The 251,798-nt window shown below is 44.7% G+C and overlaps 5 protein-coding genes and 7 non-coding genes across 15 annotated transcripts; 8 read left to right on the top strand and 4 right to left on the bottom strand.

The window, feature by feature from the left end:
* Nucleotides 1–1,311: 1,311 nt before the first annotated feature.
* Nucleotides 1,312–1,383, bottom strand: trnae-cuc (transfer RNA glutamic acid (anticodon CUC)). Its single transcript has one exon. It is a non-coding gene; the product is annotated as a tRNA-Glu (tRNA).
* Nucleotides 1,384–2,100: 717 nt separating this feature from the next.
* trnaw-cca (transfer RNA tryptophan (anticodon CCA)) lies at nucleotides 2,101–2,172 on the top strand. Its single transcript has one exon. It is a non-coding gene; the product is annotated as a tRNA-Trp (tRNA).
* Nucleotides 2,173–3,450: 1,278 nt separating this feature from the next.
* Nucleotides 3,451–11,200, bottom strand: ncf1 (neutrophil cytosolic factor 1). Its single transcript, XM_072375616.1, has 11 exons — nucleotides 11,115–11,200; nucleotides 10,951–11,031; nucleotides 10,786–10,861; nucleotides 7,620–7,785; nucleotides 7,485–7,543; nucleotides 7,249–7,371; nucleotides 5,937–6,044; nucleotides 5,752–5,869; nucleotides 5,541–5,648; nucleotides 4,629–4,780; nucleotides 3,451–4,546 (listed from the first exon to the last, which is right to left on the bottom strand). Exons 1-11 carry the CDS (start codon nucleotides 11,184–11,186, stop codon nucleotides 4,383–4,385), a joined length of 1,227 nt encoding a protein of 408 aa, XP_072231717.1. The 5' UTR covers nucleotides 11,187–11,200; the 3' UTR covers nucleotides 3,451–4,382.
* Nucleotides 11,201–13,114: 1,914 nt separating this feature from the next.
* Nucleotides 13,115–13,187, top strand: trnav-cac (transfer RNA valine (anticodon CAC)). The gene has a single exon. It is a non-coding gene; the product is annotated as a tRNA-Val (tRNA).
* A 688-nt stretch (nucleotides 13,188–13,875) lies between these two features.
* trnav-cac (transfer RNA valine (anticodon CAC)) lies at nucleotides 13,876–13,948 on the top strand. Its single transcript has one exon. It is a non-coding gene; the product is annotated as a tRNA-Val (tRNA).
* A 104-nt stretch (nucleotides 13,949–14,052) lies between these two features.
* trnav-cac (transfer RNA valine (anticodon CAC)) lies at nucleotides 14,053–14,125 on the top strand. The gene has a single exon. It is a non-coding gene; the product is annotated as a tRNA-Val (tRNA).
* A 102,210-nt stretch (nucleotides 14,126–116,335) lies between these two features.
* gria1b (glutamate receptor, ionotropic, AMPA 1b) lies at nucleotides 116,336–214,942 on the top strand. 3 transcript variants are annotated; one of them, XM_072375074.1, is made up of 18 exons: nucleotides 116,336–116,643; nucleotides 125,830–125,964; nucleotides 147,720–147,959; nucleotides 161,905–162,089; nucleotides 168,076–168,129; nucleotides 169,152–169,310; nucleotides 171,540–171,707; nucleotides 173,055–173,159; nucleotides 175,842–175,952; nucleotides 177,666–177,872; nucleotides 178,709–178,924; nucleotides 181,289–181,412; nucleotides 181,515–181,656; nucleotides 186,958–187,156; nucleotides 187,516–187,763; nucleotides 197,992–198,106; nucleotides 204,238–204,372; nucleotides 211,521–214,942. In XM_072375074.1, exons 1-18 carry the CDS (start codon nucleotides 116,550–116,552, stop codon nucleotides 211,722–211,724), a joined length of 2,841 nt encoding a protein of 946 aa, XP_072231175.1. In that variant the 5' UTR covers nucleotides 116,336–116,549; the 3' UTR covers nucleotides 211,725–214,942. The 3 variants fall into 3 exon arrangements, with proteins under 3 accessions (XP_072231175.1, XP_072231174.1, XP_072231176.1); XM_072375073.1 differs by lacking the exon at nucleotides 197,992–198,106 and adding an exon at nucleotides 194,745–194,859; XM_072375075.1 differs by lacking the exons at nucleotides 197,992–198,106; nucleotides 204,238–204,372; nucleotides 211,521–214,942 and adding an exon at nucleotides 194,745–195,019.
* Nucleotides 214,943–228,728: 13,786 nt separating this feature from the next.
* rpl23a (ribosomal protein L23a) lies at nucleotides 228,729–230,636 on the top strand. The gene is made up of 5 exons (XM_072375038.1): nucleotides 228,729–228,813; nucleotides 229,480–229,660; nucleotides 229,859–230,035; nucleotides 230,288–230,357; nucleotides 230,576–230,636. Exons 1-5 carry the CDS (start codon nucleotides 228,744–228,746, stop codon nucleotides 230,588–230,590), a joined length of 513 nt encoding a protein of 170 aa, XP_072231139.1. The 5' UTR covers nucleotides 228,729–228,743; the 3' UTR covers nucleotides 230,591–230,636.
* Nucleotides 229,705–229,777, top strand: LOC140280791 (small nucleolar RNA Z17). The gene has a single exon (XR_011909711.1). It is a non-coding gene; the product is annotated as a small nucleolar RNA Z17 (small nucleolar RNA).
* Nucleotides 230,435–230,502, top strand: LOC140280790 (small nucleolar RNA SNORD42). Its single transcript, XR_011909710.1, has one exon. It is a non-coding gene; the product is annotated as a small nucleolar RNA SNORD42 (small nucleolar RNA).
* A 516-nt stretch (nucleotides 230,637–231,152) lies between the features above and the next one.
* Nucleotides 231,153–236,437, bottom strand: birc2 (baculoviral IAP repeat containing 2). The gene is made up of 13 exons (XM_072374722.1): nucleotides 236,377–236,437; nucleotides 234,721–235,729; nucleotides 234,332–234,612; nucleotides 233,940–234,233; nucleotides 233,533–233,812; nucleotides 232,971–233,070; nucleotides 232,805–232,883; nucleotides 232,666–232,714; nucleotides 232,335–232,577; nucleotides 232,151–232,249; nucleotides 231,710–231,865; nucleotides 231,529–231,570; nucleotides 231,153–231,458 (listed from the first exon to the last, which is right to left on the bottom strand). The coding sequence occupies exons 2-13, from the start codon at nucleotides 234,812–234,814 to the stop codon at nucleotides 231,265–231,267; spliced, it is 1,911 nt and encodes a 636-aa protein (XP_072230823.1). The 5' UTR covers nucleotides 234,815–235,729; nucleotides 236,377–236,437; the 3' UTR covers nucleotides 231,153–231,264.
* A 1,791-nt stretch (nucleotides 236,438–238,228) lies between these two features.
* On the bottom strand, nucleotides 238,229–248,681 carry LOC140279572 (transcriptional coactivator YAP1-like). Of its 2 annotated transcripts, XM_072374727.1 has the most exons (9): nucleotides 248,449–248,681; nucleotides 247,887–248,118; nucleotides 246,654–246,853; nucleotides 244,630–244,784; nucleotides 242,836–242,937; nucleotides 242,541–242,644; nucleotides 242,298–242,416; nucleotides 241,026–241,126; nucleotides 238,229–240,816 (listed from the first exon to the last, which is right to left on the bottom strand). In XM_072374727.1, the coding sequence occupies exons 2-9, from the start codon at nucleotides 248,088–248,090 to the stop codon at nucleotides 240,635–240,637; spliced, it is 1,167 nt and encodes a 388-aa protein (XP_072230828.1). In that variant the 5' UTR covers nucleotides 248,091–248,118; nucleotides 248,449–248,681; the 3' UTR covers nucleotides 238,229–240,634. The 2 variants fall into 2 exon arrangements, with proteins under 2 accessions (XP_072230828.1, XP_072230829.1); XM_072374728.1 differs by lacking the exon at nucleotides 242,836–242,937 and having other exon boundaries at nucleotides 238,230–240,816; nucleotides 248,449–248,678.
* Between the last annotated feature and the right edge of the window lie 3,117 nt (nucleotides 248,682–251,798).

Raw genomic sequence — 251,798 nt, 5'->3', positions numbered from 1 at the left:
ATCCATCATCCATCCATCCATCCATCCATCCATCCATCCATCCATCATCCATCCATCCATCCATCCATCATCCATCCATCCATCCATGGACCTCTCTTCACCACAGCGGACCTCATTACTGCTGACGAAGCCCCGATCCTTCTGTAGAGATTTATTGTTACACAGCATGGCATAAAGTCCATTGCTATGCTGATGATACTCAGCTGTTCTTATCTATGAAACCAGATGAAACCATCCATCCATCCATCCATTTTCTATACTGTCAATCCGTCGGTCGGGTAGAGGGTGGGCTGGAGCCTTTCCCAGCAGTCAGCGAAAGGCGGGGTCCAGATGAAACCAATATAACCATATTTAACCATGTGTTAAAGACATAAAGCCCTGGATGACTCAGTTCTCTTTGGACCTGAGCGCTTCAGGAAGAATCTGTTGAGTTATATAGTTACTCTAGATGGTATTTCCTCGGCTTCTGGTACTACAGTGATGAATCTTGGAGTTATTTTTGACCAGAATCTGTCCTGATTCACATATAAAACAGGTTTCTGCCTTCTTTCACCTTCGTAATATCATTAAAATCAGGAACATCCTGTCTCAGAGCAGAGAAACTGCTCCATGCATCTGTTCCTTCAGGACTGAACTACTGTAATTCTTTATTATTGGGCTGTCCCACAGACTCTCTGAAAAGCCTCCAGCTGCTTTATTTTGAAGGGAGAGAATAATCATTGAAGATCCGGTTCTGTCGAGCTAAAACTTTGCTGCTTGTGTCTCTCTGCAGCAGCAAGAAACGCAATATCTCTGCATAAGAGGAGAAAGGATGGAGCAGCAGCAACCGTCAGTCTGCGCGCATGTTTAGCGGCACCCTCACATGTTATTAATGTGCTGATGTTTAAGTAATTATGCGCTGTCTTTGTTCTTCTTGAAAACAAAGCCCTTATTTGTTTGGTTAGATTTGTACAGTTGTTCATCATTCTTCATGTCTTCTGGAGCACGTTACAGAAGAAATAAACGAGTAGTCCCAGATTTATTTTTCTGGACCATTCATGAGGAAAAGCACACAACAAAAAGAGAAATGAACGCTTTTATTAAAATGATCAAAGCAAACAAATGGAGACCAGATGTTGATCGTAATAAATTAAAAAAATGGATGAAAGAGAGGCCAAAGATTAAAATGATAACTGATGCGCTGCAACGGTGCTTTGACAGCCTTTATTTATACAACACATGTTTATTTATCTATTCATGTATTTTTACTCTAAATAACTCTTTCTATTTAAGATTTTAAATATATTGTAAGCAACGGAACAAAAAAGCAAGTTCCCTGACCGGGAATCGAACCCGGGCCGCGGCGGTGAGAGCGCCGAATCCTAACCACTAGACCACCAGGGATCTGTGTGCCTGGTGTCTATGGTAACTGAATTAAAGGTACAATACAACACATTTTAGCACTGTGCCCTCATGTTTTGTAAATTTACTGGACTTCTCCTGGGTATCCTGAGTTTAATGAACCAAGAAAAATACTATTCATTGTTTCAAGCCATTTTTTTCGTGTGTGGATTATTTTACAGCTCAGTGACATAAATAAAGACATTCTAATAGTGCGATTCCATCGTATTGTTGAGTAATATAAGTATTTCTGCACGGAGTAGAGACTAACTAGTAATTTCCATCCACCATAATAACCTTAAAATAGGTCTTATGGGTCATTACAGCTGTTTTCTGCCTGCCTAAAAGTGATTGCAGCGCCGATCTTGTTACCAGGAGATGATTCTGTCTTAAAAAATGACTTTTTTAGGGGTTTTTTGTACAGATTTAGAGGTTAACTAGTTATTTTCACCGACTACTTCGAAATGTAAACAATTAATTGAAAGGTTGACAATTTTTGGTTCACGTGGGAAAAACGAAGCGTATTACTGTGGATCCACGTCCACCGAGCGGCTGCGCGCGCCTGTTTCTAACTACCCTGGCACGAGCCATGACTACGGATTATCCTCCATAACTTTAAGATTATTGTTATAGAATATTAACAAACAAAACCAACAAACAGTACCGTTCCTGAAGCCTTATTTTTATTTATCTAGGAAAGATTCTACCACATTTTGCATGGACCTCGTGGCGCAACGGTAGCGCGTCTGACTCCAGATCAGAAGGTTGCGTGTTCAAATCACGTCGGGGTCAAAGTTTTAATTTTGGACTTTGCTTTGAAATTACCGCTGAGAGTAATTGAACTAATCGATATATATCTAAATAAACCATAAGCCCTACAACAAAGGACACTTCTGGGAGGATAAACTATGAATATAAGAGTTAATATGACGGAACTGAAGTCATCGTGAGTAAAATGGCAGCTAAAATTTGTACCAATATAAATATAAATGTTTGAAATAGTTTAATTAGTGAATGAATACAAAATGTTTCCATAATTAATTTGGAAATATAACATTAAACATGACACAATTCACTACAATAAGAGGCTGTTAATGATAATTTATTTATCTATTTAAGCATCTAATTTAACCTTCATAATCTACATATTAATCCACCATTTTCTACTTTAAATGAAAAGCCACAGTTATGGATGCACATTTATTTACTCAGGACCTCAGTTTACGACTATTATCACAGGATATTATTATTCTCATCAATTCATCTTTTGTTTCTTTTGTTTTGTTTTTTGTAAAATGAAAATAATGAGATCCCAAAAGCTAAAACCTGATAACCTCGCAGAGTTATTTGGTTTAATTTACTGCAGTTTTCGGGTTAAAAGTTGTGATTAAACACATGTGGCTCTGTGTATGTACGTTAATGTGATTTAACAGTCAATTAAAGCCCAAAATAATCTGTATTCAACAAGATCTTTTTAGTTTTATGACACAGAAAAGCTTTCGATAAGTTTATTAAGCAAACAAATAAATAAAAATAAAGCTTACAGACAGACATTCTGAACAAACATCTTCACAAATGTTATTTTCTAGCTTCTTTTTCTTCTTGCAGCTTGCATAAAAGCACATAATGGTGCTTTTAAGTAAGATCAGAGCAGAGCAGGTCGGGCGTAAATGATGCCTATGTCGTCCCAAAGGGGCTGCGAGGACTAAAAATATATTCAGGCCAGTTAAATCCAGGCCTCCGATGAACAGATGATGCCAGTAATGAGGTTTTGAGCTCACGTTTTAAAGCTAAAGACTTCTTATTAAGGTGTTAAACTAGAAAATGTACTCGTTAACTGAGGTCGATGATGACATGTCTGAAAGAGTGAAGTTGCAGACACTGGAAACAGGGATTTGGGCTCAGCTGAAGCAACACAATCTGCATACGAGCAACTCTAAAGCTCAGCTCTGAAAGCATCTACTGTGAAAACTACAATTATACTAATTTATTTTCCATTTCTTTAGCTGCATCTATGAAAAACAGCAAAGAAAACACAGTTTGACAGACAGAAAATAGGATTTCTGCAGCAACAAGGTGATTCCCAAAGAGCTATTAGCTGAAAACTTGGCATATCTCAGCATGGTGTGCAGTGTGTCCTTAAAACATTTGAGGAAACTGGACAAGTGGAGGACAAAAGAAGAAGTGTCAGGCCTAAAAAACAGTATCTGAAAGGGAAAGAGGACAAATAAAGCCTCCACAAACTCCAGTTTTTGTCTCATATATTGAATTTCCACTGATGTCGACACACGCTTTAATGCACTGCTGCACCTATTTCTTTATTCCCTGCTAATACATATGAAGAAATGAGTGAAAATCCGACCTGTGGCTCAGTACTGTAGGTGTAATTCAGAGCTGAAGGTGCATTTTGGGTCAGAACCAGGCTGTTTTCCACTCCAGTTTAAGCTAAGTTGACTTTAAACACAGAGAAGCTGTTTCCAGCAGCTGAACAAAAGTAAAGCGAGTTTAATGAAAACTAATTAAAATTATCCCCCTTTTTTGGGTCGTCATAGGCACAGGAGAGTACTGAAGGCAAAAAGTACAGAAGAATGTGTTTAAGGGTTTTAAAATCATCTGTTCATCAACCCACAACAGGTTGTATTTAAAATGACCACCAGAGGGCGCCAAAGTCAACTTTTTCACAATTTAAAGCTTCTCGATGTCCGGAAAGACCAGAACAGCATCCAGCTTGATGCTGGCACCACCTGACGTGTTAAACACACCTGTATAAGCCATCCAGGTGCCTGTAATACTCACTTATCCACCAAATGTGGACTCACCTGAGGCTGAAAACAACAAATGCTCCTGTTCGTTTGAAACTAAATGACTTCTTAAGTGACTCTAAAGGATCAGCGGGCTGAAAAACTAGTTTTTATCTGTTGTTTTTAACTCCTCTGTACAGCCTAAACACATCCCCTTCCTCCCAGCCTCTGAGCCGCTTCCACACACGAGGAGTCCTGCTGCTAGCTGGCAGAGCCGGCGCGTGACTCGTGGATGCTGACCCTCTTGCGCGTGTTGTCGGTGCAGCGCTCCAGGATGAGCTCCGGACTGGGCCGGGGGGGGACGACCGGAGCCTCCTTCTTCAGCTCGCTCTCAGAGCTGGAGCCAGACACCTCGGGGATGTTGTCTGTGGGTCAGACGCAGGCAGCAAACATTCAAATCAAACTGTGTCCTTTCAGGTTTGCATTAAAAAGCGCGTGCTTCCTTACTCTGGTTCTTCCTCTCTCGCAGCGGGGACTTTGCGGAGCTCTTTTGGCCGCCCTTCTGCTGCAGGTATCGGCGGCTGTTCCTGCGGTACGCCTCCTGGCTCAGCCGCTGCCGGGACTTGTTGTGGATGCTTTTGGCATTTCTGATGGTGGACCTGAGCCAGAGAGAGGAAAAATGTGCAAATCTCGACTCTATCTACCTCAGAAATTCAATGATTTCCAACTTCAAAGAGCTGAATGTTGAGCTGGGACTGAAAACACAGTTTAGGCATCTAAATCCGACCAAACTTCAGCTTTATTGACCCACATTTACATCTAATCCGACCTAACTTCAGTTTTATTGACCCACATTTACATCTAATCCGACCTAATTTCAGCTTTATTGACCCACATTTACCTCTAATCCGACCTAACTTCAGCTTTATTGACCCACATTTACATCTAATCCGACCTAATTTCAGCTTTATTGACCCACATTTACATCTAATCCGACCGAACTTCAGCTTTATTGACCCACATTTACATCTAATCCGACCTAACTTCAGCTTTATTGACCCACATTTACATCTCTAATCTGAATCATTTCAGCGGATCTGCTGAACGGGTTCGAAGAGCAGAGTCTTGCCGGCCAAATATGGAGAAAGATCGTGAAACCCCAGCGAGGGGAAATGAAATCTGGCTTCGTGGTGAGATGGTGTCGACAGACCGAAGACTTCTCAGTAATCTGAAGTGATGCAAGTCAACACCAGAGTGTCAACAGAGGAGCTACCTGCACCCCCCATTTTAAGCCACTGCAGTGAAACAGTGTTTAAGAAGCTTTTAAAGCTTGGTGCTGGAAGCTCTTTCCCCTTTAAAAGCCTCTCGGGTCCCTAAACATGAGGCTAGATGGTCATGGAAGCAGATGCAGGAGCTCACCTGCGCGGTGGAGGTTTCTGTCCCCGCAGGTTCACCCGCCCCGCTGCATCTTTCTTGCCGGCCTTCTGCAGGAACATGGAGGGAAAGTGACCCGTTTCGTCTCCTTTCCTGCACAAAACACCGATTCCAGCTCAGTTCGGTTAGAGATACGCCTGAACTGAAGGCAGCTGGTGTTACAGAGGAGATGTTTCCATTAGTTCTGAGCTCGTACCTGACGACCCACCAGCCGTCCAGCAGCTTGTGAATGACCTCCACGGTTTCGCCCATGTCCAGGGAAATCTCGTCGTCCTGCTCTGCCTTGTAGGCGTGGCAGGTGACGTGCAGCTCTCCTGCAGAGACGTCACATGAACACACGTGCGGGGAAACGCCGTTCAGCGCATGACGCACGAGACTCACCTTCGTAGTCGGGGTCGGCCTCCTCGGCCTCCTCTGGTCCGTCCAGAGGCTCCAGGTAGGAGGCAGGAACCCATCCCCGTTTGGACTCACACTGGCAGAACCACCAGCCTGAACACGTTCAAACACGGATTCAGTTTAAATATTCAGTCTCAGACCGTCTCTGAGACATGGATGAAAGCCCATCACCTCCAGCTTAACCTCCCAGAAACTGAGCTGCTTTGTCTTCCCAGGCAAACCAACCAAACACCACAGCATCTGCATCCAAACTGAATCTCTTGCTCCATCAAAGGTTGCTAGAAACTTGGGTGTCATGATTGATGACCAACTAACCTTCAAAGATCCCGTTACCTCGGTTGCTCGTTCAGCCGCTTTGCATTACTAAACATAAGAAAGATCAGACCATACCTGACCCAACATGCCCCCCAGCTCCTGCTGCAGGCCATGGTCATCTCCCACCTTTACTACAGCAACGCTCTCCTAACTGGTCTCCTAACTGGTCTCCTAACTGGTCTCCTAACTGGTCTCCTAACTGGTTTCCTAACTGGTCTCCTAACTGGTTTCCTAACTGGTTTCCTAACTGGTTTCCTAACTGCTCTCCTAACTGGTTTCCTAACTGGTCTCCTAACTGCTCTCCTAACTGGTCTCCTAACTGGTCTCCTAACTGGTTTCCTAACTGGTTTCCTAACTGGTTTCCTAACTGCTCTCCTAACTGGTTTCCTAACTGGTTTCCTAACTGGTCTCCTAACTGGTTTCCTAACTGGTCTCCTAACTGGTCTCCTAACTGGTCTCCTAACTGGTTTCCTAACTGGTCTCCTAACTGCTCTCCTAACTGGTTTCCTAACTGGTCTCCTAACTGGTTTCCTAACTGGTTTCCTAACTGGTTTCCTAACTGCTCTCCTAACTGGTTTCCTAACTGGTTTCCTAACTGGTTTCCTAACTGGTCTCCTAACTGGTCTCCTAACTGGTCTCCTAAATGGTTTCCTAACTGGTCTCCTAAATGGTCTCCTAACTGGTCTCCTAACTGGTTTCCTAACTGCTCTCCTAACTGGTTTCTTAACTGAAGTTTTCCTGTCAGACTTTACTGAGGGAAAACTAAAGCAGCAGCATCCGATCAGCTGGAAATTAAAACAAAACCTCTGAAATGTAGAATAAATGTATGAAGCATCAGATATTATAGTTTTATTCACTTACTTTCCGATCCTACATGTGGCCCAGAAATAAAAAGCAAATGTTTCAGCTCCATTTCAGACACACAACTTTTAAATCTTCGGGCATCTACCGGAACATAAATCGCTGGATATGCGAGGCTCACCGTTCTGGTTTTTCTCCACAATCTCCACCAGGTCGCCGGTGCGCAGATGGATCTCGTGCTTGGTCGTCTTTTCGAAGTCTGCGATCACTCTGTAGGTGTCCAGGATGATGGGGCCTGAGATCTCTGGGAGGGAAAGCACAGCCGAGGTGATTTTCTGCTTCTTTAACCTGCTGCTGGTAAACTGGAGATGATCCGATGATCCCAGCAGAACAATCTGATGGATCAGAGGTCCGTACCTGAAGCGGTGCCTCTGGCCAGGTCTCTGGACACCACAAACGTCTCATTTCTTTTCAGTCTGGAGAATAAATCGTCAGTTTTCACGTGTTCTACGCGGCTGTCGCTAAGCTTTTCTGAACTTGTGATATACTGACGTGTTTGGCGCAGGAGGGTTTTCGTCCTCCGGGCGGACCTTGAAGAAGCCGGAGAGGTGTTTGCAGCGGGAGATGTGAGGCGACAGGTTCACCAGCGAGTGGCAGTACTCAGCCAGGGTGGTCTTCCTGGACTCCCTGGACTTCTGGGTGTCCACCCACCGCGGGGCTGAGGACGCAGACACAACCAGGGGAGATACAGCTTGGTGACATTTACAGGTTCAGATTGATCAGAAGATGGATTTAAAACACAGTTTCCTTTACTTTCCTTTAACCTGCCGCAGACACCTGCAGATAAAGCTGTTACAGAGCCAAGCTCGGAGGTGCTGGAGCGTGTTAGTCCAGCTGAGTTCAGCTACTTTAAAGGTGATTCTGCCACACGAGGCTGTGGTTATAAAACCAGGATTTTATTAGAGCAGAGCGGCTGATTTTCAGCCCCAGTTTCTGGGCAGATTCACTGGGAACTCAGATGTATTATTGTACACTTTACTGCTTTCACTGGAGCCTGTACGGAGCACCTAGGACCGTTTGAGTCTAGGAGAGCGTGCACGTGCAGGACTGATGGGATCCGTGGCATGTTCTGCTCGTTCAGAACTAGTTAATATACAAGTTGAACTAAGCAAAAAGAAGTCATGAGAGGATCAATCACACTTTAAAACTGTTTGACAATGTGTAAATGACAAAGTTATGGTCAGAAAATGTGTAAAAGTGAATGTAATCAACAGCATTCACTGAATTTAGGCTGAAATCAGCGTTTTATTGGTCTCCTCCGCCTGTTCACGGAGCTTTGTGAAGCCAGCTGCCCCCACAGTTGCATCAGGGCCGAGGCTTTGTCTTCTTCTTCTTCTTCTTCTGCACATTGCAGCAAGTGTTTGGTAACTGAGGTTTCTCAAAGGCGGTGTGCAACGCGGCAGTTCTGTTTTCATCAGAAAAGAGTTTAAACGGGAACAGAACCGTTGAATCTGCACGAGTCTTTCATCCCACCTGCTGTCAGGGAAAACTAACCAAACCCGAACCAGGGGAAAAAAAACCACAAAAACTCTGTAAAATGACAACTTTTGGACATTTTAGCGTCACTTCTGTTGGGTTAACTGGTGTTAACTATGTGAACCCTTTACACAGCATCACGGCTGGATGTTTGTCTCTGGGTGATGCTGCTGATGTCACTTTATTTTACTACTTATTTAACTGGGACCTTCTTTTTCCTGGACCAAACTCTGGCTGTAACCAAAGCAGAGCCCGTCTCATCTGGGCCCAGTTTAACTTCAGCACGACTTTGGTTTTAACTGCCTGGACTCGTGCGTCCTCTTTGACTTCTGGAGCAAAGAGAGAGCTGCAAATGTGGATTAAAGCATGCTGAAGAGACACAGATCATAAGGTGTTTGACTCCAGACTCAACGGGTTTTAATCAGACGGATTTTTAATGTTTGATTCTCAAACTGATTTATTACCACATTGATCACTGTTGAAAACAACCACGGGGCTCTAAGGCACGAGACATTTCCCTCGTCCACCTGTAATAACAGGTTTTCCTGCCTTTACTCTGAACTTAAGTTACTTTCCCACAAAGATTCTGCCTCCTCTCTCTGTTTTACACCGTGTCTTTGGGCTGCTTTCTTGTTAAATCCACTTTTTATTCCCAGATAATATAAAAAAAGCTCATTGCTGCTAATGATGACTTATCTCCAGTCACAGATTTTAATGACCGGGACAGGCTCACATCTGTCTGCTTCTCTCCTCCTTTCTCTGCTCATATAAACTGTTTTAATACTTCCTGCACATGCGCAGATGCGCAGGGACGACACTGCGCATGTGCAGCAGCTCTGAGCAGCGTGGAGGTCGTTCGTCCCGTGAATCGTGCGTTTATCGTGAGTCGCTGTTTTGATAAAAAGTCTGTGGTTATAGAAACTGTTCACAACATGACTGGAGTCCATTTTCTGAGGGTCAGTGCCTGAGCAGAACCTAAAGGACCCGGTTCTGCTGCTCTAACAGCTGAATGGATTCAGTCTTCGACAGAAACTCGTGTTTTCTGCCCTGACAGTTCACGCGCTTTGCATCACTTTTGCTGTTCGTTGGAAACACGCAGCTGTACAACCTATAACTAATTAATTCTGACATTGCACCTCCACCTCCAGCCTAAGATGGAGCCTCATCCGATGAACACCAGCATCCAGAATCTTTCCTTTCATACGAACCGCCAGCCAAAAACCTTATTTATCGACTTTCATTCCAGTCATTTGTTCTTCAATCCTTTCATCATTGCACTCATAATAAATGTGTTAAACTTTTAATTAAAGATTGACAACAGTTAATGTGTAACAAGAAGAAATATACGAGGGATTTTATTAAACGCAGGAGGTTTTGAACACAAGGGGATGGCTGTGTTTGCGTCACAAAACCCAAGAAGAAGAAGAGTACCGTTGGAAAGTGGAAGAATGGTGAAAATAAGCATAAATCTCATCATGTACAGTTAGAACTGGAGTATAAATGTGACAAGCCACCTAATTATCTCCATCTCGAGCTCTGAGAGAAGTTTAAACTGTCTCATGCTGTTTCCCAGCTTCTTCAGCTGCTTTTCCAACACAGTTTTGCATCCTGTGAATCCAGAGGACTTTGCAAACCTCCTGCAAAGTGTTCGCTGCTCTACAAGCTTTTGGTTTGTCCAGAATTATGAGTTCGCGCAGCTTTCGCGCAGCTTTCGCGCAGCTTTCGCGCAGCTTTCGCGCAGCTTTCGCGCAGCTTTCGCGCAGCTTTCGCGCAGCTTTCGCGCAGCTTTCGCGCAGCTTTCGCGCAGCTTTCGCGCAGCTTTCGCGCAGCTTTCGCGCAGCTGTCGCGCAGCTTCTTTAAGACTTTAATAGTCTTTGATGATATAAATGTTCTTTGTTTATCTTTGTCTATTATTTCGTCAGTTATGAGCATGAATGTATCTGCAGCTGTTCTCAGAAGCTAAATTTGGCCTCTAACTGATTTCTGCCTTGTTTCACTTCGCAGAAAAGGAGAAGTTGAGCCAAACCCGTGTTTTTGGTCAGCGCAGGTGCTTCCTGAAAGGTAACAGCACCCAGAGGAGTTTCACACGGCTAAAATGTCTCTTCTGCATTCATTAATGAGGGAAGCACGCGCAGATTTGACCGTTTCATCTGTGATAAAGCAAATTCTGGCAGTTTTTTACCTGGCAGCGAGGGGATGATCCTGTCCCTCTTCTCTATTTGACCGGACTCGATGGGAAACATTTCCTTCAGAGCTTTCTGCGACCAGAATATGAAACATCTCAGTTTACAGATCGTAACTTTCAGCTGAGCCAGACTTTCCTTTGTTAAAGAGCAGAGGAACTCACGTGGAATGTGTGGATTTCAGGATAAGTCCTGTAGATCAGCTTCTCCGTGAGGTCGCTCCATTTCACCATCAGCATGTACACCTGCACACAAAACGGACCCATAGATGATTAGATGCCTGCGTGAGACCTGTCTCTGAATTAAGTGCAGAAGTTTGCAGCCTTACGCAGTGCTGACTCGGAAAGAAGCGCTTCTCGAAGCCCAGCAGCTCCACATGCCTGACGTAGATCTCCTCCATGCTCAGACCGACGGATCCACTCAGCAGATGATCGACTCTGTGAGTTCAGCAGAGCTCAGTTCCTCTTTACTGCGCTTTAATATCCATCCTACTTCATCAGAGGAAACCCAGGAAGGAAATGGATGCTGTTGCTTTCACCTCCCAAATGTAGAAACATGATCATGATGATAAAAATCCATCATCAGAGGCTCTCGGTCTGCGTCTAAACTGCGAAAGAATCAGTTTTAATGGAATGAAAGAGACTGAACCAACCACAGGGCAACTTTTTAAAGGACTTTTAAATTAGGTCAGTTTATAAAAACAGCGTTTAGATAAAAAACAGAGCTGATCATGAAGGAAAAACATCGATACTGAGGACATTAAGTCTTCAAATGCACATGTTATGGTGCGACAGTCCCTGATGATGAAGCTGTTCTTTCTCAGATTTATTTCCCCTTTATTTGATGCTGAAGAAAGAATAAAAACATGTTTTCTCTCAGGAAATAACGACACATGTGATGTTTGGACTGAACTTATTTCAGAGCCTGGTGAGAAAACCGCTGATTTAACACTGAGTTCTGTCCTCTGAAACTTTTACAGATTTATAATCTGCAGAGATGCGGATAAATGTTTAACTAATCAGATCCAGATCCTCAGTTTCTCTTTTACCTAAAAACGCAGCAAACACTCAAATGTGAACAAATACTGCAAGCGAGGAATTTCCCCCTTAAATGTTTCTCAATTGTCCAGAAGGGAAACACTGTTAAATTTATTCTTGTGTGCTTTCAGTTGACCTTGTGATTTCCATTTTTTCTGCAACACAAAGAAAGGGGAAGAAAACGATGGAGAAAGAATCAAACACGGGTGAACTTCCCCTGCTGTGGCAACCAGCTGCATGCAAGCCTCTGAAAAACAGGCAGAAAGACACATTTTGTTTAGTCAAATCTGAAATGAGGAGAAGCTCCTGTTGGATTTCCAGCTCACCTGTGAGAAAAGATTTTAAAGAAAATACAGACCGTTTTACATCGATTTCACGTGATTTCCACATGATCCAGGAATAGATTTAATCATTTGCATTTTGGGAGTAAATTCTGAGAATGTGGTTTCCCTCCATGACACATCTTCAGTCACATTACTGTCAGAAGGGAGACCCGATGACCACATGAGCAAATGTCACCAGGAGCGAGACCGGCGGAGACGCAACTCCACACATAATGTTTCTGTTTCTGTATTTATCAGACGCTTTTATCCAAAGCGACTTACAAATGAAGATATAACAGCTTTATAAAAAGCTAACAATAAGCTACATAGAAGGAACCCAGGAGTCCGACTCTGTCAGAGGGGACAGAGTAGAGATAGGGTGCAGGCATAGAAGGAAGTGCAGAAAGATAAAGTGCAGAGATAGAGGGGGGAGGGAAGTACAAGGTAAGTGCAGGATAGGAGATGCTCTCTGAAGAGCTGGGTTTTCAGGAGCTTCTTGAAGATAGACAGGGACGCCCCTGTTCTGGTAGCGCTCGGTAGGTCATTCCACCATCGTGGGACGACACATGAACAGAGTTTGGATTGTCTTAGGCGTGGTGTAGGAGCTGCTAGACGACAATCCTGGGACCAACGGAGGGACCCAGTTGGGACAGAATCCTTTGCAAGAGCATTCAAGTAGATGGAGCCGCTCCATTAAGCTCTTTGTAGCTAACATCAGGGACTTGGATCTGATGCGGGCGGCTAAGGGCAGCCAGAGGAGCTCAAACACATAATATTTAACTCTTTTTTTAAACAAACTTTCCCGGAGACAGCTTCGAATTGAACGGCTGCTACCAATGGCGGACCGGCTGCTTTGTTTAGTCGACACGGAACATTTCTTATCGATAAAGTGTGTTTTGTAAAATCAGTATATCAGGATAGGGACTTTCTTTTATAGTCTACGTCATACAAATGAATATGGAACAGCTGTTTCCGTAGTGTAGTGGTTATCACGTTCGCCTCACACGCGAAAGGTCCCCGGTTCGAAACCGGGCGGAAACATTATTTTGGACGTTATAACATAAAATCAAATAACAACTTGTGCATGTGTAACAAAGTTTTGAAGTTGTAAAAATAGTTTGTGTATGTGTAAAACATATTTGTATCTGTGGGAATATTTTGTGCATGTCTAAAACTAACACACAAATTTCCCACCTTCAAGTGTGACCCTGAAGTTACACGTTTACAAAAGTCAATTCACAAGTTTGACGCCTGAGTGAATAGCCAGTCAGCACGTTGCTTACTGACCTGCCAATTAACCCGGTGCCCACCCACGCGCCAAAAAGAGGATGGAGTCAAACGCCATAGTCAGGTAAGCTAATTGAATATAGCGAAATCAAAAGTTTCTCGATGTCATCATGAAAGTGGTCATTTAGGCCTAACAACGGCTCTTCTGACACAAACTGTAGTTTAATGTAAAGGGCTACGCTTTCCCACTTAACGGAAATCAACTTCTGGCAGCAATAACTTTCGGCATGACACCTGTCATTTCATGTGCAACACATCTGCAGCACAGCACCTCGCCACAGGGGTCCCCCAAGGTTCAGTACTGGGACCTCTTCACTGGGCCAGATCATCCGTTCACGATGGTAGAATGTTTTTCCATCTATGTAGCTTATTGTTAGCTTTTGATGTTAGCTGTAATGTTATATCCTAACATAAACTCTCTATAGTCTAATTCTGGGCATGCGTTTCCGTAGTGTAGTGGTTATCACGTTCGCCTCACACGCGAAAGGTCCCCGGTTCGAAACCGGGCGGAAACATTATTTATGGATGTGTTTTGACCACATAACTTATCGTTAACACTAAAGAGATCTATGATGACGTAATGAGACACACTTTGTAGATACTCGACCGCCCGGTCAAGGTTTCCGTAGTGTAGTGGTTATCACGTTCGCCTCACACGCGAAAGGTCCCCGGTTCGAAACCGGGCGGAAACATCCTTTTATCTTCTTTGTGGGATTAAGTGGTTTAAATTTATTCACCATTCACAATATTACTGTTTAATGCTAGTCTACTTTATCTAAAATATATATTTTTAAAAGAACTAAAGAAGAAGAATTGGTGTAAACATTAATAATTTCCCTTATTGTCCTGTTATAACCTACATGGGACGTAATGTTGTTTTTTTCCAGTGACACATAAAACTTTGTCTTTGTAAATTTTACTGAAGCATAAATGCATTAACAAACTTAATTTTAAGCTTTTTTTAAAATGAAAATTGAGAGTTTATTAACAAGTTTATCTGCTCAGGACCTCCACCTGGTGGTAGATTCTATGTACTGCGACACGCTGTATCTCATGCAGTTTATGTGATTAAGTGACTCCTTTCATCCATCCATCCATTTTCTATACCGACAGTCCGTTAATCGGGTAGCGGCTGGGCTGGAGCCTATCCCAGCAGTCATCGGGCGAAAGGCGGGGTACACCCTGGACAGGTCGCCAGTTCCTTTCATCCAAATATCTATTTATTTAGGTATTTTCTCCATTGATAAATTATTTGACAAATAATTACATGAAATCAGAGAATATCTCAGGTTTATTACCTTTGCTAGTAGTTATTTTTCCTGGTTGATTAATTGCACATCTGTAGTTTTTCAGCTCATTGCAGCAGTTTAATGACGTTATTTCTGTGGCTTCTCCACAGGCTGTGTTTTTAAGAATGATTGCAAAGTAACAGAAGTTTGGCTGTGAAATGATTGAAATTGAAATGCAGGGATGAGCTTTCATCATTCTAACCCCCTCAGGGTTTAGCAGGACTGTGGTATTACCAGTCACGCCGGTTTGCAATGCTTTACTTTTCAGTCAGATGCACTCTGGTTGGATTTCTGGTAAAAAGTTCTGAAGGAAAATGAGTTTTATGTATCTTCCAATGAGATCAAAAGGCAGTAAAAATGTGTACAACAACCCAAAGTGAAAAGTTTGTAACAGGAACATGTTTTTTTAACAGGATTAGTTTAAAATCTGGGTTCGCTGTTCACGTTTCATCTGCTGAGACTTTCACCAGCATCCCGTCTCCCACAGGTTTGGTGGTTGTGGTGTCAGCAGGGACGCCTGGGATTGGCTCTTAAAGGCCCAACCCTCTTCCCATTCCAACAAACACTGGATAGAAATGAAACTTTATTGCTCTCATGGTGCACAACAACATTCCACATCAATACTACAATGATAATAGTCCAAAGTGCAAATCAATTCTGCAACCAGCAGGAGTGCAACAGGGGAATAAAAAGATAATCTGCAAGAATTCAAGGAGTTCTTCAAAGTTTAGAGCTGGGATGGCCTGAGGGAACAAACCGTTTCTAAATGTTGGAAACAGTTCATGTCCAGGGTGTGTGGGCCCTTAAAGAAGGAAGGTCTTAAGCAGCTTCTCCTCCAGGTTGTTCCTCCTCAGCAGCCCGAGGAACTGGAGACGCTGTTGGGCCTTTTTCCTGATTTCTTTGGTGTTGATGGACCAGGAGATGTTGTCTGATGCATGCAGCCCGGGTCCTGGAATGGGTGAATCTCATTAATCCAAAGTGGCGTTTTCTCCTGAAATCCAGTAAGTTTGTAGAGGAAGGACCAGTTGGACCCGAGCAACGGTATGAACCAAGTCAACAGGTCTTAAAGAAGCAGACTCTGATCATCTAACCCGACCAGGTGGGTAAACTTAAAGATGCAGCCCATGTACAGAACTGAGTGTTGAATGAGGCAGTCTTCTTTTTAAAATGAGGGATGGTTGAAGCGAATTATTACAGACTTTAGTGGCTTATTATAATTGAATATTCAACCAAACCTGCACATTGAAACCGATTCAGGCAGTTAGCATTCAAATTGTTTGCTTTAAACTGTAGAAATAATTAAAGGAGACTGACAAAGCTCATGAAATTTCATCAGTCTTTCCTCAGATGATCAATTCTTCCACTGTTTTTAATTTCCTTCCCATCATTCTCTCCGTTGGAGGCTGTTTGTGTCCCGCAGGCTGCAGCTGGAACAATCTGCGTCTCGGCTTTTTAGATTAAACGCGACTCGCTCATCATCTGAGAGACATTTTCAGCTGATGGAAACCGGAGGGTTCGAGCAGCAGCAGCAAAGATCAGCTGTTTGTGCTCGGTCTGCAGCAGATGGAGCCAAAGTCCAGCTTTTCGAAGGTTTTCACAGCCTTTAAACCAACAGTTTCTGAAGTAGTGTAAGATAAGAAGTGCACTAAAGTGTTTCACTGTGTGAAACATTTTCCTTTACTGCCTCTTAAACCACATAAAACTGATGAATCCTGAGTAGTTTTAGCTCATTAGAAGGATTGTGTTGATGCTGAACCACTGCAGGTCTTTGCTGTGGTATTTTTAATTGGTTTTCTTGTACTTTTTCCCTGAATCAGAGGTTATTCATCTGTGAGGGATCTGCTGTTTCCACAGCTTATGAGGAGACTTTATTCCTTCTGTATCTGACTTTCATTCACTCCGTTTTAGAGGCTGATGGATCAGATTCACTGAGACTGATCTGGAGCTCTTTTGTTAAATGTGTTGAAGAAAACTATTTGTGAGCTGAACGCTGAATATTTTGTCCTCATTGAGTGATTAAACTCAAAACTAAACTTCCTTCCTTTTTACAGAAAACTTTGGATCTAAATTCCATTTCTACATTCGGATGGAAACATCAACTCTGAGAGGTTTCATTCCAGCTGTTTTCACACATTTTAGGTTTGAGATTTCCCCTAAAAACATTCCAACCAGCTCAATCAGTTCTATACCAGCAGGTATACGGTGACCTTATCTGAGTCTTTTCGGCACCGGCTCGGGCTCCGGCTCGGGCTCCGGCTCCGGCACCGGCTCGGGCTCCGGCTCGGGCTCCGGCTCGGGCTCCGGCTCCGGCTAGGGCTCCGGCCAGGGCTCCGGCCAGGGCTCCGGCCAGGGCAGCGGCCAGGGCTCCGGCCAGGGATCCGGCCAGGGCACCGGCCAGGGCAGTGGCCAGGGCAGTGGCTAGGGCTCCGGCTAGGGCTCCGGCTAGGGCTCCGCCTAGGGCACCGGCTAGGGCTCCGGCTAGGGCACCGGCTAGGGCACCGGCTAGGGCTCCGGCTAGGGCTCCGGCTAGGGCTGCGGCTAGGGCACCGGCTAGGGCTCCGGCCAGGGCACCGGCTCGGGCTCCGGCTAGGGCTCCGGCTAGGGCACCGGCTAGGGCTCCGGCTAGGGCTCCGGCTAGGGCACCGGCTAGGGCTCCGGCTAGGGCTCCGGCTAGGGCACCGGCTAGGGCTCCGGCCAGGGCACCGGCTCGGGCTTCCATTTCTGTTGGTATTCCTGATGGAAATCTGGGAATTAACTGTTTGTGAAAGTCACACAATTCAAAGAAACGGTGTAACAATTACTGGCATCTTATGGCCAAGCTGCCTTTGAATTGGTTCTGCATGAACTGGACTAGTTTGGAATTGAATGAACTGAATGAAAGACGGCCGAAAATCATCTCCCAGAAACAAACTGCACCCAGAAAATACAGAAAAGTGAAAACATGGATCCAGTGTTTTCCATCTGATGGTCCAGCTCATTAAATGTGTATGTGGTGTCCCCGGGCTGCTAGTTACTGTGGTTATGGCCGGTCGGCTGATGTTTTTTTGTTGTGATTTTAGTTCAGTGGCTTTGTTGTCGTCACTGATGCTGAGCTGCAGGCGAATCAGAATAAAAGAAACGAGAGCTTTCATCTGGAGTTCACAGTTAAAGATGGATGGTATCGTCTTCAAAGACAGAGCCAGGGTGTGTTTTAACACCCCAAAGCATCTCTCTGACATTCCTTTTTCTTCCATTCATGCACATAAATGTGTTTAACTCGAATCTTTCTCACTACAGCAAGTTTGAAGACTGAAAGCAGCATCACTGCATCTGAAATCACTTGCATCTCAATGTCAAGAAGCCAAACAAAATGAGTAAAAATTGCTCAGCGTGCCGTGAGTATCTGTTTCTGACCTGACTGTGAACCTCAGACATGTGAAGGTAGACACAGGACAGGTAACAGCCACTGATGCTCCAGCTTTAGCTTCTCTTCATTGGCTCCCTGTTAGATTCAGAATAGAATTTAAGGTTCTTCTCCTCACATATAAAGCTCTTAATGACCGAGCTCCATCACATCTTAAAGATCTCACAGTTGGATATTTCCCCAACAGAGCACTTTGCTCTCAGGCTGCAGGTTTCCTTGTGGTTCCCAGAGTTCCTAAAAGCAGAATGGGAGGCAGAGCCTTCAGTTATCAGGCCCCTAAAAGCAGAATGGGAGGCAGAGCCTTCAGTTATCAGGCCCCTAAAAGCAGAATGGGAGGCAGAGCCTTCAGTTATCAGGCCCCTAAAAGCAGAATGGGAGGCAGAGCCTTCAGTTATCAGGCCCCTAAAAGCAGAATGGGAGGCAGAGCCTTCAGTTATCAGGCCCCTAAAAGCAGAATGGGAGGCAGAGCCTTCAGTTATCAGGCCCCTAAAAGCAGAATGGGAGGCAGAGCCTTCAGTTATCAGGCCCCTAAAAGCAGAATGGGAGGCAGAGCCTTCAGTTATCAGGCCCCTAAAAGCAGAATGGGAGGCAGAGCCTTCAGTTATCAGGCCCCTAAAAGCAGAATGGGAGGCAGAGCCTTCAGTTATCAGGCCCCTAAAAGTAGAATGGGAGGCAGAGCCTTCAGTTATCAGGCCCCTAAAAGCAGAATGGGAGGCAGAGCCTTCAGTTATCAGGCCCCTAAAAGCAGAATGGGAGGCAGAGCCTTCAGTTATCAGGCCCCTCTCTGTGGAACCAGCTGCCAGTTTGGCTTCAGGAAGCAGACACCCTCTCTACCTTTAAGATCAGGCTGAAACTTTCCTTTCTGATAAAGCTTATAGTTAGGGATGGCTCAGGTGGGCCTGAAGCATCCCATAGTTAAGCTGCTATAGGCAGATGGAGGCTTTTTCTCTCCCTCGTGCTCAGGACGGAGGATTGGATCAAAGAGAAGTTTCGGTGCTCGGCTTGGATTGAATTTGCTGCACAGACGCCGTCTTTAAGTCACTTTATCTGTGATTCTGTCATTTGAGGCTGTGGTTATAAAATCAGGATTTTATTAGAGCAGAGCGACAGTCTGGAAATGCTTTCAGTGTCTTAAAACTGCTTTCTGTCAGTCGAACACATTGTTTTTTATGTGCCCAGTGTGGATCATTTCAGCTTGAATGTAGACCAGTTTAACCAGTTTAACTGGACCAGTTTAACTGGACCAGTTTGTCCATTTAGTTTCTTCTCACTTCCTCTCCTCCAGTGGAGCCACCCCACATAACCATTGGGTTGGGGTTAAATCTTTGGCTGATTGTTAAAGTTAGCTTGAGCACACCTGACCCAGTTTGGACCTTTCAGTCTCAGGTGTCCTTGTTAGCGCCTGAGCAGGATCTGGGGAGTTTCAGCCCATCCAGATGACTGACAGCTGCTGGGGGCAGAAAGCTGCCCACCTGCCAGGGAGGAGGACAGTCCTGCTCAACAAAGAGGAGGAAGACTGCAGGGTTTGGTGAGTTTAACTCGCAGGGAGGTGTGACAGAGTACCTCCATGCTGCCTGGGAGAGGGATGCCATCGTTTTAGAACAAAGTTAAACTTCATGAACATTATGTTGGGTCTGAAAGTCAGAAAACACACGTTTTATCATTTAGAAGCATTTAAAACACGATAAAGAGAAGATTTCTCAGGTTTCAGTTCAATTGAACTGCATTAAAACCTGTTAGAGGTCATCAGATTTCCTGCAACCCTGATGTTTTCCAGAGATGATCTGAAGAGGATCTCATAATGCAGACGTCCACCACATTCGCTCTGGACTAAATATCTGTCCACAAAGTCCTTTCAGAGCATTTTCGGTCATTTCCTTCCTCTGATAAGTCAACAGAATTACTGATGAGGATTTATCTTTCACATTAAAGCAACAAAGCAGACGGCAGCGACGCTATTTTCCCACTTTATATCTAAAAAATGAAATAATACTATCAATTAAATGTTGAGGGAGTCGACTTCCTCTGATGTTGGGTTGGATAGCTGTGAACAGAAGGTTTTATTTAAAAGAAACCATAAATTAAACAAAGAATATATTCAATAATTGATGAACAAGGAACGAAACTACAGAGAAGATCAATGAAGCAATGAACAATGGAGCTCATATAATGTGAGGAGCTAAAGAGCTGCAGCTTTGACGGAAAATGAACAGGTGGGAGTGGAAAATAACAGAATAAACTTCACACTGAAGTAAGATCACGGCTGAGAAAAGGAATTAAAACTAAACAGGAAACTAAAGGAATGAATAAATACACCAAGGAGAAAACAGCTCACAGAAACTAAACCAAAGCAAAGGTCACAGACGAGGATAGAAAACATATAGATCAAGAAAGTGAACAGAGCAAAGAATAACCTGGAATATTAAGACCAACACCTCCAAATCCTTAGATCAAAAATCAGATCAAACCCAGACACTTTACCTCAGACAGGAGCATATCCCAGACTCCTGAAACTGAACAGAGCAAAGAATAACCTGGAAAATTAAGACCAACACCTCCAAATCCTTAGATCAAGAATCAGATCAAACCCAGACACTTTACCTCAGACAGGAGCACATCCCAGACTCCTGAAACTGAACAGAGCAAAGAATAACCTGGAATATTAAGACCAACACCTCCAAATCCATAGATAAAGAATCAGATCAAACCCTGACACTTTACCTCAGACAGGAGCACATCCCAGACTCCTGTCCCGGTGAGTTTTGCATTTGTTTCTGCACACCCCCGAGTATAGGCTGAAAATGACAAAGTATAGTTTCTACGTACATAAATACTTCCTTTGTTAACATGTGGCGGCGATGTTTAACACAACAACTGTTTCAGGAAGCAAACTGTACAAAGAGGCCGTGCACCTTGGGTCCTGAAATCTCCTGAATAAACCAGGAATAAGCTCAGCTGATCAGAAGATTTGGATGCTCCTCGTTTAAATGTTCAGGTCTGAATTTTGAGTAACAGTCAGTTTATTTAATTAAAAAATTTGAATGTAAAGAGGCTTTGGCACTGGAGTTTGTCCCCATGTTTGTGTGTCTGGTAGATGGTTGGAGGGGTGTTGAATGATGTGGAAAGAAAAATGTGCTCTGGGAACAAAAACACACCACAACACACCGGGGAATAGGCTGAGAGAGGAAAGCAGGGGAATACAGTGTGTTGGAAAGTTGAAAGCTGTCCCTGCGGATGGCCACAAACTCACTCAGTCGCACAAATACTCAGTCACAAAAAACACAGCAAAACCCAGGAAATACGAAGCGTCTCAGTGAGCTGGAGGTCGGTGCTGAGCTTGAATATTAAAACTGCTTTCAACAGGCGGGTTTGGAGCTCATGGCCATCGTATTGGCTGGTTGAGTTTCTAAAAACATTTTTAAATTGGTTAGTTATGTCAAAAGTCCTCCTCTAATCCAACAGCATGTGGAACTTCTTATTATTACGAAGTTATGAAAAAGTACTACACTGAGTGAATTATGGAAATATATACAAACACACAAGAAGTAAAGATTAAAAGACGCAGAATATTTTGTCTCAAACAGTGGTGAAAAACAAGTTTGAGAACAGTTTAGAACCGCCTGGTACAGGTTGGAACCGGTTTGATCCAGCCTGAGAACATGTGACATGTTGGCCGAATGCCAACCAATGGGGGAGCAGTATTGGGTGTGATCTAATTGTTGCCAGGCAGAAGAGAAGGTTGGGGGCTTAATCAGAAATTGAGTGTATAAAAGCTCCTTTTTCCGGATAGGACTCAAGTTTATTCCTTATTCCTGAATTAACTCCACTGCACTGGATTTTTTACTCACTCCAGAGTCTGTTTTTGGGCTGTTTTTGTGACTCCAACAAAGCGAAAACACTTTGAGTGATTTCAAAGTCGTAGACAGTTTTCCAGAGTCAGAACGAATGGGGAAGATTCTCCCATGAGCTCGGTGCTCATAAAACTCAATCCAGGCTGTTTTAAGGCTTTAAGTTTTTCTCACATCTGAAAATCATGTTAAAACTGCCGTGACTCCTTCAAATTGTGTCGTTCAGTGACACGTTCTTCGTTTTCAACACTGTTGTCTCCTCCAAATCCAAACCTATCACGTGCCTAAAAGCGTCGTGAGCGGCCAGCTGCCGTTCATTTTCAATGTAAGCTGGCGTCGATGAGCGGCGTGTTGTGGGCTTCGTGAGCTTTAAGAGTTGAGAAAGGCTCAACTTTATGCAAATGAGCAGTGACGCTACGCGACGACAGCCAATTAGGGCCGATCTGGATTCCGAAGGCGGGAAAAGGTGGAAAAAAAGCGGAAAACGGCAGAGCGCAAACACAAAGAAACACAAAGAACGCTGCCAAGAGTACGATCCATGGTGAAAGAGGGAACCGATGTATGGATGGATTATTATCTATATCTGCTAGTTGCTATACATATAAGCCCCGCCCCTTTAGCCACTTCCGGCTTCTCTGGCCGCTTCCGGTGGCAGAAGAAGTAGAAGCGGCGGGTTGTGAGCCCCCGGTTACATACAAAAAGGTTTCTGTACAAATATAGTCATGTAATAGTGAGACGGGTGTGATAACGTAACCAAGCAGAGCTCCAGGAACAGGGTCAGGTGTGGTGCTTTGGCATGTGACCTCCAAACATTTTCTGTGCTGGTTTGGATGCGGTGCTGCTGGAAGGACTTCAGATGGAAACTCTGGCATTTATATTTCACATCTGAGGCCTGCATTAGCCGTCACCCCAGCTGACCCGGGCACATTTAGGGAGTTTGGGGCAGGTGGTGTTTATGTGTCTGGTTGGTTACCTTCAGATAAAACTGACAGATGGAGGGATAAATGATGTAAGAAGTAGGTTGACACTGGTTCATCTCAGGAAACCAGCGCTGCCCCACACCTGTATTCACACCTGAGGTGTGAGGCACCCAAAGCCCTGATTTTCCTGCCTCTGTGGGGTCTTAATATGCAGCATTGTGACCCAGCTTCACATGAAACTAACCACAATGTTTGGGACAACTGGCCTCCCAGGTGTTTGTGACCTGGTGACTTCAAACAGTCTTTGAGTGAAAGAAAGCACTAAACACGACTGCTTTCATTACTTTGTCCCAAACGTTACATGGTGGAACTGAAATGTATGAAAATGACTTTAAACTAAAGTCTGTAATGTGCACTTTAATCAGGTTTTAATGCTGGACTGAACAACTTGGACTCAGCAACAAGCAGCGGTAACAACAGGTTCCTCACAGGCTTCCACAGCTGATGGTAAGCAATCACCAACACGGCTTAGATGTTTTTATACAGGCAAAAGTCAAACTTGTATCTGCGAAGAGAAGGTGGGGAAAGAAAAGATGAGAGTGGGTGCTGCTGAATGGATGAAGGATGTGTGTGTTTGCTGGTAAAGAGCTTAGTGAGCATGAAGCAGCTGGACAGACCTGATAACTGTCCTACCTGCCAACACAGAGCATGTATAAAAATACAGCCGCGAACATGCTCAAACAGCCATTTCTGGGCTTCAGACTGTTCATCGACTGGATCGGATCATAGACCCGATAGTGGCAGGTTGTGACATTTCATGGTCTAAATCCATCTAATAGTTGTGAACAATAAATCATCTCTAAGAAGCTGTTGCTTGCAGTAACTGCCACTGCCTCCAGCTTTAAAGCATGAAGAGATGGTTTTACAGTCCACACTTTCTGACACTTTCTGAGATAACTGGACGAGCATTTTATTTCAACAGGCCCCTGATACTGAGATCGGCTGCTAGCCGCCCCACAGATGCTAAAACTGACCCGTCCGAGCTCTTGCTGTCAGTTTTAGAGCCTCCATATGAGGCGTAACCAGTGTAGCCAGGTGGGAAATGTAGTTTCATCGGACCAGAGACATAAAGTTATCGTATTTTGAGTCATAACTAAAATAAAAAGTCTATTGATGCGCTTTAGTCACTCTGGTGTTGAATAGAGTCTAACAGGCTCACGGCTTTGCATCAGCAGTCTGGATAAGTTAAAAGATATCGTGCAGATTTCATTCATAGACACATGAGAAAAGAAATGTTTTTAACCTGGATTTAAAAACGTCTGTAACAACAACATCTTTCTGTGTAAATATCTCAGATTACACTGAGGACCCCCGCGGTTTATGACCCGGTGCGGCCTATACAAGCACTAAATGGATTTTCTTTTTAAAATGAGAGGGTGCGGCTTGTATTCTGTAGCTCTGAATTTACGGTATTTTGTGTTTTGGAGCTGAGGGAAGGACTCTGAGCCGTCAGCAGTAACCAGTGATCAGAGCGCTCTCAGTTTGGAGAATCAGGGACGAATTTGGCTAAATGTAAATGTAATTTATTTAGCCCTTTACAACAATCCATTTCGGTACCAAAGTGCTTTACAGCAGATAATAAATAAAGAAAAGAATAAGTACAAAACAATAAAATAACAGTAAACGCAATAAAATACAGCAAAACTGAATAAGATAATATAAAAGTGTCACCATACTACTGGGTATTAAAAGCCATCTGAAATAAGTAGGTTTTTAGCCCTGATTTAAAGAGGCCCAGGTCAGAAATAAGACACATCTGGGGGGGGGGGGGGCTTATTCCAGAGCCTGGGGGCAGCAGCAGAAAAGGCTCGGTCACCTCAGGGCTTGTATTTTGACCTGAAGACTTCCAGCAGAAGTTGATTTGTTGACCTCAGAGCTCTGCCAGGGTTACGGTTAAAAGCTCAGATAAAAGCTAAAGCTAAAAGCTACTCAGAACAGGACAAAACAACAGCCAAACAGCGGCCGTTCAACCCATCCTACTCCGTTTTGTTGTCTTCCAGTTAATATTTTGAGTAAGTTTTGTATCCAAAAAGCTAAATGTGACAGCCTGACGCCTCCAGCCTCCTGTCACTGTGCACAAACAACTGTTTCTGCCGTTCTTTTTGGACACCGAAGGCGTTTTCCTTCTGGTTCCTTCTTGGTTCTGCGACACTTGGACTCCAACTGCTGCAGAGTTACCTGCAGATCCTTTGAGGAAACTTTGGGATTCTTGGAAATCTGAGTTTAATCTGCTGGGGTCTTTAGGTCTGCCACATATGTAGGTTTAAAATGATTTTATCAGACTTTAGATGACGACGGCGTGCACTTCAACAGCAAAAATGACCCTCAGTGACCCTCAAGCTAATCTGAACACCTTGGTTCAGATTTCACTGACCTGGATGATAAATCCAGGGATGTAACAGGAGCCTGATTGGAAAGGACTTCCACTGTGGACTGCAGTGGGACTAAGATAACCCAGAGATAGACTTTTATGTGAATGAGCAGAGACAGACTGAAGACGCAGCATGTCAGACATTAACCTCCAAGCCTGTCTGGAACCCACCTGACGAGACGAAGGAGACAACAGAACAAAGAGAAAGTTGTACTATTAATAAACACGAGCGATCCTGGAAGTCGTTGTTCGCGGAGCCTTTTCAGGCTCGCTTTCTTTCCTCCTCGGTTGGTATTTTGCCAGAAGCAACAGGCTGAATTAACAGGCGACCTTAATGCAGGCAGACGTGAGCCGGTGCATTCTGCTGTCCACAGGTTAGCTGAAGGCTAATCAGTAAATTCAATCTGACTGCCGGGAAGAGAAAGTGACGCTGCTTATCTGACTCCTGGGGGGGGGGAGCAGAGGTTAACTTACTTTATATAGACACATGTTGAAAATGGCATTCTGTGAAATTCTGTTTAACATCTGCTTTAAAGCAAACCTCTCTCTGCCTTTCATACATTTTACACATCGTCTCTCTGGGGCTGGAGACACTTTTATCGAAGCTGCGGCGTCTATTTTCTATTCACTTTTGTTGTGGAAAGTTGTGGATATTACAGATAAGGGATTTATTTAAACTAAAAGCAAAAAAGAAAGAGAAACTTTAACCTTATGTGATGAAACTGAAAATAGCAACCAGATCAAGAAGTCAGAATATGTTGTAATTTATGTATTTGATGACAGTAAGTAAAAAATATCTCACTATTCTGGCAAAACTGTTCAAATTCTGTTGTATTTTTCCTTCTAATTCATAATATCAGGCTTCAAATGCTATAAAAATGTTTGCATGAGTGTTTTTAATCTGGCCCTAAACTCATTTACTCAAATAAAAGTGAAAAAGTTCTGAAATGTACTTTAACCCTGAGACGAGTGTTTTCAGGCGGTCACTTTAAAGTTTTTCATTGCGCTAAAGGTGCTAAAAAAAGAACATTTTCCCATAATACTGCAGTCATTTCAGGCATTGTGCACCAGCTGTTTTTACATTATTCAATCTGATCATTTGTGGTTTTACGGTGAAGGTTAATCACAATCCATGCAGATAGTGAGCGGCTCTTCTTTCACATTTCATTGGAGTCTCCATCCTGTCGGTGTAGTCATGTTACGTTGTTCAGCCTGTCGAGTGCAGTTCGATGCAACAAGGGATTCTCAATATTTAATGTCCCATCCCTGTAAGCTGAAACTGATGTTGATGTTGTGCAAAAAGGCGTTAAATGATGCCGAATAAAAAGTGATCTGTCATTCCCATCAGACACATTAAAACTAATGTAACAAGCCTATTTAGACTATGATAGAAGGGGAAAATGCACAGATGTGCAGATACCTGAAAACTCTACTTAACTGGAACCTTTTGAACCACAGAAATCTTTTAGTTGTTCTTATGACTATTTAATGAAGTCCTTTATTATGAGCACGTGGCAGCGACTGCAGCCAATCATCCAATTCATCAAACTCTGTTTATCGGGACTTTTTTAGCCCTACTTTAGAGCAGGGATGTCAGACTCCGGTCCTGGAGGGCCGCTGTCCTGCGGGTTTTAGATGTTTCCTTGCTCCAACACACCTGATTGAGATCAATGCCTCATTAGCTGGTTTGTGCAGAATGAAACAATCATTTGAAGAGATTAATTTAATCTGAATCAGGTGTGTTGAAGCAGGGAAACATCTAAAACCTGCAGGACAGCGGCCCTCCAGGACCAGTTTGACATCCCTGCTTTAGAGTAAGAGCTTCCTAACACGGACGCAACATCACGTACGGTTGTTGGTTGAATGGGGTGGCAACACCCATTCCGACATGCAAACGTCCCACCATTCCGACAAGGCTTTCCGTATAAGGAAATGTGCGTTACTCAACAGGTGAGCCCCTTCTTTCTGTTCATGCAATTTATATGTTTAACACATGTTTACAGATAAGCGTTATTAAAAACACAAAGTCTCGGCAGCTGGAGGAGGAGAAGCAGTCCGCGGTGGTTTTCAATCACACACTCAAATGCCACTTGTTTCAACTTCCGAAAATTTAATCCAGGAAAAAAAGGCTTACAAACATGGACCGAAACGGCTCCATAATACGCACAAGAATCCAAAAGAAACGAAAGTTAACTAAAAGAAAGCAAATAAACAGCATGAAGTGGTCAAAATTGGTTTTACGCATGCCTATGTGCGTCTGGCACATGCGTCTTCGGGCTCTCCCACGTTGGTTTGTGGATGAAAGCTATATGTTCAGCTGTAATGTCATGTAAAAACAATCTCTACATGACATTTACTCCCAGGTGTGACCAGTTAGGTCCTTCAGATATCAACAGGCTGTATAAAGCTGTGTGTTTGTGCCAAATGCGCAAAGCCCATCCGCGCTTCCCATAATTGGAGCGAGTACTCATAAATCACGTGAATAACATGAATAAACGTTTTTACTGCATTTTGTTGTGTTTTATGCGTTCTATGCTGTCATTTCTCTCCTCTCCTATTGGAAAGGCAAGGCAGAGTGCTCGCAACTGTGTCCTGTGCTGTAGCCGTGATATCTGTAATTGCAATTATTACTTTTGCATATGATGACAGCGGGCAAAAGACGCATGGGCTCTGTGGAGAGCTCCGCTCCAGCTGGCTGCTGTGACAGGTCACTGACACTGTGTTTCTGCTTAATCAGTTTCAGTCTCGCCAGAGTTATATTAATATCTGTATTTTTATATTTGAAATTCAGGGGATTTTGATAATAGATTATTAAAGTTTGTTTGCGAGGCTGTGGCCTCTTCATGTGCAAACTTTAGGGCGTATTTGCGCCGGCATATCATTAGTGCAAAATGTTTTGGGTAAAAAATAGGCTATTAAAAGGAACTGTCGGAATGGCGGTATGTTTAAAAAAAAATTAAGTGTCGCCATTCCGACAATTGGAGGCCAATGTCGGAATGGCAGCATGTAACCGGTTGAATGTCAGTCTTCCATAGAAGCAAAGTTCTTCACATTAGACTTCATGCAACCAGAGAAAAAGCAGATGAAGATACGTTGAAAGGTTCTCCAGAAGTGGAATGTGATGTGATTTTCGAATAACTTAATGACAAATTAAATTATGTAAATTTAATCAACGTCACAGGACTCTTAAACACGAGTCCAGATTTTTCCACCACTTTGGCACGACTTCATTTCCTCTCGGCTTCATTCCCTTCTGTTACTTTTAGGCAATACAATTTCCCGGTTAAGATTAGGAGCTAAAACTGTTTGGTTAGGTTTAGGAAAAGATGAGCTTTTGCTATAATAAATAGCACCAAAAGGCTCATTTGTGGGGATTCCACAGCTTTTATGGAAAGGTGTGGAAGCAAGATTTCTCCTCAGTTTGATTTCTCTGATTTCACCTTTTTCAGTGTTTTACTTTGGTTCTTAGAAGATTGTTTGGTTATGTTGAGGAAAATGTAAAGTCTGGGCAGCCTGAAAAGCCTTCTGATTTTATTCAGACAGATGCATTTCAAACATATCACTGGTCTATGTGATGCTTCTCCAACTTAACAGTGTCCAGCTGACTCCATTGGACATAATCTTGAAGGCATACAGTTAATGAAGCAAGTTAATGAAGTGATTTTATTGTCAGAATTGTATCGCGGAACAGATCCGGAGGAGAAAAAACAGAATATTTAGTCCAAAAGTAGATTATCCTCAATCATTCCACAGTGGCTGAAGTTCAGGGTGTCTGTGAAATGAGGTGGAATACTGTAAATGTTACAGGAAAGATCAGCAGCTGAGCTCAAAGGGAACGGCTGGACTGCTCATCAGTGGCTTTAACATAAAGAGGGAAGCTGTTCCACAAATTAGGGGCACGGAAATGCTCGATCGCCTTTAGTTTTTGTTTCTCGGCACATTAATGAGTTGCTGTTCGGCTGAACGATTTCAGATTCAGTCTAATAGCTGAGAACATTTTTTATAGGCTGCCTCCCTTTAATTCTTCATCTTGACCCTGATTCTGATGGCTAATCATGGACGGTCCTATGCTTCTGCACTTAATCAGCATATTGTTTGGCCTTCAGTACGCTGAAATTCATCCTGAAAGAGTCAAATTGTCGGCTGTGTGTTTGTTTAGAAGGCATCTGTGGTTGCTGTGATGATCCTTGAGTGGAAATCAGAGGCTATCCTGTGTCTTTATTCACAGCTGCGTGGCTTCAGGCGATGGCGAGAGGAGAATGAAGATGTGGAGGTTCATAAAACAGAAGCTGATGGCTGGAAGAACCACAGAACACAAGTGACCTCAGGGAAGCAAAGGCAGGAGGGGAGAGGAGTAAACAAAGGAAGACCGGAGGCGCTGTGGAGGGAGAAATGAAAGAACGGAGGGCGAAGATGGAAGGAAGAGTTCCCCAGACGGTCCAGATGAACTCGGTTCATTAATTCAAATTCCAAACTCACAACCTGAGGCCAGAGAGACGGACAGAGCGGTGTCTGTGATCCGCTTTGTTCTGGGAATCATTTCGTATCATTTCTATTCCGTGGAACATTAACACCGTTTCGTCTGTGACGGTTTTGTTCATCTTTTCCCGAGCAAACGTATGATGAAATGAAGCGATAAAGACAAGGAGAGATTTATTCACTTTTAATCGAGTTAAAAGAGCCCGGACCTCAACATTATTGAAGCAGTGTGGGATCATCTGACAGAGAACGGAACAAAAGGCAGCCCACATCCAAAGAAGAGCTTTGGGATGTCCTTCAAGAAGCCTGGAGAACTATTCCTGAAGACTCCTTAAAGAAATGACAGAAAGCTTGTCTCAGAGGGTTCAGGCTGTGTTGGAGAATAAAGGAGCTCAGACCAGAGATTCACTTTATTTGACTATCGAGGCAACAAAAGTAAATACTGTTATTTTAACTATGGACAGGCCCCTGACGCCCAGTAGGCAGAACAGCATGTAAAGGGGAGTGTACGGCGTTTTAGAAGTTAGTTTCCTCCTGATCTGTCGGTGTTTGTCTGTTCCTGTGCCTGGTGGTTAGTGGTCGGTGAGGTGGTTGGTTGGTGGTTAGTGGTGGTTGGTTGGTGGTTAGTGGTGGTTGGTTGGTGGTTGGGTGGTGGTTAGTGGTGGGTGGGGTGGTTGGTTGGTGGTTAGTGGTGGTTAGTGGTGGGTGGGGTGGTTGGTTGATGGTTAGTGGTGGTTGGTTGGTGGTTAGTGGTTGGTTGGTGGTTAGTGGTGGGTGGGGTGGTTGGTTGGTGGTTAGTGGTGGTTAGTGGTTAGTGGTGGATGGTGGTTAGTGATGGTGGTGGTTGGTTGATGGTTAGTGGTGGTTGGTTGGTGGTTAGTGGTGGTTGGTTGGTGGTTAGTGGTGGGTGGGGTGGTTGGTTGGTGGTTAGTGGTGACTGGTTGGTGGTTAGTGGTGGATGGTGGTTAGTGGTGGTTGGTTGGTGGTTAGTGGTGGGTGGGGTGGTTGGTTGGTGGTTAGTGGTGGGTGGGGTGATTAGTGGTGGTTGGTTGGTGGTGGTTAGTGGTGGTTAGTTGTTGGTTGGTGGTGACTGGTTGGTGGTTAGTGGTGACTGATTCCATCATTCCCTCCACCCTGCTCTGAGGCTCCAGTCTTCCTTCTACTCGTCACCAGTTTGTTGGCACGATATCAGCCAAGATGCTCATGATACTCTTTGTGGAGTTTTACTAAGACATCCTGCTTTTCAGGAAGACTATGAACTGATTTTTTCCATCGATCATCAGAACCAGAAAACAGCCGGAAAGGAGAAGCCACCACCTGTAACTTCACCAGACAGGAAAGTTATTCCATGCTTCAGTTTAATGTCCGCCGGTCAGTACCTCTGCTCTCTCAGAGCCACAAACCAGCTCCTGTTCAGTCCACCTGCTAATTTAATTCATCACCTGATATAAAGTCTCATTCTGCCTCCAGACTACATGAAAACCTACCAGATGCAATATTTTAACAGGACAGTTTATCTTCTGTTTTGTCATTTTTAGTGCTGCATGACGGCAGATTGTTTATGTTCTGGACACCTCGTGGGTCTGTTTAAAGGTGGGATGTGAGGCCAAACTCGGCCATAAAAGTTGGATTTTTATCCACAAACTAAACAGAAACAAACATGGGATTTGATTTATGCAAATAACAGTTTGAAAAGTGCCACAGATCCAACTGGGGATTTAACGGTTTGTCATGTGTCAGCTGCTCCCTCCTTTTTTGGGCTCGGTTACCCAGGGGGGGGCGGGCAGCTGGGGATTCCTCACTGCCTTCCCCAGAGGAGCCTTAGAGACCGGACACACCTGGACACAAATGAGCCGAACCTTGTGGGTAATCTGGCCTGTTTGCCTTTCCTTTAGCTTATAAAATCACGAGGATGGCTTTAAGAAAAAGATATTTCATGTTGGGCTGAATGAAGTGAGGTCAGGTGGATAAATGATTGGTTGGATTAGTGGATGTTAAGATGAAAGGATGGATGAATTCATTCAAACTGGGCTATAAATGAGTAAAATACCAGGTGGAAAGTTTGTTGGCTGGACTCATAGTAAATAAGAGAATTGATGGATCAATTTTCCGTAAGTGCCAAATGAATATTTCATTCCCGAAATTTACATTTAGAGTTATAAATGTCTGCCTACTGTAGCTGATTGGGTGGAAGAAGCTGGACTGATAGCAGAAACAGTGGCTTTCAGGATGGATTGATGGCAGAGTGGATAGCTGGATGTCGGACATTAGGCTGATAGATGGAGGAAGGTGCTGCTGGCTTTCCAGAATGATGAGTAAAAGAATGGATGGACTGATGAAGGGTAAACACAGTCCCTGAGGGGTTTCCAAAAATATTTAACATTGAGGAGAAAGATTCATCTCTGACAGACAGATTCTGCAACTGAATGAGAGTAAAGCATCAAAATAAGACCCAAAGTCAAGCAAATACGCTTCAGATTAGTCATAAAGATGAAGAAACAATCAAATTAGTCTCTAAAGGAGTGAAAATGGTTTGTCCAGAAAGAAAATGTGGATCATAAATGTGTAATAACTAATCATCAACCCGTTAAAAGAAGCCATATATCAGCTCTGAGCAGAACCACGGCCCAGTTCTCTGGACTCCAGCTCATCTCAGAGGGACAGAAAGACAGTGGACACGTGTTCTGTGGGCAGATGAGTCCACGTTTCAGCTGCTTCTGGGAAAAACTGCTGAGAAAGAGCATCCAGCTGTTCTCAGAGGAAGGTTTAAAGCAGCGTCTGTGATGGTCTGGGGCTGCAGCAGAGTCCATGGCATGGAGGGCTTCATCTGGGTGAAGGTACCACTGATGCATGCTGGATGTTGGAGTTCTGGAGAGACAGATGCTGCCATCAAGGTGCCGTCTTTTCCCGGGAGGTCCGTGGTTATTTCAGCAGGACGATGCCAGACCTCATTCTGCAGGACTTCCAGCAGCTTCAGACACACAGAGTGTGTGAGCTCGGCTGCCTGCCTGCAGTCCACATCTGTCTGCTGCTGCAGATGTTGGAGCATCATGAAGAGGAGAACCAGACAACCAGGGACTGCTGAGCAGCTGGAATCTGGGATTCAGCAGGAATGGACTCAGATTCCTGTGAGAAACTCATTAAAAAGAGTCATTAAAGGAAGCTAAAGGATGGAAACATGAGTCTGGAGCAGCTTTTACTGAGTGTTGCTGCCTCAGATTCTTCATCCTGATCAGATGCATTAATAACCTCAGCAGGAGGAAAGAGTCCTCCAGGTTTCAGCCTGGAGGATGAAGCCCAGACACCTCAGTCAGATGAGTCCACGTTTCAGCTGCTTCTGGGAAAAACTGCTGAGAAAGAGCATCCAGCTGTTCTCAGAGGAAGGTTTAAAGCCAGCGTCTGTGATGGTCTGGGGCTGCAGCAGAGTCCAGGGCATGGAGGGCTTCATCTGGGTGAAGGTACCACTGATGCACAGCTGGATGTTGGACAGCCTGCAGCTGTGGGATGTGATGCCGCTTTAGTCTTCTTTTAAAGTACAGCCGGTGCCAAATCAACACGCTTTCCCCTGGAAACTGTTTAGAAACTTCAGGCGTGTGACATTATTGTGGTTATTAACCTATGTTTCCCTGTTCCAACAGATATCCTTTGAATGGCGTTATGGTGTTTTTCCCCCCTCTTTTCCCTCTTTTCTGTCTTCTCAAACCCCAGCTGGTCGAGGCGGATGGCCACCCTTCCTGGTTCTGGTTCTGCCAGAGGTTTCTTCCTGGTTCTGGTTCTGCCAGAGGTTTCTTCCTGGTTCTGGTTCTGCCAGAGGTTTCTTCCTGTTAAAGGGAGTCGTTCCTTTCCACAGTCCCTCAGGCTCAGGACGGGAGATTGGACTGAAGACACATTTCGATGCAATCTGTTGGTTTCCTTAGCTAGGATATTAATTTTTTTAATTAGCTCTATATGAATTAATTGGATTATGATTACAATGAATTGAATTCCAATTGGCTTGAATTGGACTATATTACTTAAGTGCCTTGAGATGACAATTGTTGTAATCTGGCGCTTTATAAATAAAATTGAATTGAATTGAATTGAATAGAACAAGTTGTTTTCATGCTGGGAAGCTTTATCTAAATCAACAACAGGTTCCAGTAAATGTGAAACGTTTGAACTGTTCTGGCTTCGTGTCGGCATGACGACGCTCAGAGGTCCAGCAGCTACTTCCTGTCGCCATGTGGGGCCGCCGGCGAGCAAACATGTCTCCCAGTTCATGTAAAACAACTTCCCTTTCATTTTGATTCACTTGCTTCAAAGAGAAAAGTCTTTTTTACAGTAGAAGCAGAAACTACCTGCAGGGAAGTCTCACCCACAGAAGTCTGCCTGAGTGAGTCTGAGGGAGAATAAGAGTGTGTGTCGTACACACTGCTCATCTCTGACATTTCCAGGTCACTCAGTTATAAAGTGCCTCCCCTCTCACCCTTTATCCCCCCCCCCCCCCCCCTCTGCTCATCTGCTTTTACAGACTGAAAAAGAAGAGGAAACGAGAGACAAAAGAAGGAAAAGAGACATCGAGGGTTTCTGGCTTCAGTTTAGAACAAACAAACATCAAACTTCTCCTGGTTTATTCTTAATTAACTGCGTTTTTGCACAGATTCATGGACACATTCACCACTTTAACACAAAGCCTGATCATTCTGATAATATCTTTCACTCCAGCTTTGCATCTGTCAGCTTTCATGTTGAAACGTTGTCTTTCAGGAACCGTCTGAGCAGAACATGCAGTGAAATAACCTGAATAACCACAACATGATCAGTTTATAGAGCCATGAATCTTACAGATGGCACAGATTCCACTAAGATTAACACGTCTCTTTGTCTCGTTCCTCCAGCCCTCGCAGTGAGTCCAACTGAGAGTCTAAAATAAACTCTGTTTATCACAGTTTAATGAAATGTCTCTGAATTAAGAGCCGACTGCACCTTTAACAGCTCTGTTCAGAGCAGCCAGTTGATCACAACTGAACCCAATTTATGCTCAAAAACCGGCCAAATTAGGTCAAGGTTTGTCTCTCAGTTTCATATCGATCCATCATAGGTCATAGATAGATCCAAACAGACCCAGGCTTATAATCAGTCCAGTGGGACCATCGTGGGACGGGTTAGTTTGACCCCGCCGATGTTGAGTTGTTGCAGTAGTAACAGAATTTGGTTGGTCTGGAGAGCAGAGCCAGGCTTATAATCAGTCCAGTCACAGCTGAGTCCAACGAGTCCACCGAGGGAATCCACAGGTGAAGAAGAAGAAATGAGTCATCATTGGACTCACCTGAGTAAACTACCAGTAAACTACCAGTAAACTACCAGTAAAATACCAGTAAAATACCAGTAAACTACCAGTAAAATACCAGTAAACTACCAGTAAACTACCAGTAAAATACCAGTAAACTACCAGTAAACTACCAGTAAAATACCAGTAAACTACCAGTAAACTAGCAGGCAGGAGCAGAGGTGAAGAAGAAGAAGAAATCAAAAGAAAACCTAACGGTAAACACAAGAAACGATGATTGCTGGTGCAAAGCAGTGCTTCACTGCTCCCCCTGAGGAGGACTTTGTTTCTTCTTAAACTCTTGCTGTGATGAGTCGTACTTCCCTGCTGCCGCTTCCTCTTTCAGGAGGCTTCCTGTTGGTTTTCCACACATGGATATGTGATATTTTATTACAATCCTATGTTTAGGTAGGGTAAGGGGGGCCTTGCCTAAGGACCCCTACTGGAGGTAGTACCTTTCATGCAGGGGATTTGAACCCACATGGAAGGTGGCAATCATACTACTACACTATCCTCATATATATGAACATATTTGCTTAGTTTTTTCCTTGCATTTTCACTCCTATTTCTGCATTTAGGTCATTTTTGTGGAAATGGCAGAATCCCCACATGAACCTCCACAGTGATTCTAAAATAAAGCGTTTCTTTTCCTTTCCAAAACACAACTCAGCAGCTCGGCTGCACGAGCAAACAGTCGATAGTGAAACCCTGAGAAAGTGTGTGTGTCAGGGAAACCACTCGGAGGAGAGGGAATGCACAATTTGTTGTGCTTAGAGCTTGGATGCTGAAATCAGCAAAAACATTCAGCTTCAGAAGAGTTTTGCTCCCATTTAGGGCTGCTTTCACTGCACATTCCCCCCCGTAACAGCTGAAAGGGAGCGCCGGCTGCTCTAATTGCTCTGCTTCACCTGCTGACACTCACACATGGCAGGTAAACAAAGCGTCAGGGCGGTGGGAGGGGCCTGTTTGATCCGTCAGCTGACTCCAGAGCAGCAGAGCCAAACACTCGGAGCGGGATTAGTTCACCAGAGGGATGAGGTCATGAAATATTTAGCTGTGCTGCTTGTTAAGTACATTTGCAGCATTTTTTGACCCGTGCCACATTAAAAGAGCTGGTTTTGTAATATCACTCTGTGCCCGATGTGCATCTTGAATTTTAAGCGGTGTGCTGAAGAATTCATCTGTTTGGTGGGAAGAAGCTGAACCTGCCTGAAAATCTAAATATTTAAAGCAAAAAAACATCACTCCTCTTGTTTAGGATGATTAAAAAGCCATTAATTCACCTTCTGAGTCCCCAGAAAATGATGAATTGAGGCAGTTTTAGGGATTTGGAGGTTATCATTTCTGAATTTATGTCTGAATTGAAGATTTAAAGGGATTTAACAGCCCAGTCTTTACCTCTGCTGACACCACTCCATCCCCCTCTTTTGGTACCTGCGGTACAGTTAGTACTCGTTCTCCTCTGATGTGTTAGACTGGGCTGATCGGCCAGTATCTGCTGAGCACAGCAACATTTTTGGGGTAAATAAAACTCAACTTTATCCTGAATTATCCCTGTTTCCTCATGTCTAATCAGCCCGGTCCCTCACCTTTGTATTTGTCTTTATATTTCCACATTTATTCATTTGTTTCAGCATAAATCGTCTCATTATTTTACAGATTTGCTTTATTTTTGTGACTAAATCCTACCTGCCATCCGTCCCTATCTGTTCTGGGTCAACTGGATTGTGCAAACTGGTGACCACCTTCAGATCTTAATGTGTCCTTACAGTATTTATAGAAGGACTGCAGACTGGCCCACTGACATCCTGAGATACACCTGGAGGGATCCGGATCTTCCATAAGTCTTACATCAGCTCAGAAACTCTTTGTTCTGGACGGCCTCTAAAAACCAAATGTTTTCTTTTCCTTCTCTGAAGAAGTTAAAGGCCTTTAAAATGATGTTTCAGCCATTCTCTAACAGAAAATGGAGATATTGCCAGACCTTTGCCATGTTCTCATACATGTAAAACCACACTGAGAGCACATGAAGGCTATTATCCAGCAGTCGTTACCAGGCTGCAGCTTTGCCATCATTCATTCTTTATGTCTCCACAGTTTGATGAAACAAACATAAAAACAGGTTAATGACAGCTTCTGCTGTGCCGACATTTCCACTGAGAGATGGCGGAGAAAGTTATTGAGCCCATATCCTCTCGTACACCCAGAGGCGTCAGATCAGCAATATCTAGTTAGGATATGAAGAAACAAACACCCAAATGGAGTTAGCTGAAGATTAACTCTGCACAGCTGGAGCTGTTTTTGTTCTCTTCCTCCCAGATAGGAATTACTGAAGTCTGACCGATGAACATGTTTCAGTTGTTTTTTTCCTGGAGGCTGCAGCTGTAACTTTTCATAAAGCGATAATGATGCAAACCTGTCAGCATAGTTATTCACAGTCAGCTGCTTGTGTTTATTGCAGCCTGGATGTAGCAGAAAAGTCAAAGGGAGCCTCCATCATGACTCCTCTTTCCTGCAGCTGGAGTTGAACCAAAGCTAACGTCTTCTCAGAGACACATCGTCTGTCTTTGACTCTCTGGGATGCTGTTAGAAAAATTATAGAGTTATACTATGAGAAAAGCTGCAAGAATAAGAGTTTCTGTGATGGGGGGGGGGGGGCTCCTCCTGTCTTTTGGTTCTCAGAATACTATGTAGCAAGCAAAAGTGTTTTGACTGCCTGAACTCGTCTTCCCATAACATTAAATGGCCAGTAATGCCTTTTCCCATAACATTGAACGTCTCTTCCCATAACATTGTGTGGCCAGCAAGCATAAACTATATAAATAGCAATAGCACCATTTAGTTAGTGGGACAACTCTGAGCAGCTTCCTGACAGGTTGTGCCGACTCGTCTCTTTCTTGCAAGAAATAAATGTTTTGTGTTTATCCAGCGACTCTGAGCCTAATTTCAAGAGAATTTTTCTAACATAATGGTCCTTCGAGCCGGATTCTAAGTCCTTTCCACCTTCCAGGATCGGAGCTGAAACCGTGCACGGGGGGGGGGTCCAGGACTCCTAACTGAAGTCCTCTCAGCAGAGTTTCTGATAGAGGCCGGCTGCCACTGGCTGGAGGAAAGGTGACAGGATCTACTTTTGAATCAGTGGACAGACTCGCTGGATTCTTCCTTGTTTAACTCACCAGTGGATTTATGGTAAGGAACCCTTTGTGTTACTATTGTTGGCGAGAAATAGTGTGATTATTGGAATAAATTCACCAGATGTGTTTAAACTGTCCAGTTCACGCTCCAAACCAGTCTCTGAATTATGTTCTGTGAGTGGCTGAAACTCAGAGGAAGAGCAGTGGTTCAATCACAGATGGTGTGAAAAGCTGTGTGTGACAGAGAAAGAGAGGGGGATATGTAGCCTGCAACATTCTTTAGATGCAGTTAGATGCAGTTATGATGTACAATGTGCGTAATAACATGGCATGATTGCCATATTAGAGGTGGAGACCATCTGGCAGAGACTGGGTGCACAAACTGGTCCTAAAGAGCTGCTCATTGAGGCTGATGAGCAGCAGGTGTGGCAGCTGGAACCCAGACTCCACCCAGGGAGGAGGATCCACAGCCCGATCCAACCCGATCTATGCCTCAGAGGAGGAAGAAACACCCAGGACACAACATGTGGTGTTACAGAAGTGTCTGCTCTGTTTGTCCTGTAGTGTGACAATAAATAAGATACTTCTGTGTATACAGTAAGAAAAGGAAATGGCTTCCTGCAGGTGCACGTCCTCAAAGATGAATGCAACACCGCAGGTGACCACGAGGGGCAGCGTTGGGCCAAAGTTGCCCTGATGTCACACCGAGGGTTGGTGGCTTGCAGAGAGAGTCTGCAAATATCTGCCTCTTTGCCTCTGGACAGTGACAAATATGCTTGTCAGAAAGCTGGAGATCAGAAACGTTGGGGAACCGGAGTGGGGGGGTCATCTGGAGTGGAATCCTCTGATTAAAGGCATACGTTGTGCCCTTAAAGAGGGAAACCAGCACACTATTCTACTGAGGTAAAAGAGCCTGACTCCCCCGACTGGATCCCTCAGGTAACACCAAACTGGTGCTTCAGAGCTGCTCATTGGTCAGGCTGATGAGCAGCAGGTGAGAAAGTGGCTGACAAGGTTCGCTAAGGAAGAAACTGAAGTAAAGTCGGCCCTTTTTTTTATGACATGAAGTCATTCAAAACACGTTGTTAGATTTTAATTTGGCCTAATGTCAAAGAAACAGTGAGAAGATGCAGAGAATAAGACCGATTTGAACGTGGACCATGGCCTGAAATCTGTCGGGTTCACATAATAAGTCCAAGGGAAGAGGCCGTCTGGTCTTTATCAAACATGAGATCCGCATTTACCAAATGAACCAATTCCATCCCATTCCTGAAGTTTGAAACATTAACATTTGATCTCTTCTATGTGACACCAGTAAGCCCAAATATCCACTGGCAATGCACAGCAAAAAGCCATCTGACACATGGAGAAACCCAACGAACAGAGGAAGGAAACCAACGAGGGCCTCAAACTGATAGCAGCTGTCATTTAACTTGTTTTCCAACCAGAACGGTCCTCTTTATTACAGCTGTGGTGATGTAATTCACTCACCATCATCAGGTTTGGATGCTTTCAGACTTAATAAAACCTGTAAATCAGTGAGAAAACTATGTGCAGTGAGCAGATCGATAAGACAGCATTAAACATGAGAAGGTTTTTATTATTAAAGCTTAATATTGGACCCATGGGAGCAATAATAATCAGGCAGATCGGTGTCTTTGCAGACTATTAAAACACTTTAAGATTAGCTTCAGTCTGCACTTCCTATGTTTATGTGTCATCTGATCTGTTCCACCTCAGGGGAGCTGGAGTGATGAAGAGAGATTACAGACACAGAGATAGAATGTAAGATAAGTTTTTGCGGGGGAGTTCATGTTATACTTCTGTAATGTATACGTTTAGCCTGTTTGATGGGGGGGCGGCCATCTGCCCCGACCAGCTGGGGCTGAGAGGACAGGAAAGAGGGGACAACAAGCAGCGTGACACCAGGCCAGAGATACCTGCTGAGAGAGAGAAACACAAGTTAATGACAGCAATTATGTCAGAGGGAGGAGAGGTGCATCATGGGAGCTCCCCCAGCAGGCTGGGCCTATAGCAGCAGAACTATGGGATGTTTCAGGCTCACCTGAGCCATCCCTAACTATAAGCTTTATCAGAAAGGAAAGTTTCAGCCTGATCTTAAAGGTAGAGAGGGTGTCTGCTTCCTGAAGCCAAACTGGCAGCTGGTTCCACAGAGAGGGGCCTGATAACTGAAGGCTCTGCCTCCCATTCTGCTTTTAGGGGCCTGATAACTGAAGGCTCTGCCTCCCATTCTGCTTTTAGGGGCCTGATAACTGAAGGCTCTGCCTCCCATTCTGCTTTTAGGGGCCTGATAACTGAAGGCTCTGCCTCCCATTCTGCTTTTAGGGGCCTGATAACTGAAGGCTCTGCCTCCCATTCTGCTTTTAGGGGCCTGATAACTGAAGGCTCTGCCTCCCATTCTGCTTTTAAGGGCCTGATAACTGAAGGCTCTGCCTCCCATTCTGCTTTTAGGGGCCTGATAACTGAAGGCTCTGCCTCCCATTCTGCTTTTAGGGGCCTGATAACTGAAGGCTCTGCCTCCCATTCTGCTTTTAGGGGCCTGATAACTGAAGGCTCTGCCTCCCATTCTGCTTTTAGGGGCCTGATAACTGAAGGCTCTGCCTCCCATTCTGCTTTTAGGGGCCTGATAACTGAAGGCTCTGCCTCCCATTCTGCTTTTAGGGGCCTGATAACTGAAGGCTCTGCCTCCCATTCTGCTTTTAGGGGCCTGATAACTGAAGGCTCTGCCTCCCATTCTGCTTTTAGGGGCCTGATAACTGAAGGCTCTGCCTCCCATTCTGCTTTTAGGGGCCTGATAACTGAAGGCTCTGCCTCCCATTCTGCTTTTAGGGGCCTGATAACTGAAGGCTCTGCCTCCCATTCTGCTTTTAGGGGCCTGATAACTGAAGGCTCTGCCTCCCATTCTGCTTTTAGGGGCCTGATAACTGAAGGCTCTGCCTCCCATTCTGCTTTTAGGGGCCTGATAACTGAAGGCTCTGCCTCCCATTCTGCTTTTAAGGGCCTGATAACTGAAGGCTCTGCCTCCCATTCTGCTTTTAGGGGCCTGATAACTGAAGGCTCTGCCTCCCATTCTGCTTTTAGGGGCCTGATAACTGAAGGCTCTGCCTCCCATTCTGCTTTTAGGGGCCTGATAACTGAAGGCTCTGCCTCCCATTCTGCTTTTAGGGGCCTGATAACTGAAGGCTCTGCCTCCCATTCTGCTTTTAGGGGCCTGATAACTGAAGGCTCTGCCTCCCATTCTGCTTTTAGGGGCCTGATAACTGAAGGCTCTGCCTCCCATTCTGCTTTTAGGGGCCTGATAACTGAAGGCTCTGCCTCCCATTCTGCTTTTAGGGGCCTGATAACTGAAGGCTCTGCCTCCCATTCTGCTTTTAAGGGCCTGATAACTGAAGGCTCTGCCTCCCATTCTGCTTTTAGGGGCCTGATAACTGAAGGCTCTGCCTCCCATTCTGCTTTTAGGGGCCTGATAACTGAAGGCTCTGCCTCCCATTCTGCTTTTAGGGGCCTGATAACTGAAGGCTCTGCCTCCCATTCTGCTTTTAGGGGCCTGATAACTGAAGGCTCTGCCTCCCATTCTGCTTTTAGGGGCCTGATAACTGAAGGCTCTGCCTCCCATTCTGCTTTTAGGGGCCTGATAACTGAAGGCTCTGCCTCCCATTCTGCTTTTAGGGGCCTGATAACTGAAGGCTCTGCCTCCCATTCTGCTTTTAGGGGCCTGATAACTGAAGGCTCTGCCTCCCATTCTGCTTTTAGAAACTCTGGGAACCACAAGGAAACCTGCAGCCTGAGCGATTTGGGAGAGAAAATCTGAGAGTCAGAGATTCAAAAGACCTAAAATAATCTTTCAGGCCTGATTAGTAACCCTGATCTGAGGATATCTGCCACTCCTCCTCCTCTGCCTGTGGTTCGAGGAACGTTGTGTGTGAAATAAATGATCACTTTAAGTGTTTAAGTGTCCATGAAGTGGATGCAGAAACAGTGAGATATCTATTCATTCTGTGTTAGTAACAGGAGGGAACATAAATAAACAGTTTCAGATGACATCACTACGTCGGCAACAAATGATATAAACAGGCTTAAAAACAATAAAAAGAATAATTTAGTTTGTTATTGCGACAATAACTTTACAGTCTGCATCTATCTCAATGTCACAACTCCAAGCTGAAGTTACCATTCCTGCTTTTCTATTGTGTATTGTGAGTTAATATTTCATCATCGGAGGGTGCACCAGCAGCTCTGTAAATCTTTAAACGTGTCGCTCATAATTCATAACCTGATCAATTAACCATAACAGTTTTATATAGATCAAACCGGCCGTGTATTCACAGCGGAGCCCCCAAATCATGACTGATAGGTGGGCTAATACGAGCCCGGAATCAAACAACGGCACGAAGGAGCGTGTGTGCCTCAATTATTCATATCTGGAGTAAAAACTGGCACAAGGTTATTAACAGGAAAGCTGCAAACACACACGCTAAGACACATGTTAATGCATTTACATTTGTACGCTTTAATGATTTATAACCACATTAATCAGAAAAACACACACAGAAGCAGGTGAATTTAAGTCAACACACGCATACGCAGCACCGTGCACGCTAACATGTGCGTGAAACCGCGCACACGCTCATCTTTTGTGTGTTTCAGCTGCAGCACAGTTTGACTTTTTCCTGCATTATAGATGCAGACACAGGGCTCGAATCATAGCTGAACCTCCGCAATCCTGCTGATCTCCACGTTTTCTCCTCCATCACACTGCAGGCGGACATGCCGCCGTACGCTGGCAGAGGTGGTTGTTTTCCTGCCCCCCCCCCCACACCCCCCGAGTCCAAGAAGAAACATGTGCACAAGGCCAGCACCAGAGCTGTGTGGCTTTACTGAGCAGAACTGGGGAGATATTACAAAGAAAAGGGACTTTTAGGCTGTAAATCTCACATTTTTATCCTGTTTTATTCCCATCAAAACCCAAACACTTCAGTTAATGCTGCAAACAGATGAAGTTAGCAGCTGTAGCTCCCAATCCCTTTGGATAAAAGCTAAATTGATGTGAGATAAATGAGGTCCGAAATTTATAGAAGTTTCCCATATGAAAGTCTCGGGTTTGGATTTATATGGTAATATAGTATTTTTACAAAGTTCAATTGACTCCCTCTAATTTGCTGTAAAAACATTTGGGTTATGGGGAGATAGGAGAGTTGAAATTAACACAAACACAACATGTCAAGAGTTAGAAATGAAAAAAAACACCTTAAATGTTCAGAAAAACTCACGATTTGAGGAGGAAATGAAAATGTCACAGAAGAGAAGATGTTATGTACAGATTATATTCAAAGGGCTGTACAGTTAAAGTAAAGAAATCCAATAAAATCCACTGAAATGAGCTAAAACTTCGACTCAGACTAAAACTAAGAACAACAACAGCATCAATAAACCACAAAAGACAATAAACAGAGTAAAGGCAGGGCCCAGAAAGCAATGATTTAAAAGGATGTCACACTGGAACCAGGTGATAAGGAGAAGTGATGTCATGACCTCAGAGCTCCTGCAGCTCAGGTGTGAATGTGGAGCAGCTCAGACAGGTGGGATGGACCCTTTAAAACCTTCAAAGTGAGCAATAAAACCCTAAAATCGATCCAAAAACCGACTGGGAGCCAGTGAAGTTATGTGATCAGGCTTTTTTTTTAATCCCGGATAAAGAGGAGCTGCTGCATTTTGGACCAACAGAAGACTGAGTTACTTTTTCCAGGTCCTTTGGGCGGAGAAAAGGTTTCACTTTGGAAAAAAAAACATTTTAAAAGACACCACAGGTTAGGATTGAGTGTGAGAGGCACTGAAAGGGTTCACTTTCTTTACTTTCACTAACACTAAGAAAGCTGAGCCTCAGCCAGGTCTTTGTGTCACTTCGACCGGTGTCACGTTTTAGGTTCCGATTCCTGTCTTTTCTCCTCATTTCCTGTTTTATTTTGAAGGTATTCTCCAGGTAACTTCCTCCTGATCGTCTTCCCTGATTCCCAAAGTGTTTCCACCTGTTCCCCTTTGGCTCCTCATGTGTTCAAATAGTCTGCATCTCCCTTATCTTGTACCAATGAAACTTGTCCTTGAATCCACAATTTCCCAGAATCCACGAGCCTGTAGTCGAGCGATCCTCCTCCAGTCTTTTGTTTGTAATTTATTCCGTAACCATAGATTAGCCTCGGTAAGTTTTACTGTAAAGTCTGTTTTTGTTCCTCCGTTTTTGGAGTGATTTTGATTCATAACCCTTTCAAAGACACATTCATTGTGTTGTGATTGTTTAAATAGTTCCTCTGCCGGTGGAGGGATTTTGTGTTTTAATTGTCAGTGATCCTGTTGAGCCTCCGTTAAAGGAGTGCTTGGTGTTACTCTGTAAGTGTTACAGAACCTCCCTTCGTTTTGTTTCAGTCCTCAGTGGCAGAGCGTTCACAGCCTCTGTTTTCCTTTTTGTTTTTCATAGCTGCACCATCCTCAAACTTAGGGAATCCTCTGGACTTTCACAGCCCCTTGCTTTGCTCTGTTTGGAGCTCCTCAACTTACTTTGTGAATCAACTTGCCTTGAAGCGACCCAGCATCTGTGTCCTCTGTCCTCACGGTCTGTGACGGCCAGAGGTTTGACTGCCAGAGGTTTGACGGCCAGAGGTTTGACAGCCAGAGGTTTGACGGCCGGAGGTTTGACGGCCAGAGGTTTGATAGCCAGAGGTTTGACTGCCAGAGGTTTGACTGCCAGAGGTTTGACGGCCAGAGGTTTGATAGCCAGAGGTTTGACTGCCAGAGGTTTGACTGCCAGAGGTTTGACTGCCAGAGGTTTGATAGCCAGAGGTTTGACGGCCAAAGGTTTGACTGCCAGAGGTTTGACGGCCAGAGGTTTGACTGCCAGAGGTTTGATAGCCAGAGGTTTGATAGCCAGAGGTTTGATAGCCAGAGGTTTGACTGCCAGAGGTTTGACTGCCAGAGGTTTGACTGCCAAAGGTTTGACTGCCAGAGGTTTGACGGCCAGAGGTTTGACGGCCAGAGGTTTGACGGCCAGAGGTTTGACTGCCAGAGGTTTGATAGCCAGAGGTTTGACTGCCAGAGGTTTGATAGCCAGAGGTTTGACTGCCAGAGGTTTGACGGCCAGAGGTTTGACGGCCAGAGGTTTGACAGCCAGAGGTTTGACTGCCAGAGGTTTGACAGCCAGAGGTTTGACGGCCAGAGGTTTGACTGCCAGAGGTTTGACAGCCAGAGGTTTGACTGCCAGAGGTTTGACTGCCAGAGGTTTGACGGCCAGAGGTTTGACAGCCAGAGGTTTGACAGCCAGAGGTTTGACGGCCAGAGGTTTGACGGCCAGAGGTTTGACGGCCAGAGGTTTGACTGCCAGAGGTTTGACGGCCAGAGGTTTGACTGCCAGAGGTTTGACAGCCAGAGGTTTGACAGCCAGAGGTTTGACGGCCAGAGGTTTGACGGCCGGAGGTTTGACGGCCAGAGGTTTGACGGCCAGAGGTTTGACGGCCAGAGGTTTGACGGCCAGAGGTTTGACAGCCAGAGGTTTGACGGCCAGAGGTTTGACGGCCAGAGGTTTGATAGCCAGAGGTTTGACTGCCAGAGGTTTGACTGCCAGAGGTTTGACTGCCAGAGGTTTGACGGCCAGAGGTTTGACAGCCAGAGGTTTGACTGCCAGAGGTTTGACGGCCAGAGGTTTGACAGCCAGAGGTTTGACTGCCAGAGGTTTGACGGCCAGAGGTTTGACAGCCAGAGGTTTGACGGCCAGAGGTTTGACAGCCAGAGGTTTGACTGCCAGAGGTTTGACAGCCAGAGGTTTGACGGCCAGAGGTTTGACTGCCAGAGGTTTGACTGCCAGAGGTTTGACAGCCAGAGGTTTGACAGCCAGAGGTTTGACGGCCAGAGGTTTGACTGCCAGAGGTTTGACTGCCAGAGGTTTGACTGCCAGAGGTTTGACAGACCCAGAAGTCACCAGCAAAGCAGTGAAATGGGATGTTCTGTCTCCTAAAGATAGACCCCAAAGGACTGGATCCCTGAGGCACTCACAGTGTGGAAGAGCATTATCCAGCGTGCTCAGAAACCAAGTCAGAACCGTGCCTTTAATTACAGCCGCATGGTCTTATGGTCTACAGCAGTGTTTCTCAGTCCTGGCCCTGAGGCACCCCGCCCTGCATGTTTTCCTTCTTTCCCGGCTGATTCAAAGGAATGGGTCGTCCTCAGCCTTCTGCAGAGCTTAATACCCACAGCTTCCACCTATAACTGTCAGCCTTCTGTCCTGTAAAGTCCAGACACCCCACATTTTAAGCCGGTTTTCTACTTATAATCTGCAGTCTGACACCAACATAAACCATAACCGGCATAACTCCAAGATTTTATATATCATGACCTGAAAATGACAATAATTTTAAGAAAATCATCTGGTCCTCATCAGGTTTTAGAAATTCAGTCAATCCAACCTCAGATTAACAACGACACACAACATAATACATTATTTACTGAACTGTTGTTGCTGCCCATCAGTCTGGGAAGGGTTATAAGGCCATTTCCAAACTATCTGGAGTCCATCATTCTACAGAGAGAAAGATTATTCACAAGTGGAAAACATTCAGGACAGCTGTCAATCTTCCCAGGAGTGGACGTCCCAGCAAGTTCACCCCAAGGTGAAGAAGCCCAGAGCTACATCTCAGACTCTACAGGCCTCAGTTAGCATGTTAAAGGTTAAAGGTCACCCCAAGGTGAAGAAGCCCAGAGCTACATCTCAGACTCTACAGGCCTCAGTTAGCATGTTAAAGGTTAAAGGTCACCCCAAGGTGAAGAAGCCCAGAGCTACATCTCAGACTCTACAGGCCTCAGTTAGCATGTTAAAGGTTAAAGGTCACCCCAAGGTGAAGAAGCCCAGAGCTACATCTCAGACTCTACAGGCCTCAGTTAGCATGCTAAAGGTTAAAGGTCACCCCAAGGTGAAAAAGCCCAGAGCTACATCTCAGACTCTACAGGCCTCAGTTAGCATGCTAAAGGTTAAAGGTCACCCCAAGGTGAAAAAGCCCAGAGCTACATCTCAGACTCTACAGGCCTCAGTTAGCACGTTAAAGGTTAAAGGTCACCCCAAGGTGAAAAAGCCCAGAGCTACATCTCAGACTCTACAGGCCTCAGTTAGCATGTTAAAGGTTAAAGGTCACCCCAAGGTGAAAAAGCCCAGAGCTACATCTCAGACTCTACAGGCCTCAGTTAGCATGTTAAAGGTTAAAGGTCACCCCAAGGTAAAAAAAGCCCAGAGCTACATCTCAGACTCCACAGGCCTCAGTTAGCATGTTAAAGGTTAAAGGTCATGACAGCACAGGTAGAAAAAGACTGAACAAGGATGGCTTGTTTGGAAGGGCTGCAGGAGAAAGCCTCTTCTCTCTAAAAAGAACATGGCAGCACAGCTTAGGTTTGCAAAGCTGCATCTGAACAAAGCTCAAGACTTCTGGAACAATGTCCTTTGGACAGACCAGAACAAAGTGGAGATGTTTGGTCCTAATGCACAGCAGCACGTTTGGAGGAAACCAAACACAGCATATCAGCACAAACACCTCATACCAGCTGTCAAGCACGGTGGTGGAGGGCTGATGATCTGGGCTGGTTCTGCAGCCACAGGACCTGGGCACCTTGCAGTCATTGAGTCCACCATGAACTCCTCTGGATACCAAAGTATTCTAGAGTCAGATGTGAGGCCATCTGTCCCACAGCTAAAGCTGGGCTGAAACTGGCTCATCAACAGGACAAAGATCCCAAACACAGCAGCAGATCTACTGCAGAATGTGGGGAAAAGAGAAGAATCAAGGTGTTGCAATGGTCCAGTCAGAGTCCAGACCTCAGCCTGACTGAAATGCTGTGGTGGGACCTTAAGAGAGCTGTGCAGAAACCAAAGCTGCAAACCTCAATGAGCTGAGCTGGAGAGAAGAGGGCCGAGATTCCTCCAGAACCATGAGAGAGACTGATAACGTCCCACCAGACGCTCTTTAAGGCCGTTTACCTGCTCACACTGAGTCTGAACTCTGAGGAGCGTCTGATCCAGATTAGAATAAAAACATCTGGCTGTTCCTCATCCAGATGTTTTCTCCAACTCCTAAACCAGGGATGTCAAACTCCGGTCCTCGAGGGCCGCTGTCCTGCAGGTTTTAGATGCTTCAACGCACCTGATTCAGATTAAATGGATCTCTTCAAAAGATTGTTAAGTTCTGCACAAACCAGCTAATGAGGCATTGATCTCAATCAGGTGTGTTGGAGCAGGGAAACATCTAAAACCTGCAGGACAGCGGCCCTCGAGGACCAGAGTTTGACATCCCTGTCCTAAACCATCCGAGCTGCTCCTGGAAGAGATTCCCGTCTGAAGTTCACGGCAGAAATTTGCATAATCCCCCCCGAAGGTATTCCGCTGAAACATTCACGGACACCTCCAAATTCTCAGCTGTCTTGTTTTTAGTGAAGTTTTATTACCATTTCATTAATGTAAGACATAAAGCTGCAGCAAGTAGACCGCGATCACTGTCCTCATCCATATTTTAACCACAAATTATTGCTTATCCAGGCGCAAAAGAGCCTGAAACTTCAGCAGTTATGGAAGTATAGAGGGTGGTGGAAGCGATGCGGCGCTGAAAAGGAGCAGAAAACCCGCCGAATATCTTCCAAAACAAAGGAAGATGATGGCGTTTGGCACTAATAAGAACATTTCTAGGTATTTCAAGGTATTCGGCAGGTTTTCAGGAGCAGAAAACCTGCCGAATACCTTTCAAAGTGAAAGTTGCAAACGACAATGAGCCGAAACAAAGGAAGATGATGGTGCTCAGACGGGCGTTTGGAACTAATATGAACATTTCTCTCGTGCATTTGCACATAAACTGTTTTCTGTGTTGAACAGAGCTGCAATTTGTGCTTCAAAGGTGCGAAAATGTTGACGATGGAGTCGACGTGTGATTCTCTGCTGTTGCAGCGAAGTTTAAAGTAGGGCAGCTTAAAGGCAGAACAAAGCACAGAGAACGCCTGGGTAACTTTTCCGTTAAAGATAGATGAGGCGGCGGCCGCCACTCCCCACCTATCAAACATTAAGGAGCAGCGGAAAAAAAGTCGTTTAACGCGCACACTCACGCTCTTAAGTAGCTATAAATGCACACAGACCTGCAACCAACACACACCCAGACGCAGGAACAGATGCCGACTCCACAGTAGTTTTAACATTCAGTCTGTCAGCTGTCTAATCAGCCCGAAGGAGCCGTGACAGGTTCTGCTACACTTGGAAATCGATGTCATATCAAACTGCACAAACTGGGGTTAATCTCTCAGCTCCTGGTGTTTGTTCATAAATAGATTTAAAACCTCAAAATATCCACTCAAAAGTCACGTGAGAGGGCTGCATGGATGATGAAGTTATGGCACAGCAGAGGTGTGTTTCTGTGGTAGATCGGTGCCGAATTCAGGCGTTATCTCCACCAGATAAATCTCAATCTGCATCATTTTTTAATGCAGTTTGGTGACTTTCTTTATGAACAAGTAGGTAAAGTAAAGCAGGGTTCTGCGCCCTAAATCTGAAATGTTTTGAGACGTGAACGTTGAAAAATGAGGCGAATATGTGCCAGTTTTAACTCGGAGCAGACGGAAAATTACCGTTAATAATTCATAGGAAATTGCAGAAAGCCGTACTTTTAAGTTCTCCCATCCAGGGTACTGAGGAGTTTACGGTCAGAATCGATCAATCTGACTCTAAATCTATTTTAGAAGACATTTTAAAACGTTGGAGCCCATCAGTGATCACAGGAAGGGGAAAACTGAGTGGTTAAAAGCTAAATTTGAGTTGATTTGTGCACAAATTGAGCAGCAGAGCAGCGTGAGTCCCAGGCTTTGCTGCCCCTAATAAGAGCTGAAATGCCCTGAAAACACCACTTGTTGGTTATCGAGGGGTCTCTGAAATATTCATGGATCTTTTTCAGGGATCAAGTGCTGAATCAGCCATAAAGTGGGATAAAGAGCTTTTTGTTTCCATGGGGACCGGCCCTCATTATTTTCCAAAGCACTTGTTTTGACAGTCCAAACGTGTTCGGTGTCTTGTTTGATCTCCTCTGGCCTGTAAAACAGTTCAGGGTCCCAGCCTCTGGCAGCTCTGGCAGGTGATCCTCTTAAGGTCGCCTTCCCCTGAATGTGAAAACCCTCTAATCTTTCTCTAAGAACCACTAGAACCAGAGCCGAGCCCGGCTCTGTGGGCAGCTGCTTCCTCATTGGGTTGTTTAGCAGTGACTCTGTTGCTTCTGTTCCTCATTATGTCCTGTTTTGACTTCTTTGGGAACAGCTGTTACCAGGTATTCTGTGGTTTTGTGTCTCCTCCCCCCTCCCTGTGTGTTGTCTTTAGGTAACTGCAGCAGGGATGCTGCTCACCTGTGTGAGCAGCTGGTTGGATAATTACTGCTGACCAATCACAGCTGAGGAGCCACTTTAAAATGGAGGAAGTCTCGGGCCTTTTGGGCTTCTTGACTCTTGATTTTGCTGCACATGATTGCTACCAACCTCTGTTTGGTGCTCTTCCAGAGACACATCTGTTCAGGTAGGTGTGGGAGGTTTTGGGACGAGGTAAGTTGGGGAACCCTTTACATTTCTTTTGCTCTCACATAGCAGGTAACTGTTATTCCACTGGGTTTATTGGCTGTGCCACCACTGTTTTGGAGGGTCTTCTACCTGTTAGACAGGTAATTTATTTCCTTTCTTTCTTCAGAGATAGCTCAGACAGGCCTTCTTTTGTTATATTAATTTAATTTTATTTGGCACAATCACTTTGTCCCACCCCCCCACCTTGGAGTGTTTTTTTGTTAAAATAAAGCTAATTTGTTCACGTCAACTGAGACTCATTTGATTTACTGGTTGTCGTGTTATTGTCAGCTAACTGGTTTCACCAAGTGGACGTAACACTTGTAAACCGAAGATAATTTCGCTGGAGTTTACGAAGCGAAATTATCGCCAGGTGTACGATAATTATCGTATTTGTCTGATAATTATCGTATTTGTACGATAATTTTGCCCTGTGTACGATGTACAATGAATAATCCCAAAAAAGGCCAAATATGCCATAATTTGAACATTCTGTGGGTGTAATCGGTCTGTCGGATTCTTTTTGTGAACCCTGAAGGCGTCTCCATTTCCATGTGACAAGTTTCAATCCAATCGTGCTTTTCTATGTGAGCTACGTGCTGCGTTTGCCTCAGAAGTTCCTAACAGCCTCCAGGCCTCATGATTCAGCTCATTAGTTCCCACTCGTCATTGTTTACGGGGACATTTAGCCGAACGCACCTGCTGATGCAAAGCAGTGAGTCTATTAGATGCTGTTCAACACCAGAGTGACTAAAGCGACTCAATAGTTATTTTGGTTATGACGGGTTTACGATAATTTCCCTCAAAATACGATAATTTTAAGTCTCTGGTCCGATAAAACTACATTTCCCACCTGGCAACACTGTCCAGACCTCTCAGACCTGGAGATGGATCACTCTTCTCACCACTTCACACAACTGCTTAACTCAGGTTTGTTTTGTAAGTCATCGACTTGTCCTCTGGATGGAAGAAGATAACGGACCCCTAACCAGACCCTGGACCTCCTGGAATTGACTGAAGGCTGTCGCAGGGATGCTAATAGGAAGGTAATCTTAACTCAAAGTTCTTTACTTTGATTATAAATATGAACATTAAATGAGTTTGTCTTCTATCTAAGTCTTTTATAAATATAAACGGTCCCAAAGCGAGGCCCTGTGGAACGCCCTTACGATCCTTGGTATCACTTCTCCTCTTCAGTTTTCTCTCATCTCTCCACAGATATCAGACAGAGTGGAAACCACCTCCTAAATACAACATTATTCATCCATTTTTAACTTCTATCACCATCATCAGCCCAACACAACTACAGTTATTCATCCTCTTTAACAAAGTTGCTGCTCTCACTTCCTCTTAATTGTGTGTTTTGCATTCCTGCTGCACACTAATTGCCCTTTTGGGACAAAGAATAAAGCGAATCAACCACCCACGGATGTTTTAAAGTGACTGCTTCCTTGCTTGTGCATTACAGCAGAGCAGGTTTGTGGTTCAGGTTATGATAAAGGATGGGTTGCATTAAAGCAAAGACACTTTAATCATAATTCCCTTTCCTGGATTAATGGACACAGACTCTCGGCTTGTTAGCAAAGCAAACAAACCAGATCTAATGCTGAGTTCAGCTCAAAAACAAAGTTTTCTGTTTCCTGACTAAGACGAAGCTGGTAGAAAGTGCTTTGAATGAGGCTGCATGTCTCAGCACCCACAGACGGGGAGTTCAGACACTTCTGCAGCCTCAGAAACTTGCTGAAAAGTTTAACTTTGCTCCTTATTGAACCGCCGGGAGCCTCGAGAAAATGGTCAACTCCAGTATTCCCTGATGGAGACAGAGCTGTGTTCACCGCAGACATCTGACTCACAGGTGATGTCATCCTCTGACATCACACTTCCTGGTGTCGGCTCATCTTCATCCCGCCTCACGAGCAGCTCTTCCTCTCCACATGGCAGCGAACTCCTCCTCCTGAAGCTGCCTGAAGGCGTGTTGAAGTGAGGCAACATTAACATTAAGCATCTGCCTGCCTGTCTGCTCACGGTTTATTAGCTCCGGTAGCGTTTTAAACCCGACTCCACAAAGTGTTTAAAACGAGCCGCTGTCTGACAACTCGAATCCATTTAAGAGACAAACTCTTTACGGTGAGATCGGATCTCAGCAGAGACGATGTGAGCAGGCGGGATTCACACGTTTCGTGCTCCTTCTTCACTTTAAATGGAGTTTGAAGTGGAGCTGGAGTTAATTCCAGGGTCACTGCTTCGGTTTTTTCGGTGAAAAGTTGACGACAGACACCAGCCAGTAAATCTGACTGACTGCTTGTCTGAAGCCTGCTTCGTGGAGTTCTTTCAGGCCAAATAATGTTGATGATGCAATGGAACACGTTTTCTCATCTGATCAGAGTAGAAAACCTGTCGGTTTGATGGTTTTTAATCTGATTAGAGCAGAAATATTGAAGGATTTTTCACTTAAAGACCGGTCCTTTAGCCTTGCTGTTACTGATCCATCCAGTCTACATGTGTTATGTGGATTTGGCTTATGACTGTGACTCCAGCAGCAGCAGCAGCAGCCCTTTGTCGGTGTATTTTCTGTGGTTGCCGTGGTAACCGTGGAGGAGAGAAGCTTCTTTGTTGTGTATCAGCGGGTGTGTGTGATGCTGCACGAGGAGAATTAACTAAAGTAAGGGATCAGCTCAAGGACACTGCTGTCACTGTGTGTGTGTGTGTGCACGTGCACGTGCACGTGCACGTGCACGTGCGCACGCGCTGTTACAGTTTGGGTTGTAATCATTAGATTTTCTCGGTTAAAAAAATCATATTCTCTCTGAGGGTCAGTTTTATTTCTTTATGTGACCCTAAAATGCTTCCAGGTGCAAATAAACGAGGTTCTGCTCAGTAACTTCCTGTCGTTAGTGTCAGGGTCTGCGGTCGGTTGTTGGTACAATGCTGGCCCAAAACTCCCTGTTCTTCGTTCATGTTCCTGTGGAAACCGCTAAATCTCCTACTTCCCTTTCAGGGAGACTGTGACTGGAAGGAGAAGCCGCTCTGCTGCCTCTGCCTCCTTCAGCCAATGTTCACCTTCAGAAAGCTTCCTCCCAGAGAGGCTCACACACCAGTTTCTCTTTAGCTGTTTTGATAAGATTTTTGAGCTCAAAAGAACTATTTCTTGGATTGTCAAACAGTTACAATAAGAAAAAAACACTAAAGACTATCTATTCATCTGCAAAAAGACGAGATAATGTGACTTAAAATGAAATGAATGAACACGAGACAGGAGATATACAGATTCATAATGCATGCTGATTGATGTTCAAACAGACGGAAACATGACCAGTTTCATAGTTTCATCTTCAGAGAGACACAGGAAATCATAAAGTGATTGGAAACATCGTAAAGTCATGCAAAATAACCGCAAATGATGTAAAACAACCACACAGAGATTGGAAATGAGCACAAATTGATTTAAAATGGCCAAGAAGACTCAAAATGATGCTAAATGTTGGTTTATATCACATTTTACATCAATAATAATGTCATCTGACCCAAAATGAGACGTAAAACATCAGAAATGGCTGCTGTGAAAGAACCACAAGCAGCTGTTTGTTAGACATGAAGGATGAAGTCCTTCTTCAGCTCCGTTGGTTACTGCTGCAAAATCAAATCAAATGAGGTTTACGCACATAAATCTAAATTATTCCCGAGGGAATGAAGGGAAACCTGGTTCCTGTGATCATGAACGGCTGCAGGTGAGTCTCGGTCTGTGGATCTTCAGAGTTCTGCAGGAACTCTTCCTCTGCCTCCTGTAATTATTAGTGAGTGTTTCTGCTGCTCGGTGGCAGCTGGCTGACAGGAACGTTTGGACACCTGGCTGCTCAGGCACCACTGCTGCAGGCTGATGCGTGCTAATTGAGGGTGTAAAAACTGCATAATATGTGGTTTCTCCTCCTTTGCTGTCTTCATGTCAGAGTCAGGAAATGTGGACTCCAGCAGGCTTTATAACAGGGTTCAGCCTCATTATGTTTGATTTAAGGATTAAACCACTTTCTTATTGTGTTTCTAGTGTTTCTCATATACATAAAATGTCTTTCGGTCCTCCTGCACTCGGGGGGGGGGGGGGGGGGGGGGGGGGGGGGTGCTGTGATCCACGGCCAAAGAGACGGATCCAAACGCTGAACTCAAGCAGGAGCTTTCTGTGCATCAAACCTGTGAGCCGTCATCTGTGGAGACGAACACAACAGCGGGATGAAGCGATAATTCATTCTGAAGAAGTCCCTGAAACTGAAAGTACCGGATACTTTCCACTGAAACAGTCTCTGGTGTCTTTTACAGCATTTAAAGGGTGGTTTGGGGTATTTGAAGGGGTTCAGGAGGCAGCTGTGGAGAAGACTTTGACTTTCTGGACACGGATCCCGTTCAGCGGTGGAGAGAAGAAGAAGAACCATGAACTGAACTGGGAGAATAAAACAGCTAAGTGAGCTGAGAACAGAGAAGAACGAAGAGGCTGTAACAGAAAACACTAAGAACATGGAACCAGGAAGTGAATAAAGCGGAAACAGCTGCAGAAACTGACTCTGGTGTCTCTCAGCTGTCTGATCCTTAACCAGCTCATGTGACATTCGAAGCCCTTTCCTGGATGTTTATTCCCAAACTGCACTGTGGGAGTTTAGAATAGTACGGATCTGAGCTGCTGTAACGGCGCCGTCACTGATGACCGAAGAGCCTTTTAACGCTGGTCTGAACTCCTACAAATGAAGCAGGTGGACATAAAAGGACTTAAAGAACACTTTGGCATCTCTGTGGGGGGTAAATCTCAGTCAAATCTCCTGTAAGACGCTCCATTCTTTGTACATATGGATCCTGACCGCAGCCTGCTGTTGTTACAGCACTTCATCTTTGACGCTTGTTGCCATGGTTACAGCTCTCGCTGGTTGTAGCGAAATCCCCCAAAATTTTCTCCCACGTCGACACTTCCTGTGAATTTGCCCGGGGAGAGACAGATTACTCCATCCTCTCAGTGCTTAATCACTCGTCCACTCGGGGACGACTGAGCTGAGCCCTGCAGGTGAAGGAGTCCCGCTGCCCAGCTGGGTGGTGAAAATAAACCCCTCATGAGGACATTTACACCAAAATAAACTGTTTCTGAGCTTTAAAAGCAACGTGCTGCTGTTGCACTGTGATGGAAAGCTCAAACTACAGCAGGGACCAGAGACAGACTGATGTTCTCATTCACTTCCTGCGAGTGGTTTAAAGCCTGCTGATGGTTTTCTGTGAGCAAGATAAATGGATGAAAATGATTTTCCATGCAAATTAAGAACAAAGTGTGGGCATATTTACAGATAATCAGCAGAAGAAGAGTAGCTGTGGATGCCTCCAGCCTCTGTGTTGGCCTCATATTCGCCGGATTTAACCGTGGTCGATGATGGAAACTGAAGAAAGAAACCATTAGAGCAGGAGACAGAGAACTCAGTTCATTTATCTACATGAAAATGTAGGTCGCAGGACATTCTGCTTCCAACGCTCCTTTTACCAGAGTTAAAGTTCAAAAACTACACAAAACAACCAGCCGCAGAGTGAAAAACTGACGTCAAAGATTAACGAGGATCCGACCAACGCTGAGCTGAACTCAGGAGTTCATACAGCCGGCTGAGAGTAACCGAGGGTAACCGAGGGTAACCGAGGGTAACCGAGGGTAACCGAGAGTAACCGAGAGTAACTGAGAGTAACTGAGGGTAACGACCAGAACAAGAATCTAAAACACAACACAAACTAAACAAATAATTAAATCACAGAAAATATCAGAAAGTCAAAAACCATCCATTTTCTATACCGTTAATCTGTTAGCGGGGGGCTGGAGCCGATCCCAGCAGTCATTGGGCGAAAGGCGGGGTCCACCACAGGGTCACATAGACTGCTAAGGACAGTTTAGAGTCAACAGTTAACCTGACAGCATGTTTTTGGATGGTGGGAAGAACCCAGAGAGAACCCAGAGAACCCAGAGAGAACCCAGGCATACACGGGGAGAACAAGGCCCCAGGCGGGGATCGAACCTGGATCCCTCTGCTGTGGGGTGACGGTGCTGACCACCACGCCACCGTGCAGCTCTACATAAAAACATGAGTAACTTTAATCAAAAAAGACAAATTCAAACAACTGACTGAAAACAGGAAGAAAACAAACAGAAACAAACGGATTCAAAGTTGTTTTTAACACCAAGTTAAAGTTATTAGTTAAGTTATTAAACCTCATAAAGACGTGTTTGTGCTCCTGATTCCAGGTTTGCATGATGTATCCGTTCAGTTTCTCCACATCTGCTCTGAGTTGAGTTGATTTTCACTCTGATCTGTTCCCAGCGAACACTCCTGCTTACAATCAGTGATTAATGTGAACAAACAGCTCCTGTTTCCTGGTTCATATTGATAAAAACAGCAGCCTGTCGCCTGTTTTTCAGCTCTGCATCCTTCATTCTGACCTCAGATAGTAAGTAAGCCTTAGTTTTTTTAATGAAGCACATTCAAAGGCTTTAATTTCACGTCTGATGCTTCCTCTGACCAGCTGGTGGGAAACGATCTCCTGCTGTGTTGAGATGAGAATCGTTTTAACCTGCTTGTTACTCTTAATTCAATCTCAGAGTTATGAAGGAAATAAACTAGAATACGAAAGCTCAAAGCATCATTTGCAGTCCTTCAGAGGCCCAAACGAGAGATTGGCTGCCGTTCATCTCAGTTTTACAGGAAGCATCCAGATAAACTGGGAGGAAGCAGCAGGTTTTGTCTTCTTTTTCCCATCAGAGCTGCTCTGAGGTCAGCTTTACCCCTGAGAAGCTGGAGCTGTCTGCACCACTTTAAAAAATGTCCCGACAGCAGCTTGGACACCTGCAAGGCTTCATTTGCACAACCAATAAACACATGATTTCATTTAAAAAGAGAAGAAACGGGTTTTGGGCTCCGTAGGATGAAGGAAAATGTATGTTTCAGTACATCTTATAGATATAAAATCATAAACATTCCCTTTTATTCCTTAAAACTCTGATTTTTAAACATTTTCTTGGCTGTTTTGGATGCTGCAGATAATTACAGCAACATCTTTACATGCTGTATGTTTCCATTGAACATCTTTAATGATGAGTAACCATGCCGGTGGGTGAGCTGATTAAAGCCCGTCTAATCCCCAGAACAATAAGACTCCAAATCCAGGCGAGTTGAACGGGACAAAGAGGAGGAAATCATCTCCTCCTTTGCTGGAATGTGAGTCTGAATGCAAGAGTCAAAGCAGCTTGGTGGTCAAGAAGAGCTACATCATTAAAGCCAGGGATAAGAGAGATGCTACTGTTGATGGAAATACCATCGAGGCTGGAAGAGGACGAAGAGGAGGAAGATGAAGGCTCTGCAATAATGAGGCCAAGTGACCTCAAAAATACGTCCGCATCAGCATGTCTTATCAAACCTCACTGCAGGGAAACAGAAGAAACTAGAAGTCTGCAAACTACAAAGGAAGGGCGGTGAAAGAGGAGAAGAAGAAAGCCAGGATAAAGAAATTGAATTCCACAGAAAGATGAAGGCCGGTGGGAGGGAAGAGCGGGAAAGTGAGCCGCCAGAGGAGCACCAGATGTCCTCTGGTGGCTGAGTTTCATCCTCGCCTTTTCGCATCTGAAACAGGGCAGTTTGGGAAGGCGAGTGTTGCATTCAAGTGCACGTGTTCCCGGAGATGTGACTGAGCTCAAGTTAAATTTATCCAAATGTTTGAACAGATGAATCCTGAGGAGCAGGATGCAAAAAATCAATTAACTGTAAAACAATCATCTGAGCGAAGGAAACCAACAGGGAGGAGAGGTGCATCATGGGAGCTCCCCCAGCAGCCTGGGCCTATAGCAGCAGAACTATGGGATGCTTCAGGCTCACCTGAGCCATCCCTAACTATAAGCTTTATCAGGAAGGAAAGTTTCAGCCTGATCTTAAAGGTAGAGAGGGTGTCTGCTTCCTGAAGCCAAACTGGCAGCTGGTTCCACAGAGAGGGGCCTGATAACTGAAGGCTCTGCCTCCCATTCTGCTTTTAGGGGCCTGATAACTGAAGGCTCTGCCTCCCATTCTGCTTTTAGGGGCCTGATAACTGAAGGCTCTGCCTCCCATTCTGCTTTTAGGGGCCTGATAACTGAAGGCTCTGCCTCCCATTCTGCTTTTAGGGGCCTGATAACTGAAGGCTCTGCCTCCCATTCTGCTTTTAGGGGCCTGATAACTGAAGGCTCTGCCTCCCATTCTGCTTTTAGGGGCCTGATAACTGAAGGCTCTGCCTCCCATTCTGCTTTTAGGGGCCTGATAACTGAAGGCTCTGCCTCCCATTCTGCTTTTAGGGGCCTGATAACTGAAGGCTCTGCCTCCCATTCTGCTTTTAGGGGCCTGATAACTGAAGGCTCTGCCTCCCATTCTGCTTTTAGGGGCCTGATAACTGAAGGCTCTGCCTCCCATTCTGATTTTAGGGGCCTGATAACTGAAGGCTCTGCCTCCCATTCTGCTTTTAGGGGCCTGATAACTGAAGGCTCTGCCTCCCATTCTGCTTTTAGGGGCCTGATAACTGAAGGCTCTGCCTCCCATTCTGCTTTTAGAAACTCTGGGAACCACAAGTAAACCTGCAGCCTGAGAGCAAAGTGCTCTGTTGGGGAAATATCCAACTGTGAGATCTTTAAGATGTGATGGAGCTCGGTCATTAAGAGCTTTATATGTGAGGAGAAGAAGCTTAAATTCTATTCTGAATTTAACAGGGAGCCAATGAAGAGAAGCTAAAACTGGAGAAACATGATCTGTAAGGTTTTTAGCATCATCCTGAGACAGTTTTTGCAGCGTTGTGCAGGTAAAGGAGTGCATTCTGGGATATTTGTTTTATTTGCACAAGTCTTGGTCACAAAATAACTCCAATAATTACAGACAAGACTTCATAGAGAAGCGTTTCGGTTTCATCAATCGAAGAATTGAGCAGAATAGAGACACTTTGCATCTGAATACTGTTACTTTGCATCACGGGACATGCTTCTTTCTTCTTGTATGCAGGTCCATCCTGTCATAAAAGATATCTTTGCTCCCCTGAAAATGTTCCTCCAAGTCTTTGGATGAAGCTCTGGATTAAATCGCCACATCGGACTAAAAAAGAATCCGTTTTTGGTTTTGTTCTGCTTAATGAAACCATAAAACCGTGTCTTAAATGGGTGAATTATCAGTAATTTGGTGGCAGGAACAGCTCTTTTACTGTTTAATGCTGTGGGTTCACTTACTAATTTCATTAAACATCTTCCCGCTGTATGAACTCTGCGACCCATCGAGCTAAAACTGTTAGCCAAACAAAGAGAGTTCAGAACAGAGAAGGAGTTGATTCAAAGAGATGAATCACGACAGATTAGACATGAAGTTAAAGAGCGACAAAGCAAAGGAAATGGGTGAATTATCAGTCATTTGGTGGCAGGAACAGCTCTTTTACTGTTTAATGCTGTGGGTTCACTTATTAATTTAATAAAGCAAAGGAAAGTATGTGAACCGAGGACAGAAACTGGCGTGATGGAGGTGCCAGGAACAGAGCCTTAAAAAGTAAATGAACACATAAAAGCTAAACAGTCTGGGCCTTTCTTACAACCATCTCTGGACCCTTTTGACTACCCCCCCGACCTCTTTATGGCGCCATGTGTGACCCGATCCAGCGGCAGTCGGACCCGCCAACATCACACTCGTTCGCACCCGTCATGCAAATGAAAAGCTGCCACAAACCCATTTAGGATTCTGGGTAATTAGCTTCTCCTTCTGTAATCCAGCTGCGCCAACAAGATTATTTTTAGTCGCTTAATCTGAAGCATGAATGGTGAATTCCTGCTTACACGAACATGTTTGTAATCGGGTTACAGCCAGATCTGTGGCGTAATTATATGATCAAAGTGTGGCTTTATCCCTGCACCTTCACTGTCAGGCTGTGTGACGACAGGCTAAACAAACTGACTTTATTATCTGTCTGTAAATATCTATTTAATGCTGTAAATCCCCTCGTTTTTAGCTCTGCTTGCCGCTCAGTTTCCTTTCACATTGTCAGCTAACAGAGGAGATGACAGGAAGGATTTCCTCTGCTGTGTCCCCACAGATGACAGCTGTTATTAAACAGTATCCCAGCAGTCAGCGCATGCTGAATATAGCTGCTGTCACTTCTGCAGGAGGAGGAAGGGAAGGAGGACATGTTGTGACGGCTGGAGGTGAAGGAGAAAGAAGAGATCAGTGAGGAGGTGAGTTTAACATTAAAAACACTGCTGAGGTCAAACTTTGGCTGCAGAAAACAAAAGAAAACCACCCGAGATGGTAAACAAACAGCTCGGTCCATTATTACTCCATTTATTGAAGTCATATATTCAGTTTAATTCAATAATACTCTATTAATCCCTGAAGGTAAATTATATCCCTGCAGGATTAATTATGATTAAAGATCAGCTGCTGTTACAGATAAATAACAAAATAAAATGTAGAAAGCTGAAGTGTAGCAGAGAGGAAGGTGTGGTAGGAACCTTCAGGGGTCTCCATCAGTGGGTTGGGCTGCTGTTTCTGTAGCTTAGCAACAACTCAGCTGATTATGTCACCCTGTGATCCTCCTCCTTTACTGTTAGCGCTCCGTCTGCTGTCTCTGTCTGCCCGGATAGTCTTAAAGCTGAGCAGAGAGCTGTTAGAGTTGTTCCTGCAGCCAGGTCCAGGATTCCACCATCTGTTGTTAACCAGCTCTGTGATCCTCCTCCTTTACTGTTAGCGCTCTGTCTGCAGTCTCTGTCTGCCCGGATAGTCTTAAAGCTGAGCAGAGAGCTGTTAGAGTTGTTCCTGCAGCCAGGTCCAGGATTCCACCATCTGTTGTTAACCAGCTCTGTGATCCTCCTCCTTTACTGTTAGCGCTCTGTCTGCAGTCTCTGTCCGCCCAGATAGTCTTAAAGCTGAGCAGAGATCTGTTAGAGTTGTTCCTGCAGCCAGGTCCAGGATTCCACCATCTGTTGTTAACCAGCTCTGTGATCCTCCTCCTTTACTGTTAGCGCTCTGTCTGCAGTCTCTGTCTGCCCGGATAGTCTTAAAGCTGAGCAGAGATCTGTTAGAGTTGTTCCTGCAGCCAGGTCCAGGATTCCACCATCTGTTGTTAACCAGCTCTGTGATCCTCCTCCTTTACTGTTAGCGCTCTGTCTGCAGTCTCTGTCTGCCCGGATAGTCTTAAAGCTGAGCAGAGAGCTGTTAGAGTTGTTCCTGCAGCCAGGTCCAGGATTCCACCATCTGTTGTTAACCAGCTCTGTGATCCTCCTCCTTTACTGTTAGCGCTCTGTCTGCAGTCTCTGTCTGCCCGGATAGTCTTAAAGCTGAGCAGAGAGCTGTTAGAGTTGTTCCTGCAGCCAGGTCCAGGATTCCACCATCTGTTGTTAACCAGCTCTGTGATCCTCCTCCTTTACTGTTAGCGCTCTGTCTGCAGTCTCTGTCTCCGCTGCCTCTAACCTCCTCAGTGTCACGCTGCAGGTGAGTCCGTTAAGATTCACTGCACAGAATTTGTCTTTCAGTCACTTCGAGTCTAATAATCCAGTCTAGTTGAGTGTCGCAACACATTTTCATGAATTTTAAACACTGGTTTTGGACCTTAAATGGATATTTCTTTAATTCTCGTATCATCATAGAAGCAGTTTGCTTTATTCCATGGAATAACTGCTCCGCACGCCTCGTTTCGTGAGCTGAAATCAGCCGAGCGGTTTGCTAGCTTTAAATGATCTTTAAGACCTGACGCTCTCCGGTGATAACGCGGTTCACATGGACCGAAACGGCAGATAACTTTGGTCTCGTGAAGACAACATCTGGCAACATCTGGCAGAGTTTCGTAGATGAAGTTCAGCTTGTTATCCACAGGATCAGGCGACATCTCTTCTTGATTTCTGGCACATTGGCACAGACCAAACAGCCATATTCAGTGTATGTTTCGTTAGTCTTTTGTCAAAAATAGCTTGTGGCGTTCAGAGGGATGTTCTCTGAAGCTGGGTGGAGCTCTGGTTACGCTTTCTTTCTTTTAACCAATCAGGAGGAGGCCTTCACCTGATGAAACGCTTGGAAAATGGTGACAAAACCAGTAAATAAAACAAAACAAGACCAGCTAAATGAGTGGCTCCCAGCAGGGCTTTTTCCACCAGAAACTGGGAAGCCATCATTGTTTTAGTGGGTTCATTTACTCCTTTAAGTCTAATGTAAATGTAAAAAAATGTAAAAACTTTCCATGAACAAACAGTCAAACATGATGGACACTGATGGCTAAACGAAGCTTGGTCATGTGAGCATCTGTCAGCTGACATCACAGGTGTGAAATGGCCCAGTCGACAGGTGTGACCGTGCACAGATGCATGATGGGAGCCTGAGGGTCAGGAAGCAGCTCGGAGAGCAGGATGGGACTGTAAAGGAGGAGAGAAAAGAGACAAATGAGAGGGTGGAGGAAGCTCAAAGGGATGAAGGTAAACAGCAGAGCAGCTCAGTGAAGAGAGTCAAATAAAGAAATGATAGAGGGAGTGAAAGATGGAGGAGGGAGAAGATCAATGGTGAGATCGAGTGGGCAAACAGAGCAGAAAAGGGCCGTAAACGAGCAGAGAGAAGAAGAAAAGCTCGAGTAAGAAGCTGTTATTAGTGTCAGAATGCAAGAAGTCAGCATATTTCCTGCTTTGCTATTCATCCATCGAGCTGCTGTTGGTTTTAAGACTAAATGCTGATAAATCAGCGGTTTGGAGCTGAACTAAACGATTTAGAGGATAAAACAGATGATTGTTAGCTGGAGCCTTAACTTCCCTTTCAGCGGTGTTTGGATCCGGGACGAATGTGATCAAATGTGTCGTTAACTTTTAGCTCTTGTTCAGTCTCAGGTTCTGAGGTAAAGTCTTGTTAATGAAAGACAAAGATGAGAAGCTCACATGAGCTTCAGCCCTCAGTTGATTGTTTTATCCCTCAGACAGCTCTTTGCATGCAGCCTGATGAGTATAAAGAGAGTTTGACGCCCTGCCTCAGCGCTAATCTTACTCATATTAGTCTTTATCTGCTTGCATACATGAAAAAATGCAGCTAATCTGTCGTATATGAACTGTGTCTGTGGGACGGTGAATTAATGCGGGTTTATTACCGCCTGGGGAGCCGTCTGCTGCTGCTGGAAACTCAACCAAACATTAAAGCTGAAGCTGTAAAACAGAGCAGCTTCTGCACAGATGTGGAGGCAAACAAATTTCCTCATTTTCTGCACAGGTTTCGGTGAGATCTGCATCACTGTGGCTCAACATTTAACAGATCCAGGTCAGTGCATCAACACTCGTTTAATCTATAATTTGGGGTCTAATATTGGGGAAAATACAGCTTAAATGATGCGACTCTGAACCAGATTTTAAAGTTAAAGATGCATTTCCTTCGGTACACAGAGCTGGATTAAAAGGACGGCACCAGGAACGCATCGGTGACCAGACTTTCTAATTAAAATCAGGCTGATTAAAGTTTTGTAGCAGTGAAACTTTGAGGCTTTTACACCGAGTGCGAGGCTCATAAACTGGATGCACAGGGAAAGATTCGCCTGATGTTGAGTCCCTGGATGATGATGCGGCTAAAAACTGGACCAAATGTTATACATCAAAGTAAAGAATGACGTCAAACTAAAATGAATTTCCTTCCTGCCACGAGGTCACCATGGTAACCAACTCAAAAATGACTAAACGCTCGAGTTTCCATTGAGATGTTTTCATGTCTCAGCTTATATGAAGTTGTTTATCTGTCTGTTTACCATGTTTTAGTCAAAGGATCAAACTAATCCAACCAACCTTCCTTCTCCAGCCAACTAGTTTCGAACTAACGAAGCCTTTCGGGTGAAACATGGAGACCCAAGAGGAAGAGGTCCAGATTTACCGAGAATCTGCCCTGACATCATCAGCCGGCTGTGAATCCTCCATGTTTAATAGGTTTATTTCTTATTTGAGTGCTGAAAAGGCCAGACACCGCGATGTGTTTGTTAATTCACTTCCTCGGCAGCAGCAGAGCACATTAAACTGGACAAAAACACAGCCTGACGGCAGTAATGTCGCCACTGACGACCCAGGATGCAGCAGAGCCTGCACACGAGCACTAAAATGCTCTTCATGAATCGGGCAATTAGTGCTCAAAGAAACTCTTCGAACGTGAATTCACACAGTGATCAGTTCCGATCTGCAGCTTTCAGAGCTGATGTGGTCACTGGAGTTCGTGTTTGGTCTTATTTAATCTCCCTCGGTTCATTTCTCTCTGGTGGGGGACATTATTACACTGAACACCCATCCTGCTGGGTGCCTCATCAGCCCTCATTAGCCATTTCTGTCATGTATCAATGAGATGATCTCAGTCCCTGCTCAGTGAGCATCATGGTTCTGTGAGAGCAGCGGGGGAAGGCCGAGGAGGGGAAAGACTTGGACCGGAAGCAGCTAAATGTCCTTAAAGTTGATTTTTCAAAGGGTTTAAAGTCCAAAGTGCTTCAGTAGTGGATGAATTTCGATGATGTCACAGACTTTGTTGGTGTTAAACGTCTTAAAACGTCTTAGAAATGTTTGTTTTGCGGTTTTTAAAACGGTTCAGCTCAACTTGTCCTCGTTTTCACCGAGTAATGCCTTTAAAAAGACGATATGAGGGTTGGATTATGTGGAGAAACTCCTGCCAGAAGAGGCCAATAAAAGCAAAGAGGGACGGATAGTGAGTTTAATACGAGACAACAGGGACCAGCAACTTTCAGTTTGCTTTATTTCTGTTGGATCGGGGAGTTTCAAAACCTGCTCACTTACAAGAGCTGAGTCCCTTGGAAATAAGACGCAGCAGTGGAGACATGCAGATAGTTTAATGTGAATGCCAGAAGTCTGTCTCAGTAACGCAGGTAACCTAGCAACCGCCTCCTCCCGATGGTTCCAAGGGTCGCAGGACGCGTTCGTCTGGTGTCAAAAGAAAATGGGGAATTTTCTCAACTCTTCTGGTTTTGTCCGTCCTGGTTCAGGCAGGGAATTACGTACTTTCATTTTTCACGTTGCCATGGCGACTTGCAAGCTGTGAAAGGTCACACGAGGAGCAGCTGACCGAGCGTCAGCATGTGATGCGTGAAAGAAAATGTGTTAAAGGCCAAAAAGGGTCATAATTAAAGCACAGAGAGATCCAGGTGGGTTACATCCCTCAAACGTCATTAAAGAAAAATACAGGATTTAAACTCTAAGCCGGGTTACTGATGACTTTAAAGCTTGGGAAAGTGTTTATTCCACAGCTGAGCTGTTCAGAGGCCTTACGAGTTTGTTCTTTCTGAGCAGAAACGCAGAATTCAGTCCAGATGATCATTCTGAGCCGGATAAATAGACAGATTTTGGAGGAGTCGGGCTGTTATTAATGGCAGCTGATGAATAGCTCCAGGACAGGCCCAGGGCTGCGCAGAAGTGGGCCCCAGCTGCGAGGCCCTGAGGCCGGGCAGCTGAGGAGGGCAGCGACGGCTGGCTCTGTTTTATGATGACATGGGGAATATAAGGAGGTAAGGGATGCTGAAGACGTTTTCCATCACTTTAAAAGGTCTGCAGTCAGACTCACATTTATGGAAGATAAATTATTCACAGCGTCGCACAGATTAGATGCTTGGAAACCAAATCCTCCACTTTGCTGCCCAGCGTGGCCTCGGAGCTCCCGCCTGACGGACATAAAGCTGTTTCACACTTTCAGGTCTGCTGCAGGTTTCCTTTCAGCAGCATTTAGTTTCTTTAAAGTGTTGAAGAGCTGTTATGATGTCTTCTGGCTCTCACTGATTGCTCCACATGGTTTTCCCTGGTTTTGCTTGTTTGCTCTTTTCTTTCCAAAGAGGGACGTTTTTGATGGGTTTGGCCACGAAGCGACAGTCTGAAACTGTCCTAAAGCTGCCCCCCCCCCCCCCAGTAATGTGTCCAGGGAACAGAATGATAAATCTCACTGGGAAAGAAGCCTTGGACTGTCCCTGTTTTTTCACACATTCTCTTTTAGTGTTTTAGTAAAACGGCTGTTTCAGCTTTCATCGTCTCAGCAGGTCGGACGATAATTTATTTCATCACATTATCTCTCTGCTGTAGAATCGCTGCCACCTTCACGGTCGTCTCTGGATTGTGTTTGGAGAGATTTTCTAAAATAAAACATGTAATATCAGGAAATCTATGTCAGTCTGTGACTCTGACTGAATGGATCTTAACTAAACATCTTTGTCAGTTATTTTCTGTCCTCCGACACATTTAGTGCATCATATAAATCTCCAGCTGTAAAAATGTTTTCTTTTACTATTTAATGGTTTTTCTAACGACTGATCATTAAAATCTGCGAGTCCATGAAAACGATGCGTTCCTCCAGCTGTGAAGAAGAATATTTCTGTGACGGCAGCTTCTGCTTAACTTTTAATGGGAATTCTCAGTCAGAGTCAGGCTTCTGCTCTCTGTGGGCATCGATTCGATGGCGTCTGTGACGGCTGGCGAAGGGATACCAGCTGATGTGATGAGGACCAAAGACGAGCTCCTGTTTAAAAGTCTTAAATATTAAATTCAACCTAAATCTGTAATTCATTCACTTGTTGAACCTTTATTCAACCGACACAGTGACACAGGAACGATTTTCAACGTCTTTTCTTAAAGAGTCAGTTCCATGGTGATTTATTCACACTTAATGTGTTAAAAACAGCTTGCAATGATCAGGAAATCCCCCAAAAAAACAACATTTTATCCACAACAGAGCATAAAAGAAAAGTATGTGAGCTCATCTAGAATCTGATGGCAGCAACGTGTCTCAGAGGAGCGACAAAAGGCCGGAAAAGTCAGTGGAAATGAAGGGAAACAGCCGGAGGAAGATGGTGGAACTCGCTGGGTTAATTAGCAGCAGGTCGGTGACATGATGGGGATGAAAAAAGCACCTTAGAGAGGCAGAGTCTCTGTGAGGGACCGAGCTGATAAATTAAGAAAGAAACGGGTTTTATTTACCCAAAGAACATAACATCAGGGCCCTTAAAAGAGGTCAAATGAACAAAACAAAGTAAACCAACTGTTCAAATGATAAGTAACACAGAACCAAACTGAGCTCCCAAACAGGAAACAAAGAACTTAAATACTGGCTGATCGGACCAATTTTGAACACAAGAGGGGGGGAAACACATGCTAACAAATAAAGAAACAGAACCTAACAGTTAGTTTAATAATCACTCAAACAAAGAATTAACAAAATAACTAAATAAGCAAATTACTTGTAAATCTACAGGAATACATCTTAACATCTAAAGGATGTAAACTACACCGTGTCGGTAACATGGTGGGGATGAAAAAAGCACCTTAGAGAGGCAGAGTCTCTCATAAGGAAAGATGAGCAGAGGCTCAATAATCTTTAAAAAAAACCCGGCAACATATTGTGGAGAAATTTCTGAAAGAAATTCCTCAAAACTGAGCAAAATTTCATCAGAAGGGGGGGGGTTAGTGCCTCTGGAACTGTAAACCTGCACATCTGGAAAGGCTCCACCACAGCCGAAAGGAATAAACGGGTTTTAGAGCAACGTCTTCTTCAGGGAAGGCCTGAAATATCTCAGCGGGACAGAGTTAAACCACATCCTGCTGCAGAGGACTGCTGGGCAGCCGGAGTCTTTCCCAAAGGCCCAGCAGCTGGTCGCCTCAGTTCCAGATGTTTCCAGATGTTGTTAAGAGAAGAGGGGAGGCTGCACGGTGGGAAACAACATTTATGAGACTTGTTGCTGCGTTTAAACTCAAAGATGAGCTGAAATCTTCCATAAAACAACAAAATGTCTCAGTTTCAGCATCTGATACGTTTTTTATGCTCAATCATGAATGAAATGTTGGTTTATGAGACTGTTTTTATTCACATTTTATGTGTCGTCACAGCGTTTCGGATCATAAAACATATTATAGAGTCCAGAATAACCCCAAGATATTTAGATTTATCTCCAAAGTCCTGCAGGAAGACAGAAGAATGTTTCAGGACTTCACTTTTATTTCTCATTTGCTGAAAGTTGAACTGTTGCTGCTGAGAATATGGATCTGGAACCAGTGCTCTGCTGTGGGATTCAGGCGCTCTGCTGTAGGATTCAGGCGCTCTGCTGTGGCATTCAGGCGCTCTGCTGTGGGATTAAGGCGCTCTGCTGTGGGATTCAGGCGCTCTGCTGTGGGATTAAGGCGCTCTGCTGTGGGATTAAGGCGCTCTGCTGTGGGATTCAGGCGCTCTGCTGTGGGATTAAGGCGCTCTGCTGTGGGATTCGGGCGCTCTGCTGTGGGATTCAGGCGCTCTGCTGTGGGATTCAGGCGCTCTGCTGTGGGATTCAGGCGCTCTGCTGTAGGATTCGGGCGCTCTGCTGTGGGATTAAGGCGCTCTGCTGTAGGATTAAGGCGCTCTGCTGTGGGATTCAGGCGCTCTGCTGTGGGATTCAGGCGCTCTGCTGTGGGATTCAGGCGCTCTGCTGTGGGATTAAGGCGCTCTGCTGTAGGATTCAGGCGCTCTGCTGTGGGATTCAGGCGCTCTGCTGTGGGATTCAGGCGCTCTGCTGTGGGATTCAGGCGCTCTGCTGTGGGATTAAGGCGCTCTGCTGTGGGATTCAGGCGCTCTGCTGTGGGATTAAGGCGCTCTGCTGTGGGATTCAGGCGCTCTGCTGTGGGATTCAGGCGCTCTGCTGTGGGATTAAGGCGCTCTGCTGTAGGATTAAGGCGCTCTGCTGTGGGATTCAGGCGCTCTGCTGTAGGATTCAGGCGCTCTGCTGTGAGATTCAGGCGCTCTGCTGTGGGATTCAGGCGCTCTGCTGTGGGATTCAGGCGCTCTGCTGTGGGATTCAGGCGCTCTGCTGTGGGATTCAGGCGCTCTGCTGTGGGATTCGGGCGCTCTGCTGTGGGATTAAGACGCTCTGCTGTGGGATTCGGGCGCTCTGCTGTAGGATTAAGGCGCTCTTCTGTAGGATTCAGGCGCTCTGCTGTGGGATTAAGGCGCTCTGCTGTGGGATTAAGGCGCTCTGCTGTAGGATTAAGGCGCTCTGCTGTGAGATTCAGGCGCTCTGCTGTAGGATTCAGGCGCTCTGCTGTAGGATTCAGGCGCTCTGCTGTGAGATTCAGGCGCTCTGCTGTGGGATTCAGGCGCTCTGCTGTGGGATTCAGGCGCTCTGCTGTGGGATTCAGGCGCTCTTCTGTGGGATTCAGGCGCTCTGCTGTAGGATTCAGGCGCTCTGCTGTGGGATTCAGGCGCTCTTCTGTGGGATTAAGGCGCTCTGCTGTAGGATTCAGGCGCTCTGCTGTAGGATTAAGGCGCTCTGCTGTGGGATTCAGGCGCTCTTCTGTGGGATTAAGGCGCTCTGCTATGGGATTCAGGCGCTCTGCTGTAGGATTCAGGCGCTCTGCTGTGGGATTCAGGCGCTCTGCTGTGAGATTCGGGCGCTCTGCTGTGGGATTCGGGCGCTCTGCTGTGGGATTCAGGCGCTCTGCTGTGGGATTAAGGCGCTCTGCTGTGGGATTCAGGCGCTCTGCTGTGGGATTCAGGCGCTCTGCTGTGGCATTCAGGCGCTCTGCTGTGGGATTAAGGCGCTCTGCTGTAGGATTCAGGCGCTCTGCTGTAGGATTAAGGCGCTCTGCTGTGGGATTCAGGCGCTCTGCTGTGGGATTCAGGCGCTCTGCTGTGGGATTCAGGCGCTCTGCTGTGGGATTCAGGCGCTCTGCTGTGGCATTCAGGCGCTCTGCTGTGGGATTAGGGCGCTCTGCTGTGGGATTAAGGCGCTCTGCTGTAGGATTAGGGCGCTCTGCTGTGGGATTAAGGCGCTCTGCTGTGGGATTAGGGCGCTCTGCTGTGGGATTCAGGCGCTCTGCTGTAGGATTCAGGCGCTCTGCTGTGGGATTCAGGCGCTCTGCTGTGGGATTCAGGCGCTCTGCTGTGGGATTAAGGCGCTCTGCTGTAGGATTCAGGCGCTCTGCTGTGGGATTCAGGCGCTCTGCTGTGGGATTCAGGCGCTCTGCTGTGGGATTAAGGCGCTCTGCTGTAGGATTCAGGCGCTCTGCTGTAGGATTCAGGCGCTCTGCTGTGGGATTCAGGCGCTCTGCTGTGGGATTCAGGCGCTCTGCTGTGGGATTCGGGCGCTCTGCTGTGGGATTAAGGCGCTCTGCTGTAGGATTCAGGCGCTCTGCTGTGGGATTCAGGCGCTCTGCTGTGGGATTCGGGCGCTCTGCTGTGGGATTCAGGCGCTCTGCTGTGGGATTCAGGCGCTCTGCTGTGGGATTCAGGCGCTCTGCTGTGGGATTAAGGCGCTCTGCTGTAGGATTCAGGCGCTCTGCTGTGGGATTCAGGCGCTCTGCTGTAGGATTCAGGCGCTCTGCTGTGGGATTCAGGCGCTCTGCTGTGGGATTCAGGCGCTCTGCTGTGGGATTCAGGCGCTCTGCTGTGGGATTCAGGCGCTCTGCTGTGGGATTCGGGCGCTCTCTATGCTCTTCATCCACCTTGACCTTGTCCCGCAGATCTGAAAGCGTTTCCTATTTTTCAGCCTTGCTTTCACCCATCACTGAGCAGCATTCTGTCGAAGCTCAGCGTTCGAGAGGAGAAAAACACGCATCACATGTACAGCTAACTGTTAATGTGAACCAGCTTCTGCAAGCATGTGTGCTCCCTGACCTTTGACCTTTGACCCCGCTGGACGGATGACATCGAGGTGCAGCGGATGTTTGGTGGAGATACAGGAAGCAGTGAACTGTTCAGAGTCAGAGACTAAAACAAGTCTGAAAACATGTTCTCCGCCTCATCAGAACAACATCCGTGCGTGCGTGCACGTGCGTGTGTGCACGTGCGTGTGAGGATCACCCAAAAGCATCCATGTATTTCTAAACATGTCTGAGACCAGTAGAGCATTACTGTAGAAACATGCTTACACGGCACATCTCACACAGCCATAATTACCTCTCACACACACAGTGCTGCACGTGCACTGCAGGCTGTGCACGTGCACTGCAGGCTGTGCACGTGCACTGCAGGCTGTGCACGTGCACTGCAACACTTCCACGAAGGGTCAACAGGCTCAGTCAAGTAGACATTCACAGAGGAGGAGAATCTGTGAGGCAGGAAAAGCTTTTTTCTCCAGGAGTGACCCGGCGATGGTTTTAACCCCAGAAAAGAGCCTCTTTCTGGGCACTGTGCGTCACGTTTGTGTGACGCTGTAACAGATAAATCAGATTCCCAGCGTGAGCTTTCACACTTCTGCAGTTATTTTACCTGATGAATGTCAGGATCCAACCCAAAAGGGAAACATGGTGTCATTTGGTGTGTTTTTATTGTCATTTTTAGTCTCTTTGTGGTCATTTCATGTCTCAGTTTGTTCTTTTCTTCACTCTTTGCTATCCTTTGTGGTCATTTCATGTCTCAGTTTGTTCTTTTCTTCACTCTTTGCTATCCTTTGTGGTCAGTTTTTTGTGTATTCGTCATTCTGAATCTTTTTGTGCTCATTTTTTGGTTCATTTATGGCACATTTTCGTTGCTTAAAGGTTACTTTGGGTAAAAGCTGTGTGTGTGTATCATATGATTCTCGTTCTTTTGCATTTCAGCGGTTCTTTTGTGTATTTTAGTCCCTACAGAGTTATTTTTTGCACCTCTTTGTGCTGATTGCATGACCAGAAGAGGTTTATGGTGTGATTACGGACAGGAGCAGGTAAAAAGGATTTATTCAGAACAAATGGCAAAGGGTCGAGGAGCAAATCTCTGCAGAGCAGGAGCAGGAGGAAGTCTTTAACCGCTTGTTAAATGATCAGGGCAACAAAGAGGAAGTAAATCAATACCAGGGCTGTGTTTTAGGGGAGTTTCACACTTGCTGCTGACTTCAGATACTCTGACTAATGACCCCAGGAACACAGAAACAGTTTTGAGCGCAGGAAAAGGATCCATCAGTGGGTGCAGGTGGATTAAACTGAGTGTTCCTGCTGCTCTCAGGTCAGCTGCTGAGGAGCAGATTAACATTCAGAGCATTTTGTTTGGTGATAAGATTGGCTCCCATTAACCTTGGTGTTAACACGGCTCAGTGCTGCAGCAGCAGGGCCACACCTCTGCTTCCAGGTGGATGGAGGATGTGACTGTAGATCTGTCTCAGAGCAAATCAGAATGATCCAAATTCAGTCTGTTTGTGATAAAGCGACAGAAGTAACAGAATCTGCGGCTCCTATTGGCTTTGAGGAGCTTTAACAGAGAGTTTCTGAGGCCTGGCTGTTCTCTCTCTGCTCTAATAATGAGGTTTCAGCTGCAGCAGGCAGCTGTTTCCCAACGAAAAGCCCTAAAATGCCACTGAACACCCGAGATGCATGTTAGAAATGAGCTGATGAGCAGCATTTAGCAGCTAAAGGCGCCGGATATTTCCCTTGGGAGCTCCAAATGATGGATGGTGTTGATTTGTATCCGCCACATGTGGAGATCTGAGACTTTCTGACAAACTTCAGAGATGTTAATGTGTTGATTTTTATTATTTCTGTTGCTCTCCTGGCTGTCGCCTGCTCAGATGAAGTCATTGTGAGGCTGTAGCTGTTCTCCTTTACTTTTATCCTCCTGTTCTGGAAAATTACGCCATGTAAACGTAAACCTTCCATGATTAAAAGCCTTTACTTTAAAAACAGCTGCTGCCTGTTTGAATGAACTGAGCTCCTCCTGTCAGTGACGTTTGGCCCAGAAACAAAGCAGATGCTTCACTGGTTTACTCTTCATTTCATCCAGCTTTGAAAGCACAGAGCCGGTGTTTCCACCTGGCTCCTGGGACATGGATTGTCTCCAAGCTCACTGTAAAAGGGCTAAAGTATGAGGTGGAGCCTCTTAGATAACTTCCACACAGAGCCTGGACTCTGGAACCAACCTCCTGGAGAGGAGCTGGACTCTTTAGATTATCTGAGCTGCTTTGAGCCTCTTTGGGCGGCGCCACCAGGGGATTTCATCGCTCTCTTAGGGGGCTTCAGTGGTGCGTTTGGAGGATCTGCTGCTGACAGATCTTCAGCCCGTGCCTCTGGGAGAGTTTTGCAGTCTGAACGGGTTCATTATGGATGCAGCTTCCTGTCCTGGTGGCATCCAGAGGCCCGGCTGGTGGACGAGGAGGGGAAGGGAAGCCAGGGAGCAGCAGAGGGAGGCCTGACCTTTGTCCAGGGGTCACCTGCAGCAGCTGATAGGCATGAAGTGGAGGAAAGGGCTGCAGCATCAGGGGCTGCAGAGGCTAAAACTCGAGGCCTTGGAAAGGCAGTTAAAAGGCTTCCTGGTGGTTCAGTGGAATGGATCTTTAATCTTTTCCTTCATTTCATCTCACCAAATGTTTGAGTGATCACAACCGATCAGGATTTTCACCCCAAAAAACCTCAGTCCTCTCAGAGGTGAGTTCAACACATTATTCACTCCTGGAACACTCTACTTTGAACACATTATTCACTCCTGGAACACACTACTTTGAACACTTTATTCACTCCTGGAACACTCTACTTTGAACACTTTATTCACTCCTGGAACACACTACTTTGAACACATTATTCACTCCTGGAACACACTACTTTGAACACTTTATTCACTCCTGGAACACTCTACTTTGAACACTTTATTCACTCCTGGAACACTCTACTTTGAACACTTTATTCACTCCTGGAACACTCTACTTTGAACACTTTATTCACTCCTGGAACACTCTACTTTGAACACTTTATTCACTCCTGGAACACTCTACTTTGAACACATTATTCACTCCTGGAACACTCTACTTTGAACGCTTTATTCACTCCTGGAACACTCTACTTTGAACACATTATTCACTCCTGGAACACTCTACTTTGAACACCTTATTCACTCCTGGAACACTCTACTTTGAACACCTTATTCACTCCTGGAACACTCTACTTTGAACACATTATTCACTCCTGGAACACTCTACTTTGAACGCTTTATTCACTCCTGGAACACTCTACTTTGAACACATTATTCACTCCTGGAACACTCTACTTTGAACACATTATTCACTCCTGGAACACACTACTTTGAACACATTATTCACTCCTGGAACACTCTTCTTTGAACACATTATTCACTCCTGGAATACTCTATTTTGAACACATTATTCACTCCTGGAATACTCTATTTTGAACACATTATTCACTCCTGGAACACTCTACTTTGAACGCTTTATTCACTCCTGGAACACTCTACTTTGAACACATTATTCACTCCTGGAACACTCTACTTTGAACACATTATTCACTCCTGGAACACTCTACTTTGAACACATTATTCACTCCTGGAACACTCTACTTTGAACTCATTATCCACTCCTGGAACACTCTACTTTGAACACATTATTCACTCCTGGAACACTCTACTTTGAACACATTATTCACTCCTGGAACACTCTACTTTGAACACATTATTCACTCCTGGAACACTCTACTTTGAACACATTATTCACTCCTGGAACACTCTACTTTGAACTCATTATCCACTCCTGGAACACTCTACTTTGAACACATTATTCACTCCTGGAATACTCTATTTTGAACACATTATTCACTCCTGGAACACTCTACTTTGAACACATTATTCACTCCTGGAACACTCTACTTTGAACACCTTACCCAGATTTATTAATCAGATTTTTGTGTGCTTGATGCAAACCAACAATGCGACACCTCTAAAGATCACATGATGTGTCCAGATGTGGTTCTTCAAGGCTCGACAAGCTTCTTCTTTTCATAAGCGCTGCTTGTGAAACTCAAATTAAATCGATTAAAAGACATTCTGATCTGAACGGGAATCCCCAGAGGTCCACCGTATATTCTTCATCCCTCGACTCTGTTCACAGGAAAGACAAATTTACAGCGTAAAACACGAGCTGGCAGCTCCGAACACATCAACACCCAGTAAGAGTCAACACTCGGGGTGTGTGTGTGTTTCGCTGCTGTCAGCTGGCCTCTCTGCTCCTGCAGTAATAGGTTTGACCCTGTGTGTGCATGAGGTTTTCTGTCTCTATGAGGACCAGTTTGGGTTTAAAACCCTTGGACTGGGGACACTACAGCTGGACCTCACTTTGACACACCATCATCGGACTTTTTCAGGGTTCAGAACTGACCTTAGGATTGACAGAAGTGGCCTCTGAACCCATTATGTCAGCGAATGTCCTCACACCAATAGAAAAAGTCTTTGAGTGTCCCTAAAAGCAAATTCACACCTCTGCAATATGAGCTGAGGTGTGAAAGTGGTACAACGAGACGACCAAGTGACACAAACGCAACGAAACCATCACCGCAGCTGCAGGAAAAACTAGAAAAAGGAGTGAAAACGATAAAAAAAGGGCTTTTTTTTCACTATACTTTACGTTTTGTATTTTATTTGCATTAAGCTGCTAATATGCTGTTAGCTGAATGCACATAAAGCAGTTAGTGTGCAGCTCCACACACACAGGAGGCAATTACTTTAATGATCCTCCATCACATTACTGTAAAGCTCTGCTCTCTGCTGGATTATTGTGCAGGAAACACATCCAGAGAGAAAGGTCTCATTAAACATTTACAGGGTTTAAAACGTGGAAATGTCATTTAGATTTAGTGTTTTTACAGAAAGAGGCAATAACATTTGAGCTTCAGGATTAAAGTTGATTTAAATATGTCTAAAATATGTCAAAATGTTTCACTTCAGAGGATAAAAACACAGAGACTGAGAATCATTCAGGGTTTAACTCTGATTGGATTGGATCAGGCCTCATTGATGTGAACTGTTATCAGATTCAACTGATAAAAAGGTTTGACTCCCGTCCAACACAATATGCACCACATTTTACTTTAAAATGTAATAATTAAGTGGTCTAAGCGTTCATTTGTTGGGTTTAGGAACAAGTTTTGCAGATTAGGAGCTAAAGTTTAATTAATTAACCACTTAATTATTGCATTTTACTTTAAAATGTTGTCATTTGTTGGGTTTAGGAACAAGTTTTGCAGATTAGGAGCTAAAGTTTAATTAATTAACCACTTAATTATTGCATTTTACTTTAAAATGTTGTCATTTGTTGGGTTTAGGAACAAGTTTTGCAGATTAGGAGCTAAAGTTTAATTAATTAACCACTTAATTATTGCATTTTACTTTAAAATGTTGTCATTTGTTGGGTTTAGGAACAAGTTTTGCAGATTAGGAGCTAAAGTTTAATTAATTAACCACTTAATTATTACATTTTACTTTAAAATGTTGTCATTTGTTGGGTTTAGGAACAAGTTTTGCAGATTAGGAGCTAAAGTTTAATTAATTAACCACTTAATTATTGCATTTTACTTTAAAATGTTGTCATTTGTTGGGTTTAGGAACAAGTTTTGCAGATTAGGAGCTAAAGTTTAATTAATTAACCACTTAATTATTACATTTTACTTTAAAATGTTGTCATTTGTTGGGTTTAGGAACAAGTTTTGCATTAAAACAGACACTAATGCAAAAACAGGCCGTAATATTTGACTTATACTGCATGTTTTACTGCCAAACAGAGGCCTGATTTATGAAAAATGCAATAAGTTTTCATGTTTTAATGCAATAAGTTGCAAAACAAAGCAGAGCTGAGGCAGTTTGACGTGAGGTCATCCACATCTGTGTCAAATAAACGACAGTTTTGTGTTTTTCCTCAATGCTAAAGAGCTAATTGCTGCAGCAGAGAGTTTTTCTTCATGAAAAATGAATATAAAGTTGAAACTGATAACGACTGCCTGCTCATGCATCTTTTAGGAGTTTTGCAGTTGTAAACATTATTGTTGGGGCTGAATCTCTGCTTGTTCTGAGCTTTACTGACAGCCAGGCTCAGAGACAGCTTTCATGACTCCAGTTTTCGGCGAATTCTCCCAGATTCACACTAAACGGTGGCGTGAAATCGACGATCTCTTTGAAGAACACAGACGTCTATTTTCCCTTCATCGTGCTGTCAGGGCGGGTTTCAGGTTTTCTTTTCATTAATCAGCAGGTTGTTGCTGCTCTGCGCTGTTTGACTGACGGCCAAAAACTCCTCAGAGTGAGAAGAAAGGCTGGCAGAGAGGAGGCTGCAGGGCTTATTCCAACATCTCTGCTGCTTTGTTTACTTCAGCTGGTTCAGCTGCAGCAGCACAAAGAGTTTATTTCCCAGGAAAAGAACCTCCACGGTGTTGTCTTATGGACACCAACGAGCCAGAGAGAGAAGAAACGAACATTTATTTCAGATCCTGATGCTGATCGATACGTCCTGGTAGCACGAAAGAGCTTTTCAGACTTTATGAACTGTGAATATATGGTGTATTTTACATGAAAAATTAAGATTTTATCCAGAAAGATTCACTGCAGCAACGAAAAATCCCAAGAGGACCAAAAGATACATAAAACTGAGAATATATGGTGTATTTTACATGAAAAATGAGGATTTTATCCAGAAAGATTCACTGCAGCAACGAAAAATCCCAAGAGGACCAAAAAGATGCATAGAACTGAGAATATATGGTGTATTTTACATGAAAAATTAAGATTTTATCCAGAAAGATTCACTGCAGCAACGAAAAATCCCAAGAGGACCAAAAAGATGCATAAAACTGTGAATATATGGTGTATTTTACATGAAAAATGAGGATTTTATCCAGAAAGATTCACTGCAGCAACGAAAAATCCCAAGAGGACCAAAAGATGCATAGAACTGAGAATATATGGTGTATTTTACATGAAAAATGAGGATTTTATCCAGAAAGATTCACTGCAGCAACGAAAAATCCCAAGAGGAACAAAAGATGCATAAAACTGAGAATATATGGTGTATTTTACATGAAAAATGAGGATTTTATCCAGAAAGATTCACTGCAGCAACGAAAAATCCCAAGAGGACCAAAAAGATGCATAAAACTGAGAATATATGGTGTATTTTACATGAAAAATGAGGATTTTATCCAGAAAGATTCACTGCAGCAACGAAAAATCCCAAGAGGACCAAAAGATGCATAAAACTGAGAATATATGGTGTATTTTACATGAAAAATTAAGATTTTATCCAGAAAGATTCACTGCAGCAACCAAAAATCCCAAGAGGACCAAAAGATGCATAAAACTGAGAATATATGGTGTATTTTACATGAAAAATTAAGATTTTATCCAGAAAGATTCACTGCAGCAACGAAAAATCCCAAGAGGACCAAAAGATGCATAAAACTGTGAATATATGGTGTATTTTACATGAAAAAAGAGGATTTTATCCAGAAAGATTCACTGCAGCAACGAAAAATCCCAAGAGGACCAAAAGATGCATAAAACTGAGAATATATGGTGTATTTTACATGAAAAATGATGTAACTGAGAGGCAAACAGAACAGTTAATTCTCTTAAACTGCTTAATCCAGTCCAAACACTTTTTCCACCATTTTAATAAATAAAATCAGTGTGAAAAACTAAGTGAACCGAACTTTCAGACTGGACCTTTGGGTTTACTTAAAAATGATTGGACGGCAGAAGAATAAACCAACGACACGCATTAAGAAACGGAAAGTTTTTAAGTCTCTCTCTCTGGTGGTCCACAGGGATCAATCCTCGGCCCACTTCTGTTTCTGTCTGTTTCTGTGTGTGAAAAACTAAGTGAACCCTTCCTGCTTCCACAGTTAGTAGCAGCCAGCAGCTGCTGATCAATGCTCTGATTAACTGATCATCAGCAGCTCGATAAAAGCAGAAGTTCTGTCAGTTTTCAGGTGTGTGTTAACACGATGCTGTTTGATCAGGGGTTCACTTAGTTTTAGACTCACTGCTGCTGAAGCTGCTGGATCAGAGGTTCACTTAGTTTTACACTCACTGCTGCTGAAGCTGCTGGATCAGGGGTTCACTTAGTTTTACACTCACTGCTGCTGAAGCTGCTGGATCAGGGGTTCACTTAGTTTTACACTCACTGCTGCTGAAGCTGCTGGATCAGGGGTTCACTTAGTTTTACTCACTGCTGCTGAAGCTGCTGGATCAGGGGTTCACTTAGTTTTACACTCACTGCTGCTGAAGCTGCTGGATCAGGGGTTCACTTAGTTTTACACTCACTGCTGCTGAAGCTGCTGGATCAGGGGTTCACTTAGTTTTACTCACTGCTGCTGAAGCTGCTGGATCAGGGGTTCACTTAGTTTTACACTCACTGCTGCTGAAGCTGCTGGATCAGGGGTTCACTTAGTTTTACACTCACTGCTGCTGAAGCTGCTGGATCAGGGGTTCACTTAGTTTTACACTGACCGGACCTGCAGTCACTCGTTTATTCTTCTACCTTTGTGAGGACCCTCGTTGCCTAATTACTCTAAAACCAACAGTCTGTGAACACTTTCGGGCCCAAACTGAGGTTCTGTTGCTCACTCAGGCCCAAAAGCTGTCCACAGTTTACGCTCCTGCCACAGAAACCTGTGTCTCCCTTTAAGAGTTCCGACTGTCGGCTCCCAAAATAAAACGTCTGGATCTATTTTAACCGAAGCACGGCTCTTTAATCACGATGAGAACAAAACAGTGGAACAAGACAACGATCTGCTGTCCTCGTTTCCTCTTACAGCAGCCTCGCGCATTTTTTACATGAAAAATGAGAATTTTATCCAGAAAGATTCACTGCAGCAACGGAAAATCCCAAGAGGACCAAAAGATGCATAAAACTGTGAATATATGGTGTATTTTACATGAAAAATGAGGATTTTATCCAGAAAGATTCACTGCAGCAACGAGGGGGAGGTTTCGGGTTTCTAAATCCAGTGGACTTTAAAGGCACTTCCGGCTAAAACAGGAGAAGAAGAGCAGCGTATAAATCTGACATCCCGCTGTCTGATTAATGCAGTCCCGGCTCAACTCTGAGCGGCGTTTCTTCCATTTGGAAACTGAAGTAACTGCTGTAAACAGCACTCCTGGTTATTTAAACCACCACAGAAGGAGCTTTTTAATGTTCAGAGACCTGCTGTGGTTCTGCAAACAGCTGCAGAAACAAGTTGGTTTTAGACCAAAAGTCTTCGTTTCCCCCGACAACCGAACTCAGACCAGAGGGATGCACGAGAAAAATGATGCTGCCGTAAACTTTAAACCTGCGACCACGAGTGTTTCTGATTCAGGAAACACTTTATGAAGCCTGGAAGGTTTTTATTTATCTATATTTTCTATATATAAGGAAACGCAGACTCATCGTCTCAGGCTTGTCCAGATTTACTGTAAAAAGTTAACTTATTAAATTCACAAAAACATTCATTAAACTCTTTTAATTAAGTGCAAAATTACAAAAAAATGTCATCTCAAGGCACTTCAATAATACAGTCCAATAGAAGCCGGTTTGAGTTCAATTCATTGTAATCATGATCAATCAAATCCAATTAATCAATTAAATTCAAAATTAGTCCAACAGATTAACTGAAACTTCTCTCTGATCCTGAGCTGCAGGAGGCGACTGTGGAGAGAAAAAACTCCCTTTAACAGGAAGAAACCTCCATCAGAACCAGAACCAGGAAGAAACCTCCATCAGAACCAGGAAGAAACCTCCATCAGAACCAGAACCAGGAAGAAACCTCCATCAGAACCAGGAAGAAACCTCCATCAGAACCAGAACCAGGAAGAAACCTCCATCAGAACCAGGAAGAAACCTCCATCCGAACCAGAACCAGGAAGAAACCATCAGAACCAGAACCAGGAAGAAACCTCCATCAGAACCAGAACCAGGAAGAAGAAACCTCCATCAGAACCAGGAAGAAACCTCCATCAGAACCAGAACCAGGAAGAAACCTCCATCAGAACCAGAACCAGGAAGAAACCTCCATCAGAACCAGAACCAGGAAGAAGAAACCTCCATCAGAACCAGGAAGAAACCTCCATCAGAACCAGAACCAGGAAGAAACCTCCATCAGAACCAGAACCAGGAAGGGTCCATCTGCCTGGACCAGCTGGGGCTGAGAGGACAGGAAAGAGGGGACAACAAGCAGCGTAACACCAGGCCAGAGATACCTGCTGAGAGAGAGAAACACAAGTTAATGATGTCAGAGGGAGGAGAGGTGCATCATGGGAGCTCCCCCAGCAGGCTGGGCCCACAGCAGCAGAACATGGAGGGAGGAGAGGTGCATCATGGGAGCTCCCCCAGCAGGCTGGGCCTACAGCAGCAGAACATGGAGGGAGGAGAGGTGCATCATGGGAGCTCCCCCAGCAGGCTGGGCCTACAGCAGCAGAACATGGAGGGAGGAGAGGTGCATCATGGGAGCTCCCCCAGCAGGCTGGGCCCACAGCAGCAGAACATGGAGGGAGGAGAGGTGCATCATGGGAGCTCCCCCAGCAGGCTGGGCCTACAGCAGCAGAACATGGAGGGAGGAGAGGTGCATCATGGGAGCTCCCCCAGCAGGCTGGGCCCACAGCAGCAGAACATGGAGGGAGGAGAGGTGCATCATGGGAGCTCCCCCAGCAGGCTGGGCCTACAGCAGCAGAACATGGAGGGAGGAGAGGTGCATCATGGGAGCTCCCCCAGCAGGCTGGGCCCACAGCAGCAGAACATGGAGGGAGGAGAGGTGCATCATGGGAGCTCCCCCAGCAGGCTGGGCCCACAGCAGCAGAACATGGAGGGAGGAGAGGTGCATCATGGGAGCTCCCCCAGCAGGCTGGGCCCACAGCAGCAGAACATGGAGGGAGGAGAGGTGCATCATGGGAGCTCCCCCAGCAGGCTGGGCCCACAGCAGCAGAACATGGAGGGAGGAGAGGTGCATCATGGGAGCTCCCCCAGCAGGCTGGGCCCACAGCAGCAGAACATGGAGGGAGGAGAGGTGCATCATGGGAGCTCCCCCAGCAGGCTGGGCCTACAGCAGCAGAACATGGAGGGAGGAGAGGTGCATCATGGGAGCTCCCCCAGCAGGCTGGGCCCCCAGCAGCAGAACTATGGGACTATAACACAGAAAGAAAGTCTCCCACCATGTGAGTAGCATCCGAAGTTCTGCGTCGAGGGACCGCGTTTCTCTGCAATATCTTGGGGGCGTGGCTGTGTGGTTTCAGGGCAGTAACCAATGGCAACCGAGGGGCAGTACGAGGTGAACGGGTGAATTTACAGCCTGGATGAACAAATGCACTTTAGATGGTTTTAAATGTCAACGAGCTTCTTCGCCGTAAACAGCCATGAAGACCAGAACTGCCGGAAATTACGTTCTGATTCGACCAATCACAGCCCTTACGGCACGTGCACTCAGGCTACGGCGTCGAAATGCCGGAGAAGCAAAAACGGCCATAAAATGAGTCTGTTTTGGACCAGTCTTTGCTCTTTGGCGCCCCCTGCAGGTGAGCGGATGTAATGCCTCTGTCGTAAAATCAAACAGAGTCTGACTAAAAAACGCCTCCAGAAGCCACCAAATATGTCGAGAAATGAGGGATTTGAATGTGTAAAATCAGCGTGAAAATAACTAAAACAAACCAAACATTTTTAGTTGAGAAGAACTCAATGTCCTGTTAATCTTAGACAGAACTGAGGAGCTAACCGAGGCTTCATCTGCGACTCAGAGGTGATGTGCTGATAAGTTTCTATTTAAAACATCTTCCGACATGTTCTGCGTTCATGACTGAACCCAACGCTGTTCTTTAGTGTTCTTAAACCCGACAGAAGCATCAGTTAAACCAGTTAAACACTTCTTATTCACTAGCTTAGTTCATTCATATAAAGTGACAACAGGTCCAGACTAAATTAACTAAATTAACTGTACGGCAGGAGAATATTTCAACACCATAACTCATTAAAAAGTGTTGAATTAGCCTGTTTTTGGTTGTGAACCCGCCCAGGTTTTTGAGTTTATTTAATTGGGGAAATCCAACCGATGAAGCTGATATTTGGTGGCGGGGAAACTGCGGCTAATGGCTAATAGCTACACGGTCCAGTGAGGTGGCGTCAAAAGATGAAGAAGGAGGAGAAAACACAGCAGAGAGGAGCAGAAAGTGAAGTTTCAGAGCCTGAAATGTACAGAAAGAAAGCAGTTTGTGTTTAAAGAGACTCAAAGAGCACCGAGAGCTGTACCTTTAGCCCAGATAACAGGTTTAAAGTAAGCAGCCAGCAGAAAGGAAAGGAGAACAGAGGAGGTGGACAGATGGGTGGAACAAAGCCGAGAGGTTCAGAGAAAAAGCAAACAGGGAGGCAGCAGAAGGCGTCGGTCTGAAGCCGGTTAATGAGCCGACATGAAAGAGAATTACTGAGCGAGGACGGTAATTAACGCCGGTGCAGGCCGGCCTGAGCGCTGCAGGTGGAGCGAGGCCTCGGTTACATCAGGTACAGGTGGAGATCCAACGGGAGTTTAAAGGGGGAATCAGCTTTTCCACGAGGAAACAAAGGCTGGTTTGAGCTTTTTCTGGAAAGTGCCACAGAAAGGAGGAGAATCTGGACTCAAACCTTTTCTCCACACTGAGCCTCACCTTTCTGTGTCACTTCAGCAGCTTTTCCACGTGGAAACAAAGGCTGGTTTGAGCTTTATCTGGAAAGTGCCACAGAAAGGAGGAGAATCTGGATTCAAACCTTTTCTCCACACTGAGCCTCACCTTTCTGTGTCACTTCAGCAGCTTTTCCACGTGGAAACAAAGGCTGGTTTGAGCTTCATCTGGAAAGTGCCACAGAAAGGAGGGGAATCTGGATTCAAACCTTTTCTCCACACTGAGCCTCACCTTTCTGCGTCACTTCAGCAGCTTTTCCACGTGGAAACAAAGGCTGGTTTGAGCTTCATCTGGAAAGTGCCACAGAAAGGAGGGGAATCTGGATTCAAACCTTTTCTCCACACTGAGCCTCACCTTTCTGTGTCACTTCAGCAGCTTTTCCACATGGAAACAAAGGCTGGTTTGAGCTTTATCTGGAAAGTGCCACAGAAAGGAGGAGAATCTGGATTCAAACCTTTTCTCCACACTGAGCCTCACCTTTCTGTGTCACTTCAGCAGCTTTTCCACATGGAAACAAAGGCTGGTTTGAGCTTTATCTGGAAAGTGCCACAGAAAGGAGGAGAATCTGGATTCAAACCTTTTCTCCACACTGAGCCTCACCTTTCTGTGTCACTTCAGCAGCTTTTCCACGTGGAAACAAAGGCTGGTTTGAGCTTTATTTGGAAAGTGCCACAGAAAGGAGGAGAATCTGGATTCAAACCTTTTCTCCACACTGAGCCTCACCTTTCTGTGTCACTTCAGCAGCTTTTCATTTGGGAACTGACTTCTTCATTTCCTGCTGAACTGGGGCCGCAGCGGAAGGTTTTAACACCATCTTTACTAACTGAAAAGACCGTGTCGCCACTTTAGAGGCTCTATCAGATCAATTCCTAAAGGAGCATCGCTTTCTCCTCTTCATTTGATGGAAATCCACCCGATAAAGTGACCAAGTCAATACTTGATGGAGAGGAAATTGCAGCTAATGGCCGTGGATCCCTTCCAGTTAACTTAGGAGGAACTTCGTAGAAAGCAGAAGTTAGACGGTTTAAAGTTTAAAGCAAGACAAGAGAAAGATGGAGCTGTGCTGCCTTCAGATTACTGGCTTTAAGTCCAGTCCATGCAACACATTCAGGTTTCTGTGTCTGCAGATGCTGATAAAAGCCGGCTCTGACTCCCTTCTGCAGGCCGTAAAGTTCCATTTTAACCCCTTTTCTATCTGTGCAACTACCAAGATGTGCTTTACAGCCCAGTGCCATAGTTCTGGGTCCATAAGAAGGACCTGCAGAGGCGAGGAATCCTTCAGATTCAGAATAAACGAGTGGAAGCTGAGGAAAAACGCTAATTAACCACCAACAGCTCATCTCTGTTGGACTCAGTTGTCTCTTTTCTTCTGTGAATTAGCAGTAAAACAACCCTAATTCAGACCAGTCTTCAGCTGTTGTGTCTGACTCCTTTGAGCTGTCAAGCGTTTCCGACGGCCGGAACTCCCACGCGACCTGAATGCAGCGTGGAGCTGTCTGAATCCCTGCTTCTGATTTCTGTTCCGGTTGATTTGTTTCCTCTTTTTGGGTCAGATCAGTCCACCTTTCGGTCACCGGGACACTTGCAGCTGACATCTGGCCTGAAATGCAGTCGATTTAATCTCTGCATCCGCCACAGAAAGCAAAGTAAACTCCTCTAAAGTCGCTCGAGTCCTTCCTCCGAGTCAAAGCTCCGCCTGAAGGTGGAAGCCAGGCTCTAAAAGGAGTCACAGCCATGAAATAAAGATGTGGAAGTTCAGGCCGAGAGAACTTTGCGATATTAGTTGACTTATTCATAATTATTCAACACATTATGGGATGATTTATTGATGTTTCCAGCCAGGTGAGGCAGAGGAAAAGGGGGTTTTATCCTGTTTTATCAGCCATGCAAAAGGCCAAAGGAGACGGAAACTGACAGTTTTCTGTTGGTTTGTGGTCAATAAAACACTTTGAACTCTGAAACATTTAGCAGCTGCAGGAATGGTGTTAAAGTCCCGAGTTTCAGGATTTATCCTGTTATCAGGTCAGTTTTCAGTCACTTTTCTCCTGATTTTTGTCTTTTTCTGGTAATTTTATGACTTTTCTGTCAGTTTTTAGTCACTTTTCTCCTGATTTTTGTCTCTTTGTGGTAATTTTATGACTTTTCTGTCCGTTTTTAGTCACTTTTCTCCTGATTTTTGTCTCTTTCTGGTAATTTTATGACTTTTCTGTCAGTTTTTAGTCACTTTTCTCCTGATTTTTGTCTTTTTATGGTAATTTTATGACTTTTCTGTCAGTTTTTAGTCACTTTTCTCCTGATTTTTGTCTCTTTCTGGTAATTTTATGACTTTTCTGTCAGTTTTTAGTCACTTTTCTCCTGATTTTTGTCTCTTTCTGGTAATTTTATGACTTTTCTGTCAGTTTTTAGTGGTTTTCTGTCTTTTATTGTCATAATTGTGCCTCTTCTGTGGCTGTTAGGTTTGTTTTTGGGTCTCTTTTGTGTTCATTTGTAGTTGTTTTTTATTTCTTTGTCGTAGTTTATAAGTTTTCATCTTTTTGTATTTGTTTAGTTAATTCTTGTGGTTTTTTTATGATTTTACCAGTTATTTTGTCTCTCTTTTTAGTTTTATTTGTAGCTCTTTTTAACATCGAGAGTATTTTATTGTTCTTTTAGCTCTTTTTCTGTATTTCTCTGCAGATGTTTTGTATTGGTTTAGTTAATTCTTGTTTTTTTATGATTTTCTTGTCTTTTACCAGTTATTTTGTCTCTTTTTAGTTTTCTTTGTAGCTCTTTTTAACATTGAGAGTATTTTATTGTTCTTTTAGCTGTTTTTCTGTATTTCTCTGCAGATGTTTTGTATTTCTCATTCCTTTACTTTTTCTATCTTCTCATTTTCGTGTCTCCATAGCTGCTTTATGCCTCCTTATAGTTGTTTTCTTGCAGTCATTTTGTATCCTGGTGTGGATGTTTTCTGTCTCTGATGTTTGTTTTTCCATCTCTGTGTCATTTTGTGTCTCTTTTCTTCGCTGTTTTAGCCCATTCTGGTCACTTTGTGTCATTCTTTATGTCTTTGCTGATGCTTTATTGTTCTTTTCTTGCGTTTGTTCGTCTCTGTGTCATTTTGGGTCAGCTCATAGTTGTTTTGTGTCTGTTTGTGTTATTTTCGTGCCTCCCTCTGGTCTCCTGGGCCCCTGAAACAGGCCTGACGGACTCCTTCAGCCCTGCAGCTGTGCTGCCATCACACTGACCCGTGTGGGAAGCTCCTGGATGACATCTGGGGATGAGGTGAGCTGTGGAAATCTTCCATTATGTTTGGAGGACAAAGCGTGGGCTGAAGCCTCGGCCTCACGGCTGATTAAGCTTTCCGAACATGCAGAGATGCTCCTTTGGGCCTCTTCCATCCATTAGGCTCTGAGGAGGTAAATGAGGCGTGAGCCCCCGCTGCTCTGCTCACCTCGCATCAGAACAACAGCGGACACCAAGGAACCTGATGAATATGCACAGCTGCACTTGTTATTGTTCAGCAGAGAAGCTGCACTCGGGCTCTGAGGAGCAGAGGAAGTCCCACTGTGGACCAGTAATGACTCGTGAGTCACAGCTTCTGGCATATGTCTAGTTTTTGGATTCCAGAGGTGAATCTCTCCTCATCTCAGCTCAACATTTGGCTTCTTTTGATAGCAAAGCAGTTTGATGCGGCAGGCGGCCTTCGAGCCTTTTTCACGCCTCGGACCATGAAATCTGTTTGAAGAAATAAAGAGTGGGATTTATTCCTTAATTTCCTGGTGCGATACATGCTGGTTTAACGCAGAGTGAAGCTTTATGTCCAAGAGGCTGTGCAGAATCTCAGGGAATCAACACGTCTGCAGGAATAAGGCGTCGACACCGACAGGAATCAGACTAAAGAGCTGGACTTTATGGCCTGTTCTTTCAGCACAATCATCTTTTCAGCATCCCACAGCGGCCTGAATGAAGCTTGCAGGTCATTTATAACCTTAGCTGGGAGTTCTGAGCCCAGAAATGCAACCAAAGCACTGTTTTGCATTGTGATGTCACAGATTTAGTGACATTTATGGTCACTGGACACCTTCATGGCCTCTTCAACATGATAACACATGTATTTGCATGGCTGTGCATGTGCAGGGTTCAGAGAGAGATTTAATCTCACAGCTGCAGGAGGATCCAGGGAGAAACACATTTATTAAAACACTGACTCCCCTCATCCTCCATTTTCCACCATTTTCACATGTTTATCTTTTTAAAATGGATTAAACTTGAGTTGAATTATTTATTCTGCCTTTTTCACCACAAAGTACACATAACTTTATGAATGTTAATCATTTTATCATCATCTGCATGAGTTTAAACACATTTTACTCTTCATGGGTCATGAATCCTGCTACGCCGCCTTAAAACACTTATTTAAGGTGGACTCGGACACTGTTAAGTTAACGAATGTATTCCATAAAAGAGGAAAGCAAAGGGGTCAAATGTCTGTTTATCCCTGAAACAGCAACAAGACAAAGGCATGTTCTTCTCACATTAAGGTCTCTGAATATCCCGTTTGCATCATAGACGGGTGTCAGAGGGGAAAACCCAGCCTCACACTCTGAAATCTCCTCATTTAGATGCATTTTTAATCAGTCTGACAGGCCTTCAGACATAAAACAGACATGCTATCAGATCTCAGCGCTGATGGCTCAGTTATATGTTGTCAAATCAATGAGATGAAAGCCCAAAATAAGATGAAGTTTCTTTTACTCTTCAGACTTCAGATGAAATCTGATCTTTAGCTCTGATTGGAAGTGATGCCCCTGAGCTGTTCTCCATCCATCATGTTCAGTCCTCACCTGAGTTGGTTCCTCCTCTGGGAGCTTTGAGTCGTTTCTGTTCCTCTCAGCGTTGCCTCGTGATTTAATCCCCTCACATTCTGCTGTAATTTCATCTGTCAAGCTGCAGCTTTCTGCACAAAGCGCAGCCGAAGCCACAGTTGCAGATTCCTCGCAGTTTTTCTTCTTCTGCAATCCAATTTGATGTACTAATGATCCTGGTTTCCATGCTGAATGCCGGAGGGGAGCAGCCTGCCATGAGCCCACTTTGCAGGTGCTGCTGTGATGAATTTCCATGTTGTGAGTCAGATGTTTCTCCCTAACAGGCTCTGGTTGGGTTTCTAAACTCATTTTATACTCTGAGACTGTGTGGCGGTGCAGAATTACCTCCTTTTGTTGCTCGGTTTGATTGCACTCGGTCCCAAATCACACTTTCAGAACCGCAGGAGGGTTGGAAAGTGGTTAGTTTCAAAGAGCTTTTCTGATGAAAAGTTCACACACCGATGAAAAGAAAATGGGTTTGATATCCCTGCTCAGAGATCTATCCATCTATCTATCTATCTATCTATCCATCTATCCATCTATCTATCCATCTATCCATCCATCCATCCATCTATCTATCTATCTATCTATCTATCTATCTATCCATCTATCTATCCATCTATCTATCCATCTATCTATCTAGCTATCTATCTATCTATCCATCTATCTATCTATCTATCTATCTATCTATCCATCCATCTATCCATCCATCCATCTATCTATCATCCATCTATCTATCTATCTATCTATCTATCTATCTATCTATCTATCCATCTATCCATCTATCCATCTATCCATCTATCCATCTATCCATCTATCCATCTATCCATCTATCCATCTATCCATCTATCCATCTATCCATCTATCCATCCATCCATCTATCCATCCATCCATCCATCTCTGGAGTAACTTTGTGGCTCAGAGGCTGAGACGGCCTTAAAGAAACCTTTATTTCAGGTAGAACCGGCTGTCTTGCTTTTATGGGATGTAACACTTTCAGAACCGGCTCCATCTGCCATCTTTGAGAAGAAGTGAAGAACAAAAGCAGAATGGAAGTGTGAGTTTCAGACTTGATGCTCATTTGGTTAAAACTCTGTGAGTCGTGGACCTGAAAGCTTAGAATAATGCTGACTGTGGGATGATTAATGGCAGTAAAGCTGTCCTTTAACTCCGAGGAGCATCATTTTTTGGTGTTTGATAAGTTTAAACCTAAGGAGAAGAAGAGCTGCTGGAGCAGATTTACCGGTTCCACTTTCCTACAGACGGGATCGAACCTGTGACCTTTCTCTCTGCTTCCTCCAGCTCAGGGAGAGTTTTTGCTGATGATGCGAGGATTAAAGCGCTCCTCCCTGCAGCTGGCGGCCCCCCCGCCAGCCCTGAACAACCGGCTCAGTGTGAACGCCGAGTCGGTGTCCTGATAAATCTGCGAATCATCAGCTCCAAAACACACAGTCAGTCACAGAGTCCCAAAGAAGCCTCAAAACCATCAAATGGCTTTGAAGAGTGCTGTGGTTGCCATGACAGCCGATATAAGAAGTAATTAGAGGGTGATTTAAAAGCTGATTGGCTGCTAATGGTTTGTAAAAAAGGAGCAGATAACTGGATCAGAGAGATGAGACGATAAGGTGTCGGCTTCTCACCGGAAATCAGAACGTTTTGGATCAAATCTGAACCAAACTGGGATGGATTTACTGAATTTACAGTGAAAAGGACCCAAAACATGTGAATATCTCTGAAGGAGTGGGAGCCCTGAGGAGGGGAGGCAGCAACTTTCCTTCTGGAGGAGCTCAGCAGCCGGAGTTTGTTCAGGGGAAGAAAAAAATGTGTTTGAACAAACATTGATTCAGTTTGTGATAAACTCAGCAATAAACATCTTTAAGCATGATTAGGTCAGTAAAATGGTTCAAGATAAATATCACAAAGTGCTACTTAGCTTTTAAAAGATTTAAAATTCCTGTTGTAGTTGCCAGTGTTGCAACAGCTCTGTTTCCTTTAGTCCTCAGACTTTATGATGCACAGCAAGCAGCCCTGATCACATGACCTCAGGCCTGATCACATGACCTCAGCCCCTGATCACATGACCTCAGGCCTGATCACATGACCTCAGGCCCTGATCACATGACCTCAGCCCTGATCACATGACCTCAGGCCCTGATCACATGACCTCAGGCCTGATCACATGACCTCAGGCCCTGATCACATGACCTCAGCCCTGATCACATGACCTCAGGCCTGATCACATGACCTCAGGCCTGATCACATGACCTCAGGCCCTGATCACATGACCTCAGCCCTGATCACATGACCTCAGGCCCTGATCACATGACCTCAGCCCTGATCACATGACCTCAGGCCCTGATCACATGACCTCAGGCCTGATCACATGACCTCAGGCCCTGATCACATGACCTCAGCCCTGATCACATGACCTCAGGCCTGATCACATGACCTCAGGCCTGATCACATGACCTCAGGCCCTGATCACATGACCTCAGCCCTGATCACATGACCTCAGCCCTGATCACATGACCTCAGCCCTGATCACATTAACCTCAGGCCTGATCACATGACCTCAGGCCCTGATTACAGGACCTCAGGCCCTGATCACATGACCTCAGGCCTGATCACATGACCTCAGGCCCTGATCACATGACCTCAGGCCTGATCACATGACCTCAGGCCCTGATCACATGACCTCAGGCCCTGATCACAGGACCTCAGGCCTGATCACAGGACCTCAGGCCCTGATCACATGACCTCAGGCCCTGATCACAGGACCTCAGGCCCTGATCACATGACCTCAGGCCCTGATCACATGACCTCAGGCCCTGATCACAGGACCTCAGGCCTGATCACATGACCTCAGGCCTGATCACAGGACCTCAGGCCTGATCACAGGACCTCAGGCCCTGATCACATGACCTCAGCCCTGATCACATGACCTCAGCCCTGATCACATTAACCTCAGGCCTGATCACATGACCTCAGGCCCTGATTACAGGACCTCAGGCCCTGATCACATGACCTCAGGCCTGATCACATGACCTCAGGCCCTGATCACAGGACCTCAGGCCTGATCACAGGACCTCAGGCCTGATCACATGACCTCAGCCCTGATCACATGACCTCAGGCCAGATCACATGACCTCAGGCCCTGATCACAGGACCTCAGCCCTGATCACATTAACCTCAGGCCTGATCACATGACCTCAGGCCCTGATTACAGGACCTCAGGCCCTGATCACAGGACCTCAGGCCCTGATCACATGACCTCAGGCCCTGATCACATGACCTCAGGCCCTGATCACAGGACCTCAGGCCTGATCACATGACCTCAGGCCTGATCACATGACCTCAGGCCTGATCACATGACCTCAGGCCCTGATCACAGGACCTCAGGCCCTGATCACATGACCTCAGGCCTGATCACATGACCTCAGCCCTGATCACATGACCTCAGGCCCTGATTACAGGACCTCAGGCCCTGATCACATGACCTCAGGCCCTGATCACATGACCTCAGGCCTGATCACATGACCTCAGGCCCTGATCACATGACCTCAGGCCCTGATCACATGACCTCAGGCCCTGATCACAGGACCTCAGCCCTGATCACATGACCTCAGGCCTGATCACAGGACCTCAGCCCTGATCACATGACCTCAGACCCTGATCACGTGACCTCAGGCCTGATCACATGACCTCAGGCCCTGATCACATGACCTCAGGCCCTGATCACATGACCTCAGGCCCTGATCACATGACCTTATAACACACAGCTGTGACTTCATATGCAGCTCTGCTTGTTCCAAGAGTCCAAATGATTTTCTAAACAGTCAAATAATCTATATAATCTATATTTAACTACAGGCTGGACCACATCTGTAAGTTTACTCCAAACACTAATAAGCTGCCCCCCCCCCTCCTGAAACTGTGTCTGCACACATGATTAAATGCTGCAGCATGACTACATCTCAGAAAGTGATATAATGACAAATAAAGGCCCATGTGACTTGCTACTGTGTGTGTGGTGACCTAGATGAGTGCATCATCTAATAAAGCTGAAATACTATCAAAGAAGCAGCTTTTTTCCCCCCGAACGCCACAAAGAAGCCATGTTATACTCCCATCTCTCCTTCCAGAGGAGTGGCACAGACTGTGAGCACCGCGGCACGCTCTGACGGGCGCCGTTTGAAGCCACCAACGGGCCTTTGAGCCAGGCAGCGCTGCCTGGTGGATGTCATCAGCGGGAATCATCGTGCCGCTCTCATCTCAGGCCAATTAACCGGCTGCTGTGTGCGCTGGGGAGGAAACACGAGGCTGTTTGCTGTCTGATCCTGACTGACAGCTCAACTGCTGCTGCTCTTTAACTCGCTTTCATCCACAGAGCAGCTGTTTTACAGTCTGACTCACTGTCCATGAGGCTTTGATGCAAGTCAGCGCTGAAGTGGCGACGGCAGCCGGCTGCAGGTGCAGGTGCAGGTGCAGGTGCAGCAGAGGCTTCAGCTTCCCCCCCCGACCGGTCGCTGCGTGCAGATTTGCTGTAAACTGACCTACAAACAGCCTCGGCACACGCCTTGCAGAGTCAGTCATGTTGCAGTCTCTCATGTCCTCTGCCCACCTCAGCATGAAGTCCTGCCCCTTGCATCCCGTTTCCATGGAAACGCATCAAATTACGGGAGAGGAAAGAAATCAAAGTCGCCTGACATTTACAGAGATAAGAGGAGTGAAACGATTGAGCATGCAGGGCGCGTGCTTTTATTTCCCTCCTGTGCTTTTCCACGCTTTCCTCAAATCTTTTTATTTCTACCGGTCACACAGCTGTGCATCCATCCTCCCTCAAACAAATACCCAGAAGGATGAGTAGATTCCTCCTCTGCTCTCCTCTCTCCTCCTCCCAGAGCTCTAGCTCCCGCTGACAGCTGAATGGCTGAAAGTTTTTCCTCTCTTTGCTTCCTGCAGGAGACAAAGGCAGGAAGGAAGATGGAGGACAGTTTGCATTTTAACTCCTGGTTTTGATTTGGAAGACAACTGGTTCCACTCAGAGCCACTCGATAGCTCATATTAAAAGGTATCTGGAGTTGATGGTCAACATTCCCCCCCTCAGGGACGTCGGGGGGCTAATCATCGACATCTTGGCATCCTCACGCTCTCTTCTGCGACTGCCACACATCTCAAACTGAACTTTCTCTCCATCACTTGAGATTCTGGTCCGTATCAGCCTTGTGTTTCTCTCCTGAGAAGTGGTTTGAATACGCTCCAGATCCTCTGAGACAGCCTTCTTCTGACAGGACTTTTGTTTTCTTTATTTAGTGCATTTTGTATCTGTGATGAAGCTGCTTTTCCTTGTCTTCGTGAGCATGAATCGTGTTTTTCTGTGAGGATAAAACTGATTCAGCGTCCTCCTTCGGTTCAGCCATGAGGCGACGCTGCAGCCGCTTCTCTTTGCTCAGATTAAACTGACTTCTGGCACTTTCCCCTGAACATAACAGCTGAACAATGACTGTCGGAAAGAAGGAAATAACTTGAGCCGAAGTGATCGACTCCATCGGTGGCAGAGAAACAGAGAAGATTCTGAAATATTTGGTTTCGAATGTCAGACCTTTTAAAATGTTTCTCAGGCTCCTGTTCAAAATTTCAGAGGCATGACATCATTTTTTTATGCACTTTGGATTTTTAATGCCAAAGAAAATGAAGATTTGAGAAACAGATGAACAAGAAGCCGGGAGAGCATGTTGTAAAGGATGCAGAGAAAGTGCATCAGGGCTGAAACGAGGAAGCAGAAAGAAGACAAAAGCAAAGGCAGGATGGTGATGGCTGGTAAAAAGGGATTCGGGGCATTAAATAAAAGAGGGAAGACATCAGTTGGCTTCCTCCTTTCCTGCTTCAGCTCGACTCTGATTCTGCTCTGCGCTGACATCACAGGAACACATTTGCCTGTAATGTGCTCAGAGTAAATGCGACTTGTTATTTCCGGCCTTTGGTGCTCCACAAAGTGCTTTGAGCCTTAAGTGCTTTTGTTAAAACTGCTTCGGTAAACAACTCGAACAGAAGCAGGTCGGCCCTGCCGGACTGGCTTTGAACGCCACGCCTCTGATGCTCACTGACAGCCTCACGCTCACTTCAGGTGTTTGGCTGTTGGTTAAAGGAGCAGGTCGCATTTTCTTCTTCGTGTGTCGGGGGTTTGAAGAAGAAATCCCGAGTTTCTTCTTGAGGAAACGCGTTATGATGGGATGTCATCACACAGGAACAGAGACGAAGGACGAATGAAAAGTTAATCCATGTCGTGACGTTGATGCAAACTGTTTAAATGCTTTAAGTTGTTCATCTCTCACTGTTCTGCACTTTAACAGCTTCAGATATTTAGACCTTTTCTTGCTTGTTTCCTTTTTGCCATCACTTAAAGGGGAACTCCGGGTGTTTTTAAACCTTATTTCTGGCATGAAATACGTTCATCTGCTCACTGAGAACAGTTTGGTGAAAGTCGGCGTCCTTCAGAAGATATTTAGATAACTGGAGATCCATATAACGGAGAGAACAGGGCTTAGAGGATGCAGCCTCTAAATAAGGCATTATCTGTCTTTATTTCACCAATACTTTAAGAAGAATGAATGAATGAACGTGTGCTATAGCTCTGTTAGCTCATAGCTGCTGTTATGTGGCTACTTGCAGCTATAGGAGAGCTAACGGAGGGATTTCTACACAGGCACTCTACTGGGCCCACTTCATCCACACGCCCCCCTGCAGCACAGTTTATTCACTCCGTGCTCTGTGACAGTCGGCTAACTTCACACAGAGTTTGCTGCTGATAGTTTTGTGCAACATGGCAGGATATTTATCCGATTTAGACAATGTGAACGACGACTTTGAGTAAGATGGACGTTCTTACAGGAGTAAATAAACTGTGCTGCAGGGGGGCGTGTGGATGAAGTGGTCCCAGTAGAGTGCCTGTGTAGAAATCCCTCCGTTAGCTCTCCTATAGCTGCAAGTAGCCACATAGCAGCAGCTATGAGCTAACAGAGCTATAGCACACGTTCCTTCATTCATTCTTCTTAAAGTATTGGTAAAGCATTGAGTAGACGAACGTATTTCATGCCAGAAATAAGGTTTAAAAATACTGGAGTTCCCCTTATCTGGCATCTTGTTTTATTTGGAGGATTTTTGCAGCTGGTTTTCAGTAGCTTCTCCTGCTCCTTGTTTGTAACGACCTCCTTCAGCATGTATTTCCTTTGTTTGACACCAGATCACCGCTGCTGACCTCAGTCTGTCTTTGTTGTAGCTTCCTCTGTTGGTCAGTCCTGTTTCCTCTGAGGTTTTGGTTCTTGTTGGTTTCCACTTTGCCTCCTTGCTGTTTCTGCCTCAGAAACATCTTCTCATGAAGCTTGAGTTTCGACACCGTCCTGCTTCCAGCATCGGACCCTTTCCCTTCTCGCTGTGAGAGTTTGACATATAAATAACAGATGAATCATGAACAGAGAGATGGATGTGACTGAGACAAACTGAAGGAGATCTTCTGCTTTAGACTCATAACTGACGAGGTGAAGCTGACCTTTGTGGTAATTACACCTCGCTGTTTATAACAATTAGAGGCTGATTTTACTCAAGTGAAGCAGTTGGAAGGTGAGGCCTGATTACTCTGAGTAAAGGAAAACTAAACCACAAACTAACCTAAGAAAGGTGCTTCAGAGTCAGCTGATTTATCTGAATTTATTCCAGACTTTTCCTGTAACAGCTTATTAATATCTTCACCAAATTAGTTTCTTTTTATTCTAATAAGTGGTCTCAAACACTCGAAACGCTCTGAAAAGGTTATAATTTCCTAACATTTAGCTTTTCTTTACTTTCTAACTTTCTCCACAAACTTTAAATTACAAAAATTGTGATATTTTCCAAAAATCCACACAAGAAGAGTCTAAAACTTCAATACTTTCCATGTTCAAATGAAAAATATGAAAATTTTCTGGATATCGTTGTTGGTTTTGATGACTTTTTGAGTGTTTTTCACCTTCCTAAGCTGAAATCCAGCCAGATGTGGGGTTTTGTTGGAGGTTTCCTGCTGTTAAAGGAGAGTTTTTCCTTCCCACAGTCACCAAGTGCAGCCTATTTTATCACTTTATTCTAACAGACACCTAAGAGTGTGTTCCTCACTCATAAGTTGGGGAAGTTTGGGATGAAACCAGCAATATTCTGACTGAAAGCTCACTTGAATACTTGAAACTTGAATACTTTCCATGTTCAAATGAAAAATATGAACATTTTCTGAATATTGTTGTTGGTTTTGGTGACTTTTTGAGTGTTTTTCACCTTCCTAAGCTGAAATCCAGCCAGATGTGGGGTTTTGTTGGAGGTTTCAAGCTGAACTCGACTGCTGCCATCAGCCCTTAGTATTCATCAAGCTTCTCGTGTTCTTTCTCCTTCGTTTTCCTCTCATTTGCTCCACATCACGACTGTGTTTTTCTGCAGTTTGTCGGTCAGTCGTCACGTTCTTTATCAGTCCTGATCTGGAAGCAGTTGGAAGGTGAGGCCTGATTACGCCGAGTAAAGGAAAACAAAACCACAAACTAACGTAAGAAAGGTGCTTCAGAGTCAGCTGATTTATCTGAATTTATTCCAGACTTTTCCTGTGACAACTTATTAATATCTTCACCAAATTAGTTTCTTTTTATTCTAATAAGTGGTCTCAAACACTCGAAACGTTCCGAAAAGGTTATAATTTCCTAACATTTAGCTTTTCTTTACTTTCTAATTTTCTCCACAAACTTTAAATTACAAAAATTGTGATATTTTCCAAAAATCCACACAAAAAGAGTCTAAAACTTGAATACTTTCCATGTTCAAATGAAAAATATGAACATTTTCTGGATATCGTTGTTGGTTTTGATGACTTTTTGAGTGTTTTTCACCTTCCTAAGCTGAGATCCAACCAGATGTGGGGTTTTGTTGGAGGTTTCCTGCTGTTAAAGGAGAGTTTTTCCTTCCCACAGTCACCAAGTGCAGCCTATTTTATCACTTTATTTTAACAGACACCTATGAGTGTGTTCCTCACTCATAAGTTGGGGAAGTTTGGGATGAAACCAGCAATATTCTGACTGAAAGCTCACTTGAATACTTGAAACTTGAATACTTTCCATGTTCAAATGAAAAATATGAACATTTTCTGGATATTGTTGTTGGTTTTGATGACTTTTTGAGTGTTTTTCACCTTCCTAAGCTGAAATCCAGCCAGATGTGGGGTTTTGTTGGAGGTTTCCTGCTGTTAAAGGAGAGTTTTTCCTTCCCACAGTCACCAAGTGCAGCCTATTTTATCACTTTATTCTAACAGACACCTATGAGTGTGTTCCTCACTCATAAGTTGGGGAAGTTTGGGATGAAACCAGCAATATTCTGACTGAAAGCTCACTTGAATACTTGAAACTTGAATACTTTCCATGTTCAAATGAAAAATATGAACATTTTCTGAATATTGTTGTTGGTTTTGGTGACTTTTTGAGTGTTTTTCACCTTCCTAAGCTGAAATCCAGCCAGATGTGGGGTTTTGTTGGAGGTTTCCTGCTGTTAAAGGAGAGTTTTTCCTTCCCACAGTCACCAAGTGCAGCCTATTTTATCACTTTATTCTAACAGACACCTAAGAGTGTGTTCCTCACTCATAAGTTGGGGAAGTTTGGGATGAAACCAGCAATATTCTGACTGAAAGCTCACTTGAATACTTGAAACTTGAATACTTTCCATGTTCAAATGAAAAATATGAACATTTTCTGGATATTGTTGTTGGTTTTGATGACTTTTTGAGTGTTTTTCACCTTCCTAAGCTGAAATCCAGCCAGATGTGGGGTTTTGTTGGAGGTTTCAAGCTGAACCCGACTGCTGCCATCAGCCCTTAGTATTCATCAAGCTTCTCGTGTTCTTTCTCCTTCGTTTTCCTCTCATTTGCTCCACATCACGACTGTGTTTTTCTGCAGTTTGTCGGTCAGTTGTCACGTTCTTTATCAGTCCTGATCTGGAAGTCTCAGAGGAACCTTTAGAGATATCTCCCACTCTGACTTTGGGGCTTCCAACCCTTACAATACAGAAGATATGGATGATCCTCACTGACAGCATCAGAGTCACACCAACAGCTGTACAGAGGACTCAGTGTTTTATTAATAGGTGACCTATTAGAGTTCCCCATGCTGAGAGTGTCTGAACTGTCATCAGGAGCTGAGACAAACGCTTTGAAGCAGAACACCTGCTGCGTTACAGGGAAATTCTGCCTCATCAGATATGTCAGGACTGGCTGGAGTCGATGAATCTATCGAGCGACACAGAGAGCCAAATGCTGTTGTTTAAAGATTAATCATCTGACTGCAAAGCAAAGCTGTGATGGAGACACACAATGGATCAATACGACCACGAAAGGCCCGCGAAGAGTCTGCAGCCAGCAGAAGCTGTGCAGAGCTTTCCAAACATCTGTGAAAGCCACTGAAGATGTGAGCAGGAGGAAACCAGAGGGACTGTTTTCTCTCTGCTCACAGCTTCATGTCAGATGGGGATAAAATCTGTTTGTGACAGAGTAGATATTTACTTTTAAATCGGTTCAAAGTGTAGGATTAACAAGCCGCCTCCTCTCCCCTTAATCCTCTCACCTCCACGTTTAAGATTAAGACAACCTGAAAGTATGTGGCTCTGAACAGCTTCTGGTAGGAGGACGGAGGAGTCCAGGAGGCTGAAACAGCATGAATTAGATGCACTTTAATCAGCTCCTTTCCATCTTCTCTTTACTCTCACCTGGTTGCCTCCTACCTGATCACCTCAGAACTACTTTTTGTTGAATCTCCACCATAAAATCCTGTTTTTAACCTAAACCTGACGTCCATAATATGACAAAAAGTGCAGCGGCTGAGGATTTCTCCACTAAATCTGCTGATGTCAGACAGTTTCATGTCTGGAGGCTAGCAGCCTATTTTATCACTTTATTCTAACAGACACCTAAGAGTGTGTTCTTCACTCATAAGTTGGGGAAGTTTGGGATGAAACCAGCAATATTCTGACTGAAAGCTCACTTGAATACTTGAAACTTGAATACTTTCCATGTTCAAATGAAAAATATGAACATTTTCTGGATATTGTTGTTGGTTTTGGTGACTTTTTGAGTGTTTTTCACCTTCCTAAGCTGAAATCCAACCAGATGTGGGGTTTTGTTGGAGGTTTCCTGCTGTTAAAGGAGAGTTTTTCCTTCCCACAGTCACCAAGTGCAGCCTATTTTATCACTTTATTCTAACAGACACCTATGAGTGTGTTCCTCACTCATAAGTTGGGGAAGTTTGGGATGAAACCAGCAATATTCTGACTGAAAGCTCACTTGAAACTTGAATACTTTCCATGTTCAAATGAAAAATATGAACATTTTCTGGATGTTGTTGTTGGTTTTGATGACTTTTTGAGTGTTTTTCACCTTCCTAAGCTGAAATCCAGCCAGATGTGGGGTTTTGTTGGAGGTTTCCTGCTGTTAAAGGAGAGTTTTTCCTTCCCACAGTCACCAAGTGCAGCCTATTTTATCACTTTATTCTAACAGACACCTAAGAGTGTGTTCTTCACTCATAAGTTGGGGAAGTTTGGGATGAAACCAGCAATATTCTGACTGAAAGCTCACTTGAATACTTGAAACTTGAATACTTTCCATGTTCAAATGAAAAATATGAACATTTTCTGGATATTGTTGTTGGTTTTGGTGACTTTTTGAGTGTTTTTCACCTTCCTAAGCTGAAATCCAACCAGATGTGGGGTTTTGTTGGAGGTTTCCTGCTGTTAAAGGAGAGTTTTTCCTTCCCACAGTCACCAAGTGCAGCCTATTTTATCACTTTATTCTAACAGACACCTATGAGTGTGTTCCTCACTCATAAGTTGGGGAAGTTTGGGATGAAACCAGCAATATTCTGACTGAAAGCTCACTTGAAACTTGAATACTTTCCATGTTCAAATGAAAAATATGAACATTTTCTGGATGTTGTTGTTGGTTTTGATGACTTTTTGAGTGTTTTTCACCTTCCTAAGCTGAAATCCAGCCAGATGTGGGGTTTTGTTGGAGGTTTCCTGCTGTTAAAGGAGAGTTTTTCCTTCCCACAGTCACCAAGTGCAGCCTATTTTATCACTTTATTCTAACAGACACCTAAGAGTGTGTTCCTCACTCATAAGTTGGGGAAGTTTGGGATGAAACCAGCAATATTCTGACTGAAAGCGCACTTGAATACTTGAAACTTGAATACTTTCCATGTTCAAATGAAAAATATGAACATTTTCTGGATGTTGTTGTTGGTTTTGATGACTTTTTGAGTGTTTTTCACCTTCCTAAGCTGAAATCCAGCCAGATGTGGGGTTTTGTTGGAGGTTTCCTGCTGTTAAAGGAGAGTTTTTCCTTCCCACAGTCACCAAGTGCAGCCTATTTTATCACTTTATTCTAACAGACACCTAAGAGTGTGTTCCTCACTCATAAGTTGGGGAAGTTTGGGATGAAACCAGCAATATTCTGACTGAAAGCGCACTTGAATACTTGAAACTTGAATACTTTCCATGTTCAAATGAAAAATATGAACATTTTCTGGATGTTGTTGTTGGTTTTGATGACTTTTTGAGTGTTTTTCACCTTCCTAAGCTGAAATCCAGCCAGATGTGGGGTTTTGTTGGAGGTTTCCTGCTGTTAAAGGAGAGTTTTTCCTTCCCACAGTCACCAAGTGCAGCCTATTTTATCACTTTATTCTAACAGACACCTAAGAGTGTGTTCCTCACTCATAAGTTGGGGAAGTTTGGGATGAAACCAGCAATATTCTGACTGAAAGCTCACTTTTCCTCCTGAGCTTCATCCACCCTGATAACACTTCATCTGGTGGGTAACACACATGCTTCAGTGGTGCCAGAAGGACCCAGAAGGAAATCCTTCCCGTGAAAATGAAGAATAAAAGAATTGTCAGAGAAACAGTGGCCCTGCTGCAAAGTGCTGCTGGAAGAAACCTTCCTGCCCCATCAGTGCAATCATCCGCTCAGGAAGAACACTGAAATGCATGAATTTACCAAATAACTACACGTAAAATAAGGTAAAACCCATTTCCCCTCGTAGAAAAGTGCCATGCAGAGGCAGAGGTTCACTCAAAGCTGTAATTTGCAGGTAATCGGAGATTTGATGGATTCAAACAAGACAACAACAGAATAAAGCAGAGTTTTGAGTTATCTTTTCAGAATATATCTTAAACTCCCTGCAGGTGGGGAACGTTGTGCTCTGTGACCCTCTGCAGGCCTGGCATTCGGACCAATTATCCCACAGTTATTGCTCCTGGCGTCTGATTCTGGGTCAGATTGAGCAGTTTTCAGAGGGAGAGAAGCTGCCTCTCTGCAGCTTCACTGTCTCGGTGTCTGGAGTATTTCAGCCTACCTCACAGGTTCTGGAAAGTCCTCTTCATCACTGTCTGTTCTCCTGCCTCTGAGCAATAAAGAGAGAAAGAGAGCTGAGGAGAAGATCATGAGGTCTGCAGTTTAGTTCACTTTAGTTTCCATGAGGGAGCGCAGCAGGAGAAGCTACAATCAATAACAGGCTTGGCCTCAAAGGGCATTGATATTCAATTAAAGGATGTATGTTGGCGGCTGCAGTGGACACAAACCTTTCTGCTAAACTGCAAATCCAACAAGTAATATTTTATGTTGAAGGATAATTAAAGTTAAATGCTGCAGGGACAGAAAGTTGGTGCAAAAATCATTTGTGGCTCCTGCATGGAGCTAAAGTTTATAAGGTGGATCATGTTCATTTCCTGTTGGCCCTTATCTGCATTTTATCTCGTTTTATTGGAGCCATGTGAGTCATATTTTCCCCAAACTTTCTGAAAAACCCAACGAAGACTTAGAATAGCGCCTGTGTGAGTGAGAGGGTCGCTTCAGGGCAGCTTCACGGCTGTATTTATGCACCCAACAGCAGCTCATGTTGGATCTGTTGGTGGTTCAGACTGAAAGGCTAAACCCACCTCTGGGGGGATTTTCTTATCTACTGCGGAGGTTTAGGACCTGGAATCTGAAGCCATCAAGCTGAAGAAGGAGGCCTTTCGGGCTTGGTTGTCCCAGTAGTCCCCTGAAGCAGCTGACCGGTACCAGGTGGTGAAAAGGGCTGCAGGTTGGTCCCATAAAGCAGCTGACCGGTACCAGGGGGTGAAAAGGGCTGCAGGTTGGTCCCCTGAAGCAGCTGACCGGTACCAGGTGGTAAAAAGGGCTGCAGGTCGGTCCCATAAAGCAGCTGACTGGTACCAGGTGGTGAAAAGGGCTGCAGGTCGGCCCCATAAAGCAGCTGACCGGTACCAGGTGGTGAAAAGGGCTGCAGGTTGGTCCCATAAAGCAGCTGACTGGTACCAGGTGGTAAAAAGGGCTGCAGGTTGGTCCCATAAAGCAGCTGACCGGTACCAGGTGGTAAAAAGGGCTGCAGGTTGGTCCCATAAAGCAGCTGACCGGTACCAGGTGGTAAAAAGGGCTGCAGGTTGGTCCCCTGAAGCAGCTGACCGGTACCAGGTGGTAAAAAGGGCTGCAGGTTGGTCCCATAAAGCAGCTGACTGGTACCAGGTGGTAAAAAGGGCTGCAGGTTGGTCCCATAAAGCAGCTGACCGGTACCAGGTGGTAAAAAGGGCTGCAGGTTGGTCCCCTGAAGCAGCTGACCGGTACCAGGTGATGAAAAGGGCTGCAGGTTGGTCCCCTGAAGCAGCTGACCGGTACCAGGTGGTAAAAAGGGCTGCAGGTTGGTCCCATAAAGCAGCTGACTGGTACCAGGTGGTAAAAAGGGCTGCAGGTTGGTCCCATAAAGCAGCTGACCGGTACCAGGTGGTAAAAAGGGCTGCAGGTTGGTCCCATAAAGCAGCTGACTGGTACCAGGTGGTAAAAAGGGCTGCAGGTTGGTCCCATAAAGCAGCTGACCGGTACCAGGTGGTAAAAAGGGCTGCAGGTTGGTCCCCTGAAGCAGCTGACCGGTACCAGGTGGTAAAAAGGGCTGCAGGTTGGTCCCATAAAGCAGCTGACTGGTACCAGGTGGTAAAAAGGGCTGCAGGTTGGTCCCATAAAGCAGCTGACCGGTACCAGGTGGTAAAAAGGGCTGCAGGTTGGTCCCATAAAGCAGCTGACTGGTACCAGGTGGTAAAAAGGGCTGCAGGTTGGTCCCATAAAGCAGCTGACCGGTACCAGGTGGTGAAAAGGGCTGCAGGTTGGTCCCATAAAGCAGCTGACTGGTACCAGGTGGTGAAAAGGGCTGCAGGTTGGTCCCCTGAAGCAGCTGACCGGTACCAGGTGGTAAAAAGGGCTGCAGGTTGGTCCCCTGAAGCAGCTGACCGGTACCAGGTGGTGAAAAGGGCTGCAGGTTGGTCCCCTGAAGCAGCTGACCGGTACCAGGTGGTAAAAAGGGCTGCAGGTCGGTCCCCTGAAGCAGCTGACCCGTAGGACCACTTCATCCACACGCCCCCCTGCAGCACAGCTCATTCACTCCGGTAAGAACGTCCATCTTACTCAAAGTCGTCGTTGACATTGTCTAAATCTGATAAATAGTGGTCCCAGTGTAGAAATCCCTCCGTTAGCTCTCCTTTAGCTGCAAGTAGCCACATAACAGCAGCTATGAGCTAACAGAGCTATAGCACACGTTCAGACATTCATTCTTCTTAAAGTATTGGTGAAATAAAGACAGATAATGCCTTATTTAGAGGCTCTAAGCCCCGTTCACTCCGTTATATGGATCTCCAGTTATCTAAATATCTTCTGAAGGACGCCGACTTTCACCAAACTGTTCTCAGTGAGCAGATGAACGTATTTCATGCCAGAAATAAGGTTTAAAAACACCGGAGTTCCCCTTTAACCCAGATCAGGGAACAGAGGACCAGATCTGTACCTGAGGGGGTCATTGGAGCTTCACCATTCAGTCTCCCTGTGTTTTGTGGACTTGGGAAAAGCTTACGACCGTGGGAGGTGGTGCTGGGGGAGTATCGGGTACTTTGGGAAGCTTTTGCAAGCTTTTTGGTTCCCTGTAAAACCAAAGCTGTGTCAGCATCCTTCAGCATTCAAACTTGTTTCCAGTCCATGTTGAGCTCCATCAGGCTGGTCCTTGTCATTGATCCTCTTCATGACTTAAATGGACAGGATCTAAAGCTGTCTGATGTGGATGATGTGGCTCTGTTGGTTTCTCCAAGCAAAGACTTCCAGTCTGGTGTGTTCTGACGGGATGAAAGTCATTTCTTCCCAATCCGAGGATCTCAACTGAGAAAAGCTGGTTTGCTCTCTGCAGGTCGGGGATGAATCACCAAGTTGGAGCGAGAAAGAAAGACAGAACAACACTTTGTCTTTGTTTTATTAACCCAGTCTGTCCCTCCTGTCTGAATTCCCACTGCGACCTTAAATCGTCACACAAACCACCCTCTGAACAGAGTAAATGTTCTCAGGCAGCATTTTTAAAACCTACCTGCAGGCTGACAGTCGCAGCAGCTGCTGGTTTGACTTTCGACAGCAGCCAGAATCTCCAGATATTCTCTGTACTTGAGCAGCTCTGCAGGTTTGTTCCATCATCCTTTGTACATGCGTCTGTCTGTATATGTAAGCTGCAGCTTTATCAGAGCACACACTTTCCTTCCACATCTATGATTTTACTCTCACTGCTGGGAAATAAGAGCATTTAAACCAGCTTTCACACACATTACATTACATACACTCTGCATGGCTGAAACAGTGCTGTGTGGGCACAATGCACTCATCATTTATTCATTCTTCCATCGTCCTTTATAGAAACCTGCAGAGGCCTCATTCTTTTGTGAGCCTCCTGGCTGCTTTAGATAATTCAATGTATAGAAATACAGTATGTCGGTCCTGAAGGCACCAGCAGGGCTTTTAAACCACAGCTGACAAAACAGCTTGCTGCACAACTGCACAAAATGTCCTGAAACAACATGAAATTTTGATTTGAACAGAGATTAAACTGGATGAGCACGAGTGAGTTTTATCTTTTACAACAACAGTGTCGTCATAAGTATGTGAAAAGCAGGTTTTCAGAGCTGCAAAACAATCCAAATCCAGACCAGAAGTAGAAATTTTAAGTCTTTTTCATGCATTTCAATCGTTCTTTACAGTTTCTGATGAAATTAAGCTGCGGGATTCTCAAATCGAATGTATTCTCATTACAGAAAGTGTGCTGGTGAAATTGTTCTGTGCAGCACGTCTAAATGCTGTAAAACGTTAGAACTCACAGCAGGTGTTCTTCCTTTGTACCAAGACTGTGTTTCCGGTTTTATTTCAGGGTCTGAGCGCAGGACTCAGTGGGAACTTGGACTTATTTGCTGTTTTCATGGCTATAAACTGAACACAAACCAGCGTTAAAGTCCAGCTGCATTCAGGTTCTTCCACAGAAATGTTCATAGATTAGAACAACTGATCATGTGACTTTATTTAATGAAAACTGTTTCAAACAGAGGTTAAAGATGCATTCAGCCCCTGACGAGCAGCTTCCTCCTCCTCAGCATCCTTTCACAGCTGGTCTCTGATCTTATCACCAAACCACCATCAGCCAATCACGTCGGCCCGTCAGCCGGCATCAGCGTGGACTCAGATTAGATTGTTTGATGTAGCTTGTGTGCAGCTGCAGATAAACCAGATTGCATGTGCTGCTTTCTGCTGTTTCAGCTAATTGCACAGAGCGCTTATTATTGTGTAAGTGAGGGAAGAAATGTAGGACTCCTCAGCTTTTACTGCTCTGATGGAGTGACATCAGGCTGTTTACTGGCTTTAAGATGATTCCTTCAGCTGCACCCGACTAATTGTTTTTCTGTGCCGAGGTGACAAGCATCAAGAATGAATTTGTTACCCGAGGAAAGACTGATTTAGTGAAAAAGTGTGCATCAAACCAGCCGCTGACGCTGAGGTTCTGTCACACGGTTGTGGTGAAGAAGGGGCTGAACCCAGAGAGACTGAGGTGTCTGGGTTTCAGATGTGGAGCAGCTCATCCTCCAGGCTGAAACCTGGAGGACTCTTTCCTCCTGCTGAGGTTATTAATGCATCTGATCAGGATGAAGAATCTGAGGCAGCAACACTCAGTGAAAGCTGCTCCAGACTCATGTTTCCCTCCTTCAGCTTCCTTTAATGACTCTTTTTAATGAGTTTTTCACAGGAATCTGAGTCCATTCCTGCTGAATCCCAGATTCCAGCTGCTCAGCAGTCCCTGGTTGTCTGGTTCTCCTCTTCATGATGCTCCAACATCTGCAGCAGGAGACAGATGTGGACTGCAGGCAGGCAGCCGAGCTCACACACTCTGTGTGTCTGAAGCTGCTGGAAGTCCTGCAGAATGAGGTCTGGCATCGTCCTGCTGAAATAACCACGGACCTCCCGGGAAAAGACGGCACCTTGATGGCAGCATCTGTCTCTCCAGAACTCCAACATCCAGCTGTGCATCAGTGGTACCTTCACCCAGATGAAGCCCTCCATGCCCTGGACTCTGCTGCAGCCCCAGACCATCACAGACGCTGGCTTTAAACCTTCCTCTGAGAACAGCTGGATGCTCTTTCTCAGCAGTTTTTCCCAGAAGCAGCTGAAACGTGGACTCATCTGCCCACAGAACACGTGTCCACTGTCTTTCTGTCCCTCTGAGATGAGCTGGAGTCCAGAGAACTGGGCCGTGGTTCTGCTCAGAGCTGATATATGGCTTCCTCCTGGTGTGATGCAGCTTCAGCTCACATTTCTGGATGCAGCCGTGGACTGTGTTGAGTGGAAATGCTTTTCCCAGCTCCTCCTGAGCCCATGTGGCTGTATGGATCATGGTGGCCTGACGGTTTCTCCTGCAGTGCTGCCTGAGGGCTCCGAGCTCATCCAACAGGGCTTTCTGTCCTTGGCCTTTCCACACTGAGACTTCCCCAGACTCCCTGAATCTGTTCCCAATATCCTGCTCTGTAGATGCTGAAAGACCAAAGTTCTTTACAGTCTGACTCTGAGGAATATTTCCTGAACTTATTGATGATTCTCTGATGGAGTTTGGCCCAAAGCGGTGAGCCACGACCCATCCTTGTTGGAGAGGCTGAACCTTTGGTGGAAGCTGCTTTTACACCCAATCCTGACACCCTCACCTAATTACTACCTAATTATTCAGTTAACCATCCTTTCTTTGTCTCTATCCCAACACTTTTTAAGTGTGATGCTACATCAAATTGCAGATTTATTTATGTGTGATCATTAATAATTCATTAAATCCTGGGTGGATGCATCCTTTAACACACTCACACTGACTTTGAATTTAAATTCTGTTGCGGAGGGTGAGACAGATGTTTATAAGTAACTTATTGCATCAGTCATATGATCTGATTAGCTGCTGTTGCAACACACCAACAGTTCGTTGTGGTCACGATATATAATGCCGTCTGAATCTTTTTTAAAGAGTATTTATAACTTCTCACAACCTTTTCCGCTCTGACCCTTGCTGACATTTTTATTGTCTGTTTCCCCAGAGATGGACCCCAAATGGTGTCATATGAGGCCCTAAAAACATTATCCTGTGTGCAGGAAAGACTTTCAGAAGACGACTTCTTCTTGGAACTGGATATAAAATGTCAGGAATGGGGAGAACATGCAAACCCAGCTGGGATTCAAACCACAAACCTTCTTAGTTTACAGCCTGGATTGGTCTCAGTTTTTCTGCTTTGTCTTTGGTTGCTTGTTGTACTTTTATTTCCCTGCTTCCTGTTTTATTTTGAAGCATTTACTCCAAAGGGTATTTTATTTTTGTGCCTACTTCCTGTGTCACACCTGGTTGTGGATCACCTCAGCTGCTGTTTATTTGTAGATTACTCAGATTATATCCTCCAGGATTTCTTTTGTTCGGTGCCATTTCATTGGTTTTGTTCTTTCAAGATTTCCTTCCTTCAGTTTGTCTTTACTTTGTTCCGTTTAAGTTTAGTTTGTAGATTATTTTATTCCTGCCTTAGCATCACCTTGAGTTAGTTAAATAAAGCCTTTTTTCTTTCTTCATCGCCTCCTCAGTCCTGCATTTGTGTCCTCGACAGCCTGAAGCACATACAGAGTAAACAGGTAGGAAACAACAAGGAAAAGGAGTAAAACACTCAAAAGGAATGGGAGAATACGGCCAAACCCTAATGCTGATCTTTCAATTAGTTTGGTTGGCTTTACCTTCACCTCCAGTCCTACTGTGAGTAACCTTGGAGTTATTTTTGACCAGGATCTGTCCTTTAACTCCCATATAAAGCAGGCTTTTAGACACCAAATCCTCCAGCAGAGTTTTAGCTTCACTTCTGTTAAATCTGGGCAGACAGACTGTCATATAAAGCTCTTAATGACCGAGCTCCATCACATCTTAAAGATCTCACAGTTGGATATTTCCCCAACAGAGCACTTTGCTCTCAGGCTGCAGGTTTCCTTGTGGTTCCCAGAGTTTCTAAAAGCAGAATGGGAGGCAGAGCCTTCAGTTATCAGGCCCCTAAAAGCAGAATGGGAAGCAGAGCCTTCAGTTATCAGGCCCCTAAAAGCAGAATGGGAGGCAGAGCCTTCAGTTATCAGGCCCCTAAAAGCAGAATGGGAGGCAGAGCCTTCAGTTATCAGGCCCCTAAAAGCAGAATGGGAGGCAGAGCCTTCAGTTATCAGGCCCCTAAAAGCAGAATGGGAGGTAGAGCCTTCAGTTATCAGGCCCCTAAAAGCAGAATGGGAGGCAGAGCCTTCAGTTATCAGGCCCCTAAAAGCAGAATGGGAGGCAGAGCCTTCAGTTATCAGGCCCCTAAAAGCAGAATGGGAGGCAGAGCCTTCAGTTATCAGGCCCCTAAAAGCAGAATGGGAGGCAGAGCCTTCAGTTATCAGGCCCCTAAAAGCAGAATGGGAGGCAGAGCCTTCAGTTATCAGGCCCCTAAAAGCAGAATGGGAGGCAGAGCCTTCAGTTATCAGGCCCCTAAAAGCAGAATGGGAGGCAGAGCCTTCAGTTATCAGGCCCCTAAAAGCAGAATGGGAGGCAGAGCCTTCAGTTATCAGGCCCCTAAAAGCAGAATGGGAGGCAGAGCCTTCAGTTATCAGGCCCCTAAAAGCAGAATGGGAGGCAGAGCCTTCAGTTATCAGGCCCCTAAAAGCAGAATGGGAGGCAGAGCCTTCAGTTATCAGGCCCCTCTCTGTGGAACCAGCTGCCAGTTTGGCTTCAGGAAGCAGACACCCTCTCTACCTTTAAGATCAGGCTGAAACTTTCCTTTCTGATAAAGCTTATAGTTAGGGATGGCTCAGGGGAGCCTGAAACATCCCATAGTTCTGCTGCTATAGGCTCTGGCTGCTGAAGACCGTTTTACTTTATATAATTCACCTTTTTCATCAGAAAACGCAGAGGAAATGTGCATTTCAGCTGAATATCTCAACATTCACAGCTTGACCTTGGATGAGTTATTCATCGCAATGTTCACTGTTAAACTGCAACAGTTTTCTATCAAAGTAGAAAATGTGTCAGGGAACAGGCTGCAGCTGCAGGACAGACGCAGATAAATGAAGCTGTGATTCTGAGGCATGTGCCAACCATATGAAACTGATTATTTGTCCCTTCTCCAGCGGATCCACCTACGCTGCTGTTAGCCTGTTAGTCAAGTGCAAATTAATTAATCACAGAGAAGATGGATGAAAGTGGCTGATTTTCCTCTGTATCTTTGTTTTGTTTCTGTAAATTGGCTGGTTGGAAAATGAATGGAAGATTATTAGTATCCCCTTTATTCTTCATGTGGGTGGGAAGCCATTTTGTGATAAGACTCTAAAAAAAACCCCAACAACTAAACGTTGAGTCAAAATTAACTTTTTCTGAAGCATGTCTTTGTTCACCCTGAGGGATGATGTGAGTAGTTCATCAGGAGGGGCTCCGAGTGAGTTTAGGTGGTTCAGGCATCTGGTTAGGGTGCCTTCTGTTTCGGGCATTTCCAAACATGGAGGAGGCCTCAGGGCAGGACTTCTAGAAAAGATTATAACTCTTGGCTGGTTAAGTAACCGTTCTGTTTCTGCTCTAGAAGAAGCTGGTAGCAGCCAGGTCTGATGAAAAGGTGAAGTCATCATGTTTTTGCTGTAACCCTCACCATTACATGGTATATACAATAACTTTAGCGTGTAGCGTGACGGGAGGAGACCCTAACCCTCACCATTTCATGGTATATACAATAACTTTAGCGTGTAGCGTGACGGGAGGAGACCCTAACCCTCACCATTTCATTGTATATACAGTAACTTTAGCGTGTAGCGTGACGGGAGGAGACCCTAACCCTCACCATTTCATGGTATATACAGTAACTTTAGTTTGTAGCGTGACGGGAGGAGACCCTAACCCTCACCATTTCATGATATATACAGTAACTTTAGCGTGTAGCGTGACGGGAGGAGACCCTAACCCTCACCATTTCATGGTATATACAGTAACTTTAGCGTGTAGCGTGACGGGAGGAGACCCTAACCCTCACCATTTCATGGTATATACAGTAACTTTAGTGTGTAGCGTGACGGGAGGAGACCCTAACCCTCACCATTTCATGGTATATACATTAACTTTAGTGTGTAGCGTCACGGGAGGAGACCCTAACCCTCACCATTTCATGGTATATACAGTAACTTTAGCGTGACGGGAGGAGACCCTAACCCTCACCATTTCATGGTATATACAGTAACTTTAGCGTGACGGGAGGAGACCCTAACCCTCACCATTTCATGGTATATACAGTAACTTTAGCGTGTAGCGTGACGGGAGGAGACCCTAACCCTCACCATTTCATGGTATATACAGTAACTTTAGCGTGACGGGAGGAGACCCTAACCCTCACCATTTCATGGTATATACAGTAACTTTAGCGTGTAGCGTGACGGGAGGAGACCCTAACCCTCACCATTTCATGGTATATACAGTAACTTTAGTGTGTAGCGTGACGGGAGGAGACCCTAACCCTCACCATTTCATGGTATATACCTTAACTTTAGTGTGTAGCGTCACGGGAGGAGACCCTAACCCTCACCATTTCATGGTACATACAGTAACTTTAGCGTGACGGGAGGAGACCCTAACCCTCACCATTTCATGGTATATACAGTAACTTTAGCGTGACGGGAGGAGACCCTAACCCTCACCATTTCATGGTATATACAGTAACTTTAGCGTGACGGGAGGAGACCCTAACCCTCACTATTTCATGGTATATACAGTAACTTTAGCGTGACGGGAGGAGACCCGAACCCTCACCATTTCATGGTATATACAGTAACTTTAGCGTGTAGCGTGACGGGAGGAGACCCGAACCCTCACCATTTCATGGTATATACAATAACTTTAGTGTGTAGCGTGATGGGAGGAGACCCTAACCCTCACCATTTCATGGTATATACAGTAACTTTAGCGTGACGGGAGGAGACCCTAACCCTCACCATTTCATGGTATATACAGTAACTTTAGCGTGACGGGAGGAGACCCTAACCCTCACCATTTCATGGTATATACAGTAACTTTAGCGTGATGGAAGGAGACCCTAACCCTCACCATTACATGGTATATACAGTAACTTTAGCGTGTAGCTTGACGGGAGGAGACCCTAACCCTCACCATTTCATGGTATATACAGTAACTTTAGCGTGACGGGAGGAGACCCTAACCCTCACCATTTCATGGTATATACAGTAACTTTAGCGTGATGGAAGGAGACCCTAACCCTCACCATTACATGGTATATACAGTAACTTTAGCGTGTAGCTTGACGGGAGGAGACCCTAACCCTCACCATTTCATGGTATATACAGTAACTTTAGCGTGTAGCTTGACGGGAGGAGACCCTAACCCTCACCATTTCATGGTATATACAGTAACTTTAGCGTGTAGCGTGATGGGAGAAGACCCTAACCCTCACCATTTCATGGTATATACAGTAACTTTAGTTTGTAGCATGATGGGAGGAGACCCTAACCCTCACCATTTCATGGTATATACATTAACTTTAGCGTGTAGCGTGACGGGAGGAGACCCTAACCCTCACCATTTCATGGTATATACATTAACTTTAGCGTGTAGCGTGACGGGAGGAGACCCTAACCCTCACCATTTCATGGTATATACATTAACTTTAGCGTGTAGCGTGACGGGAGGAGACCCTAACCCTCACCATTTCATGGTATATACAGTAACTTTAGCGTGTAGCGTGATGGGAGGAGACCCTAACCCTCACCATTTCATGGTATATACAGTAACTTTAGCGTGACGGGAGGAGACCCTAACCCTCACCATTTCATGGTATATACAGTAACTTTAGCGTGTAGCTTGACGGGAGGAGACCCTAACCCTCACCATTTCATGGTATATACAGTAACTTTAGCGTGTAGCTTGACGGGAGGAGACCCTAACCCTCACCATTTCATGGTATATACAGTAACTTTAGCGTGTAGCGTGATGGGAGGAGACCCTAACCCTCACCATTTCATGGTATATACAGTAACTTTAGCGTGTAGCGTGACGGGAGGAGACCCTAAACCTCACCATTTCATGGTATATACAGTAACTTTAGCGTGTAGCGTGACGGGAGGAGACCCTAACCCTCACCCTTTCATGGTATATACAGTAACTTTAGCGTGTAGCGTGACGGGAGGAGACCCTAACCCTCACCATTTCATGGTATATACAGTAACTTTAGCGTGATGGGAGGAGACCCTAACCCTCACCATTACATGGTATATACAGTAACTTTAGCGTGTAGCGTGACGGGAGGAGACCCTAACCCTCACCATTTCATGGTATATACAGTAACTTTCGTGTGACGGGAGGAGACCCTAACCCTCACCATTTCATGGTATATACAGTAACTTTAGCGTGACGGGAGGAGACCCTAACCCTCACTATTTCATGGTATATACAGTAACTTTAGCGTGACGGGAGGAGACCCGAACCCTCACCATTTCATGGTATATACAGTAACTTTAGCGTGTAGCGTGACGGGAGGAGACCCGAACCCTCACCATTTCATGGTATATACAATAACTTTAGTGTGTAGCGTGATGGGAGGAGACCCTAACCCTCACCATTTCATGGTATATACAGTAACTTTAGCGTGACGGGAGGAGACCCTAACCCTCACCATTTCATGGTATATACAGTAACTTTAGCGTGACGGGAGGAGACCCTAACCCTCACCATTTCATGGTATATACAGTAACTTTAGTTTGTAGCGTGACGGGAGGAGACCCTAACCCTCACCATTTCATGGTATATACACTAACTTTAGCGTGATGGAAGGAGACCCTAACCCTCACCATTACATGGTATATACAGTAACTTTAGCGTGTAGCGTGACGGGAGGAGACCCTAACCCTCACCATTTCATGGTATATACAGTAACTTTCGTGTGACGGGAGGAGACCCTAACCCTCACCATTTCATGGTATATACAGTAACTTTAGCGTGACGGGAGGAGACCCTAACCCTCACTATTTCATGGTATATACAGTAACTTTAGCGTGACGGGAGGAGACCCTAACCCTCACCATTTCATGGTATATACAGTAACTTTAGCGTGTAGCGTGACGGGAGGAGACCCTAACCCTCACCATTTCATGGTATATACAGTAACTTTAGTTTGTAGCGTGACGGGAGGAGACCCTAACCCTCACCATTTCATGGTATATACAGTAACTTTAGCGTGACGGGAGGAGACCCTAACCCTCACCATTTCATGGTATATACAGTAACTTTCGTGTGACGGGAGGAGACCCTAACCCTCACCATTTCATGGTATATACAGTAACTTTAGCGTGACGGGAGGAGACCCTAACCCTCACTATTTCATGGTATATACAGTAACTTTAGCGTGACGGGAGGAGACCCTAACCCTCACCATTTCATGGTATATACAGTAACTTTAGCGTGTAGCGTGACGGGAGGAGACCCTAACCCTCACCATTTCATGGTATATACAGTAACTTTAGTTTGTAGCATGATGGGAGGAGACCCTAACCCTCACCATTTCATGGTATATACAGTAACTTTAGCGTGTAGCTTGACGGGAGGAGACCCTAACCCTCACCATTTCATGGTATATACAGTAACTTTAGCGTGTAACGTGATGGGAGGAGACCCTAACCCTCACCATTTCATGGTATATACAGTAACTTTAGCGTGTAACGTGATGGGAGGAGACCCTAACCCTCACCATTTCATGGTATATACAGTAACTTTAGTTTGTAGCATGATGGGAGGAGACCCTAACCCTCACCATTTCATGGTATATACAGTAACTTTAGCGTGTAGCTTGACGGGAGGAGACCCTAACCCTCACCATTTCATGGTATATACAGTAACTTTAGCGTGACGGGAGGAGACCCTAACCCTCACCATTTCATGGTATATACAGTAACTTTAGCGTGTAGCGTGACGGGAGGAGACCCTAACCCTCACCATTTCATGGTATATACAGTAACTTTAGCGTGTAGCGTGACGGGAGGAGACCCTAACCGTCACCATTTCATGGTATATACATTAACTTTAGTTTGTAGCATGATGAGAGGAGACTCTAACCCTTGTTGTTTTTCTTTCTTTATTTTCACATTACTTTCTTATTATCTTGTTGTTGCTTACCCGTCACTATGGAAACTGTAAAAGCAACAACCAAAGCAATGAAGAAGTACAAAATGTAAAACAATGTGAAAAATAATCTCTAAGATCAAGATTATATAAATAAACAAGGCAACTAATCTATAAATGTATCTAGACTTTCATTTTGGTCTCTTTTGTATTTTTAATTTTTTTACTACATTTATTATTTTACAGATTAGTTATTTCTTGTGACACGCTTGGCATTCTGTAGCTTTTACCTGAGGACTGGAAGGTGATTAAGTCTTAATAAAAGGTGTTAATCAGTCATGTCACAGGGTCTCTGCTGATACAAACACGTGTGATTAAATCTAATAAGCATTCATGAAGGCATATCATAGCAGCTGCACTTGAATGGTCTTCAATAATGAATCTGAACCACAGCATCTGATTAATGTGGTGGAGCAGAAGTGTAAAGGAACGCATCATGGTCCAAACACAGTGATTATTTGTGTATATTGTGGCTGTCACGGTGCGCATTTGGCTTGGGGAAATATAACGGGATCCAAACAGTCTCGGGGAAATGCATCCTTTTTGTTTTCCGTGCACGTGAAGCTCATTTGAGACACGCAGAGGGGAGGAGAGACTCGGAGGTAGAGGGGGAACACAAACAGTGAACAAACACTCTGAGACTCAGAGCCGACGCGGCAGCACAGCCCCGCGCTCCAATTATGGATGTTTAACAAGAAGAAAAGACTCGGAGATCAGAGTTAAAGCGAAGGGACCGGAGCGGACCGCCGGTGGATGTGTGACTCTGTGGCCGGGCTGCGGTGGATCTCTGCCGGCCACGGCGTGGATGGGATTACACCGGTTGTTCCGCGTCTCCTGTTGGTGCTGCTGCTGCTGGAGGAAACATGCGGCTGCAGAGCTTCTCGGTGCCCTCCGTGCTCCCGCTGCTGCTGATCGGGCTCTGCAGTGGCACAAGTTTCTCAAGTAACATCAACATAGGTGAGTGAGCGGCGGGGTTGCTGCGCCCCGGGGGCCACGGACCGGCTGCGGGATCCGGCTGCATTTCATTATCTGCGCACTTCCAAGAACTTAAACAATAATCCAGTGTGCGCGTGAGACCGGTAATCTGGCACGCCTTAGTTGAAGGATGCACGATGCTGAGGTTCTACCTAATTCAATTAAAAACCTTCCCCTCACACCCCCACTGCTGTAAAAGCAACAAATCGTCTTACAGCCTTTTTTTTTTTACTGGACCAGTGTGACATCCTCAAAGCTGCTTCCAGAAATAATCCAACAATATGGTCAGAATTTTCCTTTTATAACTAAAATCTTATGAACTAACCTCACTCAGCACTCTTCAGATATTGCCAGCGGCTTGCATTCCCTCCGTGGCTTACAGTATGTCATCATTCATGTATCCACATTTTGATTTACAGTATTTTGCGTCTCGCGCACTTTCATATTCTTACAGCATATGCAGAGCAATATTTCCACGCAGCTGGGCTGCTTCAAACTACATAAATGCTGTTTTATTGTTGAACAATTTGATTCCCTGCAAAGCAATGTGACAAAGATCAGGACCACAATGATGACTGGAATATAGGAGTCAGCTCCACCGACGCTTATAGGAATGAGAACAATTGGCAGCGTCACAAAAACAGGAATGATTATCACGAGTTATATGAATAATAATAATAATATAGAGGATTCAGCACCAGAGACAGTCGCACTGATCCAGATGTTAGAATTAGAACCGCAGGCAGAGCAGTGAAGGAATATTATTGGTCATGACTGATACAATTCCCATTATTTTATGAAGGAATGAAGCAAGATGGATGCAGATACTTTGGAATATTTCATTCAGAAATGTGTACATGTGAGTGATATATGAACCTATAATTAATATAATCTCACTGGTCTAGTATTTCTGCTTAATAAAAATAAGGATTATTTATGATGCAAAAGTCTTGAGTCACCCTAATTTCTCTATAGATGTGGGGAAATAAGTAAAGTGGTTTATTAAAACGTGTTTAAACATGGACATAAATCCAGAATCTGAGGCAGAAACAGAGTTTTTTTTATCAGTTCTCAGCAGCTTTAAAGTGAATCTCTGGTCTGAGCTCCTTTATTCTCCAACACAGCCTGAACCCTCTGAGACAAGCTTTCTGTCATTTCTTTAAGGAGTCTTCAGGAATAGTTCTCCAGGCTTCTTGAAGGACATCCCAAAGCTCTTTTTTGGATGTGGGCTGCCTTTTGTTCCGTTCTCTGTCAGATGATCCCACACTGCTTCAATAATGTTGAGGTCCGGGCTCTGGGGAGGATTCATCCCTCCATAAGACCTGTTGCCACTGATTTTCAGTCCACTTCTTGTGTCATTTGGCACAGCTCAGCCTTTTCTCCCTGTTTCCCTTCCTTAAGAACGGCTTCTTGACAGCCACCCTTCCATGGAGACCATTTCTGATGAGGCTTGGGCCAACAGTAGATGGATCAGCTGAAGGTCCAGATGCATCTCTCAGGTCCTGTCAGGTCACAGCTGGATTTTTTCCTCTTTCTTAAGGACATCACTTTCAGATCCTGTTCATCTGCTGTAGATAGTTTTTTAGGCCTGACACTTCTTCTTTTGTCCTCCACTTGTCCAGTTTCCTCAAATGTTTTAAGGACACACTGCACACCATGCTGAGATATGCCAAGTTTTCAGCTAATAGCTCTTTGGGAATCACCTTGTTGCTGCAGAAATCCTATTTTCTGTCTGTCAAACTGTGTTTTCTTTGCTGTTTTTCATAGATGCAGCTAAAGAAATGGGAACAAATGATGTGTCTTTGTGACAAAGTGCCTAAAGATCCAGTTTAAAATGGCTTCTTTGCTAAGTTGTCTGTTCTGTGTCGACACAACACTGGTTCATCCCTTGAGTTAGGAGCCTTTTTTCTGCCTGAATGGTTCAAAGGTCAGAGTTAAGTGGCTGAACAAAGAAAAAACACATTCCTCTGAAAATGCTCAGGAACAAGGACCGAAGATGAGTGAAAAAGCAGAAAATGTCCAAAGAAAAACTCTGAAAGAGCTCCAGAAAGCTGCAGAACTGTTGATCAGGACACTTTAAAAGATGACTGGACAAGAAAAAGGTGGGAATCAGCACCATGGACAGTTGCACAGGTATGACTGCAGGAATCTGAGCCACAGGCAGGTATTAATGATCATTACTGGTTATGTAACTAATTAGATTTCTATTGTCATGTTAAAGAATCAGCACCGTGTCATTTTAACATAGAGTCAGAATGGAGGATTCGTTCATAATTAGATAAAACTGAGCAGCCCGAACGGCTTCTTGTAGTTTTATTGTATTTTTATTTTCTAAATGAACACATTAATAATAAATTACTACTCAAATATTTATAGAGAAAGACAGGAATCGCTGCTATAGACCAGTATCGTTGCTATCATCCTTCATCTTTCATGAATGTAAAGCCTTAAATGTCCTGATCAGCACCACGGACAGTTACACCAGATATAATGATGGATACAGAATATTTTATTGCTAAATGCCATTTTTATTGTGGTACTTTTGATTTTGTGTATATATATGTATATATATATACATATATATACTTTAGTGGGATTTTAAACAAAAATATCAATTATTCTTCCCATTGTCTCTTATTAATCAGTGATTAAATCTGTAGAATATTATAAAAAAATGGTAAAAACTTGGAAAATCTTTACTTTTACATGAAAACCGTATGATCAATGAATCGGTTATCAAAGTTGGGACAATTTTATTCACGGTTTTATCTGTTGATCCATTCTCCAGTTCTACACACTTAAACTTAACTGTTTATTTTTAAATAAGTGGAATTAATAGCTTCAGATTTTCTCATCTTCTTGTTGTCATTAAAGTGAAAAGAGCAATAATTGACTAATTCTTTGTGTTTTATGGTTTCTACAAGTTTCCTTTTTCTGATGACATTAGTTTTACCTCCAAAACATGAAAAATCTATTAATTATGAATATTTAATCTAAACGCATGTCACAGCCTGGATATTACTGATGAAAGGTCTTTATTTTAATGTGGAAATGATTAATTCTTTGTATTTATCACAAAATAATACTTGAATAAAAGCTTCTTGATGTTGCTGAACGCTTAAATAAATCGATCTGAGTTCTTTTCATCCGTTTTGTCAAAGTCGATAATCGCCACAGACGATAAAAGAAATCGGCAGAAAGTTTGTGCACCTGGTGAATCCTGCTTCGGTCCCATGTGAGCCTCGTCTGGCTCGGCCTCAGAGATCGGGCAGCTGGGGGCCGCGGAGCGTGTTATTCCCCCAAAATGAAGCTCTAATGTGATTCATCAGCCCACTGGTCCAGACTCCCGCTGCCGTTTGCTCTCAGGTTTGATGCTGATGAGGCGTCACGTCGAACTAACCTGAGCTTTAGTGGAATCACTCCTGCTGTCTGCATACCAACGAGAGAGTTTCTCCACTGAAAATCGGTGATTTAGCCCTCCCTGCATGTTTATGGGAAGCCCTTCTGTCAGAGCAGATGGATCGCTTCCAGCCTCCAACTCAATCCGATACTGTTCCAATAATCTGCCCATAACGTCTCTATGTTGCAGTGCTGACTTTCTGTGCTCCCGATGCAATTTACTGACAAGTTTGTTCATCATCTGGGGCCCAAGGCTTGTTTTTCTTAATTTCTGCCTCAAAAAGCAGACGAATCTAATCCTGGATCCAGCTCCACGGCTGTAGAACGTAACCGGACAACCTTGGGCGATACGAACAGGAGACGCAAGACTTTCTATCGCCTCAACGTGGCCGGAGTTTGATTAAAAGGAATTACAGTAAATTACAACAAAAAGGAATCACTTCTATCAGTTTAAAACCAAGTTAAACCACAGCAGGAGGTCTTCAGAGTGAAAACATTCAGGGATTAATACTCTGAAAATATCTGATCAACAAGACTGTCGTATGACTTTTTTTTAGAAAAATGTAAATTAGCTCCGGCTGTAGGAACTATAAATAAAATGGGACATCCAAGTGCCCCAGATATTAGCATGAAAGAGAAATGCCCAGAGTTACACAACAGTGATACAACCCAAAGTGGGCTGGTGTGTCTCCGACAGTCTCTGATGGTCAGGAAAAGAAGTCAACATGTTTCCCTCATCAGCTTCATTTAATCTGTGAACAAACATCATTTCTACACCTCAGACCTGCAGCATCCCATAAAGTCAGTGAACCTTTTCCCACTTTGTTTCCTTCTCCAACACTTAAAGCCGTTCTGACTCTGAGGAAACCAGGTGATGCAGAGTTCCAGCTGTTATTTTGTCCCATTCCTCCTTAAACAGGTCTTAAGGTGAGCAGCAGTGCGGGGGAGTGGTTGTTTCTCTGCTGGGGACAGGTCAGAATGTGGTTTTCCATGGTCTGCTTGAACAATGCTGGGACGTCCCAGGAAAAGATGTGGCCTTGAAGGCAGCATATGTTGCTGTAAAATCTCAGTGAGCTTTTCTGCATTAATGCTGCCGTCACAGAAGTGGAAATGAGCTTTGCCCCCTGATCCAACCCCATACCATCACAGAGCCTGGCTGCAGGGACTGGCTGCTGACAGCAGGCTGGATGCTGCTTTTGCTCTTTGCTCCATTTCTTCCAACAAAGATGTGGAATACTGATGGGTCTGACCACAGCACACGTTTCCACGGTGACGGTCCATCCCAGACGCCTCCGAGCCCAGAGAAGTGGACGAGGTTAACATCAGGCTTCTTTCCTGCACAGTAAAGCTTGTGAATGGAACTCTGTATTGTGGTGCTGGACAAAGGTTTCCACAGTAATCCCTTGTCCAGGTGCTTCTATCAGCTGCTGATGAATGACGGTTCTTGATGCAGCGTCTGAGGGGTCAGAGGTCACGGGGTCCAGCTTAGGCTTGCTCCCTCGTCCTTTACGCTGAAACTCCTCCAGGTTCCTTGAATGCTTTAATGATATTCTGCTCTGTAGAGGCAGAAATATGCAGATCCCTTCCAGTCTTTCTCTGAGGAACATTGTTTTAAACACAAACTGGAGCTCCTCTGAACATCTTTGCTGCTCAGACTGTCATGGAGGCTGCTTTAGGGCCAGATCAGGGATAAAATCAGCTGGTCGTAACATCATTATTATTATTTCCTGTCTTTATTAGACCTAAATTGGCCCCATTCCAACTTTTATTGGGATATGTTTCAGGTCTAAAATATAAAAACTGACGTTCATTAACTAATTAAATGAAACTAATGAGACATGAAGCAGAGAATTTCTGATTCTCTTTAACCAGAATAAAGCTGCTTACTTCCAGAGGGTGGAGCTTCTGTTCTGGGTGCAGACGTGTTGGAATGAAATGATGGATTAAGCCGTCTGAGGGGTCAGAGGTCACCCTGAGGCTACCCTAAATTTGATGAAACGGGTACAGAAAATGGACGGATGGGGTTTCTGGTGCTTTCATGTCTCTTTTACAGAATCATAAATCAGGAAGATTTACTCGTTCTTTAGTGACTGATTTGATGCACAATTAGCTTCTTTTTTTAATCTGTGCTGATACAGATGTTCCACCATCACATCTGTTCTGTGGTAGAAACGGCACATTATGATTATTATTTCTGCTTTTTGAGCTGCGACGGCTCAAATTTAGCACCTTTGATTCATGTTTAAAATGTGGCACTTTTACCTTTTTAATATGTCATCTTTAAGCAAAACTGTCAGCGTTGCCTGACTTTAACAAACTTTATCTTCTCCAAGAGATGATCCTTTATCTGCTGACACTGACAGGCCGATAAACATCAGCCACACTTACTTATCTGCACAGCCACAAGGTTTGATTTTTCTCCTTTTGACAGCTTTCTTTTCTGCTTTGGCTGCCGGAGCCGTGTTGCTTTTAGCTGCTAATGTGTGCAGGATTGTACGCTGTGATTGGTCGTTTGACGCCAAAATGATCTTTTCTTATGCGAACGTAAACATTTTCAGGGTCAGAAAACACAGATTTACTTATTAAGGTGCTAACAGGCAACTAGATGCTTATTAGCAACTTTATTAAGGTGCTAACAGGCAACTGGATGCTTATTAGCAACTTTATTAAGGTGCTAACAGGCAACTAGATGCTTATTAGCAAATTTATTAAGGTGCTAACAGGCAACTAGATGCTTATTAGCAACTTTATTAAGGTGCTAACAGGCAACTAGATGCTTATTAGCAACTTTATTAAGGTGCTAACAGGCAACTAGATGCTTATTAGCAAATTTATTAAGGTGCTAACAGGCAACTAGATGCTTATTAGCAACTTAATTAAGGTGCTAACAGGCAACTAGATGCTTATTAGCAACTTTATTAAGGTGCTAACAGGCAACTAGATGCTTATTAGCAACTTTATTAAGGTGCTAACAGGCAACTAGATGCTAATTAGCAACTTAATTAAGGTGCTAACAGGCAACTAGATGCTTATTAGCAACTTTATTAAGGTGCTAACAGGCAACTAGATGCTTATTAGCAACTTTATTAAGGTGCTAACAGGCAACTAGATGCTTATTAGCAACTTTATTAAGGTGCTAACAGGCAACTAGATGCTTATTAGCAACTTTATTAAGGTGCTAACAGGCAACTAGATGCTTATTAGAAACTTTATTAAGGTGCTAACAGGCAACTAGATGCTTATTAGCAACTTTATTAAGGTGCTAACAAGCAACTAGATGCTTATTAGCAGCTGGTTCAGCCAGTTGAAAAGAAGATATCCTGGTGTGTTGAAGTTGCTTCACAGTTCGGTAGGTTTTTCAACTGCTTCAGCAGCAGTGAGTGTAAAACTAAGTGAACCCCTGATCCAGCAGCTTGTAGCTGATTTGTACGCTACAAGCTGTACAACAAGATGCTTATTAGCAACTTTATTAAGGTGCTAACAAGCAACTAGATGCTTATTAGCAACTTTATTAAGGTGCTAACAGGCAACTAGATGCTTATTAGCAACTTTATTAAGGTGCTAACAGGCAACTAGATGCTTATTAGCAACTTTATTAAGGTGTTAACAGGCAACTAGATGCTTATTAGCAACTTTATTAAGGTGCTAACAGGCAACTAGATGCTTATTAGGTGCTAACAGGCAACTAGATGCTTATTAGCAACTTTATTAAGGTGCTAACAGGCAACTAGATGCTTATTAGCAACTTTATTAAGGTGTTAACAGGCAACTAGATGCTTATTAGCAACTTTATTAAGGTGCTAACAGGCAACTAGATGCTTATTAGGTGCTAACAGGCAACTAGATGCTTATTAGCAACTTTATTAAGGTGCTAACAGGCAACTAGATGCTTGTTAGCACCTTATCGCACTTATCGCACCTTCGGGAAGTTCAAGTGTTGTGTTTTGTGTTGGAAGAAGTTCAGTATTTGCTCAATTACTGAAGATGGAAGAAAAGGACAGGTGATTATCTGTAAAGCACCTCCATTTTCAGTCAGAGGGAGCAGGTCAGTCAGCTGGAGTTTAAGTGTTCGGATTATTTCCACGTGAACCTGAAACCATTATGTTGAGAGGGAAATAAGAGCTGCAAGAAGAGGCTTTTAACAGCAATTACTGGCAGCCGCTCGTGATTGTTGGGCACAACAGTGAATGTTTGCTGTCAGAAGAAGATTAAAACTGCACTGAAATTTTCCTTTCTGTGCAGTTTCACAACCCGAAGGCTTCTGGAGCCGTGGGTCAGCTTGTTGTTGTTACTTTCAAGCCCCATTTAGAGGGACTTAACGTTATCTTCCCGGTGCTTTGGTGATTTAATTTGTCACTCGGGAGGAAAAAAACAGAAGATAAGAACCCAACACGGAGCAATTATTCATTTATTTAGCAAATTGGTCAAAATAAAGAAAGAAAAAAGCCTGAAACTGGGTCTCAAAGGTAACCGTAGCACCTGCCTGCAGTTCTCAGATAGTGCTATAGAACATTTGAAAAAGAAAGTACACCCTCATTCAATTCTAAAGCTTGATCTATGAGGACATAGCGATGAAATTTGTTCTCATCAGGTACTAAAACTCAGTAAATAAACCTCAGAAAACACGACCGTCACACTGAGTCATTATTTATGGAACAAAACCTGAGACAAAACACAGAAGCAGTGAGAGAGAAACTAAGTGAACCCCTGATCCAGCAGCTTCAGCAGCAGTGAGTGTAAAACTAAGTGAACCCCTGATCCAGCAGCTTCAGCAGTGAGTGTAAAACTAAGTGAACCCCTGATCCAGCAGCTTCAGCAGCAGTGAGTGTAAAACTAAGTGAACCCCTGATCCAGCAGCTTCAGCAGCAGTGAGTGTAAAACTAAGTGAACCCCTGATCCAGCAGCAGTGAGTGTAAAACTAAGTGAACCCCTGATCCAGCAGCTTCAGCAGTGAGTGTAAAACTAAGTGAACCCCTGATCCAGCAGCTTCAGCAGCAGTGAGTGAGAAAGTAAGTGAACCCCTGATCCAGCAGCTTCAGCAGCAGTGAGTGTAAAACTAAGTGAACCCCTGATCCAGCAGCTTCAGCAGCAGTGAGTGAGAAACTAAGTGAACCCCTGATCCAGCAGCTTCAGCAGCAGTGAGTGTAAAACTAAGTGAACCCCTGATCCAGCAGCTTCAGCAGTGAGTGTAAAACTAAGTGAACCCCTGATCCAGCAGCTTCAGCAGCAGTGAGTGAGAAAGTAAGTGAACCCCTGATCCAGCAGCTTCAGCAGCAGTGAGTGTAAAACTAAGTGAACCCCTGATCCAGCAGCTTCAGCAGCAGTGAGTGTAAAACTAAGTGAACCCCTGATCCAGCAGCTTCAGCAGCAGTGTGTAAAACTAAGTGAACCCCTGATCCAGCAGCTTCAGCAGCAGTGTGTGTAAAACTAAGTGAACCCCTGGTCCAGCAGCTTGCAGCAGCAGTGAGTGTGAAACTAAGTGAACCCCTGGTCCAGCAGCTTTGACTCGTTGAGTCCTGACGACGCCATGAAAGAATCCTTCAGCCAAAGTGTTTCTGCGGACTTTATTACAACAAGAATGAATAAAAAGTCCCATAAATGGTGGGATTTATACACGATTCTGCCTGTTAAAAACGAACAAACATCACAGCTCGCTGCGCCCTCTGAGGGCGGCAAACGGGTCGCGTGCCGCGTTCGTGCGAAGCTAAACTGTACAGATGCGTCTTATTCTGCCGGCCTCTCACTGTGACTCTGCTGTGTTTTGAACAGGAGGCCTTTTCCCCACCGGCTCACACGAGTACGAGGTGTTTCGTTTCGCTCTGGCGCAGCATCAGGACGTCCCCAAACTGGTGCCACAGGTGGACATGGTGGACATCGGGAGCAGCTTCGCTATGACCTACGCCTGTAAGTCCAGAAACTGGGTTCAGCCGCCCTGGGTTTCCCCTCAGGGACCCGAAACACCTCCCTGGTGGTGCTGCTTTCCAGGAGGCAGCTCCTGGAAGCTTCTGTTGATGAACTTCTTAGAATAACCTTCATCTCATTGTTTGGTCTGTTTGAGCTTCGGCGCGTTTAAAACCCAGACTGGTTCCGGCAGAGCGGAGAGTATCGAGTGTGTGACCGAAGCTCGTAGAAAAGCTGCGAAAACATGCGGCTCAAGGGAGGAAATTCACTTTAATTTCTGGAGGAGAATAAACGCTTTTCTAGAGCAAATGTTAGGGGCAACAGTTTTACCATCATTCAAGGTGTTCCGGTTCCTGCTGTCGTTTGAAGTCTCAGACTTTAGACGACTCGGGCTAACCTGGGGGGGGGGGGGGGGTCTGACCTGAGTGAGGAAGAGGAGGTAGACCTGAGTGAGGAAGAGGAGGTAGACCTGAGTGAGGAAGAGGAGGTAGACTCATATCCTCTGAGTGAGGAAGAGGAGGTAGACCTGAGTGAGGAAGAGGAGGTAGACCTGAGTGAGGAAGAGGAGGTAGACCTGAGTGAGGAAGAGGAGGTAGACCTGAGTGAGGAAGAGGAGGTAGGCCTGAGTGAGGAAGAGGAGGTAGACCTGAGTGAGGAAGAGGAGGTAGACCTGAGTGAGGAAGAGGAGGTAGGCCTGAGTGAGGAAGAGGAGGTAGACCTGAGTGAGGAAGAGGAGGTAGACCTGAGTGAGGAAGAGGAGGTAGACTCATATCCTCTGAGTGAGGAAGAGGAGGTAGGCCTGAGTGAGGAAGAGGAGGTAGGCCTGAGTGAGGAAGAGGAGGTAGACCTGAGTGAGGAAGAGGAGGTAGACCTGAGTGAGGAAGAGGAGGTAGACCTGAGTGAGGAAGAGGAGGTAGACCTGAGTGAGGAAGAGGAGGTAGACCCGAGTGAGGAAGAGGAGGTAGACCTGAGTGAGGAAGAGGAGGTAGACCTGAGTGAGGAAGAGGAGGTAGGCCTGAGTGAGGAAGAGGAGGTAGACTCATATCCTCTGAGTGAGGAAGAGGAGGTAGACCTGAGTGAGGAAGAGGAGGTAGACCTGAGTGAGGAAGAGGAGGTAGACCTGAGTGAGGAAGAGGAGGTAGGCCTGAGTGAGGAAGAGGAGGTAGACCTGAGTGAGGAAGAGGAGGTAGACCTGAGTGAGGAAGAGGAGGTAGACCTGAGTGAGGAAGAGGAGGTAGGCCTGAGTGAGGAAGAGGAGGTAGACCTGAGTGAGGAAGAGGAGGTAGACCTGAGTGAGGAAGAGGAGGTAGGCCTGAGTGAGGAAGAGGAGGTAGACCTGAGTGAGGAAGAGGAGGTAGACCTGAGTGAGGAAGAGGAGGTAGACCTGAGTGAGGAAGAGGAGGTAGACCTGAGTGAGGAAGAGGAGGTAGACTCATATCCTGCCTTTTAGCTCTAAGCAGAGCCCAAAGCATTTTTAATAAAAGTTTAACCTCCATTACGAGTCAAAATGTTTTAATTATGTCATTGGTTTGCATCCGGGGCCTCAGTAGCATCGCCCCGCTGCCCCCCTGCTGCCCCCCCGCTGCCCCCCCGCTGCCCCCCCGCTGCCCCCTGCTGCCCCCCGCTGCCCCCTGCTGCCCCCCCGCTGCCCCCTGCTGCCCCCCGCTGCCCCCCCGCTGCCCCCTGCTGCCCCCCGCTGCCCCCCTGCTGCCCCCCCGCTGCCCCCTGCTGCCCCCCCGCTGCCCCCTGCTGCCCCCCTGCTGCCCCCCTGCTGCCCCCTGCAGCCCCCCCGCTGCCCCCTGCAGCCCCCCTGCTGCCCCCCCACCGCCCCCTGCAGCTCCTGGTTAAAGCAGACAGATGCAGGTAGCTGATTTGGTGAAAGCAGAGAGCCACACATTTCCCTCTGGAGCTGCAGGAGAGTGAAGGAAGGACTTTGACAGATGCTTCATGGTCGTGTCCTCGCTAACTGCTGGGGGGGGGGGGGGGGCTCATTAATAGTGTTCGTCCCGGCGGGTGCAGGCCTCCGTTTGGTTGGACTTGCTGTCAGGACACCTTCTCCATGAATAACCTCTAAGCAGGATCTTTGTGCTGCAGGACTCTGAGCCAGAATCAGACCCTCGGCGAAATCTATCACCTCCGAAAGCTTCAGAAGAAGCAAAGGTCCCACATTCAGAAAGAATACTGCGCGATTATCCACCCCAGCCCTCCGCTCTGTGCGCTTCAGGGCGGCTGTCAGGCTGATCTGAAGCGATGAGGAAGTGTCGACGCGACCGGAGGAGCGCGAGATCACGGCTGAAGGAAGTTATTTGGCTTTTATTCCCTCTTTATTTAACGCTGTTCGATGTGAGATTTTTGATGAATTATTTGCTCCATAAAACCTTCAGAGATGATGGAAAATAGTCTCATAGTTAAGAAAGATCATTACTAATCTGATCGTTTGCCCTGGCTGGAATAAAGATGCTCCTCCTGCATCTTTGACCCTGTTCGGCTCCTCCTCAGCAGTCACTTCTTTGCAGCAACAGCTGCTCTGCTGAAAAGCTCCGCAGGATTCAGCAGATTCTCCCGGACACCACGTGCAGCGCTTCCCCCGCGTCCTGCAGAGTTTTGGTGTGTAAATTCAGCGAGGATCGCTCTTTCCCTCCAGCTTTCATGCAGATTTCTCACAAACTCCATAAAGGCTGCAGCTGTTCAGACTTGTCTTTGGAAAATATTCCAGAAAAGCACCAGGATGCTCGTTCAGACACGACTGAGACTGATTAATGGGAAGAAAAGCAGGTCCGAAAGGGTCATTCCTCAAATCCATCCATCCATTCATTTTCATCCGCTTCAGGGTCGCTGGGGGCCGCAGCCGGTCCCAGCTGCCTTTGGAGGTCCATCAGAGGTGCTAACCGTGATAAGAAATAAAACTGTGACAGGATTAAAATCCGTCCTGTTTCATGTGAAGTTCGGAGTCCTTCGGACCCTTAAACATCCTGGAAGCTGCCGTCTGAAAGCGGCTGCATGTGGAAGAATTCCTCTGATTAAACGGATGCAAATCTTCTCATGATGAGGAGACCAGAGCAGACTCAATCAATGCCTACAGCAGTCAAAAGGAGACGAAGAAGCAACAGGAGCTTCCACACCTGGGGGGGGGCGTCCCACACCGAAGCTCCCAAACTGAAGCTCCCTACACCGGGGGGCGTCCCACACCGAAGCTCCCAAACTGAAGCTCCCTACACCGGGGGGTGTCCCAAACTGAAGCTCCCTACACCGGGGGGCGTCCCAAACTGAAGCTCCTACACCGGGGGGCGTCACACACCGAAGCTCCCTACACCGGGGGGCGTCCCAAACTGAAGCTCCTACACCGGGGGGCGTCCCAAACTGAAGCTCCTACAAGGGGGGGGCGTCCCACACCGAAGCTCCCTACACCGGGGGGCGTCCCACTCTAAAGCTCCCATACCCGGGGGGCGTCCCACTCTGAAGCTCCTACACCGGGGGGCGTCCCACTCTAAAGCTCCCTACACCGGGGGGCGTCCCACACCGAAGCTCCCACACCGGGGGGCGTCCCAAACTGAAGCTCCCACACCGGGGAGCGTCCCACACCGGGGGGCCTCCCACACCGGGGGGCGTCCCACACCGAAGCTCCCACACCGGGGGGCGTCCCAAACTGAAGCTCCCACACCGGGGGGCGTCCCAAACTGAAGCTCCTACACCGGGGGGCGTCCCACTCTGAAGCTCCCACACCGGGGGGCGTCCCAAACTGAAGCTCCCACACCGGGGGGCGTCCCAAACTGAAGCTCCCACACCGGGGGGCGTCCCACTCTGAAGCTCCCACACCGGGGGGCGTCCCAAACTGAAGCTCCTACACCGGGGGGCGTCCCACTCTGAATGCACCAGCAGCTGAGGCATGTTTCTCACCTGCAGCTCAGCTCAAACATGAGATTTCTCCCGCGGGAGGAAACCATCGAGGACGTGATTCTCAACACGTTAAAAACAGACGCTGACCTGTAGCGGGTCGCTGTGAAAACTCCACATGTGGCCACGCCGCCGCAGTTCAGCGGCTGTTTGGGCAAAAGTCTCAGACGTTTAAAGAGACAAAGATCCAGCTGACTTTGGTCACGTGATGATGTCACGTGATGATGTCATGTGATGACGCCATGTGATGATGTCATGTGATGATGTCATGTGATGATGTCATGTGATGACGTCATGTGATGATGTCATGTGATGACGCCATGTGATGATGTCATGTGAATCTTATGGAAACCGAACAGTTAAACACACAAAGCTGGCTTCAGTCTTAAATGTGTCCCTCAGAAAAGGTTTATTATAAATCTGTGATGTGGATCCTCTGGTTGCAGAACTCACAGGTCGGCTTCGCTGCTTTTTAAAGGTCACGGTATATATCGGGTCTGTTGGTCCCGACTGAGGGTCTGCTGCACCCGTCCCTCTTCCACCATCCAGACCTCCTCCAGCACACTCGTGATTTACCGAGGATGGAGGGAAATGGAGCAGACGGCAGTAAATGTAGACCAGAGGGAGCTCAGCGCTAAATGGACTCAGGCTCCAGGGAGCGTTCAGTGCAGTTGGTTTGGGAAACTTCACCAGCCAGCCTTCTTAGCCTTAAACCTCCGAGTTCATGCAGACTTCATGTAGACCACAAGCTCTTTAAAGGCCAACAAGAGCTGGACGCTTGCTGTAATTCTGAGCTGCAGGGTTTCCATCAGAGCTGTGGGGAGTCTGATCTTCCTTCAGTTTCTGGTTGATTCTGTCCTCAGCTCTCCATCTAAAGCTGCCTGCTTCGTCTCAGTCAGATCCTGGCGGTTCTGTTCCTAATCCTTTGCTTAAGTTGGTCTTCAGCTCCTCTCATTGCTTCAGTTTCCAGTTTTGAGGATGTAACTTTCAGACTTTATCATAATGCTCATCATTAACTCTGGTTTGCTGCTTCCCTGAACTCTTTCTGGGCCTGTTTTGCACTAAAATAACACGTTTAAATGGATTCTGCTGCGATAGAAGATGTGCTGCTGGGCTGATTTTGTCATGGATGGACTGTAACCTGTCCTGATGTCAGAGGAAATTATTCAGAGCCTCCACAGCCTGACAGGAGAGAGTCTGGTGTGGGTCTTTATCTTTTTAAAGCAACAGAAAGAGTCGCTGATGAGCTCAGACTCTCCCTAGCTGAATGTACCGCTCTGGTGAAGGAGGTCTGCATCAATCTGCTCAGAAAAAGACTCAAACGCACTGGAAAAGTCCTGTTTCCTGTTGAAACTGCAGGAGGAGGAGGATCAGACGACAACCAGGGACTGCTGAGCAGCTGGAATCTGGGATTCAGCAGGAATGGACTCAGATTCCTGTGAAAAACTCATTAAAAAGAGTCATTAAAAGAAGGAACACGATGGGAAACATGACTGTTGATGCTTCAGATTCTGCATTTGGTTCAGTTTTCTACACAAAATGAAGTCAAGTCGAAGACTTCTGCTGCATTTTGACATGAAAACATAGATTTAGGTCGTTGAAATGGGCTTTATTCATGCTGTAGGTATTTCAGACGATGCTTAATGTTGCCCTGATAGCTGTGATTAGTCTCCTCTTAAAGGTAAAGAACATATATCAGGAGGGCAATCTGATCCCAATATGCAATAATATCAGTGGATTGGTGGTTTTAGAAGCCAACAGATGTGCACATTAGTGCTATAATCTGCAGTCAGCACGGTGTAGCCTGGCCAGGTGAAGCCAGGTGAACTGTTTTTATGTTTCTGCTGTCTGCTGGAAGCAGCTTGATACAGTTTATTTCTCTCAGATCGGGTTCAGTGGAGCTGGGGGCAGCTTCGCCTCGCCGTGGCTCTGAATAATTCCCGTTAAAAGACGCTGTCTGAAGTGTCAGCTGCAGGCCTGAAGATGCAGCCTCGTTTGTTTTCCATTTCACCGGCGAGAAGACAGTCCGAGGGGGGGGCGCCACAGCGGGAGGAAGGCACAGAAACAGGGGTGGAGATGACATTTTTCATATTGAAATACTTATCTGAGATCGTTTGTCAGCTGTCAAAGGGCCAAGAGTTGGTGAAAAATCACATAAAACACTTTAAATTCTGCCCTGCCTCACAGTGAAGGGAGAAATAAGCAAAAAGCTGTGTTTCAAAGGCAGGTTTTTGCACCAAGGTGTCGGATGGAGATTTTTAATGTGCCATAAACGGAGACTGCTGGATAAATCCTCGTGTTGTAACCAAACAGCGAGTGAAAACAGGTGTTTGGCTCCATCAGGTCCTGCTTCTCGAGCCACAGCTGCCCTCTGCTGCCTCCTCACGCTGACTTTCCTTTGTCTGAGCCTTCAGATCAATCCTCTTCATCAAGTTTGATTCATCGTTAAGGAGAAAGAAAAGAAAAGAGTCGACGAGCTCAGCGGGAAATGAATGATTAGCTAATCTAAGCTGCTGCTGAGCCGTTTAACGCCATGTTTCACCCAGAAATCTGAACCGTTTTAAGCGTAGAAGCAGCAGTGACAGGATCCCCTCTGTGTGGGGGGGGTGGGGTCATGAATTCTGTCATTTCTAACGCGTTTAATCGTATCTGAATGTGTGAAAGCTCGTAAAAGAGCTGGCGTGTACGGATAAAATCTGCATGTAGAGATGAAATTTAAAGGATCAAATGTCTGAGAACTCAAGGGTTTGTTCCCACTTTGAACTGAACTGAACTGAACTCACAACCTACACACGGTTACCAGTTAAAGGGATTACTTTTTCTGACTGCTTCATTTGTGAGTGATCCAACGTAACTTTTACACGGTTACCAGTTAAAAGGCTTCTTTACTGGGTTGCATTCGAAATAGTAATATTCTTAGGAAAATAGCAACGATTCAATCTATTTAAAGGCCTCCAGTTTCCATCAATTGCTAGTTAATTAATCAAAATTTTCCCTAATAATCACACTATTTCCAACCAACAATAGTAACACAAAGGGTTCCTTACCATAAATCCACTGCTGAGTTCAACAAGGAAGAATCCAGCGAGTCTGTCCACTGATTCAAAAACAGATCCTGTCACCTTTCCTCCAGCCAGTGGCAGCCGGCCTCTATCAGAAACTCTGCTGAGAGGACTTCAGTTAGGAGTCCTGGACCCCCCCCGTGCACGGTTTCAGCTCCGATCCTGGGAGGTGGAAAGGATTTTAGGATCCGGCTCGAAGGACCATTATGTCAGAAAAATTCTCTCAAAATTAGGCTCAGAGTCGCTGGATTAACACAAAACTTTTATTTCTTGCAAGAAAGAGACGAGTCTGCACAACCTGTCAGGAAGCTGCTCAGAGTTGTCTCCTGACAAAATGGTGCTCCAGCTATTTATGTTGTTTATGCTTGCTGATCACACAATGTTATGGGAAAAGGTGCTTTTCTCCCCATTCATTATTATGGGAAGGAACATAAAAGGTGCTTCTCACCAGTTAATATTATGGGAAAGACGAGTAAAAGAGTCAAAACACTTTTGCTTGAATCATAGAAGAGGAAAGATGGAGGGACTCTTCTGTCATAGTATGACTGTATAATGTTTCCAACAGGCTCAGATTTGTGAACTTCAGATGGTTTCACTGCCTTCAAAACACATTTTCAGGCTCATGCAATAGAGTTAAACTCGACCTGCTCTTGCAGGTTTGATGCAGAAACACACGAGACTGTGATGTCATCAGTTTGGCTTCATATCTGACCATCATGTGAAGACGGGCCTCTTTATTTCCCTCTGGATAAACGGAGGAAAACACCTCCTCAGCGCTGAAACCCTGCTAAACGGCACCTTGTTCCTGAGCCTCCAGGCAGATGCTCTGCAGACTGTCTCTGCAGGTCAGGGTCGACAGTATTTACAGCCAACCAGAGAGGATTCCTGTGTCGTAACTAAACTCTTTGTGTTATTCACGGGACGTCTGGGACTCTCCTGCTTTTCCAAACCCCGGCAGACGGAGGAGTTTTCCAATAAATATTCATTCTGACTGCACTTCTCCACCAACTATTGCAGCTTGGTAGATGTCAGGCCGATGATCAGCGGCAGGCAGATGGTTTTAAAGCTTTAAAGCATCTTTGCTTGAGAATCAAAAGGGAATTTATCCTGTCGGTTCAAAAAGCTGCACAGGAGAGGAAATCTGATGGAACTGGAAGTTGATGTTTATTAGATTACATATAGACATGAAAACATGCAAAAGCTGACCATGAAAATGGAGTTAAATCCTGCTGGAAAACGTCTCAGCTGCAGCTGATGTGAAACAGCTGTGGTTGAATAATTCAGGATGTAGTTGGAGCCAGTAAAAAGTTTTAAGTGTTCAGTTTAATCCTGATCCTGGGGATCCTCATGGAAAGGTGAAGAACAGCGCGTCTAATCCTCTTTTTTTAACGTTTTCACGCAGTTTCTGGTTCAGTTTGGCTGTCTGTCTCACCTGAAGCATCCTCAGGAACAGAAGGAGGGACTTAAAATGGACTGATTGTTTCCTTTTGTAATGGATCGGACCTCCAGCTGCTGGAGACACCTTATTACTGATGGAAAGCAGAGTTTTCCCTGTTACTTTTACAGCCTGCAGTGCTGACAGGAGAGTGTGTCTGGGGGGGGGGGGGCAGCTGAGCTCTACAAGGGATTTCTGCTCACACAGACTTCATGAATGACATCAGCTCAGAGTCTCTGCTGCTGCAGCATCAACATCTGCAGTCGCTGTAAAGAGCAGCTTCAGTCGTTTGTGATGCACCAGGAAGGTTTACAGCCTGGTGTGACCTCAGCATCGTTTTGTCTGACGTTGACCTGCACGAATGGAGCTGCGACAGCTTTCAACCGGGCCGTCAGCCCTCATGCTTCTGGGCTGAACCACTGTTTGTTATTACAGGAAAATAAGGGATATATCTGTAGCTACTGGAAGGAACTGGGAGGTGAGAAGGGAAACGACCCCCTTTTTTTGTGCCTGTGGCGTGAGGCGATGAAACTGGGAGGAAGTGTCGATTCATGAGTTTGATCTCTTTGTAAAGGTGAAATTCATCCATTTTATGCGGCTTATCTGGGTTCGGATCACAGTGTAGATCCGACACCCTTCTCCTTCTCCTCAGCCCTCCCCTGCAACTCTTCCAGGGCGACTCCGAGGCGTTTCTGAGTCGTGGGTCCGCCTCTGGGCCTCTCCTGAGGGGGCATTGTCCCGAACACCTCCCCTGACACGATGCCCGAACCACCTCAGCTGGGTTCTGCTCCTCGTCCTATCCCCAAGCCCAGAGGAGGGAGTCCATTTTGGCCACTGATCAGCTGGTAAAGTGACAGCTTTGCCTTTCAGCTCAGCTCTCTTGCCACACTAACTGTGCAGGTCTGTGCATCAAGGACAGGTCGATGTCTTTCCACGGCTTCCTGTTGGAAAGGTAATACGAACACAGCATCAGAGCCATGCTTCTGCATCAGAGCTCCAACTTCCCATTTCTGAGCGACAGTGACAGCAGCCTGATGGGAAGTTTGGGACGGAGAACGATGGTTGAGTTATTTTAGTTACAGAACCGTTTCTGTTGCTGCTTTTGCACAGAGAATAATCCTCACCATGACGCTGGAAGAGCTCTGAGGGCGTCCGGACTCGTCTGGTAGCAGAACGGCAGCAGCTCCTTTGGGCCTTGTGGGTTGTGGGCTGGGTCTTTGTGGGTTGTGCTCGCTTCCCTCAGATGTCATCAGATCCCCTCAGATCTGTATCTGGGGAGTTTGGAGGCTCTTTGTTGAGCTCTTCCCGAAGCTTTTTAAAGGAGACTGGTGGCGAGTGTCAAAGTAAGATCCACTTAAGCGTCAGGATGCAGGTTTCCCCAGCAGGAGTTTGCAAAGTAAGAGGAAGAGCAGTGGAAACAAAGCTGTTTAAGGGCCCCTCCTCAGCCTTTTGTATCAGCCTCCTCCATCATGAGCTGACAGGAATAAAGCAGAGCCAGCTGCCTGCCACACAGTCAGGTCTGTCTGATTCTGCCTCACTTTTTCACATGCAACGACTACTCCTTTCTCCACTGACCTCAGATTCATTAACGAGAATATTTCTGCATGTTCTTCACGCTTTTCCTTCGACTTTCCCTCAGTGACACACCTTCTGCACGTGTCTCAGACTCAGTCTCAGGCTCCAATTAGGCGTAACATGAAGTTACAGATGGGTCCAGAGGCAACTGAACACATTTCTGTTTTCAATGGTCTGTGACCGTCTCCTCTGGCAGGTAAAGACATTATTTATGGACTTATTCACCAGGCTTTAGAGTAAAATATTAACAACCGGTATGAACTAAGTCTGACCTCTGCAGGATGGATGTGAAAAGAGACAAAAAAACAGCAAAAATGACTGATAAACCAGAAAAGGGCCGATGATAACCTGTGTATTGATCAGAAAATGGAAACATGCATCTGTTTAAGAGCTGGAACAACACTCTCAGGTTGACTTTGTGCTGGCAGCTCGCTCTGCTGTGAGATAAAGACTTAAAAGTGTCATTATTTGACTCCATATTTTAATGGAGCAGCTTCTGTCCAAGTTTAACTTGGACCTCGTACGTTTCCTGCATCTGTAACAACACGGTTTGATGTCTCACTATCTGACAAAGTACAAGTTCCACCCTGTTGCTTTGGCAGCAAACAGACAGGAGGCGGTGGTTGGAGGCATTAATCCTTTGAATCCCCTGCCAAAGACGCTGAGTTCAAGACCGACCCAACGCAACATTTCCAATGTTTTTGCTTTGCTCCAGAATGCTTCAGATTAGGAGTTAGAAATATATAAAGTTAGAATTATCAAACCAAAAACCCAAAGCATCTTCATTTATTATAGATCCAGGAAGCAGCTGCAGAGATTCACTGAAACATGTTCAAACATGGACATAAACCCAGAATCTGAGGCAGAAACAGAGTTTTTTATCAGTTCTCAGCAGCTTTAAAGTGAATATCTGGTCTGAGCTCCTTTATTCTCCAACACAGCCTGAACCCTCTGAGACCAGCTTTCTGTCATTTCTTTAAGGAGTCTTCAGGAATAGTTCTCCAGGCTTCTTGAAGGACATCCCAAAGCTCTTCTTTGGATGTGGGCTGCCTTTTGTTCCGTTCTCTGTCAGATGATCCCACACTGCTTCAATAATGTTGAGGTCCGGGCTCTGGGGAGGATTCATCCCTCCATAAGACCTGTTGCCACTGATTTTCAGTCCACTTCTTGTGTCATTTGGCACAGCTCAGCCTTTTCTCCCTGTTTCCCTTCCTTAAGAACGGCTTCTTGACAGCCACCCTTCCATGGAGCCCATTTCTGATGAGGCTTGGGCCAACAGTAGATGGATCAGCTGAAGGTCCAGATGCATCTCTCAGGTCCTGTCAGGTCACAGCTGGATTTTTTCCTCTTTCTTAAGGACATCACTTTCAGATCCTGTTCATCTGCTGTAGATAGTTTTTTAGGCCTGACACTTCTTCTTTTGTCCTCCACTTGTCCAGTTTCCTCAAATGTTTTAAGGACACACTGCACACCATGCTGAGATATGCCAAGTTTTCAGCTAATAGCTCTTTGGGAATCACCTTGTTGCTGCAGAAATCCTATTTTCTGTCTGTCAAACTGTGTTTTCTTTGCTGTTTTTCATAGATGCAGCTAAAGAAATGGGAACAAATGATGTGTCTTTGTGACAAAGTGCCTAAAGATCCAGTTTAAAATGGCTTCTTTGCTAAGTTGTCTGTTCTGTGTCGACACAACACTGGTTCATCCCTTGAGTTAGGAGCCTTTTTTCTGCCTGAATGGGTCAAAGGTCAGAGTTAAGTGGCTGAACAAAGAAAAAACACATAGATAGATAGTTTTTTAGGCCTGACACTTCTTCTTTTGTCCAGTTTCCTCAAATGTTTTAAGGACACACTGCACACCATGCTGAGAAATGCCAAGTTTACAAATGATGATACTGATTATACAAAGTATTTCCACTCATGTTTTGCACAGGTTTTAATAAAAAGTATCTATTTCCAGTTGAAATACTGAGAGATGACTAAGGGCAGCTGCTCCTCCTTTATAAAGATGAACTAAATTAGCTTCACAGCAAACGTGATGTTTCCCCAAATGTTGATTTATCACTTTAATGCGACAGCAGTCATGAGCTTTAGTGACTGTAAAGCAGCTACCAGGAGGCACCAGGCAGAGAAAACCCTGCATATTAATGAAGATGTCGCTGCAGTAATAAACACATGCTCTTATGGAGGAACCAGAGTGAAGGCAGCCACTTTGGCAATGCAACATGACGTCGCCTTCATGCCAGCAAAGCTGGCAGACCTGAAAGGAGGTGCACTGAATAGGAGTGAAATGAATGCAATAGAGTGAGCATCTCCGGCTAATAGAGAATGTGGCTGTGAATGAAGCCTCAGCCCGACTGTGACCCTGCGTTAACACAGGCTCCACTATGCTGCCGGTACCATGAACTCGGTTCCTGCTGCCCATTAAAATCCCAGGAGGGAACATTTCGTGATGAAATATGGAGCTTATTTTATTTTTCAGACTGAAATGATGGTTTTGGCTCTTGGAAATTCATCCGTCAGCAGAGCTGGAATGAAATGATATGGCAGGGTTTCTTTTCTGGTCATTAAGGTAATTCTTTAGGCTGTGAATCTGCTCCACGACCTGCAGGAGTGTCGAGCTGCATTTCCCATGCACAGAAAACTCTGAGGTGACACCAGACTGTACACAGTAATAAATGCGCTCCTCAGCTGTTTCCTTTTACCTGCTGATCTGACTCTGTGTGACCTGACAGTTTGTCTCTGGAGAGCAAACATCCCGTTCACATGGCGTCGGAGCAGCTTTAGCTCAGCCTTTCTGTCTCTCTGGGGCAACATTAGACAGAAAAGCAGCCTGTGATTTTTTAAATATTAACTTCTAATAAGCAACAGCAGACATGTGCAGGACTTGGGAACATGAGACCATCCCAGGAGCACAATGTTTTCCTGCCGTTGGTCTCCTTTTGCTCTCGGTTTCTCTTACTGCTAAGCTAGTTTTATCCAGGTTTTTTATCGAGGTTTGAGGTCGGAGACAAATGATCCAGATCTGAGGCAGAGTTCAGTCGGTCGCTCCTGGATCTTTATGCGTGAGCACCTGCAGTATCTTGCATGCTTCATAGTTCAGAGCAGTTGAAACTGAGCAGAATTTGGCTAAAAGGTGACAGCAGCCATACTTAAAGTCATACTTCTGATGGGTGCAGAGGGAGAAAAGCCTTAAACCGACACTTTCTGTTCAAAAACAAAGTAAATGCAACTAATCTGATTACAGGAGATACTTGCATGACTGTAATTTCAGTGAGAAGAGAGGAACTAGTCTGTGTGACAGCTGGAATAAATGGATCCAGGCCCAATGGCAGCTGCAAACCTGAGCTGGATGAATCGTGTCTGAAACTCCTGCTTCTGCAGGCCACCTTTCAGGGATATTTGTCTCTTTTGGATGACCAAATGCTCTCTCTTCAGTGAGGATAAAGCAGGCATCGGAGCTCAGCGGTGACCCCAACACTCTTCTGATTCGGAGCAAAGATTAAGAAACCGCTGCTCCTCGTGATCATTGCTGAACGAGCTGGAACAGATTCTGCTTGAGGACTTGATTTCATTCTGTCCAAAACCTTTATCAACACAGTTATTACTGCGAAAAGGTCATCAACTCTGATTCTAAAGCGTACAACAGTTTCCCAGACATGCATTCAGCAGCAGTGTCAGTCATTCCAGCTGCTACTTACTGAAGTTTAACTTCGGCGAGGTCCTCAGATAGCTGCTTAACATGAATTATAGGAAGTTTTCCACCATCTAAAGTTGCAGATTCTTGCAGTTAGAGCAAGTCGGGTGCCGGGAACCTGTAACCTCACCGTATAACTGTGGGAGTTTCTACCTTTTGGCACATTTTAACGACCTGAAGTCCAGAGCGAGATGGGAGGAAGATGAAGTAGAGGGAAGATGATTTGATGCCTTCTGGACTCTGCTTATCAGGCGCCTACAGACTGAGACAACAGAAGGAAAGAACACGAGAAGCAGAGAGGGAGAAGAGAGATTTGGTTTGCTGGTGATGTGTTTAAACTCTCAGCTGCAGCATTAGCATGTCTGGCCTGGAAAGATGTTTATCTTCTCCAACACAGTTCAGCAAACAATGAAAGATGGGGAAGATATGAAGCCTGGCTGCAGAAACGGAGGGATTATCTTTTAATTAATAATCCTAATCTATTAGTTTCATGTCAAACAAACAGAAACAATATCAGAAGCCAGAGTCGCAGGAAAAGGAGGAAGATTCAGAGTTTATTCTGAGCCCAAACAGAGGAAGTGAGCTGCAGTTTTTTAGTCTATTTTGAGACGGGTTGTGAGGTTTGAAACATGAAACAAATGCTGATTACTGCATTTCAGCAGCTAACTGTGAAAACAAACTGAAGTTTCAGCTCGCGCCTCCTTCACAGGTTCAAAGGGCAGAGCTGATTTATTTGGTGCCAACAACTGCTTTATTTTCCATCTTTTCCATTTCGTATATTTAAACTCGAACAGAATGACGAGTTAAAAAGGCTGAACTTGAATTCAATTAAATGATACGGCACTTTCATTAGGCCTAAAGGAAAAATATACTGTTAGAAATGATTGTAGGAGATTTGAATTAAATAAAATTGTTGGAAGTGTAGCTGAGGACTGAGTTATGATGTCACAGACCCACCTGTGGCAGGTAACGGGTGAATTATCCAGGTAGACGGGCTGGATGATAACTCTGGGTCAAACATTCCTGATGTTCATCAGCTCTGAGTTTGCTCTCCGTTCTGTTCGTGCCTCTTCAACCGTAGACTGTTAGCTTTAGCATAGCTTTAGCATAGCTTTAGCATAGCTTTAGCATCGTAACAGATGCTGAAGGAACCGGCAGAAGTCCTTCAAGCACGGGAAATGTTGCACAATTTGTCACAAGCAGGTGAACAAAAAGACAAACGGAGCATCCCAGATGTGAGAAATCTTTATGGAAAGTTACCAGACTTTATGGTTCCGCTCCGCTTACCTTAAACTGAAATAAAGCAGCCTTTCATTCCCATTCTCCTGCTCTTCCACTGAATTAAAGCTTCCTGCTTCACGCAGCTCTGAACCAAACCTTCTGCTTTGCCATCAGTGCAGTTAGCTGTGGAGAAATCTCTGTGGACAGCTGAAGAGTAAATGAGTTCAGCCTGAGAAAACAGATGGGAGTTGAACCTGCAACCGCTGGGGGACGGCATGTGAGGGGAGCCTTCAGATCCTCCTGAGTGCATGTGAGAGTGCATGTGTGAGTGCATGTGAGAGTGCATGTGAGAGTGCATGTGAGAGCGTGTCAGAGCTTCATGCTCAGCAGGAGATTATTGCAGCGAAGCCTGGGAGGCAGCAGTTGCCTAAATGACTTTAGACTCGGTGAGTGTGCGTTCTCGTGCACTTCTCGTGCACTTCTCGTGCACGCCCTGTGTGTGTCTGACTGTGCACCAGCATGTGGATGTGTGCAGAGCACCATGCTTAGTGTGTGTGAGTGTATGACTGGTTTATCACCCTGAGGAGGGCAGCCATTTAATCTATTATTCAGCATTGCTGCTAAACACATTAATTAGAGCCTGTGGTTGAGACAGAGCAAACAGAGCTGCTCTCCTCCCTGGGAGTCCGGCTCTGGACCTCATTTCTCCGTCTTTCACATGAACCGAAGGTTTGATTGGAAACTCGGGAACGCTGTGCTGCCTTCGGTGCTTCGGACACGACTTATTTCTGTAATCTAAGTGTCACAGAGCAGAGAGTTGAAGCTCTGAGCTCTAAGTTTTCTGTCCAAGGAAGGCTGATTAAAGAAGTTCTTTACAGAAAATTAAAGGAGGAGGGAACACTCGGCACCATATTCACAGCAGTCACAGTTTGTAACTCTTCAGGCGAACCCTGCTGCCACGAGGCAGCTGATAGATGACAGCTGGCTGTCTGCTGGAAGTGTGAGAGCATCAATAGCTCGGCCTGAACCCTCTGAGACAACCTCTTATCTGAGGCCGGGAAACCCAGGCATCCCTCTCCCCAGAGACCCCCCCAGCTCCTCCTGGGGGATCCTGAGGTGTTCTCAGGCCAGATGGGATATATAATCCCTCCAGTGAGTTCTGGTTCTGACCCGGGGCCTCCTCCCAGGAGGCATCCTAACAGAGGAACCACCTCAGCTGACTCCTTTCTATGTGGAGGAGCAGCTCTACTCCGAGCTCCTCCCCCCGGATTGTGGAGCTCCTCCCCCCAGATGGTGGAGCTCCTCCCCCGGTTGGTGGAGCTCCTCCCTCAGGATGGTGGAGCTCTTCACTCTGCTCTTCCTTCAGGATGGTGGAGCTCCTCCCCCCAGATGGTGGACCTCCTCCCCCGGATGTTTAAGCTCCTCCCCTGGATGATGGAGCTCCTCCCCCGGATGGTGGAGCTCCTCCCCCGGATGATGGAGCTCCTCCCCCAGATTGTGGAGCTCTTCACTCTGCTCTTCCCTCCAGATGGTGGAGCTCCTCCCTCTATATGGTGGAGCTCCTCCCTCCTGATGGTGGAGCTCCTCCCCTTATCTCTAAGGCTGAGCCCCGCCCCCCTCTGAAGGAAACCCATTTCAGCCGCTTGTATCCACGACCTCCTTCTTTGGGTCAGAACCCAGATCTGTGAGCACAGGTGAGGGTTGGAACAAAGATGGAGCAGGAACCTGAAAGCTTCTCCTTCCGGCTCAGCTTCACCAAACGGACCGGAGTAGCGCCCTCATTACTGCTGACGAAGCCCCGATCCGTCTGTCCATCTCTGATCCAACTCACCATCACTCAGAACCAGAACCAGAGAAGCTGAAACTGCTCCAGCTGAGGCAGAGACTCATCCCGACCCGGAGGGAACGCTTATCCTCCGGTTCAGAACCGCGGCCTCGGATCTGGAGGAGCTGACTTTCATCCCGACTTCACTCTCAGCTGCGAACTTTAAAGATCACAGGAAGTCTATAGTCTGGCATTTATGTCCAATCAGCTGTCAGATATCACTGCAGTTCCACCTTCTGGTCCAGATGTGGTCATCTCTGGCTCCAGAGCTGCGAAGTTGAACCAATGGATGACATCAGTGGCCACACCCACCTCGTCTCCATGGTTACAGAGGCTGAATGAACCTTGTGGAGTGAGCAGTGGGTCATTATCACCTCGTCCTATTTCCTAATGACCCCGAGGTGATCCCGCAGGTCATCTCTGTGACGTCATCGACCTTGGGACTAAATCCACGACTTATTAAATATAATCACGTTAACTAACTCTATTTATTGCTTTGCTGCTTGGTGGCTGCAGCTTTGAGAGTCTTTGTGCTGACTGTGGTTACAAACAACATTATGTGAATTAGTTTAGGAATGTTTAAGAATATTTAGGTTTGGGAATCATCTCTCTTCAGATTAAAAGACGATGATTCTGCTTTCAGACTTAAATCTTTCCTAGAATGTAAACTAAAGGCGGGCCTTGGACCAGTTTACGAACTGTTTGAGGTCATATTCTCCCAGTTTGAGCCCGTGACGTCTCAGATGCCAGCCCGAATCTCCCCGTGCGTGTCCCTTCAGATCAAACTGACAGCGTCAGCCTGAAGTGTTCGGAGCTGGACCTTCAGCTCCTTCTGTTTCAGGGCTGGTTGTTATTCCAGGAAAGCGACGGGGAAACGTGTCAGCTCGGTGATGGAAACGTGGAGCGACGCGCTGAAACAGTGACCTGGACGTTGTCTCCGGGCCGTCCTGCCTGCTCAGCGGAGGAGCGCGCGCAGCGGAGGAGCGCGCACGCTCGCATCAGTGTCGCCATGAATGGAGGCCGTGGAGGATGATGGCGGTGAAGGCCTTGGGTTAATAAACATCCTCCGCGACCCACGGCCGCCCTTCATCGGGGCGGCTGTTGCTTCTCTCAGACAGACAGATCTTCGGCGCTCACAGATGGATTGATGTGTCAGGAGCGTGCGCAGCGTGCACAGCGTGCACAGCTGTGTTCCTCGCGGCGCTCTCTGTCGTCGTCTTTGGGCCGTGTTTGAATAAAGCTCTAAAAGCCTCGGGGGTGAGGCGCGGGACGTCTGATTGGAGCAGGGTGTGAGGCGAGGTTATCTCCTCCTTGGTGATGTTAAAGCCGGCTGGAGTCAGGACAGATGTGGCTGAAACATCTGCCGTAGGAAGAGTGCATTTTATTGATCCCTGGCCCTGAAATGTATCGCTGCCCTCAGACGGCACCATGGATGTGATTATTAAAAGATTAAGGGAAAGTAAATCTGCATTTAAATGATCAGTTTCAGCACCGTAACTTGGACTGATTGTGGCTGTGAGTTCTTGTTTAAATAAGAGCTGAAAAACATCCCGATGTGTGAAATTTGCTGTGATGCGGAGCCCAGCACCGTCCTCTGTAGGAAAGGTGGATGTGAAGAGTTTTTAGTCTCAGCTGGAGCTCCTGTTGAGTTCATTTCAGCCCGAAGCGACGCATCAGAGCGGCTCTAAGAGCTGAAAGTGGCTCATTAACAAGAACGAATCCAAGTTGATTAAAGTGAAAAACGCAGATAAACGCGGCTCAGAGATGGTCTTTGGCAACACAACCGATAAGAACTCTCTCAGAGCTCAGTGATTGGACAGATGTGTTCGGAGCATAAGCTGCAGTTCAGTTCACTGGTTGTTCATCTGAACTCCATCACGATGCAGGTTTCTGACCCCAAACACAAATAACTGCAGAGACTCTCAGGGCTGACAGCATCTGCCAGCTCTCTGCTGCCCTGTTCTGTCTGATGAAGCGGCCCAGCGGGACGGCGGCCTTAATGCTAACAGACAGATAGCTCGTTAGCATTATAGCACGCGCCTGAGGGCCGGCGTCTATTGTTAGCATGATAGCGCGGTCCCAAGGGAGCAGTTATTTCTGGTGCGAGTCTGTTAAGAGGAGCCACACTTGTTGTGAGCATGTTATTGCTGGCCAAATGGCTCTGGGGTTGTATCAAGGACACGTGCGCGCGCACACGCACACACAGAGTGAAGACATCTGTCATCACTTACAGTTTTGGCTGATGTAATGTGCATTTATTGATGAACAGCAAGAGGCGCATGATGGGCGCGATGTGACTGCGGTGGGCAGAGGCGTGCGTGTGCGTGTGCATGTGCGTGTGTGTCATTTTCAATGGCAAATGAAGCGGGTTGCAATTGTATGGCAGCAGGAAAGGGTCTGAGCTCCACAAGTGATCAAATAAGAATAATTACCAGAATCTTAAAACATCAATCAAACTCTTAAAGGACGTGAAATCATCCAAAAACACAGTTTCTGTCTTTCTTAAAACAGCTGGGGTGCAGCTGTAAGGACGGTTCTGCATGTAACTCCGGACAACTGTCACGTGCCTTTTCAAGCCGGGAGTGATGCGCCTTAATGTGTGACACTACAGGGGCAGAGGAGGGTCAATCTGCGGTCAGCGGCCTCGGAGGGAGTCGGCTAACAAAGCGAAACGGTCCCAGAACAGTAACAGCAGCTGCTCTGTGTGCACGGACACAGTGATGCGTGCACGGACACAGCGATGCGTGCACGGACACAGTGATGCGTGCACGGACACAGTGATATGTGCACGGACACAGTGATGCGTGCACGGACACGGTTACATGCCGCCATTCCGACTTTGGCCTCCAATTGTCCAATTGCGCATTTGGCACAAACACACAGCCGTTGCGCAAGGCTTTATACAGCCTGTTGATATCTGAAGGACCTAACTGGTCACACCTGGGAGTAGATGTCATGTAGAGATTGTTTTTACATGACATTACAGCTGAACATATAGCTTTCATCCACAAACCAACGTGGGAGAGCCCGAAGACGCATGTGCCAGACGCACAGAGGCGTGCGGAAAACCAATTTTGACCACTTCATGCTGTTTATTTGCTTTCTTTTAGTTAACTGTCGTTTCTTTTGGATTCTTGTGCGTGTTATGGAGCCGTTTCGGTCCATATTTGTAAGCCTTTTTTTCCTGGATTAAATTTTCGGAAGTTGAAACACGTGGCATTGGAGTGTGATTAAAAACCACCGCGGTCTGCTTCTCCTCCTCCAGCTGCCGAGACTTTGTGTTTTTAATGATCTGTAAACGTGTGTTAAACATTTAAATTGCATGAACAGAAAGAAGGGGCTCACCTGTTGAGTAACGCACATTGTGGAAACGGTCTGAGGACGTTTTTAAATGTGTCGGTGAACGTTTGGGATCACCAGAGGGTGTTCTTTCTATTTCATGGCTGTGATATCAGGTTGAGCGGAGAGGTGGAGGAGACAGATGGTTTCATGCTGCCCACACTCACTGTTGCTAAATATCTTCTTTGTTTCTCCTCCCCATCAACGGTTCCGTCAAACCGCGCTAAAGGTTGGACCTGGAGGAAAGTTTGCTCAGGCGGTTACCATGGAAACAGCAGATAGTTTCACAAAGTTTTTGTAAGAGTTGCGTTTTACTTTTCAGCGCCACGGAGACGTTTAAACCCGTTTGATTCAGGTGCTAAAATCCCGCTTTAAGTGTTCAGCAGCGATGCAGCAGCGATGTGCACGTGGACGCGCACGATCACCGTCTGTCCTACGAACATCATTAGGAAAAGAAACGGCGGCAGACTCCAAACTTTCAGCTCAAACTTTAAATATAAGAGACCACAGAGGTGAAGACGGTCCGTTTGTTGAAGGCAAAACCATCTTTAATAGTAAAGGGCACGTGGAATATTTTACTGTTGCATCCCACGAGCTAACAAGACGTCAGCCTTTTACACTTCGGGCAGCTCTTATTAAACCCTCTTATCTGCTTTCGCCACATAATGGTTTTAGTTCCTCCTTCTTCACAGAGAACAGAAAGATCGGCAGCTTATTGTTTGATGGACAGCTGTCTCACAGCTGCTAATCCCGCTTCCTCCCAGCTGCAGCCAGCCTTCTGCCATCCCGTCCAAATGAGGATTTTCTGGGTGACATCAGTCGTGTTTTTATTCAGTCTCCATCCATGAAATACGAGTGATTTACAGAATGAGTCGTGGTGCCTCAGCAGCGAGTGTTATTTGGTCTTAAGGCTTAATCCCTGGCTGTGAAGGAGCTCTGCACGAGGAGTAATTTGATTATAGCCATTGTGTGGATGGGGATTTACTAAGAGGATGCCTTTTGTGTGAGACGGAAACTGCGCTTCATCAGCTGCTCAGCGGCAGATAAGGCGGCAGCAGAAATTACATCTGTTTACCATGAAGATAAGGACATTTTTATTCCCTCGGCCTATTATCGAATGAAGCTTTTTCTCTTCTGTGGAAGAAGCAGAAGAAATGTGAAACGTGCGTGACAAACGGCAGGTTTCAGCTCATTGGGAAACCAGAGGCGTGGCAGGAAGTCTGTGTTTTAGTTAATTTGAATTAAAGATAAATGACGTTGGTTGTGTTCTGCGTCTTTGAATCAAAGAGTGCGACTGAAATATCAGGCAGAAAATGCAGCTTAAAACGAGTCCCAGTGCAAGAGAGGGAATAACACAGAGAGGAGGTGGAGAGTGGAGGGAGCTCATACTGAGGAAGTCTCTTTAACAGCTGGTTTATCCGCTGATCGCGGGTCAGAACAGGGACAAAATGCAGCTTCCGCCCACCTTTTACGGCACTTTGGGGTCTTGTTTGACTGAATAACAGGACCCCAGCTCAGGCTTTGCAAACAATCAATCAATAAACTGATCGTAAAGGTTCTTCCGCACCTGAAATTGGCTCCTAATTCTCAGCTTTTCAGCTTTTGCAGGCCGTGCGTTTCTGCGATGAATGAATAATTACTGACGTCAGCATTAGCTTCAATAACTACATGTTTCTTCTTCTTCTTCCTCCTCTCTGCCTTCCTTCCCCCCCAGTCTGCTCCCAGTTCTCCAAGGGCGTGTACGCCATCATGGGCCTCTACGACCGGCGCACAGTCAACATGCTGATGTCCTTCTGCAGCTCGCTGCACGTGTGCTTCGTCACGCCGTCCTTCCCCGTGCAGACCAACAACCAGTTTGTGCTGCAGCTGCGGCCCCAGCTGCAGGAGCCCCTCATGGCCCTGCTGGAGCACTTCTACTGGACCAGGTTCGTCTACATGTACAGCTCGGACTCAGGTGAGAGCACGAGACGCAGCGCCAAGCACGAGACAAACGGGTCTTATGTGTGGTTTTAGACGGATTCAGATGCAGGTGGAGCTGCGAAGCTGCTTAATGTGGACGAACTGCGGCTCTAAGAGCAGAACTGCGGCAGCTGAGGCCTTCTGTTAGCGGCTCATTTCAGACTCATCCTGCTGGTTCTGACTTTTACAGCCGCGTCCAACATCTGCACCAACATCTGCACCAGAGGACGGGAGAGTCTGACGTGGTGATGAACGAGTTGGAATGAGCGTTTAGATCAGATGATAATGATAAAAGCTGTCTAATAAAACTATAAAACTATTATAAAACTAATAAAATCTGTTTATAACAGACATTAATTAGACAATAACCGATGATTTTTAATTCACCAACAGGCTTCTTCAGGTTTTTAAATGAACCCCAATAAAAGAAAAACAGGCTCATGGAAACGAATCCGTACTCCTCACAGTTACAGATGCCTGCTCACCTTAAAAAGTAAACACACCCTTTCACTTCTAAGGTTTTACAGTCAGAAATAAGAATAATCGGGTCTTTATCAGGTGTTAAAGTTAAATTTCAGCAGCAGCTTCAGCAGCAGTGAGTGTAAAACTAAGTGAACCCCTGATCCAGCAGCTTCAGCAGCAGTGAGTGTAAAACTAAGTGAACCCCTGATCCAGCAGCTTCAGCAGCAGTGAGTGTGAAACTAAGTGAACCCCTGATCCAGCAGCTTCAGCAGCAGTGAGTGTAAAACTAAGTGAACCCCTGATCCAGCAGCTTCAGCAGCAGTGAGTGTGAAACTAAGTGAACCCCTGATCCAGCAGCTTCAGCAGCAGTGAGTGTAAAACTAAGTGAACCCCTGATCCAGCAGCTTCAGCAGCAGGGAGTGTAAAACTAAGTGAACCCCTGATCCAGCAGCTTCAGCAGCAGTGAGTGTAAAACTAAGTGAACCCCTGATCCAGCAGCCTCAGCAGCTGTGAGTGTAAAACTAAGTGAACCCCTGATCCAGCAGCAGCAGTGAGTGTAAAACTAAGTGAACCTCTGATCCAGCAGCTTCAGCAGCAGTGAGCTGCAGTGATGGTTTCCTGTGGGACGTTATCAGTCTCTCTCCTGGTTCTGGAGGAATCTCGGCCCTCTTCTCTCCAGCGCTGCTTCAGCTCATTGAGGTTTGCAGCTTTGGTTTCTGCACAGCTCTCTTAAGGTCCCACCACAGCATTTCAGTCAGGCTGAGGTCTGGACTCTGACTGGACCATTGCAACACCTCGATTCTTTTCTTTTTCCCACATTCTGCTGTAGATCTGCTGCTGTGTTTGGGATCTTTGTCCTGTTGATGAGCCAGTTTCAGCCCAGCTTTAGCTGGGGGACAGATGGCCTCACATTTGACTCTAGAATACTTTGGTATCCAGAGGAGTTCATGGTGGACTCAATGACTGCAAGGTGCCCAGGTCCTGTGGCTGCAGAACCAGCCCAGATCATCAGCCCTCCACCACCGTGCTTGACAGCTGGTATGAGGTGTTTGTGCTGATCTGCTGTGTTTGGTTTCCTCCAAACGTGCTGCTGTGCATTAGGACCAAACATCTCCACTTTGCTCTGGTCTGTCCAAAGGACATTGTTCCAGAAGTCTTGAGCTTTGTTCAGATGCAGCTTTGCAAACCTAAGCTGTGCTGCCATGTTCTTTTTAGAGAGAAGAGGCTTTCTCCTGCAGCCCTTCCAAACAAGCCATCCTTGTTCAGCCTTTTTCTAACTGTGCTGTCATGACCTTTAACCTTTAGCATGCTAACTGAGGCCTGTAGAGTCTGAGATGTATGACCTTTAACCTTTAACATGCTAACTGAGGCCTGTAGAGTCTGAGATGTATGACCTTTAACCTTTAACATGCTAACTGAGGCCTGTAGAGTCTGAGATGTATGACCTTTAACCTTTAGCATGCTAAAGGACATTGTTCCAGAGTATTTTTTTTATATTTAAGGTGGGATTTAGCTCATTTAAACACCTGATAAAGATGTTTATGAAACCTTAGAACTGGAAGAAGCTGTACATGTTCTACCACATGACCCTAATGAATTAGAATTAATTAATTAATAAACAATTTAAAAGATGTTCTCAGAGCCTGAGAAAATGTTTTTGTCCAAACACTAAAACCAAGTAAATGAACATCTGTTTATTTCCTGCCTCCGGTCCTTTGTTTACATGTTTGTGCCTCCTCTGTCTGTTCCTCTCACATCCTCTGTTTTCCTTCTGTCTGCAGCAGAGTCTGAAGGCTTTTTACGTGTGCATGTGCGTGTGCACGTGCGTGTGCACGTGTGTGTGTAGACAGTACAGACGGACATCAGCAGCCAGTCGTTTATTGCTTAAATTAACTCGCTGTCCTGCTCCAACCTTTATTCAACGCAGTCGGATGAAAAAGTTATCGACTCTGACTCATCCCACAATTGCTGTTCTGTCCTGTTGCCATGGATACAGCCCTACTGTTCTCCGATCAGCACAGCAGGAATTTCTTGCACTTTCTCCTGTTTCTTCCTCTCTTGTCTGTGGTTCTCCTTTAACGGTGGTGGACGGCTTCTTTTGCACAAACTTTTTAACAGTTTTAGCAGGAAACTGAAAAACAAGTTGTTGACGCCAGTTCTAAAGCCTTTGCTCATTGACCATCACCTGAACGCCATGACTAAAGGTCATGATGTCGCCTTCAGACCGACCTCAGTGCAGTGTGACGTGTTGGATGGGCGTGAAAAACAGTCAATGCAGACTGAAACAAAGGCTGGATTCCTGTTTTTTCACTCTTCTTCGGTTATATCTTCCTGGGTGCAGTCAGCGAACAGTCAGCGAACTGTCAGCGAAAAGTCAGCTAACAGTCAGTGAACAGTCAGCTAACAGTCAACGAACAGTCGGCTAACAGTCGGCTAACAGTCAGCAAACAGTCAGCTAACAGTCAGCAAACAGTCAGCTAACAGTCAGCTAACAGTCAGCTAACAGTCAGCTAACAGTCAGTGAACAGTCGGCTAACAGTCGGCTAACAGTCGGCAAACAGTCGGCTAACAGTCGGCTAACAGTCAGCTAACAGTCGGCTAACAGTCGGCTAACAGTCAGCAAACAGTCAGCTAACAGTCAGTGAACAGTCAGCTAACAGTCAACGAACAGTCGGCTAACAGTCGGCTAACAGTCAGCAAACAGTCAGCTAACAGTCAGTGAACAGTCAGCTAACAGTCAGCAAACAGTCAGCTAACAGTCAGCTAACAGTCAGCGAACAGTCAGCGAACAGTCAGCGAACAGTCAGCTAACAGTCAGCTAACAGTCAGCTAACAGTCAGCTAACAGTCAGCTAACAGTCAAGTAACAGCTTGAGCTAACAGTCAGCTAACAGTCAGCTAACAGCTTGAGCTAACAGTCAGCGAACAGTCAGTGAACAGTCAGCTAACAGCTTGAGCTAACAGTCAGCTAACAGTCGGCTAACAGTCGGCAAACAGTCGGCTAACAGTCGGCTAACAGTCAGCTAACAGTCAGCTAACAGTCGGCTAACAGTCAGCAAACAGTCAGCTAACAGTCAGTGAACAGTCAGCTAACAGTCAACGAACAGTCGGCTAACAGTCGGCTAACAGTCAGCAAACAGTCAGCTAACAGTCAGTGAACAGTCAGCTAACAGTCAGCAAACAGTCAGCTAACAGTCAGCTAACAGTCAGCGAACAGTCAGCGAACAGTCAGCGAACAGTCAGCTAACAGTCAGCTAACAGTCAGCTAACAGTCAGCTAACAGTCAGCTAACAGTCAAGTAACAGCTTGAGCTAACAGTCAGCTAACAGTCAGCTAACAGCTTGAGCTAACAGTCAGCGAACAGTCAGTGAACAGTCAGCTAACAGCTTGAGCTAACAGTCAGGGAACAGTCAGCGAATTCATCTGTCCTAAATTCTCTTCACTTCTTCGTGTATCTTCTCTGTGATGAGGTCAGTTCACAGGCCTTCACCTGTTCTTCCTCATCTGTAAACCACAAACCCTTAAACAGCCTCCACCTCCACACGGACCCGTCTCGGTCCCACTCTTCTTCTGGGCTTTTTTCTGGTGATTAATAGGACTTGCTGAGCTAATCGCTGTACATGGCTCATTCTCACGCTATAAAAACATAATTATCTATTCAAACATAGCGTTTGAAAGATCTTTGTTCTTGTTATTCATGTTAGCTTTAACACCAAGTTGTGTTTCATAAATATAACATAAAAGAAATAAAAGATAGGAAATGGACAGACGGACGGACGGCAGCTGCTGGGAAATTAACCAGAGCATCAACTCGCATGAACACACCGTGTGTAATTGAACATGAACCTTTTTTTTTTCTGTGAGCTCGACATAAATGCTGCTGCATGGCCGGTCTGATGTCTCGCTAACACCCCGTTAGACATGCAACGTGCACACGTGCGCACGCCCCCACACACTCAGCCAGTCGTACGTTCACGCTCCAGCAAACACATTAAAAGCTCTTCCAAGAGGGAGGCCAGAACAGAAGCTTCTTTTGTGCTCGGGTGTTGAAACTCTTCTAATTAAAAGTTACTCTGGAACCCTTCTGACCTCATCTGCCGTTGAGATGTCGGCATATTTCTGAGGTTTTACCTCCTCCCTGATCCGTTAAAATCACTCGTGCTGCTGGGCTGAATTTATGTGATGATGCTCAAACCTGACCAGAGTTGACTTGGAGGTTCCAGGTTGGAAAAGGCTGAGTCACATCACGACAAGCTGCTAGTTCATTAGCTTGTTTGGTTCTTTGTTTGCTCAACCTGGCAACCCAACCCGTGCATGACATCTGCTTTAGAGGGTTTTCAGCTGAATAAATACACATTCATCTCATCTCCAAGTTACCAAGAAATGTTTATGTTTCTGTATTTATCAGACGCTTTTATCCAAAGCGACTTACAAATGAAGATATAACAGCTTTATAAAAGCTAACAATAAGCTACATAGAAGGAACCCAGGAGTCCGACTCTGTCAGAGGGGACAGAGTAGAGATAGGGTGCAGGCATAGAAGGAAGTGCAGAAAGATAAAGTGCAGAGATAGAGGGGGGAGGGAAGTACAAGGTAAGTGCTGGGATAGGAGATGCTCTCTGAAGAGCTGGGTTTTCAGGAGCTTCTTGAAGATAGACAGGGACGCCCCTGTTCTGGTAGCGCTCGGTAGGTCATTCCACCATCGTGGGACGACACATGAACAGAGTTTGGATTGTCTTAGGCGTGGTGTAGGAGCTGCTAGACGACAATCCTGGGACCAACGGAGGGACCCAGTTGGGACAGAAGCCTTTGCAAGAGCATTCAAGTAGATGGAGCCGTTCCATTAAGCTCTTTGTAGCTAACATCAGGGACTTGGATCTGATGCAGGCGGCTAAGGGCAGCCAGAGGAGCTCAATGAACAGAGGGGGGGCGTGTTCTTTTAGGCTGATCCAAGACCAGACGCACCGCCGCGTTCTGGACCATCTGCAGAGGTTTCACAGGCTGGAGACCAGTTAGGAGACCAGTTAGGAAACCAGTTAGGAAACCAGTTAGGAGACCAGTTAGGAGAGCAGTTAGGAAACCAGTTAGGAAACCAGTTAGGAGACCAGTTAGGAAACCAGTTAGGAAACCAGTTAGGAGAGCAGTTAGGAGACCAGTTAGGAAACCAGTTAGGAGAGCAGTTAGGAGACCAGTTAGGAAACCAGTTAGGAGACCAGTTAGGAGACCAGTTAGGAGAGCAGTTAGGAGACCAGTTAGGAAACCAGTTAGGAGACCAGTTAGGAAACCAGTTAGGAGACCAGTTAGGAGACCAGTTAGGAAACCAGTTAGGAGACCAGTTAGGAGAGCAGTTAGGAGACCAGTTAGGAAACCAGTTAGGAGACCAGTTAGGAAACCAGTTAGGAGACCAGTTAGGAGACCAGTTAGGAGACCAGTTAGGAAACCAGTTAGGAAACCAGTTAGGAGACCAGTTAGGAAACCAGTTAGGAAACCAGTTAGGAGAGCAGTTAGGAGACCAGTTAGGAAACCAGTTAGGAGACCAGTTAGGAGACCAGTTAGGAGACCAGTTAGGAAACCAGTTAGGAGACCAGTTAGGAGACCAGTTAGGAAACCAGTTAGGAGACCAGTTAGGAGAGCAGTTAGGAGACCAGTTAGGAAACCAGTTAGGAGACCAGTTAGGAAACCAGTTAGGAGACCAGTTAGGAGACCAGTTAGGAGACCAGTTAGGAAACCAGTTAGGAGACCAGTTAGGAAACCAGTTAGGAGACCAGTTAGGAGACCAGTTAGGAGACCAGTTAGGAAACCAGTTAGGAAACCAGTTAGGAGACCAGTTAGGAAACCAGTTAGGAGACCAGTTAGGAAACCAGTTAGGACACCAGTTAGGAGACCAGTTAGGAGACCAGTTAGGAGACCAGTTAGGAAACCAGTTAGGAGACCAGTTAGGAAACCAGTTAGGAAACCAGTTAGGAGACCAGTTAGGAGAGCGTTGCTGGGGGTAACGGGATCTTTGAAGGTTAGTTGGTCACCAATCATGACACCCAAGTTTCTAGCAAGAAATCAAACAGAAACAATAATATTCACGGGAAAGAAAACTAAAGCGTGTTAAAATCTATAAAACAATGTTGAGGACATGAACTGTCAAGCTTTCCCCAGACTCCCAGGATTTAATTCCCTCAACATTAGACATGAATACATCGTTTTTTAAACTAAATCAGACGACCAGCATGGACCTCATCCAGCCCGGCGCCATCCAGAGCTAAACCTCAGCGAACCCTGGATACGGCGCTGAATCACCCACCGACCAGCTCAAATAAAGTCAGATACCTTAAAACAGCAGTTTGATGCACAGAAACCTCCAGGAGGCCCCCTGCTGTCCGTCCATTTTCTAAACTTTCTTCATCCAATTCAGGGTCACAGGGGGGCGGAGCCTATCCCAGGAGCCGTTAGGGGAGAGGTGGGGCTACACCTGTGTCTAATAATTGAGCCGCTCGGTTTTTGGGTTAATTGAACTGGAAGATAAACCTATTGACCCTAACCCAGCTGATGAAGCCCTGGTTTGGGCTGGTTTGGGCTGGTTTGGACTGGTTTGGGCTGGTTCTGGGCGTGTTTGGACTGGTTTGGGCTGGTTCTGGGCTGGTTTGGGCTGGTTTGGTCTGGTTCTGGGCTGGTTTGGGCTGGTTTGGTCTGGTTCTGGGCTGGTTTGGGCTGGTTCTGGTCTGGTTTGGGCTGGTTCTGGGCTGGTTTGGGCTGGTTCTGGGCTGGTTTGGACTGGTTTGGGCTGGTTCTGGGCTGGTTTGGACTGGTTTGGGCTGGTTTTGGGCTGGTTTGGGCTGGTTTGGGCTGGTTTTGACTGGTTTGGGCTGGTTTGGGCTGGTTTGGGCTGGTTCTGGGCTGGTTTGGACTGGTTCGGGCTGGTTTGGGCTGGTTTGGGCTGGTTCTGGGCTGGTTTTGACTGGTTTGGTCTGGTTTGGGCTGGTTCTGGGCTGGTTTGGTCTGGTTCGGGCTGGTTTGGGCTGGTTTGGACTGGTTCTGGGCTGGTTTGGACTGGTTTGGGCTGGTTCTGGGCCCAGTTTAGGTAATTAGCCTGTAAGGACGGATGCTGTGATCATCTGAAAGAGATGAAACTGTCCTCTGCTTTGGTTCCTCCTGATTTCTGCTTCTCCCTTTATATCAGCTCTTTACTTTCCCATTTCATCCCTCAGTCTGTCTCTTTCCACCTCGTCTTTGCTCATAATTTTCTCTCCTCACATTTTGTCCTCATACTACCTTTAATTTTCACATTTTCTTCTAATCCCCACAGTGTTATTTTTCCTTTTGTCCTTCATTTTATCTCTTTCCTCGTCATATCTCCGCCCAAACGTTCCCTTTCTTTCTTCTTTTGTATCGGCGCTCATCTACTCCTCCTTTTTCACATATCCTCCCCCTCTTTTCTCCTCTTCATTTCTTCTTGTATTAACAGTAAATGACACACGCATTATGGAAATTAGACGCAGAACTGAGAGCAGATTAGTGTTTATAAGACTCCTCTAAATCTCTTTTGTGTGCCACCTATTTCCATGCTCTATTTTTATCATCCATCTATAATTATTGTTCTTCCTTTTTGTGTCAGTGACTGATGTTCGCTCTTGTCTTGCTCTGCTGTAGCTTTAATTGAAGGCTGTCTGTGATATTAACACATGCTGAGCTGAGCCTTGGTGGCAGCTGTAAACACCGTCGGTTTATGGGCTGTAATGAGCATTAACCTTTCAGAGGTGCTCGTGTTTTCTCTGTCAGAGCGACGCACCTACAGCAACAACAAGTTGAGTCAAATCATTTCCACTGGAACTGAATAACAAACACATCTGTCTCTCCATGCAGATGCAGAAACACCCTGTAACCGAGTGCCCAATCCTAACCCTAACTATCCACCTAATCCTAACCTCTAAAACCAGTTCTTACCCTTAAAAAATACCTTTGCACACCGCGGTCCCCATAAAGTCGGTGCCCAGTCGGGTTTTGGTCCCCATAATGACACAAAAACACACACACCTCCCTCCTGGAAACAGCATCTAAAGCCCTGCTTACTGCTGATATTAACGTAGATCCTTAGGGACCAGCACTCAGGACAGATTAGGGACACACTTACAGGTCGTCTTCAGAAGACGCATTTATCCACCTCCATGCAGCAATCTGAAAGGAAATGCAGTCCTAGGATGTTCTCTGCATGAATGCAAGCACATATTTCTTTAGGCACCAGTTAAATCTGTACATTAAGAGAGTTTAACTCAACTGGACTGTCGAGGCCCTGATGGAAAACAAAGGAATCAGACAGTAGATCAGTGGATTAGCACCAGGGTTTATTAACTGTTTAGTAATTCTTCTCAGAGTGGTCACCATATAAAAAAGATCAAAGCTTCCCAACAATATGTGCAACATCTTCTATATAAGCACAAAGTAAGGGAGAAAACAGCTGATGAGCCGTTCCAATTAAAGGGGTCGAAACCTCCATTATGTGACTTTTAAGCAGATTTGATGCATCTCTCATCCTGTGTCTACATGATCGAGCTCATTGGAGTAATTTAACGGTTCCACTGTCAAACAGCTCCGTAACACATCTTTAACTGACCTCTCTCTGCTCAGTGCTCTGCCTTAGCTCCCACATCACCTCATTCCCCTCAAAAGTGTCAAAAACAAAGATTTCTGCAGAGATTTCTGCAGAATTTGAACTTGCTTTCTACCTGCTTTGGGTTGTACAACAACATGAGCCGATGAACTGCTCCAGTATCTGTTGCTTTAGGTGTGACTGTGACGCATAAATCAGAGCAAAGCACCAATTTAATCTGAGGAGAAGGTTGTAAAAGCGCTCTGGGGAGCTTAGACCTGCCAGTGATTCACTTTCCCTGCAGCAACAACACTTTTCTGTGTCCGGCATATTGTGTAAAGTGGCTGATTTCGGGGTCTTCTTGTCTATCGTTCCAGTTGCTGCTGTTCAAGCGAGGATAAGATCTGCTTTAGTGTGGTTTAATCCAACATCTGGTCGTTTAATGAAGAAAGACGAGTTTTCTTTGTGTTTACAGTCAGTTATTGGCAATAAATGACAGTTTCTTTCTCACTCTTTGCATAGAATAGCACAAAGATCGGCTAGAGAAGATCAGACACCTTTTATACCATTAGAGACAGCTAATGCTGCCTGAACTAGCTCAAGGTCAGACAAACAGTTTCAGCTCACCCCAGACAGTACATTTATTTAGTGACATCTTTTACCTTTACAAGTTAGATTAGTTATCATGATTTCATCTTCATTCATGTACATTTCACACATGCATGAGGTCCAGTTAGTTGCTGGAAATGTACCCGACACCAGTGGTTCCCAAACTTTTAACATCTCAAATTTCTTTAAAGAAAACATGTTGCAGTTTGAACCTGACGTAAAATAAAATATCACAGTGTGTCAATAGAGACGAAATTCAAGTTTAACGATAAAGAAAAGCAAACAAAAGAGTGTGTCGTAGAGAGGAAAAATGCCCTTTAACACTCAAGTGGCTGCTTTTTAATTCAAAACCAAAAAGTGCACCGAGGTCGTTCCCCCTTTGTCCTCGAGATAAGAAAATCCACATTTTATGTAGTCAGTGTCGTACCTGCGTGTCGCCGTGGTCACTCTCATATGAAAAGAAACCGTTCTTCTATCTGTGAAATGGCGATTAGCGTCACAGGGCATCGTCGCCACCTACTGTTTAGGAGTGTGAACAGCATGCATTCTGAGCCCTTCAAAATCAAAGCATGGTCAGTTTTCTGAACTTTTTTATCTGGCGACCCATTGAAAACGGTCCGCGACCCGCTTTTGGGTCGCGACCCACCAGTTGGGAACCACTGCTCTACACATACAGATGCAAACAATCTTCTAAAGGTCAAAAGGTCTTAAAGTTTCACTGATCAGCGCAGATAAAACCACTGATCTTATGGACTGTGTCTTCTCCTTCATTTCTGACACTTCCTGCTTTGACCATGTATCCCTGTTCCTTTCTTGGCTTTTCCCTTGTGTCCGCTCCTACTTTTTGTACTTTAACCTTTGTCTTTGCAGTGTTTCCTGTAACAAAGGATGACCACCTTTCCCTTATAGGCTCACAAAGTGGCTCTACGGTTCACCTCCTTACAAAAGAAAGTCCGTTTTTATCTGTGTCAGGTGGCCAGGCCCAAACTCGATGAATTATCCAGTGCAGAACCATGTCTTGTCAAATTCATTATCAACTCAGCACAAATGGCCTGTTGCAGACTGAAGCAGAGCAGAAGGACATGGAAGAGCAGCTTCAGCCTGACGTGACTCAGGAGTCTCCACATCTGGGGAAATGTCTCCTGATATCTCCTCACAGCTTCCATGATGAGGCCTGATGGACAAGTTTTAACTTAAATGCTTTACGAATGATGCTTTGATCAAGCTGATTAACCCTAAAGTTAATCTCCTGAGTGATATGACACCAGTTTTCCTTCTCTGAACATATGTTATATTCTTTTAGACATTTTCTTGCCCATAAAACAGTCTGAAATAATCCATCCGAACTCACAGTCTGGTACATGCTGTGTCTTATTAAATATGCATTTAAATCGCTCTGTTGTTAGAACTCACTGTTTTCATCTATCAAATTATTTAATTGAGGCTCCTCATCATTAAGTAATTATCTAAATGTGTTCATTGTTTAACTTTTTATTGCTGCTACACGACTACAAATGTTAGCCTGAAACGTGGAAAATGACAAAAGTTTTACAGGAACCTTTGAGCTGACTCCTGACCGCGTTTATTTGGACGTAAAGCGTGTGAATCGGGTCTTTGTTGAGACCAAAGTCAGCTCTGATAAGACAAGATTTCAGGGATCCTGGGTAGGTTCAGATATTCCACAGTGAATGGGAATGAATGGGTGGGAATGAATGGGAATAAATGGATGGGAATGAAGGGGAATGAATGGGTGGGAAGGAATGAGTGGGAATGGGTGGGAATGAATGAGAATGGATGGGTGGGAATGAGTGGGAATGGATGGGAATGAAGGGGAATGAATGGGTGGGAATGAATGGGAATGAGACTGAATGAATGGGAATTAATGGATGGGAATGAATGGGAATGAATGGGAATCAGTGCAATGTCCTAACAGAGATATCTGTGTAAGCATTTGTTTGCGTCTCACAGGGTCTTTGAAGTCTCAGTGAATTTTGCTGAGTTTCCTTTTGAACACAGTGTGAATCATACATATGAGTGTGTGTGTGTGTGTGTGTGTGTGTGTGTGTGTGTGTGTGTGTGAGTGTGTGTGTGTGTGTGTGTGTGTGTGTGTGTGTGTGTGTGTGTGTGTGTGTGAGTGTGAGTGTGTGAGTGTGTGTGTGTGTGTGTCTGTGTGTATGTGTGTGTGTGTGAGAGTGTGTGTGTGTGAGTGTGTGTGTGTGTGTGTGTGTGAGTGTGTGAGTGTGTGTGTGTGTGTGTGTGTGTCTGTGTGTGTGTGTGAGTGTGTGTGAGTGTGTGTCTGTGTGTGTGTGTGTGTGTGTGTGTGTGAGAGTGTGTGTGTGTGAGTGTGTGTGTGTGTGTGTGTGTGAGAGTGTGTGTGTGTGAGTGTGTGTGTGTGTGTGTGTGTGAGTGTGTGAGTGTGTGTGTGTGTGTGTGTGTGTCTGTGTGTGTGTGTGAGTGTGTGTGAGTGTGTGTCTGTGTGTGTGTGTGTGTGTGTGTGTGTGAGAGTGTGTGTGTGTGAGTGTGTGTGTGTGTGTGTGTGTGTCTGTGTGTGTGAGTGTGTGTCTGTGTGTGTGTGTGTGTGTGTGTGTGTGAGTGTGTGTGTGTGTGTGTGTGTGTCTGTGTGTGTGTGTGAGTGTGTGTGAGTGTGTGTCTGTGTGTGTGTGTGTGTGTGTGTGTGTGAGAGTGTGTGTGTGTGAGTGTGTGTGTGTGTGTGTGTGTGTGTGTCTGTGTGTGTGTGTGTGTGTGTTCAGTAAAATGTAATTTCTGACTCATGGGGTTTTCAAACGCAGAGCAGAAAACTGCTTGTTAGCTTGTAGAAAAAGACGACATTTAAAGATGCACAAACGGATTCTGTTTTGCTGACTAAAGGCAGAAGAGCTGAATAAACGAGGAGCTCAGAAAGCACTGAGCAAAGTATTGTTACCCTTTTTTATTATTGGATCCAAGCAGCAGGACTTTTAAAGTGATCTTGAGCAATAGTTCTCCAGACCTCATGGAGATCTTTCAATGCTTCTGTTTGGACATCAGCTGCTGCTGCAGTCTGGTCCTTGTTTAGAGGAATGTGTTGTATCATTAAGCACTTTAGGTACTGGACAAGTGGAGGACAAAAGAAGAAGTGTCAGGCCTAAAAAAACTATCTCCAGCAGATGAACAGGATCTGAAAGTGATGTCCTTAAGAAAGAGGAAAAAATCCAGCTGTGACCTGACAGGACCTGAGAGATGCATCTGGACCTTCAGCTGATCCATCTACTGTTGGCCCAAGCCTCATCAGAAATGGTCTCCATGGAAGGGTGGCTGTCAAGAAGCCGTTCTTAAGGAAGGGAAACAGGGAGAAAAGGCTGAGCTGTGCCAAATGACACAAGAAGTGGACTGAAAATCAGTGGCAACAGGTCTTATGGAGGGATGAATCCTCCCCAGAGCCCGGACCTCAACATTATTGAAGCAGTGTGGGATCATCTGACAGAGAACGGAACAAAAGGCAGCCCACATCCAAAGAAGAGCTTTGGGATGTCCTTCAAGAAGCCTGGAGAACTATTCCTGAAGACTCCTTAAAGAAATGACAGAAAGCTTGTCTCAGAGGGTTCAGGCTGTGTTGGAGAATAAAGGAGCTCAGAGCAGAGATTCACTTTAAAGCTGCTGAGAACTGATAAAAAACTCTGGTTTTTCCCTCAGATTCTGGGTTTATTTCCATGTTTAAACACGTTTTAATAAATTGCTGCACATGATTCCCACGTTCCTGGTAAAATATAGATATGAAGGGTTGTTTAAGACTTTTGCACAGGTCAGTCTGTCCATTGTTAATTAAACTATGGGACCTAAGAATCTTTTGGGAAAGAAGAAACTAAATATATCCATGTTTCCTTGTGATAAATACATGAGAAGTGGCTTAAGACTTTTGCACAGTTCTGTTCAGTCGTAACATTTATCAACAGGAAGCTGTAATCCTGTGTTTTTTACTAATGTGATGCAAACGTCGAGTTTTCATGTTTCTGGGTTTATTTCCATGTTTGAACATGTCCTAAAACTGTTTCCCGTGTTCCTGACAGTAAATAAATTAGGGGTGACTCAAGACTTTTGCACAGTTCTGTTCCATCCATCTTCTGTACCTGCTTAATCCGTCGGTCGGGTTCAGGGGGGTGGAGCCTATCCCAGAGGTCGTTGGGCCAGAGGCGGGCACATCTAATTCCATAAAACCTAATTATAAATCTCTTATTTCCCCTGTTTCACGGCTCCAAAGCAGGGATTGAACAACAGCCGTCGCTGAGGTGATGTGTTTCCTTTGGGCCTCTCAGGTCTGGCGGTGCTGCAGAGGATCCTCGACACGGCGGCAGAGCACAGCTGGCAGGTCACCTCCGTTAACCTGGACTCTCTGACAGAGGCAGCCTTCATCAAGCTGCTGGCTGACCTCGACTACAAGAAGGACTTCCAGATCATCATCGACTGCGAGCTCGAGCGCCTCAACTCCATCCTCAACCTGGTGAGACTCTCAGTGACCTGGCATCAGATCAGTTTCCGAGTTCTGCTGAAGAGCAGAAGACTCTTATCTGTGCAATCAGCCCACATTCCCTCACAGTTTCACAGTATTGATCTGAGTGGAAAATACTTGCAGCTGAACACATAAATGAGTCTCTTGAGGAAATGATGGCTTGTTGTTTTTTTCTTTTAATGAACATGAAGATAGGATAGATAAATGATGCTTTTCACACTGAAATGTGATCATTTCAGTGTTTCCAAGGCAAGGCGAGTTTATTTTATAGAACAATTCAACTACAAGCTGATTCAAAGTGCTTCACAGAGACATTAAAACAGAAGAAATAAAAAGCATGATTTAAAATTTAAACAAAAGAAGGAAATAAGAACAATAGATAAAATCAGGAGTTAAAACATGATTCCGTTTTGAAACTCAAGCTTATTCAAAAGCAGCTGAAAATAAAGCATGGGAAAGATTACTTTCCTCATGAAAACTCACGGATCTGAGAGCCGAGGCTGAACTGAAAGATGCTTTTCAGACGGATCAATTCAGTCACCATCATATGTATTGATTCTTAATTAGATTCGCACCAGCAGTCCTGATTCAGAGCCGTCCTGGTGGCCTTAATTCATGTGGTTACATTTAATTTGGCTCAAATGAAGACACATAATCCTGTAAGAGTGAATGGATCAGAGCTGTGTTTATCAGCTGATTCTGACTACAACAACAGGAGGAGAGCAGTTAATACGCGGCGTGATAAGAGTTTAATAACCAGATGGCAGACAAAGATTAATTAGACCGTTTGCATTAAATGTGATTAGTTTTCTTTTTAATCATGAAGCCATAATGAGGCTGAAAAATGAGCGCTGCAGCATCCCTCCGTGCATGAGCTCAACTGACCATAAACACAGGGTTTCAGCTTCTTTATTTCAGCCTCAGTGCAGCTCTGGTTGGTGTCACTTCCTCCTCTTTGTTCCCTTTGGGAAGCTGCTGCTGTCTGCCAGCTGCTCAGAGCCCATTAGAGCTGTTTCATTTTGACAGAAGTGTCTGAACAAACTCTTTTAAAGCTGCATCACAACAGGGACAGTAAGTTCGCCTCTGAAGGGAGCGCCGTTTCCCGTCAGGTGGCCACAGATGAGCAGAGTGGATGTTTGCTTTAAGTCTAAATGAGAACGTCTCACCTGCTCCTCTGCAGAGCACGAAGCGAACCTCTGAAGCTCTGCTGCAGGCTACATTAGCTTAGCATGGCTCACCTGAGCCTCAGCTCAAACTGCTGGCTGAAATGCATTGTGGGATATGTAGGAGAAAAGATGGCGTGTGGAATCAAACAATCCCATGGACAAATGGGAGGCTGCACAACAAATGTTTAATCGTCTCTTTCTGAGAGGCTTTCCAAGGTTGCAGATCAGCTCATTTCCTTCATGAATGTCAAAAACAGAGTAAAAACGGAGACTGCTGAAGATTCTCAGATAGAAAAATGACTTTAGAGTGACTTCCTGGACATCACCAGCCTGATTTTCTGCAACAGTTTCTGCAAACCAGATGTGACACTGCGCTGTTTCTGCTTTACTTTTACCAGTCTGTCTGCAGTCTCCTTTACGTTTACCAGTCTGTCTGCAGTCTCCTTTACGTTTACCAGTCTGTGTGCAGTCTCCTTTACTTTTACCAGTCTGTGTGCAGTCTCCTTTACTTTTACCAGTCTGTCTTCAGTCTCCTTTACTTTTACCAGTCTGTCTGCAGTCTCCTTTACTTTTACCAGTCTGTCTGCAGTCTCCTTTACTTTTACCAGTCTGTGTGCAGTCTCCTTTACTTTTACCAGTCTGTCTGCAGTCTCCTTTACTTTTACCAGTCTGTCTGCTGTCTCCTTTACGTTTACCAGTCTGTGTGCAGTCTCCTTTACTTTTACCAGTCTGTCTGCAGTCTCCTTTACTTTTACCAGTCTGTCTGCTGTCTCCTTTACGTTTACCAGTCTGTGTGCAGTCTCCTTTACTTTTACCAGTCTGTCTGCAGTCTCCTTTACTTTTACCAGCCTGTCTGCTGAGGCGTTGGGCGTCTGAAGCATATTTTTACAGCTTCGGCTCAGTGAAAAACTGCATTCCTAATATTCCCTGTCCTGTAGTGTCCTCGTCTGTGTTAACTTTACTTGCCTGTGATCTAATTTTCCACATAACGATCAAGTGAAAAAAGAAACTTCCTCCTCCCTTCTCTCTGTTCTGCTGCTGCCGTCCATCGGCTCCTCTCCAACTCATCTGGACTTTGGATCTGTTGGGATCCGTTACTTCAAACAACTTTCCCACTAAACATGTGTCCAAACTCTGCGATTTCACAGAGAAAAGCTCAGTGCTGCCCCAGGTGGCCACCAGTGGTGCGACAGTAGAGCTCTTAAATGAAAATAGGATGATTTCTGCACTTTGAACCCAAACCAGTAGACTTTAGGTCCCTTCTCTGCAGCGTTCAGATGCAGATTTTTGACTTCAGCATCACTGATAACTGACCACAGAGGGTTGTTTTTAACATTGTGAGATTTACAGGAAGTTGCTCAGCTGGCAGACAGAGAGCAGAGCATCAGGTGGTGTTTTGATCTGTGATATGAAGCTGTTGGCTTCGCTTGTTTGCTTTATTTCCTCTGACATCATCAGGTGGCGCTCGACTGGACTCTGGCTCGGTTCATTTAATTATCGTGAGCTGAGTCTCAGGTGGCTCTGCGTGACGATGACTTCAGGTGACGGGTTCAAGGGTCGCGTGTTCACACATTCGGGAGGTTTTGTCTATAGTTGAAAGATTTAGCACCTTGTAAAGAATAAGTCATGACAGGAAATAAGAAAAAGAGAAGCCGACAGAGGATAGATACAGTTAATGCTCCAGGAACCCAATATCCTGTCATATTAGAGGAACAACAGAAAGGTTTTAAACCTTAAAGCAGGGGTCGGGAACCTATGGCTCGCGAGCCAGGTGTGGCTCTTTTGATGATTGCATCTGGCAGATAAAACTAAATATTCTCACTTGTTTTAATCCATCCATCGATTTTTCATGTCCTGTTCAGGGCTGCAGGAGCAACTGTCCATTATTTTAATTGGATGATGCTGGACTACGTTGGCAGCGTAAAACAGGTAAACGGCCCCTTTTGAATCAGTCTGCTCGGTCATTAGCTCAAAGCTAACCCTTCGACGAAGAAGATGGCGAAAAGAAAAAAAGAGTATCGTACATTTCAGGCCGAATGGACTGAAGAATTCGCCAAATTCTGCGGTGTGTCTAATTTGCAAAGACAAAATTACATCGATGGTGAGGAACGGAAAACCATTCACAGATGGCGAGTATGCTAATAAATAATATGCTAATAAATAATATGCTAATATATGCTAATAAATAATATGCTAATAAATAATATGCTAATATAATATGCTAATAAATAATATTCTAATAAATTCAGAGGCTTATTATACTGACATTTAGTTGAATTCACTTTTAAAATATATCATATGGCTCTCATTGAAATAAATTTCCAAATTTTTTGCTTTCATGGCTCTCTTAGTCAAAAAGGTTCCCGACCCCTGCCTTAAAGCCATGTGCTTCTGGCCTGTTTTGTAGCACGTTAGCCATCCCCAGCCTCCTAAGTTCTTGGGGGCTGAGGTAACGCAGTTCACAGCTTTGGTTTCCTGCTTTACTCTCATCTTTGTGGGCTTTTGGTGGCGTCTTTGTGGCCTCTTCAACATGACCTGTGTCACGGTTTATTTTCTGTTCCATGTCTCGTCATTTCCTGTTTTATTTTGAAAAAATCACTGACCTTCCCCTCTTATTTCAGGTATCTTGCCCTTCCTCCCGTGTCTCATTGTCTTCCCTGATTCCCAAAGTGTTTCCACCTGTTCCCCTTGGTCCCTCATGTGTTCAGATAGTCTGTTTCCCTTGTCTTCTGCCAGTATTTTGTCTCCTTTGAGCATCTTTACCATCTTGTCTTGTCCCTTGAACCCACAAGCCTGCAGCGAGCGACTCTCCTGCAGTGCTATCCTGTTTTTGTAAATTACTCTCGTCCATAGCCTTGGTTTATTTATGGTAACGGTAAGTTTCATAGCTTTGCTTTTCCTCCATTTTCAAGGAGGGATTTTTGTTGTAACCGTTCCTAGTCGCTCTCCGTTAAAGGAGAGCTTTTAGTTATCGCTAAAGTTTCATAGAGCCTCTGTTTTGTTAAGAAAAAAAAAGCCTTCTGTTTTATTCCGCCTCATTTTGAGAGCGTGTCTTCTGCTTTGTTTAGTCTTCATAGCTTTTCTGTTTTCCTCCCAGTTTGGAGAGATTTATGTTTGTAACTTTCATAGCTTCTTCTCCACCAGGATCTTATCTTAGGAGTTTTATATCCTTTTCTTTTGGCCTGCTGTGCTGTGCTCTGTGTGTGTTTGGTCACTTAAATAAAACCATCTTGGAACCACACGACCCTGCATCTGCGGCCTGAGTCCCCTGGTACTGGTCAACATGTACGGCTGTGCACGTGCAGGGCCGGTGTTACGTCCAAAACTGTAGGCGGAGCCAAAACACTGCCAAATTCTCCGGTGTTTCTTTAAATTCTTGGATTAAATATCTTCACCCATCACTGATCAGACCTTTGGAGTCGGGACTTGATTTATTGTTGTTTAAAGACACCGATCAGGACCCCAGAAACGATGCAGTGTTGGTTGATTTCTCACATATGGAACATATTTAATCAGTCTATCGGGATCCAGACCTTTTAAATTAATTAACTTCCGCTGATTTGAATGATTTGTCTTCCATCATGACAGGAAATATAGATTTGGTCCATTGATTCCCACCAGGAGATGAGCCCGTCAGTGTCTAACACTGTCGAGCTGCGGGGCCTGACAGTAATATCTTGGTTTGATCAGTATATATCTGAACTCCTGAGGCCTGACCAATCATAAAGAGCTTTACTCTCAGATAGTTACAGCCCACTATGAACTATTAACCTCTGCATGTTCATTAAAACTCTAAAAACCATGAAGAGAGCCTCCAAAGCTGCTGTTTTTTTTAATCTTTGGAGTAAAAACTGTCATAAAAGTGCAGACAGATTATATAAAAACACAAAAATCTAATTACATGGAGACTAACCCTGATCTGAAATGAAGGAATCCATCTTCCTGCTTTCGTAAAACAAAGATAAAATGTAAACTTGGCTACTAATTAAGATGATTTACCCCGTTCAGACGGGATTGAACGACACCGATATGTTCTCAGGGAGGTCGTGTGGATCTGATTCGTACATTTATGAACCCTGGAGCTGAATTGATCCAATCAAAAGGTCGATAAATGTGGTTTATGAGCCTCGGCTGGATGTCAGTCAGGAGACTGTGGAGCTGGTACAAAGGAGGGTTTGTTTGCAGCACATTTTGCTTGATAACCAACCAAACAGAGAAATAATTCACCTGTCTGCTCCGTCCTTCATCCTGCTTCTCCGGAGAGTTTCAAAGCCTGCAGCATCTGTCACTTTGAGCTTTTTAACCGGTGGATTTTTCTCCGTTAAACTATCATTTGAGGACGCGAGGTCTTTGCTCTCTGCAGTTATTATGGGCTCTTTCTGCCATCTGCTCTCATTTATCAGAGTCAGAGTTAGTCAGAGTTTTGATTTAATGAAACTGCAGAGGAGGGAGCTGCAGAAAAAGGAGAGGAAGAGGAGGGATGCTCATAAGCTTCTTCCTCCAGCAGCGATCAGCGCTGCCGAACGTTCACCGACTGATGCTCATTAAAAGTTGGACCTGAAAGCAGGAAACACCTGCTTCTTTCTCCTCTCATCCTCCCTTCCTCCTCTTTATAACCTCCAACTTCTCTCCCTTTCTTCCTCTTCCTTCCTGTCATCTGTCAGTGGACTTATAAACCTCTTCTTTGCAGCTCTTTCTGAGTAATTATTTCCTCAAAGAGCAGCCGAGTCTTCCAGTTTCAGCACTTTGAGAGCGTGATGGATGCTTTTCATCATCATTAAAAACAATCTAATTAGCATTTATTTTGACAGATTGCTGCTCAGAAGAGAAACTTGAAGAACTATCACTACATCCTGGTCAGTCTGGTGAGTAAAGGTTCAGTTTCCTCGTCTTTTCCACACCTGCAACACATAAACTCATCCATGACCCCCACCTGTCTCCACCTTAAGCTGCTTCAGCTGCAGCGGATTCAAAGGACCAGAATCATTCTTTCTTTTTGTTTCACACACTTTAAAAACGCTCTGTGATGCCCAACCACAGCTGGGATAGGCTCCACCCCCCCGCGGCCCTGAGGTGGATTAAACGGGTGTAGAAAATGGTTGTGGGGGGGGGTTAGAGCTGTGTGGATGTCATGATGAATCCTGGAAGTGATCCTGAGCTCAGGCAGTGATTCCAGGACAGAATCGGGTCTGTTTTTATCTCAGAGCTGCCTGAAGGCCACAGAGACGTCTCCAGATTCTCTGAAGCTTTTAATAATGTCATAATATAATATTATAAGTCTTCACAGACAGTCAAACCCCCCCCATCTTTACTTCTGAGAGGCTCTGCCTCTTTCTGACATGTATTAACCTGATTCGATGCAACATGTTCCTGCAGCTGTTTCTTCTTCTCTTCTCCAGATGTTTTTGAGACGTGTTGTTGAAGAATATTTTTCATAGAATAGTAAAAATTCTCACATTAAAACATGTTTTCTGTGTTCTAATGTGAATAAATATAAGATTTGAAACTTAATTAAACAGAATGAATGAACTTTGTGATTCTTTTTAAACAGAAAAACATCTGAATGAGAAACGGAGGCTTTGAGAGTCCAGATTCACCTTCTTTAGTTTATAAAGACGCAAAGAACACAAATGAATAATAAACACACGGATGCAGAAATATAAACTGATCCAAATTAAAGTTAAATTCAAGTCCTTTTTCATCTCTAAAACTGTTTTATTTTCTCATTCAAACTGAAGTCGTGTTTCTTGTTCAGTGAATTGTTATTTATGCAGTGGGTTCAGGCTGTGTCTATTTGCTGGAAGGAACCGGTGAAACGTGAAGTTCAGTGAGTGAAACTTACCGCTGCGTGTGTGTGTGTGTGTGTGTGTGTGTGTGCACGTGTCAGGGCTTCATGGACCTGAACGTCACAGAGTTTCAGAGGCTGGGGCCGAATGTGACGGGCTTCCAGCTGATGAACAGGTCCGATCCAGCTGTGGTGAAGATCAACCAGGAGTGGATGGACTTCGACAGCAAAGACCTCAAACTGGGTCGCAAGAGGCTCAAGGTGCACACATGCACGCACACGTGCACGCACACGTGCACGCACACACAGCAGAGCTGCTACTGCCACTGAACTGACTTTAATTCATTCAACTCCTATTCTGTGGAATTATCTATTGAAGTTAGAGGTAAATTAATTTGGGAGACGGTGAGAAGTGCCGATTCTGCATAAAGAAGCTGTAATCACCCACAAAATGATAATCTTTTCCATCTGATGACTCATTTGGAGAGTTTTAGAACCTCCCAAGCTCAACTGCATGATAATAAAAAGCTGAAATAAAGCCAGCGGCTTGTTTTTTTCCCCTTTAGATAAAATCATAAGAACTTTGAGGAAGTTTACACATCATCACATGTTCCATGTTTGAATTAAATGAATTATCCATAAATCATGTGACATAATGAACAAAGATGTGGGTTAAATAAAGCAGAAAGCACAACATCGCCTGCAGGCGACGGATCATCTGTGAAATGTTAACGACAACATGAAAACTCAGACGTTTACATCACATTAGTAACAGCTTCCTGTTGATAAATGTTACGACTGAACAGCAAAAGTCTTAAGTCTCATGTATTTATCACAAGGAAACATGGATATATTTAGTTTCTTCTTTCCCAAAAGATTCTTAGGTCCCATAGTTTAATTAACAATGGACAGACTGACCTGTGCAAAAGTCTTAAACAACCCTTCATATCTATATTTTACCAGGAACGTGGGAATCATGTGCAGCGATTTATTGAAACGTGTGGAAACATGAATAGAAATACAATGTTTAAGGCAGAAACAGAGTTTTTTCTCAGTTCTCAGCAGCTTTAAAGTGAATCTCTGGTCTGAGCTCCTTTATTCTCCAACACAGCCTGAACCCTCTGAGACCAGCTTTGTGTCATTTCTTTAAGGAGTCTTCAGGAATAGTTCTCCAGGCTTCTTGAAGGACATCCCAAAGCTCTTCTTTGGATGTGGGCTGCCTTTTGTTCCGTTCTCTGTCAGATGATCCCACACTGCTTCAATAATGTTGAGGTCCGGGCTCTGGGGAGGATTCATCCCTCCATAAGACCTGTTGCCACTGATTTTCAGTCCACTTCTTGTGTCATTTGGCACAGCTCAGCCTTTTCTCCCTGTTTCCCTTCCTTAAGAACGGCTTCTTGACAGCCACCCTTCCATGGAGCCCATTTCTGATGAGGCTTGGGCCAACAGTAGATGGATCAGCTGAAGGTCCAGATGCATCTCTCAGGTCCTGTCAGGTCACAGCTGGATTTTTTCCTCTTTCTTAAGGACATCACTTTCAGATCCTGTTCATCTGCTGGAGATAGTTTTTTAGGCCTGACACTTCTTCTTTTGTCCTCCACTTGTCCAGTTTCCTCAAATGTTTTAAGGACACACTGCACACCATGCTGAGATATGCCAAGTTTTCAGCTAATAGCTCTTTGGGAATCACCTTGTTGCTGCAGAAATCCTATTTTCTGTCTGTCAAACTGTGTTTTCTTTGCTGTTTTTCATAGATGCAGCTAAAGAAATGGGAACAAATGATGTGTCTTTGTGACAGGCTGCTGGTAACAAAGTGCCTAAAGATCCAGTTTAAAACGGCTTCTTTGCTAAGTTGTCTGTTCTGTGTCGACACAACACTGGTTCATCCCTTGAGTTAGGAGCCTTTTTTCTGCTCAGCAACACTTTAAAATTCATGAGAAACTCTGCAGTCTGTCTCCTTGGAAGCAAAATGTAAAGAAATGTGAAGTAACTCCTGAGTTCTGGATTTCTTTCCATCAGTCCAACCTCATCAGCAGATAGTTTATACAGATTTAACATGAAGCCGAAGACAAATGATGGAGATGGATCTGTGATTATTTATCCATTAGATTGTCTTGTTTTGATTGGTTGTTTTTTGGGAAACTGATATTTTCACTGTTCTGATCTCATGAGCCCTTTAAAAAAGAAGCTTTTATGAACATTTTGACAGAAATATCAGCTAAATTTCCAGTTTCAAAGAAAGTAGAAACGCTTAAAGCTGCAGAGAACGCTCCAAAATGAGCCTAAAGTAGGTTCACCTGCAGAATTATTAATGATGAATTATGATGTAATTACCTGAGTTTTACTTTTAATTGAATCTGATGCAGAAATAAACATTTTGGTTATTCAGGCAACAGTTTAAAGAGTGATGTGCAACAAAAACAACTTCATTTATCTGCCTTTTCTTTCCGTTTTCCCATATTTCCACTGGGTTGTTTGATCTCACCTCAGTACACGGGAGCTTTGACCTACGACGGCGTCAATGTCATGGCGAGGGCTTTCCAGAACCTGCGACGGCAACGGATCGACATCTCTCGCCGTGGTAACGCAGGGGAATGTCTGGCCAACCCGCCCGCTCCCTGGGGACAAGGCATCGACATCCAGAGAGCCCTGCAGCAGGTGAGCAAACACAGCGAAGCTGCAGCCTCAGTCAGCTCAGGATGGAGGACGAAGCTGCCTGAGACGGCCTGAAAAAGCAGGGGATGAGTGTCAGTTCAGAGGGGAAACAAAGATCAAACAGAGCAATGAGGTCATTTAACTATTTTTAATTAGAAAAAAAAGAGTTTTATGCAGTAAATGTTTCTGTTTCTGTATTTATCAGACGCTTTTATCCAAAGCGACTTACAAATGAAGATATAACAGCTTTATAAAAAGCTAACAATTAGCTACATAGAAGGAACCCAGGAGTCCGACTCTGTCAGAGGGGACAGAGTAGAGATAGGGTGCAGGCATAGAAGGAAGTGCAGAAAGATAAAGTGCAGAGATAGAGGGGGGAGGGAAGTACAAGGTAAGTGCTGGGATAGGAGATGCTCTCTGAAGAGCTGGGTTTTCAGGAGCTTCTTGAAGATAGACAGGGACGCCCCTGTTCTGGTAGCGCTCGGTAGGTCATTCCACCATCGTGGGACGACACATGAACAGAGTTTGGATTGTCTTAGGCGTGGTGTAGGAGCTGCTAGACGACAATCCTGGGACCAACGGAGGGACCCAGTTGGGACAGAAGCCTTTGCAAGAGCATTCAAGTAGATGGAGCCGTTCCATTAAGCTCTTTGTAGCTAACATCAGGGACTTGGATCTGATGCAGGCGGCTAAGGGCAGCCAGAGGAGCTCAATGAACAGAGGGGGGGCGTGTTCTTTTAGGCTGATCCAAGACCAGACGCACCGCCGCGTTCTGGACCATCTGCAGAACACTATTAAAACACTCTCGGTTGAGTTAAGACTGTATTATTACTCGGTTAACCTCAGAAAATGACCTTTCGTGACCGTAATGAACCTCACTTTTACCTTCCAGATGGAGCCGCTTATAGCTTTTCTAACGTGATCATCGACCAAATCGTCCAAATGAGTGCGTTTTGGAGAAGACGACGGTGTCATATAAGTAAATAAATCATTTAAAAAAGAGGAAGCTTGATCTTTTCAGTTTGCAGAAGACGCACGTGTGTGATGTTTCTTTGCTGGGGGGGCGTGTTCTTTTAGGCTGATCCAAGACCAGTTAGGAGACCATTTAGGAAACCAGTTAGGAGACCGGTTAGGAGACCAGTTAGGAAACCAGTTAGGAAACCAGTTAGGAGACCAGTTAGGAAACCAGTTAGGAGACCAGATAGGAGACCAGTTAGGAGAGCAGTTAGGAGACCAGTTAGGAGACCAGTTAGGAGTTCTTTTAGGCTGATCCAAGACCATAACTGCTGTTAACTAGGCGAAGAAAGACAGAAAAGTCTGGTTCAGCGCTGGTTTTAAATGTGTGTGCAGGTGCGCCTGGAGGGGCTGACGGGCCGCATCCAGTTTGATGAACGAGGGCATCGCACCAACTACACCCTGACTGTGATGGAGCTCAGCCACCTGGGCTTCAGGAAGGTGCTGCTGCTTTGTTCTGTTGAATTACTGGAGCTCTGACAGACGTCTGCTCTGCAGAGAGCTGCAGGTTTTCACTTCATCAGCTCCTTTCACTAATTACTTCCCTCTTCTCTGATTAAAATGGTGATAATCGGTGAAATCAGCACTTGTTCGGTGTGGAAGGAAACTGCCGACTGTCAGCTTTCTGCTGAACTCCATCAGAGTAACCGAAGGACTCTGAAACACGCTTTCTGCTGCTTTGTTGTTGGCCTCAAATGTTACAGAACATGACTCCAGAAAGGCCGAGAGAACGCTTCTTATTGGAAAAGCAGCCGAGCAGAAACTCCCACAAAAAGACACGAAGCGACCACAGATGTTCATGAGCATCACATTAACTGTCCTCTGGATCTGTTGCTCTTCTGCTCTGGCTGCTGTTACACAACCAAGGAGATGGATTAACTGTGTGGAGACAGGAAATTAAGGGCAAAGATAGCAGCTGAGTCAGAGGCTGATTAACAGACAGCGTAGTTTACTGAGATTTTAACGTGTTTTTACACATCTTCATTCGATGAGATGATCTGAATTAGCTCCAAATGTCTTTCAAAGAAAGAATTTCTGAGTCGGGACAGTTGATCATGAAAGGGATTCATCCAGATATCTGATTAAATTTCAGCGTTCACAGGTCGAATATACTGCTGCTGAACAGAGGAATGCATTTTAAACTATATCTGTAACTTATCTAACTAATCTTAACTTACTAATCTGTATCTCCATTTATATTTATTAGTTATGATTAAAGATCAGCTGCTGTTACAGATAAATAACAAAATAAAATGTAAAAAGCTGAAGTGCAGCAGAGAGGAAGGTGTGATAGGAACCTTCAGGGGTCTCCATCAGTGGGTTGGGCTGCTGTTTCTGTAGCTTAGCAACAACTCAGCTGATTATGTCACCCTGTGATCCTCCTCCTTTACTGTTAGCGCTCTGTCTGCAGTCTCTGTCTGCCCGGATAGTCTTAAAGCTGAGCAGAGAGCTGTTAGAGTTGTTCCTGCAGCCAGGTCCAGGATTCCACCATCTGTTGCTAACCAGCTCTGTGATCCTCCTCCTTTACTGTTAGCGCTCTGTCTGCAGTCTCTGTCTGCCCGGATAGTCTTAAAGCTGAGCAGAGAGCTGTTAGAGTTGTTCCTGCAGCCAGGTCCAGGATTCCACCATCTGTTGTTAACCAGCTCTGTGATCCTCCTCCTTTACTGTTAGCGCTCTGTCTGCAGTCTCTGTCTGCCCGGATAGTCTTAAAGCTGAGCAGAGAGCTGTTAGAGCTGTTCCTGCAGCCAGGTCCAGGATTCCACCATCTGTTGTTAACCAGCTCTGTGATCCTCCTCCTTTACTGTTAGCGCTCTGTCTGCAGTCTCTGTCTGCCCGGATAGTCTTAAAGCTGAGCAGAGAGCTGTTAGAGTTGTTCCTGCAGCCAGGTCCAGGATTCCACCATCTGTTGTTAACCAGCTCTGTGATCCTCCTCCTTTACTGTTAGCGCTCTGTCTGCAGTCTCTGTCTGCCCGGATAGTCTTAAAGCTGAGCAGAGAGCTGTTAGAGTTGTTCCTGCAGCCAGGTCCAGGATTCCACCATCTGTTGTTAACCAGCTCTGTGATCCTCCTCCTTTACTGTTAGCGCTCTGTCTGCAGTCTCTGTCTGCCCGGATAGTCTTAAAGCTGAGCAGAGAGCTGTTAGAGTTGTTCCTGCAGCCAGGTCCAGGATTCCACCATCTGTTGTTAACCAGCTCTGTGATCCTCCTCCTTTACTGTTAGCGCTCTGTCTGCAGTCTCTGTCTGCCCGGATAGTCTTAAAGCTGAGCAGAGAGCTGTTAGAGTTGTTCCTGCAGCCAGGTCCAGGATTCCACCATCTGTTGCTAACCAGCTCTGTGATCCTCCTCCTTTACTGTTAGCGCTCTGTCTGCAGTCTCTGTCTGCCCGGATAGTCTTAAAGCTGAGCAGAGAGCTGTTAGAGTTGTTCCTGCAGCCAGGTCCAGGATTCCACCATCTGTTGTTAACCAGCTCTGTGATCCTCCTCCTTTACTGTTAGCGCTCTGTCTGCAGTCTCTGTCTGCCCGGATAGTCTTAAAGCTGAGCAGAGAGCTGTTAGAGCTGTTCCTGCAGCCAGGTCTCTGCCTGATATTCCTGCTGTGTCCTCATCAGGGCTCCAAGCTCGTCCATTTTATCCACCAGAGATCTCACATTTCCCCTGATGATTAAAGGAAGAAATGCTTTAAACTTCCCCTGATCATCATCTGTCATATGTCTATCAAACATATTGTTCCCATACCCATGTGGGACCTGCACTGCATGAACTGGGGATAAAACCTTATGGCAGACTTTCACTGAACCAACATGTTGAAATAGCAGCACCAGAATTTAATCTTTGACTTTTACAGATAACTTAATTATATTAATTTATATTTTATTTTTTGCATTTATATTTGAGGTATTTCTTATTTTTTTGGTAGCACTGAGCTTCCATACTTGATCTCTTTCAGATCCTCTTGTTGCCACCTACACAGGCCTGATTTTACTCTAACAGAATAAGTCCCCCAATTAACTACTGAAGATAATTCATCGACTCTTTTGGCTGTTTCATCATTTTAAAATCATATAACATATAAAGTCTGTGTCTAAAATACTGAAGTGAAGTCTGACGGTGCTCCTCTCTGTGCAGATTGGCTACTGGAACGAGAAGAGAGGCTACGTGAACACGGCCGTCTACAGGCCCATACAGGAGGAGTTTTTCGGTCTGCAGAACAGAACCTACATAGTCACCACCATCCTGGTAAGAAGCTCATCTCCACACATCACCTGCAGGACATCAATCATATTCTGCTGACAAAAACAAAGAAACAAAGAAAGTTCAGATCTGTTTCTAACCAGCAAAGCTTTGGTCACAACCTGCAGCAGCAAAATAAGCACGAAATCTGCACGTTAACAGCTGCAACTTGATTTTTACGACACATTTAGGAGTTTCTGCAGCTAAGTTCCCCAAAGAAAAGACCTGCTGCCCATTTGTTTGTCCTGTTGAACAGCAGAGATGCAGACTGAGAACAGGCAGCAGTGTAAACCTCACATATATATATACATATATACATATTTAAATACTTAATAAGCTAAACATGAGCTCAACTCGCTAACAAAGTGATCAGCAACACCACAAAGTATACCATCCTGGTAAGACTGGGCTGAAGCTCATCTCCACACATCATCTGCAGGACATCAATCCTATTCTACTGACAAAAACAAAGAAACAAAGAAAGTTCAGATCTGTTTCTAACCAGCAAAGCTTTGGTCACAACCTGCAGCAGCAAAATAAGATGAACAGCACGAAATCTGCATGCTAACAGCTGCAACTTGATTTTTACGACACATTTAGGAGTTTCTGCAGCTAAGTTCCCCAAAGAAAAGACCTGCTGCCCATTTGTTTGTCCTGTTGAACAGCAGAGACACAGACTGAGAACAGGCAGCAGTGTAAACCTCATATATATATACATATTTAAATACTTAATAAGCTAAACATGAGCTCAACTCGCTAACAAAGTGATCAGCAACACCACAAAGTATACCATCCTGGTAAGACTGGGCTGAAGCTCATCTCCACACATCATCTGCAGGACATCAATCATATTCTGCTGACAAAAACAAAGAAACAAAGATCCACTTCAGATGTGTTTCTAACCAGCAAAGCTTTGGTCACAACCTGCAGCAGCAAAATAAGCACGAAATCTGCATGTTAACAGCTGCAACTTGATTTTTACGACACATTTAGGAGTTTCTGCAGCTAAGTTCCCCAAAGAAAAGACCTGCTGCCCATTTGTTTGTCCTGTTGAACAGCAGAGATGCAGACTGAGAACAGGCAGCAGTGTAAACCTCACATATATACATATTTAAATACTTAAATATACATATTTAAATACTTAAATATACATATTTAAGCTAAACATGAGCTCAACTCGCTAACAAAGTGATCAGCAACACCACAAAGTATACCATCCTGGTAAGACTGGGCTGAAGCTCATCTCCACACATCATCTGCAGGACATCAATCATATTCTACTGACAAAAACAAAGAAACAAAGAAAGTTCAGATGTGTTTCTAACCAGCATCACAACCTGCAGCAGCAAAATAAGCACGAAATCTGCACGTTAACAGCTGCAACTTGATTTTTACGACACATTTACGACACACAGAAAGAGTTTCTGCAGCTAAGTTCCCCAAAGAAAAGACCTGCTGCCCATTTGTTTGTCCTGTTGAACAGCAGAGATGCAGACTGAGAACAGGCAGCAGTGTAAACCTCACATATATACATATTTAAATACTTAAATATACATATTTAAATACTTAAATATACATATTTAAGCTAAACATGAGCTCAACTCGCTAACAAAGTGATAGCAACAGCACAAAGTATAAATATGCTCAGGTGAAAATGGACAATAAGTGGATGAGGTCGTAACTAAAGGAGCAGCAGTAACGTCCGCCCCCTCCTCGCAGGAAGCCCCCTACATGATGCTGAAGAAGAACCACGAACAGTTCGTGGGGAACGATAAGTACGAAGGTTACTGCGCTGAACTCGCCGCAGAGATCGCCAAACATGTCGGCTTCACCTACCGCCTCGAGCTGGTGGGCGACGGCAAGTACGGCGCCAGAGACTCGGAAACCAAGATGTGGAACGGCATGGTGGGAGAGCTGGTGTACGGGGTGAGTGTGACCACGCCCTGGGGGGGGGGGGCAGGAAGGCTGAGCCCCAGCATAATGATGTGAAAGAAGACAAAGATCCATACATTTAGGTGTTTGAACTGTGTCTTTAGGGGCGTTATTAAGGTTTTTACTTTTTTATTTAGTGTGTGACATCACTGCGCTGTAACCCGACCTTTTTATGGAACAACCCCCCCCCCCAAAAAGGGGTAAAGTTTAGCTTCCTGTGACCCGTTTTACCTTGAGTGATGCTTCTACTGTAAAGTTTGCCTGAGACAAAGGACCCAAAAAGGGCTCTGGGAACATTTGTCTCATTATTTTGCTAAAACGAAGTCTTTGTTCACCATGATTTAAGTTACTTTAGCAGAATAATAATGTTTCTTTCCTTTTTTTACATGGGAGGAAACATTTTCATCAGCTGATTGATACACATCTGGTTAGTTTTTGGCACAGCTGGATGCTGTTTGTTGGATGTTGGAGGGACATGAAGTTATTTAGCATTTTCTAAATGCCAAAGAATCAGGTCAACATGTGTTTTTCACTCACTGGATGAGTGATCGAGTCCTTAAATGTGCAGCATTGTGTAAAAGTTTCGACCGCTAAAAAAAGAGGATGCAGCTGCAGACTGAGGCAAACATCTGGAACACAACATATTCATGAGTAGGTTTCAACTTCATCAAAAAATGTGGTTATTTGAAGTTGGGTGCAGTAAAAGAAGCCGGTTTGTGTGAGCCGGCTGCACAAACCGGCTGTGACAGGTGTGTTTTTGCTGAGTCAGCGAAGCAGAAACCGGGTTTTATGGCGCTGTGTCACGGCCTTTTCTCTCCATCCTCCTGCAGAAGGCCGACATGGCCGTGGCCCCGCTGACCATCACTCTGGTGCGAGAGCAGGTGATCGACTTCACCAAACCCTTCATGTCTCTGGGAATCTCCATCATGATCAAGAAACCCACCAAGTCCAAACCGGGTGTGTTCTCCTTCCTCGACCCGCTGGCCTACGAGATCTGGATGTGCATCGTGTTCGCCTACATCGGAGTCAGCGTGGTGCTCTTCCTGGTGAGGAATCTGTGCTGTTTTTACGTAAAACTGAATAACGTTGAAGGCCTTTACACTGACACCTGCTGGTAAATAAAAGGCTGCTGTTAAATGAAAGGCTGCTGGTAAATAAAAGGCTGTTGGTAAATAAAAGGCTGCTGTTAAATAAAAGGCTGTTGTTAAATAAAAGGCTGCTGGTAAATAAAAGGCTGCTGTTAAATAAAAGGCTGCTGTTAAATAAAAGGCTGCTGGTAAATAAAAGGCTGTTGGTAACTAAAAGGCTGTTGGTAACTAAAAGGCTGTTGGTAACTAAAAGGCTGTTGGTAACTAAAAGGCTGTTGGTAAATAAAAGGCTGTTGTTAAATAAAAGGCTGCTGGTAAATAAAAGGCTGCTGGTAAATAAAAGGCTGTTGGTAAATAAAAGGCTGCTGGTAAATAAAAGGCTGCTGGTAAATAAAAGGCTGCTGTTAAATAAAAGGCTGCTGGTAAATAAAAGGCTGTTGTTAAATAAAAGGCTGTTGTTAAATAAAAGGCTGCTGGTAAATAAAAGGCTGCTGTTAAATAAAAGGCTGCTGTTAAATAAAAGGCTGCTGGTAAATAAAAGGCTGTTGGTAACTAAAAGGCTGTTGGTAACTAAAAGGCTGTTGGTAACTAAAAGGCTGTTGGTAACTAAAAGGCTGTTGGTAACTAAAAGGCTGTTGGTAAATAAAAGGCTGTTGTTAAATAAAAGGCTGCTGGTAAATAAAAGGCTGCTGGTAAATAAAAGGCTGTTGGTAAATAAAAGGCTGCTGGTAAATAAAAGGCTGCTGTTAAATAAAAGGCTGCTGGTAAATAAAAGGCTGCTGTTAAATAAAAGGCTGCTGGTAAATAAAAGGCTGCTGTTAAATAAAAGGCTGCTGGTAAATAAAAGGCTGCTGGTAAATAAAAGGCTGTTGGTAAATAAAAGGCTGCTGGTAAATAAAAGGCTGCTGTTAAATAAAAGGCTGCTGTTAAATAAAAGGCTGCTGTTAAATAAAAGGTTGCTGGTAAATAAAAGGCTGTTGGTAACTAAAAGGCTGTTGGTAAATAAAAGGCTGTTGTTAAATAAAAGGCTGCTGGTAAATAAAAGGCTGCTGGTAAATAAAAGGCTGTTGGTAAATAAAAGGCTGCTGGTAAATAAAAGGCTGCTGGTAAATAAAAGGCTGCTGTTAAATAAAAGGCTGCTGGTAAATAAAAGGCTGCTGGTAAATAAAAGGCTGCTGTTAAATAAAAGGCTGCTGGTAAATAAAAGGCTGCTGGTAACTAAAGGCTGTTGGTAAATAAAAGGCTGTTGGTAAATAAAAGGCTTCTGGTAAATAAAAGGCTGCTGTTAAATAAAAGGCTGCTGGTAAATAAAAGGCTGCTGGTAAATAAAAGGCTGCTGGTAAATAAAAGGCTGTTGGTAAATAAAAGGCTGCTGGTAAATAAAAGGCTGCTGTTAAATAAAAGGTTGCTGGTAAATAAAAGGCTGCTGTTAAATAAAAGGCTGCTGTTAAATAAAAGGCTGCTGGTAACTAAAAGGCTGTTGGTAAATAAAAGGCTGTTGGTAAATAAAAGGCTTCTGGTAAATAAAAGGCTGCTGTTAAATAAAAGGCTGCTGGTAAATAAAAGGCTGCTGGTAAATAAAAGGCTGTTGGTAAATAAAAGGCTGCTGGTAAATAAAAGGCTGCTGTTAAATAAAAGGCTGCTGGTAAATAAAAGGCTGCTGGTAAATAAAAGGCTGTTAAATAAAAGGCTGTTGGTAAATAAAAGGCTGTTGTTAAATAAAAGGCTGCTGGTAAATAAAAGGCTGTTGGTAAATAAAAGGCTGCTGGTAAATAAAAGGCTGCTGGTAAATAAAAGGCTGCTGTTAAATAAAAGGCTGCTGGTAAATAAAAGGCTGTTGTTAAATAAAAGGCTGTTGTTAAATAAAAGGCTGCTGGTAAATAAAAGGCTGCTGTTAAATAAAAGGCTGCTGGTAAATAAAAGGCTGCTGGTAAATAAAAGGCTGCTGGTAAATAAAAGGCTGCTGTTAAATAAAAGGCTGCTGGTAAATAAAAGGCTGCTGGTAAATAAAAGGCTGTTAAATAAAAGGCTGTTGGTAAATAAAAGGCTGTTGTTAAATAAAAGGCTGCTGGTAAATAAAAGGCTGCTGGTAAATAAAAGGCTGCTGGTAAATAAAAGGCTGTTGGTAAATAAAAGGCTGCTGGTAAATAAAAGGCTGCTGGTAAATAAAAGGCTGTTGGTAAATAAAAGGCTGTTGGTAAATAAAAGGCTGCTGTTATCTCACTCTGCTCACATCAGGAAATGCAAAGTGAAAACCTGCCTGTGAAACCCGTGTGAAAGGGAAAGACTTCTAAATAACACTGAACTTTTCCGCTGTTACAGGTGAGTCGTTTCAGTCCTTATGAGTGGCAGGGCGAGGACTCTGATGATGAAGACGACGCCGTTCCCTCCTTTGCTTCGCGAAGAGCTCCGCCCACTTCCTCCTCTGAACTTCCTCGTTCTCCAGGTGTCTCATCACACCCCGAGACGTCGTCATTGTGTCATTTTGATTGCTGTAAAGTGGAAGATTGGACTTCCATCAGTTCACTTTAATTCTCTTTTCTGTCAGGGTTCTCTCAGAATCAGAATCAGAACCAGAACCAGCAGAAAGAAAAGGAGACGCCAGAACACACCAACGACTTTGGGATCTTCAATTCTCTCTGGTTCTCACTCGGAGCCTTCATGCAGCAGGGCTGTGACATCTCCCCCAGGTGAGGACCGTGCACCTTTACGAACCCAGACTGAACCCAGACGTACACGTGCACCTTTACGAACCCAGACGTACACGTGCACCTTTACGAACCCAGACGTGCACGTGCACCTTTACGAACCCAGACGTACACGTGCACCTTTACGAACCCAGACGTACACGTGCACCTTTATGAACCCAGACGTACACGTGCACCTTTACGAACCCAGACTGAACCCAGACGTACACGTGCACCTTTATGAACCCAGACGTACACGTGCACCTTTACGAACCCAGACGTACACGTGCACCTTTACGAACCCAGACTGAACCCAGACGTACACGTGCACCTTTATGAACCCAGACGTACACGTGCACCTTTACGAACCCAGACGTGCACGTGCACCTTTACGAACCCAGACGTACACGTGCACCTTTACGAACCCAGATGTACACGTGCACCTTTACGAACCCAGACGTACACGTGCACCTTTATGAACCCAGACGTACACGTGCACCTTTACGAACCCAGACGTGCACGTGCACCTTTACGAACCCAGACGTACACGTGCACCTTTATGAACCCAGACGTGCACGTGCACCTTTACGAACCCAGACGTGCACGTGCACCTTTACGAACCCAGACGTACACGTGCACCTTTATGAACCCAGACTAAACCCAGACGTACACGTGCACGTTTATGAACCCAGATGTACACGTGCACCTTTATGAACCCAGATGTACACGTGCACCTTTATGAACCCAGACGTGCACGTGCACCTTTACGAACCCAGACGTACACGTGCACCTTTACGAACCCAGACGTACACGTGCACCTTTACGAACCCAGACGTACACGTGCACCTTTACGAACCCAGACGTACACGTGCACCTTTATGAACCCAGACGTACTTATTGGTGTTGACACATTATCGTGAAACATATGATTGCGTGTGCCGTCCAGCCGACTTTGTTGTGTGTTCCAGCTGTGTTCCAGCTGTGTTCCAGCTGTGTTCCAGCTGTGTTCCAGCTGTGTTCCACATGTGTTCCAGCTGTGTTCCAGCTGTGTTCCAGCTGTGTTCTAGCTGTGTTCCAGCTGTGTTCCAGCTGTGTTCCAGCTGTGTTCCAGCTGTGTTCCAGCTGTGTTCCAGCATTTTTCCAGCTGTGTTCCAGCTGTGTTCCACATGTGTTCCACATGTGTTCCAGCTGTGTTCTAGCTGTGTTCTAGCTGTGTTCTAGCTGTGTTCCAGCTGTGTTCCAGCTGTGTTCCAACTGTGTTCTAGCTGTGTTCCAGCTGTGTTCCAGCTGTGATCCAGCTTTTTTCCAGCTGTGTTCCAGCTGTGTTCCAGCTGTGTTCCAGCTGTGTTCCACATGTGTTCCACATGTGTTCCAGCTGTGTTCCACATGTGTTCCAGCTGTGTTCCAGCTGTGTTCCAGCTGTGTTCCAGCTGTGTTCCAGCTGTGATCCAGCTGTGTTCCAGCTTTGTTCCAGCTCTGTTCCAGCTCTGTTCCAGCTGTGTTCCAGCTGTGTTCCACATGTGTTCCACATGTGTTCCACATGTGTTCCACATGTGTTCCAGCTGTGTTCCACATGTGTTCCACATGTGTTCCACATGTGTTCCAGCTTTTTTTCCAGCTGTTTTCAGGCCCGAGGTGTTTTCTCTCCTGTATCTGCTGCTCTCAGTTCTAAAACTGTGTTTTTGTGGCTTTCTCAGAAAATGGCCTCATTATAGAAATGTTGTCCAAATGTCCTGATATTCAGGTTCAGGAGTGCACAGGTGTGTCGTGTGTGTGGACATCACCTCAGGACATCTGTGGTCTGTACAGCTGTGGGGAGGCATATAGAATAGATAAAACAATATGTTCCCAGTGTTCATGCCTGAACCAATCTGGTGATGTGATTTCAGATGCACACAAAGTGGCCTTTCTCATTCCTTAACCTTCATGTTCGCTGAGCTTAACTTACTCGGCCTCATTTCCTCATACAAGCCAGCAGAGATGCTTTCAGATAATGATAAATTATTAGTTATTCTTACATTTCAACAGTTTAAATAGAAGATATTCCACGTTAGGCTGCAAGTCATTCCTAAATAATTTGATTTTGTCACTTTGTAACGTTTCCATTTCTTCATACAGCAACTCAGTTCAATTCAGTTTTATTAATAAAGCACCAAATCACAGCTAATGTCATCTCCAGGCACTGTCCAATTACAATCCAGTTCGTTGTTGTACGATCATAATAAATTCATTAAATTCCAACTTCATCCAAAGCTAATAAACTAAAGAAGTAGCCTAGCTAAGTTAAACCAACCGACTGCATCGAAACGTCTCTTATATCCAGTCTCCCGTCCTGAGCGTGCACAAAGTCGTCCGTGGAGAGAAAAATCTTCCTTTTAACAGGAAGAAACCTCCATCAGAACCAGAACCAGGAAGTGAGAGTCCCACCAGCACCCGTACCTCTTCTTCCTCAGCCAGGCCTTTGGAATGTGGCAGAATGTGGTTTTCCATGGTCTGCTTGAACAATGCTGGGACGTCCCAGGAAAAGATGTGGCCTTGAAGGCAGCATATGTTGCTGTAAAATCTCAGTGAGCTTTTCTGCATTAATGCTGCCGTCACAGAAGTGGAAATGAGCTTTGCCCCCTGATCCAACCCCATACCATCACAGAGCCTGGCTGCAGGGACTGGTTGCTGACAGCAGGCTGGATGCTGCTTTTGCTCTTTGCTCCGTTTTGGCCACAAAAACAATGCTTGGAGCCTGTTATCTTTTGAGTTATACAGGAAAATGGAGCTCTTACTATTTTCCAAACACATGTCAGTCGTGATTTTGCTGTATGGTGCAGCCCACAAGCTGGGATTTGACTTAAACGGGGGCTCGTCCGGGATCTTGTCCGGTCGTATCAAACATCGTGTTGCTGAACCCAAACAATGCGGCATGAGCTGGTGTGATGGATTTGAATCATTACTAAAGTGTTGCCCTTTACATCCCAATCAGTAATATTCCACTATGTTTAATGAAATCTGCATGTTCTCCCCATTTTGTCAGTGTTACTGTGTCGTAGTGCACGTCCCATCATGCAGGGTCACCTTCAGAGGAGCCATTTAGGGCTGCAGGGCTGAACAGGACCAGTGTGAGTTTGTGTGTGTTTGATCTGATTTGTGTGAAGGCCTCCGATGCTCATGTGAGGCGTAGATGCCCTGCAGAAAGAGCCTCTCAGCTCTACTTACAACAGCTGAGCTGCAGTCCTCACACCTACTGTACTGCCTCAGATGAAAATAGTGTAACGTGTCCAAGCAGAACAAACACATGTTGCAGCTGAAGCCTCCGGAGGCCGGTTTGTGGTAGTCAGAAGCTGCTTTTTTCCTCTCTGATAGGCGATGAAATGTCCTGCTTTGTTATTTATCCGTCTGCTATTATTTAACAATGTCACAGTGAGACTTTTAACTTTAAACCACCGGTTCAATCAGTGAAAATCCAATTTCCACATATCCCTGATGGTGTGTAAAACCCAAAGAAAACACCAGACTATTTTATCACAAAATGAAGCTTCTTATTTCTGTTCTGTTAGAATTGGAGGAGTGATACTTTAGTATTTACTGTTCAACACATGATGGCAAACGGAGGTTTTTAAACTGTGTGTTGAGGAGGAGCTGGATGGTTCTTCTCCTTTTCAGCCTGAAGGACCTTGGCTTAAAGCAGAATCTCTGGTTCTGATTGGTCAGACCACAGAACAGGGTCACTTCAGGCCATCTTAAGCGGGTCCAGAGAAGGCAGCGGTATTTCTGGGTCTTGGATCCTTGTCAGATGCGAACGCGGAGATGAACCGTGATGTCTTTGCAGAATCTGTTTTCAATGCAGAGCTTCAGTCTTGTCACCTGTGTTCCCCTGATTCTCTGAATCTCTTCATGAAATCTCAGACAGCAGATGAAGGAATACACAAACTATTAGTTGCAGAGAAGCACTGTTCTTAAATCGTTGAACTATTGTTGTTCTCTCGTTCGTAGTTGCGTTTTTCTGCCTTCGGCGTTGGTTTTCTTGCCCGAGTTTTCCCTCTCGTGTTGCCAGCCAAGGCTGAAGAGCATCCCCTACCCTGGTTTGAGGTTTTCCTTCCCTGGGGCACCTAACATGCCTGCTTTTGGATGGTACCTGGAGAGAACCCACGAATATACAGGGAGAACATGCAAAATCCACACAGAAAATTTAACCCGGACCCTAACAACCACACCACCGTGCAGCCCAGTTGAGCTTTTTACCCACAAAGTCTTTCACAGAGCATTGAAGCCCTCAGTGTCTTTATTTTTTAAAGATTCAGCCACAGTCTGAGGCTTAAAGTTCCTACAGTTGACAATTAACCTCATTAGTTGTGCAAAATCCAAAGGATGGTCCTATTCAGTCTTATATGAGTGCTTTGTGGAAATGTCCTCGTGTCTCAGAGACTTTCAAAGATCAACCTGTGTTGACTTTCTGTTGCTTCTTTCTTCTCTTTTCTGTTTAACTGTGAGCAGAAGCTTTCCAGAGTCAGAGAAACGATAAATATCTGACCTGCATTATTCAGCTCAACTGTCATTTCATGTGGAAGCCGAGGTGTGAAACTGGGGCATGAAATCAAGCTGTGTGGTACAGCTTGATTTTTTTTAAATCAGCTGCTTCTGATGCTTTTAAAAAGTTACATAACATGAAACTCGTGTCCTGGCAGATCAGAGAGCTGAATACAAACCAGAGGTCTGGCTTATTTATGCGACAAATCATGGAAACAAACAAAGAATGACTAATATCCATTAATAAATCAAATAAAATCTATCATATAATCTATAATCCTTCAAATAAAATGTAATCATCTTATTGGGAGGTTCAGAGAGGAGTCTTGTTTTTAAAATGCCACGATGATGATTCTGGCTGAGCTGTTACTGTAGTAACAGCATCCAGTCTAACTTTAACTGATAACAAAGGTAGACCCAAGGGGAGGTTTTATTTCTGTTTTCAGGTGATTTTAAACACCGACACTGTCAGATATCTGTAGATTTTCTAAGGTTACATCCCTGGAAATTGAAATATTGTTTGATTTATTTTTAAACGTGCATCATTTCTGGGCTTTTGTGTGGTTGCATCTGAAGCCCAAAGAGTCAAAATCACTGATCTCAGAACAGAAAATAACTTAAAGTAAGAAGTTTCATAGTTTTAAAGAAGGTGGAATTGTTTTGCATTACCTGGAACACTTTGTTAACCTCTAAGTTAAACTCTTATATGAAGCAGGTGGCTTTGATTCAGCCAATGTTTCTGAACTGATCACTTTCTTGATCTTCTCCTTTATTCTTTTGCCTCAGATCTCTCTCGGGTCGAATTGTCGGAGGAGTTTGGTGGTTTTTCACCCTCATCATCATCTCCTCCTACACAGCCAACCTGGCAGCCTTCCTCACTGTGGAGAGGATGGTTTCCCCCATAGAGAGCGCCGAGGATCTGGCCAAGCAGACAGAGATCGCCTACGGGACACTGGATGGAGGCTCCACCAAAGAGTTCTTCAGGGTGACGTCATATTTCCTGATTTCCTGATAAATTCAGAATTTATATGGTACTGTGCAAAAGCCTTGTTCCAGACATTTTTCTTGTATTTACAGGAAAACAATAAAATAAATGCAGTAATTCCTGAAAAAGTCATTTCAGTTCAAATATTCACCCAAGAAGCAGCATATAAAATGAAAATAAAAGTGGGCCCAGTAACGCGCCCTGAGGTACCCCATAGATCTAAGGCACTCGGCTCACAGTTATTGGAGTATCACTTTGTTACTTTGGATTAAAAAAGCAATAGAGACGCTGTAGGTTTACAATTAGATGAAGCAAAGAAGAAACTAACTTTCCTTGTTTGATCACTACTCCCACCTCAGAGGTCAAAGATCGCCGTGTTTGAGAAGATGTGGTCGTACATGCGCAGTGCAGATCCATCTGTGTTTGTGAAGAACACCAACGAGGGAGTGATACGAGTAAGAAAATCAAAGGGAAAGTACGCCTACCTGCTGGAGTCGTCCATGAATGAGTACATCGAGCAGAGGAAGCCCTGCGACACCATGAAAGTAGGAGGGAACCTGGACTCTAAAGGCTACGGAGTGGCCACGCCCAAAGGATCGCCCCTTAGGTACACTCTGAGTGTCCCGACAGGGCGTCAGTGTGGGGTTAATGTTGTCATCCTGTTTTTGTCTCGTTTGTGGGACTTTTTAAAAAGGGATTCATATAATATCTGTTTCTGTCGTATCATTGTCTGGTAAAAAGTCTGAATTATTATTATTCAGCCAATTATCTGCTAATTTCAGCCAACAATTAAAGCAGCTGTGCAGCGCCCTCTGATGTGTGGACACCAGCGTCTTATTAACCTAAATGAAGGTCTGCGTCATACAAATGTAGCTCTTAAAAACACATGCAGCTTATAGGATGAGCTATAAATATGAAAAAATAAAGATTTAACTGACTCGCTTCAATCGTGTTTACATTAAAGTCGTAGAAAACACCAAACATTTGTTTACTTTAACAGCCACAAGTAAAGAAACTTTCAACTCGAGTATATTTAAGGAAAATGTTGCCTATAGAAGTGTTGCATCCCATTTAAGCTGCGAGTTTCTGGGATGTTGATACGAGATCTGATTAAATATAAAAACTGAAAGAAAAATTACATACATTTTTTATGTCCAGCAGTATTATTCATCAATGATTCTCTTTTTAAAGAAACGGTATTGAATAAACGTATTAGGTTATTAGAGGATATATCACCTAAAACAAGTTATTTTTAACATTTAGTTTCACAAAATAGACCTTCGTCCTGCTTTGACTTTTAGGGCAAAGCTAAAAGACCAACAACAGCACCAACACAACTAAGAGCAGCCCACAGCTCAGATTTCTAAGTTACAAGAACATGCTGCAACATTTAGACGTGTAACTGCAATGAACCGACGCCGATAGGTTGTAGAACCAAAGTCCGAGCACGAGACCAACCTCTTCATGTTTAAAGTATCATCAGATAAAATCCCTGATGGAACTTTAAGAGAAAGCCTTTGAATTTACTGCAGCTTATTGTTCGTATTAAAAACATATTGTTGGAGCTGCAGGAGGACCTGTTAAGATCTCGTGACCCAGAGTTTTGAAGCGTCAGTTTTATCTGTGACACAATAACTGTTGAGGCTTTTAAGCATTAACGGTTTGATGTCTGCACACTGAGAGCTGCTGCCAACATGTGACGGTTCACATGTCAGAGCTGCTGGCTGATGAGTTGATAAACTAAAGTAATCCACATCTCACTGTTAGACTTGTTAACTGTCTGTGTGTCTGTCTGTTAGTCTGTCTGTCTCTTAATCTGTCTCTCTGTGTGTCCTGTCTCTTTCTCTTTTGTCTTTGTCCATGTGTCTGTCTGTACCTCTGACTGCCCTGTCGGCCTGTTTGTGTCTCTTATCTGTCATGCCTGTCTGTCTTTCTTCCACCTGCCTGTCTTGCTTCCACCTGCCTGTCTTTCTTCCACCTGCCTGCCTCACTGCCACCTGCCTATCTCTCTGCCACCTGCCTTTCTTTCTGCCACCTGCCTGTCTCTCTTCCACCGGCCTTTCTCTCTGCCACCTGCCTTTCTCTCTGCCACCTGCCTTTCTCTCTGCCACCTGCCTTTCTCTCTGCCACCTGCCTGTCTTTCTTCCACCTGCCTGCCTCACTGCCACCTGCCTATCTCTCTGCCACCTGCCTTTCTTTCTGCCACCTGCCTGTCTCTCTTCCACCGGCCTTTCTCTCTGCCACCTGCCTTTCTCTCTGCCACCTGCCTTTCTCTCTGCCACCTGCCTTTCTCTCTGCCACCTGCCTGTCTCTCTGCCACCTGCCTGTCTCTCTGCCACCTGCCTATCTCTCTGCCACCTGCCTGTCTCTCTGCCACCTGCCTTTCTCTCTGCCACCTGCCTGTCTCTCTGCCACCTGCCTGTCCTACTGCCACCTGCCTTTCTCTCTGCCACCTGCCTGTCTCTCTGCCACCTACCTTTCTCTCTGCCACCTGGCTATCTCTCTGCCACCTGCCTATCTCTCTGCCACCTGCCTGTCTCTCTGCCACCTGCCTGTCTCTCTGCCACCTGCCTGTCCTACTGCCACCTGCCTATCTCTCTGCCACCTGCCTGTCTCTCTGCCACCTGCCTGTCTCTCTGCCTCCACAACCACCAGAACAACACCCCTCACATCCCGACCTGTCTCCAACTCTTTCTCACTGAGCTTTGATGCTGTCTGGTAAAACAAACGCTCTAATCTCATCCTGATTTTTCAAAAGACAAATTGATTGATCTTTAATAACTGCAGTAAATAATGAAAACAGTCCTGAACTGCACACAGATTGAATGAGGAATACATCGGAGCTAAGGCAACAAGATCAGCTGGGTTAATAGAGACTCGGGGTTTACACAAGTTAATGACAGCAATGATGTCATATGTACATGGAGGGAGGAGAGGTGCATCATGGGAGGTCCCCCAGCAGTCTAAGCCTATAGCAGCAGAACTATGGGATGTTTCAGGCTCACCTGAGCCATCCCTAACTATAAGCTTTATCAGAAAGGAAAGTTTCAGCCTGATCTTAAAGGTAGAGAGGGTGTCTGCTTCCTGAAGCCAAACTGGCAGCTGGTTCCACAGAGAGGGGCCTGATAACTGAAGGCTCTGCCTCCCATTCTGCTTTTAGGGGCCTGATAACTGAAGGCTCTGCCTCCCATTCTGCTTTTAGGGGCCTGATAACTGAAGGCTCTGCCTCCCATTCTGCTTTTAGGGGCCTGATAACTGAAGGCTCTGCCTCCCATTCTGCTTTTAGGGGCCTGATAACTGAAGGCTCTGCCTCCCATTCTGCTTTTAGGGGCCTGATAACTGAAGGCTCTGCCTCCCATTCTGCTTTTAGAAACTCTGGGAACCACAAGGAAACCTGCAGCCTGAGAGCAAAGTGCTCTGTTGGGGAAATATCCAACTGTGAGATCTTTAAGATATGATGGAGCTCGGTCATTAAGAGCTTTATATGACAGTCTGTCCTGTTTTGTAGTTAACAGCAGAGTTAATCTTTTAATAAACTTTGTTATCTATAGATGTGAGCCCTCTGAGAGGAGTCCTAATAAAAATGGTCCCATATTTTAGCTCACCTGGAAGCTCCTTCTAACTGCAGCTCTTGAATGAAACGATACAGTTCACCGTCCTGCTATCAGATTGAGTTGTGATAAACTTGTTCATTGGAGCTCTGAAGATGCTGTTGTCATAGAAATAAACTCAAATACTGAGTGCTGTTTTAATAAAACATCAGAAGGAAGCACTCCTCAGCATCTTTCTGCCACACTAAAGTGCCGTGTGCACAGACGAATGCAGAAAAACACCTGAAGTCGCAATATAAACCAACAGGAATACAGTCGAACACCATAGCAACAACTGAGTGACGCCATGGCAACCTTTATCAGCTTGACAGACATCAAGAAACCATGTGGAGACGCTACAGAAACCAGTCTGAACCAGCTTATCGCTCACTCAGTTGTGTTTCATCTTCATTCACATTATGTATGAATATCTTTATCTAAACACCCTGCAGATAGTTTAACAACGGCCCCGAACAAATTAAATGTCTCATTATCTGGTTTAATTAAGATTTAAAACCTTTTTGAAACATGTTTGCGGGATAAAATCGATGCAGGAGTTCGGTCTGAGCTCATTATTCCTCATCCTTATCAATCTGTCCACAGTCAGGACTGAATACTGAGCAGATTTATGTTGTTGACTCGGTTTGAATGAATATTCCTGAAACTTTTACCTGACCGCAGCACCTGAAAGGCATGTTTTCTCTCCTTTGTGTCAGGCATCAGTGGGCTCTCTTCATGTTTTTATCAGATGTTCTGTCAGAGGAAGTCGCTTTCATTCCTGCTGCCTCACATCAGCATTTTACCGCCAACCCAGAGCCAGAGAAAGGTCATCGCTGCACAGATTGGCACACGTTGAATCAATTATTTGTTTCTTTTATGTTGGAAAACTATCAAAGAAACCAGGAAATAGTCGGTGTGCAGATAAAGCAAAGTGATGATTCCACATTCACTCACCTTCGCTGTCTGCTGTGTTTGTGCTTTAAGCTGCAGACAGAAAACATTTCAGCATTCAAACAAAAGAAAGAGTCGCTCTTTGTGATCAGACCTGTGCTGAAGCACTTGAATCCTGAGCAGATAATCAGCCACACTCAGCAGAAACATCTGTGTGAGGAGCTGTCTCTGGGTTGACTGGTTCTCAGATCCAATGCTGTGCTTCATTTGCTTCAGAAGTCGGATGTTAGAGCCTCACAGCCGAGGTCCAGCAGACCAGGCTAGCTTTGGTTAGCAATAGCTGCAGTAGATGCAGCAGACCAGGCTAGCTTTGGTTAGCAATAGCTGCAGTAGATCCAGCAGACCAGGCTAGCTTTGGTTAGCAATAGTTGCAGTAGATGCAGCAGACCAGGCTAGCTTTGGTTAGCAATAGTTGCAGTAGATCCAGCAGACCAGGCTAGCTTTGGTTAGCAATAGTTGCAGTAGATGCAGCAGACCAGGCTAGCTTTGGTTAGCAATAGTTGGAGTAGATCCAGCAGACCAGGCTAGCTTTGGTTAGCAATAGTTGCAGTAGATCCAGCAGACCAGGCTAGCTTTGGTTAGCAATAGCTGCAGAAGATCCAGCAGACCAGGCTAGCTTTGGTTAGCAATAGTTGCAGTAGATGCAGCAGACCAGGCTAGCTTTGGTTAGCAATAGTTGGAGTAGATCCAGCAGACCAGGCTAGCTTTGGTTAGCAATAGCTGCAGTAGATCCAGCAGACCAGGCTAGCTTTGGTTAGCAATAGCTGCAGTAGATCCAGCAGACCAGGCTAGCTTTGATTAGCAATAGTTGCAGTAGATCCAGCAGACCAGGCGAGCTTTGGTTAGCAATAGCTGCAGTAGATGCAGCAAACCAGGCGAGCTTTGGTTAGCAATAGCTGCAGTAGATCCAGCAGACCAGGCTAGCTTTGGTTAGCAATAGTTGCAGTAGATCCAGCAGACCAGGCTAGCTTTGGTTAGCAATAGCTGCAGTAGATGCAGCAGACCAGGCTAGCTTTGGTTAGCAATAGTTGCAGTAGATGCAGCAGACCAGGCTAGCTTTGGTTAGCAATAGTTGCAGTAGATCCAGCAGACCAGGCTAGCTTTGGTTAGCAATAGCTGCAGTAGATCCAGCAGACCAGGCTAGCTTTGGTTAGCAATAGCTGCAGTAGATGCAGCAGACCAGGCTAGCTTTGGTTAGCAATAGTTGCAGTAGATCCAGCAGAACAGGCTAGCTTTGGTTAGCAATAGCTGCAGTAGATCCAGCAGACCAGGCTAGCTTTGGTTAGCAATAGTTGCAGTAGATCCAGCAGACCAGGCGAGCTTTGATTGGCTGCAGTTTGGGCATCCAAACACCCCAGCATGTCCACCGGTGGTGTTTGGACAGATTTATGTGTGCGACAGACAGGAAGTGGTGATAATTACTGCAGCTCATCACCACTCCTTAGCTCAGCCATGTTGTTAGGTTCTGTGAGTTTTTCAGTTGGACATCAATTAATCGAGTATGTTTTAAATTAAATTCTCCGACTTCTGAGTTCAAATGGCACCAGAGATGAAGGGAAACGGCTGCTTCCCTTCCTCTGCTCTCTGCTCATGTTGCTGCTGTTTCTGTTTAAACTGGATAATTTGGAGAGTCTTGTTCCAATGAACTTTTCGAGCGTCTGATTGATGTGATTTTAGCAGATAAGTCCAGGTGAGACGACCCAGAAACAAGAGATTTCCATAATTGGGTGCTTTAGCCTCCGTTCTGACCAGCGTTTCCTCACAACTTCAGCTGCTGTTTGCGCTTTAGAACAAAACTCTTCTCCTGCATTAGCTGTCATTACACCCATCAAACCGAAGCACATCTCATTGATCATTTTATTGATTTTATTGATTTGTCATCACTGCTTCTGCCGCTCTGTGGCTTGGATCATCACTGGTGGGTAAAGGGAACAACAGCCAATGTTTTCACTCACTCCAGGAATCTCTCAGTCCCAACCTGAACTGAACTTGTGTTCAGAATAAACATTTGGCTCCTGTTTCTCCTTTATTTACCAGCTAATGACTGGAAGTTTGAAAAATAAAAGAGGTTTGGTGCTTTTTGTTTGCTGGACAGAAGTCGGTAACAGATGAATTTGCTGTTTTTCAGCCCAGACTGCCTGTAAAGTGTGAGAGTCACAGCTAACTAACTCCTTCCAGCCTTTTATAAGAGGAGGTGAAGCTGCTGGCGCCTGCAGAGATTCAAACTAATATCTAATGTGTACATAGTACCACTGAAGAAGCCTCTGCAGAGCATTAACATGATGTGTCATGCTCGTTTAAAGCCCAAATCACTGTAGTATTGGAGACCATTTTGGTTGTTTTCCATAAAGTTCAGCCGGTTACGAGTTCTTCTCTACAGAAACACGTTTTTTTTAACATAACCTGTTATACGGAGGCTCTAAAACTGACAGAAACACAACCTGGAGGACTCAGAGATAAGCCGTCCCTTCGTGTTGCCGTGGTGACAAACCTCTGAGAGGTTACTTATGATTAACCTGCGACAGTAAACAGTGAGAAAGCCTGTAAATGTCGCGTTTTAGCAGGTGTAAATGAGCTCTGACTCCTCTCAGGGGCTCATTGGAGAGATAAAATTAAATAAATACGATAAAATAGTGTAAAAAGAACACCGAATTAGCTTGTTAGAGATCTCTGAGGGTTCAAACTTGTACTTCAGGCTGTTTTGGACCTTTTTATTGACATGATGCAAATCAATCTTTGCATGGAAATAAGTTATTAAAAAAAAGTTATTTACTCCAAATCCACACAGTTTTTTAACATAAAGAACCTTTTTATTGTCAGACCCTCTGAAGCCTGTCAAACTGTGACTTTAAGACCAAAAAAGGCATTTTAAGAGCGTCTGGGCTGAATCGCAGTGAACCTGTCCTTTAACGCACCATTAATTTAATGACTGCACTGATAATATAATGCCTGTGCACACATGTAATGATGTTGCTGTCCTCACTGTGGCAGTCCTCATTAACACTTAGTTCCCTTTTTATTCCCTATTGTTGCTATCATCCCCGTAGAAACCCTGTTAACTTGGCAGTGTTAAAACTGAACGAGCAGGGCCTGTTGGACAAATTGAAAAACAGATGGTGGTATGACAAGGGAGAGTGCGGCATCGGGGGAGGGGACTCCAAGGTCAGATCACCGTAACCCCGACGGGTAACGACAGGCAATGGCACATCGGGGTAACCGGCAACGACCTCAGTATGAAGCACGAAACACTCCGAAGGGCCCCGCAGACGCCATGCTGCTGCGTTCCTCCCGTCTGATCCATGGGGTATAAAACTAATACTTTAAAGGCCAAGGCTTTCAGACTAGATTTATGTTTTATTGAGAGGAAAAGCTGTCATTGAAGGAGCCTTTAGGGTGCAGAAAAGCAGCAAATTTAAAAAAGAAGGAAGCAGAATCCGTCGGGTTGGCTAACGGCTCATTTCAGAGCTGCTGAATGATGCGTTTTCCATCAGAAGGGTTCAAAGAACTGGAGTCAGCTGCTGCTGCTCATTTTGAACTCTAGATTTAAGTGTTTTTAAGTGTTTTTAAGTGTTTTTATCAGGGTTCAAAGAACTGGAGTCAGCTGCTGCTGCTCATTTTGAACTCTAGATTTAAGTGTTTTTAAGTGTTTTTATCAGGGTTCAAAGAACTGGAGTCAGCTGCTGCTGCTCATTTTGAACTCTAGATTTAAGTGTTTTTAAGTGTTTTTATCAGGGTTCAAAGAACTGGAGTCAGCTGCTGCTGCTGCTCATTTTGAACTCTAGATTTAAGTGTTTTTAAGTGTTTTTAAGTGTTTTTATCAGGGTTCAAAGAACTGGAGTCAGCTGCTGCTGCTCATTTTGAACTCTAGATTTAAGTGTTTTTAAGTGTTTTTATCAGGGTTCAAAGAACTGGAGTCAGATTACACAGATTAGATCTTCCTGAAGAGCAAACTTCAGGTGACAACAGTAACAGGACAGTTACTGTTTGTCTTAGAACTTAATAAAGTCCACAGTTAAACGGGTAAAACCCGGCTTTAGAGCAACAGTCCGTCCATCAAAAGATGAACGACGATAGAAACTTCTCAAGGTGTATTTCGACCACATGAACCTGTTAGAGGAGCTGGAGTTTGGGGGGGTTCTGTCCTAGAAAATCCTCATTTCCATCCCAGGAACCCGGAGCCCTGAAAATGCTGATAAAGTTTTACTTTGTAGAAAGAAACGTTGGACCTTTGAAACTTTGCCCACAGCTCTGAGCATTTCTGACTGCTTCAGTATTCTCATTTTATCTCCTTCTTCTCGTCTCTGTTTCACATCTCATTTAATACCTACGACAGCTTGTAAAAATGATGAACTTTAAGTCGCTACTCATCGAATTTGCACGGTCAGATAAGTTTCCACTCACTTGAAGCGGTTTCCCTGTTGAAAAGAAGACTTTTAGGGGAATGAAAACAACTTTGCAAATCCTTTCAGGCCCAGATGTGACTGACTGATGTCTTCCCAGAGAGGGTATAAATCCCAGAGATTACCTGGAGAAGAGTTCCCTCCATTTTCCTCTTGTGGATGTCCACCACAGCTGTTGTTTCTGCTTAGGGCGACTACTTCTTCTACTGAATTACAACCACTCGCTGATTGATTGAGACAAAAAGGCAGCGAATCAAAGCAATAAATTGTTCATGTAGAGTTATTTTCTAAATAAAAGCACCAACAACCCAGTGAAATGTGCAGCATTAGCAGAATTTGAGTTAAAGCACTGAAGCTCTGACAGGAGACCTAATCTCTCTAATCTGCTCTGTACCTTCAGGCCTTCAGGATATTCTTTCCTTATAGAATATCTTCAGTGGAATACTTCTGCAGTGGAGAGTTAGGTGTGGATGGTCCATCCCAAATGGCCATTAGACCTGGTCTCTGTGGTGTGTTCAGGTGCAAATGTTTTGTCCAGACACCCGACATGAGGACACCAAGGAGGTGGCTCTTCCATCACCGCTGGTTGTTGAGTTTGGAGTATTAAGGCCTTTAAACGTCAGTGGAAAAGCAAAAGACCAGAACAAACTGTGTGTTAGCCCCATGGCACGTGCTTTTGGTCGAAATGCACCTTTTGTTTGTTGGAAAGTTCCTGGACGTTTAACCAAATTGAAATAAAACAGAATCAGTTATCTTGGTGCCTCAGCATGAGATGTGCAGGAGTATCAGCACCTATCGAGGTTTACAGTGTAGCAGGAACATTAGACTGAAGCTAAGCTAACAAACAATAAACTAGCTTAGCTTCTTCAGATACCCCTTCGATCAGTCTCGTTCATTCAGAGTTTTCACTCAAACTCCCTCCCAAAAAACTCAAACTGCAGCATTTAAGCCCTCCTCAGCCACATATTATGCGGTTCTTTCCTTATAGAATATCTTCAGTGGAATATTGCCACTTCTGCAGTGGAGAGTTAGGTGTGGATGGTCCATCCTAAATGGCCATTAGACCTGGTCTTTGTGGTGTGTTCAGGTGCAAATGTTTTGTCCAGACACCTGACATGAGGACACCAAGGAGGTGGCTCTTCCATCACCGCTGGTTGTTGAGTTTGGAGTATTAAGGCCTTTAAACGTCAGTGGAAAAGCAAAAGACCAGAACAAACTGTGTGTTAGCCCCATGGCACGTGCTTTTGGTCGAAATGCACCTTTTGTTTGTTGGAAAGTCCCTGAACATTTAACCAAATTAAAATAAAACAGAATCAGTTATCTTGGTGCCTCAGCATGAGATTTACAGCGTAGCAGGATAAACTAGCTTAGCTTCTTCAGATACCCCTTCGATCAGTCTCGTTCATTCAGAGTTTTCACTCAAACTCCCTCCCAATAAACTCAAACTGCAGCATTTAAGCCCTCCTCTCACCCACTTATTACAGAATACTTGTGTTTTCTGGTTTTCGGAGCACAGGTGCATCTTGAAGGAGTGATTCTGCTCAGTAATCTGAAGGTCTTGGAGTGTTTCCAGCTCTTGCCGGTTACCCAAAGTGATATAGTAATACACATCTCGCACGTAGGGAGTCAGGCTGAGCCAAGCTAGATGGAGTATTAATGCATATCACTTTGACGCTGACATATTCCAGGAGTTTTCTGTGTGATTGTGCCTGTTTTCTGTTTGTTTTTCTTTGAGGTCTTCTCTGTAGCACATGTAGCATCTGTTCTGTTAATGCCACTTTATGCTAACACTGCTGCAGCCACCGCAGCTGAACAATAACATAAGATAACATGGAGGTGTATAATGTTATTTATGTTATTCCCAACCCCCTTTCCCTCCCTTGGTTCTTTGAAGAATCCCAGTAAACCTAGCAGTACTGAAGCTCAATGAACAAGCCGTCTTAGACAAGTTGAAAAACAAGTGGTGGTATGACAAGGGGGAGTGTGGACACAAGGACTCCGGCAGAAAGGTCAGTTCTGAAGGGGGCTCGGCCCGGTTCCACGCTCATGTGTTGGTTTACCTCTGACCCCACCCACCTTCCCTCCCCCTTCCCTACAGGCCGCACAGCTCAGTGGCTTCACTCTGAAAAGAAAACGTTTCTGTCAATAGTCCGATGATTGGCTGCCAGCGAAGTCCCTCAGTTAGTGGGCAGAACTGTAATCTCAAGTCAAAACTATTCCATTTGTGTGTCTTTAAGCTGCCAAATTTAGAACACGGGTTTAAATGATAGTTTGACCTTTTTGACCTTTGGTTTCAACTAGCAGCCGGTTAGCTTAGCTTAGCTTAGCACAAAGTCTGCAGCCAAGGGGGCAGCAGTTTGTCCAGCTCTGAGCAAAGGTGAAGATCTGCATTCAAGCTCAATAATCAACAGATTTGTTTAATCTATAACCCAGTAAAGTTTTGTGCTTCACTACTTTACCCACGATTGATTACCCACGAAGTGTACATTTTCCTGATTTAATTCTTGTTATATTTTGAGCTTTTTGTCTCCCAGAGGGTCTGAAATGCTTTTTTGAAAATATTTTTCTTGTGTTTTGAGACTTATTAACCTATCAGGCCCAGTCTTGTCTTATAATAGCAACAATCACAAGCAGTTCACTGTATCTCAAGTGACTTTTTGTGATCTTCCCCTAATTCATCATGAATGTGGAGTTCAGTCTGACTTCAGTCTTTAGTCCATAGAGTAGAAAAACCTGCTTTATTAAGCTAAATGTTGAATTTGGTCTGAGTAGAAACAGCTTTTTGTGCTGTGGTTTGTAACTAAAGTTACATTAGAGTTGAAGGAGTTCACAGAAACCCATCAGCACCATGTTATATTTCACAGTACAGGCCTGAATCTGCTATCTATCACACCTCCACACGGGTTTTACAGAGCTGAGGAGAGGTTTCTGATGCTGTAACTGAGAGTTTTCTCAGTCTGTGCACCATCAGTAAAAGGCTGGCCTTCCTTTAACCTGCAGGTACCCAGTTCTGGTTGCATCACATTAGCATCAGCTGGTTAAAGAACAGCCTTTAAGTGACAGATTCACTCAGATAAAAGAGGGTTTTTAGGGAGCTTTAGGGGTTAATACTGAGCCGACCGGCTGCTGGTTGTAGCTGCAACATAACCCCTGATGGAAAACATATAATCACCACTCTTGGAGGCTGTTCACTGAGTCCTGAACATTCTGGGCTTCAGGTAAAATAAACCTAAAAAATGCAGCTCATCTGTCTTTTCTGACAGCTTGAATTCATTGAGGACCTCACCGATGAAATTCAATATTCTTCATCAGTCGTGTTCCAACTTTCTAATGTGGCAGGGGACAAGAGTTGGGAATCAAGTCTCACCTTCAGCTGATAATGAATGGCCTGATACCAGGTAGCCACAGAAAATGAGCCCTAAATCTTATTAAATCCTGCCTGTGAATAAAAAGCGTCGGTGGCTGAGTTCAGTGCAACATCCTGCAGGGCAACTGTGAGAGAAACTAATGATTCATACGAGGAGGTTACAGAACTAACACTTTTACTTTGAGTCTTCTTTATTTTCTAAACATTAGAACTTATTTTACGAATCAATAAGATGGATCACAGATCGGATTTCCAGGCTGGAGCCTCGTCATGGACCATTTTTCTCAGATTTCACCATAAATTTTCACTCGGATTGAGATTCGTGTCACTGAGATGAAACATCAACCAGGTGAATGAGCTCAGCTTCACCAAACCTGCTCTGACTGATGGAAGGAGAACAGAGTCCACCTGAACGATGGCTGCCATCTCCTCTGGTCCTTTACATCAGCCCATATCATCAGAGATGGAAGGAGAACAGAGTCCACCTGAACACCTCCTGCAGAGGTGATGCTGCCATCTCCTCTGGTCCTTTACATCAGCCCATATCATCAGTGATGGAAGGAGAACAGAGTCCACCTGAACATCTCCTCTGGTCCTTTACATCAGCCCATATCATCAGAGATGGAAGGAGAACAGAGTCCACCTGAACACCTCCTCTGGTCCTTTACATCAGCCCATATCATCAGAGATGGAAGGAGAACAGAGTCCACCTGAACACCTACTACAGCTACTTTTCTCCTCTTCAGGTGTTACTGATGCTTTACTTTGGCTTCACTGGGTGTAAATCCCATTTCCTGGTTACATGCTGCCATTCCTGCAGCTTTTTTGGTCATAAACACTGACTCTTGTTTCTTTTTTTCTACGTTTTCCATTTTCAGACACGTTGCCTTCTGTATCCTGATGCTTCCTTGGTCGACCTGTGTTTCCCTTTTACATATTTTAGACCCAGCTGACTGGGAACGACCATATTCAAAGTTTAATTTCCTTCCTGAAAGAGCTTTATAACAATTTCCATTGTTTCCACTGAAAAAAAATCCCAAATTACCAGAATTTCATTCAATCATTTTTTTCTTCTCCATACAAAAATAAGCCTGAATGAACTCCCTCCAACGGTGGTTATTCCATATTTTCTGCAGGGGTTGAAACACCGAACAAACATTTACCATCAGCAGGTTTTCACAGTGAGCTCCTTTCATTCGGTGTGTTCAGGAACTCTGCATCACCAGTCTATGAGCTCTGAGGGATTTTAAATGAGCCCATTTCCCACAAAACCTGCTTCAAAGTCAAATGTATGCAAACAGAAGGGAAAATGAGCTGATCCCATTCTCAGAAAGCAGAGCGACGAGGGTTTCTCATGCCTCCAGATCTTCTTCTTCAGAGGTTCTGCTCTGCCTCCTTCTGTTCTCCAGAACGTCCTGCGGTCGGCACAGTTCCCCGAAGCAGCCGCAGACAGACGGACGGACGAGTGTTTTCCTGCTGAAAAATGTGACTTTTTGCATCGCTTTCGAACACGAATCCTTCCTGCCTTTGGGTGCCACATTTACATGGATATTTTTAGAATCTCCTGGTGGCAGAAAGCTGTCCTGAGGGTTTGAAGAGGACTTTTGTCCTTTAAACTTTCAGAAGCTGCAGATCAAAGCTTTTTCCAAACATGTCAGATGTAAAAAGTCAGATTTTTCCGAAGTTTAAACATGTTTTCCTGTTTCTTTCTCTTCTTCTATCGCCTTTATGCCTCTTTTTCTCTCTGTCTGTGGCTGCTGACCAGCATTGAGGATATTAAGGCCACTGAGCACAGCTTTGCCCCCCCCCTCCCACTCCCATCCACCCCCCCACACACACACTCTGATGTTTTTGCCTCCAATCTGTCATGTACCTCCTGTTTCTTCTGAACTCGCTGAGCAACAGAGCGTGACTAACAGGAGAATATTCATCAGGCTGTCGAGAAGACGTCTTAATGTCAGACTGAAGCTGCAGAAACCAAACAGTCGCTGCTGTTTGCACTTCCCCCCCGATCGGTCTGAAGCGGGGACGGCTTCTTCTAACGAATGAGTACAGCGAGGCGGCAGGACTGTCCACAGCTGAACATTTGCCTCATGTCGGCACTGAGAACATTCACACCAGGAGCAGATCACAGGGAGAAATCACTGCATCTCGTCTGCTTTTCTTTCAAGAACACGACTTAGATTCCATCAGAAACCAAATATATCTCATGTTTTGTCTTATTATTTCCTTACTAAACATCTATTTTTACATTTTACACCTGATCGTTTAAATATAGATGAGTTTTTCTGCCTGATAGTGAAAGTAAGAATCATAGTTTGGATAAATCAATGCATCTCGTCTGCTTTTCTTTAAAGAACACGACTTAGATTCCATTAGAAACGATATAAACCAAATATATTTCACATTTTGTCTTATTATTTCCTTACTAAACATCTATTTTTACATTTTACACCTGATCGTTTAAATATAGATGAGTTATTCTGCCTGATAGTGAAAGTAAGAATCATAGTTTGGAGAAATCAATGCACCTCTAAAGCTGTGCATCATGACTCTGATTTAAGAGTTTCAGTCTGACTTTAAGCCGTCTTCATGTGAGTCTTTAGAGGCTTTTTGGCCAAGGTGAGCCGGACAGTTTGGAGAGAAATGGGCTCCCAGCACTTGTTGTTGAGGAGAGGCCCGTCTCCTCCTGTGGTTTCTGACAGACTGCATGCTATCGAATGGCACAGATAAGTCCCAGCCTGCATGTGGCAGAACGTCACCGATGTCATGAGAAACAAAAACTCACTGATTAATTCCCCTTTTTTTACCGAACAGAGGAGCAGCGCAGCTTTCAGTAAATATCGGGAGCACAGCTGGCCCGTAGACAACCTGTGAATCACCGGAACAGAACTGTGAACTAGGCAGAAATAGAGCTTTTACTTTGTTTTCCCTCATTTTTATTCAGATTTATTTCTGCATGGATTTGCATGTGATGGATCGTCAAAGGCTGTGATTAGAGGCTACGAAGAGGGTCGTTTTACACTCAGAAACAGATGAAAAATCTGCCTTCACTTAAAGGTAGAGGGATGCACGAGAATTATACTGATATTCAGATGTTAATTTAACTTTTGGGTTTAAGAATTATATTTACAATGCAGCGGGACAGCTTCAAATCACTTTTCAGGTACAGTTGAACACCAATGTGCTTTACAGGCTTACATGGCAAGAAGTAATAAAAGTATTAAAACAATTATAATATAATACATAAGTTAAATAAAGGCTCTATCAAATATAAAATAGTTTTTACTATGATATGAAGGAACAATGAGATGACGCCGTAGTACTGGAAGCCAAGTCAATGCCATGTAGTGTAACTATATGTTTGGGTAGTAAAACTCTGGCCTTTAAATTAATTTAGCCTTAATTGAAAAGTAGAAAATTGTCTCAGAAACAATCCTGCAGTTACAGTAACTGAAGGGTTTCCTCAGGTTCCATAAATATATAGAACTGAATTTAATCAGCATACTCTATCAGTGAAATGTACGTGAAATCTACTGGAAGGATACACGATTGAAGAGTGTGCTAAAATCAATAAACAGATCTGTTAGTTGACTAATCACACAGAAGTTATGAAGAATTTTAGTAAAACGTGTTGGAATCAGTCAAAATGATGGTGAAAATCAGGTAAAATGATGGTGAAAATCAATTGAAATAATGGTGAAAATCAGTTAAAATAATGGTGAAAATCAATAGAAATAATGGTGAAAATCAGTTAAATTAATGGTGAAAATCAGTCAAAATAATGGTGAAAATCAGTTAAAATGATGGTGAAAATCAGTTAAAATAATGGTGAAAATCAGGTGAAATAATGGTGAAAATCAGTTAAAATAATGGTAAAAATCAATTGAAATAATGGTAAAAATCAGTCAAAATAATGGTTAAAATCAATTAAAATAATGGCGAAAATCAATTAAAATAATGGCGAAAATCAGTCAAAATAATGGTGAAAATCAGTCAAAAAAATGGTGAAAATGAGTACAAATAATGGTGAAAATCAGCTAAAATAATGGTGAAAATCAGTTAAAATAATGGTGAAAATAAGTTAAAATTATGGTTAAAATCAATCAAAAATAATGGTGAAAATCAATCAAAAATAATGGTGAAAATCCGTCAAAATAATGGTGAAAATCCGTCAAAATAACGGTGAAAATCAATCAAAATAATGGTGAAAATCAGTTAAAATAATGGTGAAAATCAGTTAAAATAATGGTGAAAATCAGTTAAAATAATGGTGAAAATCAGTCAAAAATAATGGTGAAAATCAGTCAAAAATAATGGTGAAAATGAGTTGAAATAATGGTGAAAATCAGCTAAAATAATGGTGAAAATACGTTAAAATAATGGTGAAAATACGTTAAAATAATGGTGAAAATCAATTAAAATAATGGTGGAAATCAGTTAAAATAATGGTGAAAATCAATTAAAATAATGATGGAAATCAGCTAAAATAATGGTGAAAATCAATTAAAATAATGGTGAAAATCAGTTAAAATAATGGTGGAAATCAATTAAAATAATGAGGTTATAGAGACCTAAATTTAAGACCACAGCTACAGGCTCTAGGTTTATTATCTGTGGGAAAACGTCGCCTCTTTGTCACAGCCTTTGAACTCCAAGTTGTCTGATGAGTTAGAAAGTTAGTTCTTAACTTGTTCAGCAGAAGTCGTTGTGATGTCATGACCAGCAGCACCACGACTGGCTGCCCCTGACTCCGCCTCTCTGCGCTAACAGGACAAGACGAGCGCGCTCAGTCTGAGCAACGTGGCGGGAGTCTTCTACATCCTTATTGGTGGGCTGGGCTTGGCCATGCTGGTGGCTCTGGTCGAGTTCTGCTACAAGTCTCGGATCGAGTCTCAGAGAATGAAGGTGAGTGCGAACAAATCATAGCAGATCGAACAGGATCTTGAATGCTACTCTGTGTAAGTAGCTGACTCAAAGTATTCATTAATTATTTAGACATCTGGCCTAAAGAGATGCATCAGGTTTCAGCTACTCTCAAGCTCCACCCACTTGTCCAAATATGGTCATTTCTGTCTCCAACAGGGAAACAATCAGTAGTTCACAAGCCAACAGGTGGCATCATGGCGGCCATGTTTACGATTTGTTCCTAAACTTAAGCAAGTAGCTTTGTTAAACACGTGACTAAAAGAGTGAAGTTAAAGTTGTTATTAAAGGGTTTTAGAAATGTTTCGAACAAAAGGCTGCTGACCAACGGTGAAGTGTTGGATTCATCTCCTGCGCCCTCACAGCTGTGGACTTTTTCCCTTTATTTCAGGCCTTTTTGGTAGAAAAACCAGTGGTTGAGTTCTTTTAACAGCTGTTCCCGCCAATCAAATTGATTCTCTTGCTGTTTTTTCCAACCATCGCAGTTTCAGGGAAGGATCGGAGTGCTTTGGACAGCCTTAGAAGCGGCTGTTAGCTTTGGACAGCCTTAGAAGCAGCTGTTAGCTTTGGACAGCCTTAGAAGCGGCTGTTAGCTTTGCACAGCCTTAGAAGCTGCTGTTAGCTTTGGACAGCCTTAGAAGCTGCTGTTAGCTTTGGACAGCCTTAGAAGCAGCTGTTAGCTTTGGACAGCCTTCGAAGCAGCTGTTAGCTTTGGACAAACTTAGAAGCGGCTGTTAGCTTTGGACAGCCTTAGAAGCAGCTGTTAGCTTTGGACAGCCTTAGAAGCAGCTGTTAGCTTTGGACAGCCTTAGAAGCTGCTGTTAGCTTTGGACAGCCTTAGAAGCAGCTGTTAGCTTTGGACAAACTTAGAAGCAGATGTTAGCTTTGGACAGCCTTAGAAGCTGCTGTTAGCTTTGGACAGCCTTAGAAGCAGCTGTTAGCTTTGGACAGCCTTAGAAGCTGCTGTTAGCTTTGGACAGCCTTAGAAGCAGCTGTTAGCTTTGGACAGCCTTAGAAGCAGCTGTTAGCTTTGGACAAACTTAGAAGCAGCTGTTAGCTTTGGACAGCCTTAGAAGCAGCTGTTAGCTTTGGACAGCCTTAGAAGCAGATGTTAGCTTTGGACAAACTTAGAAGCAGCTGTTAGCTTTGGACAGCCTTAGAAGCGGCTGTTAGCTTTGGACAGCCTTAGAAGCGGCTGTTAGCTTTGGACAAACTTAGAAGCAGATGTTAGCTTTGGACAGCCTTAGAAGCTGCTGTTAGCTTTGGACAGCCTTAGAAGCAGCTGTTAGCTTTGGACAAACTTAGAAGCAGCTGTTAGCTTTGGACAAACTTAGAAGCAGATGTTAGCTTTGGACAGCCTTAGAAGCAGCTGTTAGCTGTGGACAAACTTAGAAGCAGCTGTTAGCTTTGGACAAACTTAGAAGCAGATGTTAGCTTTGGACAGCCTTAGAAGCTGCTGTTAGCTTTGGACAGCCTTAGAAGCAGCTGTTAGCTTTGGACAAACTTAGAAGCAGCTGTTAGCTTTGGACAGCCTTAGAAGCGGCTGTTAGCTTTGGACAGCCTTAGAAGCTGCTGTTAGCTTTGGACAGCCTTAGAAGCAGCTGTTAGCTTTGGACAGCCTTAGAAGCGGCTGTTAGCTTTGGACAGCCTTAGAAGCAGCTGTTAGCTTTGGACAGCCTCAGAAGCAGCTGTTAGCCAAGATAAACAAGTTCCAGAGCAAAACCAGAGCCGGTTTTCAGAAACTGGAACAATTCATGGTTAGACTGAGATTTTGATACCAAAGTTGCATTAAAAAAAACGGCTTTTTGCACAAACAAAGGTTTTAGTCAGAGTTTCAAAAGCGCTAAATAAAAAGCTAACTCAGACTGATTTGAGGTTATTCACTGATAGAAAGCACCAGTGTGTTGTTTTATGGTAATTTGAGGAAGTAAGACATGAAGATGCACCTTCAGATGCATCAAATTTTAAACAGATGAAGTCCAGCAGAGACTCCCAGCTCCCACGTTGAGTCTCCTTTAGCTGGTGGAACCAAATGAAGAAGCAGAAAACACACCAAAGAGCTATATGTGTTATCTTTCATGGGTGCATTTTATCTTCAGCGATGTGCATCAGCTGATGTTGTTTTCTGTATGCAGCCACAGGGCAGCAGCATCAACATGACTGCTGTTTACTGAACTCTGCTCATCTGCCACTCTGCTCTCCTGCTCCTCTTCATCGCCGCCGTCTGTGTGATGAAATTGCAGTCGTCTCATTACAGCCTGTGTTGGCTTTCACTGAGACTTTGATGGGCTGCTCAGAAGGAACAAACAAGTCGTTAGAGCCCAATGTGCCACTGCTCTCTGCTGGACTTTTGTTATTCCCTTCACATGCACGTTTGAGCTCAAAGGGAAGGCTTAGGACGCTCTCTGAAGGCGACGGTGACACAACATTTGGAGGATTTCATCAGTCAGAGCAGATGGAGAAGCATGCAGAGCAGGTTCAAGCTGCAGCTGATCATCAATACAGAAACAAACTCCCTGCTGATACATTATTGATACTCCAACATAAATAGGGCATCGTGTTTTTCTGTTTTTCTTGTCTCCACACGACTGATCTGATGTCAGCCATCTTTAAACAATTCATAGTTGTTTGCATTTTCAGAGAAATCACCACCTTCGGCCACATTTTGATGCATTTGTTCCTTCTTCAGGCTTCTGTTCCTTTATTCTCTTTTAGCTAAAAATGAAAGTGTCCATGGAAATGTGAGCAGTGATAAAAATCATTGAAATGCTGTGGCATGAATGTTAGAAGTTAAGAACCTCATGATTAGCAGCTGGTGGTGCAAATTCTCATCATTACAGCGTTAAAAGAGCTCCTGTTCAACTGCAAACTGCAGATAAGGATGTGAAAGTACTAATAAATGAAAGTTCTGCTTGTTTAATTCACCTGTTATGATGAAGATTATGTAAAAATGATCATATTTAGAGTAACTTTACCTACTGGACAGATGCTTTTAACTCTGGTTTAGTGACAGAGTCCAGGAGAGCAATTAGAGGAGTACCAATAAGACCAAATTAGGTGTTTGAGAGGAGATTAATGGTAGAGAGGGATGCATCTGTTCTGATAAATGAGAATGAAATGTGTGTAGTGGTGGTAGCTCCTGATGAGAGGAACATAGTGGTTCAGAAGTCATGAAAAGTTATGATTAAACTCCTGATTCAGCCTCATTTCTTCATGTTTCCTTCTAAGCAGCAAGACTTCCTGTAACCTTTAAAGTGTCCTGATCAACAGTTCTGCAGCTTTCTGAAGCTCTTTCACAGTTTTTCTTTGGACATTTTCTGCTTTTTCACCTCATTTTCAGTCCTTGTACCTGAGCATTTTCAGAGGAATGTGTTTTTTCTTTGTTCAGCCACTTAACTCTGAGCTATGAAGCATTCAGGCAGAAAAAAGGCTCCTAACTCAAGGGATGAACCAGTGTTGTGTCGACACAGAACAGACAACTTAGCAAAGAAGCCATTTTAAACTGGATCTTTAGGCACTTTGTTACCAGCAGCCTGTCACAAAGACACATCATTTGTTCCCATTTCTTTAGCTGCATCTATGAAAAACAGCAAAGAAAACACAGTTTGACAGACAGAAAATAGGATTTCTGCAGCAACAAGGTGATTCCCAAAGAGCTATTAGCTGAAAACTTGGCATATCTCAGCATGGTGTGCAGTGTGTCCTTAAAACATTTGAGGAAACTGGACAAGTGGAGGACAAAAGAAGAAGTGTCAGGCCTAAAAACCTATCTACAGCAGATGAACAGGATCTGAAAGTGATGTCCTTAAGAAAGAGGAAAAAATCCAGCTGTGACCTGACAGGACCTGAGAGATGCATCTGGACCTTCAGCTGATCCATCTACTGTTGGCCCAAGCCTCATCAGAAATGGTCTCCATGGAAGGGTGGCTGTCAAGAAGCCGTTCTTAAGGAAGGGAAACAGGGAGAAAAGGCTGAGCTGTGCCAAATGACACAAGAAGTGGACTGAAAATCAGTGGCAACAGGTCTTATGGAGGGATGAATCCTCCCCAGAGCCCGGACCTCAACATTATTGAAGCAGTGTGGGATCATCTGACAGAGAACGGAACAAAAGGCAGCCCACATCCAAAGAAGAGCTTTGGGATGTCCTTCAAGAAGCCTGGAGAACTATTCCTGAAGACTCCTTAAAGAAATGACAGAAAAATGTAAATATGATGTTTCTATTTAACAGTAACATCCTTTAGATACATTTTATCATGAGATTCAAAGCACAAAAAGGTGCTGCTTCATGTTTAAATTGCTTCTTATTTGGAATTAAATCTGTTCTTGTTCAGACTGATAATTTCCACCAGCAGCAACAGGGACCAGATTACAGGAACAGATGCATGTGGGGAGTTTCTTTAACAATAAAACCCTCATTAAGGTGGCAGCAACGTGCAGAGACTGAAAACAGACACGAGGGGTTAGATTTTCAGCGTTTCCAGGTGGATTGTTGGCTGTTAGCTTCGTGCTGTCGGGGTGAAAGCAGGAGGGAGCTGCAGTTTTTCAGACGTGGAAAGCTGCTTCGGTAAACGAATAAACCTGGGATTTATTCAAACTAATCTGCATGATGACTCTGGGAGCTGAGCAGCAACCAGCGAGGGTGCGTGGGAGCCTCAGAGGCTCGATTCAGAATATTAGCTCTGGATCCACATCATTAGTTTTATGGAGAGGTGACACGATGAGGGAGAGCCTCACTCTGCTCTGACTCTTTATGCACCAAAACAGATTCTCTTTCACTCCAAAGTCTGGCTTCCTTTATTTCTGAAAAAGTTCTTTCAGAACAACTTCTTGAGTTTTTTAGAATGATTCGACCAAAAACGAGTTCGATATCACGATATTATGTGAGTTTTAATTAATATTTCATATACTGATCACTAAATAGCTGGAAGACACTTTTTTCTTGCCTCCTGTTTCTTACGTGTGACGCTTTGGTCATTTTCCTTAAATCAGGAACAGCTGCAGCTTTCCTGGAGCTAAAAACTACAGTAAGATACAGAAGTTAGCTTCCAATTTAGCAGAAAGGGGCATTGAATATCTACATGCCTGCCTACCTGCCTACCTGCCTGCCTACCTACCTGCCTGCCTGCCTACCTGCCTGCCTGCCTGCCTACCTGTCTACCTGCCTGCCTACCTACCTGCCTGTCTGCCTACCTGCCTGCCTGCCTACCTACCTGCCTGCCTACCTGCCTGCCTGCCTGCCTACCTGTCTACCTGCCTGCCTACCTACCTGCCTGCCTGCCTACCTGCCTGCCTACCTACCTACCTGCCTACCTACCTGCCTGCCTACCTACCTGCCTGCCTACCTGCCTACCTACCTACCTACCTGCCTACCTACCTACCTGCCTACCTACCTACCTACCTGCCTGCCTACCTACCTACCTGCCTGCCTACCTACCTACCTGCCTGCCTACCTACCTGCCTGCCTGCCTACCTGCCTACCTACCTACCTGCCTGCCTACCTACCTACCTACCTGCCTGCCTACCTACCTGCCTGCCTACCTACCTACCAACCTGCCTGCCTGCCTGCCCGCCTGTCTGCCTACCTACCTGCCTGCCTACCTACCTACCTACCTACCTACCTGCCTGCCTGCCTACCTGCCTGCCTGCCTACCTACCTGCCTGCCTGCCTGCCTGCCTGTCTGCCTACCTACCTGCCTGCCTACCTACCTACCTACCTACCTACCTACCTACCTGCCTGCCTGCCTACCTGCCTGCCTGCCTACCTACCTGCCTGCCTGCCTGCCTGCCTGTCTGCCTACCTACCTGCCTGCCTACCTACCTACCTACCTGCCTGCCTGCCTACCTACCTGCCTGCCTGCCTGTCTGCCTACCTACCTGCCTACCTGTCTGCCTACCTACCTGTCTGCCTGCCTGTCTGCCTACCTGCCTGTCTGCCTACCTACCTGCCTGTCTGCCTACCTACCTGTCTGCCTGCCTGTCTGCCTACCTACCTGCCTGTCTGCCTACCTACCTGCCTTGGGGATCCCAAGGCCCCAAAACAAATTGTTCTGACAAATATGGGAAGAGTGTTGGATTGCCCTTTGACCCCCTCTGGGGACAGTGGCAGGTGGGGAGTTTGACTGGGGAGATCGTGTCAAACGGTAACGCAGGTGTCCAAAGGCGAGCTCAGGGAGGACAGAAACCTCCCGTGGAGCAGAAGGGCAAAGGCTTGCTTCATCGTTCAGTATGAATACAGACCATGAGGGTAGGGCCTCGCAGTCCCTCTGTCCTCTGGGGATTTAAGCAGGAGGTGTCAGAAAAGTTAGCACAGGGATAACTGGCCTGTGGTTAGGGTTAGCGTTAGCTAGCGTTAGCGACCATTAGTGACCGTTAGCTCGCGTTAGCTGGCGTTAGCGACCATTAGCTAGCGTTAGCGACCATTAGCTAGCGTTAGCGACCATTAGTGACCGTTAGCTAGCGTTAGCTGGCGTTAGCGACCATTAGCTCGCATTAGCTCGCGTTAGCTAGCGTTAGCGACCTTTAGCGAGCGTTCATAGTGACGCTGCTTTCTGATCCTTCGATCCTATCATTGTGAAGCAGAATTAACCAAATGTTGGATGGAACTGTTTGACCTGTCGTTATCTGGGGGAAAAATCCCCATTTCTGCTGATTTTTGGCCTAAATCACAGCTTATGTTGGTGTAGTGACTTCAGAAGTCTGAACAGGATGTCTTATTTTGTCTTTATCTGACCTTCTGCCCAGTTTATCCGATTTGTCTGTCAATAACAGATCATTTTTGATTGCATTAGTAAAACAAAATACTTTGGTGTGATGATTTCATGTCCATTATTGTGCTGCCTGCAACAAGAGGAACATTAATTTTTTTATTTGGTGGATCTAAAATATTTCCATTCTCTTCTGGCATCACTTTAGTTTTATTAAAATTATTACAAATGAATAAAGTTGACGTTTGACTTGAGAAACAAAATTTTGAAGCAATTTTCTTAAGTGAGATTCAGCTGCAAAATGAATTAATAACTGAGTTTTGATCCATTTTTAACTGAATCTGATGAGTTTAAAGGACTTTTACACCTAAATGTGAAACAACAGGTGAACTCATGAGTTTCGTCTCTCCTCTCCCCGTCTTGCAGGAGCTTATCGACGCCGCCATCTTGACCACAAGCCTTGGTGGGATGGCGGGCGGAGGAGGAGGAGTCGCAGCGGGTGGAGGACCATCAGGACTCGGGGGTGAGAATGGACGTGTGGTGGCGCATGATTTCCCAAAAGCTGGAGCTCAAGGTTTACCCTGCATGAGCAAAGCCGCTGGGCTGGGACTGTCATCCACGGGCATGTGATCAGAAACGAGGCTGCTGATTGGACAGAACACCCATGTCTGCCTGTTGTTGATGAGGAAGGTAAGAAAGGAGAGAGACGAGCAAACAGGGAACTGAAGAAATGAAGGTGAAAAGGAGGAGAAATGAGGGAAAGTAGTGGATGAGATTGGGCAAAACAAAAAGTGATGACAGAAAAGGAAAAGATGGACAGATGTTTGTCGGCCAGGCAGACGAAGGAGTGTTCATGTTCACCTCGAATGACCCAAATGCAGCAGAACTCTAACGAACAGAGAGCGCCTGAACACACCGTCTGATCTGCATCAGGCTCCTGGGTTCAACAACAAACTGGAACTACTTTTTCTACAGTCTTAAACCGAACTCCTCCTCATCTGCAGATGACCAGAGGAGGGGAATTTTTGTAAGCTTCTTAATGACTGAACAAACACAAAGTCCCTTCACTCCTCCTCTGAAAGCCAGAGCTCCGGCACATTGACACTAAAGGGCACTTTCATCAGGGGGAGGATGATCGCTCGAGCATGGGAACATTTAAGCTTTTTTTACTCTCAACCACAGATGAACACTCGTGTTTTTGATGAAAGCCTAAAAAAGGTTGATTTTCTGATCAGTTTGCTGCCTCTTTATTAATAATGATGTGTTCCATGCTTGATTTTGTGTTTACATGGATGGAGGTAAGTCAGATATGATCATCACCTCAGAAGTGTGTGAAACAAATCAGGAGAAAGTGTCCTCACAGAACTCTTCAATTTAAATTTGCTTCAGGATTGGTGTGAATTCTTTGTCCAGTGGTGCCAAAAAAACGCGCTTTTCGATATTCTTGCATGGTGTCAGGCTGACTTTCACATTTCAAGTTTTATCATTGTCTTGTTTCTTATTCATAATCACTTCCCCCGACACCCTGCCCTTAACAGAGTGTGGAGAACAAATTAAAGCCACTTTGCTTTTCCCATCGGCTACATGTTCGAAATTGGAAACACGTCAGTATCTTAGTTGGAGGAGACACATTCTGCCCTTTTTTCAGTTTTCTGAGGTCGTAATGAAATATCTCTGACACACTTTGGTCAAAATATCACGGAGCAGTAATATTCAGCAGCCCTTGAAGCACATTATTTCCATAAAGCAAAGCATACAATAAATTAACAGGAACACACACAACTGAATCATTGCATCACTTTCAGTCGGTTTTCATGCACAGTCGAGCTGAGCTGCAGTTTCAGTTCAACCCGTCCATTTAACCTCCTCCCAGGATGCACGCCTGGGAGGGTAGAGGGTTGACTGAAGTGGGTCTGACTCCTAAGTCCCAAAACAACAGCAGTTGGTGCTAAATTGGTGCCATGTTGAGCGACTCTTTGCATTTTGTACATGTTGCACACTTTATTTCTGAGATGCATGTTATTCCTTGTGTTTACTCTCTCTGTTGTCACCGGTTTCTTCTTCTTCTTCTTCTTCTTCTTCTTCTGTTCTTCTGTTGTTTCCGGGTCCGAGCCCGGGACAATGACTGTGAAGTATTGGTAGAGTAGCTCAGCCAGTCTGAGTCCAGCCTGTCGTGTATATGAAGGAGTAATTTGACCCCCCAACACCTTTATTCTGGTGATTCCATCCATTTATCTTAAACAAATGGTTTTAATCAAACAAAATAAATCCTTTTTTCTTGTGTATATGTGCTAACAGAAGCTAACAGAAGCTAACAGAAGCGACAGGTAATCCCTGAGCTTTTCTGTAACTCCTTTCATGCCACTTTTCACTCAAATAAACAGGTTTATTCCAATAATAGCGGAGCGGCTGATGCTACCATAAAACAGCTGGTGAGAAGTTGCAGTTATTACAAAGCAAACCCCCCCTCTGAGGTACAGCGGATGCAGAATGGTGTGAACTTGAATTTGGGTGAAAATAATGGTGAAATAATGAGGGAAACTGGAACTGAGAGTGTAATGTAGAAATTTAATGAAAATCTGGACTGCGAGATGAAGAAATAAGAAAATATATGTGATCTTTGTTGTTTTTGAGTTGGATGTTATGTCAGAGGTAGAAATATGACCCATTTAAAGCTGAACTCACATGAAAAATAACTGTCATGTTGGCTGAAAGTAACTGGCTCGGCTGAGCGAAAACAGCCAATCAGAGGTGGGAGGAGGAGCCACTGTAGCCACTGTCAATGGTTGCTATGGTTACCTGGAAGCCTTTGAGGCAGAGCTGAAGCACAGCAGAGAGGGAGGGGCCTGCAAGCTGTTTTCATTCAAAATTTCAAGCTTGTGTTGCTTTTGGTCGGGTATTTTTGGCTTTGTGCTCAGTAAAAATAACGTAAACAGCTGCAGAAATGTGACACTGACTGTCTGCCTGTAGTTTGGAACAGAAACAGCGCGTAGTTATCAGAAAATATCAGCTCATATCCTCAATATCATCAAAAAACAAGGAGACTCGACTCCATGTAAACACACTGTGGTTAGCACAGGCCTAATAGTGGCCCATAAAGTCCAGAAAAAAGCAGATTTTTTTATAATTTCTCTAAAGTCTGATGTTTTTATTTAATCACACATGAACCTGCTGATGAAACACTTGAAGTTTCAGCAGGCAAATCATGATCAGAACCAGGAAACAGCTTTATTGATCGTGCACGTTTGAGCTCTCATGTGCTGCGCTCCTGAAGAAAACCGAGGGACGCCTGAAACGACTGGAAGATCAATAAACCCAGATGCTGGGCAACAACATTTGAGCTGAACAATTGATTTGAGGCTGCAGTGTTGTTTCTGACAGGTTGGATGTGCAGAAAGCTGGAGCTTTAATAACACCGAGACCAACAGAAATATCTCTGTGTTCCTGTACCTGTCATGTATCGGGAGGTTTTATCATGAAGCTTGCATTAAAGTGTATTTGTGTGGTATTTAAAGGCCATTTACCCTGAACCTGCAGGAACCTACATGACTTTAATGTGTTAAAAATCAGTGAAACTCCGCTTTGCATCACAGCAGCAGACAGCTGCTCAGGTTAACAGTTAACTACCTGTATCTAACTTAAACTATTTCTACCTTTTAATGTTCAGCTTGAGTTGTGGAGCTCTGTGGATCTGCCTGATGTGACTGTCGGATATTGGACCGTGTTGATTATCTAATGCACCCAACTTAAAGAACAAAATAAAGACCAGACATCCCTTTAATGGTCGCCCTGCTGTTTCCTGCAGCCAGAGCTTTCTGCTCAACTATTGGTGATTGATTTTATATCCACAAGTCCGTGATCACTCAGCAAGTCTCGAACCCGTCCGCTTGACACTGCGGTGAAGTTCAGTCCAAAGAAGAAGAAGAAGAGGAGCGACACCAGGCTTCCCACCAGTGTGCGGTTGACTGATAACGCACACGCTTTAGGATTCGAGTGCACGAACAGCATCTTCTGACACAGTTCTGCCAAGCTTGAGTACAACGAAATAAACTGTCTCCATGTAAACTGCACATTGTTATCACTGTAAATGATTTTTAAACATAAAAGACGTTTATTGGAATGAGTAAATCCCTCGGCTAAGAAGAGATTAAGCCTTTAATGTTCTGCTATTAAAACCGGCTCAGCGCTCCATCAGTGTGTGACAACGGTGTTACTGGTTGGATCAGCTGTTTCTTAATGCCTCTGACACCCTTTCACCCGTTAGTTCCTCCCTGATCGACTCAGAGGTGAATCATCAGGGGAGCTGACACCGATGCACAGTGAAGGCATCGGTCTCTGGTTGAAAGGCGTGTGCAAAGGCTTTCTGTTGCCAACGGCAGGTGTTTACATTTTATTTTCATTAAAAGCCATGTTTGTCAAATACTGCTTTGAGTTAATGATTTCAGTCAATTAAAATCTGTAAAACTTTGCTCTCGGTTTAAGTGGAGCTTTTTTTTCCCTTTGAAACTTGACTCTGACCTCTTCCCAGCTGTTAGCTTAATGAACAGCTTGACTGTCACTTTAGGGGATTTTAAATATATTATATATTATATGTCCATATATGATTGAGGAACAAAAAGAAGTTGGGATTTCAATCCTTCAAGATATTTAACGATTTGGCTCATCACCTTCATTTAATTTATTAATAAACATACATGTTTACTATTCATCTGCATTCATCTCATACATCTGCAGCTCCACATCTGCAGCTCCACATCTGCAGCTTCACATCGGCAGCTTCACATCTGCAGCTTTACGTCTGCAGCTTCATATCTGCAGCTTTACGTCGGCAGCTTTACGTCTGCAGCTTTACGTCTGCAGCTTTACGTCTGCAGCTTCACGTCTGCAGCTTCACGTCTGCAGCTTTACGTCTGCAGCTTTACGTCTGCAGCTTCATATCTGCAGCTTTACGTCGGCAGCTTTACGTCTGCAGCTTTACGTCTGCAGCTTTACGTCTGCAGCTTCACGTCTGCAGCTCCACATCTGAAGCTTTACGTCTGCAGCTTCACGTCTGCAGCTTCACGTCTGCAGCTTCACGTCTGCAGCTTCACGTCTGCAGCTTTACGTCTGCAGCTTCACGTCTGCAGTTTCACGTCTGCAGCTTCACGTCGGCAGCTTCACGTCTGCAGCTTCACGTCTGCAGCTTCACGTCGGCAGCTTCACGTCTGCAGCTTCACGTCTGCAGCTTCACATCTGCAGCTTCACATCTGCAGCTTCACATCGGCAGCTTCACTTCGGCAGCTTTACGTCTGCAGCTTCACGTCTGCAGCTTCACGTCTGCAGCTTCACCTCTGAAGCTTTACGTCTGCAGCTTTACGTCTGCAGCTTCACGTCTGCAGCTTTACGTCTGCAGCTTCACGTCTGCAGCTTCACGTCTGCAGCTTCACCTCTGAAGCTTTACGTCTGCAGCTTTACGTCTGCAGCTTCACATCTGAAGCTTTACCTCTGAAGCTTTACGTCTGCAGCTTTACGTCTGCAGCTTTACGTCTGCAGCTTTACGTCTGCAGCTTCACGTCTGCAGCTTCACGTCTGCAGCTTCACGTCTGAAGCTTTACGTCTGCAGCTTTACGTCTGCAGCTTTACGTCTGCAGCTTCACGTCTGCAGCTTTACGTCTGCAGCTTCACGTCTGCAGTTTCACGTCTGCAGCTTCACGTCGGCAGCTTTACGTCTGCAGCTTCACGTCTGCAGCTTCACGTCTGCAGCTTCACATCTGCAGCTTCACATCGGCAGCTTCACTTCGGCAGCTTTACGTCTGCAGCTTCACGTCTGCAGCTTCACGTCTGCAGCTTCACCTCTGAAGCTTTACGTCTGCAGCTTCACGTCTGCAGTTTCACGTCTGCAGCTTCACGTCGGCAGCTTCACGTCTGCAGCTTCACGTCTGCAGCTTCACGTCTGCAGCTTCACATCTGCAGCTTCACATCGGCAGCTTCACTTCGGCAGCTTTACGTCTGCAGCTTCACGTCTGCAGCTTCACGTCTGCAGCTTCACCTCTGAAGCTTTACGTCTGCAGCTTCACGTCTGCAGCTTTACGTCTGCAGCTTTACGTCTGCAGCTTTACGTCTGCAGCTTCACGTCTGCAGCTTCACGTCTGCAGCTTCACGTCTGCAGCTTCACGTCTGCAGCTTTGCAGTTTCACGTCTGCAGCTTCACGTCTGCAGCTTTACGTCTGCAGCTTCACGTCTGCAGCTTCACGTCTGCAGCTTCACGTCTGCAGCTTCACGTCTGCAGCTTTGCAGCTTCACGTCTGCAGCTTCACGTCTGCAGCTTCACATCTGCAGCTTCACATCGGCAGCTTCACTTCGGCAGCTTTACGTCTGCAGCTTCACGTCTGCAGCTTCACCTCTGAAGCTTTACGTCTGCAGCTTCACGTCTGCAGCTTTACGTCTGCAGCTTTACGTCTGCAGCTTTACGTCTGCAGCTTCACATCTGCAGCTTCACATCTGCAGTTTCACATCTGCAGCTTTACGTCTGCAGCTTTACGTCTGCAGCTTTACGTCTGCAGCTTCACGTCTGCAGCTTCACGTCTGCAGCTTCACGTCTGCAGCTTCACGTCTGCAGCTTCACGTCTGCAGCTTTACGTCTGCAGCTTCACGTCTGCAGCTTCACGTCTGCAGCTTTACGTCTGCAGCTTTACGTCTGCAGCTTCACGTCTGCAGCTTTGCAGCTTCACGTCTGCAGCTTCACGTCTGCAGCTTTACGTCTGCAGCTTTACGTCGGCAGCTTCACATCTGCAGCTTTACATCTGCAGCTTCACATCTGCAGCTTTACATCTGCAGCTTTACGTCTGCAGCTTCACGTCGGCAGCTTCACATCTGCAGATTTACAGCTTTACGTCAGATCATTTGTGAAGTTCTTGTTGTTTCTGGACTTCACTTCAAACCAAACACAGCAGAACTTATTCCACTCTGAATCAAATGATTTGTATAATTTTTGTTTAATTTAATCTATTTGACCTACATTTTCTCTACATTTTGTCAGTTATCCTGTTTTATAAAAACTTGCGTCATCATTTGAGCTTTGTAGTTTTTTCTCTCTTCTGTTAAATCCTAAAAGTGATAAAACACAAGATCAATTTTCTACTTCTGGAGCTTTTGGCTGAGTCACACATTCACAACCGTCCCAAATCAAACTCAAGATTTTTCACATCTTTGTTTTCTATGTTCTATTTTTAATTAAATGTCAGTTTATTTACATTTTGCACAGCATTTTCAGCAACTTGAGCAGGTCTTTTTTTGTCATCCTTCGTGTTTCAGCACATTAAGGAATAATCTGTTGATAATCCAACCCACAGGGCGACATTAGAGGTTAAATTTGATTTGGTGTCCCATTTCCAGGCAGCATGAGAAGATTTAAATTCTTTATCTCAAGTGTCTCGCAGTATCTTTCTCTACTATAGGGGAGTATATCTGTCAAATGAAGCGGGATATCGAGCCTCGATCCAGTTTAATTATCTTTCTTTATCTGGCATGACCAATTGGAAGAAATGACACTTTGGTGGAGACGGCAGCCTCCAGGACATCAGGCTCCAAAGAGGAAGTTGGGACTAAAATCACTGAATTCTGAAGTATTTTAAAGCTGTTTTTCATGAGCAGCACTCACGAAAACTCACTTTAGAGACGCCCGACAGTGATGAAGGCGTTTCAGAGCAATGTGTGAAATAGTAATGTGACCAGAGAGGCTGAAGGAGGTCGATCTGCCGCTCAGAAACTGTTCAACTGCTCCCCGAATCACGAAAAAGCTTCAACTGACAGCCGTCTGTCCCAGAATCAGGAGAAAGAAGCAGAACCTCTTCGTCGCCAGGGAGACTTAAAGCGCTGAAATTACAGGCTGCAACAATGGAAACAGCAGCTGAAAGCAAATTAGATTCACAGATTCAGCAGCAAAGACCCACAAGGGTCGAGTTTCAGGCCCCAGTCCGAAGATTTTCATCCATCCAGTTCACAAATGAACGTCAAATCTGTGCCGTGAGAACAATAATGAAGCTTCAGGTCAGGTTCAGTGAGAAATGTCGTTTTTTCCTGATCCTCGGTGTCTCTTTGCTTCTCCCCAGAAAGTGTTTAATGTGACCGTTTGTCCTCTGAGGAACATGCAGCGTTCTGCCAGCCTGTGGAGGTCACATGACTGTTAAACTCTGGAAGTCATTTTAAACCCGAGACATTCGCCAGTGAGAGCAAATCCAGGACTTCCTGCCTCATGAGACGCCTGTTCTCATTTTTAAAACATTTTTATTATGTATTCCTTAAGTATTAAGTCACTTTTTTCCTCCAGATATTATTTTTTCTTTTGAAAATATTTGAATTTTGTACGTATTATGCTGCTGAAGCTGCTGGATCAGGGGTTCACTTAGTTTATCACACACTGCTGCTGAAGCTGCTGGATCAGGGGTTCACTTAGTTTTACACTCACTGCTGCTGAAGCTGCTGGATCAGGGGTTCACTTAGTTTCTCACTCACTGCTGCTGAAGCTGCTGGATCAGGGGTTCACTTAGTTTCTCACACACTGCTGCTGAAGCTGCTGGATCAGGGGTTCACTTAGTTTATCACTCACTGCTGCTGAAGCTGCTGGATCAGGGGTTCACTTAGTTTCTCACACACTGCTCCTGAAGCTGCTGGATCAGGGGTTCACTTAGTTTCTCACTCACTGCTGATGAAGCTGCTGGATCAGGGGTTCACTTAGTTTCTCACTCACTGCTGCTACAAGCTGCTGGATCAGGGGTTCACTTAGTTTTACACTCACTGCTACTGAAGCTGCTGGATCAGGGGTTCACTTAGTTTCTCACACACTGCTGCTGAAGCTGCTGGATCAGGGGTTCATTTAGTTTCTCACACACTGCTCCTGAAGCTGCTGGATCAGGGGTTCACTTAGTTTCTCACTCACTGCTGATGAAGCTGCTGGATCAGGGGTTCACTTAGTTTCTCACTCACTGCTGCTACAAGCTGCTGGATCAGGGGTTCACTTAGTTTTACACTCACTGCTACTGAAGCTGCTGGATCAGGGGTTCACTTAGTTTCTCACACACTGCTGCTGAAGCTGCTGGATCAGGGGTTCACTTAGTTTTACACTCACTGCTGCTGAAGCTGCTGCTGAAGCTGCTGGATCAGGGGTTCACTTACTTCCCCCCACCCTGCCTGTGTGTTTTCTCTCAGGTTTTGTTCACAGATTAATGCCTCAGAGTGATGCGTCGTGTTTTCTGAGGTTTCCTTAACTTTAACACCTTGAAAGAGGGTTCACTTTCTTCTTCACCTTACCGGCTAATTTGCCTTCATTTTCCCTTCATGACGTCTTTTTATCGGCCTTCAGCTAAATTCAACCTGAAATCAGCCCGGATGAACACGGCTGAAGTCTGTTTCCTGGCTTATGGGTGAAAACGACGTCACAATCGATCCGATTCTTCCACAAAGTTCAGCAAACCGAGCATCTTCATCTCTGGTTCTCCCCCAGAGTCGGTCCCCAGAGGCCCTTCCACCTTTTTCTCTGCCCTATCGATCCATTCCCGGGTCTTAATCGCCTCTTCCTTCCTTGGCTCTAACTTTACTTGCTGCACAAACTCCTCGTTGGGATTTTAACCTCTCGCCCTCGTTTCTGCCCATTAGCTCGGAGCTTTCAGGCCCTTCCTCCTGGTCTCCTGAGGGGGGCGCTGTCTCCCAACACCTCATTACTCCCGTGGCTCTGAGGCAGACAATCAGCCCCAGAAAGGCCCTGATGAGGAGTTTGTGGCCCATTAGCTTGGCCCCACCGGGGAAGTTGGAAGTGAAACCAAACCAGTGGAAATCAGACAAAGCAGAAGCTCAGGGGGTCATTGCAAAGACCCCCAGGGGCCTTTGAGTGAAACTAAATATTGAAAGAGTTGCTCTTCTTTGAACATTTTGTTCAGAATGAAATATTCAAGAGTTACAGGCCGACTGTAAAATTCTCAGAGCCTCCAAAGTTGAAGTTTGCAGCTTTGATCCTAAACTCTCCCAAACAGCAGCTCCTGTTTTATCAGTCTGAGCTATCTAACAAAGTACAACAATATTTACGAGGAGTTTAATCCTTTAAGGTTTTTACCAGTTACTGTGCAGGTTTGAAGCTAGTCTGTCTATCTATCTATCTATCTATCCATCTATCCATCTATCTATCTATCTATCTATCTATCTATCTATCTATCTATCTATCTATCTATCTATCTATCTATCTATCTATCTATCTATCTGAGTAATGATAAGAAACGTAAGCTCTGGTAAAACTCCAGCATTCTTAATCTTATCTAAATAAGACAGTGTTGTTAAAATATTAATGTAACTGCTCTTTTCTATCATAAAACCTCATTTTATAAAGATTTCCCACATTTCAACGTTCATACTGATTTTGAGGGTGCAGTTACAGTTTATGACCACTAGAGGGAAGTATAGAGTCAAATGCAAAAAAGGTTGTCAAGCTCGCAGCTACGCCATTAAGTACTACTTCCGGTAAGGACATAAAAATAAAAGCCTCTGAAATAATTGTCAGCGCTTTTTTTATCCCTTATTTATGAATATAATAACATACTTTTCTTCAGAAATTAACTATTTTTTGTATATAAGATATTCCCAGTTCACATACTTTATGTTGGTTGCTTTGTTTTTACTCGGAGTTATTATTATTATTATGTTAACTAGCTAGCGTTAACTGTAGCTTGGTTTACACTTGAAGAAAAAAAAACCTGCCCCTTTCACACAAAATAGTCCACCAACGAATTTACATTCAGTCACTGGTAATTAAAACAAGTCTCCGCTGTTATCAGATGAAATAGCTTTATATTACGTCTGTTAATAGCATTTTATTGTGAAAGGTATCACCGGACGTTGCCAGTCATTTGTAATATCTCTAGCTTTACCTTTTCTGTAGATACCATTTGTGGCCTCTATCTATCTATCTATCTATCTATCTATCTATCTATCTATCTATCTATCTATCTATCTATCTATCTATCTATCTATCTATCTATCTATCTATCTATCTGAGTAATGATAAGAAACGTAAGCTCTGGTAAAACTCCAGCATTCTTAATCTTATCTATATATGACAGTGTTGTTAAAATATTAATGTAACTGCTCTTTTCTATCATAAAACCTCATTTTATAAAGATTTCCCACATTTCAACGTTCATACTGATTTTGAGGGTGCAGTTACAGTTTATGACCACTAGAGGGAAGTATAGAGTCAAATGCAATAAAGGTTGTCAAGCTCACAGCTACGCCATTAGGTATTACTTCCTGTAAGGACATAAAAATAAAAGCCTCTGAAATAATTGTTAGTGCTTTTTTTATCCCATATTTATATACATAATAACGTACTTTTCTTCAGAAATTAACTATTTTTGTATATAAGATATTCCCAGTTCACATACTTTATGTTGGTTGCTTTGTTTTTACTCGGAGTTATTATTATTATTATTATGTTAACTAGCTAGCGTTAACTGTAGCTTGGTTTACACTTGAAGAAAAAAAACCTACCCCTTTCACACAAAATAGTCCACCCACGAATTTACATTCAGTCACTGGTAATTAAAACAAGTCTCCGCTGTTATCAGATAAAATAGCTTTATATTACGTCTGTTAATAGCATTTTATTGTGAAAGGTACCACCGGACGTTGCCAGTCATTTGTAATATCTCCAGCTTTACCTTTTCATTAGATACCATTTGTGGCCACTAGAGGGCAGAAACGCCCTGTTCACAGTATAAAGACTGAATACGCTGAGGACTTTATTTCATCATGTGTGACAGAAGTCACGAGTCAGCTTTTAAACGGTGACATTTAGAAATGCAGAATAAAAGAAAATATCAGACATTTCTCGGTGAAACTTTCATTCATGATGTTTGCAGCAAATAAGTGTAATTTAACTGAAGTTCAGCGGCAGACAGACACAGGATTTAAGAAAGAGTGTTTGCTCAGCTGTTGGAGCTGTCAGCTGTTTGAAGATTTGGTGACTGAAACATTTTGATGCTTAACTCTCAAAGTAAAGAGCCAAATCCTCTCAGACCAGATAGTTCAGGATGGCAGAAAGAATCTTGGTGTTGCAGAGTTTTTGGGTTCAACTCTTCACAAGGTGCAGATATTTTAGGAAAGGAAAAGCAGAGTCGTTATGACTGAGAGCTCCTGTAATTTTGTCAAAGCCACCAAGAATGAAAGATTACTAATACTATGCAAGGGTTAAATCCTGTCTGTCTGCCGTTGAACTTCAGTTAAATTACACTTATTTGCTGCAAACATCAGAGAACAAAACATAAATGAAATGCTCTCAGAAAGAAGTTCACCTGTTTGCTTCAACAACTCTTTAGTGCTTCACAACAGCACCTCAGCTGTGTGGTCATGTTGCACAAGCTGCTGGAGATCAGTTTGGGAAGTTTCAGAGACCAGGTTCCATTTTTGAAGGCCAAAATTTAAAAAAAGAGAGACAAAAGCTTCAAGAAAGACCAAACTTCTGTCAGGAAGAACAGCTCTGGCTGTTAGATATCAGCTGGGAAGGCAGAGGGAATGAGTTCAAGTCTTTTCCAGGTTCCTCTCAATTTTTCTCAGTCTTCAAACTTTAAAACCAACAAGTCAGAGACTTCATCTGGATACAGAGCAGGAGACAGAACAGTCCCAACCCAACACCAAGCAGCTGAACTAACCAAAGACAGTCCATGAGCAAAGCTGCTTCACAGGAAACATGTTGGAACACTAAAATATAGAGTCTGTGGTCGTCAGTTTCAGGTAAAAAGTGCCAAAAAAGCAGCACAAACCAGCAGAGCCGTAACTCAGAGGCTCAATAAACTGCTTTGGGACTTGGAGCTCATGTGTTCAAGTCCTGTGAGCTTAAAGAGTTTAAATGTCTTCAGCTTTTAGAGGCCGAAGGAAAGAGTGAAACAGCTTTAAGGTGGAAAGTCTCTGATTTAATGGCTCAAACTGTTACTGAGCAGCTTTTAGTTTGTGAAGACGAGGGATCAAAGCTCTTAAAGGAAGAAACTCTGCAGCTCAGCATCCGAACAGAAGGATGGAAGCAGCTCAGAAAGGAGGCTGAAGCTGTGGTTTGGTGGTTCAGGCGGATATGGAGCAGCTTCTGGAAGCAGAGGGGGGGGTTCAACTCCTGGGGATGGCTTTTATAGAAGGAGGCAGGTTGTTCAGCTCAGAGTCGGCTGGGCTTTTGGAAGCCAAAATAAAAAGAGAAACTTTAGGATTCAACCTTTCAGTGAGGAGCTGAACAGCTCAGGCTGTTGGGTGAAAGCTTTGAGCCTCTGAGACGTGGAAACTATGATCTCAGGACCTTTAAAGTTCAGCAAAGATGCTCAGAAAGAGCAGCTCAGGATGATGGGATGCTGCCTGGAGTTGGACTCATCATGGGTTCAATTCCCTCCTATGGTCTGTGGACTTCCAGCTTTCATTCTTTAAGGAAACTAATCATCATTTCTTTCAGGGACAGAGGCCAACAATCACAGTAAGGTTTGTGTGATGCTGCTGAAGGGCAGATAGCTCAGACTGATAAAACAGGAGCTGCTGTTTGGGAGAGTTTAGGATCAAAGCCCACAGCTGCAAAGATGGACTTCAACTTTGGAGGCTCTGAGAATTTTACAGTCCAACAGCTGGAATGAAAAGTTAAAAGTGCTCCCGGAACATCTCCACACGCCGAGAGGAGTCGTGGCGTGATGGAGATGTTGGTGACCATCAGCTGCAGTGGAGGAGACCCTGGTTCGAGTCCTGCCTGTGGAAGTGTGGAGCTGTTGGAGAAGAAGATGGCGGTGAAGAGGAGGACGGAAAGGGGGCCGAGGGGCCCCCGAGGTTCCCAGAGGTAGAAGCAGGGGGTTATGTTAACATTTTTTATTATTATTATTAACTTTATATTTATTATTAACTTTATATAACACCATACCTATAAACTGCTATACTTTTACTATACACTATTACAGTACTGATAATAGTAGACTGTATAGTAAAAGTATAGCAGTTTATAGGTATGGTGTTATATAATAATAAATATAAAGTTAATAATAAAAAAAAATACGTTGCTATCAGGAAAGTTTTAACATAACCCCCTGCTTCTACCTCTGGGAACCTCGGGGGCCCCTCGGCCCCCTTTCCATCCTCCTCTTCACTGCCATCTTCTTCTCCAACAGCTCCACACTTCCACAGGCAGGACTCGAACCAGGGTCTCCTCCACCGGCAGCTGATGGTCACCAACATCTCCATCACGCCACGACTCCTCTCGGCTGTGGAGATGTTCTGGGAGCACTTTTAAGTTTTCATTCCAGCTGTTGGACTGTAAAATTCTCAGAGCCTCCAAAGTTGAAGTCCATCTTTGCAGCTGTGGGCTTTGATCCTAAACTCTCCCAAACAGCAGCTCCTGTTTTATCAGTCTGAGCTATCTGCCCTTCAGCAGCATCACACAAACCTTACTGTGATTGTTGGCCTCTGTCCCTGAAAGAAATGATGATTAGTTTCCTTAAAGAATGAAAGCTGGAAGTCCACAGACCGTCTGAGGGAATTGAACCCATGATGAGTCCAACTCCAGGCAGCATCCCATCATGCTGAGCTGCTCTTTCTGAGCATCTTTGCTGAACTTTAAAAGTCCTGAGATCATAGTTTCCACGTCTCAGAGGCTCAAAGCTTTCACCCAACAGCCTGAGCTGTTCAGCTCCTCACTGAAAGGTTGAATCCTAAAGTTTCTCTTTTTATTTTGGCTTCCAAAAGCCCAGCCGACTCTGAGCTGAACAACCTGCCTCCTTTTCTAAAAGCCATCCCCAGGAGTTGAACCCCCTCCCTCTGCTTCCAGAAGCTGCTCCATATCCACCTGAACCACCAAACCACAGCTTCAGCCTCCTTTCTGAGCTGCTTCCATCCTTCTGTTCGGATGCTGAGCTGCAGAGTTTCTTCCTTTAAGAGCTTTGATCCCTCATCTTCACAAACTAAAAGCTGCTCAGTAACAGTTTGAGCCATTAAACCAGAGACTGATGAGTCCAACTCCAGGCAGCATCCCATCATCCTGGGCTGCTGACCTTCAGAGGTCTGGAATCAGTCAGTTTCTGTCTCAGGAAAACTAGTTCAGACTCATTTGAATAGTTTAATACAAAAAGCAGTTGTTGCTTTGACTGGAATTGTGCGTTAAGCTTTTATCTCTTCCTTTGAGTTGTTGGTTCAACACTCAAAGACAGAGCTGGAACCTGGTAAAGGCTTGAACTCGGTCCCTCTGCCTTCTCAAGCTGACCTCTAACAGCTGGAGCTGTGAGCGCTCAGCTCAGCTGCTTCTGGAGAAGAAACGTTCCAGATGTTCATCAACAGCTGCTGATGGACTCATTCATAAAGAGGCAGATCCCTGAAGCTTCCAGCTGTTACGTTTCAAACTTTATTTCATCATGTGTGATCTATCTATCTATCTGTCTATCTATCTATCTGATTAATGATAAGAAACGTAAGCTCTGGTAAAACTGTTAATATTAATGTAACTGCTCTTTTCTATCATAAAACCTCATTTTATAAAGATTTCCCACATTTCAACGTTCATACTGATTTTGAGGGTGCAGTTACAGTTTATGACCACTAGAGGGAAGTATAGAGTCAAATGCCAAGAGGTTGTCAAGCTCGCAGCTACGCCATTAGGTACTACTTCCGGTAAGGACATACAAATAAAAGCCTCTGAAATAATTGTAAGCGCCTTTTTTTATCCTATATTTATGTATATAATAGCGTACTTTTCTTCAGAAATTAACTATTTTTTTGTATATAAGATATTCCCAGTTCACATATTTCATTTCTTTGTTTTTACTCGGAGTTATTATGTAGAAGACATGAATCTTGAATCTAGTTTTCCTTTTCCTGCCTCCAGATACGCTCAGATCCACAAGGACAGCTCGCCTTCTCCGAAGACATTTTTTTAATCTGCCGTCTGTCGTGAAAGTGGCGACATTAAACTGAAAAAACGGATAACAAGGAAAAAATAAAAGCCAGGGGAAAGTAGTCCAAACATGGCCTTGTTTCAGCATTAGATGTGAATAAACCCAGTAACAGAAGGATGTAAATTGTTTACATTCATTCATACAAGACACCAAAAGGCATCTGATTCTGAGAGACTTTATTTATTCCAGATCCCACTTCCTGTCCTGAGCTGCCTCGGCCTTTTCCTCCTGTTCCTCAGGGTTAAGGCGCCCCATGAGAGGCAATCAAACAGGCTTTAAACAGTGGAAACCATTTGGGTGACCACAACCTCTGTATCCCCATTTAAAAAGGGCAAGTTGTCCCTGGAGAAACCACAGGGAAGGGAAAAGTCCGAGTTTTTGGCTCCATCTCTCTGATCTGCAGAGGTAAGCTGCACCTTTTAGTTTAGGAATCAAGGAGCAGTGGCCATCGAGCCACCCAAATAGCTCCCAAAGCTCCAGTTTTAAAGGCTTGATCCCCAAAAGAAAAGGGGCAAAGGGGGGAATTGGGAAAGGACCCGAATCTGTTTTTGTTTCTGTATTTAGCTCATCAAATAAGGCTGAAAATACACGTGTAAAAAGGGCAAATCCCCCATGAGAAAATCCAGGTGTGCCCACCTGAGTGAGTACTGGTGATCGCTCAAAGGGGTTCAGGAAATGAAGGAGGAAACACACAAAAGGCCCACCTGGCACCCATTAGAGCCCTGCATCTACCTCCTGGGCAACATGGATAACCCAGTATGTCTATTTCACAGAGAAACGGACCAACAGTGGCTTCCTACAACACAACTGTTATTAGTTCTGATCCACGGTCTACACGCTTTAAATCTGAAGAAAACATGAGAAAATAACTCATCTTGTTGCTATAATATGATTTTAGGGACGTGTACTTTATTTTTACAATGAAATAAATGAGCCTAAACACCATAACAAACCTTAGAGATTCACTCCCTGTGTAAAAATGTAGATTTCCACCACCAAAGTGGCCTTTAGTTGGTCCTCCCTCACAGTTCTCCAAGCCGTCAGCTTTCATTTCATCACATTAGCTGCTGAAGGGGATATTTTCCACCCACTGAAGACTAGAACCTGTAAAATACGCACAATTTCTATTTCTCTGAACTGATTTATTGAAAGTAGTTCAGGTTTTAGGCAATAACATTTGTAACATAGAACAAATCGGCCCATACTGAAACCTTTAAGCTCATTTTAGTTGGCGGCTCAGTTTCCAGGAGCAGTTTGTTTTTCATTCTGCATTTAAGAAGAGATGAAGCTGAGCCTGTACCGTGGTGTGATTGGCTTTTCACTCAGGCGTCAAAACGGGGCCAAACACAGACATATGTCTATGGGGCCAAAATTCTTATTTGTAACTTGAGTTTTGCAAACTTGTAACTCGGAGGTCGCATTTGAAGGTGGGAAATTTGTGTGTCCGTCGGATTTAGTTTCACGTGCTCAAAATATTTATATAACTCCAAAACTTTGTTCCACATGTGAACATCATTGTACGAGTGCAAAATCTTTCTGACCCGTATTTGATCCCATAGGGGTCTCGCTTGACTTAGAATAATAATTCATAATTCGGGTATATCTGGACGGTATTTAAAAAAAGATTAAATCAAATCAATCAGTAACCCGCATGCGCATTGCCCATGCGCAGTGGTTGCTGCTGTGTCAGCTATCGCGATACGGTTTTGAGATCTCGCCCATGCATTATACTGCAGGAAACCCCGTTAAGTCTTCCTTTCTCAACATGGCACCGAAGGTGAAGAAGGAAGGTTCGTCAATCTAATCATTTTGAATGAATATATTGTCCATTTTAAACAGATACCGTGTCTAATAGTGACCACAGAGACTTGATGTGGAAGGTCTAGTCGACATTGCTGTGAAAGATATTGAGGTACTGCACGTAGTTTATATATATATGTGGATAACGAAGACTCCGGCATGTGTGTACTGCGATGCTAGCTAAGCTAAGCTAACGTGTGAGCGCTGATGTTGCTGACGAAACGTGGTGTTCTCACATCTTTCTCTGTTATTATTCCTTCTTACATGGTTTGGTGCCGGTAACGAGGGCATTGATGGTTATATTACTTGTTAGTTTTAGTTGTTACTAAGTATTGTATGTAGATTAGCTGCCTGTGAGCATTTTAGCAGCAACGAGTAGTTGGCAGATGTGGTTCTGAAAGGGAGGAAGCAGTGTGGGTCGCTGGAAAATAAATTCCTTTTGGAAGACTACACATAATGACCGCAAGAAGCAATGTTCCCGTTCACTACTTTGTCATCTTTACATTTAATCTGCAATCGAAGTGTTTGGGTTAAAAACAAGTATGAATTACCTGTGAATAGGTTCAAGGCCTTCTCATAAAGTTTGAGATGTCAGCTCTTCACACAAATAAATTGTGATTGTCAGGCTGTCTAATAAGTGTTTTTATTTTTTATAGTTGTCCCTGCCAAGACTGAGGCCAAGTCAAAGGCCCTGAAGGCCAAAAAGGCTGTGCTCAAAGGTGTACACAGCCAGAGGAAGAAGAAAATCAGGACTTCTCCCACCTTCCGCCGTCCTAAGACCCTTCGTCTTCGCAGGCAGCCCAAGTATCCTCGCAAGAGTGCTCCTCGCAGGAACAAGTAAGTTATTACCACATGTCTGAAGCTTAAAGAGGCTCAAACCTGGTGCACATGATGGTAATAAGCGATCAAAGTATGAATGAGCATGATTCCAGCTTTATAACCTACTGATGCACCCGTGATTCAGTTTTACCGCCTTTGTTTGAAACCAAACGATTGAACCTTTCAGTGTTGATCTAAATGGGGTCTTTTCTGTAGGTTGGATCATTATGCCATCATCAAGTTCCCCCTGACGACGGAGTCTGCAATGAAGAAGATTGAAGATAACAACACACTTGTGTTCATCGTGGACGTCAAGGCAAACAAACACCAGATCAAACACGCTGTCAAGAAGCTCTACGATATTGACGTCGCCAAAGTCAACACACTCATCAGGTAGGTCTTAACTTAGGCTTAACTTATGGGATTGCTGGAGTTGTCACGGAACTTTCTTACAGTCCTTTTAATGTCGGATGAGTCAGAAAGATGATGATTGGTCATCAGTTTTCTACGGTGGAGAGTCTGGACTGAATGTTGGGAATAATTCAAATAAATGGATTAGTTATTTATTAGAAGGTGTGATCTGAAACCCTCTGAGTGTGGAATGAATTTGGCTCACGGTTTTCCTTCCTTTCTTGTCCCACTCAGGCCAGACGGTGAGAAGAAGGCGTACGTTCGTCTCGCACCAGATTACGACGCGTTGGATGTTGCAAACAAGGTGAGCTCTGGTTCAGTGGAGTAAACCGAGGCTTTTCTGAAGCTGTCAGAACAACTCGCCGGCTGTTTTTCAGCTCTGTGCACGTGATGTAAACTTTAAAATGCTCTGATTGTCTGTGATGCATTCAAAGGAACCACTGATGCCCGACGGCGCCGCTGCAGATGTGTTCACGCTGCAGGTGGCTTCATGCAGTGTAATTTATGTCCTTTTTTTTGCAGATTGGCATCATCTAAACTGGCTGAAGAGACTCGTGGAAGAATAAATATTTGTACAAACTGATTCTGTTGTTTGAGTTATTGTCACACTTTCGTGTTTCTGAAGAAGCGTCAGAAAATGCAGGGAAATGGTCACATCTGTGTTTGAGCTGTTGCACCTGGCTGAGAGTAAAGCTGGGGGGGTGGAAAAGAAATGAACTGAGGAGACTTAAAGCAAAATGCAGTGAAGAGAAGAAACGGGAGCCAACCTTTTTGATCAGATTGTAAGGAACTTTCCACCCAGAAACACCTAAACCAGGAGTTAGACACTGGATGGAAGTGATGGAAAAGGAGATTATGCTGGAGTTCGCTCCTCTTTGTAATTCTCTAATGAACAAGTTTGAGTATAAACTGTGGGCCTGATTTTATGACTGAACATGAGGATTATTAATCCTGTCTGTGGTGACGACTTTAACCGTGTTTCAGAAAGTCTTAACAGTTTACTGCAGAAAAAAAAGGTTAAACATCCGTCTTATAATACACTTATAATAATAATAATAAAATTCACATGTTGAGTGATTATTGCACTGAGCAGTGATTTTATTATTCACACATGATAGAAATACACACATTTACTGACTGGATTATTGTGTTAGTACCACCTGGACGCTCCTGCTGGTTATGATAAAGTCAAACTTCTCTATAAATAAAAACTATGAGAGGAAGGTCCGAACTGTGCCTTTGACCAGGCCTCTGCAGATGGGACACTTTCTGAGTGACGGCGCACACTCTTTGCACACCACCAGGTGTCCACATGGGATGAAGACGATGTTGACTTCCTTGTCCATGCACACCTTGCAGGTTCGCTCCTCCTGCAGGCGCCGCAGCTGCTCCTCCATCGGGAGGTCTGTGGATTAAAGGGACGTTTTAGAGTTGTGGATTATTTCTAATGCTGGTAAACAAAGTGTCCTTCATACCTGAGAGATCCTGGCTTGGTGACGAAGCTTCGTTTGATTGAGCTGAAAGTGAGAAAGACAACGTGTCGTGAGCTCAGACTGTTCAGCTGGACACGAGTCGGATGATGTCAAAGTGAACAGTTTGTGTGGAAGTGGATCTAAATGTGCAGAGCTGAGTGTGATTGGCTGAGAAGCAGCATACCCATGAGATCTCTGAGCAGGTGCACGTCGTTTTTCTGGATCCAGTTGCGGAACACCTCAGCGGCAGCGTTCCCCTTCGTGAGGACCAGCTCGATCAGTCTGGCGGTTTGCTGCTGGGCGGATGTTTGAGCCAGGAGGCCGCTGTACTCCTCAGCCGCTGCAAGTCAACACCAAACCGTTAAATCCAAGAGATTATTCCACAGAATGTCCCCCGCCAGTCTCATCTCTGCCCGCTAAACTTCTTACAACACGACGAATCCGACACAATTATCCAAGCTCGAGGACAGAACTGATCCGGCTCATTAACTGAGACTCGGTTCTGTATGAAGTCCCTGCAGATAAATCAGATCCAGCAGGACTTGGGTATTTGTCCTTTAATGGAGTTGTAAATATGTGGTAACAGACACTTAAATGTCACGTTAGACTTAAACGAAGAACGTACACAAAACATTTTGCTCCCTCAGGTGCTCCAGCACCGGCTCAACGCTCTTCAGACGCTGGATCAGCGCTGCCTGGTGTCTCTTCACAAACGTGAACCCATCTGAAACACACAAAGACACAGAAAAGGTGTCATTCGGTGACGCCGGAGCTGCGCCACATGCAGAGCGGACAGGAGGTTCTCCCACCTGACGCCATGGCCTCGGCCAGCATTTCTCGCTCCTCCTCCCTTTTCTGGTCCTCTGCACTCAGCAGGTCTGAGACCAGCTCCTGCACTGTTCTGTAGTTCTCTCCACTGGTCAGGATCTTGCTCTGGACTGTCTGCTTGACGAGACTGCGCTCGAAGCCCATCTCTAAGGCGGACTTGATCACAGGCGTGTTCATCATGATGGCGTCCTCGGACCGCTCCTCTCCTGGACCCAGGTGCACCACTGAGAGGGAGACAGCGCAGACACGTCAGCTTTGGCCTCCATCTCTGAGGAGCGCTAACAGGGTATTAGGTTAAGGCTTCATTCTCACCAGGCGGATCCACAAACTCTCTGGAGCTGCTGTCTCCGTTTGTTAAAAGCTGTGAGAGAGAACAGACAAACGCAGTTTAAACCAACGAGTTCTCGGTCAAACCTTTGAACGCACATCTGGGGCGGTTCTGTCTGTTAACCTGCTCAAACAGCCGGGGAAACCGAGCCTGGATCTGGTGAACGAACTCCTGTCCCTTCTCCTGCAGCAAATATTCACATCTGCAGTGAACAGGAAGAAAGCGTCAGAAAGCGTCAGAAAGCGCCTACATTTACTGTGGCTCAAAGGGCTTCTGACAACACATTTACCGAGGAAACCATTTTGCGTGCTCGACCCACGGATCGTCTCCGGACTCCCAGCATCGGAGGCCTCCATCGCAACAGAAACACTTGACGTCATCGTTTCTCCCTGGGGGGTAAACAGAGCTTTTATTGTGACATGCAGAGTGGGGGAGTTTCCCAGGGATGAAGACACTCATCTTTCATTTCCTCTGCTGCCGACATCTCAAACACGAACCTCATAGTCTACTTTTGATATGATAAGATTACATTTATAATCAGGTGTCCACAACAAAAAAAAGGAATTTCCAGAGCTTTGTGATACTGAAAACAATCTGTTCTGTGGAGCCGTCCCCTCCCACCTTTACTGGCACTGAAACGGTTTCAGGCTGCAGATTTACATCCAATTTCACAGCCATTTTAATCACAAAATGAACATTTTAACACCAGTTTAGCTGCTTTATAACAACGAATATTCGCTTTTATTAGCAAAGTTAGTCAGACTTCCTGGTCTGATCTTTTAGTTTGAAGCTATATTTAAACTTTGCACAGTTTAACCACTGAAAACACGTCTCTGTGACACTGAACGTACCTACGTAGTAGAAACCAGCCTTAGCCAGCTGCTCTGGCCGCACAGGGATCCGCGAGGGCCAGTTAACAAAGGTGAGCAGCCTCTCGTCACTCTGCTGCATGGAGGGGTTGGACACGCTGCTGAGGGCGGGGGCTCCTGAGGACGTTACCGCTGAAGATGCAGTCGCTGCAGCACCAGCCAGCGGCACGTTGTCAGCTCTGTCCCCCCGCACAAAGCGACAGTTTGGGTAATGCCTCTGGTGCTCGGACACGGCTCTGTCACCGGGCTCCCAGTTACTCAGCTGCAAACACACTTCTGTCACGTCTCACTTCAACACTCATCGGTAACTAAGAAGAGGGCTCCGTGTGAAGCCCGCATCAGATCCTCTTCTGCTAAACAAAGGAGCAGCTGTAACCATAGATACGCACCTGTCCCCCGCAGCTGAAGCAGGCCACTCGGTCTCCTTGCCCAAGGTAGTAGAAACCCGCCTTGGCGAGCTCTGCTGGGGTGATGATGGATAGAGTCCATAGATGGTAGGAGTCCAGACGGTCCTGCTCCCTGCGCATGCTGGGGTTGTGGCATGTCGGCCTCTGGTGGGACATGTCCTCTACACCACGAGAGCTCAATGGGCTCGAGGGCGGCGGGGCGGAGAAACCCATATTTAAGTAGCCAGCGGCCTCCTCACCCTGACTTATCGGAGCAGCTGGACCTGGACCAGAAAGCTAACGGAGAAAGGGCCAAATATCAAGAAGCTGCTGAGTGCAAAAACGCAGCCATAGCTGCTTTAAATAGAGATGTCTGAAAAATCCTTTGATCTTACTGGTATAGCTGGGGCGATGCGGAGTGGGGAGAAGGCGGAGTGGGAGGAGGAGAGCAGGTTTGTGGTCGATGGGAGGCTCTGGATGAAGGAACAGGCAGGAGAGAGCTGCCTGTGCTTCTCTGTTGGACAGTCCCCGGCCTGCCAGCCCTCTGCTGTCACATTACACCTGAAGCACTGAACACGGTCGCCCACGCCGGTGTAGAACCAACCCGCCCTCGCCAGACTTCGCTCCGTGACAACTGAAGCTGGGAACCGAGCAAAGGTGGAGATGCGGAAGAGCTCTAGTGGATACAGACAACAGCATCAGTGGCACTTTAGCTTGGGATTAGAGAACAAAATGTAAATAAATGACAGTAAATGTGAAGAAGTGAAAGAATAAAAAATGATACCTGAGGAGTTATCATACTGCAGGTCTGGAGGTGGCCCATTCCGACACAGACCCATCAAAAACTGGTTGTTTTTAAGCTGAATAAGAGTTTCCATTTGTGGGTTGTAGTAGAGTGATTAGAGGAAAAAGGAGATGCCCTTTAAAGGGGAGGGGTTTGAGAAAACCCAAGGTCTCATTCTCTCACACAAACACATTCAAAAGCCCCTTTACAATGAAATGGAAAGTACAAAAATGGACATGTGGAACAAAGAGGAAGGAGCTTCGACTCAAATCAAGAGAGAGAAATTCCTGTGTAGAGAAATCAAAAGTCCAGCAATCACTAATATGTGTTGCATTCGCCTCCCACCCCCATCAGACATCACCTCATCTGCACATGAACTTAAGCTTTCACCTGACAGAACAGAACGTTCACCATCTGCTCCACAGTCTGAGTGGGTCGAACTGAAGAAAGGGCTGAGCTTTTTAAAATAAATCTGAGATCACACTTTGGTCAGATCACCTAGGATCAGATCACCCAGGGTCAGAAAACCCAGGATCAGAAAACCCAGGGTCAGAAAACCCAGGGTCAGATCACCCAGGATCAGAAAACCCAGGGTCAGATCACCCAGGGTCAGATCACCTAGGATCAGATCACCCAGGGTCAGAAAACCCAGGATCAGATCACCTAGGATCAGAAAACCCAGGATCAGAAAACCCAGGATCAGATCACCTAGGATCAGAAAACCCAGGGTCAGAAAACCCAGGATCAGAAAACCCAGGATCAGATCACCCAGGGTCAGAACACATTTCACTGTCTTCTACATATAGCAAAGACATTTCTAACATAACAAACGCCTCACACACGCACAGAGACCAGGGTATATGTGCTCTCAAACCCCTCCCCCCATGTTGGACATCCCTTTTGTGGTTGTTTAAGCCTCCATGATTGAACTGTAAAAACCCAATAAAAATGTTTTTTCAACTCCTTTTGGGATAATTAAGGTCCCACTAAAGGGTTACGATGGTGGAGCCTGTGGACATCAAGAAAACACAAGACATTAATAACCCCATATACAAATACAGACACGGTCAATTTATTTATAAAGCAGAATTTAAAAAGTCCTCTAATTCCTGCTTTAGTTTAACTAAGAGCTCAGGCTTATTCTCCAATATATTTATCTTTATTTTCTAACTGTATTAACTATTCTGAGCGATGAACTTTAAATACAACACATACTAACTTTACATTTCCTGATGGTACTTTCCTGAACTCACATCTGTGTTATCAGACATCTCAACTGCTCGCTTTCATTGTTTTCTACTCTAACAAACGGCTAGCTAACGTTGTACGGTTTAATGCTTAAAGTTTGGGGAGAACTGGTGTAAACTAAGACTGTTTTCTTCTGTCAAACATAATAGTGACAACTTGAATTATCTAATCTAATATATATATATATATTTATATATATATATACACGCCCCGATTTGATGCTCAGCTGACATTAGCTAGCTAATGCTAACACCTGCTAATGCTAGGTCCCTGATGAACTTTGCTCAACTCGTTTTCATTAATTTGAACAGCAGCTGAAAGGAAAATAAAAATGCATGTTCTCAATGACGAATAACATCACACGATTAATACAACAACGGTGACACGACCCAGAGGTCTCTCACTCACAGATTCGCAATCCTCTCGGAAAGTCCCGAAGCTTCTCGCCACCCGTCACACGTCACGTCACACGTCACCTCCTCCGCCTACTTCCGGTTTTCGTTTCAATGAAAATGGAACACAGAAAACTACCAATGAATTACTTAGAAAGACCGTAAAAGTCTTTGTGGTTAGTCTCGTTTCCACACTCCAAAAGTCCCATCAACTAGGGTTATTCTACAATATTCTTGTTTAACCTAAAACTAAGACATTAATCCTGAATAAATCATTTGATAAAGACGTCTGTGCACAGAAATGTGCAACTTCAGTTATCAAAGCGTCAGTCATTTGTTGAGTAAAATCACTTGAAACATAAAACACTCACGTTTAAAAGGCTGCAAACCGGTAGTGTATATGAAACAGAACCTAATGTTAGTTTAAAGTTTTAACAAAGCAATAATTATTGATTATTAACGCGTATGTCTTCCTTATGAGATGATAATCTAATAAATAAAGAGCTTTAAGATGAGGAACTAGAGCCGACACAATCACTCCTATAAGGAAACTGTTGTGAACGTCAGCCAGTGTAAAGTGTTAATTACTGAGGTGAAATAAATAAAAAATAGAAGATACTTACACAGCTGTCTGGTTGAAGTCAGGAAAGATGCAGACTGAGCTGCTGAGGAGGACATGGTATGAATGGGATTTCCCACGGGGCCACGCCCCCTCTGATGAGTCAGCATACCTGACGCCATACATTTCTTTATGAGAAGTACCTATACTTCTTCAAAAAATGTTCATTTCAAAGGTGGGTCTTTTCCAGCACAGCACTAAGAGTTTCCTTTTAGTAATGAGTTCATTATGAGGACTACTGTCAGACCCCCCATGGTTAGATTTAGTTCCAGTCACAGCAAGGAGTGGGATTCTGCACAAGAACATTTAATACTTATATATATATATGTGTGTGTGTGTGTCTATGTACAACTGTAGCTGTTTACAGGTTTTTAGTGAAGCCAACAGTGGATTTATTTCTCGAAAAACGAATCTGAAATGAACTTCTCTGATTTGATGTATCAGAGATTTATTGTAACCATTTTACTTCTGAACACCAAAGCACAGATTTAAATACATTTGAGTGTACCTTGCAATTGAATGGAAGAATTTCTCTTTCTCTTTTCACTTTCTTTTCTCGGTGCTAAAGTTAATGCAACGTCCAGTTTGAGGATATCCTGATGATGTGACGTCTAATCTTTATAATCCTGTTCTCAGGTTAAGTTGCTCAAGGCGACATTATCAGTTCAGTTGGCATAAGTGTTTAGCTTGTAACGCCTGATCTGTGACCTCAGAGATAAAGTCACCAGCTCAGAAACAAGCCTGTGACTAAAAGCACAAGTAGAACTTTTAAATAAAAGGCTGGAAGTCAAACATTCTGTAGGTTTTCAGAGTCTTTGCTGTGACGCCCTCAGTTGAACGCTGGTGCAGGTGCTCTTTAAGACGCTGCTTCCACTTGACTTGAATCCACCGGAAACAAACTAAATTTACTGGACATAATTAAGATGGCACACACCCGTCTATGTGAGCTCATGTTTGTCAGATTGGAGGCTGAGACACAAGGTTGAGAGAACTGTTTGTAGACCTAAAGTCACAGATGAGACGAGGGATACGGGAAAAACTAAAAGCTCCCACAAAGAAAGCAGCTTTTCTAAAATATGGCCTCAGCCAAACTCAAGGAAAGGAAACCAGGAGACTGAAGCCAATTGTTTGCTAAATGACACATGGAAGCCAGCTTGAAATTTGCCAAATAGTCCCTAATGACGGTCTGAATAGAAACAGTTCAACTGTGGGTCAAAAACAGAAAAAAACAACGCATTTCTATGCATTTAAATGTTTATTAAACAGAAACTCCTTTAAAATGATTACAAGGAAAATTGATATAAATCATGCATAAACAGGTAAAAAAACAAGCCTGACTGTTTCAAAACTCTCTGTAAATAGGATAATAAACAATATATGTAACATAGCAAGTGTCATGCATGCTAAGATAAATAATAGGCTAGGTAGTGCGTTTCACTATGTTGTATGAGCAGTAAGTCACTTGGTAAACTGTTTGGCACTTTAACTTAGAAAAGATTACAAAGAGGAGACTTGGCTCTGCATCTGAACTTATGGTGAATGAAGTCTTTATCTCTATATAGTACTGCATATATAAAAAGAAGATCATTAGGAGAAATGCTCTGATCAATAATTAACAGCTTTGAATTCAGATCAATAAGAAACACACTGCAGAAACAAACAGATGATATACATACATATATATATATATATATATATATGTATATATATACGAGTTAGATTGTTTAACAGAGACAACAAAAGAGGTCCCCATAATGAAGTTTGCCCCTATTAGTGTTTTCAGTTAAAATATGTCCAGAACACAGCGTCAGAGTCTTTGTTTTCCAAGGAGTCATAGCAGGATTTTTCTCCTTTCTACCGATAAAGAGACCATCACACCCCTCTCGTGTCTACGCATTATTTTCCCCATTTCTTCCTGTTCTTGGCACCTAATTCCATCCACGTTCTTACAACTTTAAAAAAGACCCACTGAAACCTTCTTTTTCTACTTCTTCTTGCTGTGGACTGACTTACTGCTCGGAAAAAAAGTCAAATTCATGAATATTAGAAGACATTTGACTGGATTGTGTTCTGACCGATGCCCATTTTTTACTCTCTTCTTACAAATAGATTCAACCTTTTATTCCATAAATGTAATAAAAATTAAAGAAGGACTTTTTTTTAGATAGATTATGCATCAGTACATGAACTTAGAGAAGCTACGGTTCTAAAAAGGTTTATGCTAATGTGGATGTGACTCGGCTGGTGAAACATATAAAAGAGAAGTGAAGTTTGGATGGTTTTGCACCTTTCTCTCCCGCTCTGTGAGACGATTTGTTCCATAAAACATCAAGGATTTAATCATGTGTTTGATCTGTATCGACACATGCTGAAGTTTCAAGACTAAAAAATAATGCACGGCCCACAGAAAATGCAAGTCACACAAAAACTTCATCTTATTGTGTAAAATTCACTGAAGAAGGGAGACGTTTGAGTAACATTCTGCTAAATTTGACTGTTCGATCTGTGTGTAAGAAGGAAACCATGATGCTACATGTGAAGGTTCAAAGGGAATCGTTGGGAATGTTTCAAGCCAATATTGGGAAAAGTGAGAGAAGGACAACAGTGTGGGAGGCTGATTAAATGACTTTATGTTACGAGGCCAGAGCCAGAAGAATAAGACCAGGCGTTCGGTGGCGTTTCTACGAGAATAGAACGGGGCCAGCATCATAATAAAGAGGATTAGAAAAAAACCAAACAACTATCCAACACTACGCAGTCAAACATAACAAACCTGCAACAAATACTGCTTTTGTGACGTTCATATTCCCTGGAACAAAATGCAACCCAAACTGCATCATTTACAAGATCCAAAGCGGTGATTTCACAGCAAGGCTGCTGCACCATAAATGAGCCGAGATGCATGGCACTGATCAGCTGTTCATTTACCGAGGCCATGCTCTGTACTCAGTGGTCCTCTGTGTGAAGGAAAATCTGTTAAAACCTTTCATTGTTTTAGAATTATGCCGTTTTTGTAAATGTGAAATAGCTTCACTGACTTTGATGTGTTGGCTCCAGCTGAGAGATTCTGCTTTAAAAACGCTTTAAATACTATTTCTGACATGCAAGCTTTCGAACTGACAGGTTCTGAAGTTTGGGTGTAAGAAAGTAACCCCCCCCCCCCATGTTTCTGTGTGGCATTAAGCAGGGAGAGCGTTCGGGAGTCTGTACTGAGCTTATCTTTTGGCTGTTTGAGCCCAGAAACTCAGTCCTCAGAGGTAGCAGCACCAGATGTTGCTACTGCAGGTTAATCAAAGTGTGTATGAGGCATAAAAACCGCCGTCACCATATTAATGTTACTTTAAAAAGCTTTTTCTGTCGATGTGAGTGAGCTGCGGTGGACTTAACCAGAGAAAGGGAATTATCTGACTTCAAAATATGATGCTCCGTCTTTCATTTCTGTGAAACCAGACCCAAAAAAATAGAAAACCAGCAGCTTACCACCGTCTGTGAGTCTTTTTTTTCATTCCTCAGGGTGTGGGTACTGTTAAGTATCCATCCCCATCCATCCACTCTCTGTAATGATCTGTACCACTTGTGAATTCTCCGGAGTTCTCAGTCACGTTACGGACACTTGATGTCAAACCGTGTTTGACCAGGCGGCGGCTGCCTGCGTCTATAGCCAGGTGAGCAAGCTGTCTCTGTCCATGTTTGAGCCGGAGAGAACGGTCTCCATGTCCATCAGGAGGTCTGAACTCAGACCCTCGGGGATGCAGGGCATCAGCTCCTCGCCCTCAGACATCGGCAGCACGGGCATCGACTCCTGAAGGGTCATTGAGGGGGGCTCGCTGGAGTCACCTAAACAATCGTAGAGCAAACTTGGTGTTCAGGCACTAAAGGGGCGCTTTACAGCACCGTAAATACAGGAAGAACCGAGTAAAGCCAGCTGAAAATAGCTGCCTGTAATTAAATGGATGCAGCAGTAATATTTCCACCCTCCTGGTTAATCAAACCCTGCTCTTTCCACTCCAGCTCCACCTCTCCTGTGTCGTGTTTGTGCACGTTACCAGTGTCCATGTGATCCACGGAGCTCAGCATGTGGTCGGAGGTGCGCGGCAGGCTGCTGACGCTCAGGCCGCTGTCGGTGCTCTCGTTGCGGGAGTGAGCCCTGCGAGAGAAAGCGCACAACATGGCTTTGTAGCTTAAAATCAGAGAGCTTTGTGCCATCTAATATGGAGGCGTGCACGTGGAAATATATTCCTTCATGCGTTGCTATACAGCATTAAATATACATATATATTCAGTTTGTAATCCCTTAATGTTTTTCTATGTAAATTTGCTTAATCAACATCTGATTTTCGTCTGTTTATGATCACAAAGGACAGAAAGGAAGGAAGTAACACATTATTGTGAGGAGCTAAAGCATGACCAGAGTCCCTCTTGTTCTGTAATATCTGTAGCTACGTGTTTCTGGTAAGTTTTCACCGGCTCTGAGGGACTTCAGCCTCTGGAGAGATCAGGTTCAGCTCCTTCCTCATTCAGAAAGATCGATTCTCATTCTTCCTCATTTTTCTTGGATTAAGTTTGTGATTCCAAAACAGAAAAAGTGTTCTTCATGAACAATTCTTCCAACAAAGAGGTTGTTTTTTGTTTCGACTGTGACTTCACAAACTGCTGCTCTACTGTATTTATTCAGGGTTCATTGGTATGATTCCACAGTTTATCCTAAAAATCAGCCAAAGTGAGATCGTGCACGTGGAATCGTGGCGGTATCACGCACCACTCTACTGTTTCACAGCAGAGAGAAGGTTCCTACGCTGACGGAAAGCTTCTCTTTACAGCTAAAGCTTCTTTTTTGATCTCCTGACAGCCTTCTGCCTGTTCTGCAGAACAAACTGCAGGTGGCAGCAAAGCTCACTGTGGGGGGGCAGCGTTTTTCCCTCAGCATGGTCCTGATGGAGGACTCAGTTCCTTTGAGACCGATCCTTGTTGCTCTGCCACTCCTGGGACGATGTTTGTGCTCCGACTGAACTGATGCAGAACGAGGTCTTTTTGATGGATTCTCTGTTACTCCAATATTCTTTTACAATGATTTAATAATTATTTTCTATGGACGGCTAACACCACAGGTTCACATACGTTTGCCACTCAGACGTGAAATATTACATCATTTTCCCCACTAAATGAACGATAAAATGTAACATTTAGTCTCATTAATTTAACTTCATGAGGAATTAAAGAAAATTCTAAATCTTTTCATTGTTTCAACCATTCACAGGAACTATTTGTCCCCCCCGATGTTTGCCACCAACCACGACTCTGACATGACGAACACTCACCCGTTCAGTGTCGGTTCTGGGTTTGGGGCTCTGATCCTGACGTCCACCGACTGTACGAGCATCTGTGCACTCCTGTCATGGTCCATCCCGCCAGGCATCTGGTTCCTGCCTCCTGCTTCCTGCCACATGGACACACGCCGCATTTAAAGCAGAACATTTGGAATCAACCCATCATCTGCAACAGAAGTACAGCCCAACACAAGCCAGCAGCTTCGTCAGGTGCCGCCTTATCGGACCTCTGACCTGGGGAGTGATCTGGGGAGGGAGGCCTTGCTTGCATCTGAGCCTTTCCTTTTCCTGCCTTTGCTGCAACGCCAGGCCGGGGATGCCAGGGTTCATCTTCTGGGCTGGAAAACAAGATTCACAAATATTTTCCTGCGGTGAAATCATTCAGAGAGTACGGGAAAACTTCTTAAAGCTTTGCGATCTTTCTTATTTTTCTGTTGCCAAACAGCAACCTGTGATGGTGGAACAAAATGTTTCTCATTGACAAACAAGAATTGTCAATTCAGGAGACACAAATTGGATAGAGTGCTACCTAGACACGGGTCGAACCATGTGGTGGTCTTATTTATGTGATCGATGTAGTACACCTCTCCATCTGCAGTCGCAGCCTGCTCCCAGCCTTCAGGCAGTGGACCTGAACAGCAGTGAAAGTACACAGTGAGAAGGCGAATGGTAGCTGGAGCGCATGGAGTGCTGAGAGAAAATAGTAGAATCTGGGCCACGCCCTCGAATGTTTGAGCATCTTCTAGTGTGGAGAGATTTCATGAATTAAAATGAGGCGTGGCGGATAAAGAGATAAAGATGTCTGAGTGTTTTGCCTCAGTGGAGAGGCTGTAAAATACTGTCAATACCCAGAGTTCTGGGTTAAAAAGAAGGATTCAGAAGCCTTTACTTAAAGGGTCTGTTCAGCCAAATAATGGTAGAAAAAGCAGCAGCTCTGAAGAAACACACCGTCCAACGGTGTAAACAGCCCACAGAATACATTAAAAACACTTTTAAAAAGTCCTGCTTTTCTACCAAGGATTGTGGGAAACATTTTAATGCTAATTACTCCCTAATACTCCCTACAGCTCAGACTTGGAGACCTGCTCCACAGCTTTTGGCAGGTAAGCTGAGGCTGACTTTCTTCTCCTTTTCGCTCACTGCACCTCAGCATTTTCAGAGTCTTCTTCACCTGGTCAGAACAACTGCTGAGCTGGTGGAAGCAGCAGCTTGAGGTGAAGATTTGGACTGAGCAACAGGTCGCTTTGAGCAAAGTTTGTTCCCGCTGGATACTTTCTTACAGAGGTTCACTGCAACCTGGGCTGAGCAACAGGGAGGATGACTGGGATTAGTGAGATCTTCCCTGTTGCTCCTGAACGCTGCAGTCAGACCATTCTGCTACGCTGTGGTCGTGTTTTCATTCACATTTAAGCAAAAAACATCCGTGAATTATTTGCAGCAGTCGGACCAGCAGTTTAGTGCCAGGTTCTGACACTTTTTAGGTGATGAAACCTGTTTTCTGATTAGAAAGCAGCACAGCATCAGTGGAGAAGGGATGCTGAGCAGCTGCTGGGTTTGTCAGAGCTGAACACACAATGTTTGGGAGGTTTCCACCAAAGACAGCTGCCTGTTGCAACCAAATGCAAAAGTATTCTGAAAATAGATTGTTTCTGGCTGGGAAACGAACTCCAGAGTCGGAAACTGAAGGTAAACGTATTAAATGTGAAGCTTCAGAGGTCCGAGTTAACGGAAATACACACCAAAAAGAATGAATCTGTGCACAAAACACGTGTAAATTTAGAGTAAGCTTGATTCGTCTGATGTAGGAATCATAAAACAGCTTGACAACAGTTCTCTGGATTTCGTCTCCATCACCAGCCCTGAAAACATTAAGCATCTGTGAACGTTATCTGGACTGTTGCGTAAAGATGGACCTGAAAGAGTTACTCTTAGATAACGACCATGTGTTGCATCATTACACACCAGACTGAGGGCCTGACAGCCCCCCCCGCCACCAGCAAGCAGAAATTTGGATGAACTGACCCTTTAAAAACCTTTATTCTGATTCTAATTATTACTCAAGTAACAAAACCTGAATCTAAGTGAGAGTAATGAAGTAAGCTGACAGGACAGGGTCTCATTTGAGTGTTTCCATCAAAGAAATCAGAGTGACAGCTTTGGACTTCTGTGCCCAGATGTGTGGAGGTAAGAGACCAAAAGGGAATCCCAAAGAACCCAAAACCCAGCAAAGACCCGATCCGCTGAAGATGGAGAAGAAGGTCTGAGCTTTAAAAGGAAACAGGATCGTGAGATGGGGAGAAAAGAAAGAAAAGCAGTGGGATACCTGTTTCCGGGTGGATGCTTTGTGGTTGCGTGCTGGGGGCAGGGTTGCTGAGGGAGTGGGAATGGACCGGAGCGCTGGAGATGGGATGCTGAGCTGCAGCGGACTGAAGCTGCGAAAGACGAGGGTCGTGCCATGTAGTCGTCTTATCCAGGTGACTGAAAGCACACGACAAGTCTAAACGCATCTGCTAAACCACTGTAACCTGAAGGGTAAGGAGCATTTTGGTCCAGACCTGCTTTACCTGTACTACCAGAAGCACACAGACAGACTAAAGCTGGAGCTGAGGTAAAGCTGGAGCTGAGGTAAACCACAGCGACTTCTGATGGCACTGACAGGCCTACGGAAACCTGCTCTCAGGGAGGGGAAACCAAACTGCTGGCAGAACTAGTTGGAACACTTCCCGTTTGCAAGCAACTGAGTAGTTTTAGTCCTGAAAATACAGTCCCGTGAAAAAGAAAGTACACCCTCTTTCAGTTCTGAGGTTTTACTAAATCAGGACATGAACAACAATAAATAATTCATCATCGGGTCCTTATCGGGTCTTAAAATGAGGTAAACAACCCCAGACAGCACTTTAAATATTACATTATGTCATTAGTTAGAAAAAACAGCCACACTGCGGGAGCACTGTGTGAAAAACTAAGTACACCCCATGACTGAGTAGCTTGTAGATCCATCTTTAGCAGCAATAACCTGAAATAATAGTTTTTTGGGGTCTGGACTCTGACTGGACCATTGCAACACCTTGATTCTGTTCTTTTTCCCACATTCTGCTGCAGATCTGCTGCTGTGTTTGGGATCTTTGTCCTGTTGATGAGCCAGTTTCAGCCCAGCTTTAGCTGTGGGACAGATGGCCTCACATCTGACTCTAGAATACTTTGGTATCCAGAGGAGTTCATGGTGGACTCAATGACTGCAAGGTGCCCAGGTCCTGTGGCTGCAGAACCAGCCCAGATCATCAGCCCTCCACCACCGTGCTTGACAGCTGGTATGAGGTGTTTGTGCTGATATGCTGTGTTTGGTTTCCTCCAAACGTGCTGCTGTGCATTAGGACCAAACATCTCCACTTTGCTCTGGTCTGTCCAAAGGACATTGTTCCAGAAGTCTTGAGCTTTGTTCAGATGCAGCTTTGCAAACCTAAGCTGTGCTGCCATGTTCTTTTTAGAGAGAAGAGGCTTTCTCCTGCAGCCCTTCCAAACAAGCCATCCTTGTTCAGTCTTTTTCTAACTGTGCTGTCATGACCTTTAACCTTTAGCATGCTAACTGAGGCCTGTAGAGTCTGAGATGTAGCTCTGGGCTTTTTCACCTTGGGGTGACCTTTAACCTTTAACATGCTAACTGAGGCCTGTAGAGTCTGAGATGTAGCTCTGGGCTTCTTCACCTTGGGGTGACCTTTAACCTTTAGCATGCTAACTGAGGCCTGTAGAGTCTGAGATGTAGCTCTGGGCTTCTTCACCTTGGGGTGAACTTGCTGGGACGTCCACTCCTGGGAAGATTGACAGCTGTCCTGAATGTTTTCCACTTGTGAATAATCTTTCTCTCTGTAGAATGATGGACTCCAGATAGTTTGGAAATGGCCTTATAACCCTTCCCAGACTGATGGGCAGCAGCAGCTGCTTCTCTAAGATCTTTGCTGATATTTATCCTCTTTAGCATCGTGTTTTAAGGCCTGATAAGGACCAGATAATTATTTTATTATATCCTGACAGGAAAAACCTCAGATTAGACAGAAAAAGGAAGTGCACCATCTGCACTGTTGTATTTTAGATAGAGTCGGTGTTGGAATGATTAGTTTAAGCATCTACATAAGATTAAGCAAATTTAAGTGATTTTTCATGTTCTTCCAAGTAATTTATCAAGCTAAGAAACATAAAAAAGTGCTTCTGGCTGACTAAAAGTGAAGCTTTGCCAAAATAATATGTGTATAAACCGAACCTTTCAACAATCAGTTTGACATCTGGAGCTTCAAAGAAACCTGCAGAGCAACAGATGCAACACGCCGATAAAGTGAAGGTTGACCTTACTTAAGGAAGTACCGCTGGCCAGTAGGTGTTTTGGCCATTTCCCAACCGTGGGGGAGTGGCACATCGTCAGATATGATTGGTGTCGCTGCTACATCTGCTGCTTGAGTGGTGAGAGAGTTGACAGGGAGGGAGGCAGGAGAGGAATGAGCGCGGACGTGATGAGGAGCGAGGGAGCCGCACACGCCTCCATCCGAACTGGCCTGACGAGAAACAAGCAGGGTTAACCACTCCGCCACGAAGTAGCACACAGTATCAGACACAAACTGGCAGGACGAAGCGGTTTGGACGGATAGGGAAGACAGGCCTTTGGAGGAGGAGCTGAAACTGAAACAGATCATTCTTACAAGCAGATCTGAGTGACATAACCGACACATTTTCATCAGAAATTACCTAAATCACTGCTTCCAATTACAGCTTCCGTTAAGGCTGAAACGCCTTCAAATAAAACCAACTAACTGAAATATTGTCTCAGTTAATATTTCACTAATTATAAGAATAAAAAAAGGCAGTTTTGTCTGATCTGCTCGTCTTTGGGATCAGATTTAAGATTTTCCCACAACTCAGCAGCGTAAATTACTTCAATACAATGTAAAAAAAACATTGAAAAGGAAGCTACATAAATGCAACAAAAGAGGGTTGATAACACACAGTTTTTGGGGTTTTTTTACAGTAAAAATAGGGTTGATAACAGTTTTTTTTACTGTATCTGGGAAGCTTTTCACCCAGAAAAGAAAGCAAAAACTCTCCCATTAACAGAATTAACAGGGTATTCTTTTACATTTTTAACCATGATGTTTCTTATCTCGTCTCTTGATGTGTTTAAGCTCAAGAGCAGCAAATTAACTGAGAACTAAAAGAGAAACTATCATATGTTCTGATTAAAGGAAGTTAAAGAGAGGATGATTAACACAGACTCTGCCATTTTCAGTCAAATCATTTAAATGTGAAAGTATCCCGTTCATCAATAATCATTTAAAATCTTAGTTTCTGTGACAGAAACTAATAAATAATGCCACAGCTGACTGCTTTGGGGGCCACAGACGGACTGTTGGCTCCTTTTATGTCTCAATGATTCTAACGTGTTATAAAAACCACTTATGGCTGAGACTCAAAAGAAAGTGCACGTGTGAATTATTCTGGTCCCTGTCTAAATGTGCAGCTGTGGGTTGTCATGCGTGTAAAGGACACATGGGGGGCAGCTCTGTAAACCCCGCACGGTGAGCGCTGCACTACTTGTCTGGAGTGGCCCCGAGGATCCGGCTGCCTGAAGAAGGAGTCCGGCAGTTTCCTCATCCGCATGGGCAGAGACGACGGCTGCCTGGCCGCCTTGCTGGGGTTCATCACGGCGCTGAAGAGGGCCTCCAGCTCCGTCTGCGAGTCCCCGCGAACGTGCACGATTTGCTGCCCCGCCGGAGGCGCGCCGCGGTGCGCGTCCATGTCGCCAAAGTTTGGTGTCGAAAGAAATCTGTCGAAAAGTTCAATCATGGAAACAAGCAGTTTAAACGACAGACACGCTGCGCGCTGGACACGTCCGTGCGCTGGACACGTCCGTGCGCCGCACTTCTGATCACATTTGTTTACACTTTTAGCCCCTCCACCCCCACCCCAACCCCCCACCCCATTTCAACTTTTGTGTCGTTGTCTGTGCGTTTGAGGCTCTAACATCTCACAAGTCGATCCGCGGTGGAAACAACGCGCCCAGCAGTGGCTAAAAAGCTCGAAAGAGTGCCATTTAAAACGGGGATCGCTGACTAAAGTCAATCTCAGCAGCGCACGCAACATGCCTCCCACATACCTTCAAGCAGCCAGACCGTTTCCCCTCCTGTTGTCCTGCAGGGAGAAAAGAAGTCGGAGCCGGGGAAAAGACACCGTTTCCCGATGCAAAAGTCGAACCTCAAAGCCTCTGAAAGTGGGAAAGCTCGCGCACATGAGAAACCGGTTGGAGAAGAGCGATTTCACCGAGACTTCTAAACTTTTTTTTTTCACATCCAGCGTTCCGTCCAGATTCATGTGATAGTGCGGAGGGGCGGGGTTGTAGGCTTTAAAGCTGCCTCAGTTGCAGGGCAAATATTTCACGCTCAGGACAGATAAGTAAACTATCACATCCAAAATGTACAAATCCGGATGTTCTTCAGCTTCTTCGCTGCTCCGATTGCTTCTGATGAGTGAGATGAAGTGGCTGAAAATAAGTCACATTATAGTCAGATAGTTTGGTTACGTTTTAATTCCCCTTCTGCGCCTTTTCTCCCTGCTGAAGGTGAGACGCAGAGGGCCACAGAGGTGACTAAAGACAGCAGGGACAAAAGTGCCCGATCAGTTGTTCTGGACCCATTGTTTTTCCTGACTCTGGGCCTGGGTCTCGTGTGGTTTTTTGGGGGGCGGGGGGGTTGGGTAGGGGAAATTGGGAAGTTGCGCTGGGAAAACATCCGCCCCTGATGAGGCCAACCCAGCCGGAGCCTGTTTGTCCCGGGCAGACTCAAGCCGCAGCGTCCTGCCCTCTGGTGGAAGACATGCGCACAGAGAGCCGGAGCTCAGCGGCGTGCACTGAAGAAATCTGGACTGGACTGAAGTTATCTGCAGTGCGCCCAATAACTGTTTTATTTCAGGACTTTAAGTATTAAATGAGTCCAGAGAGCTCCCGAAGATCAACAGCTTGTCTGTAGATCTTAATATTTTAGGAATTTCTTTACTTTTGTCTGAAAGAAAACAGAAGGGCCCTCACAAATAAACATAACCAGACTCATTTAAAGCCCCTTGACGAGCCGAGGATTGGCATGAGGCATGATTTTAATCACACGTTGCCACACATTGTTAATACTAAGTAAATTTGTTTTGAACCTCCAGCAGACATGAAAACCTTTCCAAAGACACCAAATACCGAGTTGAGACGTTTCAGACCCTTTCAAATGTAGTTTTTTTTAATGTAAGAAACTCAAACATCCCAGAGTATTTGGTCCTTAAGTGAGAACTTTCACCATCTCCAAACTCCACCACCAGATCTGAGGAATGGTGCAAAACATTCCTGTAGTGCAGAAAAGCCCAGTGGCCTCCATCAGAAGATGTTCTGTCACCAGATCTGTCAGCCACAGACTAACATAAGACCGGTCAGAGGTGGGAGAACCTTACAGAAGGAACTATCAGGGCAGCACCCGGCCTTTCCGGTGGAGTGGTTCTACATGAGCCTTTCCTCATTCAAAAGCACATGACAGCCCTTGAGAGCCAAACTGAATGTCAGATAATGAAAAGCAAAATCTTCTGATCTGATTAAACAAAGATTGACCTACTTGGCCAGAATCTCAGTGGTGTGAGGAGGAAACCAGGCGCTGAGCATCACCTGAGTGTCCTTAGAGTCACATGGTGGTGACAACAGCAATCTGTTGGGATGGTTCTCTGATGGGCGGCTGCAGGAAAACTCCGGCCAGAATACGGACCTGAACCTGGTCCAACATCTCTGTAAAAGTCTGTTTGACGCAGCATTTATTAACATTTCATTCAGAGTCTGAAGATTAAATCTGGACCGGTGGCGAGTCTATAACTGAGCCGAATCCGTCCGTGTGGACGGTGGGAGGAAGAGAGAAGCCACCCCTGCACACGTGTACATTTATGAAAAGGTGTTTAACTTGAAATGGATGTTTTCTCACATTAAACGCTGATTTCTCTCATGGACGTTTCCCTCCTCGCTGGTTTTTGCCCAACAAACAGAGGCTAGCAGCACAACGTGCAACATGAACTCATCAGAGGGTGACTGATAAGGTGCTGTGACCTAACTCCCTAACTGGGTCCATGGGGGAGTTTCACAAGTTGAGGCTGAAGAAAAGGTCAGCAGACACTTTTTTGTGAGAGTGCACTGCTCTAAAGAGTAGAAACATGATATTTAGCAAGAATTAAGTCTTTGGAATATCTTCTACTTCTGTTCTCGGGTGCCTCGTGGTTAAGTGCCACCCAGGACTTCATGCTGGGCTCCAGTCACCATCCATGTGAATAAATATATTCCACCAACTCTCTTCTCAACTGGAAGCAGTTTATGTTTTAACTTGTGTTGCTCGCTGGTGGTTCTCAGGCAGGTGAATGACATTATACCACTGTTACGGCTACAAATGACTGAAAAATGAAAGGAAAAGGTATAAAATGAGAGGGAAAGGTTGAGGATTTCCTCATCCATGGGCACAAGAGGTCAGTGATAGTTTACTTGACCAACATCAAAGCACCATGTGAGGGAATAATGAGGCTCTGGCCCTTGAGTGCAGCTTCACAGACTTGTTGATTTAATGTCAAAAGGTTCCCTTTTTATTTCCCTTTTATTTAGATTTTTACCTGTCAGCAGTTTTTATTCATATTAAACTTATTAAAAACTTGACTATACGAGGAATCTGGACCATGACAACATGGCCATAAATGTTGTGTAATGCACACTTTGGACAGTAGGTGGCGGTGTTAATGTGTTAATGGAGGTGTTTCTGGAAGTCCTTCAGAGTTAAATCTTCTCTCTGCACTTTGTTTTTAATCTAAAACGTAAAGCAGAAGGAGCAGAAACCCCTTTTTGGTCCCTGATCTGCTGATGATTGTTTCTGCTGGATTAAAGGAGGACATTTCACTTCTGTTTTTCAACTCTGATTAATTTGTGACAAAGCTTCTTTGCTCACCGGACTGAACATGTTGTACCAACTGAGATACAAATAAAAGCTGAATCAACAGACACATATTTAGTGTGAGGAGCTGCTTTAGACAAATCCTTTCAGGAGGTGATGTGGTGCAAACTGTGGAAGTGAAAACTATTCTGTCGTTATTCACAGAACATTTGGACATGTAGTTTAAAAGAAAACTTGTGGTTTAAAGCACATGAAAACATTTTATTAAACCTCCTTTAACCTGCTGTTAACGGTCTGATATGAAGCTAGCAGTTAGTTAGTTAACCGAGGTTCAAGGTTGTCTTAAATCAGAGATGGAGCCTCTGACTAACTAACACCTTTTAATTATCTGCTACTGTTAGCCTGTAAATGACGGTTCTGACGGCCCTAATGGCCCAAAAAGGTGGTTCCTTCCTCTAAACTTCCCAGTTTTGGACTCCACACACACCCTGCAAGCATCCGCAGGGCTGTGGTGTGGCTGCACGCTTCAGAGCGAGCAAACGTGCGCACTCACAAC

Source organism: Leuresthes tenuis, unplaced genomic scaffold (genome assembly GCF_036924035.1).
Source record: "Leuresthes tenuis unplaced genomic scaffold, fLeuTen1.0.hap1 SCAF_21, whole genome shotgun sequence".
Lineage (NCBI taxonomy): Eukaryota > Metazoa > Chordata > Actinopteri > Atheriniformes > Atherinopsidae > Leuresthes > Leuresthes tenuis.
The sequence above is the reverse complement of the archived record's forward strand: the minus strand, read 5'-3'. Positions and strand labels throughout refer to the sequence as shown.

Coding starts and splice junctions, on each gene's coding strand:
- birc2 (XM_072374722.1), bottom strand. CDS start 234,814: ATGGAAACTCTTATTCAGCTTAAAAACAACCAGTTTTTGATGGGTCTG. Junction 232,578..232,665: donor AGAGTTTGTGGATCCGCCTG/GTGAGAATGAAG, acceptor TCTCCCTCTCAG/TGGTGCACCTGGGTCCAGGA. Junction 231,866..232,150: donor GAGGGAGCAAAATGTTTTGT/GTACGTTCTTCG, acceptor GTTGACTTGCAG/CGGCTGAGGAGTACAGCGGC.
- LOC140279572 (XM_072374727.1), bottom strand. CDS start 248,090: ATGGACGCGCACCGCGGCGCGCCTCCGGCGGGGCAGCAAATCGTGCAC. Junction 246,854..247,886: donor CTCGGGGCCACTCCAGACAA/GTAGTGCAGCGC, acceptor GTTTCTCGTCAG/GCCAGTTCGGATGGAGGCGT. Junction 242,417..242,540: donor CTCCCCAGATCACTCCCCAG/GTCAGAGGTCCG, acceptor TCCATGTGGCAG/GAAGCAGGAGGCAGGAACCA.
- gria1b (XM_072375074.1), top strand. CDS start 116,550: ATGCGGCTGCAGAGCTTCTCGGTGCCCTCCGTGCTCCCGCTGCTGCTG. Junction 116,644..125,829: donor CTCAAGTAACATCAACATAG/GTGAGTGAGCGG, acceptor TGTTTTGAACAG/GAGGCCTTTTCCCCACCGGC. Junction 168,130..169,151: donor ACTACATCCTGGTCAGTCTG/GTGAGTAAAGGT, acceptor TGCACGTGTCAG/GGCTTCATGGACCTGAACGT.
- ncf1 (XM_072375616.1), bottom strand. CDS start 11,186: ATGGAGGAGATCTACGTCAGGCATGTGGAGCTGCTGGGCTTCGAGAAG. Junction 7,544..7,619: donor AACCCTCCTGCGCCAAACAC/GTCAGTATATCA, acceptor TTTATTCTCCAG/ACTGAAAAGAAATGAGACGT. Junction 6,045..7,248: donor TGTGGAGAAAAACCAGAACG/GTGAGCCTCGCA, acceptor GAACGTGTTCAG/GCTGGTGGTTCTGCCAGTGT.
- rpl23a (XM_072375038.1), top strand. CDS start 228,744: ATGCATTATACTGCAGGAAACCCCGTTAAGTCTTCCTTTCTCAACATG. Junction 228,814..229,479: donor ACCGAAGGTGAAGAAGGAAG/GTTCGTCAATCT, acceptor TATTTTTTATAG/TTGTCCCTGCCAAGACTGAG. Junction 230,036..230,287: donor AAAGTCAACACACTCATCAG/GTAGGTCTTAAC, acceptor TGTCCCACTCAG/GCCAGACGGTGAGAAGAAGG.